This window comes from Sander vitreus, chromosome 15 (genome assembly GCF_031162955.1).
Source record: "Sander vitreus isolate 19-12246 chromosome 15, sanVit1, whole genome shotgun sequence".
Lineage (NCBI taxonomy): Eukaryota > Metazoa > Chordata > Actinopteri > Perciformes > Percidae > Sander > Sander vitreus.
The window spans coordinates 1,849,396-2,090,288 of record NC_135869.1 but is presented as its reverse complement, the minus strand read 5'-3'; the positions used below and the strand labels follow the sequence as shown (position 1 = coordinate 2,090,288).

Genomic DNA, 240,893 nt, shown 5'->3' with positions numbered 1-240,893 from the left:
GCCCACTGAGGCCGCAAGCCAAAGGTTTGCTGTTTCCCATCTGCTGCTGTAAAATACATTGTTTGTTCCCTGGCCCCTGTCTCTCACTGGCAGTTTTGCACTTTTACCTTGCCCTGTTGTCTTACTGTTTACAATCCTCATAGAGCTCTTAGTTTACGCATGTGTGTGTGTGTGTGTGTGTGTGTGTGTGTGTGTGTGTGTGTGTGTGTGTGTGTGTGTGTGTGTGTGTGTGTGTGTGTGTGTGTGTGTGTACTTACCAGTATGTGTACTTACAGTTGTGTTCAAAATAATAGCAGTCCAACATCACTAACCTCATAAATCAAAATTTTTGGTAGAAGTGATATGGCAAATAATTTACTTGTAAGTGTTGTAGAGTCATAGAAAACCAACAGACCACAGAACAGTCATGACATGCATGCTGCTCATTCTGTGTAATTTAATCTGTAATTGAAAGGGGCATGTTCAAAATAATAGCAGTGTTGTGTTCAATTAGTGAGGTGATTGATTCTGTGAAGAAACATGTGTCAATTATGGCAGATATTTATGGAAGGAAGGAAGCTAATGTTGTGCATGCTGGTTATAGTGCATTTCACACTCAGCAAAATGGGTCGTTCCAGACATTGCTCTGAGGAACAGCGGACTTTGATTAAAAAGTTGATTGGAGAGGGGAAAACATATAAAGAAGTGCAGAAACGTATAGGCTGCTCAGCCAAAATGATTTCAAATGCCTTGAAATGGCATCCAAAGCCTGAATGACGTGAGAAAAAACGGTCAAATACCATTCGAATGGATTGAAGAATATCCAAAATGGCAAAGGCTCAACCAATGATCAGCTCCAGGAAAATCAAGGAAGACTTAAAGTTACCTGTGAGTACTGTTACGATCAGAAGAAGGCTATGTGAAGCAAAGCTATCAGCTAGAAGCCCCCGCAAAGTCCCACTGCTGAAAAAAAGACATATACTGAATAGGTTGAAATTGGCCAAAGGACACATTGACTGGCCAAAGGAGAAATGGCGCAACATTCTGTGGACTGATGAGAGCAAAATTGTTCTTTTTGGGTCTAGGGTCCAACGACCCCCATGCACTGAATTCAAGCCACAGTACACTGTGAAGACAGTAAAGCATGGTGGTGCAAAAATCATGTTATGGGGATGTTTCTCATACTGTGGTGTTGGGCCTATTTATCACATACCAGGGACAATAGATCAATTTCAATACATCAAAATACTTGAAGAGGTCATGTTGCCTTATGCTGAAGAGGAAATGCCTTTGAAATGTGTCTTTTAACAAGACAATGACCCAAAACACACCAGTAAGCGAGCAAAGTCTTGGTTCCAGATGAATGAGATTGATGTTATGGAGTGGCCAGCCCAATCCCCAGACCTCAATCCCATAGAAAACTTGTGGGGTGACATCAAAAATGTTGTTTCTGAGGCAAAACCCAGTAATGCAGAGGAATTGTGGAATGTAGTTCAATCGTCCTGGGCTGGAATACCTGTTCACACTGTATGTGTACGTATGCATATTTATGCACTTTGTTTACCTTGTTCAGCTTTGTTGTTATATGTCTATTCCTGTGTATGTACTTTGACAGCAACAAAAAGCTGGAGTCCATTTCCCTTTATGTGTTGACACTACTTGGCCATCAAAGCTGATTCTGATTCTGCTGGCTTGACTGACAACACGTGTTGGTAGCATCCTGTTTGTGCAGCCCAAATTCTAGATTTTCAAATCTTCAAAAACCTAAATATTGGTGAAGTCACAGATGTGTCTGTGTTTTTTTATAATCTATATGGATGATACAAAGTCTGACAATATAAGATTAAAACTACATTTAGCCTATCTGCAAGACCTCATGTAGAATAGTCTTGAGATGCTGACCCAGAAGAGATCAGAGCAGCCTGGATGGAACATGCAGCTCTGCAGCACATTAATATTTCATACATGAGCATCAGTTCAGTTCAACAGCCATACTTCTTCCTTTATGGCGTTATATATGTGCCTCATTCCTGAGCGAGTAATTATATGTTTTGAGCACAGAGAACTATATTTTGCAAGCACATTACACACATTACATGTTGAACAGAAATTAACACTCACAAAAATAATTTTGTTTGAGCAAACAAAATTTTGAACATTAAACACTTAATTTCCTCGTCCTAGGCATGACTTACTCTTCCCTCCTCTTTTGCGTCTTTTGTTGGGGAAGTAACCTCCTTAAATGTGCATATGACAATTATTCATCTCAATGATACATTAATTTATTTTAATGAATTAATAAAGCCCTGGACTGTAATATTTCAGATGTATTTGAGCAAGATTTCCGCTCATGTTCAAAACTTTGTGCACATTCAAAATATAACTCATCCCATCTGTGTTCTCTGTGATTTGGAGGAGTCGTGGAGGAGTACTTAAACTTATGTTGTCCTTTTCCTTCACCTTATACTCAAAACGTATTCACTCCCTTATGGAGTTAGATTCCCCTTTACACCTTGTAGCATGTAACAACCAGAAACACCAGCACATTAGATTCATCCCCAAAACATGTAGGCTACGCCTATATATATATATATATGCCTTATAGTTGCAATTTCCAAGTTGAACCACTTCTCACACCACTTTAACTGCAATGTAGCGCTTCTTGGCTTCAGCTTGAAAAGGTGCGCTTTCAACACAGTCTAATCACCGTTGCTTGCAGTCGCTATGGCGACAACACGTCATGGGCTTTGCTTATCTGATCTGCTGGATCTTCGAGTAGGTAGCCTACTGCGGTGGCGGTCTTGTAGTCTCCAAGTTCTCCTCACAACGCGTAGATACTATGGCGCCATTTTGATGCTAACAAGCACTCACCCCCCGTTAGCATTCCATTGACTGCCATCACTTACAACTTTCAGACAGGTTGCTCACGTCACATTTACGTCGTCTCTCTCAGTTGGAGGCTGCGCAGTAACGCTCAGCGCTCACCAGCAAAGTGCTTCTAATATCCTTCGCTGGTCTCCGTCCAGAGCAACGGGATCTGTTGGTCCATTCTATATACAGTCTATGGCTTCTCCTCGGAATGCGTAGCTCCTATGGCGCCATTTTGATGCTAACAAGCACTCACCGCCCCGTTAGCATCCCACTTACTGTAATTCATTTTGACGTCACTTTGACAGCGAATAACTTTACATCTGAAGCGTTTAAAGACTTTATTTGTCCATTGTTTATTTCTAAAGAAACACGACAATGTATAAAAGGCTCCATTACCTTGTATCTCACGTTATGGCTCCGTAGTAGACGTTTTTGTAAAAATAGGCTAACGATTGTGACATAACCACGCGACTTACTGTCGCATACTAGAGGAATTACCGTTTAGTACAGGAGAAGCTCGCGGGCAGTTTCGACTTACATTAGCTGTTTAAGTTTAATTACTAATGTTAACTAGCATTTTAGTTATCAATAATTAGCCTGTGCCTATGTTATCTCCTTACATATACCTACACTCTCCGTCTCTGCAAGATTGGGAATGATTGAGATTTCTCTTGGCACAGCTACCACAAGACTTACAACTTTCAGACAGGTTGCTCACGTCATATTTACGTCATCTCTCAAAGTTGGAGGCTGCGCAGGTGTTAGGTGTTATGAGATGCCAGGTTGCTCTGATAGTGGCCTTCAGCTCTTCTGCATTGTTGGGTCTGGCGCATCGCATCTTCCTCTTCACAATACCCCATAGATTTTCTATAGGGTTAAGGTCAGGCGAGTTTGCTGGCCAATTAAGAACAGGGATACCATGGTCCTTAAACCAGGTACTGGTAGCTTTGGCACTGTGTGCAGGTGCCAAGTCCTGTTGGAAAATGAAATCTCCATCTCCATAAAGTTGGTCAGCAGCAGGAAGCATGAAGTGCTCTAAAACTTCCTGGTAGACGGCTGACCCTGGACCTCAGAAAACACAGTGGACCAACACCAGCAGATGACATGGCACCCCAAACCATCACTGACTGTGGAAACTTTACACTGGACTTCAAGCAACGTGGATTATGTGCCTCTCCTCTCTTCCTCCAGACTCTGGGACCTTGATTTCCAAAGGAAATGCAAAATTTACTTTCATCAGAGAACATAACTTTGGACCACTCAGCAGCAGTCCAGTCCTTTTTGTCTTTAGCCCAGGCGAGACGCTTCTGACGCTGTGTCTTGTTCAGGAGTGGCTTGACACAAAGAATGTGACAGCTGAAACCCATGTCTTGCATACATCTGTGCGTGGTGGTTCTTGAAGCACTGACTCCAGCTGCAGTCCACTCTTTGTGAATCTCGCCCACATTTTTGAATGGGTTTTGTTTCACCATCCTCTCCAGGGTGCGGTTATCCCTATTGCTTGTACACTTTTTTCTACCACATCTTTTCCTTCCCTTAGCCTCCTTATTAATGTGCTTGGACACAGAGCTTTGTGAACAGCCAGCCTCTTTAGCAATGACCTTTTGTGTCTTGCCCTCCTTGTGCAAGGTGTCAATGGTCGTCTTTTGGACAGCTGTCAAGTCAGCAGTCTTCCCCATGATTGTGTAGCCTACAGAACTAGACTGAGAGACCGTTTAAAGGCCTTTGCAGGTGTTTTGAGTTAATTAGCTGATTAGAGTGTGGCATCAGGTCTTCAGTATTGAACCTTGTCACAATATTCTAATTTTCTGAGATACTGAATTTGGGGTTTTCATTAGTTGTCAGTTATAATCATCAAAATTAAAAGAAATAAACACTTGAAATATATCAGTCTGTGTGGAATGAATGTATACATTATACAAGTTTCACTTTTTGAATGGAATTACTGAAATAAATCAACTTTTTCATGATATTCTAATTATATGACCAGCACCTGTACCTACGTCTCTGCAAGACTGGGAATGATTGAGATTTCTCTTGGCACAGCTACCAGAAGACTTACAACTTTCAGACAGGTTGCTCATGTCACATTTACGTCGTCTCTCTCAGTTGGAGGCTGCGCAGTAACGCTCAGCCATCACCGGAAAAGTGCTTCTGGTCTCCGTCCAGAGCAACGGGATCTGTTGGTATATATGTCAATGGTAGTCTCTCCTACCCATGTTGAGCAGGCGAGGTCTCACTGTAGGTTCATAGTCTTGACTTCTCACAGCGAGACACACGGAGAAACCGACGGACAGACAGACACACACACACACACACACACACACACACACACACACACACAGACACACACACACACACAGTTTCCCCATTCATCCTGTCTCTTTCTATCAGAGAGAGAAAGAGAGCGATAGAGAGAAAAAGAGCAGCAGAGAGGGGAGAGATTGCTTTGTGACAGGCATGGAGGTTTCATATTTGTCAACTTTTCAAAATACATTCGGGGCTACATTCAAAACATGTCATGTCTCCCTCGCTCTCAACCTCTTCACTCTGTGCACGCTCAACTCTTGACACACTCGCTCAAATTTTCACAGCGTTACAAGTGTGCCACAAAACCAACCAATCGGAGAATTAAAGGTCAACTCTCATTGACCATTGCAATTACCAGGAAACAGGGGAACAGTCTTTGACACAACACCTGCAGTGATTCCCCAGCAAGGGATATTTCTGCTGTTGCCAGGGGGTACTTGGAAAGATTGTGGAGCAGCTTAACTAATCAAAATAATAATTGAAATTATAATTTATTTAAAACAATATAGCAGCTAAAACAGCTCAACACAGATGTTTAAACATACAGTATAGCGAAGTAATGAATGGTAGAAATAAATAGCTAAAAGTAGGACTACTGACTAAACAGTTCAAATGATTAGCTAAAAGTAATGGATGACTTAACCACACTTAAAGTAGAAGGCCTAGCTAGTATAATTCCTGACCAAACCAACCTAAATGTTTACAGTTCAACTGCATGAAAATGTAAGAATATTCACTTACTATAATAAATATTGCGAACACATTGGGAATTGATGGGGCGGGTATGTGAGTTAATATGACAGGGCTGTGGGGGAACCTCAGACCAGAAAGGTTGGAAAGCACTTGATCTACAGTATTTTATATTATTTACCTACCGGTATTACAGACATGTGTCATGAAAAAATGCTACCCTGGGCAGCTGCCTGGTTAGCCCGTGCCAAAAACCGCCACTGCACGGTAATGTAACCAAATACTTACATGTGGCTACAGTGTGACATGTAGGTAGGCCTACTGCTGTTCAGTCTCGCATTGTGAGACCTAACTTAGCTTTTTCTTTTTTATTGTCTTTATTTTAACAACATTCAAAGACAGGCAGTCAGAACAGAAATAAATAAAACACAAATATGCCCTTAACTAACAAACACATTTTTTACAAAAGATCTTGTAGTGGGTACATAGGTTGATGGTTTTAATAGCTTTTTTGTTTTTAGAATATTGAATTGATGAAATGTAATGTTTGAGTTCATTTTCAAATATTAAAAAAGATGATTTGTGGTTGGCAAATTTAGACTTATGAATATTAAATTTAGCGAGTAACAGTATCAAATTAATGATGTAGTATTTATTTGTCTTGATGGAAGTGTAAGAAAAGAACCCAAACAATACATTTTCATATGACAGGGGAAATTCATAGTCAATGTGTAAGGGAAATAAAGGTACTGACATCATGCCAAAAAATACAGGAGATAGAACAAGACCAAAATAGGTGAAATAAATCTTCAGGAGCCAGTTTACAAAAGGAGCAGTCCACATTAATGTCCTTTTAGTATCTTTGTAGAAATACATTGCAGGCACAAACTGATTAATCATTTTAAAGGGGTGGTTCAGAATTTTGGACATCATTTCCAGGTTAGCCAGTGTGTTATTTATCAGTGGAGACTGAATAAAGTTCCAAATTGAAGATGGATTTCTAAGAAACTGCTTGATCCAATTTATCTTGAAAGTCTTGTTAAGAGTAGAAAAGTCAAGAAAGTTCACACCACCATGTTCATAGGAGTTCATTAAGACTGTTCGTCTAATATAGTGTATTCTGTTTTTCCACACAAAGTTATAAAGCATGCTGTCAATGGTCTTAGGAGTCTGTTCTTCACATCTAGAGATGAGGCTGCATAAGTTAGTTGGGATATGCCCTCTGCTTTTGTTGGCTAAATTCTTCCTCTTATCGATAGATCCCTTTGAAGCCATGAGTTTAATTTCTTTTGTGTGTTATCTATTATAGTACTGTAATTTAAAGAGCACCTAGTGTCTTTCACAGGAATGTTAGAGATAGATGAAATGCTGCAATCTTTGAGAGTGAGCAGCTCACACTTACTAATGTTTAAACAGAGTCCTGACGCATTTGAAAAATACTTAATTGTATCTAAGGCTAAAGATCCCTGTGAAGCATCTTTTAAAAATAAAGTGGTATCGTCAGCCAGCTGACTGATAAAAATCTCTTTCTCTGCTATTGTGATGCCTTTCAAAGTGGCTGAGCTTAATGAAGTCACACAGTAATTAGGCACAGATCAGGAATAAGTATGGCGAGACCGGACAGCCCTGTCTGATGCCACGATTTAGGTTAAATCTGGGAGAGGTCCCTGCATACAGTTTAATTGAGCAGTTTGCGTTCTTATACAAGGATTGGATAGCTGAAAGACCCAAAACCAAATTTCTACGAGGCCTGGAATATAATTTTGTGTTCAACTGTGTCAAATGCCTTACAGAAATCTAGGAACAGAATAAAACTGTCATCACTACAAAAGTCAGCATAGTCAATACGGTCAAATACAAGCCTAATGTTATTATCAATATGGCTATTTTTCATGAAGCCAATTTGAGTTTCGTCAATAATATGTTCCAGCACACCTTTTAATCTTTTGGCAAAAATCTGAGCGAGGATTTTGTAATCATTATTAAGCAGGCAAATTGGCCGCCAGTTATCAATGAGCAGTGGGTCTTTCTTAGGCTTTGGAATAACGGTTGAAAGTCCGTGAGATAAAGTTGGAGTAAAAGTTTGTTTTTCAATGCTTTCTATAAACATACCATGAAGGAAAGACACTAACTGATCTGCAAAAGCAATATAAAATTCAAAGTTTAATCCCTCAACACCAGGAGATTTATTGAGTTTTAGGTGTCGGATGGCAAACAGTACTTCATCTGATGTTATTGGACTGTCACAAAATTATTTTTGATCAATCTCAATAGAGTTTGTTTCTGCGAGAAAACCAAAAAAAGTGTTAGCTGATATCTCGCTATACTGAGATTTATACAATATTTTGTAAAAAGTGGAACAGAAAGTAGCTATCTTTTTAGGATCGTCAGTAATAACACCATTGATATTATATTTTCTAACAGAATTGTATTTACTTTAAGACTTTTCTAATCGGAAAAAAATATGCTGCGTTTTGCTCTACTTCCTCCAGCCATTTTCTCCTTGACCTCATCAAAGCTCTCTCTGCTTTCGTTCTGTGTATTTCATTTAGCTTATTTTGCAGTGACAACAAATCTTGTATGTCACTATCTGATACATTTTCAGGTGAAATTTGAGTGGTCATAGTTATTCTAGTAATTATTTGTGTTTCCTCCCATTTTCTAGATTTGGACAAAGAGGACCCATAGTCTCTATACTTAGCAACCTCAAATTTAAAGAGGTCCCAATTTCTGATAAAGCATTTATCAATTGAGGCCTCAAACAAAAAATAGTTTATCAATGTTTGGATCTCTTTGATCACAACATCATGTTGCAGAACAGAATTATTCAGTTTCCAGTAAGTGCCTCTAAATGAGTGAGTAGAGTCTGATTTAAATGAGATTTGTAATGACACAACTCTATGGTCCGTTAATGGAGTCATATATATGTTAACATTAATGTTATTTACATCTAAACAATCAGAAATTAACCAATAATCAAAGTGTGACATGGAGGGGCAGGCCTTATTATTCCACGTATAAAGTTTGGCATTAGGGTTTTTGACCCTCCATATAGTATCTGTCAAATGAAACTTGTGCATAAATAGCTGCAAACTAACAGCTGCACAGTTGTTTCTACTTTGAGGCCACCTATCTAATGCTCCGTCAAGCACAATGTTGAAATCTCCACCCACACAAAATAGAATATTAGGATATTTGGATAACCAGTGTGTAAACCGAGCTTCTAAGACATCAAACAAAAAGTAATTTTCACATTTAGAGTTAAAACCATACAAGTTGGCAAGAAGCAGAATCTTGTCATCCATATAATAACCAACGACACAACCGCCATTATGGTCACTTTCTGAGCGCAAAATAGAATCATGAAAGTTGTTTTTTAAAATAGCAATCCCTGCAGATCTTACTGAACCGCGCAAAAACCATATGTCATTTCCCCACTGAGATTTCCAAAAAGAAACATCATTACCTACTGAATGAGACTCTTGTTGTCATAACGACCCAAACGATGCACAATGTCATATCCTCACTGATCTTTGCCTGGGTCTCACTGATTAGAGCACAGCAAATGTCGGCAACTTTGAATTTGATGTTTTCCTGTCTGTCTTCTGGGATGCCATGGAGTCTCAAGTTCCATCTTCGCGGATATATTTCTGCCTCGTTAATTCTTAGCTCCAAGGTCGACAGCCTCTGGACGTTATTCTCACCTGTCACCTTCAATGACGATACATCAGATTTCAGAGTTTCAATTTCTGCAAACATAAAGTCAATGGATTTTTTTAAGCCGTCAATGCTGATCGTGTTGTGGTTTATCATGCTCTCAAGATTGTCGACGTGCTCACTGATTAGGCCAGCAACATAATTCTGCAACTCAGCCAGTGTTACGCAGCTTTTCATTCTCTTTCCCTTTGGTTTGGATGGAGAGTCAGGGTCGGAGTCTGGCAAAGGTGACAGTGCTGGAGCTAACGTTACTGTAGTCATGCTCTGACATAGTAGGGACTGCCGACTCAGCACTAGCCTGGGCATTGGCCGTTACCTTCATACCTCTGGTTGAAGTATTTGTTGTCTTCTTGGAGAGGAGTTTTCCTTCTTTTTACTTTCGTTTGACACCCTGCTCAGACCAGGGCATATTTACAGCAGTTCAGTTTTAGTTGACGTTAATGTTACCTGGTTTTTAAGTTAACGTAAGACTGCGTTCAACTTTAGCTAGCTTAGCTTTCGCTCAACGGTTTTCAAAGTAAATTTCAGAATTAAACCGGTACAGTCAACAACAAAGTTGTTCAGAAATAAAGGGTTAAGGGAGGTGAAAACTGACAACTCCGACTCAACCACGAAACTCTGCGTCTTCACTGGCCGCTATCTTGCGCGCCCTTGACCTAACTTAGCTACAGTGCTGTGAGGCCTGTTCAGATGACATGTCGGCTGCATAGACCGTATGTTATGCTCCAGCCCGGTCTCACGGCAGTTCGCGTAAATGTCACGTTATTTTTAATCTATTGATACGTGTTCACAGGGACGTTTTCTCGTTTTTTACGTGGAGGCCAGCACGAAAATGTGAAGTAATGTATTTCAATGGGAAGCATATTTCGTGGTCACAACACGAAAATGGTAGGGAGTAGTATAAAAAGCTGAAAATCGGCATAGGGAGTTAGTCGGGGTGGTGGATGGGTCAAACAACACATGACTTTCACCCGGGCGAGCGGGGATTGGGGTCTCCCGGCGTGTGAGGCGCCCTCCGCCATCCCGTTATTGTGGCAGCTGTCCCCCGCGGCCGTCTCCCGGCGAGTGAGGCGCCCTTTCCCTGTAGTGTTTTTCCTAAACCCAACCACCGCCATTCCGTTATTGTGGCGCGTCCCTAGCAGCTGCCCCCCTCCCTAATCACAACCGTCTCGTTATTGTCATGCGTCCCTAGCAGCCGTCTCCCGGCGTGTGAGGCGTCATTTACCTGTAGTGTTTTTCCTAAACCCAACCTCCGCCATCCCATTATTGTGCCGCGTCCTCAGTGGCCGTCCCCCGCGGCCGTCTCCCAGCGTGTGAGGCGCCCTTTCCCCGTAGGGTATTTCGTGCTAGCCACCACGTAAACATTTTTGAAAAACGTCCCTGTGAAAACGTATCAATAGATTAAAAATAACGTGACATTTACCCGAACTGCCGTGAGACTGGGTTGTATGCTCCGCTGCTGTATGCTTAGTTAGCTAGATTGCTTGTGAAGGATGAGCCAAACTAACGTTAGTCACACAAGGAGATATGAGTCACACAAAAAATCTGCATTATAATACACACAAATATTAAGACATTTCTGTGATACTATAAGTCAATAATACAAAATACTGACCGAAATGTGTTTAATGTGTTTTAATCCAGTAACGTTAGTCGAACAGTTCCACTGTAGTCAGTATAAGATGTACCAGTTTGCTGACCAGCATGTGATGACTGAAAAAATCTGTTCCTCCTAGATTTGTGTTGCCTGCTACTTTCGATCTAATTGGAGACGAACAGCCTATCAGAATTGACCTTTAATTCTCCGATTGGTTGGTTTTGTGGCAGACTGTGAACATTTGAGTGAGTGTGTCAAGAGTTGAGCGCGCACAGAGTTGAGAGCGAGGGAGACATGACCGGAGTGCAGCAGCCTCTACCTGCACGCAAAGAAAGGGTTTTTGAGAGGGCACATGAGTAAATTGCGTGAGAGGGGTCATTATTGCATATTAATATGGATAATAGCAAATATGCAAATACATTTATTGAGCACGGAATAGGTTTTTGTTTGCTCAAACGAAATTATTTTTTGCAAGTGTTAATTTCTGTTCAAAATGTAATGTAATGTGCTTGCAAAATATAGTTCTCTGTGCTCAAAACACACAATTACTCGCTCAGGAATGAGCTACATATATAACGACATATTCCTTTACAACAGACACACACGTATGAATGCACAAATCCCTATACTGAAGTACATTGTTTAATAATCAAGAAATGAAGCATAGTTATCATATAACAGAATAACTTAAGTTGAGACTTTATTCAGCAGAAGAATGAGAGCGTTGTGATGTTGTCATGCACCACAAAACCTCCTAAGCTGTATTCAGACTGAATGTGTAGTACATTTTTGGGAAAGTGCAAGTGTATATAATGCAAAGATGTGTTGACACAAATAGTGTGTGGTGGGCACAAACTGAGGTGAAGACATGTCCACAAGAGTAAAAATGTTTCCACTTGAGTGGAAAATTGGTGTTTATCCTGAGGCTTTATGACTCCACTGTATTTACATATGAAGACAAGAGGAAAAGGAAGAGGTCTGGAGAGACATTACAGAGAGAGCCCCTGGTGGCTATGAGATACGTCAAAAGCTGAGCTGTCACACAGACACAGCACAGGCACATACACTGTTGCTGTGTACCTTGCTAACAAGCTACAGCTAACTGTAAAACGATGAATAAACAGCGTGCAAAAAACAGTCCAATGGTCACATTCACATGGTGTTTTTCATGCCTTTACATTTATAGTCAGATATGGTGATGCGAAAAATGGCAGGGGTTGAAAGTTAAAAATGTAAATTTTATGTAAGTGAGGGGAAATTTATCTGGAGCTCTGTAGTGATTTGTGGGTGTGTGTGTGTGTGTGTGTGTGTGTGTGTGTGTGTGTGTGTGTGTGTGTGTGTGTGTGTGTGTGTAGAGCCTAAAGGCAGCTGCAGTAGCAGTGCCGGAGAGAGGTCAAAGCATATAACTCCCACTCTTACAGCCCACAGGCCCGGCCTGTCTCTCTCTCTCACACACACACACACACACACACACACACACACACACATTCAGCCTACACACATTCAGCCCACACACTGCTTGTGTCTACCCTCTATCTATTGACCTCTTCCTCTATATCTCCCTCTCAGTTCTATTGACTTTTTTATTGCAGGAGCACACACACAGTACCAGCCAAGAGCAAATCAGGGCAGGACCATATGTCTTCATCACATGTTTTTTTTCATTTATTAATGGACTAACGGTCCACTTTACCCACAACCCCCTGCGGTCATACACAAAACGCAGTGGACTGTCTCATTCCCATAGTGGGTGCAGTGTTGGCCTTCATGTTGACCGCATAGCTATAGTGATAATGCAACCATCAGTGTTATCTAAGATTTTTTAGGGTTAGGTTATGAGACAGCAGAGGTGAGGTTATGAGACAGCAGAAATGTGTAATAAAATACACTATCCAGTTTCATCAGAGGAAATGTTTAAGCTTGGATCATATCTCAGATTCTGCTGTTTTGTTTTTGACATTTAAAAAATAAATCTGTCTTTTGAGTCCTCCAATTTTATGGAAGTGCAAAACTAAATTACTAGAGTACCCTTTTAACAAATTACTGCTCTCTCTAGTTACTTAATTTGTGCTGTTGAATTTAAGTTATAGTTAGGGGATGTCAAAGATGAAATAGACACTTAAGACATCTTAAATGTGAAGTTGTAATTCAGCTTTATGTGACTTAAGTGAAATTGCTAAACTTAAAGTAAATAATATGGCCTAATTTGATCCTACAGTGTTGTTACTCTGCACTTGCTTTTTGATCATTATTACAAATACTAATGCAAAATGATTATCTTAAATAGAAGATATAATGTCTCTCGCATCACATAAATTATGAACAGGTAAGTAAATAGTCTTGAAGAGGGTTCTTTTGTTTTCTGTCTCGGTTTTAACTGTCTCTCATTTGGACTCGGTCTTGTCTTGGACTCAAACCTCTTTGGACTCGGCCTTGACTCTGTCTCGACTAGTTCTGGTCTTGGACTTGTCTTGGACTCGACAAAGGTGGTCTTGACTACAGCACTGGAGCCCTGACAAGTTTATCTTTACAATAAAATGTCCCACTCACTACATATCCTGGCCACGATTCATTACCCAATTTTAAAGGATCCTAAATGAACAATGATTAATTATGTTTACGTAAAAACTCTACAAAACTCCTTATTTTCCGTATATGTATTTTAGTCAGGTCTTAAGTACACACTGTACACACACACATACCAACTTGTACCTTCTTCAACAAACAGTTCATTTTGTTGGTGAACAACAAACAAGTCCATTTTAAACAAAGCTCTCTGCTTCTCTTGGACCTATTGGACTTAATCCAGCTGCTGTACCAGAGAATGATTGAGCAGACCACCCACCTCCAGCTAGTTTTAGTTTTTCAGATGAAGAGAAAAGTGTAGTGAGGAGAAATGACAGGTAAGGAAACTGCTTTTCAGTTAGCCTATTTAAGAGTCCGGGGAATAAGAGATAGCCAAAGCCAGTTGTTTTTTACAGAAAAGCTAAGGTATTCAATATCAATTTCAGTTATTGCGTCATTTAAAAAATGCAGTCAGCTATCTATTATTCCCCGGACTCTTAAATAGGCTAATTGAAAAGCAGTTTCCTTACCTGTCATTTCTCTTCACTACACTTTTCTCTTCATCTGAAAAACTAAAACTAGCTGGAGGTGGGTGGTCTGCTCAATCATTCTCTGGTACAGCAGCTGGATTAAGTCCAATAGGTCCAAGAGAAGCAGAGAGCCTGTATTTTTTCTTAAAAAATTAGACAATGTTTGCCAATACACACACATCTTCTGTTAACATCTTGTGCAAATGAAGGTCCCTTGAATTGAGGTCCAGTCAACTGGGCATCATATATTTTATTAACCAACTAGTATGCTTGATTGAGTAGTACATTGATCAAATAAACTAATGTTAAAATTAATAATAACATGTAACCACTAGCCATTGCTAACAGTTCTACTAGCTACTGTTCTGCAAGGGCCTAAAGCAAAGACCCAAACGCGACCCCAACTCTACCTGACTGAACCTGACGGGTACTGCCAAATTTGAGACCCAACTCAACCCAAAACTCAAAGCTACTGTAGATGTTTTGCCCACTTTTAACGCAATTTACATAGAGTCAGAGAGTCAGTCAAAAACAACCAAACCTGAACCCAACCAGAGCCTACAGCTTTATGCAACAAAATGGCTCGAATGACACTAGATTGACACTTGGACTGTCACTTTTTTTTAAACGTTTTAACTAATTAGAACTAATATGTAAATTTCATTATTTTAATTGTAAGCCATGCTGGAGAATTGATGTTTTGTTTATTTGTCTCGATTGAGTGACAAGCGAATGTCAGTAAGGCAAAGAGCCTCACCTTTATCCACAATGTTGTGAACCAAAAACACAATCCACACAGTATTTCTCAGATGACTGAGGGCGTTTTCACACCTGTAGTTCGTTTGCTTTGGTCCGAATCAGTTGGTGAGTTAGTAAACTTGGAGCGATTTGCCCTCGGTTGGTTTGGTTTGGTTTGGTTTCACACCCTGAAAAATCCAAGCGTACCAAAATGCGTCATTACAAATCAGGCAAGAACATCCAGCCCTCTTATTGGTCAGATATGTCTGGGGGCGGGAGCAAGAAAGTAAATACAGGAAGAAGGTCCTGTGTTCTGGTCTAGTGGTCAAACCAGCTCATTTCATTAAAATGATCAGACATTGTTTCGCAAGAGACATTACTACATCTGCTCTGGTCACCGAGACTTTGCGCTGCCGGCGTCTGTCTCCAATTTTAGAAGCAGCTGGTTTGACCACGGAGATGCGAGTGACGGACGGCAAGCTTGACCGCAGTCTATTTCTGTGAGAGAAACACTGCAAGCTGCTACAGTTTGCTGCTCTGCTGCATCGCAGATTGCTAAACACCTGACTACAGGAGACATTAGCTCAGACTTGCGGAGTTTGAGACGAGACGATCCACTTCCTCCCACTGTACAAAAGTGAAGCTAAAATATACCAGACATGGTACACCATCTTGTAATTTTGGCACCAGAGTCTGCGCAGTAGTAATTGGGCGGATGGTGAAGCCCCAATATTGAAGTCATGCCCATTCACCCGCCCGACCAATCGCGAGTCAATCACAGCTGTCAATCATGAAGTTTCACCCCGTTTTTATAGCATCAAATAACTAATAAAAAACAAACTGATCAGAAAAATTAACACTTCAACAAACATCAGCATGATCAGTATACCTGAAATGATAGAAACCATCTTTGGGGAAAATGTATAAGACGTGTTCTTTGAAGTCTTTGTTTGGCCCAAGTCCCATCTACTAACATTGAGGGGACAAGTCACCAAGGGGCGATCCAGATGTTTTGGCTTCACTTAAAGTATATGCATCAACCCCTTGTTGGGACCAGCTGTATGGCGTGTTCACCAGCAAATTATTTCATTTCACATGCACAGATATTACTCTTCGCGCACCAATTCAACAATCGAGAGTTGTACAAGCAGCTGCGAGCGTGAAACTAAATATAGGGAGAAGGAAAGAATGGCACCTGCGTGTAAAAAACTAAGCAGTACGCGCACAGAGCAGCCGCAATTGGTGCTCGGAAAAGTAATATCTGTCTAATATCGTGTAGGCTTGTGAGCAAGATATGGCATAAACCAAACGCCATACAGCTGGATATGGTTTGGATAGCAGAAATTTACAGGCTAACACAAATGCTAATGAGAGTCACAATTTCAAGTTAAAAATGACTAAACAATGCATTCCATCAACTCCAAATATGTCTAATTTGCATGTATTGTGTTTATTCAACATACATTCTAAATTCTAAATTAATTAATTAAACTAATTACCGCCTTTTGGTTGTATTACATCCATGTCTGTCCAGACTCATATAATATATAGAAGTTTCATAAAAATCTCTTTTTCAAGAGTGATCTGGCCAAGAGGGCAAAATAAACATAAACAAAAAAAACAGACAAAACAGCCACACACTACAAATGAGTGAGCACAATAGCCAATTAAAATGTGATGAAAAAAAAGAAAACAGTTATAACGCATAGCTTTAAACATAAGGTATCAATCTGTGTAAGACAAAAGGATTTTGAATTAGCAAAATCTACAGTTAGATAACAATGTAATACACTAAGTCAGGCATCAGTGAGATGGATCAGAGATTAAATAGTCAGTTGTAAGTCAGACACAGTTCTCAGTTCTGCCACAAAAAATGACCTAAAGAGCTGCTCAATGAGCTAAGGACCTCCTACATGGCTGCCATTGAGGACACAGGTGAGGTAACACCAGCTGAATTGTGGAACAGTTTTACCTCATCTACTCTGGATCAACAGAACAGTACAGTACATTTCCAGGATAATTGCCTGACGTTTCGCACATGACACATGCATGAGTTTTGGGACTGATTGGTGGGATTCACCACAATTCAGGCACAAAACAGAAGAGGATCATGAAAGCGTATTTGCGTTCTGCTGACCAATGTGTCCAAGCTAATGCTTGTTTAATTAGGCTAACGTTTAATTAAAATCATATCTGATTGACTGGACAAGATGTTTAATTGCATATTTAGTTTATAAATACTACACTGGCAGTCTATGTCATTCCCCATGTGTGTAATATACAGTTCTTATGTTTAAAACATGTGTTTCCATACTTGGATGCACACAATTCATAGTAAGGGATTATTTAAAGTTTAAAAATAACAATTCTGGTTACAAAATATTTCAGCTCAGCAGCTTCATTCTAAAATTAAATAATCCTCACCCAGACAATTTTTTATTCAATTATAAACCCCTGAACTTTAAAAACATGTAATGCTGTTCAAGATATTTGATAGAAGAATGCCTCAAAATCTGTACATTCTTTGGGAAAAACATGATAGTTGCCAATTAAGGAAAACAATCATCCTGTAGAGCCTACGTCCTATTTTGTATCTAATCCTTCTCTAACTATCTTTATCATTCTGAAAACCGATTTTTACTGCTGCCACGTAAAGAGTACAGATGTACATAACATTAGCATTACTAATCTTGAAAAAATATGTTTGTTATGTTGCTATGAGTTCACAGAATTAAGGGCGATATTTCCCCAGTAATATAACTTTTGCTGCATTGATTTGCCGGTCCTAATCTAAAAGATTTGGGGCTTTTGAGAAAACATTAGGCCTGGAGCCCCAGAAGCCCTAAAAAGAGTCACATCATTCAGCTGACTGAATATTTTGTCATCCAGATGGTTAGAAAAGATTTGAGGATTCTGCAAATATGTCAAACAGTGGCAATTGGCAACATTGCTGGTTAATTATCTTTTACAGAAATAGAGGACCACCAAATACATGCTAGGCCTACATGAAGGGCACAAACTGGCTACTGAAATGCATGCCATCTCTAATCCTACACCATGTAAAGGGAGGTTACATTTGAGCTGCCTGTCCTCTCATTCCAAGTTAAATGAAATACCATCATTTCCACATTGCATAGATGTGTTCCAGAAAACCGACAACACTGAACGCAACGCGTGCATCCATGCTTTATAATAGCTTCGTTATAGCCTCGATACTGAATAAAAACGTTCCCATCCAGTCTGTATGTTATAGCCAGGACCGCAAATATCCGAAAGACCCTGAAACCACGGTAATGCACCTTCTAATCTTCCGAGACTATTCCCCCAGTGCATTGACTGAAGATAATTTTCTTCAACATTATCGAGCTTGGTGATGTTTTTTCTTTCACATTCTCTCTGTAATGGTCATGTAGCCTCGGTGATGAGATCTATCTGGTATCCTTCTAATATTCATTACAGCGTAACTGCTGTGCTGAGCCTACAGCATCCACCGCTGCGCAACCAAAACATCCGACCCGCTCGTAAAAACTAAACCGTGTTTTTACCGGTAAACGAGGCTTTCCGCAAAGAGAGCCATAAATACAAGCTACATGCAGTTTTCAGCGGCAGGCACACCAGATTGGGAAGTTGGGAGAAGGACAAATACGACGGTGGAGCCGGTTTACTTACATCTCTGTAGAAAAGCCATCAAGATGACGGTGCTGATGCATGGTGCTGAGGAGGGTCGACATGACTCGAGTCTGACATCAGCTCTGTGTGTGTGTGTGTGTGTGTGTGTGTGTGTGTGTGTGTGTGTGTGTGTGTGTGTGTGTTCCTCCCCCTTCTGACCGTCAACGAGAAGGGGAGGTTGAGAGAATAACTTCCAACAGAGGAAAAGCAGCAACATTACATTACATACATATTTACGTTCTTATTTATTTTTTATTTATATATTCGGGACAGTGCACATTAATGAACAGTCTAACATTTCTGTACAGACTGTAAATGAGCCAGGTTATAGCATAAATGCTAATTTTCACCTGTAGTCCCGAGGCAGGAAGACAACGACATACAAGATAATACAACACAAAAGAATATGACAATATACAATATCAAGCAAGAAAAACTAGCTCACATTCAGGCAGATTACATTACATCAATAAAATTAGTCAAAATGATGACATAACTGGGAACTTTTAAGAAGTTGTTTAAGATGCTTTTTAAATGTGCAGTAAGTTGGACATTCTCTAATGTTTGTTGGGATGCTGTTCCAAAAATGACCTCCTCTGATAGACAGAACAGTTTGTCCAAGGTAGTTTTTCTATGTGGGATCTCTATATCTCCTAAAATGAAGCTCTGGTACAACAACCTCTGTCAGACCTTGGTTTAATGTATGTAGAAAGTGAAGGTGGGGCCAGTCCATGAAAAACTTTACAAATTAAACAACTATTTTTAAAATGAATACAATTTTCAAAGTTGAGCATATTGTATTTTCCCAAAATATTATATCATTATAAAATATCATTGATTGTAGGAACATTTTAGAAGAAGTAGTTGTCTGATTTGTTTAAAATTTTGTAAATTTAATTTGATTCTATTCGCTGTAAGTTTGATGTGTTTTTTAAATGAAAGTGTTGGGTCCAGTGTGACACTAAGGTACTTGAACTCCTCTACAATGTCAAGTTCCACTCCCCCCAGGAACACATTGGACCGCTCCAGTTTTATGTTTTTTTTTGTGAAAGTCATAGCAACAGTTTTCTTTTTGTTCAATAATAGGCAGGATTTAAGCAGCCAATGCTGTATATTCTCCAGTGCTGACGTAAGGATGGATGATGCTTCCTGTGTGCTTTTAGCAGGTGTAAAAATAACCTTTTTCTGAACCTTCATTAAAAGGATATTCTATATTCATATTTACAGGGGATATATATATATATTTTAAATTATAGTCAACATGCACTATTGGTAGGTTAGTTAATCTGTGAATCTGTATATTGCAAAGAAAAATGTATTTACATATAAAGAGGAAAATGTGTCTCAAATCATCTGTTTTGCTCTGAGGCTGAGTAGCATCTACATGAATATCCTTTTCTGAAATGATTTGATCTAATATGGATCACTTTCTATTATTTATCTTAGCCAGTCTGAAAGAGACAACCCAGCCTTAACAATTTACCCCATGGCTTTAGTTATTTGGGAATATTTGGGACCTCTCCATCTCCTTAATTGTTTTTTTTTAGATGGTTACACAGGGTAGAACCGGATGTGCTTCAGGGCATGTAATGACATTGCCATTAGACGTGTTCCCGCCAACTTGGAATACTGTTGAGTCCCGCTGTCTCCAAGAGAGAGAAGAAATTGTGTTTTGGCATCATGTAAGTATTTTTTTTGGTCAGAAGTATTTTTTTGATTTTTTTCTAAAGAGTGTGTGAAAGTCAGTGTATCTAATCTTATATTGCCTTGATCACCGTCCTCTTGGCTAAAACATCATACCATTTTAAAAGATGTGACCATCGCTTGGCAAGTGCTAGCCAGTCCTGAGGTAAAAGCGACACAGCGGGGCTAGTTGTGACACGGTGTTACAACTAAGCAGCACCAATAATTAGACTACAAAAGGAGCCATGTTTAACTCACAGAGTCTTTTATTTGCATTAATGTTTCAAAACCAATATTTTGAAAGTATTGAAGTACATTGTGAACAACTATTGCATTTCTTTTGTCCACAGAATGAGAAATCGCAGGAGAAGCACAGCTAAGAAAGATTCTAGGGAGGTGCTCTGTCTGGCAGCCAGCGAGGTGGAGAGAGGAAGTTCAGTTAGGGGTGCAGTGGCATCTGCCATGTCACCCTACAACGCTTTGTTAGCAAAAAAAAAAGGATGCAGGAGCTGCATGGTGGCAACCCACCATTGCCAACCATGGGTTATTCAAGCCACAGGAAGGTTTTTTCAACAGAGGATGAGGAGAAGTTGAGCGACTACTTAATTAAAGCGTCAGGAATGTGCTACGGGCTGAGATGTTCTGTGATGGGTGGTCCCATGAGCTATGTACGGAGGGGAATGAGTATTATGTGTGTGTCACATGTGTGATGAGGAATAATCACACACGTGACTCTGAGTTCTTAAATGTTTTAAAAAGATGAGTAGCCTACACACAGTTTTTTTTTTTTAAATGGTTAAATGTTTTAAAGAAATTAGTACACACTGGTCTAATGGAAAACTTTTAAATGAAAGAATGAATAAGTTTTAAATGTTTTAAAGAAAGTAGTACATATTGTAGTAGTAGTAGTATATTAGTACATATATGTACATATGTACTACATTGTAGTACATATCTTCAAAATGAGTGTATGCACACCGGTACATTTTAATTAAAAGTTTACACATGGAGCCTATAGGATACATAAAGGTTTAAATGTCTTGCTGAATTAAAAAATAAAGAAAAATATATTTATACATTTTAACATGTTTGTTAAAGTCTTTTTTTTACAAATCGGAGTGCAAAGTAACAAATATATTCACACACAAGGGTAATGTGTTTTAATAGATCCATAAATTAAACTATTATATTATGCAGAGTTTAGGAAGTTAGTGTTTTATAGAGTTTTATTAGGTGTATAGCACAATGCTACTGAATTATTTGTGTTAAATCCAACTTTTTAACAAGTGTTACAACTAACCCTCTGTTACAACTAACCCCGCATATGGGGCAGGTTGTAACATTTCACCTAAGCCACTCTCGGTGGAATTGTTCAAGAACGGTAGGTCCTACAAACAAACTTCCAGTGCACATTTGTAGCAGAGATATGTATGTTGCTTTTATAAAAATATGAGCAGTAAAACTCGATTGGTTTTAGAAATATTTAGGCAAAACCAAAAAGTGTTACTTTGTGCCCTGCGCTCCTCTACCCATGCAATAAAATGGTTGACAAGGGTTGCAACTACAACAACAACAACAATATCCATGTGTTGAGGATGTTAATCAATTCAATTTTATTTATAGTGTCAAATCATAACAAGAGTTATCTCAAGACACTTTGCAGATAGAGTAGGTCTGGACCACACTCTATAATTTATAAAGTCCCAACAATTCTAGTAATTCCAGTATCCCCCAAGAGCTAGCATTGGCGAGGAAAAACTCCCTTTTAGAAAGAAACCTCGGCCAGACCCAGGCTCTTGGTAGGCGGTGTCTGATGGTGCCGGTTGGGGATGATGATGATAGTGGCAATATTAGTCACAATAAAGATAATGTGACTAAAATCAGCTGATTGATGGGCGAAAGCAGGGCCACGTAACCCCCGAAACTTAAACAGGGGGGGTGCATTGAACACCCTGTTGTAGTCATAAAGAACCATGAGCCTGGAGGGATAGCACAGGGCTTGTGCACTTTTCTATCCACGATGACGTCATGAGGTGGCTGGAGAGGTAGGAGGAGCCAAAGGACTCGTGAGGTTCTTTCAGTCTATGGTGAGGTTACAGCTTATGTGGACCAAGGCACAAATAAACAAATAAAAAGAGCAGGAAACAAAACACTCTGTGTGTGTGTGTGTGTGTGTGTGTGTGTGTGTGTGTGTGTGTGTGTGTGTGTGTGTGTCATGTGCATGTTATTTAGATTACTGTGTGTGTGTGTGTGTGTGTGTGTGTGCTTGTTTTACTATATTCGTAGGGTCCAAAAACCGGGGAATACAGTATACTTGTGGGGTCTGCACAGCCTTGTGGGGCCCAAAATGCTGGACCCCACTAGGCTAAAGGGCTGTTTGAGGGTTAAGACTTGGTTTTAGGATTAGGGTTAGAATTAGGTTATGGTTAGGGTGAGGGTAAGGGTTAAGGTTAGGCATTTAGTTGTGATGGTTAAGGTTAGGGTAAGGGGCTAGGGAATGCATTATGTCAATGACGGGTCCCCACAAAGATAGTGAAATAAACGTGTGTGTGTGTGTGTGTGTGTGTGTGTGTGTGTGTGTGTGTGTGTGTGTGTGTGTGTGTGTGTGTGTGTGTGTGTGTGTGTGTGTGTGTGGGTTATTGTTTGGCCAGCTGCAGCATGTATGACAAGGGGGTATTAACTGTGGTGTGTGCTTCCTGTATGGATTGTTTATTGCTTTTGTCAAATATATCTGTGATATGGCATTATGTCTCTGTCTGACGGTCTGGATGCTGGTTATGGTGTGTATGTAATGGTTACTGATGTAGGTCTGTGAGCCAGTTTTAGTGCTTTGTTTTGTATTATCTGTAGTCGTTGTAACTGGTTGTCAGAGATGGTGACCCAGGCGGAGATGGAGTATTCAAAGAGGGGTCTGATGTATGCCAGGTAAACTTTGATGACTGTAGTGGTTGAAGCACCCTGTTTTCCACAAAGGGCTTTGAGGTGGTTCAGTCTGTTGTTTGCTCTTTGTTCCAGATTATTGATGTGTTTTGTCCAGGTAATGTTGTTTTGAAATGTTACACCGAGGAATGTTGCTTCTTTGCTGATATTGGTTTTCTGGTTTAGTGACAAGTTGGTGTTATGCTGCAGATGTGGGTTCTTGGTGAAGAGGACGCATTGAGTCTTGGCAGGGTTGAGTTTGATTCTTCACGTTTGTCCAGGTTTCTATTTCTGTTATGCATGTATGAAGTTTCTTGGCTGCTAGGTGTGGGCGTTTGGAGCTGGACCAGTAGCAGAGGTCGTCTGCAAACTGTGAGACTTAGGTTAGTGTCCAGTAGTCTGTATTTGAGTCCGTTGTGCCATACTTTGTCAGTGCTTTTTCAATATTGCCAGAGTTATTTATTTTTTAAGTTTCTGTTGATGTCTTCTGTCAGAGAATGTTGTCTGTGGTGACTCTCCCCTTCCTGAAACCAGCTTGGTGTAATCCTAGGAGGCCCATTATTCAATGTGATTGGTGAGACGTGAGGTGAGTATTCTCTCAAACAGTTTTCCTACGTGGCTGGGACGGCTTATGAGGCGGTAACTTCTGGTATTGTGTGGATCTTTTCTGGGTTTGTGAATCATAGTGACTATGGGAACTTTCCATGGTGAGAGGAAATGTCCAGTGGTGAGGCAAGTGGAAGAAGAGCTGTCCGAGGTGCTGAAAGTAGGTGGTGACATTATCTTCTCCTGGTGCTTTGTTTTTTATCTTCATTAGGTGCAGTTATATTTCCTGGATGTGACTGGTTCTGTGAGGGGTTGGTGCTCTGTAGTGAGGTTGCCGGTCTTTTTGGAAGTTGGGGTGTTGTGTTTTGCTATTTCTTTGTCAACCAGGGTTTTCCATTCATCGTCAAAATGTAGACAATGTGGTCTGTCAGACAAGAGTGAATGTTTTCCAGGTGAGTACGGAAGAGTGTAGCCTTTTCTTTATTGCTGTTAATTATTGTGCCTGAGGATTTGAGAGCTGGTGTGTTGTTGGTTGCTGGGTTGCCAGAATATCCAGGGGTTTGTGTCTTGGTTGAGTTTTCTGTAGAAAGTGTTCCATGTTTTCTGTCGGTGGAGGGTGAGTTGAGTTTTAATAGTGCTATGCAGTCTGTTTAGTTCCGTTTTAATGTGGGGTGATCTGAACCTGATGTACTCTCTTCACAGCTTTCTTTTGTGTTTGATGAGTTGGAGGAGGTGAGCCGGTAATGTCTGCGTCAGAGATTTGGCAGAATGTTGGGTTATGGTTTCCTCTCTGGCTTGGGGGAGAATTAGGCTTAGAAGTGATGCTTGTTGGTCTAGGTGTTGAGGGGTGGTGATGAGAGTCATATTTTTCACTTTGTCTTCGATGTTTAGTCTGTATTTTTCCCATTCTGCTGTTTTGTAGTTGTATTTCTTCTTGGTGGTGGCTTGTAGCTGGAGGGAGAATGTAGTGAGAACAGGTAGGTGGTCGCTGGAGAAGTGGTTGGTGGTGGAAAACTTGTGGAGTTTAGAAGCCAGGTCAGGTTGAACATATAATGAGGTCCAGGATGTCTGTGTTGCCAGTTTGTGGAGATATGTAGGTGGATACATTTGTGTTGATGATTGATAAGTAGGTGTCTGTGATAATCTGTTTGAGTACTCTGCCGCTTGTTTTTGTTTTATTACAGATGTCAAGATGTTTGGCGTTTAAATCTCCCATGATGAGGGTGTGGCTGGAGGTGGATACAGCTTGAAACAGGTTTGCAGAGGGTTTTATTCCAGGGGGACAGTACATGCTGACTGTGATGGAGTGATGTGACTGTGACTGTGATTCTTCTGATTAAGATGGAAACTCCTCCATGTTCTGTCTGTTGCTCTTTTCTGATGATGTTGTATCTGAGAATATTGATCCGTGATTTGTTTGTTAAAAGTGTTTCGTTTATGGAAGCTACATAGATGTTCTTGTCATTTAGCAGTTGGATCAGTTCTTCTTTGTTTCCTCTTATTCCTGTGATATTTATGTGTAAAAAGGTGCAGAGTGTTTTGGTGAAGATTAAAGAAGAAAAAAGGCCGATGTGGTGTTCTTGGTGTGAGTGGTTCATGAACTGTAGTGTGTGTGTGTGTGTGTGTGTGTGTGTGTGTGTGTGTGTGTGTGTGTGTGTGTGTGTGTGTGTGTTTTCTGATGCTTTTAATGACTTTTTCTAATTTTGTGTCGTCCATGGCCAGTTTTCTGAGGTCGTCTCGCAGGTGGATAAGATGAGTGCTGTCGCTGGAGTGCCGGGTAAAGGGTTTTTTCATACTGACACATCAGAAGAAAATTAACTTTGTTTGAGACCTGTTTCTGTCTCAGGACTAAACTCTCACAAGATCTTGCAACACAGAGAAGCTAACGTCAGCTAATGTTTGTCAATGCCCTAACAAAACTAATCTCCATGATGCTAAATATGTCTGCTGAAAGTGCATTGTATGTTAACCTAGATATCCCTTCAGCCTTTGAAAGTAAAACCCTGCCTCTTAATGATAGATCTCTTAAAAGCCATTGATTCAATTTTCTTTTAGTTTTTTCAATAATAGGATTAAAATGAATTGAACATCTCTGTCTCTTATCTAAATACATTACAGAATTCTTTACTGGAATGTTCGCCACTAAGTCAGCATTACAATCTTTTATAGCTAACAGTTCACATTTATTTAGATTCAAACGAAGACCAAAGGCCCTAGAAAACAATTCTATAATACTAATAGCTAGAGGAACTTGTAAGCTATCCTTCAAAAACAATGTTGTATCATCAGCCAGCTGACTGATAATAATAGTTCTATCAGCAATAGTGATACCCTCTAGATTGCTTGATTTAACATTACATAGAAGTTGGGCTGCAAGTAAGAAAGGATACAGTGATATAGGGCAACCTTGACCGATGCCCCGTTGTAAATCAAATCTAGGAGACGATCCATGTTTAAGCTTAATAGAACAATTAGCATTGTTGTATAACTTCTGATGGCATTGCAAAATAATTCACCAAATCCAAATCTCCTAAGTGAATGAAAAAGAAAATTGTGCTCCACAGTGTCAAACGCTTTAAAGAAGTCTAGGAAAAAAATAAAACTGTTTTCTGAAATTAAATGTGAGTAATTAAGTATAGCAAAAACCAACATAATATTGTCAGAGATATGCCTGTTAGGCATGAACCCTAATTGTTCTTCGTCAATAATTGATGCAAGTACTATTTTAATTCTTTTAGCAAAGATAAGGGCTAATATTTTGTAATCATTATTTAGTAAACAAATAGGGCGCCAGTTATTAATACAAAGTTTACGAGGTTTTGGAATGAGTGTTAATAAGCCCTGAGACATACTCCAAGGTAATGTATTGGTTAAAATGCTTTCATTGAACACTTAGACGTAGTAAAAAGGGAGCTAACTGCAAAGAAAATGACTTTGAACATGAAGATGTTAACCCGTCAGTACCAGGCGATTTATTGTCTTTAAGAAGCCCTATGCAATTACTGACCTCTGTTAGGGACAAAGGAAGATCACAAATATCTCTATCTGACTCATTAAGTTGGGGGATATCTCGTAATAAATTAAAGAAACTTAATCTGATGTGTACAAGTTCTTGTAGAAGGTGGTGCAAAAGTTTGAGATAAGTTTTGAATCATTCATAAATTTATAGTTGATTAATAGTGCTTGTTTTAGCACGATATTTTTCTAACTTAAAAGAAAAAGCTGAATTCTGTTCTCCTTCTTATAATCATCGTCTCCGTGACCTAACAAAAGCACCTTCAGCCCTCCTTTTATATATTTTATCCAAGCTCTCTTGTAAATTAATAATTTCTATTTTGTTCTCTTCTATTAAAGTATCTGGAGACAACTGAGAGAACAGGGAAATACTATTGATAACTCTTTGTTCTTCTGATATCCTAACTTTAGCTAGATTACTTCCAAACTTTCTTAGAACCTTCGTTTAAAAAACTCCCAATTTAAATTAAATGAATTTTCAACTTTGGCTTTACTAAAAAAAATGAGAAATTAATTGAGAAATGTTGGTCTTCACTTAATCATACCCAAGGAGCAAGTTGTTAAACTTCCAATAATTGTCTTCACGACCATTATCTGAAGGGAATATATTAATAGATATGGATATAGCTTTATGATCACTTAGAGGACATGGAAAAACATTTACTGAAATATTCTGTTCATTAATACTGTTAGAGACCAACCAAAAGTCTATGCGGGAAAGCCTTGTATTATCTTTGTTATATAGGCCTAATTATAACCCTATGAAAAACAGTAACAACAAATGGTAAAAATCAACATAACCAAACTTATAAAGCCTGTTCTTTTTTTCAACAACAACTTCTAAAGTGGATAGACATCTAACTAAGTGGTCATATTTCATCCCGTTCTCATTCCGAACTTGTAAAATAAGGACGTTTGGACAGTGGCTGTCAGTGGCTGTCAGCGTCTGATGCGACGAAAAAGGCGTCTTTTAGCGTGTTTGTGTAATGCACGAGCAGCAGTTAGATTTAGCGAGTATTATGTAAGGGCGAATTTCCGCATAAGGAGGTTGGTTGGGTCAAACACAGGACTTTCACCCAGGAGAGCGGGGTTCGCGTCCCTCTTGTCACGCTTGCAATGGTTCCAGGAAATAGTTACTTTCCTCCTGCGTGTCACAGAACCGTACGCCCACCCACGACCCTTTCCTAAACCCAACCATCCCGTTCTTCCCACATGTAACGGAACCGTACACCTACCCACGACCCTTTCCTAAACCCAACCGTCCCGTAGTTCCCGCATGTCACGGAACCGTAAGCCCAACCACGACCAAGCTCGTTTACTTAAAGTGCTAAAGGAGACTTTTAGCGTCAATAAGAACGACAAAGGCACCTGACCAAGCGTCCATATTTTACAAGATGAGTGTGAGAATGTGTTGCATATTTTCCATCAGCTAGCCTATTCAACCAACCGGCTGCAAACAGGAAATTCAAAGTCAAGTTAACTCTTGCCCATCAACAAAAGCGCTTGCTCCGACGTAATAAACAGACTTTCCCTCACTCCGTGCTCTTTGATTATTGGCCAAAACGTCATCCTGGCCTCCTTGACAGGTTGTGACAGATCTTCAGCCAAACGTAGCTTGTTGTCATGCATGAAGGGGTAATTTTTTGCAGCCTTCCAAAGGGCATCTCTGTAAGACCTCATAGCAAACCAAATGATGATGGCTCTCGGACTGTTTGGTGTTGGGTTGATTTGGTTACCCGAGGCGATGTGTAATGTCGATGGCCTCAGCAGGTTTAAGCTTTGCGTCTAGGAGGACAACACGGTCTCACGGCAGTTCGTGAAATTGTCACATTATTTTTAATCTATTAATTCGTGTACAAAAACATTTTTCTCATTTTTTTCGTGGTGGCCAGCACGAAATGGGAAAGATAAACGGGGAAAAGCATACGTCACACCCTGGAACACGATCTGCTGTCTCTGGGGGACACGCGACAACAACAATGGTAGGTTGGGTTAAGGAAAAGAACAATGGGGAAAGGACGCGTCACACACCGGGAGACTCACGTTCTTCAAAGAGGAAGAACGTGAGTTCTTCCTCTTTGAGACGAGAATCAACATTTTTCACTTTCTTCTGCCTTTTTTGCAGCAGGGGATTTGCATGGGGTAACAGGCAACGGAGGAAATTCTTCTGACACAACTGCTACTGTTGACATGGTGCTAGCATAGTCTATCAAGATGTTACCTGGCGGAGCTTTAGAACTGTTCTTTCCGTTGTTGAGAATTATTTTCCTATCACGGCCCGGCATTTAGGTGTTACAGGTCGTTACAAAAACCAAGTTCAGTTAAGTTGTATACTACACAATCGGTTATTACTGTTTTTCTACATGTTTTACATATTTCGTGCAAGAATGCACCGAAAAGACATCTTGGAACCCCCCCCCGATGACAGCTTTTTCTACGATGGCTGCTCAGGGAGATGACGCAGCGTATTGATGCTCCACAGTGGGAGCGCTTGCTGGATGTCAGGGGCTGTCTGAAGAAAACAAACCCAGCAACACGGTGCAGGGCATGGAGAAATATATTAGGCTTATTTCGATGGAACAAGATCGGCAAATGAAGTTAGCAGACAGTTAGCAGACAATTAGCATGGACTCTACAGGACAATATTCATAACCTGGATTAATTGTTTTGAAAAACCCTTGCACCATCATTTTGTCCTTTCTTTCTTCTTTTTTTCAATAGCATGAGCACTAAGATCATGAATAATGCTTTGGTGCTTATGATTTCAGTAAAATGAACTGAATGATTGAATTGCAGAGAATTTTACCAATCAAACGATGCACAGCATGTCCATATTGACAAAAGTTTTGAACATTTGTGTTTAAATGCTCATTTTGTAACATGTCAGAACTCATGTGAGTTACGTAACCGGGTCATGTTAACAGGTTCCTGTTCTAATACATTTGTATTTTTATTTTACAGATTCAATTCCACTTTCCAAATATTTTTTTTAGGTTTTATTTTATTAATTGATAGCCTGCATGTCTTTTAATTGTGGGAGGAAACCAGAGCACCTGGAGAAAATCCCACACAGACATGCAAAATCCACACAGAAAGGCCTTCCTCCTGTTAGGTGACAGTTACAGTGGGGCAAAAAAGCATTTAGTCAGCCACCAATTGTGCAAGTTCTCCCACTTAAAAAGATGAGAGAGGCCTGTAATTTTCACCATAGGTACACTTCAATTATGAGAGACAAAATGAGAAAAAAAAATCTAGAAAATCACATTGTAGGATTTGTAATGAATTTATTTGCAAATTCCTCGGGAAAATAAGTATTTGGTCACCTACAAACAAGCAAGATTTCTGGCTCTCACAGACCTGTAACTTATTCTTTAAGAGGCTCCTCTGTCCTCCACTCATTACCTGTATTAATGGCACCTGTTTGAACTTGTTATCAGTATAAAAAATACCTGTCCACAACCTCAAACAGTCAAACTCCACTATGGCCAAGACCAAAGAGCTGTCAAAGGATACCAGAAACCTAGACCTGTTGGATCGACTGTAGACCTGCACCAGGCTGGGAAGACTGAATCTGCAATAGGTAAGCAGCTTGGTGTGAAGAAATCAACTGTGGGAGCAATTCTAAGAAAATGGAAGACATACAAGACCACTAATAATCTGCCTCGATCCGGGGCTCCACGCAAGATCTCACCCTGTGGGGTCAAAATGATCACAAGAACGGTGAGCAAAAATCCCAGAACCACACGGGGGGACCTAGTGAATGACCTGCAGAGAGCTGGGACCAAAGTAACAAAGGCTACCATCAGTAACACACTACACCGCCAGGGACTCAAATCCTGCAGTGCCAGACGTGTCCCCCTGCTTAAGCCAATACATGTCCAGGCCCGTCTGGAGTTTGCTAGAGAGCATTTGGATGATCCAGAAGAGGATTGGGAGAATGTGATATGGTCAGATGAAACCAAAATAGAACTTTTTGGTAAAAACTCAACTCGTTGTGTTTGGAGGGGAAAGAATGCTGAGTTGCATCCAAAGAACACCATACCTACTGTGAAGCATGGGGGTGGAAACATCATGCTTTGGGGCTGTTTTTCTGCAAAGGGACCAGGACGACTGATCCGTGTAAAGGAAAAAATGAATGGGGCCATGTATCGTGAGATTTTGAGTGAAAACCTCCTTCCATCAGCAAGGGCATTGAAGATGAAACGTGGCTGGGTCTTTCAGCATGACAATGATTCCAAACACACCGCCCGGGCAACGAAGGAGTGGCCTCGTAAGAAGCATTTCAAGATCCTGGAGTGGCCTTGCCAGTCTCCAGATCTCAACCCCATAGAAAATCTTTGGAGGGAGTTGAAAGTCCATGTTGCCCAGCGACAGCCCCAAAACATCACTGCTCTAGAGGAGGTCTGCATGGAGGAATGGGCCAAAATACCAGCAACAGTGTGTGAAAACCTTGTGAAGACTTACAGAAAACGTTTGACCTCTGTCATTGCCAACAAAGGGTATATAACAAAGTATTGAGATGAACTTTTGTTATTGACCAAATACTTATTTTCCACCATAATTTGCAAATAAATTCATTAAAAATCCTACAATGTGATTTTCTGGATTTCTTTTTCTCATTTTGTCTCTCATAGTTTAAGTGTACCTATGATGAAAATTACAGGCCTCTGTCATCTTTTTAAGTGGGATAACTTGCACAATTGGTGGCTGACTAAATACTTTTTTGCCCCACTGTATCACCACTGCACAACCATGTCACTCTGCTAAAATAAAATAAATAGAAATGATGACTACATTCCATATTCATGATTTATATTTATAAACCCACAGGTTGGGAGTTTACTTGTGGTGGTGGATGGCGTAGGATTTGACCGTGCAGTAGGTGATGGCTAGGTTCAGTAAACTAGTCAAACGAATGTGAAAACACTGACTACATAACATTATCAGATAATTTAGAGAATAAATAACTATTTACATACTAAACAAATTAGACTAAAAGATGATACAGATGGGTGCCTGGGTAGCTCACCTGGTAGAGCACACGCCCATTTATAGATGTTAACTTCTCGGCGCAACGAGCGCGGGTTCGACTCCGACCTGCGGCCCTTTGCTGCATGTCATTCCCCCTCTCTCTACCCTTTCATGTCTTCAGCAGTCCTATGAAAATAAAGGCCTAAAATGCTCAAATAATGATCTTAAATTTAAAAAAAAAGATGATACAGATGAAAATATTGACACAATTTCAGGGTAGTTATTAGGGCTTTGTCACGAAAATCCGATACCGCCTCTCTGCTTCTTGAAAGCACACTTCCAGAAGAAAAAGAAAGAAGGGCAGGGTGAGAATGCATTGTAAACTAAAAGAAATATGTAGCCTTAGTTGTTACGAGTTCAATACAATGCTGATATTGCAGCAGAGTGCATTTTATTTTCCAATTCAATTTTACATAAGCCTATGGCCCTGTCTTTTTGCAGTGCACAGTTTACATTTCTGTGGATCGTTTTCTTTAATTTAGTTGAACTTGTATGTGTTTAAAAGAGAAATATGCCTGTCCTGCCCTAATAAAGAAATATTTGGTTAACTTTGAGTGATTATTCCCATTTGCAGCCGCTTACAAGTCTCAACAGCCACAGAATGGATTTCGTTTAACAGAATGGTTTACTCTGAAGGTAACTTTTACTGGATATGTTTGGATCAGCTGTGCCGGTGACGGCCCTATCTAGAAAATAGCTGCTAAATGTGATTTTCATGGATGTACAGGAGCTATATAAGATAAGATAAGATAAGATAGACTTTATTAATCTCACCTGGGGAAATTCTTGTGCTACAGCAGCTCAAAAGAAAAATGTACACACATCAGAATAACACAAATACACATTAATTATACATAGGAGAAGAAATATACATAAACTATAGGAAATGGAAAAATAGAATATAATTAGTTATAATAATAATAATAGTAATAAAACAACCGTATTTACACAATAAACAACTTTATATAAACAGACAGTATATAAACACAGATGAGTAAGGTGCGAATGAATAGAGATATTACACATATTGCACAGTTGGAGGTGACACAGAGTAATAAATAGATAAATGTGCAGAGTGCAAAATATTGTCCAGTGATGGCTCATATTGCAGAAGCTAGCAGTGCTACATTATGATGTTGCATTAAAGAGTCTGACTGCTGCTGAAATGAAGGACCTGCGGTAGCACTCCTTCTTGCACTGAGGGTGCAGCAGTCTGCTGCTGAAGGAGCTGCTCAGGGAACTCACAGTCTCATATAGGGGGTGAGAGGTGTTGCCCATGATTGATGCCAGCCTAGCTAACAACCTCCTCTCCCCCACCTCCTCTATGGTGTCCAGAGGGCAGCCCAGAACAGAGCTAGCCCTCTTCACCAGTTTGTTGAGTCTTTTCCTGTCCCTCTCTGTACTCCCAGCTCCCCAGCAGGCTACTGCATAAAAGATTGCAGATGCAACCACAAAGTCATAAAATGTTTTTAACAGAGTCCTGCACACACCAAAGGACCTCAGCCTCCTCAGCAAGTGGAGACGGCTTTGGCCCTTTTTGAATAGGATGTCTGTGTTTTCGGATCAGTCCAGTTTATTGTTGAGGTGAACACCCAGATATTTGGATACCCTGGATGTTTACCGGTGTAGTACCAGGTGGCCTCCGGTGAAAGTCAACCACCATCTCCTTTGTCAACTGGTGTGAGTCAAACCACCTTCATATCAACGCCAGCAAGACAAAGTCCCCGATGACCTCCCGGTATTCCTGATCATTCTCCTCTGATACCCTCCCAACAATGGCAGTATCATCAGAGAACTTCTGCATGTGACAGCTGCTTGTGTTGTGCCTGAAGTCCGCTGTATACACGATGAAGAGAAACGTGGCGAGCACTGTACCCTGTGGTGCTCCTGTGCTGCTCATCACCACATCAGACACACAGTCCTGAAGCCTCACATACTGTGGTCTGTCAGTGAGGTAACTGATGGTCCATGCAGACAGGTGGGGGTCAACTCCAGCTCGCAATAGCTTCCCCCAGAGCAGTGATGATTGGATTGTATTGAATAGAGATGACATATTGCACAGTTGGAGGTGACACAGAGTAATAAATAGATAAATGTGCAGTGTGCAAAATATTGTCCAGTGATGGCTCATATTGCAGAAGCTAGCAGTGCTACATTATGATGTTGCATTAAAGAGTCTGACTGCTGCTGGAATGAAGGACCTGCGGTAGATCTCCTTCTTGCACTGAGGGTGCAGCAGTCTGCTGTATTGTATTGGATTGTCATTATAGCATTATAGCTGCTAGCTAGCCAGGTAGCATAACAGTCTGTTAAGCTGGGAGAGGCTCCGGTCGTTACTGCACATTCAACAGAGAAGAAAGTTAGAGGATGAAGAAAGACCTGAGATACACCAGAACAACGCATGCTCAAGATAGGAGCCGTCTGTTGTTGCAAGGTTTTTTGTTTCTAAAAAATCAGATATAATTTAGCCACTGTTGTTGCCCGTTGCTCTAAAGTTACTCGGCCGTGCTAATGTTACAGTGTTAACGTGAAAGACTTGTCACTTCAAGCAGGCAGCGGAACAACATTATGAACGCAATCCAGCTACGGTCCTGCTACAGACCGTTGAGAAAGACGGGTTCATGATTAAAACACTGGATTTAAGATGCCTTGCCTCACTGAAATACGTCCGCCAACCTACTAACATTATTCAAACAGCTAAGGAGGCTGACAGCGGAGCTACGTTCAGTCACGCTACAACCACAATACAACCTAACTTTCCTGTGGCCAAGGTAGTGTTTATACAACTAGTTTACAACTATTTTGTTTTGAAAGGGAAACAATGTTAAAGTTGTTTGTATGTGTATTCATTCGATTTGAGTTTATTTTACTACTTTGCAGTTTGCAGAAAAAAATTTTTTATTGTATAATGTTGATGAGCCAAGCAAACCCTTTAGTAATAGAATTAGTAATTAGAATAAGCCATTATAAACCTATGTAAAGGCCCATTATTGTTATTTATTTAAATTTATTTTAAGAAGTTTCATTACATTATATTTTTATTATTTGAATGCACAAACATTGTTTTTTTAAATAAATAAATAATAATTCAATACATTACATCTATGTTATTTTGTCTTAGTTAGGAAAGTAATGTTTAGTTAGGAAAGTCTGGTGCCTTTAGTCTCTTCCACATGGTGGAAGGAAGGTATAAGGTGGAAAAGGTATACAGTTTATTATTAATTCAACAATGGTATCGGATCGGTATCGGGTATCGACAGATACACAAAGCCCTGGCATCGGTATCGGGACCGAAAAAGTCGGTGCATCCCTAGTTATGTTTCCATCTAATTGTCAAGCGAATTGTAAGCGAACTTTTAAAATGTCGCAATGCGAATTAGAAGCTTTTCATTCAACTGGTTTAGAGCAAATAAACTAGAGTTTAGTTTGTAGTTTCACCACAATTTGACGTTATGCATGGTTGTAGATTGCAAACCGGCTTGCTAAATCAAAGAGTTTAGAAGCTAAGATCTTTGGATAAATGGAGAGAGGTAGCATTGTACAAGTTGGCCACCTGTGCAGAATTCAGGGTTGTGTCAGTTAGACAACTGTACAACGTTGTGTATACGCGGTGTGCAGGGCCTTGCGATTCAAGCTGTTGAACCAATTTGTCAATTTACTCGACGTGGCTGAGGCACAGGCTATTGCCACCACAACTCCACTATGCACCTTGTGCCACAAGTGTACGACGCACTAGATGGGACCCATATCCCTATCCTTCCCCCATCTGATGGATACCGGGACTAATGGTCATGTGAGTTAACCTACATGTTCGCTACGTCACAACTTATTCTGCAAAGCTGTTTCCATCTCCCATTTTGCACATTAACTCTTTTTCGAAAAAGGCAAAAACCACCTCAAGCGAGCATAAAAACTTTTTATTGTGCCGTTTCCATCAACATTTTCAAATGCAATACTTCAAAATGAGCATAAAAATACATTGATGGAAACATGACTAGTGTCTATTATTTCCCTAAGAGTAAACTCAATAAAAAGCCATTTGCCAACACTAAATATCAAACAAAAGCCAGACTCTATATCGTATTAAGTTGCTGTGAGTGGTAGCCTACATTCACCACTTCTAAACAGAGGCAGAACATAACGTAATCTCTGAGATTATTCCTTCACAGCGCTGATGCGAGAAAATCTCAGGGCTGAACCGGGCAGACACAGCAGTTTTCATCAGACTCACCCTGGGTCAGGTTATTTAAGTGCTACTGCTAACTTACAACACTAATAACATTACCATCGCCAAAATACTCCCGCAAACCAAATCCCCTTCTTACACCGTTAACTGTCAAGCCACTAAACCTGTATGGAAATTAACACCTCTGCTGAAGTGTTAAATTCGTTAACGATCATACGACACAAGACAACACCGCCTCTCTCTCTCTCCCGCTCTCTCTCTCTCTCTCTCTCTCTCTCTCTCTCTCTCACTCACTCTCTCTCTCTGTGCAAAGACACACAAGCAGTCCGGTTCTGGTGGTTGATTTACACAGATAGGTGCTGATTAGCTCTCATAACGGGCCAGGTGGGTAGCGCACTGCCATGAGTCCATGAGGCTAATGTCTGATTACTCCACGTTTTCATTGTGATATTTTGTGATTAAATTTTGAATCTGCAACGTTCTCTGTCAGGTAAATATAGAAGTACAATGTCTTCCTCTGATGTAGAAGTAGCCTACTGTAAGTCAGTAGTAGGCTATACAGTGGAGTTGTATATTAAGTGGTTTGGGGTCCTTTTGGGGTATAATTTGGTTTTGAAGAATTCTACATGCAGCAATACCACAGGCCAAGCAATCGGCCCGTTCCAAACAGGCACATTTTCAACAGGCACTGTACTAGTTTAATTAATCTGCAAATATTTTGATAATCGATTAATCGGTTTGAGTAATTTTTTATGCAAAAAGGTATAAATTCCAGCTTCTGAAATGTGAATATTTTCTAGTTTCTTTACTCCTCTGTGACAGTAAACTGAAAATCTTTGAGTTGTGGACAAAACAAGACATTTGAGGACGTCATCTTGGGCTTTGGAAAACACTGATCAACATGTTTTACCGTTTTTTGACATAAAAACAACTAACAAACAACTAATCGATAAATCGAGAAAATAATCGACAGATTCATCAACAATGAAAATTATTGTTAGTTGCAGCACTAGAGGATACAGTCACTAATAGCATATAGAGACTACAGTATGTTCCTAGACTAATTACAGTGACCAACAGTGATGATGATTTCCGATTGATGTTTCAACACTCCTCCCACCAGATACAGGCTGTGCCACCAGCACAGAGATGTGACCAACCTCTCTCAGAAAGTCAGGGAGCTCAGTGGATTGAGGAGGGATCCTGCTGAAGCTAAATGATCCAGCAGAGGGACTCAAGCTCCCTTCTCTGGCTGAGAGGCCATATAGGAAGTAATTCATACTTCTGTCTTACACACACTATCATAATCTTGCATATACACCACTATACTCATACACACACACACTATTATAATCCTTTTACATGTATGTATGAGAGGGTATAGTCGTGTATGTGAGAGTATAGTAGTGTATGTGAGAGAGTATAGTAGTGTATGTGAGAGAGTATAGTAGTGTAAGTGTATGTGAGAGAGTATAGTAGTGTATGTGAGAGAGTATAGTAGTGTATGTGAGAGAGTATAGTAGTGTATGTGAGAGAGTATAGTAGTGTATGTAGAGAGAGTATAGTAGTGTATGTGAGAGAGTATAGTAGTGTATATGAGAGAGTATAGTAGTGTATGTGAGAGAGTATAGTAGTGTATCTGAGAGAGTGTAGTAGTGTATCTGAGAGAGTGTAGTAGTGTATCTGAGAGAGGTCTGAAAGCATCTGGGTGCATTCTTATTGCATCAAGAACACCAAGGGTCTTCATCCCCTCCCGGAATCTGTAAAAATGTATCATGAGAAGATACAAATATCTGTTTTCAAATTGGATAAATGATCACACAGCACATGAAAGGGACAGTGAAAGACAGTTCAGTGTTTTTGATTATGCAAAAAGGCCTTGTCATTGACAACTATATAAAACGTGATGTTCTTTAAGTTATTTTATATGATACATGCAAGCCTTTATTCAGAGTGTTTGTAAGGTTGTACACTGGCTTTTAAAAATATATGTTGAAATCTTTAATTATTCTTAACCCCTTGCTAAAAGAAAAATTATGGTATTTATTATTTCTTCTAACTCAAACTCACTGGCCTTGGCTGATTTTCTGTGAAGAACATAAAAAATAACTTATTTTCAATGACTGCACACGGTACACCCCCCCTACACATAACTATTACATATGAGGTGTTCGGGTCTACTGGACCCGAGTGTAATTATTACAGTGTAATAATTGTAGGTGCTATGAAACTTAACTGTGTCCTCCTCCTAATTGGGCCTGCTGTGTGTGTGTGTGTGTGTGTGTGTGTGTGTGTGTGTGTGTGTGTGTCTGTGCGTCTCTTTGTGTGTCTGTTTGTCTGTATGTGTGCGTGTCTGAGTGTAGGTGCTATGAAACTTTGTGTTGCTATTCCCACACAAAGTTACACAATTTTACATAAATTGTTATGGCTGTATTGATTTAAAAGCCTAGTAATGTGGTGGGTCCACCAGACCCGGGAACATTGGCTGTGTAACAAAAATATGAACACCTTAGAAGGGTTTATTATGTTTGCTAAAAAATGGGGTTACACAAACCTTTGAAGTGCTCCACTGACTCGATGAACCACCTGAAACATGATGATATCCTCCACCAAGAGATCTTTGTCTTCTATGCGTTTCAAAGTCCTTAAGACACCCAGCATTGGTCAGATAATCTGTAATAATCATTGTATAGTATGAACAACACAAAATTAGATATATTAAACAAACAAAATGTTCTTTCCTGGAGGCCAGGCCTGGATGTGATGATGAAATTAGGTGATGCATGAATTTATATGAATGACATCTTTTATTTAACTACTTCAGTCACAGTAGTATATTGAGCACTGACCAAGCCTGGTGTAAACATTCATATGAAAGTCAGAAACAAATCACACAAACTAAAGTGCAGATTGCAGAAATATAAAAACAAATATCTGGCTTTACCACACTTAGCAGTATTTAGATTATTATTCACTGTAATAAATGTATGTAAACATGTGGATTGCACTTTTTAATATAATTAATAATAATAATAATAATAATACATTTTATTTATATAGCGCTTTTCATGGTACTCAAAGACACACACAGATAGGCTAAACATCGTCACCCAGTCAGATTGCAACTCAGCTAGCTAGCCAGCCGATGCTAGAGCTTTCTCATTTAACGCTATCTTTGCTGTAAACAGCCTACTATGATGTCTTACCCAAAGATCCAATAAATGCAGAACTACACTGTAATAAGCTGCGCATTGAATAGCAAATTACAATGTGTTTGAAATTGAATAACAGGAGCGCAGCAATGGATTCTATAACTACCAATATGCTTCCATAACTGCTGCTGCAGTCTTTTTCTCCTAGTCAAAGTCAAATGTATTTGTACAGTAAAATATCATATACTGTGGTTAATCTTTCATGTAACAGCAGATTTAATTCTGAAACCTGATTTCTGAAATTATTTCACACAGCTTGCTCAAACTTGCTTGATCATATTAACTAGCACTAGCTAGTGGAGATATTGCAGAGTTTTCAATGGAAAATGGCTAGCTATGTGGGTAGCAACCATAGACTGTTATAGACAACTAGCTAGTGGCGCTAACGTCATGACCATGCTAACATGAATTTGGAGGGACACTACAGATAGGATTATCTATCTAAAGTTACTAAAAAAGGGTCCTTGGCTATTTTTTTTAATCAACTTACCTCTTCCTGATTTTCGACGACGATGCACCGATATGCTGTCTCGTCTGGTAACGGGGTCCTCCATGTTCCATTGAGCTAGCTAGAAGTAGTAGCGCTAGCGCTGGAGCCAGGTCTGACTGGATTTGCAGTTCCATCCCTGAATAATCTCCGCATCTCCGAATCAGAGCTCTGTTGGACTTGATTTAATTGTCGAGACATCGTTGACAATAGCTCCCCATTTCCTAAAATATTATTTAGAAGACCCACAGCTTCAGTTAGCCTCTCTCTGTCCATTACAGCACCACTTCAGCAAAACTAGTATAATGACTATGAGGATTTTGACCGTCAAATACCGCTTCTTCTTTGTCAACCAATCAGGAGCTGAGTAATCAAACTCCCTTCCGTTTCAATCAAACTCTCACACACACACACTACTATTCTCTCTCACATACACTACTATATTCTCTCACATAAACAACTACACATTCTCACATATTCAACAATATACTCTCTCACACACTATTATTCTCTCTCACATACACTACTGTACTCTCTCACATACACTAGTATACTCTCTCACATACACTAGTAGCCTACTCTCACACACACACTAGTATACTCTCTCACATACACTAGTATACTCTCACACACACACTACTATACTCTCTCACATACACGACCATACCCTCTCATACATACATGTAATATAATAGTGTGTGTGTATGAGTATAGTGGTGTATATGCAAGACTATGATAGTGTGTGTAAGACAGAAGTATGAATTACTTCCTATATGGCCTCTCATAGTTTTTCTCTGCAGCAAGTAAACATATGCTGCACATACACACGCACGCGCGCACACACACACACACACACACACACACACACACACACTGATGCTGAGCTGCAGAGAACAGCAACACAAGAAAAGCAAGGAAATGTGAAAGACTTTCAATTTATTAAGACTGTACACAATTTCATATGTTAAGAACGATTCCTAAACTTGTTACTCTATATGTCAGTAAGTGTTTTATAAATCCCTGAAGTAATCTGTTTAAAATCTGATTTAACATGTACAACATTTTAAATGTAGTATGAGTATGTTTTCCACAATTGTTGAAAAAACTACTCCCTGCTATATCCAAATACATTTAAAATATAAAAAAATATCTAAGGTAATATAGTGTACATCAACCAATGTATCAAACAATTGCTAATTAACAATGGAACAAATTACAGATGATTCTGCAATCCTTGGTAATCACCCGTTAAAAGGACAGGTCATAAACAAGGATGTGGTGATCCCATTCATCTCTGTGTCGGCTGAACTAAAAGTTCTTACATTTGGCACCAATGATATATGTGATGAATAATGACTTAAAGTTACAGTTTAGAATGTTTACGTTTAAAACTATCACACAGTGAACCAAGGAATCCTAGAAATAAACCTTATTTATTATTGGTGTGAATGCTGACATTCACATCTATATTCTTCTACACTAATATTTATTTATTTATTGGTGTGAATGCTGAGCAGGACTATCAAAGGTGCGTCAGAGCTTCGTTTCTGTGAGAAGGCCTCTCTGAGACAAGAGTTGTCATAGAAACCTTTAACTGCAGTTGGTCATGTGACCTGATCCCTGACATGTTGACCAATGCTGTGAAGTTACTGTTCCTAGTCTCTGTAAGAATAGCTGCTGGTGTTGAGGCCTGAGGTCAGTTATCAGTCAGTCAGTTGGTCAGTTAGTCCATCATTACATCATGTTAGCTTACAAAAACACCTCTTCTCCTTTTTCCTCCCCTCTTCCTCTCTTCTTTCTCTAATCCTCTCCTTTTTTTTTCTTTCTCTCCTTTCTTCTCCTCTTCCTCTCTTCCTGTCTTTTTGTCTGTTGGTGTGTGTGTGTGTGTGTGTGTGTGTGTGTGTGTGTGTGTGTGTGTGTAACTCCTCTTCCACTCTTCCTCTGTTTCCTCTCCTACTCGTCTCCTCCTCCTTCCTCTCCTATACTAATGGTAAATTATTCCTTAGGATTATGGTTAATCTTTCATTAACTGAGTTTTATACAACTTTTAATTTCCATTCGCATTTTTTTAAGAACTCTCTGAAACAGGAGTCGTCATGGTAACCTGTAACTGCAGTTGGTCATGTGATCTGATCCCTGACATGTTGACCTGTTGCTGTGAAGTGACTATGTGTGACTGTTTGTGTGAGTGAGTGTGTGTGTGTGTGTGTGTGTGTGTGTGTGTGTGTGTGTGTGTGTCACTGTTAATTTTGACAGCAAATTCTGATTTAGTCTTAGTCTTAGTCTTTTGAATATCACACTATTTAGTTTTCTTATTTTAGTCATCTGAAATCTTTTAGTTTTAGTCTTGTTTTAGTCGACTAAATATCATAAGAGTTTTAGTCTTAGTCTAGTCTTAAGTCTTTTAGTCTTAGTTTAGTTTTAGTCGACTAAATCTACAGTGGATTTAGTTGATTAAATGTTTCTTCCATCAGTCTGTTATGGAATGGTATTAAGGATTGACTATGCAATACAGACACAGATTTAAAGGTTCGTCCTAGACCTAGCTCTGACATTTCTGTTGTTCATGAGACATGTCATTGCCCTCGGACCGGGTGCACTGCAAAACGTTAGCGTGTTGCTAACGAGCGAAGTCAACTGAAATCAGCCAAAGCTGTGTAACTAAGACTGTGCAACTAAACACAAGTATAATGTAAACAACCTTACTGTTGTGAAGCCTGCCTTTGCCGCGGCTTTTTAAAATGGCTCTGCTGCTTCCGCATAAATCAACCTACCCTCAAAGATTTGCTCTGATTGGATTTCTTCCTAACTTGTCCCACAAAAAAGAGTGGTTCTGATTGGATCTCTTCTCCATTCGTCCCTCCCTAACATTTTCGTCTCATTTTTATTTGTTAACTAAAGTGTCTGTTATATTTTGTCACGTCTTCGTCATCATATCTGACTTTTTATTTAGTATTTATTTAGTTTTCGTCCGTGAAAAAGATTTGTTGACGAATATTTTTCGTCATAGTCTTTGTCAAAGAAATTAACACTGGTGTGTATACTGAACTGCACTGAAGGCTCTGTCATCTTAAGTATGGTAATAATCGTATGAATAATAGAAATTATGTTGGTGCAGTTGACACTGATTATTTTTAGAATGTGTGTGCATTTGTAAAATAAGTTAACATGGTTATAACATGGTTTAAATTGTTCTTGATTATTAAATATTTAATCATTATATTCCACATCTTTCAAACATTCTGGGTGTTTTTCAACTTTTCAAAAGACATTCAGCCGTTTTTAAAAACAAGATATTTCACATATTAAAGACATTATTCATATTATACTTTTCAATGATATTTATACTTAATAAACCCATTTCCACTTTTTCAACTAAAAACAATTCAAACATGCCACACGTTTCAAACAATCTAGGTATTATTCAACTTTTCTAAGACATTCATACTATTAAACCCATTCCCACTTTTTCAACTATTCTCACTACTTTACCTTATTCTAACGCAATTCAAGTCAGCAATCAGCAGTGTAGCGTCAGCCTTTCAACATGCAGCATTCACACCGCAATTTCTTCAGAAATTGCATTCTCTAGTTTATTTCTTTCTTTCTTTATTCTTATTCTTCCGCCAGATTTTTGCACCTTAACTCCTTCCACATTTTTCAACATAGAAACTACATTCAAAGATCAAAACGTTCGGCTTGATTCAGAATGGTGTGCTACTATTTTTAATATTCTTAACATTTATAATTTCTGAGATATTCAATGTTTAGCGGACATTTTTCCCCCATTAAAGCAGATGGACAGAATGTTCAAAGTTTTTTTTCTACTCCTCTCCTCCTTTTCTTCTCCTCTTCCTTTTTGTAAGTCTTACCTACTGCATCTTTAACTGAGTTTTATACAACTTTTAATTGCCATTCATACTTTTTGAAAATATTCAACACAGCTGATTGAGATTCCCTAATATGACACATTTCCCATTTTTCAGACTCATTCATTCTCCTTTAGTTGCTTCATCATCCAAATTGAAGCCAGCAATCCCATTTAGCTTCATCTTAAAATTAACTATTAATATTATATCAATATATTCCACATCGTTCAAACATTATTGGTGTTATTCAACTTTTCAAAGACATTCATACTAATTAAACCCATTCCCACTTTATTTTTTAACTGTTGTCACTACTTTACCTTCTTCTTACACATTCAAGCCAGCAGTCCATTGGTCAGTTAGTCCATCATGACATCATGTTACCTGACAAATAACCTCCTTTCTTCCCCTCCTCCTCTCCTCTTTTCTTTCTCTCCTCTTCAGTCAGTCAGACACATTTTTGCCTGACTGATCGTTTTTATTTATTTATTTCAAATTCACTATTTCTTTTAAATATGTCACCCTGTGAGCCTGCCTACACTCTATGGGTATAACATATTTTGGAGTCCCAAACATCATTATTGAGCAGGAAAATGTAAAAAGCAAACCTGTCATGTTATGTAACAACAACCAACAGTTAGTTTAAGGTCAGCTATCCTTTAATTTAATTAATCCTTTAATATGAATTATGTTCTCATAATTAATACATGTTTAAGGCCTTAATCCATTGCTCCAATGCTTGTCTATGTATTTTTTTTTCACCTACAGTTTTAGCTGATTAACAGTAACATTACTGTAAGGCAGATAAGGACAATGGTAACTGTAGTATTGCTCTAAACTCCTCACAAATCTAACCCCATGAAACAGTTGATTTACATAACACTTTAATTTAACATGTTGAACATCTGGAAATGGACAAAAGTCCATAGGTAAAATTGCTAATTTATTACTGAAAATTCTTGTGATTACAGACAAAATCTCTACATGTCACACGATTTATTTTTGAAACCGCTCAGTCAAAGAGCTAGCCTGGGTAAACCCTGACGAACTTCCGGCAAATTTGAGATTTGCTCTGCAAGTTAGTCTGGCGAAGAGCCCATTCAAGCCCATTTCCAATGTCCCCAAAATCGAGGCACCAATCACAACCGCTGAGGCGGGCTTTCAAAACACTACACACAACTCTCTACCTAAGACACAAAAATCTAACTGTAAATGATTTGCTTTCCTTTTCCAAACATAACAAATCAAAATGCTGTGATTGCTCTGTTTCAATATTGTATTGGTGTTTACACTGTACGTCTAAACCCCTCTCAGCAAATTACTTTCATTCTAGAACACTGTTTTGGAAATGTAGATATAATGCTGCGTTCCAAAACATATTTTGGGCTTCATTTAATAAACATAACCTGTAGTAGTACACAATTGTGTGTGTATTGTTTTGACTACAATGTACGGAATTACTTTACGTTGCCTATTTATGTCTATTTATTTCTATTTCTCACTGTTAATCACCGGCGTCTGTACAGGGGTGGACATTGTTGTTTATGTGTGTGTGACGTCAAAACTGTAACTGGGAGTACAACCATCTGGTACCAGTTCACGGGCAGTAAGTTACGGGTTTGACGGGTCGTTCCAGAGCACTTTCAGCGGTAGAAGGTTGTGAAAACACGAATTACGGGTTGCCTGGAACGCAGCATAAGTCTGATAGAAAGCAGTGTAGAAAACTATTTCAAGCAGGCTTCATGAAGAGGTTTCAAATCACAAATTTATTAACATAATATTAATATTTACATACAATCATGACATATAGAATATTTTAGCGCTGTCAAAATAAAGCGTTAATTTCAATTAATTAATCTGAGAAAAAATAACGCGTTAAAAAAAATAACGCAGATTAATCCATTCCATACTGACGTTTGACCCAGAGCCATTCTAGCCACCATTAGACTGTAAAATGAAGGAGGGAGAAGAGAATGTGCTGCCTGGATCATTAATTGGAACATTTACTTGTAAAAATCTTCTTCCTGCCAACCCTGGCTACCGAAATCTGGTTTAACACTATACTCAACAGCAGCTAACGTTAGCCTACCGCTAGCTAGTAGCTGGATTAAACACGGTTAAAATGCTGACAGCTAAACACCACTTTACACAGGGTTTTAGGTGGTCCCTTCAAGGCTAGTTTTTTTGTATTCCTCATCTGTTGGCAGGCAATGGAAACTGTACCGTTTGTCACAAGAACAATCCCTTTTTGTTGCGGGAGTGTGGTCAACACGTTGTTGAAGCCACAGATTTAGCTTAGGCTGGTTGTTAGTACAGCCGCGAACAGCGTAACAGGTACCAGAGCTGCGCAATGACATTTTATAACAATAATAATAACAAAATATGTTAAAACACAAACCAGTGTTAATTAAATTAGCTATAGTTTAATTACTTACTTAAATTACTTTAGAAAGAAACACTGTTGACGGCTGGCTGGGGCCAGAGCCATGTCTTTCTCTATCACTCTGCCTGGGGCTAACGTTAACATTACTAGGAAACAGCTACTTCCGCTATCTCACCGGAAGTTCTCACCCAGAAGTTCTCACCCATAATCATTTCTACAGTAGCCCCCCCTGAGAATAAGGTGGATAGAACTCAACTGTGACCGCCCACTTTTGTATCAGTTCTGGTTCCGGAAGTTATATCCCCATTCAATATCTCCATTGACGTTTCAGAAAATGCTTTTTTTTTTTTTTTGATTATTTTTTGGGCATTTTCGCCTTTAATGGATAGGACAGCTAGATATGAAAGGGGAAAGAGAGGGGGAAGACATGCAGGAAATCGTCACAGGTCAGACTCAAACCCTGGACCTTCTGCATCAAGGAATAAATCTCTATATATGTGCACCTGCTCTATCAACTGAGCTAAACTGGCCACTTACGTAAGAGTTTTAAGCCTTGAACCAAGCCAACCATCTATGAGATGAATCGAGACCATAAAACAGCATTTTAAAAACGGCAAAAAAGAGCAAAGGTACAAGACTGTGTACATAAACGATCATAGACTTTAGTGGTAGCAACTCACCGTTCACTGTTTTATATGTGCGGTAAACATTTCCATAGTAACTGCAAGCTCAACCAATCAGAGACTTCGCTGTTACGCTTAGGATTATGGTTAGTGTAGTACTTCTTCATGACATCGTGAATAAAACATGTTATTTTAAAGCAAGGTTGATTTCATACAGATTTGTTTCACAATGGTAAGTCTACCCTGGATGGTTCAGACATTATGGCTAATAATTTGAATCCTGAGATTTATTATTGGATGCATTTCTCAAAGTCAAGGAAGGATCCTTCAAAGCATGAATTTCGAGCATGCTACGTCTTCAAAGGACTGTTCCAATGTCGAGGATGCTCCGAATTCCACCAAGGACTGAGTCCATAGTTCGGAGAATTTCCAATGATGAATATGTGTATCCTCCTGGGGGTTCCATCCATCTATCCATTTTCGTCCGCTTATCTGGTATCAGGTCGCAGGGGGAGCAGCTCCAGCAGGGGACCCTAAACTTCCCTTTCCCAAGCCACATTAACCAGCTCAGATCCCGAGGCGTTCCCAGGCCAGGTTGGAGATATAATCCCTCCACCTAGTCCTGGGTCTTCCCCGAGGCCTCCTCCCAGCTGGACGTGCCTGGAACACCTCCCTAGGGTGCGAACCACCTCAACTGGCTCCTTTCAACGCGAAGGAGCAGCAGCTCTACTCCTCACGGATGACTGTGCTTCTCACCCTATCTCTAAGGGAGACGCCAGCCACCCTCCTGAGGAAACCCATTTCAGCCGCTTGTACCCTGGATCTTGTTCTTTCAGTCATGACCCAGCCTTCATGACCATAGATGAGGGTAGGAACGAAAACTGACCGGTAGATTGAGAGCTTTGCCTTCTGGCTCAGCTCTCTTTTCGTCACAACGGTGCAATAAATTGAATGTAATACCGCACCCGCTGCGCCGATTCTCCGACCAATCTCCCGCTCTATTGTCCCCTCACTCGCAATCAAGACTCCAAGGTATTTAAACTCCTTCACTTGGGTTAAGGACTCATTCCCTACCTGGAGAAGGCACTCCATCGGTTTCCCGCTGAGAACCATGGCCTCAGATTTATAGGTGCTGATCCTCATCCCATCCGCTTCACACTCGGCTGCGTACTCACTGATCCAGTGAGTGCTGAAGGTCACAGGCCGATGATGCCATCAGGACCACATCATCTGCAAAGAGCAGCGATGAGATCCCCAGCCCACCGGACTGCAACCCCTCTCCACCCCGACTACGCCTCGATATCCTGTCCATAAATACTACAAACAGGATTGGTGACAAAGCGTAGCCTTGGCGGAGGCGAACCCTCACCTGAAATGAGTCCGACTTACTGCCAAGAACCCGGACACAGCTCTCGCTTTGGTCGTATAGAGATTGGATGGCCCTGAGAAGGGACCCCCTGACCCCATACTCCCGCAGCACCTCCCACAGTATCTCCCGGGGGACCCGGTCATACGCCTTCTCCAGATCCACAAAGCACATGTTGAAGAGGCGTGTCAACCAAGACAACCCCTCCACACCCAGAGCTTTAAGCATTTCTGGACGTACCTCATCAATCCGTGCGGCTTTGCCACTGTGAAGTTGTTTAATTACCTCAGCGACTTCCACCAGGGAAATTGACGACAATCCCCCATCATCCTTCAGCTCTGCCTCTACCATAGAGTAGTCGGATTTAGGAGTTCCCCAAAGTGCTCCTTCCACCGCCCTATTACCTCCTCAGTTGAGGTCAACAGCGTCCCATCCTTACTGTAGACAGCTTGGATGGTTTCCCGCTTCCCCCTCCTGAGGTGGCAAACGGTTTTCCAGAAGCACCTTGGTGCCGACCGAAAGCCCTTCTCCATGTCTTCTCTGAACTTCTCCCACACCCGCTGCTTTGCCTCTTTCACGGCAGAGGCTGCAGCCCTTCGGGCCCTCCGGTACCTTGCAACTGCCTCTGGAGTCCTCTGGGATAACATATCCCGGAAAGACTCCTTCTTCAGTCGGACGGCTTCCCTGACCACCGGTGTCCACCACGGTGTTCGAGGGTTACCGCCCCTTGAGGCACCCAAGAACCTGAGACCACAGCTCCCCACCGCAGCTTCAGCAATGGAAACTTTGAACATTGTCCACTCAGGTTCCATGCCCCCAGCCTCCATATGGATGCACGAAAAGCTCCGCCGGAGGTGTGAGTTGAAAGTCTGTCGGACAGGGGCCTCTCTCAGACGTTCCCAATTTACCCGCACTACCCATTTGGGCTTACCAGGTCTGTCCAGAGTCTTCCCCCACCCCCTGACCCAACTCACCACCAGATGGTGATCGGTTGACAGCTCCGCCCCTCTCTTCACCCGAGTGTCCAAAACATACGGCCTCAGATCAGATGAAACGATTATAAAATCGATCATTGACCTTCGGCCTAGGGTGCTCTGGTACTAGGTACACTTATGAGCATCCCTATGTTCGAACATGGTGTTTGTTATAGACAATCCATGACTAGCACAGAAGTCCAACAACAAACAATCAGGGAGGCCGTTCCTCCCAATCATGCCTCTCCATGTATCTCCATCATTGCCCACGTGCGCGTTGAAGTCCCCCAGCAGAACTATGGAGTCCCCCACTGGAGCCCCATACAGGACTCCATTCAAGGTCTCCAAGAAGGCCGAATACTCTGACTGTTGTTTGGTGCATATGCACAAACAACAGTCAGAGTTTTCCCCCCCCACAACCCGCAGGCGTAGGGAGGCGAACCTCTCGTCCACCGGGGTAAACTCCAATGTAGCGGCGCTCAGCCGGGGGCTTGTGAGTATCCCTAGCTCCCTAGTGTCCCCGAGCTGACCAGTGTACCCACACTGACCCATGCATCTGACCCCCCAGAGTCCCGGCTGTTTAGCAGCCCTCCCGAGTCCCGGCTGTTTAGCAGCCCTCCAGAGCCCCGGCTGGCTAGCAGCCTCCCAGGACCCCGGCTGGCTAGCAGCCTCCCAGGACCCCGGCTGGCTAGCAGCCTCCCAGAACCCCGGCTGGCTAGCAGCCTCCCAGAACCCCGGCTGGCTAATAGCTCCCCTGATCCCTGGCTGGCTAGCAGCTTCCCTGATCCCCAGCTGGCTAGCAGCCTTCCAGAATCCCGGCTGGCTAGCAGCCGCTCTGAACCTCGGCTGGCTAGCAGCCTTCCAGAATCCCAGCTGGCTAGCAGCTGCTCTGAACCTCAGCTGGCTAGCAGCTGCTCTGAACGCTGACTGGCTAGCAGCTTCCCTGATCCCCGGCTGGCTAGCAGCCTCTTCGAACCCTGCCTGGCTAGCAGCCTCCCAGATCCCCGACTGGCTAGCAGCCTCCCAGATTCCTGGCTGGTTAGCAGCATCCCTGATTCCCCTGTTGGCTAGCACCCTCACAGAACCCCAGCTGGCTAGCAGTCTCTCAGATCTCCGGTGCCCCTGAGACCGCCCCTGAGACCTCCCCTGTGACCCTGCCGATCTCCGGCTCCCCTGAGACCGCCTTTGAGACCGCCCCAGAGACTTTGCCCTTATCCTGCCCCCCAGAGACTTTGCCTTTGTCGGTCCGACCTACACCTGCCCCTCGTGTCCTGTCGGCGGTCAGACCCACTTGGGTCGATGACATGACATAAAAGTTTTTTATGTCATGCAACAGAAAACTCAGATTGGACAAATAGTCTAGCTAGCTGTCTGGATTTATCTTGCAGAGATCTGAGAAAAGGTTAACCATAGTCCTCATAAATCGACCAGAGTTTAAAATGCCAACACAAAGGAAGCCCAAGGCAACGGATATCCGGTCTAAATTAGTGAAATCCAGCGGATTTTCCGGCACCAACAGAACAATCCCGGAAGTGGAACGTCAAGGATATAGACTACGTTAAGCATAACATGACAGCAACACCTGCATTTAAATTTGGTTTAACCTGAGAAGAAGTTAAAAGTCCATGTTTAAAATGAGTTAGCTAATGGTACAATTATGTATTGTAGTGTATGTATTATGTATTGAGGTTGGACCACATTATTGAACAGGCTTGGAGAAGGACTGCCAACTTTTGTTTTAGTTTGAATTTGAAGATGGTAAGCAGTGCCTGGTTGTGACTCCCGCAGGGTCTGTAACTGACTCCTTCAATAACTTACTTAACGTTAGTTAATATTAACGTTAACGGGAAAAAGTAGTCGGTGAAATTGACAAATATTCGGGTGTTTACCGTTTACCGAGTAACGTTAACGTTAGAGTTAAGTAACGCTAACGTTACTGTCAATTTACACCGATGTCCCGACTCTAACGTTACAGTCTATGGTCCGGACCAGTAGTCTCCCTCCAGTGCTGTTGGTTGCAGTTTGGTCGTTCTGAATTGTAGCTTCAACTCCTAAGCTAATGTTAGCTAGTGCTAGTTAACGTTAGCCTGGTAAAATACATTAGCTAACGTTAATGTTACAAAACTACAGTGTATCTTTAATATACTTTAACAAAATATGTCTGACATTATGTAGATGTTTGTTGTACAATATTTGTTGGTTCCTGTAGTATTTTCTATTTGTCTATGGTTTTGGTTTTGTATTGTGTCCAATATTGTTAATTCTTAGGCCACTGAGTTTTGTGTCATCACTTGAGAATTGAGAATAATTACATTTAATTTTTGTAAATCTGTTGACAATAAACAACTTTTATTTACTGTATTTGAGGTACAGACCTCTTTTATGAAATGTTTTTGTACAGTATGGTGTGTGTCTGTGTATATAAAACACAATTACACTAATTATATTCCAAAACACAATTACAGTATCATACTATAAGCACAATTACACTATCATACTGTAAGCCACAACTACAGTAGAGCAGTTTTACTGTAAAGCACATCAGAGTAGAGCAGTTTTATCATAAAGCACATTCACAGTAAAGTTGTTTTCCTGTAAAACATAATTACAGTAAAGGTATTGTAAATGCAATAAAATGTCTAGTGTAGGCTCCTTGAGAGCCACTCCACCATATTAATGAAGCAATTGTTCATAGTGGATAATTTAATCAAAGATTACTTTTTTTAGTTATTAATTTGTTAAGAGGCAAAAAGGCACTCTAAAACTTGCCCCGACAACTGCCGTTTTAGCTAAGTGAAAGCTCGTAGACATAGCTGCAGCTACTCCGTGTTGACCGCACCAATTCGGCTTGGTTTTATTTCTATCGACTGTACTTCAAGAAGATCAAGATTAACATAAAAATTGGCCGGAATTCTCCTTTAAAGAACTTTGTAACCCTATTCTGATCATTTAAATTGGATTGAAGTTGTGCAGTCAAATTTGCATACAAGCTGAACTGATGATAGAAGACAGGTGCACTTTTCCACCCATGCAGTTTATCTGAAGGACGAACGTTATGTAACAACCCAGTCACGTTATTCCGTATACACGAATCAATAGATTTAAAATAACGTGACCATTTCACGAACTGCCGTGAGACCGTATTTGTATGTAAAACACGATGTGACGTATCTGACGGAGGAAACGTTATATAAAACACACACACACACACACACACACACACACACACACACACAACGTACGTCTCCTTGTTTATCTTTTTTTACAGTAGGCTACAGTCCAAGTAGGTGGGATTCCTGGAAACCCATTTGCCGGCTGCAGTCCATCGCGCTCTCTCATTGGCTGAGCTCGTCTAATAAATAACAGTTTAATGTGAGGGAACTGCAGACTGTAAACGCCAGCATCTGCTGGACTACTCGACTCACTATTGACCGTCACTCAACTCTTTTTTACGCCAGAGGATTTTTACACGTCATTTTTGTGTCCTGTGTGTTAATATTTTAATTAGCTTCTGGGGATACAAGTAAAATGAGGTTTGTTCGGTCTCTGATGAAGGCGGCTGCGCTGGCCAACGTGCCCAAACACGTCGATCATTTCTCCAAGTTCTCCCCCTCTCCTCTTTCAATGAAGCAGTTCCTGGATTTCGGTGAGTATCTATTGTCAACATGTTTACATGCAGACATGTTTTCTGTTGATCATGTAAAAGAAAAAGTTATTATTTTTGTCTGACATCTGTGCAACCGAAACCTTATAAGACTGAGCACTTTTGTTTGATTGTGTTTTAAATGTATTGATTCATCTATTTTTGTATATGTATGTATGTATGTATGTATGTATGTATGTATGTATGTATGTATGTATGTATGTGTGTATGTATGTAGGCTATGTATGTATTTTTTAAACTCATTTTACTATTTAAGTTTCAATGTATGTTTACTATATGCCATTCAAACAGGATTGGGCTAAAATTGCATCTATCCCTGAAGTTGAAATTATTCTTTGTAGGGCTGCAACTATAACGTATTTTTTTTTCCATTAGATGATTAGCTGTTTGGTCTATAAAAATGTCAAAAAATTGTGAAAAATGTCAATCAGTGCTTTTCCAAAGCCCAAAATGACGTCCTCAAATGTCTTGTTTTGTTTACAACTCAAATATATTCAGTTTACTGTCATAGAGAAGGGAAGACACCAGAAAAAATTCACATTTAAGAAGCTGGAATCAGAGAAGTTTTACTTTTTTGACAAAAAATTACTCAAACCGATTAATCGACTATCAAAATAATTGTTGATTAATTTAATAGTTGATAATTATTGATTAATCTTTGCAGCACTAATTCTTTCTACACTCTCTGCATTGTGCAGTTAGTCACCAATCAGAAAGGGCGCTGAGACAGAGGAAGAGCAGTCCTGGAATAAAATGTGTCCAAATGTGTCTCATTGGCTTAATTTCCCCATGTTACGTCATTACTGAAGGAAAACAAGCTGTTAGTTAACAAGCTGTCAGCCTTCTGGGAGTGAGGTTTGGTGATTCCCAGTGTGTTAATGATGGTGGTCACATTGCTGTTGCTGCTCCTGTCCAGTCAATGGAGATGATAAAGATGACAATTTTTGGAAGGATGCTAACTTTTGTTGGGGACTGTGTACAAATTATTAGGAGGAGACAAGAAGGGGTCTGAAAACAGGAAGGGTACCTCTTTTTTTTAAGTGGGGCAGTCTTTTGACTGGAAGACTTTTTTGGAAGAGCAGGGGTCAATTTATTCACTTAATGACTTACATAACAAATGTACTTATTTTAACCCAAACCTAGGCCTGTAACAATTACAAATTTTGCTGGACAATAATTGTATCAGAAATAATTGCGATTAACAATACATTCATGAAATAATACATTTTTTATTTATGTATTACTTTTTCAAACAAATTACATTTTAAATGAATCCCAGGATACATCTTTTGTTATATATCACTGCTATGTGACCCAGATACGCAGGTTCACAGCCTACGAAGTAAACCACACCATACCCCTTAGGACCTCAGCAAAAGTTAGCAAACAAGTTCTTCTGTACAGATTAGAAAAATAAAAGTACAAATCCCCGTGGAACTACGTTAGCATTGTTATTGAATGACAGCCATTTTCGCTTCAGCGTCTTTTATGTTAACGTTACTAATTAAACAAAGCACCATAGTAGTAGTAATGTAGTTAGTCCGTCTGTGGTGTACACCACAGACGGACTAACTACATTACTAACGGACTAACTACATTATTTAAACACATGTAAAGGTACTTCGGTGGATTTTTAACGCTCGAAAGCCGACTGGACTTGCAACTGTGGGTGTGGTGTCCTCCTCATAGTATAATAGGCTAACTAACGTTACTGTTAGGTGATGCTACGCCAGTATTGCAAACACGTTTGATGGATCCAAACAATAGTGTGACCATTCTCATTAAAAAAATGCTCTAATCAATGCCTTAATTGCAGATATACAAAATAACTGTGATTATGTAAGTGTTTTTACTTGAATTCACATTGGATTGTAATCCTCTTCTGTTCTATTCTCCAGGTTCGACCAATGCCTGTGAACGCACATCGTTTGTTTTCCTTCGCCAGGAGCTTCCTGTCCGTTTGTCCAACATCATGAAGGAGATCAATGTGCTGCCGGACCAGCTGCTGGCCACTCCCTCCGTCCAGTTGCTCCAAAGCTGGTGAGGCATAGAGATAGAGCACAGAATACTCACTGAAGTATTGAACAGATTGAACTGGTGACTGAGTTCCTGACTTGTTTACTGACAGACCTTACTGTCACTGCCTCCTGCGAAGAACTCACAGATTTATGTCATAGAGCCTCCTACTTAAGAAAAAAAGCTGTTAACTGACATTTCATTTTCTTTTTCCAAAAGGAGCTTAGTTTAATACAGTAAATGTACAAGTAACAAAAGTAGATTCAATATACACCTTTGGAGATTTTCATGTTTTCACTTCAGGTAGGCCAACTGTTCTCTGACCTTTCTCACGTGTGAAACACTTTAAAAACTCTTTCAAAACATTTTGTTCCTGGAAGTAGCCCTGTTTCTAGTAGGCACTACAGGATGCTATTAGCAACAAAGAACATAAGAAGTTATGTATTTCACAGGCAAGTGGCTTTTTCAAATCTTAGAGACTCGATTTTAATTCTAACTTGGTCATTCTTCCTTGTTTTTTCTTCTTTTTGTTATGTATTGTTGAGAAACACCTTTAAAACTCTTTCAAAACCTTCCTTTTTATTCTGCAGAGTAGGTCCTCATTTTCTAAGGTTGGTAATCCGATTGCTATAAATATCAGGCCAACACTGCACCATGGGCCCAGATATAATCAGATACAGCATTACATTACAAAGCAGGGAGAGGAGGAGGGAGGGGGGCTGAACTTTGTCCCAGTTCCCTGGCTGCTTGTTGTTGCAGCTGAAGGGAACAACACGTTCAGTTCTGCAGCTTCACTGTTGAATGACAAACAAAGTCACACTTTCAGCGTGACTCATAAGAAGATAGTTACTGTAGAAGATTCTGAAAGGTTGAACTCCGGTAATGACATGAGACTCTTCCACAGAATGTTGCTTTAAAAAAAAAAAAAGGGTAGACCATTATGAAAGTAACATTTTGGGCATGAACTGCCATTCTGCAGGCCACATTTGACTTGATGATGCAAAAGGAAAATTATCTGCTTATATTTACAGTATTTTCAACATTTTGAGGCTAATTCAAGATGTGTTGGCTTCTAATGTTGCTGATCTTGGGAAGTTTGGCACATACAGGAATGCACAGAAAGGTTGTTTTAGGCCTTTAAAACTGACATGATCTATTAAGTTATAGAACTTATATCTAACAAATTCATTTCTAAAATCCTGGCAGTGTCTCTGGGAAATTTCTAGTAATTGCTCACAGGCAATGATGTATCATCTCCCGTAGATCATCTACTCTTCTTTTGAAGGGGAAAACATAACAGGACTAGCTGAGTGAAATAAGAGAACGATGAGACGGTGCTCCATGACTTTTGTGAATCGTGGTGTTTGAAAATGTCCACCGATGGAAATGCAATAATGTGATGTGATATTTTAAACCCAGAAGGTGGTTTACCAACACCTGTGTGACTGTTCTGAAGGTATTTACAGAAACCGCGAAGACTCTTATAACCAGCTGACTGACTCTAACTGAGATGAACCACCTCTCAGCAGGCTGCTGCTCGTGATCTGCTGGGAGGTGGCACCTTATTTTCTTGAATCATGTCACCCCACGGACACATGTCAGGGCTGGTGATGGATGGCGGTGTTTACTTTCTCCTCTCAGTCTCCTCCTCCTGCTTCTCTCTATGTTTTTCTATCTCACTCGTCCAGTGGAATGTACTGCTAATACTACCAGGCTGCAGCAAGGTTACTATATGCATGTGTGTGCCTACTATCTCCTGTGAAAGCAGGCATGCTCAATAGTCCGTGGCTCAACAGTGGTTGTGTTCTCTCAGGTACATCCAGAGCCTGATGGAGATCCTGGAGTTTCTGGATAAGAACCCTGATGACAACAGAGTCCTTGAGATGTGAGTGTAGCACACCTATCTAAAAACAAAAGTAGAACAGGTCTGTTGTGGACAGGATAGCATTCAGTGTCTGTAATGGGCCAGTTCTCAACAGTACTGAGTACCGGCACTTATGATTTTTGTCCACATGAGGACCCTTAATTCTAATTGTTATTAACAGTAATGTTAATAGGCTGATATGTATACCACAATAGACTATATATCATGATTTATTGGGGAAACCAAACAATTCTATGTAACATCAGACATTCAGCACCCCCGTGTAGCCTGAATGGAATGATCCTTTGTTTCATAACCACATTTTCAGACACGATTCAACTGTGAAATTTGCATTCAAATCAGGCTTCTTAAATCAAATCTTTGAATAGTCAACTATTTTGGGGTTACCCCAAGATAAATACATATATCCGAAACACATGCAATGACCATTTCATGAAATTGATAAATTAGGGTACTGGCACCTTTTTTGGTCCAGTTCAGGCACTGATAGCATTGCTTTCAATTTATTCTTTTTCTCTAACCTAATCGGTCCCTTCTTCCTCTCCTCTTCTTTCTGTCGCCTTCCTCGGCCCACCAATCCCAGGTTTGTGGAGGTCTTGGTGGCCATCAGGAACCGGCACAACGATGTGGTCCCCACCATGGCTCAGGGAATCATTGAGTACAAAGACACTTTTGGCCCCCAGGACGCTGTTACCGACCACAACATCCAATACTTCCTGGACCGCTTCTACACCAGCCGCATCTCTATCCGCATGCTCATCAACCAGCACAGTGAGCTGCCACACACACACACACACACACACACACACACACACACACACACACACAAAACTACCAGCCTGTGAAGTGGGGTGAAGTTGTCAAAAGTAACGGTACTGTTTTTTTTGCAACAGTTTCTTTAAAGCATCATATGTATTACAATTACATGCCAAGATATAGTGTCCTTACTCTCACACGAGTCTTTGGATCACAATAAAATCTGAGTCCATTCAGCTTTCAGATAACACACATAGCTAACGTTAATGAACAATTCCAGATACTCTGATCACATTTTCACTCTCTATGACCACTACTACTGTCATTACTAAACATTCCAGTCAGTGGGCTTATTTGCTATTTAACAACCGCTAAAGAAAAATCCATCAAATAGACGCCCCCTTAGTATACGGGAATCAGGTGATAGCAAAAAAACAAAATGCTGAGGGAACATTACAATGTTTTTTATGTTGGTTTTGAGCGGTATGCATCCCCACTAACCTGGAAAAAGTTTTAAACAGTAAGTGTAATACAACGTGTCGAGGGAATACAACATCTCCGGTGATTCAAAGGCAGAGGGTCAATTGTTGACGAAATTGTGACAACAATTGAAATCGGACACAAGCGTTAGCTTTGTAAGACCCTAGGGTAGCTGTTATATATAACGTTGTGGGCTGTTATATATAACAGCTACCCTAAGGTCTTACAAAGCTAACGCTTGTGTCCGATTTCAATTTAATGCATTTTTGTGAATTTTAGGGGTTTCGTTAGCTACTGTGTCCATTCAATCCTATGGGTAGCTAAAGATCGCGGCTAGCTAGCTAGCTAGCTACACTTTCGGCATAACTATAATATATTACAGTTTGAATTTCGTCACACCACTTATATAACAGCTACCCTAAGGTCTTACAAAGCTTAATTTGAGGGGTTTCATTAGCTGCTAGTGTCCATTCAATCCTATGGGTAAAGATCGTGGCTAGCTGCAGGCCCTGGAGCTCTGTCAGGGCCTCGGCATTTGGTAGTCCAGTAACCCAGAAACGGTGACTTTGCGTGGGTATGGAGTGCCGCGGGCTTCCGGTCGTGACGGAGATCCATCTAGCTCACAGTGAGCTGGGGTCTGTGGAGGAGGAACGAGGCAGCACCGGCCGCTGTCACGTTAGCCTGCTGATCTCATGCTGAACTGCAACACACAGTCGGACAACATTTGCAATTAGGCATCAATTTTCGTAAAACGGCCCATATTTTACGTCAACTCGGTGGTTCGATGAGATTTGCCTGTTTTCAGAGGCAGTTTCAAATTGTGAGATTTGAAGAGGAAAGAGGTGTCAATGGTTTGAGGTTCTATGTATGTCCTATTTACCCTCCAAACTGTCGTTTTTCAACTATGACAAGGTAAAATCAGTTTTGCCTTCTATCACCCCTTTAAGGCCCTTCAGCATTGGCTTTACTTTTCAGACCTGGAAGTTGCCGCATGGTTATAACCAAAGCCCATCTACGGAAAGCCGTTCCACTCCCTATTCAGCCCCATTGTACCGAATTTGGTTGCAGTTCCACCAGAGTTCCACTGGGGGTGATCGCGGTCCAGTGCTAAATGAATGGGACTCTATGGAGCTAGACGGCTAAATTTGTCTCTTTCGCCTGATTGTCGTTGAGAAATCTCAGATTTGATTGTAGTTTTTGCAAGTTCAACATGGATTATAGGTCAAAAGTTGAATGAACGAGTACTTGTGTCCTTTCGATTTCTTACAGGTTGAGTCGTTGTTGCCCATAACACGCTAGCATTCTGCTAATGAATGCTGATTGGTCAGTGAAGGACTGATTACAATCGGAGATCACACTTGACGGCATCCGAAGCAGAACCAGAATGTCAGAGTGAATATTTTGGCGTGGTCTTTAAAACATTAGCAAACCTCTTTCTAGCACGTGTATTAACAGGGAGAGCCTAACCTGTCAGCTGTGCTGTATTAACAGGGAGAGCCTAACCTGTCAGCTGTGTTGTCGATGCTTCGAGAGAACAAAGGAAGCGACTCAGAGCTTGCCGTAAAGCAGTATCTCTGGCCGTATATGTGTATGACGTCAGACATTTTAAAAGGCTTTTTAGAACAAAAAAGCCACTTTAAAAAAATCTAACACCCAGCAGTGTGTATTTTCTTAGCCTCCCCTTTCAAATGCAACATTCAAATTACTAGACAAAAAATGATATCCTGAGAAAAGTGGATTTTGAGGGCTATAGCTCCATAGAGTCCCATTCATTCTGCACTGGCCTGTGAGCGCACCCTATATGGAACTCTGGTGGAACTGCAACCAGTTCAGAAGCCGGAAGTAACGAGAGAGTGGAACTTCTTCCCTTATTAGAAATTCTTTGGTTATAACCACACCTGACCACATGACCAGAAATCAATGACCACACTGTCGGTGTGAACATCATATAGCTCATAAACTGCTAGTACTCATTACTGCTACTAGTAGTGGTAGTGTAGTGATAACTATGTCCTCTTTCTCTGCTTTCTCACAGCTCTTGTCTTCAACGGTAACACAAACCCTGCCCACCCCAACACCATTGGCTGTATCGACTCCATGTGTGATGTGACAGAGGTTGTGCGAGGTAAGAAGGAGTAGAGAGAGAGAGAGAGAGGCTGTCACAGGTGGTTTTGAATTAGGTTTATCAGCTGACATGACGTTCTCATTACAGTCACATGATGTTCTCATTACATGCCATGTGACTCCAGTAAATACAGATTGAATTATGAAGGAATTCACAAAATAGAAAAGAAAACTTTTGTTTATGTCCTTTATTTCGTAGTTCTTAAGTTGCAGCTTTATATGATACAAGGCTGCATTACCAACCAGAGCCCCCAGGCCCCTGAATGCCCCACATTCACTGCATGTTAGTTGGCTTGCAATTTAATTCTTATAATGCTAATCTGTTTTCCAAATTTGGAACAAGAAACTCTCTTTCTTGTACAGAGACTCTTAATCAATTTTCCTTTCATCTGATACTGTCAAGGCTGGATTAATCTATTATGCTGCATTTCCACAGGCAGCTTAAATAACGACATTCCCTAAGAGAACAGTGTTATGAGCAAAGACCGCTGACGGTGGTTAAAGTGCCCGCTCTCCCCGCTTCTCTTGTGTATACACACATGCTGTATTTAAAATTCCGTGCAAATTAAAAGAAAGTGATTTTCCTATAGCCTACTTTATGATACATCTCTGTATGATAGGAATGTTAATACAAAACAGCTAGCTTGGCAGTGGGTGGCCCAGACAGTTGTTAATCTTGGTGAGTTTTTTTGTATAAATATTTGATTTAGTTGAAGCATTTTAGTAACGCTAGCATTGTAGCAATGACAATTATATATAACGTTATTTTAATTAAACTAAACATAACCTTTTAGGCAGAAAAGTGTGTGACTCAAGTAGAAAACTCACCAAATAGTTTGTGATAGGCCAGATAGAAACTGTTTGAAACATATCAACGCTATCTGCTGTGCGTGACCCATTCAGCGGAGTTTCAGTCTGAAAAAAATGCCTGTGGAAACCTAGCGTTAGGGACTCCAGGGCAACATTTTCCTGTGGGGTCCCTATAGCAAAACAAGAGGGCCAATAGGTGCCCAACAAAACAGTGGAGTGTGTTGCATGTTGGCTGCCAAAATAGGACACTTGAGGACTTGAGGATGAAGTGCATTTATTTTAGTGTTACTATTCATGTAAGCATTATTTTTCCCACTGCCATTTCAAAAGTCCATAATGTATTTTCATAGCCAATTTTTTTATAAACTGAAGAGTGTATTACATTGTATAACCCTGGTTGAGAAGCAAACCCCCTCCTATCATCAAATAGAGCAGGTTGATAACTACGACGGAGCTGGTAGACTGCTCATCCAGTTTGAGCCAGTGTCAGTGTTTGAACAGAAAGAATCAGAGCAGCTGGTTTATATCCAACACACTTATCATCCATGCTGTTTATACTGACGATAACCTTGTATTTATCACATCTGTTAATATTTAAGTTAGTTCCATTGTGTCTATGCAGGGCAAAGAATAGAGTTGTTTTTGCTTTCTGTCTCTGTCTAGATGCCTATGAGAGTGCTAAGTTGCTGTGTGAGCAGTATTACCTCGGAGCACCAGAGCTGGAGCTGAGGCAAATGAATGGTGAGACACACATGAAACACTGTGACAAAACACACACACAGTTTTTTTATCGATGGCTGATATGTATGTGCATTGAACATTGACTGTTGTTTTTAATTTTTTCCTACCTTAGCCAGCAACAACAGAGAGCCCATCCACATCTCATACATACCATCTCATCTGTACCACATACTTTTTGAACTCTTTAAGGTAGAAATAATACTGCATCTGCACACAGACAAAGAAATAAAAACACTATAGGATATCTGCTATATACAGTAGTACGGAGCATCCTTGATAACTTAGTGTCACTTAAATTGCCCATGTGTGGCGTCCTGTTGTGTTCCTTAACCCCCCAATGTAGCTCAGGTAGACTTAATATTTCACAATTATTATTTTCCATCAGAACGTTTATAGATCTCGACATTTACGAAACAGCCTAAACGCACCATACCCTCATTCAAAATGAATGAGGATCGCCACAGTATGTGTGAATACAGCCTCAAAAAGCCACTCTAGTGACTTTGTTTTGCAGTTCCTTTAAGTTGGGAGAGACAGCGCTTTTGAAATGGTTAAAATTGTAGCAGCAGAGGCAGACTTTTAGTCCCCATAATGGGTCAAACTCCAAATTCACTGGATCCTACATTTCCTATAATACATCTTGATACCATCGGCATTAGACCCTCCAGCATGGTGTAAGTGTTATATCTGATGAACAGGTGGCACCTTGTGAAGGTGTGGTCTCCAGTTTGGGAATGGTGCTTGTAGTGCAAAGAGGAATTGATTAGTTGTCAACTGTGAAATTGTCTGCAACTATTTTATGAATTGATTTGAGTCATTTCTTTGAAAAAAAGTAAAGATTCTTATTTTGTTACTCCTCTATGGCCGTAAACTGAATATCTTTGAGTTATGGACAAAACAAGACATTTGACGACGTGATCTTGGGCTTTGAGAGACTGGTCCTGGCTCCTGGACACTTTCCCTCCCACACTTGACTCACATCAGTTCGCCTATTGTCCTTAAAGGTCAACAGGGGATGCCATTTCCATTGCCCTGCACTTTGCCCTGTCGCACCACGACCCACGACTGCCTGCCAATCTACCATTCAAACTCTATAGTAAAGTTTGTGGATGACATCACAGTTGTAGGCCAAATCCCTAACAACAATGAGACACCCTACAGGGATGAGATCTCACATCTCACATCATGGGGCGCCTCCAACAACCTCTTCCTCAATGTGCCGAAGACAAAGGAACTCATCGAGGACTTCAGGAGGTTCAACAGCTGCTGCCACTCCCCCATATACATCAATGGGATCGCTGTGGAGCGTGTTTCCAGCTTTAAATTTCTCTGAGTCCACTTCAGCGAGGAGTTCTCCTGGAAATCAAATTCTTTTTTTTAATTTTTTTTATTTAACCTTTATTTAACCAGGTTGGCCGTTGAGAACAGGTTCTCATTTGCAACGGCGACCTGGCCAAGACAAGTGTAGGCGTGCAAGACAACAAATAGTTTCACATTCAATACAGTACAAGAACACAGAATACAATATGCTACATAAAGTGCAGAATAAGTGGGCAATTACAAATACGTAGTGAGGTGCAAGTAAGTCGATGGACATGCAATATACATGAACAGAGAGTCTATATCACTGCTGAGATGGTGTAAAGAGTTGATGGTGTAAAGAGTCAGTAAACAGTTAGTCTAGTGGTCTAGTTAGTTCATATACAATGTATATGAATAGACAGTCTAGATAAATTCTGAGGTGTAGTGAAGAGTCAATCTACAGTTAGTGCGAGTTGCGGTCTATTAAGTGATGTAGATCAGTAATAACACAGTAAGCAGTAATCAATCTATATATGCTGAATGTAGAGAAGAGACAATATACAATTAGTGCAAATGGTGGTCTAGGTAGTGATGTATATCAGTAATAATACAGTATGCAAGAATAGACAGTCTGTATGAATGCTGAGATGTAGTAAAGAGTCAGCGTACAATTAGTGCAAAGTGTGGTTTAGGTGGTGATGAAGATCAGTGATAACACAAGAATAGACAGATTATATGAATGCTGAAATGCAGTAAAGAGTCAATATCAGTAATAATACAATATGCAAGAGTCAATATACAGTTAGTGCAGATTGCGGTCTAGATAGGGAAGTAGGTCAATAGATGTTCAAAAATTGTGTGACAACAAAGGTGGGAAAAAATAACGGCTGAGCAACAAGGGCAGTTGAATAGTAGAAACTAGCGTAAACAGATATGATAGTGCAGTGCAGTGAAGATGTGCATCTGTGCAACTATGCAATGGGGCATGACAGAGATAATGGAGTAAGGGTGTGCAAAAACAGTGGATGAAAGACGAGGAGCAGTTAGCATGTACAGTGATTGGAAAGGAACACAGACAGACGTGCTTTGAAGGCAGTTAGTGGGATAAGGGTTTTGAGTTTCAGGGTTTTTTGTAGTTCATTCCAATCATTTGCAGCTGAGAACTTTAAGGAGGTGTGGGCTTTTGGAGTGACCAAGGAGATGTAACTGCTTGAGCGAAGGTGGGTAAAGCTATAGTGACCAGTGAGCGTAGGTACAGTGGGGCTTTGCCTAGCATGGATTTGTAAATGAGTTGATACCAGTGAGTTAGGCGTCGGGTGTGTAACGTGGGCCAGACAACTAATGCATAGAGGTTGCAATGGTGGGTGTTATAAGGGGCTCTGGTCACAAAACATATGGCACTGTGGTAGACAACGTCCAGTTTTTTCAGGAGAGAGTTTGAGGCAGTTCTGTATATGACATCACTGAAATCTAGAATTGGTAAAATTGTCATTTTCACCAAAGCGTGTTAGTGGCACTCAGAGTCACATTATACTGACGTAAAGTCTGGCACGTGGGACTGCTGGGATTGATTGAAGTCGCGGGAAACTCCGGTTATTGGTCAAATTTGCGCAAAAGTTGCGGTGATTGGTCAAAATTGTGAGTCGCACCAAAGTCACAGTGATTGGTTGAATTCGCGTAAATTGGCGCAATTGCGACATCGCGAATTCCTGGAGGGACTGAATGACAATAAAATTGAATTGAATTGAATGGGTGATGTTTGGATCCTAACAGCTGATAAACCTCCCTGTTTCCTCTCTGTAGAACGCCATGAGAGCAACCATTGAGAACCATGAGGCCAGCAGGACCCTCCCACCCATCAAGGTCATGGTCGCTCTTGGTGGAGAGGACCTGTCAATCAAGGTGAGTGACTCTTCTGAATACAGACACAATTCTTAAATCTTCAATCAATTTTAATTGACATTAAAAACGTGAAGTTAGCATTGACTAGAAATGTTTATGTAGGGAGGTTACACGTCCTTGACATACATGCTTTCTACTTCTGGTGCATTCATTGCATTTACTTTAGCCCTACAGTAAAAACCAGAGTAAAAATCCCTTTAACATACCAGAAAGGAAGGACAAAGGGAAGGGCAGTATGTGTTCTGTCATATGGAAAGTCACATCAGGGAATTCAGATTCTTCTGTGTTTATGTTGCAAAAGAGTGCAACGCAAGCAAATACCATTCATGATGGCAGGAGTGGCTATAAAACCCCAGAATGCATTAGCAAACATTAACACAACATTAGTTAAGCTTTCTAAAACGTCACAAGTTGAAAGAAAGAACAAGGAAGTGTAGTTCAATATTAAATAGTATTTCAATATTAAAAGGAAGGTTTTCCCCGCCTGTAGTTGCTACACTTGGTGTATACACACTTGGTATACACCATACAGTAATATACTGTATACATACACATGTATGCACCATACATATACCAACATATTGCTTGATATTTGTAGTCATTGAAGGATGGCCTGATTGGGTAATAAGATTGGGACCACATTCTTTAATATGATAATATTAAAAGGAAGGTTTTCCCCGCCGCACCAAGTGTAGTTGGTCTTGGGGGAATTGTTGGGTCTCTGTAAATTATAGAGTGTGGTCTAGACCTACTCAATCTGGAAATTCAGATAGTTGAATGCCCCAAATTTTCAAATCAAGAACAGAAACAGTTTTTAACTTAAGCTTCTTTACTCCAAAAAAAATAGTAGATAGTAATCCATCCTGTACTAAAGCCATGCATAAGTATGTAACACACATTATTTGTACTTTAAGGTGATTATGTGATACTTGTAAAAAAAGCTATGGAAAGAAAGTAGAATCAATGCTTTCTTTTTGTCCCCATTCTGAAATGTGTTTTCACCCTTTGCCCCATTGTTCTTGTTATGCTGACTGTTCAGCTGCTTAATTACGTGACCTAAACTCCATAAACCCTCATTATCATCCCAGATCCATCATCTGTCCAGATACCAACCCCAATTATTGACATAATCAGCTCCTGGCACATCATGCATCTATATTTAGACAGGATTAACTCAGCACACTGTTGTTTGATACTTGCAACCTTTGGCCTAATTGCCTGCCATGGACAAACTGAACATGGTTACTAAGGGTGGAGTTACACACTCACATGTCACCCAGGTCTATGTTTTATGCTAACAAGGTAAGGTCTCCACCCTTTCGTAATGATTAAAGACTATTTGTCTTGCCTCCATAATGGCTGCTGAGCCCTCACCGCTGCGTTTACCTCTCCATAATCTATGTCCCTCTACAGATGAGTGACAGAGGAGGTGGTGTTCCCTTAAGGAAGACCGAGCGTCTGTTCAGCTACATGTACTCCACAGCTCCCAGACCCTCCATAGGAGACAAACACAGAGCCCCACTGGTGAGCAACTCACACACAAACACACACATTTAAACACAATATAAATACATGAGGAGAGCTAACGTGTGTGTGTGTGTGTGTGTGTGTGTGTGTGTGTGTGTGTGTGTGTTTGTTTGTGTGTGTGTGTGCGCGCAGGCAGGGTTTGGCTATGGTCTGCCCATATCTCGTCTCTACACTCGCTACTTTCAGGGAGAGTTACAGCTCTACTCTATTGAGGGTTACGGCACTGACGCAGTCATACACCTGAAGGTAATATACTGTATACAGTGGGGCAAAAAAGTATTTAGTCAGCCACCAATTGTGCAAGTTCTCCCACTTAAAAAGATGAGAGAGGCCTGTAATTTTCATCATAGGTACACTTCAACTGTGAGAGACAAAATGAGAAAAAGAAATCCAGAAAATCACATTGTAGGATTTTTAATGAATTTATTTGCAAATTATGGTGGAAAATAAGTATTTGGTCAATAACAAAAGTTCATCTCAATACTTTGGTTTTCACACACTGTTGCTGGTATTTTGGCCCATTCCTCCATGCAGATCTCCTCTAGAGCAGTGATGTTTTGGGGCTGTCGCTGGGCAACACGGACTTTCAACTCCCTCTAAAGATTTTCTATGAGGTTGAGATCTGGAGACGTTTCATCTTCAATGCCCTTGCTGATGGAAGGAGGTTTTCATTCAAAATCTCACGATACATGGCCCCATTCATTCTTTCCTTTACACGGATCAGTCGTCCTGGTCCCTTTGCAGAAAAACAGCCCCAAAGCATGATGTTTCCACCCCCATGCTTCACAGTAGGTATGGTGTTCTTTGGATGCAACTCAGCATTCTTTCCCCTCCAAACACAACGAGTTGAGTTTTTACCAAAAAGTTCTATTTTGGTTTCAATCCTCTTCTGGATCATCCAGATGCTCTCTAGCAAACTCCAGACGGGTACTGGCTTAAGCAGGGGGACACGTCTGGCACTGCAGGATTTGAGTCCCTGGCGGTGTAGTGTGTTACTAATGGTAGCCTTTGTTACTTTGGTCCCAGCTCTCTGCAGGTCATTCACTAGGTCCCCCCGTGTGGTTCTGGGATTTTTGCTCACCTTTCTTGTGATCATTTTGACCCCACGGGGTGAGATCTTGCGTGGAGCCCCGGATCGAGGGAGATTATTAGTGGTCTTGTATGTCTTCCATTTTCTTAGAATTGTTCCCACAGTTGATTTCTTCACACCAAGCTGTTTACCTATTGCAGATTCAGTCTTCCCAGCCTGGTGCAGGTCTACAATTTTGTTTCTGGTGTCCTTTGACAGCTCTTTGGTCTTGGCCATAGTGGAGTTTGGAGTGTGACTGTTTGAGGTTGTGGACAGGTGTCTTTTATACTGATAACAAGTTCAAACAGGTGCCATTAATACAGGTAACGAGTGGAGGACAGAGGAGCCTCTTAAAGAAGAAGTTAAAGGTCTGTGAGAGACAGAAATCTTGCTTGTTTGTAGGTGACCAAATACTTATTTTACCGAGGAATTTGCAAATAAATTCATTAAAAATCCTACAATGTGATTTTCTAGATTTTTTTTCTTCTCATTTTGTCTCTCATAGTTGAAGTGTAACTATGATGACAATTACAGGCCTCTCTCATCTTTTTAAGTGGGAGAACTTGCACAATTGGTGGCTGACTAAATACTTTTTTGCCCCACTGTACATACACATGTATGCACCAAACATATTGCTTGATATTTGTAGTCACTGAAGGATGGCCTGATTGGGTAATAAGATTGGGACCCTATAAAAGGAAGGTTTTCCCCGCTGCACCAAGTGTAGTTGCTCTTGGGGGAATTCTTGGGTCTCTGTAAATTATAGAGTGTGGTCTAGACCTACTCAATCTGGAAAGTTTCCTGAGATAACTTCTGTTATGATTTGACACTATAAATACAATTGAATTGAATTTAAATGGGGCTCAACTAATCCAGGCTAACGCCATGTTAGCCAGATAAAAGTGTACAGTTAAACCTTATCCAGCTAACTTCTTTAAATGCACTTAGAGGACTGAGTTGTAAATGTTAAATAGCCGTGCCTTCTTATTTTGAAATAAAGGCAACATGAGTGGAGAGTCAAAACATTGACAGCACATTTTTACAGAAGCTGCACAGAATAATTTGAATTTACACTTATTCCATATTTATGAAATGGATGAATGATAAGGATCAGAGATTATGTGTTTAAGAAATATGTTGAAGACGTATGATTTATAAAAATCTAATTTAAAGGCATACTTCAACATTTTGGGAATAACACATTCACTTTCTTGTCAAGAGATACAGTAGATAAGAAGAACACCACTCTCCCCTCGGTACGGTAAATATGAAGCTATAGACAGCAGCCAGTTAGCTTAGCTTAGCAGGAGTCTCAGCTGGTTGCCTGGCAACGTCACAGTGACGACAGGACTCCAGGAAGTAACTGCTCCTGGCCAAGAAATAGTCTGACATAACCATAGACAGTAAAAAAGGAATGGACACAGCGACCCCATAGACTTTGAACAGAGACCAGTGAAGGCTATTAAAAGCACTTTTCCGGTGATGGCTGAGCGTTACTGAGCAGCCTCCAACTGAGAGAGACGACGTATATGTGACGTGAGCAACCTCGCTGAAAGTTGTAAGTTGTAAGTAACTGTGCCAAGAGAAATCTCAATCATTCCCAATTTTGCAGAGACGGACAGCGTAGGTATAGGTTAGGAGATAACATAGCACAGGGTAATTATTGCTAACTAAAATGCTAGTTTTAGTAATTAAACTTAAACAGCTAATGTAAGTCGAAACTGCCTGCGAGCTTCTCCTGTACTATACGGTAACTATGCGACAGTAAGTCGCGTGGTTATGACACAATCGTTAGCCTATTTTTACAAAAACGTCCGTTACGGAGCCATAACATGAGATACAAGGTAATGGAGCCTTTTATATATTGTCGTGTTTCTTTAGAAATAAAAAAGTCTTTAAACGCTTCAGATGTAAAGTTATTCGCTGTCAAAGTGACGTCAAAATGAATGGAAGTCAATAGGATGCTAACAGGGGGTGATGGCTTGATAGCAACAAAATGGCTCCATAGGAGCTACGCTTTGTGGAGGCTGGCTTATCCCCTTGGACACAACACTGTTTTTCCACTTTAGTTTTTGTACAGATTAAACAAATGAGACAAATAGTATTAGCTAGTTAGATAAAAGGTGTTAGAGGTCCTGGAAGGCAGATTGTGTTACCTGTAGACAGAGCCAGGCCCTGTTTCTGATCTTTATACTAAGCTTAGCTAACCATCTGCTCGCTCCAGCTACATTTTTACTTTGGTATTGATGTTCTCATCCAGGCTTAGGCCTAGACTCTTGACAAGATAGTGAAAAGTATTTGCTAAAATTACGGATTCTTCCTGTAACCAAAACTTTAGTTTTTCAGTATACAAATTAAATTTCATACATTTCTGTGGGTAAAATTAATGTTAATTAAATGGCTAATTGTTCCTTTGGTCTTTGCTGCTATGATAACATATTTTCATTTGAAATTACCTTGTTTGCTTATACTACCCCAAACTAGAGGTAGTATATTTATTCTATTTATTAGAAATAATAGTTTGTTTTTCATTTAAAGTGCTCATATTATGCTCCTTTTCAGGTTCATAATTGTATTTAGAAGTTATATCAGAATAGGTAGGAATTTGGGTTTAAGGACTGGTTGGTCTGACAACAGTTCGAAATTAATTTAAAACAAAAACATCCAAGCTTGTGTTAATTGTTAACAATCAGATGAAGCTTATAAGGTTATCTGTGTACAAAGATCAGGGCCCGGGTCTAGAGGGAGGAAAATCAAGTTAGAGTAAGTGAAAAAAAAACCACCCCTGTCATCATGCATTAGAGGGTATTCTCTGCGTCTATCTCTAGGCATTGTCTACTGACTCAGTGGAAAGGCTCCCAGTTTTTAACAAGACTGCTCTGCGTCACTACAAGCTGAGTTTGGAGGCAGACGATTGGTGCATTCCCTCCAAGGAGCCGCTGGACCTTGCCGTGTACCGCGCTGCCAAGTGATTCATTCATGACCTGGCATGACTTTGGACACAAACCCTTACAAGTTGACCATAAATGTCCTTCAGAGGCAGGGCAGTGTAGGACCAGAACTATTAGCCCGGGAGCTGAAGTGACCAAAGGTGGCCAAGGAGATCAAAGAGAATCGCAGAGCATCGGCGTCCTGATTGTCTGGGAACTTTCTTGATTGGAGCAAGCGTCTTCTTCCTGTATCTCGCTCTGCCTTCTTTACATGTGTGCAATAGATAGAGATGATGGTGGATAATCAAAGATGCAGTCATAGAAATGAAAAAAATGAGAGAGAGATGGAATTGATAGTAGGGCGGGAAAAGTTGAGGAAAATCTCTAATTGTGGACATTATCTGACCAATATTGGGATTGTGATGTACAAACACATTTCACCCAAATGTCAGCAATTGTTTTTTTTTAAATTATTCATTTAATAGAGGTTTTATTAGGATGTTTCTCAGCCAGTCAGGTCTTTAGGTTTGGATATGCCTCCAGAATGTTTTCCTCAGAGACAATACATATTGGCACATGCCTGAGAAGTGTGTGTTTATCTTTTAGCCACAAGAAAACATTTCCTCATACTTTCTTTGTGTGCCTGCTGTTAGTGGAAATACTATGGAAACGTGTGTCGTATGTAAAAAATCGGTAAAACAAGGATTCAAGATCATTTGAGTTAAACATGAACTGTAACATTGTCAAAGGGTTATGTAAACTCTTCTGTTGACATTAATAGTTATCTATTACTCAGCTTTGGTAAAAGTGTGGAATGTGCCTCAATCAGATTGTTGTTGAAGACCAGTAAGGGGTCCAAAGTGCAATGAGTATATTTTACTGTGTATGAAAATAATAACTGTTATACTATATAGTGTGATTCACTGTGTGGATTCACAGATATATGTAACCCAGACATTGTGTTATTGTGTCATTTGAAGTGTTATCTATTTTATATTTGAAGTGAATTTTTCTTATTTGAGGACTTTTATTTTTTATAAAGAAATGTTTGGAAAATAAATCTTCCTGAAATTAATTTAATGTGCTGTGTGCGTGTGTGTGTGTGTGTGTGTGTGTGTGTGTGTGTGTGTGTGTGTGTTTGTGCGTGCGTGCGTGCGTATACGTTTTTCTTCCATATACGTTCTTCTCTTCTTTCTTCTGACCTAGAATAGCTCACAACAGTACAGGCGGGACTTTGGCCACAATGCAGGGTGTGTTTGTTGGGACTTCAGTTATTATGCTGTGTGTGTGTGTGTGTGTGTGTGTGTGTGTGTGTGTGTGAGAACATAAGAGATAAAATCCTCTTGCTGAAGTAAAAGAGAAAGCGTGAGAGGTCATAAATAATTGAGTGACCGTTGGGCTGTAGTTGTGGTGCTATTGAACAGGTTGGGATGAACTTAAAACAGGTCCCTCAACATCTAGCGTGATAAACTAAAGCCTCCACTCTGGCAGTGTTAAAGGCTTTTTACAGTCGCCGTTCCAGACCTGTCAAAATGACATAGATCTTGCTGGCACGCCAGGATTTAAAGTCTCTATTTTTTTCAGCGGCGGACGACAAAGCGACAAGTTCTCCCTTGTAAACTTACTGGGTTAAGATGAGTTCTTTTATGGTGAATGAAAGGCTTGATCCGACGAAGTAGGTCATCGAATCTTTATGCAGACATTCTGAAGTATTCAAAGTGCTTCTCTTCGTCTATCATCCTCATTTGTTTCACGAGGATATTGAACTCACCATATTTATGTCTGGCGTTATTCAAAGGACCAACATTCCACCTTCTTTTTTACCAGCCAGTTTTTTTTAAAACAGGAATTGCTGTATCTCTATGATCCTATCCTGTCCTATTCATGGTAGCCTACTCGTGGACATTGCGCCGTCATCACGTGATGTAGTAGGGGGGCCTGCCTTGATAATTCCTGCATAGGGGTCCGGTGTTGGCTCGTTACGCCACTGCATATAAGAAATGAGACGACTGACAAAATCAGGAGTAACACAACAACAAAAAAACACTGGTGAATGTGAACCATAATACATGAAAAAACACACAAGGGCAGTCCCACCAGGATTTCAGTGCCTTTTTTTGAGACTGTTGCACCCCAAAATGCCTGATTTCGTGGGAGCTTTTGCAAAAAACTGCGATAAAAGTTGCAATTTCTTTTGTATGTTTGTTGCAGTGAAGTTGCGGAAGACAGTGAAAGTTGCAAAAAATAATTGCAATTTTTTTGTATAGTTCTTTAAAAATAAAAAGGAAACTTGTTATGGGGCGAATAATAATTATTACTATTAATGAATTACTCTGGGCTGAGATTTCCTAGGAACCTTACCAAAAAAGGCTCAGGATGCTGCAAATGTTAGTATAATATGAAAATGGCTGGTGGATTTAAGACAAAAAATAATAATTTATTGAATGAATCAAATATGAACATATCTGTCACTTGTTGATCTTTGAATCATTGTTAGTTAATTTCCTATCCTGGCCTGGGACACACATTCATACGGTTTGATAAAGTACTTATTCAGGGGTGTGATTCTTCCGGATAAATCCGGAAATCCGGCTTTTCCGACCTGAAAATGAAGCTCTCGTAAATCATGCAAATCCGAAAAAAAAGTTTTTTGTGCCTCTGACACCATTTTCGGCAGTGCAGAAAGGTAGTGGCCCACACTAACTTAGTGTTGAGCCGGGAAACATGGCTAAAAGAGCTCTACAGCAAACAGACGTGCTGGGCGAGCCGTCAGTCGGTGGAAGCTCACAGAAGCTAGCTGGCGTAAGCTCACAGCTGAACAACGCCACCAAGTATTTGAAAGAGTCCAGCAGTTGTGGTAGACGAAGGTCCAGTCGGGAGTTTGGATGGAGAGTCCACTGAAATCCACTGTGATCTGAAGGGCTAATCCTCGCTAGATCACTAGCTAGCGGTAACCGTTAGTCGGGAGGTTGACAGCTAACGTTAGCCAGCTGAAGCTAACAGTCGATCGATGGTGAGTAACGTACGTTACACAGGCTGGCAGTAGCACAGAGTCCAGAGTTGATAAGTGGGGGGTAGAAAGGTGTTGAGAATGACCAACACCTAATCTTAAACTTAGGGTACTTAATTTACTATGACCCGATCAGAGGTTACTTAAATTGGGACGTCCAGTCAAAAGCAAGCATGTCACTTTCAAATGGGATTTCTGTTTGCAGGGTTCAGGCTGGACCCTCCCGGTGATCATGCTGATGACGGGCGCAGAGCTCTGCCGGAACTCCGACTGCTGTCTGTCCACGCGGTCGTCTGACGGCATCAGTATTAAATTGAGACAGTTTCATTAGTTAAAAACGTCTCGTTATCGCGTTAAATAGTAGTCTAATTCGGTACAGTTGGTTTTAACGACTGATGTGAAGTGTAGGCCTATAGGAGTACACATGAAAACAATGAACAAGCAGCGTCGCTCTGCTCCGTCTTTCTGCTGTGCCCCATTGCACACTGTTTTAACGTCACTGATTAAGTAGCCTAAGTCAATCCTACATTTTTCAACTCTGGAGCAAAACATGCTCCTTGGGGAAAAAAAGTTACCATAAAGCCCTGTTCATGCTAATTAAACAACTGGACTTTAGGGTCAAGTGTTGTTGTATCCATGTCCCGGATGTGAAAGCCCCCTTACTGGACTACTGAATATAATAATATTCCATTATATTTTGTATTTTGAATTGTTACCTGAATTTTGTGATTTCCTTGCAATAAATATTGACATTTTTACCATAAATTGGTGCCTAAAAATGTATCAGAATACAGAAATTTAAGTCTTTTACCCTCAAAATTTCCCCCAGATCCCCTCCCCCCCTGCTTTGTGTGTTCCCACAAAGACAAATTCTGAGCAAGGAAAAACCCTGAAGTATAATCACAGACAGCCATAAAAAAACATTTAAATTGCAGAGTTAGAGTTCAAACGGATGAAAAGATGGAGAACCAGACAGACAATATGTACAGTGTCAACAGAGAGAAAAACGGACAATCGAACAGACAGTGACAACATACATACTACATACCTACATACTGTAGAGAATGACAGTAACAGCATACAAACGCCATAAATAAAAATTTGTTATAAACGTGTGCTCTTTAAAAAGTAGAAAGCATTGTTTGCCAGTTAGATTAAATGTTTAAAAATCTGTTACATAAGGTACTGCTTAAATAATTTTCACCATCTGTACACAAATGTAATTAGTGAATGCACGTGTCCGTGGGTGGGGCTGCATGGGCGTGGTAATGTGGGCTGGTGTGGCTACAGTGCCAGGGCTGAGTGTGTCTGTGTGTGTGTGTGTGTGTGTGTGTGTGTGTGTGTGTGTGTGTGTGTGTGTGTGTGTGTGTGTGTGTGGTAGGAAGGAGAGAGAATGGGAGAAGGAAGTTTGTGTGAGGTGGACCTGGTCACCACAGACCCAAATCTTCTCAGCTGTTGCTACTGTCATATGCTGCACTGTCTCGTCATGTGGCACATTATTTATATTATAGCAAGGTAATGCAATGTGTAATCAGTCCTAAAACAACTCCACTGGCTTTCTATCTCCCACCGGATCACCTACAAAATCCTGGTCCTCACCTACAAAGCCCTCCACCATCTGACCTCCTCTCCCCGTACCAACCCTCACGGTCCCTCAGATCCACCTTAGCTGGTCTCCTCTGCATCCAAAAGTCCAACCTCCGCAGTTTTGGGGACAGAGCATTTTCCAGGGCAGCTCCCAGGCTCTGGAACTCCCTCCCCCAAGAGATCAGCACCTCTGAGTCCCTCACCATCTTCCAGTCTCGCCTCAAGACCCATCTCTTCACCACTGCCTATCCCTAGCCCCACGCCCCTCCCCTTTTCATCTGTGCCTGAATCTTGTTTTGTTTTGTTTGTTTGTCTCTATTATCTATACCCTGTAAAGCGACTTTGAGTTTGTGAAAAGCGCTATATAAATTCAATTTATTATTATTATTATTATTAATCAAGTGAAGACTGATTAACAGTAATGTAAATGCTAAATGCCCTAATACCTGTTGATACTACAACAATGCAAAGTATAGGCTCTTAACCTTGCAGTTTTGCACATATCATGTAAGACTCATCCATTTCCATTTCTTTGCACAAAGCTTTCCAGAAAGTGCCATTTAATGGTTTATTTTTCAAAAATATGTCCCGGGGGGGCATACCCCCGGACCCTCTAGGGAGAGCCCCCCCACATAACAAATCCCAATTTAACCCCTGCATACAACGTTCTATGCAAGTAATATATTAATGATTACTTTCATTGAATTTTGGGTGTTTCATTCAATTTAATAGCATTTGAAAAAAAACGGGGGGGGGGAGGGGTGCTGTCGCAGCATCATGGGTGCAGCGTATATTTTCCTGCTTTTTTGTCCTTTGCCAATCACACCTATGTTATTGTACTTTATCCTATCATTGCACTTACAATAACGTAGCTGTCCTCAATTTAGGTCATCTCATCTGCGTTTTTTCCTGCATCCACCGTGTGTTTGTGTGTCAGTCGCGGGGAGAACGGAGCAGCAGCCCCGCCCGCTGCATACAGCCTGAACAGGATTGAAACAGCAGCCGCTGACTTTATAGTGAAAAAACGTTACAGCGTACATTAATGTTAAAATGTATACAGGTCTTTCGCTGTACATTTTGTTGGTAAATGTGAGATGTTTGAGTCACACACGTCTCGTCTTCATAACAGAAGGAAATGAATTTGACCCGTTCTCACTCCCGCTTGGTCAGTGGCTGCACGTGGGACGGCTGGGATTGTCGCGAGTAATGAAAATGTGATAGGGGGCCCCGGCTGTTAATCAATGTCTTCCAGTGATGTGGGCCCCTGATTGGTCCGGGCCCATAAGCAACCGCGTACCCTGCTTACCAATAGTTACGCGTCTGAATCACTCAATTCAATGCCAATGTGGCAGGTAGATTGACAGTGTTACCCGCCAATTGCAAAATTCACCCGCATTTGGCGGATGGTCGGGTGTTAATTTCAGGCCCTGGTTGCAACACCTCTGTTCAGGAGAAGCCTGCAACTAGTGTCGCGACCACCACGCACACGCGAATATAAATAGTTACATGTCCCATGACGTCACACTGACAGGTCAGGAATGGCGAGTATAATGAACGCAGCACTTTTTTGGTGCAGTGTGTGAACCTGCACTAAACATGGCTCCTTCTGCTTACCCACGTGAGGTTGACCTGAGGGAAGCTTTAGTCCCAGTGGGGAGTTGAAGTGTCCACGATGGCCTAGATGATTTTCAGAGGCTTTTCCAGTGTATCACATATTTGTATTCAGTCAAAACAATGTCCAAAAATGTATTATAATTAGGGCTGTCAAATGATTAATTTTTTTTAATCGCGATTAATCGCTGAAGTTCTATAGTTAATCGCATATTTTATCACATGATTAAAATTCTATTATTTTGCATTTCAGAACAGTTTTTAAGTACATATTAACAATCGAAAGCAATTTTTACCAGTGTATCTTGATTGGGAATCAAATGAGTGCAAAGGAAGTTACTTTATGAACTTGATTTTAAGATTTATAATTATTTATTTACTGTAAACAAAAGAAAAATGTGTGAATCTGTCATTATTGCACAATTCCTCCAAGTACCTAACTAAAAAACTAAAAATCCCTATCCTTTCTAAAGTCAATATAGTGTTTAGTAACTCCTAAATAATGTTGATTACTCACTGACGCTCAGTGATCACCGGTTAATGAGCAGCTCATTTCTGTACTTAAGTCCGTGTTAACACAGCCCATCTCCACTCTTACCCGACGACAGAGAAACAGGCTGGATAGTCCAGTACACTGTTGTTTCCACAACAACAAAAACACAGCAGTCTCTGAACTCGCGTTGGGAGTTTCGTTGAAGTTGGATGTAGTCCAAGTTTTGTCTAATGAGCGGACACTTGCAAGCAGGATTGATGGAACAGGTGGCCGGCTAGTGTTAGCTTTCCACCTAGCTAGGTTATACTCCAGCCCCCGTTCGCGTTTCACCGCTGAGGATGTCCCCCTATGATTGTCCGCTCCGGCCGCTGCCCACTACGGCCGCCGCAGCTGCTGCTGCTCGCTCCGGCCACCGCTGCTGCCCACTGGTCAAACTAACCTGTACAGCGGGCCACAGCAACCTCTTATTTCCGAACATTCATCTCTCCCCTGCCCCCCGAGGGCCGGTGGTCTAGTATCACGTTAACTGTACTACTATGCTTACCTCCGTAGGTGCAAGCTTGACGTGCTTCGGTGATATTTTAATTCGGCTTTACACAATGTGCATATGGCTTTCGACTTGTGTACCGGGAGTTTTTGAAAATAAAAAGCGCCATTCAGGATTTCATTCCTGCTGTCTTTCTCCATCATGCCTGCAGCCTGCAGCAGCAGGATGTGTTAGGAGGAAGTGGCAGCTTGATGATAAGTAACGGTGCTGCAAAGGGTCAAAATAGTAGCCTGTTAGGCACGACGCAAAGCCGAGTGAAGTGTAAAATAAATTAATAAATGCCGGCATGCGATTAATGCGATTAAAAATAATTAATCGCATCGTGTCGGCCCTTAATCGCATTGCGATTAACGCGTTAATGCTGACAGCCCTAATCATAATAAGTCTACTGAAATGAAGACATGACAAAAAGGCTGCCTGTTTTTATTCGTGTGACTATTGGGTGAGCAGCGACCCCATGTGGTGAGGGTGAGGTTTACAAATGACTATTTTTTGTGTCTATTTTTAGTTTAAATGTCCTTTACATTCATACTGTTTCAGAGAAAAACACTTCTCAAAACATTGCAGTTAAATACTTTCACAGTGACCAACCAAAAACCAAATGACTTTAACCATCAACAACCATTCTGTTTTAACATACTGTACCTGAATGCACTTACTGTATACACGGGACAGTCAACACTTCTTGAATATTGGCTTTTGTTATCTGCTTCGCTTGCCTCTTGTTGGATTATTTGTGGGCACTTTTTTGCAAGCCTATGGTATAATATACCTTTAAGAAGCCCCTGTGAGGGAGAGTAAGTGGACAGTGTGCTCTATGATGAACTGTGGCAAATGGGCACCTCATACCTCAAGTATTACCTGGGTACTATTTAGATGTGATATATATTAAAAAATAATAATAGAGAATTTACTTTTTTCTTAAAAAAAAGAAGTAGGCTACTAAATCATTTCTGGTTTTGTTAGTTCTAATTATTCTAAAATTCTAAACACTAGCTTAATTTCAAACACAATATCAATATATGCAGATGCAAATAAAAAATAAATTTAAAAAAATAATTGCTGTCTATAATGTATCCTGATCCTTTTTACAAACTGTGGACTGACTTGACTTGCGTATAACATTAACAATGGCTCTGTTCTATTCAAGTGCCCCAGTAAAGGCTTGTAGTGCGCAACACCGTGTGCGGGCCTCCATAGATGGTGCGTGCGCTACGAGCACTACTATTAGATACTTAATGCTCAATGCATTGTTCGTTGCAGTATTCTCCGAAACACCAGAGGGCATACAAACAAAATAATCTGTGAATAAGCAAGAAGTAGTAGAGAAGTAACTGTCGCAGTCGCGGTAGATGGCACAACAAGAGCCAGGTTCTGTCCATGGTTTCTGCCTGTTAAAATGAATTTTTTTCCTGTCATTGTTGAGTCTCTGTAAATTATAGAATGTGGTCTAGACCTACTCTATATGTTATAATTAGACACAATAAATAAAATTGAATTTATTCAATTAAAGTAAGCAAGCAGCTACAAAAAGGCACATGACACAAACGGAAAGTTTTGGCATAAGCTTTTAATGTTTTTATTAAGTTTTCTAGGTTTTCTCTTTAAACTGAATTGATTTGCTTTTTTCCCAGTAGTTTGGTGTTTTTTTTAAATTATTATTCATCTGGTTTTTATTTATCCTATCAGTAAAGGAGAAGAGTTGCTCAGGTAAATCAGCATTCACAGTCAAACCTTCATACATTTAACAACAGAACTGTATTTTGTCTCTTTTTTACAAATGCTGTTGAATTATTACAGTTTCACCTTTTTTGTTCTTTACATGTTTCAAAAATAGAAAAGGTAAATAATAAACATTCCATTGAAATATATTTTATACAGTTCTTGATTCTTTTTTATTTTATTTTTCTCTCTCCAGTGTAGTGACAATAAAATTATATCCAGCATCAGTCTGTATAGCATAAACCCATTCATTAACTGAGGGAAGCCTCTCGCCTCTCTGTCACCCTTCTTTTATTCTCTGCCTCTTTCCAGTGGACACATAGCAACTACTCATCCCTGTTGTGGACCCATCAACTGACTAATCAGTGGGGACTGATTAGTCAACAGTGATATGGACCTCACAGTGTATACCTAAGGACGGCCCAAATAGCCTCATCTGGAGCATTGTGTATTTTTCAGTTTATGAAAAACAGAATAAGATGGGACTTAGAGAAGGCACAGCAAAATGAGCACACGATAAGTATGAAAAACCTAAAATGAGTAAACAGATGAACCTGAACAGACAGGTAGAGAAAATTTTCCGCATTCATGATTCAGTGAAAAGTTATAAAAGCAGTGTCAAAAGTAAAGAAAAAAGATTACCCAATTGGTGACACAGAAAAATAAAAAATGTATTTCCCAAACCTCAACATCGTTGCTGAGAAGCTACTGAAATACCATGATTGGACTCATGAAACTGAGCCTGTTTGCCTTCAGAAAGTGATCACATCACAGTCTGCTGCTGTATGAAAAGTGAAAAATGCCCATGCCTGCATAAAAAGAACACAAAAATAAAAATAAAAAGCAAGGAGATTTTTTTGTTTGTGTCCTAAACTGTATTTTCTAAGCTGACAGAGGAAAGATGAGGGGAAGACGAAAACCTTTGCTTTTTTTTTCCATGGAGGAGAGGCTTCCCTCTGGCTGTCCCTTCACATGGCCATTCACAATTAAGTTAAAGTCATCATTTTAAAGTTTCCCACGCATGCATTTAGAATTCATCTCCAAAAAATAGGATAGAAAAACACAAGAACAAGGGATGCAAAAGGAAGTTTCTTCCTCAAAATAACTGAAGGAGGAGGGGGAGGAAGAGAAGACAGAGAGAGAGAGGGGAGAGGTGAAGAGCATGGAATGGAGAGGAGGAGAAGTGGCTGCAAGAAACAGACTGGAGTTTTAGAGCCTAACTTGCTACTAACTGAAAGAAAACCTGAGGTGCTTTTTTCTCAAAGGAAAAACACCCACTGTGACATCACTAATGGGGATGTGGCCAGACATACAACACTCCTGGAAGTTTTAACCCACAGAAAGCTGTGCAAAAACCATTTCTGCCCCATTTGATTCACCACCCACCAATCAGGTTGCTCCTGGTTTCTTCAACTACTTGTATATAGGCCCTTAAAACTCCAATCAGCATTAAAGGAAGATGATAGTGATAGTGGGCAGAGCTGCTTCTCTGCATCTTGTCCTGATATGTTTGGCTTCAATTGGGTTTCAAGTAAAGTTGCACTATTAGTCAGCTCAGCTGTCAGTCTGCTCACAGGGGTGTGGCTTAGCTCAGTTTGCACAACATGCTTCCTTTCTTACACAGAGTCATTTATATAGACAAACACACTCTTAGACACACTCGTACGCACACATAACCAAAATCCTAAAGACGCCTTTTACCATTATTGCTCTATCCCACTACACTGCAGTGGAATAATCAAGGTTTCTATTTGTCTTTCTAGAACTGCACAGCCATCATTACTTCTTCTTCTTCTTCTTCTTCTTCTTCTTCTTCTTCTTCTTCTTCTTCTTCTTCTTCTATTGCCCTACAGGTTTCTATTATGATTTATTCAGGTTGGTTTCTGAAGCAACATGCCTTAGGAAATGTATGGAGGGAGAAGAGTGGATCCCATTGTGATGCAGGCGCCATGAACCATTGGCGCATTTTTTTTCTCCATACTTTTGAGTATCAAACAAGACATTAGAGACAGCTAAGGGTTCTCAAACTGAGCAACAAAGGTCAATCCTGCGGGCGCCAAAGGAGTTGAGATTTTTAAACCTTTCAATGTCAATAAACCATTGTTGCAATTTGTTGTGAAATAATGATCATTTGCAGTACCTAGACACACTGTGAGACAAAGACCCAGGGGAGTTTCTGGTTAGATGATCAGTGTTTCTGTGAGGTGTTAACCAGTCAATTTAGTCTTCCAGAAATGAATCTTCATACACCAAAATGTCTCAGAATGACTGCTGTTAACTGAACCTACGTTGCAAACTGCTAGCTTGGTATTTGAACAATGTCAAACACTATTACATTGCATTTTGGGAATGGTAGGATCCTGCCTTTTTGGAGCTTGACCCATACTAGGGACTACATCAATAAATTAGAAGACAATTATTTAATGTTTCAATACATTTGAGAACCTTCAATTGCATTTGTTTTTGTAAAACCCCTCACTTGCACAGCCTTTAGTAGCGATACACAAATGCATGGGCAATTCTGATCAGCAATATTGTCTATCAACATTGATGGCTCAATTACATACTCAATTATTGCTAGAAAACCTTTACGTTTTACATCTACAGTTAAGGGTTTAGTCTCATTGTATGGTGTTACTGGTATTATAACCAGGTTAAAAGTCTTCTTTCTAAGTTATATATAATGGCAACATTTGCAACCCCTGCCTAAACCTCCCAAACCCCATCTGAGACACAAAACCAGTTGTTCTCCAACATCCCAATGACATGAAGCCTTTAGCCCAACTGGTGCGTGCATAGGCTATCTTTATGTTCATTACATGCTTGAATACAAAAGCATTTTATCGATCCATTATTATAATCTTCATGATCATAATTCATCATAATTGCATGTGTTACAAATACAAAATATATGACATGTAAACCAAAAACTACAGTGTTAACAAATACAAAAAATGCTGAAAGCAATATAAACCAACTAAAGTAATGACGGATAGAAGTTGCATTCACCTTGGTATAGCTACAGTACAGTACATTGTAGGCTATTATTATTGACATTTCTGATGTTGTACTTATATACCTTTAGGAAGACAAGTGATGTAAAATATCAGAACTGATTCCTTTCACAGTACCACATACAAAAAGAACATCCTGAAAGCAATGAGACCTAGTGCATTGTGGAAGGACATTTGGACACAGTTTAGACTAAAAGGACAGAAAAATCTACTTCCAGGCTTCAAGTAGCGTTGTCGGTATCCATTGAAATGATCATCATGTTAATTTGAAACTATTATTTGAAACTTGAAGTTTTCCTGAAAAAACAACTGCAGCATCATAACATCTCAACAACAACATTCTATCTCTCAGATTCTTGATACAGTGTATTCCTGAGAAACGCCCTTTTTTTCTATTTGATTTTTGGCTCCCTGTTATTTGTTAAGACTCCCCCAGAATGATACAGCGAATTGTGTGTATGTCTGAAAATGTTACAATGATTTTTTTCTGCTATGACTGTGACGACATACAGTAATTTTGAACAGAGTATGGATACCAAACCTTTTCAGTCCCCACAATGCACAACATGGTGCAAACCAAACTTCATATTTAACCAGCCAGGGGCCGTTCAAGTTATCGGGTTCAGTTAGCGTGGCTGGAAAAGCTACAATGTATAATGCTTATTAATCCTCAAAATATGATATCTGATTTTCATACACTGCATTTGACAATGAAATAAGAAATACTGCATGGACTGCAGCTTGACTGTGAGTACCTAGTACTGTCCAAATCTTCATTTTATCAAGTGCGCAAAGGACTTTTTCTGCTGTGCTCAATAATAATGTGAAGATAATCAAAGCTAAAGAAAGGTTTTATTGCCCATATGAACCAAAATATATCTTAGTTGAACTAAATAAAATAGCAGACCAGGCACATCTTGCATACATGGCCAATTCAGATGAGTTTTAGGGGTCAAGAATTCATAGCTATACAAAGAATGTAGGTCTTAAGTTCTTTGTTATAGAAAATATTCTCCCTTAGCACCCCAGCAATGTGACAATGATTTAAAACACCATGGTACATATGACCAGATTTTGAGAGCGTCCAATCCACAAATACTAAGGGTAGACTCATTTAGCTTGATAGCCCTTATTGAAAATCTGATGCACTTCTCTGGCTGGTGAGTTTGGCAAAAGCATTGACAGGAGTGTACAGATTTGTCTGCAAATAACTGGACATTTATTGTCAAATTTTTTTTTCTGTTACTTTAAAGAATTTTTAAATAGGGAACAAGCCATAAATGGGAATATTTTTGGTTTGATGTTTGTCATAGCCCTACTGTATGTCAGCCACAAAATGAAAAACCTACACACATGGATGGATTATGAAACAATGGGCTCAATTTTGTGTACTTTTTTGTGCATTGCTTCTCTTTGTAGTCATGTTGAGTCTCTTTGTAGTCTTTTGTGTGTCTTTGTAGTAGTTTTGAGTCTCCTTGTAGTAGTTTTCAGTGTCTTTGTAGTAGTTTTCAGTCTCTTTGTAGTTGTTTTGCGTCTCTTCGTAGTCATTTTGCTTCGCTTTGAAGTCACTTTGAGTCTCTTTGAGGTTCTTTTGTTTTGAGTTGATTAACTTTCCATGAAGAAATTGTAATAGTCACTTTAAACAGAGGCTCTCACCCAGGGCACCCCTATCCCTTCGGCCACAAAGCCTGTGCCTGGTAGGCCTGTTCAGTAATCCATCCATGCCTACAAAGTTTCAAATAATTTTGCCCAAGTGGTGGGGCCACATGGTCTCATAAACCACATACCAATTAATACAGAGCAATTTAAATAAATAAAACAGCATAACAAATTAACAATTATGCTCACATGAGATGCAAAATAAAAACATGACAAGACAAATGAAAAGTACCAGAACACAGCTTTTTTTTTTTTTTAACACATCTGTCAAGAAGGCTACCTGCTAGCTTTCAGTCCACCCAAAGTGCTTCTGCCACTTTTAAAGGCATTTCCATCTTTCTGCGAATTCCCCTGTTTATCTAGTCTAGTAGTCAGAACATCTGTTTCTGGTGATAGGGGTACTGAAAACATAGAGCCAAGATGGCTGCCTCTCACCATAGGGGAACCACCACCATCAGGAGCTGCTCATAATCCATTAATGGTGGTCTGATAAATGAGCTGTACATGGTACATGTGTGCCTCTTCTGCTCTTATGTTGTCTCAAAGCACCATGAAAAAGCTACACTTTCTCTTTTTTTGTTGTGTTTTGTTTGTGTTTTGAAGTGGGATGTTTTCACTGAACCACATATTGTCTTTCCTTTGGTCAGGTCCATGGCTACCATTGAGACCACAGAGGTCATGTTGTTTGTATTTGACATGAAATGATGAAATTAGTTTACAGTCTATGTTTTTATGAGGCTGATTCTGATATTTTTTGTCTAAATTAGATTTTTTTTTAGGCCGTAATTTCAAAAAGGTTCTTGCACACCAATAAAGTCTTAGTGGCAAGTGTGCAGGATCAAAAACCCTCAAAACCAAAGAAAATCCTGTACACTGTCCAACTCACTTTATGAACACAACGTATCGTATTCAGACCTTCATCAGGCAAAATACATGCAGATAAACAGTTTGTCTGAATATATTGCGTGGGGTTATTTGTTTTTGTTTTCGATTGTTTTCAGACAAAAAAGATTTTTTTTTACCCAACATCAGACAATAATGTTTTGCTGTAACATTTAATTTAATTTTAATTACAAAAAGTTAAATGATAGGCTACATAAAATGTGGGATTTGTCTCTTTTTTAGAGTTGAAAAATCTCACAGAATGTTGGTGGCCTACAAATATTTTAGGTGGGTATGGTTAAGTTGAAGGGATTTGGACTTTGGTATTCCTGAAATCGTGGCTACGGCCCTGTGTTTGTTGATACTCCAGTGGTACATATTGTATAAATTCATAATTTCAACCCTAACCCCATAAAACATGAATTAATTCTAACCCCTAAATGATAACACAGAAGGGACTCCAAAAGCAAATTGTAAAAAAGCAATTGCTCTTTGGGGAAACAAAACCATATATTCTCCTCAGAAATAAATCTAAGATAGTGGAATAACTTGCCTGGATGATGAGGCAGTCACCTTGTACCTATTCAGCGCTGCCTGGATCATTGTGTGGGTAACCAACTTCACCTGTAGCTTTCCTGACTCATCTTTGATTCCAGACTGCAAAGTGTGGTGTTGCCTTGGAGATCAAGGTCAAGAAAAAGTTCCAAAGAATGGGACAACAGACAGTTTCAGTTCAAATACACTAAATCAATGACATCTCTGAGTGGAGGAAGAAGAAGCAGAGTAGCAGCCAGGTGAGAAGTTGAAGTAGTAGTAGACAAACTTGTAGCAGCAGAATAAATAGTTGCAGAAGTTGGGATCTTCTTGGATTTTAGTGGGTTGGGGGTCTCCTAAGATTTCTTAGAGAAAACAAAACGGTAGATGTAGCAACCCTTTTTTTTCTTAATTATTTGTGTTTTATCATTAAAAATAAAATCGAGGAAATCTTTTTTGAAACACAATCCTACATTTTTTAATTGGTTGCATATAACATAATCTTTGTTAAATTTCCATGTTTAAATTCTCAATTTCTAGCCCTGTTATTCATGGGGGAGCTCAGAATGGCTTGCAGAAGTCATGCAGAATATTCATGCTGGTAAAAATGCATTTCTTATTTGCAATCGGTGCCATTTTTTTTGTCCCTAAAATAGTTTCTCAAAGAAATTCTCCCGCACCTGCTTTCTGTAAAATGCCTCTATCTTCTTGACCCACAGCCCCAGAAATATAGAGTGTATGGTCTGTAGAATCTCCTTCCACCCTCCCTCTTTACCTCAGAGGGGGAGGGAGCTCCTCCTCCTCAATTATGCCTTCTGAGAGAGCAGTTCGCTGCAGGAGATGCTGTTCTGCAGCCAGTTTGGGGGGTTAAAAGTAGCTTGGATGATGATGACTTTGCATTGACATTGCTGTGTGGAAAAAAGAATTTTTTTTGTCTCTCTCATAGACTCTTTCCGTTCTCTCTCCCCCCTTTTTTTAATCCATCCATTGTGTCTTTGACTGTCTTTCATCGGGTGTTAATTGGTTTCATTCATGCCATGCAGTTTTGTTAAAAAGATGGAGCAGCAGCGATGCTGAGATGCAGGGAGGGGGGCGGTCGAAAATACCATAAACACTCGAGAGGGAAAGAGAGAGTGAGAAGGAGAGAAAGCTTCCTTTTCAGTGACACCTCCTTTTCTTTAGCAGATGTTACAGCTAGTTTCTTGTCTGTGAGGGCTTCTGTTCACCCCAACTGGTACGTCCATCCATGTGTCTGTCTTTGGGTTAATTCCATCACAAGGTGGTTAAAAACTGTCTCTTTGACATTTGCTGAGATCTCAGTCCCAAGATCAGGATCATGTCAATATATATGTGATATGGCTGATGTTTTCTGATATGTATGAGTAGATTTCAGCCTGCCGTTAGAGGTCCTGTAGCTCAGCAGAGATCAGCAGAGATCAGCAGGGCAGCCCAGCCTGGGCAGCCCAGCGCCAACGCTGAATCTGCCAGAGCCGTTAGACATCGCAATGCACCACCCCTCACCTTGCATAGTGCTTTGAGTGCCAAAATAATGGTACATCCACTGGAAATCAACAGTTGTGAATGCAGCTTCTTGAAATAAAAAGAGTAATGCAACAACACAACTAAAACAGAGGGCATCTTTGTTACATGGTTTCTAATCCAAGTCTGACAGTAGGCCTTTTGGCCGCTACGCTGGGAGCATCCATGCTGTGGTTTGCTCTGAAAATCAGTTCAAAAGAGGTGGAAATGTTTTCTCTCCCATCTTAAAATAGCTTATATGTGATCTCAACCATTTTCTTCATTGGGATTGTGAGCGAGTTTGCATATGAATGTGTCACACGGATGATAACGATTTTCTGGTCAGAGCCTCAGAAACAGTGATGATTTCTGCCACTGATCTTCTTTTTTTCTCTTTCTCTCTATCTCCTTCCCTTTTCTACAGTGAATCCCATTGGGGGAGATGGAGGAGCAGTGGTTTCAAAGTTTATTGTTTTCCTCTTCTTGTAGAGAGAGTGGGTTTAGAAACTCAGCACTGAAAGGGAAAAAGAAAAGAGAATTTAGTGAGGATTTGAAGTGAATAAGTAATGACTCCTGACCCTCAGACACCAGACCATGGCATAGTGTTTGACGAAGGCTTGTCAGAAAATTAAATAATTCAAGATTTTTCGTGTGAATGTACAACCCATAAAAAGTTTATCAAGACATCATAATTCAATTGAACATAATATGTAGTAGGTGATAAAGGCTTTACATATTTCAAATGAAGCATTTAGTAATCATTTGAATTTGACTATATTCCAGTTATTTTGTTTCAGATGTTAAGTGAATTTAGTAACATCCAGGTCTGGTGCAGATCAAGGTCGAAGCCCAATTTGCACATACTGTAAATCAGTGGAATGATGCTGATGGGTAAAGTAATATTTTCTTTGATTTCATAAGAATGGCATCTGCTCAGATACAAAGTCCTGGAGCCGGTTGCACCAGCTATTCATAAATTCAAACTTAGCCTAGTTCTATTTTTTTTAACTGGAGTTTTACACGCCACTAAATTAAAACTAGTTGCTCCTCATGAACAATTTTTTACACCGAGATTGGTTGTTACTTAACATAAACATTTACTAACTGTTGGGTGTTACTGTTGTGTAGCTAACTGAACCAACTCACAAAGCTAATGTGAGCCTGCTAATATATCACTCGTTAGTTAATAAGAACTTAGGAAGGACTTTATGTTAAAACTTAGTGAACAATATTTTAATTGCTGGTGATACCTAACAGATATATCGGTGTTGGCTCATGGGATGGTTCTATCAGACATTCACATTTTACAACCGATGGGACCAATTTTACATATGACTATAAAAAGCCACATCAGGAGATTTAAGGAGAGAAAATTAGCAAAACTGACAATTATTTTACCCATCACAGAAAAATAAAATTATTCAGTTTGATTTGATATCTTACCACATTAGATATGGCCTGTTTCCCAAAAGCATCAAGAAACATATCTGTATCTAGTTGGGGCACCTTGTCACATGTTTCAGATGTCTATGAGTTGTTCCATCAAAACGAGATTTCCCCTTTGAACTGTTCAGATGGTTTATTTGAATAATTGTTCAAGGCTCAAACAGCAAATACTAGACTAAACTACCTATCTAGCTCCACCATGACCAGCTACCACAGTAGAATAACACTTACATTTCGATGACTTAGTAACACCAGTCTACTAATGTAATATATAATAATATGTCAATTTTGTATTGATACTTTTAGCAAATGAACTGAGTACTTCTTTCATCACTAACAGGTGATGATGACTGAGCCATCTCAAGTGCTCCAACAGCATTATTTTGTTGTTTAACTTACTGTCTATAATGGAAGATTACTTTAACATCAACAGATTTAATCCCAAAGATGCTGTTGGGAAAGAGGCCATTTATAGTGTTAGCCATTGTAGAAACCCTTCTTTCTTTATTACTGCATCACAACTTTCCAAATAAATCATCCCAGGTTTAAGAATGTATAAATTGAAAGACTTCTACAATGGCAGACTAAGTGTTCCTCACCTACATGTTAGTTTCCAGTGGTTCTCAGTGTGAAATAGTTGTTTGTACTAATGGAAACAGCAGGAATACAACACCAAGGCAAGGAAATTATAGGCCAAACACACCACTGAAGCAAAGAAAAGACACCACTACAAAGCTTGCCCAGCCCAGCCAACATGCAAGTACACCAAGAACACAGAGCTTGAACGTGACACGCGCTAACGTTTCTCTGCGTCTCTATAACTCACACACACAGATACAATCTGAAGAAGTCCTCGGGGGGCTGCTCAGTCCTCTGATATAACAAATCTTTGGAAGCTAATTGCTGGTGAGACCAAGAGACATCAAGGTCATTAACATAGTGATGTCAAAATTCAAACCAGAGGACTGCAGCCAACCAGGACTGAGCTGAAATCCAGACCTAGAGCTGTGAGTGGAACATCTCAGTTGGTGTGTCCTGCACATGTACAGACCAGACCTTGGCCAAATAAGGGTTTTTAGCTTTTTGTTTCATCCCATTTTAACCATCAGACCGTCAGAGTTTACTGCATCCGGCCTGCTCATTTCTAATTCATTTAACTTTGGTGCAGTTTGTGTTTGCCCAAATTACAAACTACAATTATTCTGCACATGTGGGATAAAATAAGCCAACGCTGGTGTTTGTGAAGGCTGTTTGACCCAGGTGTGGTACACACAAAGGCTATATAAAAGGAAATAGAGCACACAACACGAGAACACACAGAACATAAAACAAACTGTCACACCAACATAGAACCACACACAGGTGAGGACACAAAGAGCAAAACTGTGCACAGGAACAACAGTGAGGTACACATTCTTACATGGAGAAGCGATTTTGCTTCTTTCATCCTCCTCCTCCTCATCACCACACTTTTGTCTTCCCCAAACTTTTCCTCCTTCATCTCCTCCCTCTGATGCTGCTTGGCTGACAATCCACTCACGACAAATCATTTCATAGCACATTTTCCCCTCCTCCCCATTTACAATATATCACTGCAGCCTTTTTCATTCATTTAAATGTCAGTTCCTGTCTTCCTCCTTGGTGAGATCCAGTGTTTGGCCTTTTTTTTTGTAGGTGCAAAGGTGCTCCAATTTTACTCAATTCCTTTTTGGTTTTTGCTGTGAGAGACTTCAGGGTGGGGGGTTGGATGGTGCATTGGGGGGGATAAAGTCTCACAGAAAGAGGGACACAGTTATTGAGAGAGGGTGGAAAGACAAGGAAACGACACAAGGAGAAGACAGGAAGCACAGTTGGACAAGGAAAGCAAAAAAATATATAGCATTTTTGAAGGAGTGGGGCAAGAGCCACCAAACCGAGCATGGCATGGCATTCACAGGGACAGAAAAGAGAGGAGCACTCTACTTTTTTTGTTATGTCTCCCTTTTTCATACATACAGTACATCTTTGAGGAAACATGGGCGAACAGAAACACGGGGGGCATAGAGGGACAGATTGAGAAAGAGATACCTGAGTTGTGAATGGATGGGAAGAAGAGAAACGTTGGCAACAAAGGGCAGAAGCTTAAGAAATTTAAATCAAAAACATGTTTGAATTTTGAAGGGTGCCTCTGCAGTGTGGTTTCCAACTGGGTATTCAATGCAACTTCTTCAAAGGTCTAACAAATTGTTTGGTCACATGCACCACTAAAGCACAATAAATCACTGGAGAATAACATTGATCCTGCACAATCCAAAACCTTGGGTTACGTCCAATACCAACAGTTTTTTTTCTCTCAGTGTATTCCCTGCATAACACTGTCTGCCATCTCTCTTGCCGGCGTGTGCAATGTCCGCAACAATAAAGTCATTCAAATGTTTTCAATGATCTCGCCTTTTTGATCGTTCTGTCCAATCAATCTGCCTTTGATTGCATACCTAACTAACAATGGTTTACACTTAATACATTTGAAAAAGTGGGGGTCACATTATATTCGAGGACTAGACATTCATACACACATATTCATAACATCAGATTTATTTTTTGAATGGAGAGAGTATTGCAGGTTCCTACAGAGAGTGTTGCATAATGGGTTGTTTGTAGCCTTAATGTTGCTAGGCTGGCAAGGTTCTTCAAGTCCATTTATAGTATGGTTTTTAGAGTTACAGAAAAAAAGCAGCTAAGACTTACCGCTGTCACTGGTTGTCATGATGATGCGACTGATAGAAAAGCCATATGATTTATATCCTGCTTTGAAGGAAATATTTCAGGTTTATAACGGAAAAGGATAAGGATTCTTGAATTTAATCAAACTAACACAGAGAAACGGGGCCGGCAGCTCAGTTTTCCCTGAGGCCCCCCTGGCCGGCAAATTTGGCCCTGATGCTCATCCTTTGTGGGAGCTTGTATTGAATCACTGCATTCTCACATTGCAGAGGTATCCTTTTGAACTCACTGCAGTTTAAATGCAAGTGTAGAGAATAGAAGTGGACAGAAGGAAATGAAACATGACATGGGCAGGATGAATTACAGACAGATAATGAAGAAGCAGATCAATGAGACGATGGATAGGGAAATTTTGGTGAGGAGGTATCTTGGGAGGAGAATGGTCTCTCCTCTCTCTTGCAGAAGAGGAGTTGAGACAATGATGGAAGAAGCTGGATTTGTTTTTTCATGTCTTAGCATTAGTTCACAGTTACTGCTTCTTTTTGCATATATCTGATAAGCGCAGGGCTTTCAGAACAGTTCTCTGTGAAAAGAGAAGCAAAAAAAGAAGAAAATCATAAGCTTCGATTGTTAATATGTTTCTCTTATCATAAGTCTTTCAAGTTCGATAAGAAAGCAGCTATACAAGACCTACTAGAAATATAACCCCTCCCTGTCCTGCAAAAATAAACTTTCCCACCCCCACCCAGCTCCGTTACAGTACCTAACTTGGTCTCTTCCGACCAATAGCATCATAGCATTTTGGCATGCATAATGTCAGCCCATCCCACCTCTTTCGCATTCAAAGAGGTGAACATTTTTTGTCCTGCATGCTTTGTTAGTGCATATGTATGCATCTTAACACACACATCCATACACACTCTTACATGTCTAAATGGTATATACACATTCATTAAGCTTGAGACTAAAATCTTATCAAACCTCACATTATTACTCATATCAGTATCCTTATTGCTTGCAATGGAAACCCATGCAGATTCAGATACAACGCAAACTTTACATATGTACATTATCATGACAAAAGCGACCAATCAGCAGTGGCCTTAGTGAAAGTTACAGACACACTCACAACAAGTGGACATTGGGAAGGGAGAGGGAGATGAGGAGAGGATGAAATGTTGAGAACTATAGACAGGTTCAGAGAGAGATTGGAGAGTGTGTGTGTGTGTGTGTGTGTGTGTGTGTGTGTGTGTGTGTGTGTGTGTGTGTGTGTGTGTGTGTGTGTGTGTGTGTGTGTGTGTGTGTGTGTGCCTGGTCTGCATGTCTAATAGGATTGGGTTAAAATGATTTGCCAACTGGGAATTTAATCCTGAACTTCCAGTGGATTCAAACTAGGCTAAACAGGAAACAAAACCCTGCATGACCCAGAATCAGGGTCACATAAGGTTAAAAGAGTAGCTTGACATTGTGGGAAAATACACTTATTCACTTTTTTATCAAGAGTAAGATGAGGAATCAATATAAATCTCATGCCTGTGCAGTACAGAGCTGGGCCAGGGGGGCAATTATGTTACCTTGGCGTAAAGACTGGAGGCAGAGGGAACAGCTAGCCTGGATCTAAAATGTCCAAAAATTTGAAAATGAACACCTGTAAAGCCTACTAATTAACACAATATATATCTCTTGTTTAATCTGTACACAAAAAGTTGTAAATTGTAAAAATGTGGGTTTTACAGGAGTTGTGATGGAAGTAGCTTCCTTGTCTTCACTGTGAGCTTCCTTATTTTCAGTTTTTGTTCTGTCCATGTTTAACAAATGAGATATAGCGTGTATTTTTTGCATTGGACAGAGCCAGGTTAGCTATTCCCCCCTTCTTCCAGTCTTAAATCTAAGTTAGGTTAAATGCTTTACTACTATAGCTCCAAATGTAGCTCAAAAGAAAGTATTTTTCCCACAATGCCGAGCTAATTTTTTAAATAAACAATCATATGACAAAGTCTCCTCATTTGGTGCTCTCACCTTCTAAGCACTACCAGCTTGAATGTAAAACAGTAACAGGAAGGAGATACCTCAGAGCACAGAAACATTCCTTAGGTATCCTTAAGAGACAAACAGTACTTTATGAACTTCCTCTATATTTCTTTTTTTAAGGATAGTCTTGCCTAAACAGAGTCTATGTTAACTGGGTGGTAAGTGATCTTGGGAATATAATGCAAATCAAAAGGAATGATTTCCTGCCGGCTGAAAGCTCTCTGTTACTTTGTGGTGGGAGAGAGGGAAGGTGAAAGCGAGAGACAAGGACTAGAGATTTAAACAGATACTGTATAAAACTTAGCCAACAGACACATAATTACTGTCTAAAACAATTAATAAGTCTGGCATTGTTGTTATGAAATCAATGAAATGTCTGCAACATCAGAAAATTCCAGTAAAAAAAAAGGAAACAACTTTTATATTTTGGAAGAAAAAAAGACTTAAATTACTAAAAACAAAAGTCCACTCACTGATAGTAATCACACACAGATTGCTAATATTAAATAACAAAGCTAAAGTGAAAAAATGATGTCTTCCTTTCAATCTTGCAGAAGCAAAAAGAAAGGAAAATGTATTTTCCAGGTTGACATTTGTGCATCTTAGTTCAGAGGTAGATGCAGAAACACACATGCACACACAAACATCCACATGCACACTCATGTGTGCCGCAGTTACAACATCACTAAACAGAAACACACAGATCCAACCACCGCTGTTTCATGTATCTACATTGCATATTTCTATGTTAGTATGCTGTCTCTGTTGTCATTTCAGTTCAGTTCTCTCTCTTCTTCCCTTGTGGCATTTGTCGTCTGCTCTTCTTCTACCATGGGCTGTCGCTCCAGTAGCCGTTCACAGTGCCACCTACTGAGCAGCCGCAGCCGATACAAAGAGAAGGTGGACGGACAGAAGGGAAGGGGGGGATTGGTTGGGGTTGGGGGGTTCAGGAGGGGCAAAACAGGGAAAGAAACAGAAGCCAAAAACTAAAAATATTGCCATTGGCTGCTGAGTCACACTGGAGTCAGTGCAAGTAGTAACGCTGTTGGCGGTGGTGGTGGTGGTGGTGGCGGGATGAACTCAGACTTGAGGAAAACCACGCTTCTCACACTCAGGCTGAGCTGCAATCATCTCCACATAAAGACAAAGCCAATTCCCCCGCCATCTTAAAGGAATAGTTCAACAATTCTGTAAATATGCTAATTTGCTTTCTTTGCTAGAATGTCATGAGAAGATGAAAGTCAATCTTCTGTCTGTGTGTTAAGAATGGAGCTGAAGTCAGGATGTGATTAGCCTAGCTTAGCATAAAGACTGGAAGCAGGGGGAAACAGCTAGCCTATACACAAATAGAAATGCAGAAATGGACTCTCTGCGGTTTTAAAGTGAGTTATGTGTCGGAGCAATGTCTTGATAAACAACTGTTATACATCCAGGTTGCCAAATGATAAGGTTGGTGAGCTCTGTGAAGGTATGATGGAAGTAAACCTCTCAACCTCAATGTGACAAGACCATGGGAAGTGGAACAGTCACTGCATCCACCTGTTGTTCTTCAGAACTTTCAGCATGTTAACACCACCGAAAACCACTTTGGCTTTACATTTCTGTTTGTTGTTTAAAAAGACAAGATACCCCATGTTAATTAGTCAGTTTTACTTATTTATTTTGGACAGAGCGGCTGGCTAGGTGTTTTGCTCGGCTTCCAGTCTTCATGCTAAGCTAGGCTAACCGCATACTGACTCCAGCTAAGTACTTAACCCACAGACATTAGAGTGATATCAAACTTCTCATCTTACTCTTGAAAAGAAAGCAAATAGGCTAAACTGTCTTGGTACAGTCCTTTAAACAATATTGACTAAATAAAAGCACAAAAAAAGAAATGAGAAGTGATCATCCCTTTCTTCTGCTTTTGCAGCTCAGCCTTTTGCTGAGAGCCCAGGTGAGAGCACATGGAGAGCAGGTGAGGCGTGATGGTGTGGTAAATATCAGACCCTACTGCTCCAGTTTCCACGACGTATACACTGGAGGTCTTTGTGAGGCTAAAGCTCAAAGTTTATCTATGTTCACCTACAGTTTTTTTTTCATATAGCTGATTTTGTCTATTTATTTTACGAAATATGTTTCATGCCCCAGCTCTGCAGAATCGAGTGACGACTCAGCTAATACCAACGCTGCTCCCCTAGCATCCCATAATCCCCATTTGACAGTGATTCCCAACCTTTTCGGCTTGTGACCCTTTGAAACAAAGATACTAAATTCCCAAATCAGGCCCATACAGTAGCTAAGATAGAGGACACTGTGGTTGTGTCCTCTATGTTTATTCTGGCAATTAGGATTCTTGGCAAAAGGGTTACATTTACATTATGCAGATAAACACTTGGTGGATAAATATACTGATTATATAGGCTGATTCCAGTATTTTGTGGAATAAATATATTGAATTGTACTTTTAGGTCAATACGTTTAATAACCAAAGCATTTCCTAGTTTATTTATAGCAGATTGGAGTGGCCTGTGAAATGTGTTCATCTTCACGCTGGAAAATAACATTTACAGACTTTACAATTGAATGAATAATTTAATTAAAAAAAATAAAAACATTTAATATAGTTAATTTTTGGCCAAAATCCCTTGGTGGAAGTGGGAGTGTTCAACTAATACCTTCAATACATACCTCAGTATTTCTAATATCCTGGCCAAATAACAGCCAGGCATGTGTGGCACAACTAAATGAAGGCCTGCCCCTAAGTTGGGTAAAAGTCACTAAAAGTGTGTTTCCATCCACCTGTTTTTGAAGAAAAAAAAAGAAGAAATATCACAACAAAATGTGTTTATTCTTGGCTGGAAGGAAAAGTGTATAGATGAAAATTAAAATGTGGCAAAGTGCAATGGAAACAGACTTAGCGAATAAATCATGATGTACATGAAGCATATGTGTTATATCTGTCACTCAAGCTTCCACTGAAGAGACGAAAACATCAGATCTGTGTGGAGCCATGAAGAGACTGTAACCTTCCTAACATTAAAACATAAATCAAAATACATTAAAACAGGAAACAAACCCAACTGGAGAATTAGCGTCACAAACTCTTTATCTCGATGAACCAACTACGATTATTCGTATACAGTAGTGGATGGAAACACACATTAATTCACATTTTCTTTTGCCAATTTTCAGGAAAAATCCATGCTGCATTTGGATGGAAACCTGAGTAGTAATTGCATGTACAATGGTGGCTTGCATGGTTAATTCAGCATAATACAATTCCACTAAGGAAACATTAAATGTACATTATCCTGAAATGTGCATTATCATATGGAGCTTCCTCCGTATAAATGTGACTTAGATTTTGCATCAGCAGCAGCTAATTAAAATAGGAACTGAAAAACCTCTAAAGCTTCTTACTAAAATATGATCAAAATACTTGAAACAGGGCATGCCTTTAAAAATAGCCTTATTCACATTGTAGTCTATGTGTAAATAAAGTTTACTATCTGAGAATTTACAGTATGTTCCCTCTCTCCCAAAGAGGGACTGTTGCTTCTCAGATTAATTTATCTGAATACTTTGTCAGGGGCATGGAGAGGAAAATGTATCCAGTAATTCACAAGGAGAAAAAAAAAAGATTTTTTTATGAAACAATTTCATAAATACTTAAATCCATTTCTTTTAAACATATCTCTAACTGCTGGGTTTTTTTGCAACTCAGGAGTTCCAGGTTGGGAAACACTGTTCTATGACCTGCATCCCACCGTGACATTTACACCTGTTTCCCTTCTGCCACGATATACACAAATCATTTTTACTGTAAGTCCTGCAGGACATCCTGTGTTGGTTGTTAGCAGAGTGTTTAGGGTCTGAGTCTGAGGCCTGAGCAGGAAGCAGGGGTAAAAAGAGGAGGGGATGCTACTGCTTTCATAAGTTGGTTTTGCAGGTGATGTAGAATCTATTGGAAGTCATTCTCTCCTCTCTCCCTTTACTAAAGAGATACTGAGAACAAACTAAGTGTATAACAGAGGTTGTTGTGGTTGTCTCAATGTAACAAAAATAACTGAACATCTACAGCCCACATGGCATTTTTTTAAAGGTGTCGAGGTGCAACAGTTTGGGGTACTTCCTTTTCAGAGATATGATTTTGACTTTAATACTTTTTATACAAAAAACTATTTTTTTCAATCTACTCGAAGGTTGCCGTATGTTCTTATTCTGGAGATTCTTATGGGTAAAACATGCATGCTGCAGTAATATGTTAGTGTTAGTGTTTATGTGTGTGTGTGTGTGTGTGTGTGTGTGTGTGTGTGTGTGTGTGTGTGTGTGTGTGTGTGTGTGTGTGTGTGTGTGTGTGTGTGTGTGTGTGTGTGAATGTGTGCATTCTGAAGATTAATATCAGAAAAGTATCTTATTCATAGCTACTCTTAAGTCTTAAAGCATTGAAGTGCAAGTGCAGTGTCAAGATACAGGCAAGATGTAGCACAGGGAACGCTAGAGGTAAACTAACTCAACTATCATGTCAGTCTAAACTAACCTAGACTCTATCCCTGTTAGTAAGGCATGTGTGTTAGTGTGTGTTTGTGTATTTTAAAATACATTTGCTTAAGCGTCAATGTCAGCTTGATCAGTAAGATTTAGCTATTTTGTGGGTTTAAAATAGGAACCTCTAGTGTCTAGAAGAGCTCTAATTCCTTCTTGCTGTTCCAATCTAGAGGAAAACATGTGAGTAATGGTAATGAAAGAGCAGCTGGGATGAATCAAATGTCCACGAGACACTCCTTTCATGTTGATGATTTTTGTTTCTTTGCATGTTCCCCAGAAGAAGAAAAAAACATTTTATATTTTATTGTTGCTGTTGTTGTTGACATTTTGTTGTTTGTGTTTCCTGTCAGCTATGCTACAAGATGGAGGGAATGGGGGAGTGGCATCGCCTGAGGCCAGGCGGCTCGAAGGGTTCAAAGGTGGAGTTGGTGATAGGGGTGAGGCGCAGTGGGGCGCCCGTCATCCCAGAGATATTATTGAGGCTGCGTGACTTCTCATAACCCGTGGCTACATGAAGATGACAAGCACAGGTAAAAGGGCAAAGGTTAGAGTGGAGTTATGAAGGGCCATTTATATTAGCAAATGAAACAGTCAGCATGAATGTTTTCATGATATGGTAAAAAGTTGTAATGTAAGGAATGTGTGGTATTGCATGGAAATGCATTTTTAATACAGAAAATAAAATTATAATATGTTAATTTATGTTATGTTATGACAGCATTGCACATCAGAATTGTAAATATAAACCATTTGTTACAGTTACAAGCATTTGTAAATGAAACAAAGTTGAAAAAAGAGATAACTCAAAACCAAACCAGCCCAAACCAAACCAAGTAAAATATTTTAGACCAAAGGAGGAAGTAAGAAAAAGACAGACAGATGGACGGAAAGACAAACAGATGGACAGACAGACAGAGACAGGACAAAACAGGAATATTGGTTACGAAAATCAGCTATCAGTTGCCACAATATCCCCTAGACACCTAGAGGTGGCGCTCTGTAGCACCGACATGAACTGTGTAGGGGAGGGAGGATGCATTAGTCCAGTGGAAGTACACAAACCCCTTTGATCGGAATGCATCCCATAAGATTTTTATACTTGTACATCCACTGGACTACCTGCTCTGGGATTCCCAAAAGCACATCAGTGGTGGTACACTGTTAAGGAACATGAAACACAACCATAATGATTTTTGGGAAACTCAGAGCAACTCAAATGGCTAAATAATCTGGAGCTGAGCACAGTTAGAAATACACACAATCCTCCAAGTTAACTCTCCAATATTAACAAACTTCACTTCACTGAAGACATTTTAATTTCAGAGTCCAGGTGTTTTAGCCAGTCTACCAGTAAGAACAGCAGGCTGCTGTTCCAGGGGAACAGCCAGTTAGACAGAAAGACAGACTCTTCATAGTCAGGGTCGAGTATGTGTTTCTCTTCATTTAAGTGGTCAAATTGTTTAAAAGTTGACAGCCATGCTAGCTCTGTGAGGCTGTATGTGGCCACAGCAGTGCTTTGAGCTAACATCAGCACGCTTAGCAGGTATAATGTTTACCATGTTCACCATCTTCATTTAGTGTGTTAGCATGCTAACATTTGCAAGTTAGCACTAAACACAAAGTATAGCTGAAGCTGATGGGAATTTTTTGGTCAGGTTGAAGTACCAGGAAGTGGTCGAGTCCGGCGACATTTCAACATGTTGGGTGGATTTTAATCTTGAAGAATGTGGTGACACTTTACTTCGATATATGACTCAATCTGCATGAATTTTTTTGAATTTTCAATAAGAGTCTGAAGTCTGGAGTGGTGCTGGTCTGGAGAGAGTCTCTCTGAAGTTAACCTGGCTCTGATGCATGCACCTTACAGAAGCAGGATTTGGGATTTACTCCCACCTGCAATCAACTTAACTTGTTTCTCTTTAAGAGTCGTTCAAAAAAACCGATTTGTTCGTGAATCTAACATTTAAAAAAGATATTGGTCTGGCTGATGAATTGGTGCAGAATTATTTATATTTAATTAAAATAAAGACATAAAACTCTGAAACAGCCCAAGAAATACTTGAGAAAGAAAGGGATTTTCTTATTCCTGAATTCCATTCATCCAAAAGTCAAAAAGCAGGCCTCCTTTTAAAATCAGAGAAAGCTCAATGTAAATGCAAAGAGTAGGAGCTCCCAAAAGGGGTGTGATGGGCTCAAAGAGTGAATAAGCAAATTAATTGGTTTTAAGAATCTGTTCTGTTTACATTTTTTACATGGGCATCATTAAGAGAATATACAACAATCTTCTCCGTAGCTAATATAAATGCTTCCAAGTTTCCCTATAATTATAGAAATGACAAGTCTAAATTAAGAAAGAATGCTAATAATCATAATCATTTTAAAACTGTAAATCCAAAGGAAACTGGAATTATTGCCCTTTATTCCCCCACCTGCCTCTGGGTTAACGTCCACTGATTTTATTTCTGTCAGGGATTTGAACCGTCACAAGCGAATACTTGTAAATGAAGTTGGGAAGTCAGTTAGTCAGAAAGGTTATCAGGGCTGGATTTCCTGGAAAAAAAAAACTTTTTATTTTAATGATTGATTTGACCTTGGTAAGATTTATATTATTTATATTAATTGATTTATTAGATTTTGATGGAATAAGACGGATGACTGGTTTGCTAAAGTGCTTCTAGAGAACCCAGCAACACATAGACCATCGAACAGATACAATGGAGTCAATTAATAGGTGTCTTATGGTGCTTTCATGCCTACTTCATGTGGTCCTGACTTTCAGACAGTTCAGTTTGATCCAAACCAAAACTTTCAGGTGTGAAACCTCCCCCGGACCACGGTCCAGGCCAAAGACCAAAAGAGGTAATCTCGGTTCGGATCAAGCTGAACCATGGTCCGGTTCATTTCTAGTATGAAAGCATTTTTTGGATGGTTCAGACTTTGAAACCAAATAGGCTACAGACTTTGTGATATAAGACTGGGGAAGCTCCTTTAAGGAATAGCTCAGTGCTTAGTGTGTACATGAGAGAGAGTGTGACGGTGAATGCGCTCATTGAGCGAGACCGCTCAGGGTCATTAGCTATGAACTATTAGAAAACAGACGTTATCGTCATCCACCTATATAAAGTACATATAAAGCAAATTTTGTAAAGGTGTAGGGCAATTTATTTTCCAGGGAAAACCGTCAGGGGTACTTGGGTTAGCCTTTAGCCTAGCACAAATACGGGCTTTTTGCCGTGTTTACATTCATTCTCATAGAATTGCCGGAATATAACAGCATGCCATCTAAATGAAATTAATGATTAGTACTTATACAGGTTACTGTGTGAAGCTGCGGTGCATGCCTGTGATCGCCTGGTGAGGGGCTGGACAAAGAGGGGACGTGGGAGAGAGCTGCAGGAAGCGGTCTCACTCTACTTCAAATACTTTCCCACAGCTTTAAGGGGAACTACTGATTTTACACATCAATCAATCGTGTGTTTTCAGGTTTTGGGCAGTACTACTGCATATTATAAAAGTTATATGATGTCTTTAGTGTCTCCAGAGGAAGATGTGTGGAGTTTGATTAATGTCCTCAAGTGATGTCACTTGAGTCAGAGGCTTAAGGCTAGAGGCTAGCTGGGCACACAGAAACTTCAGTATTTATTCATGGACACACTGCACTAGACAACTTTGCTCCGATCCCCAAAACCTCCCTGACCTGTTGCTTAGGCTTTGAAATCAGACAGAACCAGTATAGACACTCAGACAGAACCAATATAGACACTTGCCTCAAGGTACCTGTCCAGAGAGAGCATCATTTCCACGCTTCACATTCATTGTAAACAGCTGGCAATGCATTCTGGTAGCATTGAGTTACCTGCCCCTTAATTGCATTTGCCTCTATAGTTGTGGACCAGGCTACTTAAAGCATAACTCTCGCCAAAATGCAACCTAGAGTCTTTTTGTGAATGTACCCGAGTCAAACTTTCATTTAAAAGCATATTTAGGATGGAAACATCACTTTTAAGATTTATCGTATTCTCGTTTTTCGGTCAAATGGCCTTTTGAATGGGAGTCCTAGGGGCACTTTTATGCTAGCCTCAAAATAGCTATTTTTAAAACACTAAGAAGGCTCAACACAACATGAAACTTTGCTTAAAGTATGACCAGGGTCTCTACACATGAACTCGAGCATTGAGAACCTTGTTTGTGTTCACAGAGTTTACTAAAAAGAAAGGTTTTGAGCAACTCACTGTAGCTGTTGTTCTTCCGGTCTATCGAGCAAGTCAAAAATAGTCGTGGGAGGATAGTAAAGATGGAAAGCTCCTAAAGCTTAGCTCCATATAAATGCACGGATGATTGTTGTTTTGTCGTTAGTGAAAAACAATATTGACCTTGTAGTTGAAAAAGGAGCCTCATATAAGAATGACATTTCCTCCTATGGAGTCCGTTCATTCACATTCGGAGATCGCCTATTTTTGACTGGGAAAATGGCGGATAGCGTAAACAACAACTGCTAACGTGAGTTGCTCAAAACCTTTCTTTTTAGTAAACTCTGTGTACACAAATAATGTTCTCAATTCTCGAGTTCATGTGTAGAGACCCTGGTCATACTTTGAGCAAAGTTTCATGTTGTGTCGAGCCTTCTTAGTGTTTTAAAAATAGCTATTTTGAGGCTAGCATAAAAGTGCCCCTAGGACTCCCATTCAAAAGGCCATTTGACCGAAAAAACGAAGATACGGTAAATCTTAAAAGTGACGCTTCCGTCCTAAATATGCTTTTAAACTAAAGTTTGACCCAGGTACATTCACAAAAAGACCCTAGGTTGCATTTTGGCGAGAGTTACTCTTTAAGCAAATCAAAAGGGCGACTCGCCGCATCTCGAAACTCCCGAAAATCTTCTAAACTGACGGTTGTCGATCTAAAATGAAGACAGATACAGTTTTCAGAAACACTTTTCATTGAACTATTTTGGTAAAATAAGCGAAAGCCACCATGTTGGTCTGTTTTGAAATCCATGAGTGAAAGCGTTAGTCCAATCAGGTGCAGCCACCGCATTTTTTGAAGGGTGAAGCCTGTTTGTTTGTTTTTGTCAGTGGTCACTGAAGAGAAATTGATACTTGCTGGCATGGGACACACACACACACACACACACACACACACACACACTAAGGGTGTCACAATTTCGTTGATGCTGCCAGGCCACCATGTCACGTCCGGTTGGCTTGCCAAGCGGAAAACACGTGTTGAAGTGCTGCGAGTCAACCTCCTCTAACGTAGCTACAGCCATTCAAAAGATAGCATGGCAACTGCAGATGCAGGAGACTTGAATCCCCTCCTCTTTCACTGAAGTCGCCGGTGTGGAAGTATTTTGGATTTCCAGTGAGTTATGTTGACAATATTTGCGTTGTCAACATAAAGCCACAGTTTGCAAGCAGAGGTGTGTTACAACACGCAGCATATGCACCTGACTGGGAAAGATACCGCTACACTTGTTACTGTAAGTAGGCTACAATAAAACCTAGTAAATACCATAGACTGTATATAGAATGGACCAAAAGATCCCGTTGCTCTGGACGGAGACCAGTGAAGGATATTAGAAGCACTTTTCCGGTGAGCGCTGAGCGTTACTGCGCAGCCTCCAACTGAGAGACACAACGTAAATGTGACGTGAGCAACCTGTCTGAAAGTTGGAAGTCTTCTGGTAGCTGTGCCAAGAGAAATCTCAATCATTCCAAATATTGCAGAGACGGAGAGCGTAGGTATATGCAAGGAGATAACATAGGCACAGGCTAATTATTGCTAACTAAAATGCTAGTTAACATTAGTAATTAAACTTAAACAGCTAATGTAAGTCGAAACTGCCTGCAAGCTTCTCCTGTACTATATGGTAATTCCTCTATTATGCGACAGTAAGTCCCGTGGTTATGACACAATCGTTAGCCTATTTTTACAAAAACGTCTACTACAGAGCCATAACGTGAGATACAAGGTAATGGAGCCTTTTATACATTGTCGTGTTTCTTTAGAAATAAACAATGGACAAATAAAGTCTTTAAACGCTTCAGATGTAAAGTTATTCACTGTCAAAGTGACGTCAAAATGAATGGCAGTCAATGAAATGCTAACGGTGGGTGAATGCTTGTTAGCATCAAAATGGCGCCATAGGAGCTACACGTTGTGAGGTGAAGCTTACCCCCTTGGTAAATACGTATCAATACCCACTCATCTGTCTACAGGAATACACATGTAGGCCCAGACACGCTGTTTACACAAACACAGCTCTACTCTACTCTAAATAGCGAATTTTGACAAACAAGCTAAAACAAAAGCTGTCGGTTTATAGTCTAACTGTTTATCTTAGTTTGCCACAAATCTTGAATAGGAGATGGGCTTGATTCAGTCATTCATTTCAGGGGGGATTTTTATTTTTCAGTTTTATATATCAAAGCTCCTGGTCCAGTTCATTTTAGGACACAAAATGGCAGTATTGAAAATCCCCATGAAAATGTTATTGATCATTTTGACAATAGGTCCAGCCTTGTTCTTAGCATACGCTTAAGTTCACCAAACACTACACTAAAATCATAGTATGATTCTAGAATATCATTCTGAAATGAATGACCAACGCCTTTGTGTGCATTACAGCTTCATATACTGTATCCTTGTGGTATGTGTGTATTTGTGCATGTTTACTATGTAACAGCACGCATTCTGCTCTGTTTAAATAGCTGTGTTTGCAACGTCAAGTCCTGTAACCACAGGAATAAATCAGCAGCACTGCGGCTCTTAGCTGATTGGGACACACACACACACACACACACACACACACACACACACACACACACACACACACACACACACACACATACAAAGAGCTGCAGCAGTGTTAGATTGAATGGGATCAATAACCTACAGCTTCTAACATACAGCAGCAATTTATAGTGACCTGTAATCCCTGATCAGGACTGCTATCATCAGACATCTTGCATATGATTCTGTATTAGAGCACAGATCTGCCTGATCAACATGTCCTATGAATAAATAAACACACATTTATGATCACATTGTTGATAAGCACTTACATGTCTCAGTGCTTAAATGCAGGGACTGTTTCTAGTGTGGCTCTCGCTGTATGAAAAGTGGAGCTGAAAGGTGCTCAGCATCTGTAATGAGTGCCTCACTGCAGTTTGCTCTGCAGCAGATGCAGCATGAGGCAGCTTCAGCTATGATGTGCCACTTAATGTGCCTGGTACCGTGCTCATGGCCTTTGAAGCTACTTCATCTTGTATTATCCTGCTGATTTAATTGATGAATAATTTAGCTATCTTCATTGACCAAATGGCTTTAATAATTTACTGCACCTATAGGAACCCTGTGTTACAGTGAGGTGATTACTTTTTCAGGAAAGAATACATTATAATTTATCCGTTGCACCCGCTCTTGAAAATTGGCCTTAAACGTACAATATGTAACTTTCTGCAGCTAGGGGTCTCTCAACCAAAATAATGGATTGTAAACACAGACGTTGGGAAGTTGCGTGGAATTATGGTTATTATGAGTTTTTATTGCTGAACACTATCGTTGATTAGAATGCATCTGTTCACGGACGAGTTTACACATTCAAGTTAGTTAGTAACGTTTATTCATGTCATGCTAATAAAATAGCTGCAGTTTCCCCAACATAATTACGTTTTTCTTGATTCAATCTATATTGGTAGCTAGCTGACCAGTTAGCTAGTGAGACAGGGCTAACGTTAGCAGGTTTTAGCTAAAAGCACACTATCACAGTATATTTGACATGCCAATGTCTCCATTTGGATTTTACTGGGCAGACGGGGTTTGTTGTAATGCTAGATAGCTACTCAACGAGGCTGAGAGACGAGCGTGGGTGGGGACTGCAGGGGAAATCTCGAGGACGGCGAGCATGTTTGATTGCCGTTGCCAGCAGCAGGAGAACATCTCCCAGCTGCCCGATCTTCCCCTTCACTTTTCTGTAATCTTAACTATTCGTTTTGGTGCTTAATCCACCTTTTGTCGGGTTAATTTAGCTAGCTAACTGTAAAGACAGCTAAACGCGAAGGGGGGGAGAAATTCAGCAGGGAGGAGATTTTTGGTACAAACACCGGTAGCTAACATTATGGATGGCCGATGTTGTGACTAGGATGCCTGGGTCTGCTATTCTCTGTTTCCCGACGCTTCATTAAACTGCCGTTAGCGCCGTAAGCACATGGCACCGGTCTGGGGCTAACGGTAACAAGCTATTGCTACATGTCCCGGCTGTGTTGTCAGCTATCATCCCGAATGAAGTCTCTTTGTGCCGGGGGAGTGAGGCAGGCAGACTAAATTAGCATTATATTAATCATCTATCTATACAGCTAACATTAACGTTACTAGTGAACTTATTCGTGGGTTAGCGCAGTGCTGCTTTTATCCATGATCAAAACAATCATACTACTAATAACTTTAAGAGCGTGTTGAACGATATTGTACCCTATAATGTTATCCACCAAGCATTAGCTAGCATTAACATTAGCTACTTGTCAACCAGCACATAACAACATAACAATTAACATAACATTAAGCTGGATTAATATCGATATGTATCAATAAATAAGGTTTCTGCTGTATTACTGTGCTGCAAAGTGGCATGTAATTAATCACAAAATGATGCCTTTTGGCAGAAAAATTTATACTACTATTTTTTTCTGTAACATTGTATGATTTACAATTACTCTCGAATGTAGCATCTGGGTGCCCGTGTTTTGACGGAAGTTACAAGTAACTAGATGACGCCACTGAGACATGACGTGTCTGAAAATAAAATAACAGATTTCTCTGGGTTTGCCATTTGATGGAAACATTTGGGATGGTGTAACTACACAACTCAAAAAAATATATAACATATGTATGGTCATTTTTAGACATTTTAAGGCAGAAAAGTTACATATTGTACCTTTAAGTGGAGTATGGAAAAGGAATATGGTCGACATATCTAACACTTTATTGAATTGCGGTTTAATAATGATGTAATCTGGGAACATTTCACAATATAATTCACAAAAACAAACTACTATACCTCAGACTACAAAATGCAATACCTGCATGGATTGGTAGGTAAGTTTAATATATTGCTTGTCCCCCTAAAAATATTTTTTGGAAGTTATTTTACAATCAACAAATTTAACAATCTACAGTGAGTAACCTTCTGTTCATGGACGGGTTTCCAAGCAATGTTCAAGAGATCTACTTGCACATGCAGGGTAGAGAACAGACCAGAATGACTGGGAGTTTATGAGGAAATCAACATGGGGAGTTGTTTTGGTGCTTTAAACTGCATGAATCACAAAGTAATGGGTGCAAAATTATCCCAAGAAAGAAACCTTGCTATGAGTGCACAGTTAGCCGTTAGCTCCAGCGAGCTGCACTGAGTCTTGCACTGAAGAAACAGCTGTGGATTTAGCATTTCCTGACAGTCCATAGGCTGCTGTAGCCTACTGATATACCTACTTTCCTCTGACTGGTAGCTCTGTGTCGATGTTTATTTGTCCCACTTGCTTATAGACACCTTTGCTCTGTTAGATCCTGGCTGCCCTTCACATCATCATGACTGAGCTTTGGTCTCAGCTGTCTGGAGAAACCCAGGTCCCCCGTTGTATTATATGAGTTGCTGCTTCATATTGACTCATACATCATGTAGCTGGTTTCATTTTCTCAAATAATGAGATCAGGTGCTTATTGTTGAACCCTGTCACTTCAGGCCATCAACACTCAGATGACACACTGCTCTCATCTAGTGGTGGGCGGATCGATCTAAATCTCGATAATATCGATACCAACGTTGGTATTGATATTGATCAATACCAGTGTAATAAGATTGATACTTTAGTTTCAGTTTCTTTCCGATATGCACTGCTGCGGTTTTATCAGCGGTGTCTGTGTAAGTGCTGCTGCTTTCAAGTGCTGCTCCTGTCACAGTGCGGAGCAGGCACACTTTGCTCCTCCTACCCCCTCTTGTGATTTGATGTTGTACGTGACTCAGCAGCGCCAGGCAAACAAGCAAGCTACCAGCCAGGCCCGACAGCAGCCAGCAGCACACACACACAAGCAGGACAGGCTATATTTTCAGGCCGAAAATGAAACAAAGGCAAGCTGTATAATTTGTAAAAAGGCTGTAAGATACTGTGGTAACACAACAAATGTATGCAAGCATATGAAAATTCCGTCCTGGTTTTAACTTATTAATAATCCAATGGAAAAATCATGAAACACTTAAAGGTCATGAAAATTCAATCAGATTTAGCAATTTGATGAGGCATCCACCGCATTACAGTTTTTGCCGATTGCTTACACACTGAAATCAAAAGTATTACACAATTATCAAAAGCCAAGGACTCAAGGAGCAAAACATTGGCCCAGATGTGCACCACTATAAGCACAATGTGAGCCTCACACTTTTTGCAAAACACTACACAGTGATTTGCAAAACACTAAACACACTTCTATACTTTAGACACAGAAGTATATCATAATGTCACTTCCTTGCAATTCCAAAGCACTGACTGTCATATTACCACACCTATGAGCCAATTTACCTTAACTGAACAGCTTCGACGACAACGAAAACACGCTTGCAGCTTTGGGCCGGCAAGTCGCCGGCCTCGGCGTCAGGAAGTATCGATGTAACAAATTGCTTCACAGCACTGACCACATACACGGCACTACACATCCCCATCCAGGAACCGGCTAGCTATAAGAACAAGGTAGCGATGGAGTTTTTCACACTGTCGTCATGGCTGAGCCAAAGCTAGGAAAGCATTGTCGGAGGAACAGAGAAAGAGGAAATGGCAGACTGACCGAGTCAGACACGAGCAGTGTGTAACTGGTTCAAACAGAATTAAAGCTGCAAGCAGCGTTGGATGGGCCCTCGCGCCTCTGCACGCGTCAGGGTTACTGGCGGTCGCCGCTCCTTGCATTTGCACTCAGACAATGCAAATCGTCACCAATGTTCAATGATACTTCACACAAGACTCTACATCATACAGTTCATTAGCTGTGAAAGGGGGCGTGGCTAAAGCATAGGGGTCGGGGCAAACCCTTACTAATAAAAAAGGAAGTCTCTGCTGAGTTCATTGATACCTCACATAGGACTCTACCTTAAACGGGTCACCAGTTATGAAAGGGGGCGTGGCTTAAGCAAAGGGGGGCGGGACAAACCATCACCAATGAATAAGGAACTATCTGCTGAGTTCAATGATACCTCACACAAGGGTCTACCTTAAACGGTTAAAATGTTGTGAAAGGGGGCGTGGTTTAAGCATAGGGCGGGTTAAACCATCACCAATGAAGTAGGAACTCTCTGCTGAGTTCAATGACACCTCACACAAGACTACGGGGGGCGCTGGAAGCAATATTTTGGAAAGGAGGGCGTTGAGGTGCCCTTGGGGGGCGTTTGAAAGCTTAAAAGTTTAAACCAAAGATTCACAATAACAATACATGTTTACACTTTAAACTACTTGCAAAAAACAGGGGTCTGCAACATTAAAACCTGCCAGTTTACAGCACTGCGACTGGACGAGACAGTGATCATAACGTTTCCCTTCTGTGCTTCTGTCAGCTTTATTTAGCGCAGCTCCCCACTGCCTTCAGGGAAACTGGACGTCAGAGCATCATCTTAAATGAGCGTTGTACTTCAACGTGAAGCTGTGCTCAGATAAATAAATAAAAAGCAATCGCCGCAGGGTGGTGCGACGTCCAGTTGTGTTCTTTAAACCCCAATGTAGCACAAGTAGACTTTATATTTCACAGTAACAGTTTTTCGTCAGATCGTTTATAAAACACAAGGTTTCCTACTGCACCTGAAGGCAACTTCATTTCACGGAGAAAGAGAGAAAGAAAAGAGAGGTGCGAGAGATATCGACTGTGCTGTGTTGTTTTGCAAACATTTAGCTGTTCCACAAACTCCCGGGCAGTTCAGGGCTTGTGTTGGTGTTTTAAAACTTTCTTGTGGAAGCGATAGAGGCAGTGATGTAACTGTTGGTAAATGTACTGTACGGGATTCTCACACCTCCTCAAAACGCGATATGGGGTTGCTCCAAATGTTTTTTTCTGCTATTTAATCGCAAGACAGGCGATAGCAAACCTATACTCTTCTAAGCATCAACAAAGGGCTCTCACTAACTTTCAAAGGTTGTAAACTTATTTCAATTTGGCAGTAAATCCTTCTGCTTTTACCCCTTGACAAGTGCAGCTTGTTTTCCGTTGGAACAATTCGATTATAGATTTAGATTTGAATGAAAAATAGATCTGAATGTTAAATTGCTAGCTGTTTCTGATTGGCTAATGTTAGTGTTTGCCATTAGTCACAAACTAATAAGTATGTTGTTTGTCATTTAATGATATGATCTTTTGATTATGTTTGATAACAATAGTAACAACAGTAAAAAGGCCTAATACCTGGATAATGGATAGGGGGTGCTGGCACAAAAAAGGCTGAGAACCACTGATGTAGACTGTAGTTACAGCCACTTTCTCATTCATCGCTAAACACTCAAAATGGCCGCTACGCCACGCCCACACCATTTGGTGAAAAGTTTTTCTTTTAATAACTTTTCATCTTTAAGGTGTTGAGATGGTATAGACCAAATTTGAAGTCCATTGGATAAAATCTCTAGGAGGAGTTCGTTAAAGTATAGCAACTTGACTTTTAGGCCTACTTCCTGTTTCCATTAGGGGACGCTATGACTTTGAGTCAATTTTGTCCGGTAAATGTCCTCAGAGTTAGAGTCTTATGAATCATGAAAAGTTTCGAGCCAATTGGACAATGTACACTTGAGTTACACCCACTTCCTGTTTCAATGGCGAAACGCACAAAATGGCCGCCCGCCACAGCCATGCCCTATGACGAAAAGTTTTTCTTTTAATAACTTTTTATCTCTAAGGTCTTAAGATGGCACAGATCAGGGGACTTCCGGTGCACCTTTACAATGGCGGCAGCATAAAAAGTGAGCTCCCCGACTTAAACTTTTGAACGCCCTGTTCACTTGACAAAAAGCAACTTGCATACAGGTTATAAATATAAATCGGAAAGGGCGAAGAGTATGCCGAGAGGAAAATTAGGAAGAAAGTCTCAAAAACCCGAGGTACACGCCAGTGGAAGCGAAGACGAAGACACGTTAGCATCAGAGCTAACAGATCAGGGCGAGGAGGCCACTCAAAACATGGCGGGCCTGGAGAAGATACTTTGTGAACTGCGAGATTTCCGCCGTGAAAATTCAGACATTCTAAAAGAAATTAAGGAAGACATTAAAGTGGAAAATAACAGAATTGATAATGCTGAGGGGTGGCTATTGGAAGCCGAGGGGTGTTTGTAGTGTATTGAGGATGCTACACTTGAACTCCTGGAGCTACAGAAATGGTTTGAGAACGGACTGGTGGATCCAGAGGGACGCTTGCGGAGGGAAAACGTCAGGATTCACGGGGTGGCCACGTCGATGATTGATTTTATTGAGAATCTCCTGAGAGAAAACTTGGAGTTGCCTCCATCACTTCACCTCCAGATCGAGAGAGCCCACCGGGCGCTTGTGTCACGGCCCCCACCGGACTCCCCACCGAGGTCCATCGTGGTAAGTTCTTCATGAGTTTTAGAAGCAAAGAAGAGCTAGTAAAGATAGCATGGCAGAAAAGAGGTTTGTGTACGGGGAGAAGAAGGTGTTTCTGGACCATGACTACGCTCCGGAGAACCCGGATTTAAACAAAAACTGCAAACCGTTAAGAGGATCTAGGACAAAGTCAGATGGACTTTGGATTTAAGGACAAGGTGTGAATAGTTTCTGTGTACTCGGATTATGATCTGCTCATGATTAAGGTGAGAAATGGGCATCTATTAATTTGAGTTGTGTTGGGTTACTTATCTATGCTCATTTTAAAAGGGTGATTTCCTCTACATATTTTATCAAAAGTCGGGGAGGCTTTTATTTTGTTTTATTTTTATTTTATTTTATTTTTGTTTAGTTTTTTTCCTTTTGTTTTTCCGGTTCGTTTTTTCTTTGAGCTGTTGGTCACATGGACAAAGCGACCACAGCACAGAGGGCCCACTTCCCCTAGGGGGAAGGAGACATCCCTCAGAGCGGACTTATCATCAGGACTCAGATAGGATCGAAACGCAGACCCCACGCAAGGAAGTTTTCTGGTTAATCACTAGTTCATCAGTGATTAGTTTTGTTTATGTATCTTTAATGTTTAGGGCAGTTTGCCAATTTTGTGGCATAAGGGGTAAGCATAGGACGGAGGAGACGGAAAATCAGCGAATATGGCAACCCAGAAAAGATTATTAAAGATAACATCATATAATGTAAATGGGATACTCAACCCAATTAATTAAAAGATACTAGGTAAAATGAAGAAAGAGGGAGTGGCTCTGCTGCAGGAGACCCACATGTCAGAGAGGGAGCATGAACAGCTTAAAAGAAATGGATTTAATCAAGTATTGTCTTCATCCTATAGAACAGGTCATAGGAGGGGAGTGGCAGGGGAAAACCACTTTTGAAAAACTTTCAGAAACATCAGACAAACAGGGAAGGTTTATATTAATTAAGGGGAGGTTAGAGGGAGAATTGGTCACTATTCTCAATGTATATGCGCCCCCAGGGTCAGACTGGATATTTTACAGGCAAATGTTTGATTTGATGACATCAGAGGGGGAAGGCATTTTGACTTGGGGAGGAGACCTAAATCTCAGAATAAACCCACAACTCGTCTGTTCGGGCATTGGGATACAGAAGTAGAGCTTGCCAACTCCCGCTGCCTCAACAGAACCAGATCCATTCTCAACGATACTGCCCACCACCTGTTCAACCTGGTTCCCTCTGGCAGGCGCTATAGGTCAATGAAAGCACGCACCGCCAGACTAACAAACGCTTTCTCCCCTGGGCCATACGTACACTGAACAAACAATAACCCTGTGCAATAATGGCCATTTCCCACCCCAACCCATCTCCCATCCCCTGTCATGACCAACCACACTACCTCTGGACATTACTTCATCTGCGAACTTTTCTTCTCTTCTTATGCTGAAACCTGCTGCTATCTGTGCGGGACGGTGTGTGTTGTCTGGGAGGGATGGGAGGGTGTCAGTCAAGTGTGGGTGGGTGAGTGTGTGTGGGAGAGAGAAAAGAGAGAGTGAAATGTATGTAGGCGATGGGGGGTGTTTGTTACATATTTTAGATATTTTACTAATTATTTATCTTTTTAAAAGCACTGATCTGGAGCGGCACTTTGAATTTCATTGTTTTAATACACTGTATTCATGCAATGACAAATAAAGCTTGATTTGATTTGATTTGATTTGATTTGTGTGTGCCAACACATTGCCATTCAAAATGCTAAACTTAAATTTCCTACTATCCATTCTAACTGTTTGCATTGGCAAACACATGTTGCACAATTGTTTAATTAGCAATCAGAGCTTTAGCAATAAAGGGGCCGCAGGTGAGCTCTTGTTTTGGCCAACAGGAGAGAGAGGCAAAAGGATTGTGAGTACAGTAAGAGAACAAGAAAGAGGAAGAGCAAGACCAAGATGAGCTATAATCTTTAATGCGATTCAGGCCACTTTGATCTAGCAATGAGGGAGGCTGGGGAGAGAGAACAAATAAACCTGTTCAGGTTCATAGTAATGTCTATGACCGCCATCCCCATACACCTCTTCTGCAGAAGCTTTTTTCAGGGCTGAATTCGCCATAGGTGAAACTCTCTGTGTTGCTTGACCAGGTAGAATATGGTCTACAACAGGGGTCTTCATCGTATATAATATTTTTGATTCATTTTAGGTCTTTTTAATTTTTGAAAAAAAATTACAAAACATAACAATAATTTAGAGGCCCCCCTGCATTGACTCTGAGGTCACAGAACCCCTGTTGAAGATCCCTAGTCTACAATGTTGATGAGATGCTGTGGCCAGACTGAAACAGAAGACAGGATGCTGCCTAATTCTTTCCTAAGAAGCCTAAGCCCTTCTTTATTTATTTATTTTTTTCTCTTTTTTTACTGTATACAGTATGTTTTGTATTACTATTTGTTCTGTATGTAGAACATTTCACACATTTAGCTTTATGTTTGATGGGATGTATACAATATTTAGGGGGAAAATAAACATTTCTGTTTATATTTCATTATATTTGTGTGTTTTAAATTTGAGTATAAAAACATTACGCAAAAATATTTTAAAACATTACATATTTTATTTTATTGACACGTAGTAGGAGTAACACTGATGATGCAAAAGGCATAAGTCTCCTGATAACAAATAGTGTTTTTCATTTATAATAGTGTTTTACATTGAGCACATCAGTGTTCACTTGGTTCTTAGAAATGTCTATTTATATGATGGTGTGCATTTGAACACAAAATGACATTTTGAGGAGACAATATTTTTTTAAGGCAGAGTTTTGCCTTTTGTGTGTTTTTGGATTTATGTGTAGAGTTCTGAGAATATGAGGTATGCTTTCAGGAAACATTTGTAAACAATTGAGAACAACTGTAAAATCTTTCTTAATCAAATCATGACTTTATTCTTGAAATCTCTGACTCTTGAAGTCAATGTTTTGAATGTGCAGAAAGTTTTGAACATGAGCAGAAATCTTGCAGAAACACATATGAGCTGCTAAAATCCAGGGGTTTATAAATTAATTAAAAAATAATTAATGTATTATTGATGTGAAATGGTGCCACATACACATTTAAAGCAGGTACTACTACTTGTGTTGTCCCTAATGTTGAAACAAAACCTACCCTTTTTTTTTTTCTCTCTCTCTCGCTCTCTCTCTCTCTCTCTCTCTCTCTTGTATGTGCTCTTTTGCATTTTGTTTGTTTTAAGAGCTGCGCTGAGGCAAATTCCTACCAACTGTGTTGACATGGCAGTAAAGTATTGAATTGAACAGGCTACATATATTTCTCTCTGGAGTATAGGGAGCATGTCAAAAATGAAAAGGCAAGCAAAGAGGAAGTTAATATAGCTACTGTACTAGTTGTTGTAGTCATTTTCTCAAGAGTTTAAACTAAGCCCATATACCTATTAAACTAAGCTAGCTTGATACTATTTAACTTTTCTCTCTTCGGTCCCCCTACAGGTTGTCTCATTGGAACTACAGCCGTGCGTGTCTTTGGTAGTTTAAGACCAACGCAGTTGTCAATTTCCCGTCCAGCGACACGTCGCTTAAATAGCAAATGCACCTGCGCCCATGGGTATGCTGCTCTTACAGGGAGGTGTGATCAGGTGAATTCTTGGCGTGTTGCTATCTTGAGGAAGCAGGAAGCGATCGCGCCATTGACCAACAAAAAACTGGTCTAAAGTCAATTTCATTGTTATTTTAACAGCGAATTAGTAAAATGTGCCTAGGCTCGTGCACAGCTTGTGCACACTATGCTTGTTACACAAACAGGGAAGCGCAGCAGCACACAAACATGCAAAAGATTACAAATAAAAATATTACGGTGCAAATCCGCCATCATAATAGCAATGCGCCAAGGTCCAAACGCACCTGGCTTTTAAAGGGAATGGGAAATGACACTCTGATTGGTTTATTGCATGTTACGCCCCAAAACACACCTATGAATTAATGAAGACACTAAGTACAACCACCTTGAACCATGCGCCCAGCGCACAGACCATTTTTTCCACCATCAAACTAGCAAAAGTGGATTTGGACACGCCCTAAACATACCTGCACCATGCGCTTCACGCCGTGCGCTTATATCGTTAAAATAGGGCCCTCTGTCTCCAGAACAGTTCTCTGTTTTAAAAGCTTTGATTACTGAAGCAAGAAGCTAAGCGAGTGCTCACAGTGTAGCAGCATATCTTTTGGCTGTGCTGTGATAGCGACATGTTGTACATACCTCCACTCAGTCAGACTTTAGTAACACAACGCAGGGGGAGAGACTGAGGAGGATAGCCTGAGGATGGGATGGATACACCAGTGTTAGTATGGGATGGGGAGACAGGTAGGAGGGAAAGGGAGGGAAAGGAAGAAGGAACAAGGGTTGATGGGAAAAGGACGAAAAGGAGGGAGAGGAGGTAGCAGCAGAGGGGAGAGTGAATGGGATAGAATGAGCTATTGTATCTTCACACCACGAGAGACTCCAAGGCTCTGAGGACATACAAATTGTAAAGCCCTTTTGAGGCAAATCTGTGATATTGGGTTATATATTGACTTGGGAAACTCCGTTATTTATTTCTTCTGTGTCTCTGCAGAGGAAGGAAGTAAATTAATACTCAAATATAATTGCTAAATCAACTTATCATAGTTAGTTAGTCATACAGATGTTATATAAAAGTTCTAAAGGGAATCAGTTGTTTAGTATATTGTATTATTACTGTACTGCAGTGGTTTGCAAAGTGGGGCCCAGGGATCCCCATGGGTCCTTGTGAGGGTTCCAAGGGGTCCCCAGCAAAAAGAGGAATCATACATTTTCTCTATAATTCCATCTTTAAGTAACACAATGACATAATGTATGACTATTTTGGTCATTGATTTCATACAATTTCTAAAATAAATAATCTAAAAGCAAGAATCTTATTAAATGGGGGTCAGTGGTCTGTGCCAGTTTAGGGGTCCTTGATGTGAAAAAGTTTGGCAATCACTGCTGTACAGTATACTGTAGGGGGTGTCAAACTTACGATATGAATTACATTATAAAATGTAAAGGCCAGCATCACTATCTAATTTAAATTTGCATCAATAGTTACAGATCTAATGATTGCATTTGACACATCAAACTTTAATTTGTTAAAGGATAAGGCTAGTGTTAAGCTATACTTTTTACTGCCAATAACAGTCAACAAATAACATTAAAAGACCAAAACCAACAATGAGAGAGATGGTGTATTTGTTCTACATAGGTGGGTCAGTGGTCTGGCGTGACTTTTCCACTCGGAGGGGCTACAATCCTTTAGGTATCTCCATGTATTTTAAACATTAGTACTTTGAAAGTATTTCTCATGTCACAGAAATCACTAAGAGTAAATGTTGTGTTTCAGATGTTATTATCATAGTGTCAGTGATGTGTCTGTGTTTGTGCTTTAGTGAGTATTTGTGGGAGCAGGTAGAAATTTGTGGAATTGAATCAAAACGAGCTACAGTGTGTTTGTGTGTGTGTGTGTGTGTGTGTGTGTGTGTGTGTATGTGTGTGTGTGTGTGTGTGTGTGTGTGTGTGTGTGTGTGTGTGTGTGTGTGTGTGTGTGTGTGTGTGTGTGTGTGTGTGTGTGTGTGTGTGTGTGTGTGTGTGTGTGTGTGTGTGTGTGTGTTTATAAAGGAACATGTCACCCAGTGCAGTGTGGCTCATTGACGTGTTTTTAACAATAGAGCTCCATGGAACATGGCACACATCCTTGTTAATAGGATCAGTTCATTGTTGGTTTGGCATTTGTTGACAATAAGAAACATAAAATACCACCAGACGTTTTAAATTGAATACTTATTCAGACTATCTGGAGAAAGAAAAACAGTATAAACCATATAAAGTCTCTTTTTGTCAGTTACTCTAACTGCCATTATCTTCTCAAGTTGATGGCCACATGTTTACAAGCAGTTTTAAGAATCATCAATCATTATACTTCCAAAAATGTCAAATATTACTGTGATTGAGAGGAAAATGTGCTTAAATTGTAATCACACGTATTCATATAAAGTTATATCTATGATCTGTGATCAATGAATTCATGAGATTCCTCCAGAAAAAAGGAGAATGGACGAACATGTGAGAATGGAGGGTGATGAAAAGGGTGGGGGTGGATAGAGGAGTGCAGGGAGGCCAAGGAAGACGATGGGAAAGGGGAGAGCGGGAGTAAGAAAGAGGAAGGGAAAGGCTTGATGATGAGGAGGGATACACAGAAGTGAACAACCAGGGCAAATATTATCCCAACAACAATCTGCATGCAAAATATATATCAACATGTGTTTCAACTTACAGAAAAATGCTCTTACGTTTAGCTATTTGGAAATAATTTATTCCATATATATAATTTTTTTTTTTACTTAAAAAAACACACACACAAATTACACACAAATATGCGCATGAAATTTAATTGTATCATTGGAACCACATGTGGATTTTAGATTGTCAAAAAATAATATTTGCATCAAATACAGACATATAAAAATGCAGTATGACATTACCAACACATTGAACTTTAGGATTAAAAGGTACGTACATACATACATACATACATACATACATACATACATACATACATACACAACGTGTATGTACACAACGTGAATGTATGTGACATACACACACACACACACACACACACACACACACACACATATACACACACTGAGTAACACAGGAAAATTAAATAAAAAAAGAATATATAGAAAGTTTCATTGCTATGTCATATGAACTTAAAGGCACAAAATATAACAGTATGAACAGTATGAATACACAAACCATGAAAAACCTTATAGTTATGCAGAGAGAGGTGCACATGCAGAAGGATATCGCAGATGAACAGATTATGCCATGCATGATCTAATAATAAAAAAGGTCCTGTTACTACATTAGTGAGACTTAGGGCAATATTTCATTAAATGAAAAACATGGCAAAGTTATGACATGATACTAAGATGTGGAAGGAAGGACAGAAAATGAATGAATATGAGTTAAGAAAACGACATAAAGTCTAACCAGTTCTTAACTTGACTAAAACAATGAGTGCAGAGGTCTACGGTGGCTGAGGGAGCTCAACACAGACAACTTACTGTAAGAAAGCACGAGCAAACACTAAACACAAACACATGAAGAAAACAAACCCGCAGACATTAGCTTAATCCTTCACCCACCACGATAACAATTTAACATGTTTAAGAGACTCTTTACTAGACTTTTTAAGTGTAAAAGGAGTCAGCTGGAAACATTCAAAAATCAGCTGCAGTCACATTTTAGTTTCAACTCATGGAGCTAAAGTTAGCTTAAAGGTGATCTATTATATAGCATTTTCAGGTTCATACTTGAATTTTGTGAGAACATGTTTACAAGCTATAATGTTCAAAAAATATTATTTTTCTCATACTGCCCATGGCTGCTGCACCTGTATTCACCCTCTGTAGGAGACGCTCTCAGTGGTGTAGTCTATGTGATACGCAGGTATACGGCGTTTACCCACTAGGAAAAGTCAAGGATTTCCGTATACCCACTTACAAAAGTGCGATGATACGTAACAACATCGTTGTGACATTACGTTCTCACTTTCATTCATAAATTCACCCCGTCTGTGTTGTGTTTGGATCTTTGGGGCTTCCGTGGCCGTGCCCTGGAACTGATGCGACGTCACTTAAAGTTACTAAGCAACAACAAGTTGTTTGGCGGTCATTCTTTGCGCTGTCTTTCCTTTCTCTACTAGCTAGGTAGAGTCATAGCCATTCTCTATCACTCTGGGTAGAGTTTGAACAAAGTTTTAAAGTAATGAAACGTAAACAGACCCAAAAAACACTACAGTGTTTTCAAAAGTCCGTCCCTGAAGCTACTGCCGTGTCGGGTGACACTGCAGCTGCCACAGATCATGATGACCCGATGGTTAACGTTACCGTTACAGAAAACCAGCCCAAAAATTCGACCGCAATGTTACTGTTACCTGGTAAGTGAGAGTAGCTTATATGATATTGTGTGTGTGTGTGTGTGTGTGTGTGTGTGTGTGTGTGTGTGTGTGTGTGTGCGTGTGTCTGTGTGTCTGTGTGCCTGTGTGCCTGTGTGTCTGTGTATGTGTGTGTGTGTGTGTGTGTGTGTGTGTGTGTTTGTCAGACACAAACAAAATATAATGTTCATATTTCCTTGTTTCAGATGATGAGGGAGATGGTGAGAACTCCTGGCCAGCATTGTGAACTGAAAGTCAGGCTAGGGAGTTTAAAAACAGGCATCCTTGGTTAGAGTGGAGGGACAGAAAGTTAGGTAAATATCAGCACACATGCAAAGCTGATTTAAGCAATGGAAATTCATAAGGTCAATGACTGCAAATGAAAGTAAATTCATGGTCATCTTAAATGTGCATTACTTGACACAATTAAATTACTATATTGTAATGTTAGTTATCAATGGTCAGATATTAACTAAAATAGAAAGAGTGGAGCTTTTTTCTCCTTTCGTCTGCTTTTTATGCATTTGTTAGCCATGGAGTTGAAGATTGTAAACAGTTTATTAAATACTTTTGAGTAAATTTAGGCCCTGTTCAGCAGATGTTATTGCTAATAGATACAAAACTTGTATGATGATGGTAATTATTAGTCATGGTTTTGTTTACTTCCAGGTTGTGCGCTCTGCAGCGCAACAAAATCAACCACCATCCTAGCTGAAAAAGGACTATCCATATCTGAGGAGTGGGTGCACTTTAAGATCCAGTCATCAAGTGCAAACAGATCACTCAATGGTGTTTTTTGTCCTCAACGGCTCCTTCCAGGCAGCGCTGTGACCGCTGCCTCCAAGGAACCTAACCCTAACCTTAACCCTAACCAGTGCCTAATCCTAGAGCCGTTGGGGGCAAAAAACACCGATAAACAAACAGATCCACAGCTCTGTCCTCTTTTAGGAACAAAATCAGAAGACATGAGACATCGAGGGCACACGAAATAGCCCAGGAGCTCACTGAAAAGGGTAGGCAGGATGTACTTGGAACTTTGGTGAAAACTATGTCAGAGACTGTGTTGGCAGAGACAGATGCTGTATTCAGAAAAGCATACTACCTGGCAAAGATGAAACGACCTTTCACTGACCACGACAATCTTATTGAGCTTCAGCAACAAAATGGTGTTAACATGGGCATATAGTCTCCACTCGAGGTACAGTTCCACAAAAATTTTGGAACACCAACCCAGTCTCACGGCAGTTCGTGTAAATGTCACGTTATTTTTAATCTATTGATACGTGTTCACGGGGACATTTTCATCCACCACCCCGACCAACCTCCCTACGCGGATTTTTGGCTTTTTATACTACTCCCTACCATTTTCGTGCTGTGACCACGAAATATGCTTCCCATTGAAATACATTACTTCACATTTTCGTGCTGGCCACCACGTAAAAAAGAGAAAAACATCCCTGTGAACACGTATCAATGGATTAAAAATAACGTGACATTTACACGAACTGCCATGAGACCGGGCTGGGAACACATAGCAAAAGAGATGCAGAAAAAAATAGTTAACAGTATTGTGTCATCTCCAAGCAAATTGTCTGTTCTCATTGACGAGGCTACATCTCTCAGCCACAAATCTGCCATGATTGTAAATGTTAAAGCCTCAGTAAATGGAGCTACTCCTGAATTTGTGTTCCTAGAGCTGGTTGAGCTGGAGATCCAAAGGGCAGAGGGTATAGAAGAAGCTCTACTTAACTGTCTAGACACTGCAGGCTTCAGTGAAGAGTGGCTTCAAAAAAAGTGGGTCTCATTTGTTTTTGATGGAGCCAGTGTCATGTTAGGCAAGAACTCTGGTGTGGCAACCAGGCTCACTGCAAGGTACCCTAACCTCTTCACATGGCACTGCATGAACCACCGTTTGGAATTGGCTGTATCTGATGCTGTGGATGAGGTTCAGGCAGTGAATCACTTCAAAGCCTTCATGGGGAAGATCCACAACCTGTACAGTCAGTCTAATAAAAATTCACGGGAGCTTATGGAAGCAGCGCAAGAAGTGGGTTCACAAGTCTTGAAAATTGGCAGAGTTTTATCTACGCGATGGGTGGCCAGCAGCTTCCGTTCTGTAAAGGCTGTGTGGAGATCCTATGAAGCACTCAACAGACAAATGCTGCAGGAGACAAAACAAGAAACAACAAAGAGAGACAAACTTACAGAGGCCTGGCACGTCGTATGCAAAGCAAGAAATTTCTGTGTGACCTTGGACTCATGTATGATGCACTGTCTGAGCTTGCAAACCTGTCCCAGCAACTCCATGCCCATTCAATCACACTCCTGAGAGCAGACTAGCTTCTGAAGCGCACCATCAGAGTGCTGGCATCATTCAAAGACATCCCAGGAGAGAAATCAATGGAGGCACTGGCAGCACAGGCTTTGGGACAATCTGGATCAGTTCCTCTCAAGTCAAATGCAAAGCTCACACCAATCAATGCAAAGCAGTTCCTACAAAGTCTGATTAACAACATGGAGAAGCGCCTCTCATTTGAAGGTGAAATGCTTCATGATCTCAGCGTTCTGGATATAAGCAACTGGCCATCAACACCTGGCATACGGCATGGGGAGGCACAAGAAAAAAACTGTGCAGGCGGTTCAATCTTGGTGAAGAGCAAGCAGTAAATGGTATGAGAGACTTCTTTAAGCACCGAGACAGTGAGCCTGAAAGCCTAAAACCACTCATATGATGCATGCAGACCATCCCTTGCAGCACTGCTGAGTGTGAAAGGGGCTTCAGTCTCATGAACAATGTATGCACAGACAAGAGATCTACACTGTTGTCCAATGTGAGCAATTTGGTGATGATCAGCATCAATGGGCCCTCTGTAAGACTTTTTGAGCCAAGAAAGTATGTGACAACATGGATAAGAAGCCATCGCTCTGCTACACAACCAAGGAGGCAATGCACACCTCAGATGCCTGAGTACACAAATATTTGGAAAGCGTTGTAGACTACCAGGCTGCCCGCCCCTCTCTGTAGTGACTTAATAGCCAAAAGGGGATCTGGCAATTTTCCGCAGGGTAGTGGTAGGGGTGTCGATTGGGGCTCATTTGTGTAATGTCCTGTTGTGTTCAGGTTCAGTTGCATTTCTCAGAAAGTTTAATCTGTCTCATCTGTTCACAACTTTAAGTGTTGTTTTTCCAGGGCTTTAAATAAACGCCATCAATACTGAAACGTCAGCTATCCGTGTACAGTTTGTATATGGAAACGTCACAATGCTTAGTGTATGGGGTGTTGCTCTGGGACAGGCGAGTAGGAGGCTGGGAGGGGAAAATCACAGTATACTCACTACAAAAATATAGGCTCTGTTGGAGTGCCTGTCTCTTTAAGCCCCCCCTACTGAAAAAGCCAAGTCTGGTTTGATTGGTCAGCAGTCTGCATCTAGCTCCTGTTGTTGTTTCCGTACAGTCGGTGTCCGACTTCAACAGAGTATACAGCAGGACTTTGTGTCATGAAAAACACTAATAAAGGCTTGAACCAAATACTACCCAACCAGACATGTTTCAACAGTAATGTGACCCATAACTGGGGAGAAATCACCAACATTGGTAGCCAAGATTACAGATTTCCCTAGCGTTAGCATACAGCTACTATAACTTAGTTAGCACCAGACATGTATAAAGTACTAGAGAGCCAGACTTGAGTAAAAGTACAAATGCTCTATCAAAAAAGTTACTTGAGTAGAAGCTGAAGTGCTCTTTAAGCACCACACTTAAGTGGAAGTACTAAAGTATTCAAAATTTTTTGTACTTAAGTATTGCAAGTAGTTTATTTTAAAATTTACTACTCAAGTACTGAAAGTAAAAGTACAAGTATTGTGTTATGTAGTTATTAAAGAAAGCAGTCAAAAGTTTGAATATCATATTGTTTATATTATTTCAAATGTTTAGCCTAAAGTAGGCCTGCACGTTATTGGAAAAAGCTTACATTGCGATATTTTTTTTATTGCGATTGTGATATGAAAAAAGATGACTAATAAAAAAAATGAATCATTCTCGACTGGGGTGATTTTGTAGGTGAGTGCATCTACATGGAAAATAAAAATGAAAAAGGAACTTTTCTAATGTGAACCATTCTTTGATGAACTTTAATTCTTTACAAACACCAAAGCAAATAAGCGCTGTGACTACTCTTCTGAAGTGATTTTGGAGAGGGACATTAGGTAGTTAAATACACTGGTTGACTGACATATAATACTATCAATCTAGGCTAAAGTGAATAATATTAATAATGCATGCATAGGCCTATTGCTTCCTCTAAATTTTAGGTTGTGGTCGACTAGCAGGGCCTGCTTTGGTTGTTTGATAAATTGATCAACATTGATTGTGATTGGTGGTTGGCTGTGCATGCAGAGCCTGCATGTCACACACTATCAACAAACTTTGCATATCCAGGAACACTTCAGTCAGTGTAATATCAGACACAGACTGCTGTTGTAGATTCCAGCGTCGCAGCTCCGAACCGTAACAGTTTTTAGGCTACCTATATTAGCTTTAGCCTGGCTGGTAGCAGCTTTCTGTGGTGAAAAATGGCCGGGAGATGTCGTGATAACGTTGCATTAATCAGGTCATTTAGTTTGTCTTTGCAGCAAACATAAAACACTGACTACTGTAGCTTCACTACCCATGGAAATGTGCATCACTGTGTCAAAGGCAGCTGCCGCTTACCGTACTCTTCTACACACGGAGAGCCTCACTTCCCATAACAAACCCCGTCGGACTAATGTTCCGTCACATACACACGTTGCCCACATGACCACCTGTCCAGTGTTGCCAACTCTTTTCCAATGAAAGTAGCTAGCACCAGCTCAAAAAGTTGCTAAAAGTAGCTAGAAGACGTCATACGCTCATTTGCAAACTTTTGACGTCATTACGCAATCATTTGCATAAAGCTTAGTGGTTGTGTCAGCAAGGGAAGATAGAAAGAAATAGAAATCTTTAACCAAATAATCACAAATTCAATACAGAAATGTATTTTCCCTTGTAATTATTACTTAGGTAACCTATCTTTGAAGTAAAAAAAGAAATTCTACAAAGGGAGGGAAAAAGATCGATAAACAATTCTCAAAGAAGGCTGGCTTGCCCAGGGCCAGGCCAGCTCAGCGGCGTCTTTCTCATGGTCTTTCTCCTATCGCGCCCCGCTGTCTCTCCTACCTACACCTGCCACCGCACCCTGTCCCCCCTCCCCTTCTAACTGCCTGCTCAGACTATGCAGAGTGATTTATTTTTGTGCAGTGATTTATTTTAGACAAAGAACATTTACAATTTACATTTTGGGTGGGAAAAGCCAGCAGGGCAAGTCTCCAAAAGTCTCCAAAAGTCTACAATAACACCACAAAAATTTGCTAGATTTGTCACTAGTCGCTTTTTTGAAAAAAAGTTGCTAACGGGGTCTGAAAAGTCGCTAAATCTAGCGACAAGGTTGCTAAGATGGCAACACTGCACCTGTCTTAAAGGGGAAGGCTCGGCCGGTAACAATCATGTAAAAGGAGAATGGTGAAAGTTTTCTTTTCTATCAAGCAGCAAAAAAGTTTAAGCGTCAACATCGCAACGTGCTGCGAATGTGACTATCGCGCATGCGCACATGGCGATGTAGACGATGTAACAAAATATCGTGCAACCCTAGTAACGAGTAACGATGCAGCACAATTTATCGGAGTAAAAGTATTAAACTCATCAAAAATATGTACTGAAGTAAAATTGAAAGTAAGAGAAAAAAATAATAGTCCAGTAGAGTACAGATACAGCCTTTTAGAACTTAAGTACAGTAGTGAAGTAGTTCTACTTCGTTACTATACATATCTGGTTAGCACTGCATAGTCATATAATAAGCAGCACTTTCTACCATCAAATATCGCAGAAATAGGCTTCTGAACCAAATACTACATAACCAGACATGTTTCAACAGTAATGTGACCCGAAATTAATAACACTGGGAGCCAAGATTACATCTTTCACATGTAGCTACATGTTAAAATCGCAGTACCTTAAATAACAAAAAAACACTCCAGTCCTGCCTACCTGGAGCAGATGACCAATCATAGAAGCCGGAGAAGGCTGGCTTGGTGTTACGTGAAACCGAGCCGAGAATGGAAAAAACTGTTGAAATCTGAAAGTTTTAGCTCACAGGGATTTCTCTGAAATAAGTTTACATCTTTATTTGAAGCTCTGGCCAAATCCGACATTATAACATTATAGATATTACAGAAAATACGGAAAAGCATGATAGTTCACCTTTAGCTAGCCACAGCTGATAAATCTGCCAGCAACTGTTGTCTATTGCTGTCTGAAATCAAAGACCCATTATTTCAAAAATTGCTACGAATTTTGCTTCTAAATCTGCCACGTTATCACTGTAAACTGCATGTGTATCGTGCCAGAGCATATTAAAGTAGAACTTCAGGCAATTTTCACATTAATCTTGATTGCTATAAATTTATGAGTACTGTCGATAGCAAAAAAAATGAACAGAATCAGTCCTAGCAAACTGGAGTTGCTGCAGCTAAAGCTAAAATGGCAGTTTTCGGGGCATATTCTAAAGAGTGCCTTTGTGCCTCTTAACAGACACAAAATGCAATTATAATGTCTGTGCAACATGAACAGGGCTTTTACGTGACAACATGATGCGTTTTCAACTCAGACATCCTGCCGCTAGCTCGCCTTGCTACTTGCTAGCTGCCGTCCGGGAGTGTGTTCAGCCAGGCTTCTGCGATAATAATCACGCATCAGTTCCGTGTGTATTTTTAGCTCATCTATTGTGTGTCTATGGTGACATCAATCTGGTGTTGTAGGAGTCTTGGCAGTGGCGATTTGTGTGGTAGTTTCCTTAGTAGCTAGCAGGCCCGACCGGCATCCTTGCTTCTCCTTCCTCCCCACCTTCCTCGCCTGCCGCGGCCGACAACAATACAATGAGCACCCGCTTGTTTGGTGGATCAAAAATAGGTAATTGAGCACTGTAGTGGTTATGACCATATCAGTGACTATGTAACTACATGGAAACGGGCCAAATTATGTCTGTGCCTTGTACAGTAATAGTGTTACAGAAGGCTAGCTGAAGTCCCGTGGGAATTCAGTTGTAGCAGGAAAAGGTCAACAGTAGTGTGCAGATCGGAGTGTAGTGTGTGAAGAGTGAAGAGCGGAGGTGTTCACAAGGGAGGAAGCTTGGAGTAACGTAACTATGGAGAATATAGAAGATATTGAACACATGGAAGAGGCTTCGAACCCGAGTACACAGACGAAGAACTAGCCTCACAAGAGTTGGAAAGAGTGAGACAGACAAAGGGGCAACAGGCAGCTGAAGCAGCTGCTCCAAGCGCGAGCTACAGCTAGCCTTCAGTAACGCTATTACTGTGCAAGCCACAGACATCATTTATCGCGTTTCCATGTAGTTACATAGTCACTGATATGGTCATAACCACTATAGTGCTCAATTACCTATTTTTGGGGGAAATAAACTACAATTTTTCGCCGCAAAGGCATGATCTGTCCTCTGGAGGACATCCACCAAACCAGTTGTATTGTTGTCGGCCGCGGCAGACGAGGAAGGCGGGAAGGAAGGAGAAGCAAGGATGCCGGTCGGGCCTGCTAACCCGGCTAAGGAAACTATCACACAAATCGCTACTGCCTAGACTTCTACTCACCAACGCCAGATCGATCACACACAATAGATGAGCTACAAATACATATGGAACTGATGCATGGCTGAACACAGTCCTGGACGGCAGCTAGCAGCTAGCAGGGCAAGCTAGTGGCAGGATGTCTGAGTTGAAAACGCATGTTGTTGTCACGTAAGAGCCCTGTTCATGTTGCACAGACATTATAATTGCATTTTATGTATGTTAAGCGGCACAAAGGCACTCTTAAGAATATGCCCCCAAAACTGCCGTTTTAGCTAACTGGGCGCTATGGGCATTAGCTGCAGCAGTTCCAATTTGCTAGAACCGATTCTGTTAATTTTTTTTGTTATCGACAGTACTCATAAATTTATAGCGATCAAGCTTAATGTAAAAATTGCCCGGAGTTTTCCTTTAAGTATAGTTTTAAATGTTCAACAAAAACCTCCGTTGTGTTTTGTCAGACTTGCAGTGTTTCTGTATTTGCATGTTTTCCTATTTGTATGCAAGGAATGTGCTGTCAAAGTGATGAATGAGCTTCCTAATTTGCTCATTGTTTTTCCATTCTTATGAGTTTGTTTGAATGTGTTTTCTTAAGTTAAAATACTCACTCTTACATGTTAACTGATTCACTGCTACACATGTGGGTCCGACACTGAATTGAGGATTTGTTTGGAACCTCCTAGATCAGGGATCTTCAACAGGGGATCCAGGCCCCTAGGGGGTCCTCAGACTCAATGCAGGGTACTTAGATACGGTACATTCAACATATTAGAAAATATAACTCCCCACTGCACTGGCCTATAGGTAAGGTCTCTAAGGTAGCCATCCACAGATACTAAGGATTCACTGTGCCACATGTATGTTTAAAATTAAAACATGATTTATAAAATCATGCCAACAATTATTAGGCTATTTTAATAGCTCGGTATTCTATGCAAAAAAATGTATGTATAAAGGCTTTAGGCCACCCTACATGTTATTGTAGGCCCAGTTTAATATGCAACTTCATTTTATACAATATATGTCCCTGCTCCATCTCTCTTTCAGTTAAGGGGTCCTTGGCCTAAAAAAATGCTGAAGACCCCTGTTCTAGATTACTAATGTATGATGGCTTCAAACTAAGCAATGTATACAATATTAATGCAGGCTAATGAGAAGTGAAGGCAGAGCTGTATACTTAACAAATAGCTTTAAAGGTGATCATTACATGAGCATGTGTAAGCTCTGAGCTATTAGGTAACCTTTACTGAACTTGAACAACTCTGAACAATAACACTTCTTATGATGAGCAACATAATCGATAAGTTTCGCACTATCCTTGGTCAACATGATTCTCCTCCTGACACCATTGTAGCTCAACTGCTGTAGCAGCACTCAGGAAATAAAATAATGTGAGTGCAATACAACAGGCCTTAGGGGATTCTGACCAACAATAATGATTAAATACTAGCCTAAAGACCATCAATTATTGGAGAAAAGGAAAGTAAAACAAAAACAGACTGAATGTAAGATAAACAGAATGAATGAAATCATCTGGTGAAAAGAGGGTATATTTAAGGTGGTATGAAATAGCATGTTGGTGGTAGTTCTACCAAGGGATCTATCAAGGGAGAGGGAATGAAAAGGGGTGGGGGGGGGGGGGGTTCTCCACTCTGTTATGGCGCAGCATATCTCCTTACATCAGTGAGCCTCTAAGTAAGATGCAAGAGTTAGTTCAGGTCAATGGTATCTGTCTGTCAGTGAAAAGAATCAATACTCTTTTTACTGAGGAAAAGGAGGAGGAGAACAGGGAGAAAAATACAGAGAGAAAGGGAATTATGGGGGGGGAAAAAACAAGGGGAGACAGGACAGCAGTCAGAGAGAGCATGAAATACAATGCAACACAGTGATTAATGCAACATTTCATTCATCTATTCGACCTCCACCCACTCACTGATTAGGTTTCCCAATGAAAGGGGAGATAGACGTGTACAGTATCGTAATGCAGTGTGTTTGCTGCCTTTGGAAGTAATGCAGTCAGGAGGAGGGTGTAATGTGCAGTCTTGGCCTTTGGAGGCACTCACGACACTGCACCAATGTTTACTCCAGAGCTACCTCTCTGCAGTTTTTTTTTTTCTTCTCTGAAAGTGAGCAGGCAGTGTTCTCTTTGCATTCTAGCAGGCAGGGCACTCTCTCTGATCATTTATCCGATTTTGTACTGAGACAGCGAGAAACCTTAACGAGTTGCAGTCACACAAAGACAGAGTTGTGATGGGATTCTTTCTTGGAACAGGACAGTAAAGTGACAACAGGCATCAGCCAGACCATGTCTAAAGACAAAGGGTTTATGCCTTTTCTGAATGGCCACTGCTGCCAAACAAGAATGTAGTTATTGGGCGATTGTGCAAACACCTAGATTACATTCAATGAATGTTTTTTTGACAGCCAATGGCAATGTTTTTTTTAAATTCTCTCTTTCCAAGGTTAGGGAAAGATTGTGGCATATGAGAATGCAGTTTTTCTTATATCTAGCACAGTGTTTTGAGGGTGAAAATTGTCCTGGCAGATAAAATAAACAACTTGAACAATGCAAACTTCTGAGGTAATAATCATGGCAATTACTTGCTGAAGACTGAGTGAACGCTAATCTCTGGGATCGATGTGGGGGAACATGCTCATCCTTCTACCACTCAGCTACAATGTGCAAGTGTCTGTAAATAAATGAGTGTGTACACTTGTAGCAAACTTTACAATTAAAAAAATAAATTTGTAAAAAAACTTTGTCCTCATGGTTAGTGCAAAAGTTCTAATAATGTATTAAGAGTCATCCTGCTAAATAACAAGCAAAAAAGACAAAGTATGAGTAATCACACATGTCAGCTTATACTGTGTTTGGCACTTTTCTTGTTTGTTTTAGATTATGTACTTGTATGTTGTACATTGTCATCATTTACCTCACAGAAGGTTAGATTTGTGTCACTTCACTGCATGGTTAGTAAAATGCAGCCCACTGTATCAATATGAATCAATAATGCAATCAAACACCAAGCCCTGACCCAAAATGCCTTGCTGCACCCACTCCCAGAATTCCCCTGTCCACTGTTTCCGTAGCAACAGCGGGGAGATAGGGAGAAAGTGAGAGAGCGAGAATAAAAAGAGAGAGTAGAGTGATGGTGGGGTAATGATCAAAGGAAAGGAAAGTAAGACTGATTGATGATGAGGACTAATGAAATAAACAGAAATACTAAAGCAATGAGCTAAACAAAATCATTTAAAACACATCAGAACATTTCCATTACTAGATAGATAGATAGATAGATAGATAGATAGATAGATAGATAGATAGATAGATAGATAGATAGCTTTCATAAAAAAAAAACCATGACAAAGCTACAAACCACGGGAATCCCTCTGGCAGGGGCGAAGCAAAGGTCGATGTTGAAGAGTTTTGCATTAATAAGGTTTTTTGTTACAGTGCTATCAGTTTTATCAGTCTCATTTCAGTCTTTTTTAACAAGTAGTAGCTTGCGCCCCTGCCCTATTGCTTGTTCATACAAGGGAACCAGAGCCAGGAAAAAAACAGAAGAGGAGCAAAAAAGTTGCACAGGAGGAAAAAGGGCTGTTACAGTGCGATGCTTTCCTTTTAGAATGCTTTCGTCTTTCATTCTTCCCGCCCACCGCAACCATAGAGCTGATAGAGTGTGGTTACAGTGACAGCAGTGACATTGCGATCTGTAAGTAATCCCATGCAAGTACAGCACGATCTGTGATACTGTCAGCAAGAGGAAGGGAAGAAGGAAAGAGGAGTGTCGTAGAGAGATTGGAAGAGAGCCCTGGTGGCACTTTTACAGCAAAAGCCTGGCGATCATCTTAAAATGTGTGTGATTGTGAATTCTTGAAGTGTGCTTGATTTATCTTGCCAAGAAACTTGACCAGTCGCAATGAGACGATAACTTAAGATAAATAAAGCATTACAGATTTGTCCTAGAGGTAGTCAGCTAATAGACCCAATCACAATGTTTGTTTACAATAACTTCCAGGTAGAAAACTCCTGTATCCCGTACATACAATTTAACGGCACTGAGCAAAGGGGGACGAGGAACAAGTGGATATACTCTCATCTCATTCATCTAAAATACATGTGTGATGCTTTCATATGTCAACACTTTCACTAACGTTAGGTTGGAGACCTAATTTGCCTGTTGGGCCACAGACTAAAGAACATGACACCACCCAAAGTAGCAGTCAGTCCGACCAGCGATGAGTTTGCTGATTCCACATATCTCTGCAATTCAAATTAATGGCCAGATGTCTACCCGGAAGTGATTGTTGTGTTAGCGCAACGTCACAGTGATTCGGTCTATAGTTTTCCAGTGCATTTGAAGCTTTTAGAGCCAAAGGCCATCACAGCATAGCAAACAGTGCCACCACTATGCTATGCACAGCCCTTCAAAGTTGTTCTAATACTTACCTGAATGTGTCTTTTTGCGATTAGAGTTGTGTCTGTCTTTCTTTCTCCCTGCTCATCTATCTGCTAGTCTGTCAAAGAACCTGCTCGATCTTGTGTGTTTTTGTACTTGAAATGCAAACATTAGCGGTCTTGTTAGCAAATGTAAACCTTTGAAGCACTACAGCAGTCAGTGTTTCAGCCCAGCATGACAGAGAGTCACACACGGCTCAGCTACAAAATACATAGTTTTCATTTGAAAGTGCAATGGGAACTTTTTAAAGCACTTTTGTATATCAGTTATACAAAATAGTTCCCTGAAAGATCCAATCAGCCAGAGCCCTAATGCAGTGGTTTGAGCCAATCAGTGCTCTCTGCTGGCTGAGCTGTAAATATTGACCTGAGCTCAGTTCCAGAGAAGAGGACAGAGGAAATCGACCAAACAACCAATCAGCAACTAGCTCTCACTAGCATGGCTGGCCAAGAAGCCAACCGGTGCGTAGCAGCCACTTTCACTCTGGCACCTTTCACAAAACACGTTAAATCTATTTTTGTTTTTTTTGGGGAAAAACTCACTCAGTATTTGGGTGAAAAATATTTCATTTTGATTCCCAATAATGTAATATTTGATTGATCTCACAAGGACAGTAAGTCCTAACTACACTGTACAGAGAGTAGTGTAGCGTTTGCAAGCCAAAGTAGTTGTAAAGTTCTGTCCACACATAAAGCAAAGTATGGAAAGACCAGGCACCCTCTCCCCAAAAGCAGTCTGGGAAGAAGACCTCCCTTGCCCATTTGGAACCAGGCTGACTTTTGGGCCAGAGTGCTTTCAGGTGGGGGGGGGGACGTGACGCCCCCCTATCTGTAAGTACCAGAGTGAGAAGAGACTGGATGAGAGGAGGAGAAGGAGGAGGAAGAGGAGGAGCAGGAGGAGGGGAAGACAGCTACACACAAAATACAGACACACAGAAAGGGACGGACATAGAGACAAAAACAAAGAAAGAAAAAATAGAGAAACAGACAGACAAACAGACAGATGGATAGTGTGACACAGACCAACAAGAGCCAACGTATAAACGCATGACCTGACACAACCTGGGGAAGGAGACAGTAACACAACAACAACAAAATAACAACAGCAACAGCACGCATCACACATGGACCCGCACTGTGAATCGCACTGTAACCTTTTCCCCCACTCTGACCCCATGACCTGTTGTCCCTGCTGGTTACAACATACTGTAGGTGGAAAGAGGGAAGGCATATCTCTTTCAAACACACAGTAAACAGTACATAGAGGCATGCAGTTAGTCACACAGTCATGCTCGCACACTCACACAGTGTTGTTTTTGATTAATAAACTCACTTATGGAACAAAAAATAAACTATAAAATATTATCTTCAGCAATCACAATATATTGTGCCTTTACAGAGAATATGATGTGTGACTATGGTATTATATTTGTGTCACATTTCTGAGCTTGATGAGACACATCAGATGAGCACAGAAATATAATTTTTACAAGCACATAATAGAGAAATCATCATGCAGAGAATAATTGGGTTTGATCAGAAAAACTCCCTTCTGTGTTAATTAATGTATTTGTAATATTTGCATGTTTGCTATTGTCCACATCCAAATAAGCACACATCAGTAACCCCTTTCTCTGTTTTACTAACTTGCCCTCTCAATTTAAATGTTCTGTTCACTCTCAAGTTTGTTTGTTCAACCTGACAGAGTGTTTTATTGAGACACAATTTTAGCCAAGCGTAGAATTAGAGGAGGTAATTTGTTTATGGCTGTTTTGCCACCAATCAAATCACTGGCAGGAACATCAGGATCAGGATCGGATTATCACCAGGGAAGTAAGGCTTGGTCACACCAGAAAGTGGCACAACAGAATTTATTTGGTTCAAGAAGCTTAATGATGTAGTGACTACTTGCAGAGCTAGGTAAACTGTATAGCTGTTGAGCTAAACATTAACTCAGTAGCCAGCCTAGTCAGTCACAATAGCTAATGATTCTGTGCTGTTGACATACCAACGTGACCAGGCCCATGGGAGAGCACTGAGAGAATGTAACTGGATGGAGCAGGCACACACGTAACTAGTTTATATAGTTTTGGTTGGATAAATAGTTAAACCTTTATAAATAATAATAATTTGATAATAATGACAAAAAGGTGATGATAATGTCTCGACAAAAAACATGCTTGTAAAAATTATTTTTTTGACAGGACGTATTGCAGTATGTATTGCAGTGCTTATAATTAGCTGTGTGTTATATTAATTTGACAAGACTAGCATTAATGAAATGTAGCAATAGCAAGTGAGCTAATAATAGCTTAATGAACACCATTGATAATAAGCAGTGAAAATATATCCTACATACAGTAGACAGATGCACTCTTTTTATCATGTACATTATGCCAATTATTATAATAATCTCTTAATAGAGGATTCATTCCTATTAAATATGAACAAAATATTAGTGGTCATTAAAAGTTGTTCCTTGTGAACCAAATAAAATGGACGTCAACGCTCAGGGGTCAAGCCTTTTGTAGTGTATAGACAAAACACATACATACACACACACACACACACACCATGCATATGCCCTCCCCCTCCCCCCACCACACACATACACACACACACACACACACACACACACACACACACACACACACACACACACACACACTACATACCACTATTATTCACCTTATAATGCTCAACCACACTTAAAAGCTTTACAATAACAAGCAACCTGCATGCACCTTTATACATTGAACCTGTGTGTATGTGTGTGTGTGTGTGTGTGTGTGTGTGTGTGTGTGTGTGTGTGTGTGTGTGTGTGTGTGTGTGTGTGTGTGTGATGTCTGTTGTGAGGCTTCAACAATAGTCTGGCCTGATATGTATAATGTTTCTGGGGTGGGAACTCTTCTTTTCTACTTTGTCACTTGATCATGTGATTTTGGTATCTCTCTCTTGTCTTTTAATCTACTCTGCTTTACATCGTCATGTTGACTACCATGTAATGACTACCATGCCTAAAGGATATGTACACCAGACGTTGCAAGAAAAAGACTAGATCCAAACCACCTTCAACAGCCTTTTCTCTCTGTTGAAGTCGGTAAGAAGGTACCGGATACAGGCCAGCACTGATGGAATTACATTTCAGTGGAATTTTACCTCGTACAATTTCATGTGACAAATAAAATTAATCTATTGATGTATTGATTGATTGATGTATTGATTGATTGATTGATTGATTGATTGATTCATATCTTATTTTGTGCATGTACTGTATGCTCTATTCCCTCCTCTCAAATTCAACCATTGTTCTCTTCTGATTCCTAACGCATTGAATTAAATCAAATTGATTCAAATTGATTCAGCTCATGAAGATATTATTACGCAATAACCAAGCATCTAGTTTGGTTTAGTCCAGTCTAATTGAATCTATTTTGGTCTATTCTTATCTAATGAAGTTTGGTTTAATTTGACCTATTTTAGTGCAGTCTAGTCTAAGAAAATGTAATCTATAGTCTAGTCTAGGAGGTTCATTCTAATTTTTATCCAATTCATTGTAATGTAATTAAGTCAGTCTAATCTAATTTAATGTAATCTATTTCAGTCTAATATAATATAATCTGGCCAAATCTAATCTAAATTAATTAATTATAATATAGTTTACTCTTACTGAATCTAGTCTAGTATAGTTTTATTAAGCCCATTCAAGTAAGGTTTGAATCTAATCTAATGTAGTTAAATCTAATCTGATCTATTTTATCTATTTTCATGTTCTGGTTTAATATAATCTCTAGTCTAGTTATATTTTACTCTAATATAATCTTTTCTAATCAGTTTTACTATACCCTAATGAAGTGTAATCTAATCTAATCAGTTCAGTACAGTTTCCCAGTGAGTGGAGCTTGTATGACTGGCTACTTTGTGCACTGTGTGGAAATGTTACCTCTGTGTTTCTACGGTTTGATCCAGGACGAGGTGGAGTTAACACTGAGCTCCTGCTGTAACAGAGGCCCCTCTGGCTTGTACCAATCCTCTCCCAGGGAGGATGTCACACTGCTGGACTCTGAGCCATCTGTGTGTGGGTGTGTATTTTGCAGTGTTTGTTTGTGTTTGTGAGTCAGGGGAAATAGCATGTGTATAGAGGAGTGTATAGGGTTTTAAAGGTGAAAGGTCAGGGGTTATATTTGAAAACAAAATTCATTATTTTAGTGTTAGCAGGTCAAGGTGGCACAAGGCAAGATGGTAGCAGGAAAATGTAGAGGAAAAATGAATGGAAGTTGAGGAAAACCAAGAAGACAGACAGTGAACAGGGAAATTATGAAATAGGAAAGGAAAACGGAGGGAGAAAAAGAAGTAGTAGGAGAATAGGGTGAAGAAAAAATTGAAAGTCAAAGGAGGAGTTGGGCAAAAAACAAATGTGAGAACAGAAATGAGGCACAATAGAGTGTGGGGAGGAGAGAGAGAGAGAGAGAGAGAGAGAGAGAGAGAGAGAGAGAGAGAGAGAGAGAGAATGAAGAGTTAATGAATTATAGCACAGAAAAGTGAGAAAAAGAAACTATGGAGTGACATAGAGTGACAGACAGAGAGAGACAGAGCACAACAATGAAGTAGCCTGATGTGATGACTGAGAACAGAGTGACAGTCATCTGATCTGGCTGTTTTGCCAGATCAGATTCAAAATACTGCACATTTATACAAGAAGAGTTTCATTTCAAAACAAGACATCCAGAAACAGACTTAAACATTTATAGCATTCAAATGTTGCAAAAAAAGTTCAAGTAAGTGCATGATGTTAGTACTTTAAAGGATGAGGCTGGAGATATTTTGTATTTCTATTATTGTCAAACAAATTCCATGAAAAGACCAGAATTAACAATGTATCTACTAGCACGTATTGTGTGTGTGCGTGTGTGTGTGTGTGTGTGTGTGTGTGTGTGTGTGTGTGTGTGTGTGTGTGTGTGTGTGTGTGTGTGTGTGTGTGGGTGTGTATACAAAGCCTGATAGATCTTGTTCCTCCGTCTATTAAAATCACATCAATGAGCCACACTGTTGCACTGGGTGACATGTTCCTTCATTACCACAAAGTAGCATGTCACTGTAGTTTATTTTGAGTCAATCTTACATACATATCAAATGCGTACAAATCTGCCACTAAAAATAGTCCCCAATTTCCGCCTGTTAGAGTAACGTCTGATAATAACAAAAGTATCCAACTGTTTTTCGAAATTGCTTAGCCTTTTTTAACAGCTCAGTGAGGTATTCTTATGCACAGCATTGCTTTAAGCTAAATGCTATATCAGCATGCTTTGAGGAGGCCACCTTAGGTAAACATATGTAATTTAATCCATTTAAACAAACAACTGATGAGTCTTTGTTTCTTTCATGGGATTTGTTGAAAAAATAATATTGTAAAAAAAATAATAGTATAACATCAATGTTATCTGTATCCTAATACCTCTCTGTTTCAAACATTACATGTAACGTTGTAATCCCAATAAAGGACAGTGTTTTGAAATGAAACAGTTTAGCTGTATGTACACAAAGAACTGTATCAGCTGATGAACATAACATAACATGTTATGTTAACATAGAATACAGCAGACACAGGTGACCAATGTTATCTTGCATGTAGTGCTGCTGAGTGACTGTTGACCCACCTCAGTAAGGAATCATCTGCACAATCTGAATATTGCATTATTTGACCACAGTTCACAACACAAGCTGTCATGAATACTTCTGCGTTACAGGACAGTAAATCCAATCCCTTTAACATCAGCAAATATGGCAGTGCTGCAGCAGCCTCTGCAGGACCTCTGCAGTACAAATGCAGGATAAGTGGATGAAGGGGACTTCTTCTACTACAGCTGTAGTTTAAAGGTGTAAATAAGAAGAATGGTTGGATTAAATATCAATGCCATTGATTGAGCATTGATATGTTATTTGTGCCACAGGAGCGAGCTATTGAATGGTTGGAAGGCAGTGAGCCTAGTGGTCATGCTGAGCTGTCACACAAAATGATAAAGGGGATTGAGGGGAAATATAATATGTTGTGTGTTTATGTGTGTTGCTGAGTCTCAGTTTAAGCTTTGCATAAAGGCCTCTTTATTTTAAATTACAATTATTCGCTACATATTTTTACGTTGTCTGTATGGTGTGTGCTTTTGCGTTACTTTGGGGGGGGGGGAGTCACAATACCATGAACACCTTTGTATTGTAAGGTGTTCCTATTATTTTGTCCTCCACCTGTATGTATGTATATGTATGCTTGGAATATATGTGTCTGAATGTTACATGTTTTTTTGCACACTACACACACTGTCAGCACATATCAATCAGGACCATGCATCGAGCGACAGCCCACTGCTGTCACTCAAGTACTACCCTACCCCCGCTCCTCCTCCTCCCCCATCAATCCTCCTCGTCCCCCCCTCAGCTCTCCTACCTTTCCGAACGTTCCCGTCTGTCGTGCGCTGGAACTCCCCGGCGCTCAGCAGGAAGCAGGCCCGGTCATGCGGGTAGCGCTCACGGCTGGTGGTGGAGCCAAGGCCCCCAGTGGCCGGGCTACGCTCGTCCCCAAGGACCTGGTCAATGGTGGGGCAGTCCTCATTGGCCAGGGCTGCATTAGCTGCTGCATCACCATTTTGCTTGGAATCTGGGAGAAGGGAATGGAAAGATGGTAGGTGGAGGTACAGAAAAAGTAGTGGTAGAAACAGGATCAGGGAGGAGGCAACAGATAAGAGAGAGGAGGGAAATTGAGAAAAGATGGTAAGGAGAGAGGAAAGGAAAGTCGTGGTGAGAGGGTGAAGGTAAAGAGGAGAGGAAACATGGAGAGGACATGAAAGGAGTAAAGAAAAGAGGAAAGGATCAGAAAAAACGGTGCGAAGGAAAGCAGTCATGGAAAGGAAATAGGAGGAAATGGTGAGAGGAAATGAAACATGGAGAGGACACGAAAGAAAAAAGAATAGAGAAAGGAATCAGAGAAAAGATAAGAGGAAAAGATTCATGGAAAGGAAATGGGAGAGGGTGAGAGAGGAGAGGGTAGAAGAGGAGAGAAAACATGGAGAGGACATGAAAGGAAGAAAGAAAAAAGGAAAGGATCAGAGAAATGAGAAGAAAGGAAATGAGGATCAGAGAAATGAGGAGAAAAGAGGAGAGGAAAGGGAACATGAAAAGGAAGAACGAAACAAGGAAAGGATCAGAGAAATGAGAAGAAGAGAAATGAGGAGAAGAGAAAAGAGGAGAGAATAAAGAGACATGGAAAGGAAATGTGAGAAGAAGGTGAGAGAGGAGAAAATAGGAAACATGGAAAAGTATCAAGTAATATATAGTATAAAATATCAAAAGAAGATAAAACAAAGAAGAAAACAGAAAAATAAGACAGAATGCAAAGTGATGTGAAAGAAGGATGGGGGAGTTGAGAGAGAGTGAGGAGGAGGAGGGGAGGTAGAAGAAGAATAGATTAATGGTCGGGAGAGGAGGAGTATGCAGGGGTGGACCCATTGAAAGAAACAGGGAAGGTAAGGTTGAGAGCATAAAAGCAATAAAAATGAAGAAAGGGAGATAAGAGCGGAGATGGTGAGGAGTGAGTCAGAGGAGGACAAGGAGAAGGGATTTGGAAATGAGATGAGAAACAAAAGTGGGAAAACGGGAGATGAGAAATGGGAAGAAAAAATTATTAGGAGGTAAAAAGAAAATTAAAGAGGGTAAAGAGAGGATGGCGAAATGATAGAAGAGAGAGGGAAAGAGAAGGGGAGGTGTAAAGGAACGTTAGTGCCTTGTGATAGCTATCCTGATCACATGACCAACACACTGCAGCAGAGCAGGCTGCAGACACATACACACACACACACACACACACACACACACACACTTCAGCACTGACCGAGAGGGACTAAACAGAGGAGTGGGAGAACATACTACAGTACAGCACTCATGCACAAACACACACACACACACACACACACACACACACACACACCAACAACAAAAGGAGATGGCTACAGGGTGTGCAGTGTTTGTAGCTTTCAACACAGCTGTCAAATCTAATCTGATATGATTTACTGCTCAACAGTTACAGATACAGGCCAGAGGGGTGGACACATACAGGACACATGTTTGCACACGATGAACTTGTAACAAGACTTAGGGTCGGGGGTTATTCTGGAAAAGAACGCGCTCGTACATGTTGTCCGACCACGTCAGAAATCAAAAGTGTTTTGTTGTTGTTCTGAACGGCCACACTGGAAAGAAAAAGTCAGCTGTCATAGAGATGAGATATTAAATATGGGATATGGGATGACAGTCTCTCCTGTAATAAAATGTTTTGGACACTCTTGGCTCTCCATACTGTCAAAATTCATAAAAGTTGATGTCAAAGATTTGATGTCAAAGATTTGATGTCAAAGTTCATAAAGTTAAACTACGCATAAAAATACTTTAGTTCACCCTGGGAGCGGAGGTTAACAGTTTGTCAATGTTGAGATTAGCAGAAAAAAACACTGTGCCATTGAAGCTGTGGTTGGTCAGGGAGACTTAAAAGAGAATTCTGGCCAATTTTTACATTAATCTTGATCGCTATAGCTACGCGAGTACTTTCGATAGAAAAAACCCCGACCCGAATCAGTGCAGGTAACACGGAGCTGCACCTACGTACTACAAACGTCCCCTGAGCTAAAACAGCAGTGGTCGGGGCAAGTTTTAGAGTGCCTTTGTGCCTCTTAACAGACACAAAATGCAATTAATATGTCTGTGCCACATGAACAGGGCCCTTACGTGTCAACAAGATGCATTTTCAACTCAGACATTGTTTAAATTCACCTACCCTGGTCCTTGTATCGATCCTGCTGGTAGCTAGCTTGCCCTGCTAGCTGATAGCCGTTAGCCGTTGGCTGCTAGCTGCCGTTGGCCGCTAGCTGCCGTCCAGTGAGTGTATTCAGACAGGCTTCTGTAATAATCATCCCAATAACAATCCACGGAATGGTGGTGGTGTGGCTATGTCCTCCAGAGGACAGGTCATGTCACGTCTTGAAGTGTATTCCCCTCTAAAATAAACAGTAGTGTGGTAGTAGCTGTTAGCTGCTAGCTGCCCTCCGGTGAGTGCGTACAGCCAGATAGCCGTTAGCCGTTAGCTGCTAGCTGCTGTCTGGTGAGTGTATTCAGCCAGGCTTTTGTGATAATCATCCCAAAAGCGGCGGTGGTGTGGCTATGTCCTCCAGTTACTGAAGGCTAGCTTTAGCTTGCGTTTGGAGCATCAAGTTCATCTGCAGGTTTCCCCTCTGTCTGTCTCGTTCTTTCCAACTCTTGTGAGGCTAGTTCTTCGTCTGTATACTCGGGTTCAAATAAATAAGGACGACCATCAAACTCAAAAGACTCTTCCGTGTGTTGTATATCTGCTATATTCTCCATAGTTACTTTACTCCAAGCTTCTTCCCTTATAAACAACTCCGCTCTTCACACACTACGCTCCAATCTGCACACTACTGTTTACCTTTTCCTGCTACAACTGAATTCCCAGGAGACAGCGCGATGCTACAGCTAAGCTTCAGTAACGCTATTAATGTGCAAGCCACAGACATCGTTTATCCCGTTTCCATGTAGTTACATAGTCACTGATATGATAGTCATAGTCATAACCACTACAGTGCTCAATTACCTATTTTGAGGGGGAAATAATCTAAACCTTTTGCTGCGAAGGCATGATCTGTCCTATGCAGGACATCCACCAGACCACCGGGCGCTCCGTGGATTTTTATTGGGATGATTAAGCCTGTCTGAATACACTCACCGGACGGCAGCTAGCAGCTAACGGCTAACGGCTATCTGGCTGTACGCACTCACCGGAGGGCAGCTAGCAGCTAACAGCTACTACCGCACTACTGTTTATTTTAGGGGGGAATACACTTCAAGAAGTGACATGACCTGTCCTCTGGAGGACATAGCCACACCACCACTGCCCCGTGGATTGTTATTGGGATGATTATTACAGAAGCCTGTCTGAATACACTCACTGGACGGCAGCTAGCAGCTAACGGCTAACAGCTATCAGCTAGCAGGGCAAGCTAGCTACCGGCAGGATCGATACAAGGACCAGGGTAGGTGAATTTAAACAATGTCTGAGTTGAAAACGCATCTTGTTGACACGTAAGGGCCCTGTTCATGTGGCACAGACATATTAATTGCATTTTGTGTCTGTTAAGAGCAGTGATGCCAGTAACGCGTTAGTTACTTAGTAACGCGTTACTCTAATCTTACCACTTTTTTCAGTAACGAGTAATCTAACGCGTTACTATTTCCAAACCAGTAATCAGATTAAAGTTACTTATCCAAGTCACTGCGTTACTATTTTTGTCATTTTCCTTAGTAAAAATATATATTTGTGCTTTCTTCTTACGTCTCGGGGAGTGAAGTAAAGTATGCGACAAGTCATGTTTTCAGCATGAGGACAGGTCACGTTTTCAGCATGTGGACAGTTCACTTGTACCACGCAGCGACACAAACATAAACAACAATGGAGGGAGGAGAGAGTGATGCGCATTTTCTAGCTGGAAATATAGTCACTATTTTGAGTTTGTGTCAGCTAAAGACGGCAATATTAAGGTTCGTTGTACACTCTGTGCTGGTTGCTGGTTGTGCTGGCTGATCTAGCTACAAAAACACTACGTCAAATTTTAAGAAACATTTGGAGTAGCAGCACTCCAGTCAAACTTACAGAGCAAGTCCCACCAGGTGGTGCGAAGCAGAGAGCAGGAGGTCCCCCACCACCCAAACAACAAAAGCTGGACCTCGGTGCAAAACCAGTAAGTGGGGGAGAGTTGAAGAAATTGATCGGGCAGTATGTTGTAGCAGAAATGCTGCCCTTAACACGGTTGACTCGCTCTCTTTCGTGCCATAATAAACAAGATTCCTACTACTGGCAATGCCTCACAGTAAACCAGTTGTCATTTTTATGTTGAGGCTGTGGGGGTGTTGTCGGCAGTTGTTCAATGTAACTAATAAAGTAATCTAACTTTGTTACTTTTAAAATCAAGTAATCTGTAAAGTAAGTAAGTTACTTTTAAAATCAAGTAATCTGTAAAGTAACTAAGTTACTTTTTCAAAGTAACTGTGGCAACACTGGTTAAGAGGCACAAAGGCACTCTAAAACTTGCCATTTTAGCTCAGGGGACACTTGTAGTACATAGCTGCAGCTTCTCCGTGTTACCTGCACTGATTCGGGTCAGGTTTTTTTCTATCGAAAGTACTCGCGTAGCTATAGCGATCAAGATTAACGTAAAAATTGGCCGGAATTCTCCTTTAATGGGCTCAATTGCATTTTCACATCTTTAGTGCGAAATTCTAAACATACAAACATATCAACATCAATGCATGTGCAAATTGTAAGTGCTCAAACACAAACACAAACACATTCACTTACTCAGACTCACACACACACACGCACGCACGCACACACGCACACGCACACACACACACACACACACACACACACACACATACATGTCAGTTTGCTGTCACACACTGTGGTGGCAAGCCAATCTCAAGGCTGTTCACAGTAAACCCTAAACCTTACAAACAAACTGAAACTCCACCACAATAAGTGTTTTGAATGAGTGCAGATGATGGACATGTCAATTAAAATAGCAGAGATGAGATGACTTAGATCAATGTTTGGACAGGCAGAACGTACTGTATATGTATATAGACCCAATCCAGGATTATCTGAACATGTCAGCCTTGGTGGTACAGCATTTGGCTGTAAGAGGGAAGAGATGGATTTGTCGGGAGAAAGTAATAAGCTTTCTTCTCCCATCGTAAATTAAAATCTATTTTAGTGTACTCCTCTCTAGGAAGAACGAGCAGCAAGTTATTTACAGCTTCAAAACCTGTTAGATACTCACTGCTGCCATCAACTCAGTGCTTAATCTGACCTCTGGTCATCAGTTTGATTAGAAAGTGAGAAACGTGGACAGTTTTATATAATTCTTTTTATTAAGGGGACTAAAGTGATTAACTTTAGAATTTGAAAACTCTTTAAGTAGGAAAGTACAAAAGAAAAGATGATATATGACACAAAAAAAATCCTTTCTCAACCAAGGCAAACCATGTGCAAAACAAACATGTCCCATGATGTCTATTGCACAACCACAGGACACGTTTCAACACTCTCAAATCAAATTCAAACCCGACTCTCACAATGGAATTCAAGGACTCTAAATGTCAGTATTAAGGAGATGTGATATTGGTTCAAATAACATCCATGATTCAGAGGCCTCTGTTTCATTGACACCGTTCAAAATATTGTTTAAACAATTAACCAATTAACAGATTACTTGATTGAAAGGAGGCAAATAGCTTGATAACTGCTTATTTGTTTAAGTCAATTATCAAGCATAAACATCTATCTATAATATGTTTCCAGCTTCTCAAATGTTAAGGATTTGATGCTTTTCTCTGTTTCAGGTCATTGTTAATTGATTACTTTTGGGTTTTGAGCTGTTATTTGAAGATGTCACCTCAGGCTTTGGTTATGGGCATTTATTAACTATTGTATGACAATGTATAGACTAAAAGTAATCTATTATAATCTATAAAATATAAAATAATCAAGAGTTTTACAGATAATCATACATATCCATCACAAGGTTTGATCCTGAGACAAAGAGACAACTGAGGGTATCAGTCAAGTTTTACTTGAGGTTAAATATTTGCATAGATCTGCTTTGTCCTCCATGAGCAAATCTGTTGTTAACTGATTCTCCTTGATTCAGTTGACATGAATATATTTAATTTTAAAATGCTTGTGTGGCTGGGCCTTCACATTTGGACGCTGAACTTGAATTAAAAATATGGTACTTTCAAGGCTTCTTTTCATTTTGAAAAACTTTACAGGGTTTGCTTTTTTCCCTCAAATCCACACACTTTATGGACTTCCGAGGCCCATTGAAACTCAGTTCTGTTCCAGCACTCACCTGCCCTGTTGATCTCGATGATCTCCTCCTGTGCCAGTGGGCAGTCTCCAGTACCCATCATGCTGCCTGATCCCACCATGCCTGGCCCAAGCACATTGCCCATCAGCCTGTGTGGCGAGGCGGTTGCCATGGCCAGGGCATCTGGCTTGCAGTAGTTTGGGCTGCCGGGCTGTGGCGCTCGGGGGATGTGCTTGTTCCTTTTCTTAGGGAGCTTCTGCTTTGCCATGGCCAGGGAGTAGTACATGCCGAAGTTGTTGACGATGACGGGCACAGGCATGGCGATGGTCAGCACACCAGCCAAGGCGCAGAGGGCACCCACCAGCATTCCTGACCATGTCTCAGGGTACATATCCCCATAGCCCAGCGTGGTCATGGTCACCACAGCCCACCAGAACCCGATGGGGATATTCTTAAAGTTGGTGTGGGCCGCAGCTGTCGGATCATCTGGGTCGGCACCGATACGTTCAGCATAGTAGATCATGGTAGCAAAGATGAGGACGCCCAGCGCCAGGAAGATGATGAGCAGTAGGAACTCATTGGTGCTCGCCCGCAGAGTGTGGCCCAGGACACGTAAACCAACAAAGTGGCGAGTCAGCTTAAATATACGCAGGATACGGACAAAGCGCACCACACGCAGGAAGCTCAGCACGTCTTTGGCTGTTTTGGAGGAAAGGCCGCTCAGCGCCACCTCTAGGTAAAAGGGCACGATGGCCACAAAGTCGATGATGTTAAGGGCGCTGCGGAAGAACTCTGCCTTGTCAGGGCAGAAGATGACACGCGCCATCACCTCAATGGTGAACCAAATGACGCAGACGCCCTCCACATATGTCAGCCAGCCATCTGTGACTACCTCATACACGATCTGCAGGGTAGGGGAAAAAACAAAGGGTTAGTTTATTTTTTAATGCCTTTACCCATTTATGTACTCTCAAATCTGCCAACTTATAGGACAGCAATACTAGATCGCTGCAGCTTCCCTTTTACAGTTGCATTAACATCTCTAATACTAAAAAACAATTCACTAAAACTTCACTGTACCTCCTCATGCGTCACATTTCCAATTGTGACGTTCTCTGTTTTGTTGTAGATGGTGTTGAAGGCTTGATGGGTCTCCAGGCAGAAGGTGGAGATGGAAAGGAGGATGAAGAAGAGCGAGCCAAACGCCACATACTGCAGAGAGAGAAACAGAGGGGGGTGTTACAATTTTACAATTTGCACATCAAGCATACATCATCTCCTTTAATTCCAGTAACACTAAAGAAAACTGTCACATCTGCACACCGACATTTTTTGGGCCCCTGGTTTAAGCCTTCGTCATTAGTATTTAGGTATTCATGTGTGATATGTGTAAAGCAGTGGTTATGCCAACAGGCTGCATATAGGGGGCACCAATAACACACTGAAGAGAGTGGAGGAATGCTGTTAATTCAGTCCTGACTGCTGCAATCCCATTGATAACAGCAAAGTCAGAAACATAGAGGGAGGGAGGGAGGGTTGATGGATGGAGAGTGTAAAAGTAATGAGGTACACAGGCATGTGTGTGTGTGTGTGTGTGTGTGTGTGTGTGTGTGTGTGTGTGTGTGTGTGTGTGTGTGTGTGTGTGTTTGAAAGAGAGAAAGTGAAAACATAGATACAAAGTAAAAAGAAAATAAATGGCTACACTGTCTAGTGGAGGAGTAAGGAGATGTATGCATTACTGTGAGCAAGAATATGAAAGCACACATCATGTATCATAGAATGTATGTAGATCTGCCACACGTAGGTTGAGCAGTCTTTTTTCCATCATCTATTTGTTGTAGACCACCAATAAATACACACGCTCATACACACTCCATAAACCTTGCAGCGGGCAAATCATTCATATATTTTATGTAACGTATTATCATTCATTTTCTGTACAGTGTACAGGCGTGTGAAATAAGATTTTGTTTTCTCTGCAGCATCCCCCTGCCCCCAACTATTCCTTTCCCTTCCCTTCCATCTCTCTCTCTCTCTCTCTCTCTCTCTCTCTCTCTCTCTCTCTCTCTCTCTCTCTGTTCCTCCCCCCACCTTCCTGTGCTCCATGCAGTGTGTGGAATAGCAGACGTCTTCCTAAATGCTGATAGATGTCAGTGTTTGTTCACACGCATGAACATTTAATTTGACTTGTTTTCTAAACCCTTTTTCTTCCTTTTAACCCTGATGTTTGTTCTCCCCACTGCAGATGCTGAGCTGCCTAGATACTGACCACATCAATTTTTCACTATCAGTACATATTTTAGCTTCTTCTGAAACTTTGAAGCAAAGGTTGATGCGAAGAAGCATATGGAGGATATATTTATTCATAATTAAAATTGAAAGTCCAAAGAGAAAACGAAGCAAGATCAAATTGAAAATAGTATAGGAAAAATCATGCCATAATTAAATGTAAAAGCTTAAATGGAAATACTTAAATTAAAATCTCAAATAGAAAAAAAGAAATCATTTTATTTTAGCCTTTCCCTTTTATAATTTTCAATTTGACATTTTATCTTTTGAATTTTATTTTTTACATTTGACATTGACATTTTAAGATTCACCTTTTACATTTCGATTTAACATTAAGCTTTTCATTTAATAGAAAAAAAAGAAATAATTTTATTTTAGCCTTTCCCCTTTATAATTTTAAATTTTCAATTTGACATTTTATCTTTTGAATTTTACGTTTTACATTTGACATTGACATTTTAAGATTCACCTTTTACATTTCGATTTAACATTAAGCTTTTCATTTAGAAGTGACAGGTGTCAATTTAAATGAGGAGGCGTGGCCCAACGGCTGGTGGGAGGGTCTGAAACGACTTCCAGCTGACAGCAGTTGCTGTGAGTATTACTGGTTGACCAGTAAGCAAGCGGACCAGTAAGCAAGCGATCCCGGCCACCGCAAGCTGGCTGTCACCTAAGAATGGAGCTTCCAAGTCCAACAACATATCGGAGCAAATGTGCAATTGGCCATACATTTTTGTAAAACTGCCCATATTCAAACTGTACACAGTTAATTTCTCGCATAAAACAGAATCAGAAATGAATTTAGTGGTGAAATAGCAGACGAAAAAAGCAATCAATTCTATAATCTAGATCGGGAGTTTGCCATAGTAGCAGCAGGCAACAACAGGAAACCTTTTTCTAAATTTTCGTCTGCTATTTCACCACTCTTTCCTCACAACTTTATCTAACTGTAAGCGCGGTTTAATCATGTGAGGCTTAGCTGCAGCTCATCTAGAGATTCGGCATCATTGCCGCTACAGCGCGTAGCGATGTGCCCCGGCCCTGGGCAAGGTAAGGAGACAGGCGCTGTAGCAGCCTCTCCAGCAGGCTGAACCGGCTTCCTCCCTCCCTTCCTCCCTTAACTTGCCCGGGGCCGGGGCACATCGCTACGCACTGTAGCGGCTTCTCCAGCAGGCTGAACCGGCTTCCTCCCTCCCTTCCCCGCCCGGGCCACATCGCTACCTGGATGTGTGATGGTTAGACGAAAAAAAGGGGACACGCCGAATCTCTATGAGCTGCAGCCGAGCCGCGAGATTCTAGAATTGCACTGCACGCTTCTTTCCAGCGCCCATGTTAGCCAATTGGGCTGTTCAGACAGGACGCTCTGCGAGCTCAAGATCTGCAACTATAATTTTGCCGTCCTGTCTGAACCCAGCATCAGTCAAACGCAGAATCAGATAAGGAGTCTGTTGTGCACCAAAATCAGCAGATGTATCAGAATGGTATGTGTAGTTAGCATCTTTTTTGTTTATGTTGTTTGTTAGCTTGTTAGCTTTTAACTGGCAGTGACTGACAGCGACAATGGCCATGTGTTTTCACTCTCTGTACTGACAGTCCGCTCTGCGCTGGAGTATTCAGGTTTCTTTGTTGGCTTTGCTGTATTAGACAGTGATTGGTTTACGCATTAGTGACGTGCATAATCAAGCTTTCCCAAGACACATGTGAATCTCAGATTTTAGGGAAGTGCACAGACATCTCCCCTTCAGGAGAGGAATGTGAAAGCACCTCTCTAGTCACAAGCTTTACACAGAGAAAAGTCAGTATAGTCAAGGTAAGACATTTAAAAGGGACATAAACATAAATGGTAAATCAACTGCATTTATATAGCGCTTTTATAGTCTAAGCCAGTGGTTCCCAACCTTTTTTCCTTGGTGCCCCCCCCCCCCCCACTCATGTCTAAGAAAAGCTGAGAGCATGTAAAGTGAGAATTGACCCGATAAATTGGACATTTTGTCATAGCAAGAAAAGCACGGGTGTAACTAATAACATCAATGATGGCTCTGTTCCATCATTTGTATTGTTAATTACACCGTAGTTGCACCCAAACCCAGAAACCTACTTAAGAAGATATAAAACCAGTCAAATATATACAGTTGTAAGTATGCTCTTAGTAAGTGTGTAATGTTTGTGTGTGTGTGTGTGTGTGTGTGTGTGTGTGTGTGTGTGTGTGTGTGTGTGTGTGTGTGTGTGTGTGTTCTTGTTTAACTATATAATCGTGGAGTCCAAAAACCGGGAATACAGTATACTTGTGGTTAGGCATTTAGTTGTGATGGTTAAGGTTAGGGTAAGGGGCTAGGGAATGCAATATGTCAGTGACGGGTCCCCACAAAGATAGTGAAACGCACTGTGTGTGTGTGTGTGTGTGCGTGCGTGCGTGCGTGCGTGCGTGCGTGCGTGCGTGCGTGTGTGTGTGTCTCAGGTCAGTGATGAAGACAGACAGATGAAGTCTTCCTCTAATCCTCAGGGAACACATCAAGTCCCACAGCTTATTATCATGGTCTAATTTAACACTGCTATCTAGAGCTGCCCTGGATACACACACACACACACACACACACACACACACACACACGTTCTTGAATGTTCAGGGTGTTGGAGGTATTAAAAGCAGATACAAAAGGATGCACAGCATAATTATCCCTTGTTTATTTTACAATTTGCTTTGGCATGCTCCTTCTTTAACTGGATGCTGCACCTTTTAAATCTCAATCCTTTTTTAGGTCGGTATCAAAATGAGTATAAATTGAATATAGGCTACATGTGACTTTGCTGCAATATTGCTTACCCTCTAAGTAATTTAAATGAAGTATTATTTGCAGTTTACTGATGCAGTGGAGTTACCTGTGCAGTCCTTGGAGTAATGGATATAAAATGGTATATGCCATTTTATAATACAGTATAAATAGATGGGAGAAAAACATGCTCTGGTTTATTGGCATTTCTTTAAACCAATCACAATCGTCATGGGCGGCGCTAAGCTCCGCACAGAGCCGCTGCAAAATAGCCTCGGGAAGTATCTTGTTTTTGTGGAACGTATATGTTCAAAGGTTGTTTTAGTCGTGCAGCAGAAAACTCAGATTGGACAGATAGTCTAGCTAGCTGTCTCAATCGTCGAAAAGACATGCATCCGGCGAAATTTCCTGCAGCACCGGCACAATGCCGGAAGTGGAACGTCGTGGACATAGACTACAACTAGATTGACCAAAAACTCATTAAGAGTGCAGAACCTCAAAAACAAGCATCTGTGAAGACAGTGTTTAAATGCTAACATTAGCATGCTAACATACTAACAATGACAATAGTAACACTCTGATGAAGCAGTTCTTTTAATAAATGGGTCCAGGTTTTGTCTCGTGCACATACACGCATGACAAGATAGACATTCCTGCCCAAAAGTCCATATTAAAGAACTAAAAGCTTTGTTTGTCCACGCTCTCTAGAAGACACAAAGAAGCGTTTCCTAATCTGAAGCCCCTCTCGACAGGGCAAGATCATTTGCCTGTGCCTTTGCAGACTGTACCTACATCTGTTTGACGATGTGACAACACTTTGATTAAGGTATGGCACAAAAATAACTTGGTTAGGTTTAGGGAGGGATCATGGTTAGAGTAAAATAAGTGTTAAGTTAAGGTAAGGGAAACACAGTGTGGTTTGGGTTAAAGGTTAGGGGACCTTTAATAATAGAGGTTGGAGAGTGATTGTCATAATGCTTTTTTTTTTTTTTAATTGACTTGAGGTTGGAAATCAAACAGTGGTCCCTTGTGTTAAAGTCAGATGATTGGCTTTGCAAATGTTTTATTAGGATGGACATGTATTTAGCATATTAGGCCTCGGAGTCTGACTGGAAAGCCATCAGTTTTGCAGGTCTTTATGATTAAATGTGTTCTGTTGGGTATTCAGAGAGAAAATACCCTTAATCAGAATTTCAGATTTGAATAATGAACACAGATAAATAATAATAGTATCTACATAAACACATGGTTATACTTATATTTACTTTCCATCTGACACCTTTGTCTTTTTTCTGCAATTGTTTATTCTGTCTCTAACATAGCATATCAAAGTACACAAGTGTGTTAGTGACATACAGAAAATCCAATCCAAACAGAAAAAACAGTTTGGACGGAATCACTGTGACATCACGCTAACACAACAATCAATTATGGATTAGTTTGGATCAACAACAATTCATTTCCAGGATAATTGCTGCGTGTTGCGATGTGTGTTGCCGTTTGTGTTGTGATGTGGTTTGCCATTGTCTAACTCCGTTCCCCTTCGGGAAACAACAACAAACTTCAAGCTAGCAAGCTAGACAAAATGGCAAGTTTTGAAGAAAATGTGGATCGTGCAACAAGGCAGGCCTGCTTGTTTCCTTCGCAGAATGATTGTAAAGATTTACAAAGCTTTCACTATCTAACTGGGACGATTTGAGAGCAATTGGCGGGAATTTGCTATGGACAAAATACAAGGCGATACACTGGTAATTGTAGTGTTATAAGAGCAAATTACATTTAACCATGTATCCAGCTAATTTATATAGCTCACGTTACTGTTAACGTCACTGTTACAGTTAACTTCATTTAATATTGTATGTGGCTTCAACCCAGAGCGCCCTTACTCCACAGCACTGTGGAAATAGGTCTGGCAATGCGAGACTACTTCCGGTTAGGCAACTAGTTGTTGATTTGACTTGTGGACATATGTGAAATCGGCAAACTTGTTTATTTCTGTTGTTACTTTCAGCTGTAACTTTTAAAGATATATAGTTAAACACGGTGGTCCAGTGTCATTTTATTTAGTCTTTGGCCCAACAGGTAAATTAGGTTTCCAACCTAATATTAGTGAAAGTGTTGACATATGAAAGCATCAAACATGCATTTTAGATGAATGAAATAAGATTATGTCCAGTTGTTCCTCGTCCCTGTTTGCTCCCCACCATTAAATTGTATGTACAGAAAGCAGGGGTTTTCTACTTGGGAGTTATTGTAAACAAACATTGTGATTGGATCTATAAAAATAAAAAGGCCCAATAAATATAACACACATCTCACATCTACATATGTGTTATTTACAGTAACCTACACAACCATTCTCATGCATGGGTTCGCATGATATTGTACAGAAACTTATGCACAACAATTCATACAATATCCTACAGAATTACAGCAAATGTCAGCTGTTTACGTGATGAACAGTTACATTAAGTTTAGCGACCTTAAAGTTAAATTTAGCAAAGAAAAGGTAACTGTGAGCCTGGTACAGGGCACAGTGAGGGGCTGGTCGTTTCAGAGGCTGTTACAGTTGAGTTTAGCCAACAAAATGTGACGGTCACGTGGGGACAACAGTTAAGTTTAGACATGAAAACAACTATTTAAGATTAGAAAAAATATGGTGGTTTGGGTGAAAACACTGGTCCCCTTGAGTAGTACTCCCAGTACACAAACACCCATTTTCTGGGTGTAAGTCTTGTGTTTTCCCCTTAACTTCTTCTGGGTCCCCCACTTTCTTTTTCCGCAGTCGATGTGGTGCATACATTATTAAATAAGTGGAATACATAACAGTGCATTACCTTTCGTTGCTTTATGTACGAAAGGTTCATAAGACACAAGCAACACTGGAGAATATACTGCTCTTTCTCCCTCTCCCTACAGTCCTTCATACCTCCCTGCTCCATCCTCTCTATCACATTCCCTCGCTGCTGTCAGTCATACAGAATGACCTAAATCTCTTTCCCTACCTCCTCCCCTGGACAATCTACTCTCTTTAGCTTTCTCTCTTTAGCTTTTCATCACTGACTACTCCTCTCCCTCCTGTCTCTGCTATTTTCTCCTCTATTTCTGTCACTCTTTTTATACCTTTCTCCTTCATATGTGCTATTCCCTTTATGTCATCTCTTGGTATCGTTAGATCTCTACTTATTCAATCCTTGTTTTTGTTCCCTTTTTAATTATTTATGTATTTTCTCTCTGTGTGTATGTAATATGAAAGGGATTGCTAGTAGTGGCAACCCCAGACAATTATTACCCAACCCTGCAGTTCCTCTTCAGGTATCTTGTTAGCCACCGTTAGCTTTTACCATTTAGCCAACCGTTTCCAGCTTAAAGAGCCAGCTATTTTTAGCAGAAAAGCTGCCTAGCACAAATTTAGCAATTGGCTGGTTAACACATATAATATCTTATATCTGATATAACTAGGTGTTAAAGGACAGTGAATATTAAATGTAGTGTTTCTATGTCCATGCTCGGACACCATTTGCGGTTATTGGCCATATCAGGATACAAGCAGTCTGAAACAGTTTATAGCCATGCCCCTTCATTTGAATATAAAAACTTGGGAATAAATATAGAGTGAAATAAATAAATGTGACATTATGAAATAAAAGTACCCTGAAATAAATAAATGTGAACCTATGAAATAAAAGTCCCTTGAAATAAGTAAATGTGTACTTATGAAATAAACATCCCCTGAAATACACAAAAGTAAAACCTATTCATTTATTTATTGAACTATATAGATTCATTTATATATTTATATTTACATATATGTATATATTTATTGCCTCATTTATTTATTTCAGCATGTATTACATAGGCATATTTATTTATTTAATATTGAATAAAATGGCATTCCATTAAAGAGTTGTTGGTAGAGACCGCAAAGTTAAAAGAAGTGTAAGTATTGGACTTACTTATAATTCTAATACGGAGAATGGAAACTGACACAAAAGTATTGCTAATGTTGCTCTGTGTCTGCTAGATGTGTAAATAGATAATTATTGCCAGCACATTTGTAAAAACCAAACAGCAGACAGACACAAGTCTCTGAGTTAGAGTCCAAGTCAAGTCTCAGGTCCTTGAGCTAGAGTCCAAGTCAAGTCACAAGTCTTTGAGCTAGAGTCCAAGTCTCAAGTCTCTGAGCTAGAGTCCAAGTCAAATCTCAAGTCTCGTGATTATAAAGAGTGTTGTATCACCTGCTGCGTTCCATCCAGGCTGCTCAGAACACTGCATAGCTATATATAAGGAATTCAAAGCATTGCAGTCAGCGGGATGTAAATGATTATGTAAATCTACTACTACAAGTTTGGCAAACAAACAAACGCTCATTTATCTCTTCATAACATATAGCGGACAACAGTCGTAATTAACCTCCTGTAGATCGTGGCTTTTTAGCCCCCTAGTGGCCAAAAGTCAATTAATGCAGCTATATACAAAAACATTTTTCTGACATGTACAGTGGGGCAAAAAAGTACTTAGTCTGCCACCAGTTGTGCAAGCTCTCCCACTTAAAAAGATGAGAGAGGCCTGTAATTTTCATCATAGGTACACTTCAACTATGAGAGACTAAATGAGAAAAAAAATCAAGAAAATCACATTGTAGGTTTTTAATGAATTTATTTGCAAATTATGGTGGAAAATAAGTATTTGGTCAATAACAAAAGTTCATCTCAATACTTTGTTATATACCCTTTGTTGGCAATGACAGAGGTCAAACGTTTTCTTTAAGTCTTCACAAGGTTTTCACACACTGTTGCTGGTATTTTGGACCATTCCTCCATGCAGATCTCCTCTAGAGCAGTGATGTTTTGGGGCTGTCGCTGGGCAACACAGACTTTCAAATCACTACAATGGGGTTGAGATCTGGAGACTAGCTAGGTCACTCCAGGACCTTGAAATGCTTCTTACGAAGCCACTCCTTTGTTGCCCGGGCGGTGTGTTTGGGAACATTGTCATGCTAAAAGACCCAGCCACGTTTCATCTTCAATGCCCTTGCTGGTGGAAGGAGGTTTTCACTCAAAATCTCACGATACATGGCCCTATTCATTCTTTCCTTTACACGGATCAGTCGTCCTGGTCCCTTTGCAGAAAAACAGCCCCAAAGCATGTTTTCACCCCCATGCTTCACAGTAGGTAGGTATGCAACTCAACATTCTTTCCCCTCCAAACACGACGAGTTGAGTTTTTACCAAAAAGTTCTATTTTGGTTTCATCTGACCATATCACATTCTCCCAATCCTCTTCTGGATCATCCAAATGCTCTCTAGCAAACTCCAGACAGGCCTAGACATGTACTGGCTTAAGCAGGGGGACACGTCTGGCACTGCAGGATTTGAGTCCCTGGCTGCGTAGTGTGTTACTGATGGTAGCCTTTGTTACTTTGGTCCCAGCTCTCTGCAGGTCATTCACTAGGTCCCCCCATGTGGTTCTGGAATTTTTGCTCACCATTCTTGTGATTATTTTGACCCCACGGGGTGAGATCTTGCGTGGAGCCCCGGATCGAGGGAGATTATTAGTGGTCTTGTATGTCTTCCATTTTCTTATAATTGCTCCCACAATTGATTTCTTCACACCAAGCTGCTTACCTATTGCAGATTCCGTCTTCCCAGCCTGGTGCAGGTCTACAATTTTGTTTCTGGTGTCCTTTGACAGCTCTTTGGTCTTGACCATAGTGGAGTTTGGAGTGTGACTGTTTGAGGTTGTGGACAGGTGTCTTTTATACTGATAACAAGTTCAAACAGGTGCCATTAATACAGGTAACGAGTGGAGGACAGAGGAGCCTCTTAAAGAAGAAGTTACAGGTCTGTGTGAGACAGAAATCTTGCTTGTTTGTAGGTGACCAAATACTTATTTTCCCGAGGAATTTGCAAATAAATTCATTAAAAATCCTACAATGTGATTTTCTGGATTTTGTTTCTCATTTTGTCTCTCATAGTTGAAGTGTACCTATGATGAAAATTACAGGCCTCTCTCATCTTTTTAAGTGGGAGAACTTGCACAATTGGTGGCTGACTAAATACTTTTTTGCCCCACTGTAACTATACTATAAGCTAAGCTCTACAAATAAGGGCAAACACCTACCAATACAAGCCTGTTAAAAGCATTTAAGTGGTCTTACAAGGTTTGCTTGTGTGGGCATAGAGGAAGGAATAACACTAAAACAGCATCAGGTGACTCAGAAAATACTCTTTACCTAAGTACTTAGCTAATAATGTGAATACAGTAAGGATGAAGACAAACACCAAAAACAAGTTAGCAAGTCAGCAACGGAGAGAGATGCAAAGAAGGAGAGGGATGATATGAGTAAAGAAAAGACATTTTTCAGACAAAAAGAAAATGAAAAAGAAGGTAGGACAAGAAGATGAGGCAAGAAAAAGGTGCTCTCAGCTTGGGACGAAGGATCATAAGCCACTAATTAGAGTAATTTAGCCTGGCCAGGCTCACAATCTGTGCCCAAACTCATCACACTGATCCCACACTGACCTATATGTCAGTGGAGAGAGGGAGAGAAAGAAAGGAGGAACAGCTACTAAAAAAATTACAGAAAGAGAAAGCTGTAGTACAAGACAACAAATAAGCTGTGACCTCCAGCTGGTGAATATACTGTGAGGCAAACCGCCATGACTGTGAGCAAAAAAAAACTGGAAAAAAGGACCCAAAGCTCATTCATGCTGTCTTGTGTGTGTTTACACATTATGTTTTTATTTGGGATGCACCAATCCGATACTCATATCAGATATCAGGTCGATACTGACTCAAACAGTTGGATTGGGTATCGTGACAGTGGGGGCGATCTATTCAATTCAATTCTATGTTGTCTGATTATACGTGCACGTAATACATTATGCATCAGCAGCAGCACCAGACGCCAGTAGACCGCATAGCTGAGGCATTGCTGAGGGAGCTCCTTTGGTGTTTTATTTTGTTTGTTAGCTAGTGTGTTGTAGTCAAGCTGTAAGCTATTGGAGATCTGTGACTATTGAATGCTATTGCATTTATTGTGAGTAAGCTGTTAAAGACTACATTGTATAGGTTTAAGTCAAGCCTGATATTGCCTTACACATAAAAGAATGATCCCAGTCTCTTCCACACAGTAAGGCATACAGCTTATTGACTAAACACTGGTATCAGATTGCTACTCATATCGACCGATAAGCCCAGGTATCGATATCGGTAAAGGAACTAAAAAAGTTGAATTGGTGCATCCTTAGTTTATATACTACTAATTTGTGTTGACAAATACATTTAGTAAGAAAACGTAACTGGAAGTAAATACTATGCCCATTAGCTAGCTAGAATGAAGATTTCTAAACTCATTGGCTAGTGTCGTTGAGCCGGGGAGGAGGGGCCAAGAAAGACCTGAAAACAGTTTTGATTTATTAACAGTAATCTGTAACAATCTACTCTTGTATGTGTCATTCTAGAGGGCAGTTACAAATGATGTATGTAAATAACAAAAGGCTCAGGTCTGCTGACACCAATGTTCCATGGGAAACAAAGGACAGTAATACAAGTAAATTTAACATATTATTCCAATCTTAACTGTACCTACTTAGACCACAGCTTTTGTCCAAAAATGTGACTGCAGCTGAAAGATTATAGAAAGTAATACTTCATAAATTTACATCATGTAGCAGTGACGCAACAGTCGGGATGTCCTCTCTTCCACTGCAGAAAAGACACACATACGCGCACACGCACACACACACACACACACACACACACACACACACACACACACACACACACACACACACACTGTCCCTTGTAAAGGTGACTTCACTACAAATAGCCCGGCTGAAGATTTGCATACTGTTTACTCCCCAGGAGGAGGATACAGCATTATGTTGGCTAGAATCCCTCTGCACACACACACACACACACACACACACACACACACACACACACACACACACACACACACACACACAGTAAGAATCTAACTGGTCGTATGATTATGTGTGTATATATGAGGGAGTGAAAGATGAAAGACAGCAGTAGAGATTGAGATGAAACACAGTCTGTATGTGGTCTGTATGTGGTAGCTGTGTGTTGTTTCAGACAGTAGTAGTGCATTAGTTCTTGGTGTGCTACAGTAGCTGCAGTTGTCTCAGCATACTTCCCTCTGTGGATTTTCCGTCTTGTCCCAATTCATTTTCCATTTCATACTTATTTATCTCTTGATCTTTATCTAGGTGTTTGACTGGCTGCCTTTGTCCTAAACTGCAGCTCATGGTTTTCTGCATCCCCCAACCTGTTTGCTGTCTCATCCTCTCTCCCTGTTGCTAACAGATGGCGACATGCAGGAGGTGTCAAAGATCAACTTCAACACAAACAAGCACAAATGCCTGACAATATTGCACTAGATATGGTAATGATTATATTATAGGAGCTTTGAAACCAGCAGTATTGGTCTTTTTAGGTCTTATGTTCATCTGCCCACAGGTTGGGCAGGGCATAGTCTATATCCAGGACGTTCCACTTCCGGAATTGGTCCGTTGCCGCCGCAAAGTCAGCAGGATGTCACTCTTTTCGGCCGGATGTCCATTACCTTCCGCTTTCTTTGTGTTGGAATTTTAAACTCTGGTCAACTTATAAGGCCGGCCACACACTGGCTGTGTGGCATGAGCGTGGCGTTTTTGTTGCGTGTCAGTTACGTGGCAGCTCTGTGGCGTTTTCTGTCTTTGCACACCAGTGTCTGATACGGCGCTGGTGCTGCTAGCCTCGTCTGTACACATGTATGTTTCCCATTGATAAAAATGCACTCAAGCAGTAGTATACTTCATGTTAAACATAAATATATACTGATTTGATTACAGCAAAGACAACGTCGGCAGGCTACAGCATATTTTGTTCTGTATTGACAGGTGCAATATTTGAAAATCTATTTTTTTTTTTTAAATGACATTTATATCTGCATTTATGTCAAAACCTAGAGATTTTCAGACATCAAAATGTCATTTATTAAATGCATGTGTGTCAAAATGACATATAAGCATCTTTTCCCATTCTATTTTGCGTGAAAAATAGGTGTCGGTCCTATTTCTAGCATGCACGCGTTTTCGGCGTGGCTCGAGCCGCGTCTGAGACGTGCATGTCACGAAGGCAGTGTGCAAGCTCTAACCTGTTAACATGGGAGCCAAAATAAAAACAAACACGCCACGCAGCTGACACGCTCACGCCACGCAGACAGTGTGCAGCCAGCCTAAAGGCTATGGTTAACTGCTCCTCAGATCTCTGCAGGGCAAATCCAGACAGCTAGCTATTCCATCTGTCCAATCTGAGTTTTCTGTTGCGCGACTAAAACAACCTTTGAACTTACACATGTTCCACCAAAACAAGTTCTTTCCCGAGGCTATTTTGCAGCGGCACCGGGGCTCCGTCGGGCGCCAAGTGTGATTGGTTTAAAGACATGCCAATAAACCAGAGCACTTTTTTCTCCTATCCCGGAATGCTATGTGGACTAGCCAGACCCTCCTCCACAGCACTGTTGAGGAAGGTCTGGCAATGGAACTAAGAAGGGCATAAACTTCATACAACTACTTCTGTAATTTCTCTTGAGTACACGAGAGCAACACCATGAATGCTTTCAGTAAGAAGACACTGTTCGCAAGTGCCAAGACCATAAAAACATGTAAAAGACACCAAGTTCTTGGAGAGAGATCAGACAGGCAGGTGGATGCAGCCAGGAAGAGGCTATGAGTATAGGCTTTTCATAATTCTTTTGAGTGTGGCCACTGTTTCAGGGCCCTAGACCCTCAGGGGCCCAGAGGGCTAAAAAATTCATTGTGTGTCAATTAATTTGTGTTCATTTGTATTATTGCAAAAAAAATGGGAATATGTACAAATAAAGCACAATATTGACTTTATATTTAGAATTTAGAATTTATAAAGGCTTTAAGGTCCGTTATTATCCAACAAGTCTTCCAAACCATACGATCATAGGTTGTTTTGCCTACCCTCTAATACGACCCACAGTAGTGTTTTCAGTCATCATATGTAAATGACAGAACATAATGGTTGTGGGTTTTAAACATTTCGCAGGTCGCAGTTTGGTTACGTCTAGGCAAAAAAATATGAAGAAATGAAGAATAAACCTAAAAGATCATGGTTTGAGTTAAAATCATCCGTTACGTCACTTAACTCCCGGGTTACGCTTCTGACGCAGAATGTGGCGTAGTTCCGTAAAGTTTAAAACTTTAATATAAGTCATAATTGCTGCTTGAACAAACAACTTATGGGAGCATTTTTTCGGAGGACAGTCTCGTATTATCTGTCTTGTAGAAGGTACAAAATGTTTGCCTTAAGATGATAGATAGATAGATGCTGTGTTAAAATATACATAGTTTATATTAGTTAAATAAATTTGTGTTGAACCAACCACAGTTTATTTTTGTCCCAGAGCATCTAACTGGATTTATCCAGCCATGACTGCAAGACTGGAAGCGGGCGCGATGTTCGTTTGGAGTCGTACTGCAAAACATTAGGGGACTTTTTCATTCAGCCCTGGATGCTCTCAATTTGTCATTAATCACTTTTTGTGTACAAATGTTTGTTTTTTTAGGTGCGCAGAAATGTTGATTGTCACTGAACCCATGCTGCTCCATTACATACAGAGTTTATGGCAATTACACAGGAATGTTTTGAAAGTTTGCCTTTCTTTCATTGAGAAAGGTGTAGGAGCTAAAAGTTCATATGTGTCATTTTGGGTGTTTTTGTTTAATAATAGGTGAGGTTATTGGGGGGGAAAAAAGCACCTAAAAGAGGTTAAAAAAGAAAAATTTGATACTTTGGAAAAATCCTATTAGAACTTGGCTGCACAGTAAAGGAAGCACAGAGGCAGCACCTCTAAAGCCCACACAACATGTTGGATCTGGTTCGTTTAAACTGTTCACAAACTGTGGTTTTGGAGGGAGTTACGTTCTGGTTTCTTGATTTAACAGATGGGTGCAGAGCATTGTTGTCTCAGTGAGGTTGCCAGGTTTGGTACCATTGCGCCTTTACAGATACCTATACCCAAACCTGCACAGAGTGAATCTGCCAACCTGTGCTATAGACAGTGTTAGGAAGGATACTTTCAAAACGTATTCTGTTACAGAATACAGAATACATGCCCAAAAATGTAATTTGTAACGTATTCTGTTACGTTACTCAATCTGAGTAACGTATTCTGAATACTTGCATCAAGGCTGCATACTGCATCACTGCATAATCTAACCACGAGCTAATCTTAGCTAACGTTAGCAGCATGTCAAACGGGGCTACTGAGTCATTCAAAGGCTCTGGAGCTAGTAAATCAGCACGTAGGAGAATGTAAAGTCGCACGTTAACTATTAAATAGCAAGGTGACCAGTAAAACTACAGCAGACGACTACCCTTGGCTAATTAAAAAATAACTTACTTTAAGATGCTTCAGGTTGGAAGTGGAGTAATTTGGACTCTGAAAGGAGGTTGGTTGCTGGCAAGCAGAGGTTGCACTGCACAGTTATATTTCGTTCTCCCTGTTCTTTCTTTAATGTGAAATGCTGTTTGAATTTCCAAGATAGAAACGCATTCCTGCCCTGGCTCTGTTGTGCCGGTTCTGATTCCATTGTGATTGATCACGCAAATAGCTAATTGCTTCGTTTTCATATTATATCTGGGAAATGCATGGAGCTGCCTTAATTTATTCAGAGAGTGAATAAACTCGTAAAACAGAGAAGTATCGTCATGTAATCCATTGATTTCAACGATGTAACTGTATTCTAAATACCAACTATTTAAATTGTAACTGTAACGGAATACAGTTACTCATAATTTGTATTCTGAATACGTAACGCCGGTACATGTATTCCGTTACTCCCCAACACTGGCTATAGACACTATATGCTAGGACAACATGTGTTAATAAGTCAACTTTAGGAGCCTTAGTAGGTATATAGGTATATTTTTGAAATGTGGACAGAGCCAGGCTAGCTGTTTACCCCTGCTTCCTTTCTTTATGCTAAGCTAGGCTAACCATAACCTATCTCCATCACCACAAAGATATGAGACTGGTATCCATCTTCTTCTTACTTACTCTTGGAAATGGGTCTGCAACTAATGATTATTTTCATTGTCGATTAATCTGTAGATTTTTTCTCCATTAATCGATTAGTGTTTTCATCTATACAATGTAAGAAAATGGTGAAAAATGACAATCAGTGTTTTCCAAGTGGGTGTCCTAAAATGTTTTGTTTTGTCATAGACGAGTAACAAAACTAGAAAATATTTACTTTAAGGAAGCTGGAATCAGAAATGTTTAACTTTTTAATACTCAAAACAATTAATCAATTATTAAAATAGTTGGAGATTAATTTAATAGTTGACAACTAATCGATTTAACGATTAATCTTTGCAGCTCTACTTGGAAACAAATCGTATTTCGTGATTTTGTCTTACTCATCTATTTCATAACCAATTTAGAAGAAGTTAAGTGTATTGAGGCGCTTTAGTACTGTAGAAAGGTTATACATTATCTGATGTAACTTTAAAGCACCCATATTATGTTCATTTTCAGGTTCATAATTGTATTTTAAGGTTGTACCAGAATAGGTTTACATGGTTTAATTTTCAAAAAACACCATATTTTTGTTGTACTGCACAGCTCTCTCTCACTGCTGCAGATCCTCTTTTCACCTGGTCTCTGTTTTAGCTACAGAGTGAGACCTCTTTTCTTCTTCTGTACTATCTTTGATTGCACTCGCACATGCGCAGTAACTCAGATGTAGATCATGTCAGCTAGCTAGCTCCATAGAGAGTAAAAGAAAGGCCGATTCTCCAACTTCGGTCAGTTACAAGGCAGGATTAGCTGGGAGACTTCTAAATGAGGGCACACATGTAAGTAGTTATTTTGTAGATTATGGTGAACTTGTGTGTGTTGTAGCAGTGCTTTGCTATTGAGAACGAGGTAGCATGCTAGCGTTAGCATTAGCATGCTAATGCTACGATCTAACGGTTGCGGTCAGCCAGCTCGTTTCGTGCCGATTTTTAACAGCTCACTCAGAGACTGAAGGCAGGACACATTCAGAAACCGTATCTCACTCAAAACAGCATGGATGGATTTTTTACAAAGTTTGTATGTGTGTGGAAGAACCAGAGACACAAAAGAACACCCCAAATCCCAGAAAAAATGTTTTTTTCATAATATGGGCACTTTAAACATATAAATGCACCATTTTGCATTTGCAATATATACTGTATTAGATAGTGGTCCCAGACAGGTTTTTGGCTCACCCTACCTCTGTCCTTCCCAATATTCTTTTCCTTCTTCCCTCCCTCCTCAGAGAGATAGCCTACTATAGCCAACCAGCTTCAGCCTTACATAAACCTCCCAAAGCACTTTGATAGTAATTGCCGTCCAGCCTTTACTAGATGTATGCGTAAGCAAAGCTGGACTGCACTGAATCAGCATGGAGAGGGAGGTGCAGGTGGAGGGAAAAGGATCGATGGGACTCTTTTGGATGAAAAACAAAAGAGCCTTGATGTCTTTTCATTATAAATCGATAAATTAAATTCCATCAATCACAACACATCTCCATAAGTCATAAATACAGCAAGTCAGACAGAGTTTGGATCTTCTTTCCCCTGTGCTGCAGTATGCCCAGTTGGTGTACGCTAGGAGAATAACTAGCTAATACTGGTGCTCATTAAAGGGGAAAAAATACATATTTTCTTGGCTAATTTAATCTGCTAAGAAAGGCAGTTTGTGCTTGAAAATATTGGGCAGAGGGAGAGAGAGCAGGACGGGTGGAAGAAGGGCAAACAAGTTACAGGCTAATGTAATTCCTGGAGCTCCCTACTGCGCTATAATGACACGGACCAACAGATACCTAAGGTAGAACAATGGAAGAAAAGCAGGAGGAGGAGGAGAAGTACTGTCACAAAGCGACAGGGCTCTGGCACTGAAAAAGCCACCCATCCATACACTGGCTACAGTACTAAAACAGCCACTAGCCACACTGTAAAACCTGCTCTGTGTGTGTGAGTGTGTGTGTGTCCACTTGGTTGGTTTAATAAGCCAACAAGGGCTTTGTTAGAGTAGATTATAAGTGTGTGTACTTGTATGAACAAATTGGACATTTTGAGTACAGGAATCAAAATAAATCTAAATACTCCTTATTTAAGAAATAAAGCAAAATCTCAAACTAAAATAATGATGTAAAAGAAGGAAACATCAGAAAGAACCCTGAAAAATGAGACCAGTATGAGAACTATTTTCTTCCTGATTCCTCCCCTGCTCTGCTGTAGCACTGCTGCAGGCCACAGATTGCTGCAGTGCTTTGCTCAGTGCAGAGGTAGCGCCAATACACAAGTAGGAAGGAAGGAGCTCTGCCAAATAGTGCACCAAGCTGCCAAAACTCAGAGTGAGGTCCAAAAGTAGCTGCTGCCAGAAAGTGAATACCAAACATACTGGGGGATAGAATAGGCCAGTAGGGGCACTGCCATATACTTCCTGCTCCTGTGGTCGTCATTAATATGGACCACCACCAAAATGTACAATTATTAATTATTGCTTCACCACCACAAAGACATTGTGCCAAAATTCATCTTTTATTTTAGGCATTTATCAAACATTGAACCTTTTGATAATCAGTTGACAGATCTTTTGATCTTTTTCTACATCACAAGATATTGGTAGCAGAGCCATATAACTGTGTCAATGCTCGGACACTTTTTGGGTATAGTTCTATCAGAATCTGTTTAAATACAAATATAAATGATCTAGTAATGTTTTCAGTTAATTTAAAGGTGTAAAACTTAAGTGTAACGTCTGACCTCTAACTCAGCCATCTAAGTTAACTTTAACCAGCCCGGTTCTATTTTAAAAAACAACAACGGCAGAGAGAAACAGACTAACTGCGTCTCATTTCTCTGTCTTAACCTTTCCCCTTACCCCTACCCCTTAGCTTTGTGCGCTCACGTGAGAGTGCTGTCCCAATACTCATTTTGGTCGAGGGGTAGGGCTAAGGGGAAGGGCTATATACCCCTAAACGCCAAGCAAGGACGCAAGCTTACTTGAAAAGCAAGAGATATCCAGATACATTGCGCAACAAGGAAAATGGCTGCCAGGTCGACCAGAGAGTAGTTTCGGCTTAAATAATTGATTTAAAAAATTACGACGATCTTGTTTTGTGCTCTACACAGTCCTGTACATATATATTTGCAACTATATTTGTAATTGAAACGTTTTTAAAAATTGCTAGCTTGCTATGCTAACGCTAAAGTTAACGTTAACGTTAGCTACATTGCTTATTTGCACAACAGTCCCACATTTATTCGCCTTGAATGGACTCCATGCATGTCTACAGTGTTAAATAAACTCCATTAGCAGCGAATTTCATTTGATATCAGTGTATAACACTACTTGCTTTGAAGACATCGATACTTGCTTTACATATACCGTCCTATATCACACAGGGACGCCGGAGGAAACCCAGCAGCTGATCCACTTTCTGGGCTGAAAACGAGCAGGAGTTTCTGCGTTCATGTTGTAGCCATTCATTATTGTATTGGTACTGTATTATTGTAAACATGTGTAATTCATTCCTGTTTATGCACCTGTACATTGTTGTTGGTTATCATACAGGACACTAATGAAAGAAATATGGTATGGAGGGAAAGGTTAGTAGCCAACAGGCATCAGACTGGGGTCTGGAATTTCAGAATAGCTGTAGTTTTTTGTTTGTTTGTGGTCTTGTGTCTTCGGTCTTTTTTATTTTTATACATTTGAGTGCCTTTTTTATGTGTGTGTGTGACATGTAAGTTATGGTTCTAATAGTTGTAATAGTTGTAATAATGTTTACTTTACTGGGCAATAAAGACAGCTTTTTGTTAACAAAGAAAGTGTTTCTGAACATCAATGACAAAACAGTGATAACTGAAACAGATATACAACACACCATGCAGTGTGTATACAAATATTTATTGCAAACAGACCTAAGTATGTATGCTCATGTAACCAAGTGGCGTCACATTTCATAGGGGTATGTTTTCACCCCTACCCCTTACCACTCGTTTTCGAGGGCCAAGGGCTAGGGGTAAACTAAGTGGTAGGGGTAAGGGGTTGGGGTAAGACAGAGAAATGGGATTCAGCCTAAACATACTTGCTGTCTGGGAGTTCCAGGTGAACTCATGGAAGACATTACCGTATGCTAGCTGTGTGGTGATGCCAGGCTTCAGAGCAGCGGGCTGTGGGTCCAGAAGATTGACGTTTTCTCCACATTTACATTACATGTAAATCACGCTCTTCTTGCACCTCCTCGACTCAAACCCTTCACTTCACACCAAAACAGTAACAGAAAGTTGACACTAAAAAAAAGAGTGATATGACACTGTCCCAACCCTCTTGAGTGTTATGCTTGTTATCCTAAAATACGCGTTAAAAAGGAGGACATGGGATTTATTGTTTTGTTTTTTACTGTGGTATCGAATTGGGTATCAAAAATAATTAAATTTCACTAGTATTGGTATCGATGACAAAATTTCTGGTATTGTGCCATCCATCAATAGTTGCCACTATTGTTTTTTTTTATCTTCAAATGTTTAAATAAAGGAATCAATGTATAAATATAATATTGACTAATGGACCTTTTTCACAGCAGACATTTTGACTTGTCATAGTAGGAAAAGCACAGCTGAAATTGATAACCTTAACGATGGCTCAATTCCATCAAGTGTCCCAGTGAGTCAGCATGCACAATACCAGGGCCTCTCCTAAGTGGAATGCAGCCATCATTAATGGTTTTGAATACACCTGTGCTTTTCCCACTATGACATGTTAACATGTCTGCCGTGAAAAAGGTCTATTAATGTATTATTGTTCTTTTTCTTTTTTTACACATCGTGGTATTAACTTTGGTATCGAGTATTGTGTACTTTTTTGGTATCTGTACCGACTACTAGATTTTTGGTATCGTGACACCCATACATCAAAGTCACTTTCGTATACTAATTAGACATGTAAATATTCATGAAAACAAATAGGCAGATTCTTAGATATGTATAACTTTTGTTCTATTTGCACTTTGATTGCCCAGGAAAAGCACTGTGAAAAGACCAGAAACTGCGTCAGACCAGATGTGTACGGATATGGCCAATAACCATGAACAGTGTCCAGGCATAGACACAGTTACGTTAGTAATGAGCAGAGCTGCTCACAATAACCTAAATCTCTTCATAAAAGCATCTCCGAACAGAACAGTTAACGACTTCCTGCTCATGCACAATGGTCTCCATTGGATTGGAGCTTCAGCTTAATGGGGAACTATTATATAGCATTTTCAGGTTCATACTTGTATTTTGTGTTTGTATTAGGAAATGTTTACATGCTTTAATGTATAAAAAACACTTTATCATTCTTATACTGCCCATGGCGACTGCACCTGTATTCACCGTTTGTATGAGACACTCTGTAGAAGCGCCTATCTCGTTAAGCCACCCTCCCAAAAAAAAGCCCAGTCTTCTGATTGGCCAGTGTGTTTCCTGGAATCTCCACTTCGCTCCAGTTTTGTTTCACTAGTAGCAGCTGGAGCTACTGCAATAGAGAATATAGCAGGACGTTGTACCCTGAATCCGTAAAGGCTTCTAAACCAAATACTACAAAACTGGACACGTCCCAGCAGTAACGCAACCCCAATTTGGGGAGAAATTACCAACATTGGCCGTCAAGATTTCAGCTATCTGGCGTTACCATGCAGTTACTCAATAGTAAGCAGGCCATGTTAGATTGGAATGGAATGGAGCAGCACTTTCTACCGTCAAAGATAACAGATAAAGTCTTCTGAACCAAATACTACTACTAATTTATCAACATTGGCAGCCAAGATGACATATTTTACTGCCGTTAGCATGTAGCTACTATAGTTAGGAGTGGACACTAATAGAATATAGTAGCACTTTCTACAGTCACAAACCACAGATAAAAGTTTTTTTAACCAAATACTACATAACCAAAATGTTTTGGGAGCAATGTAACCCAGAATTGGGGAGAATTTAACAACATTGGAAGCCAAGATGATATCTTTTACTGCCGTTAGCATGTAGCTACATGCGACAATGTGACATGTGACACCACAGTAGCTTAAAAAAAAAAAAAAAACACTCCAGTCCTGCCTACCTGGAGCAGATGACCAATCATAGAATATCAGAGAAGGCTGGTTTAGTGTTAAGTGACACATAGCCGAGAGTGGAGAAAATGGTTGAAATCGGAGCGTTCAGAACAGTTGGAAATCTGAAAATTGTAGCTCACAGGGATTTCTCTAAAATATGTTTACCTGATTGTTTGAAGTTTTAGCCATGTTTAACATGAAAATCTGACATTATAACATTGTAGATATGACAGAAAATACAGAAAAGCATAATATGTCCACTTTAAGGCCAAAACACAACTGAGTGTCAAAAATAAAATGAAGACAATTGAGGGGAGTGGAATAAGCCATTAACACATTGTCATAGTAAAACCTTACCTATCATGCTAGCACAAAGTATAGCTGAGGCTGGTGGGAATGCCAATTTCCAGGTATTTGGTAATAAACCAAAGTATTGGACAAATACAGATATATATATATATATATATATATATATATATATATATATATTAGGGCTGTCAGCATTAACGCGTTAATCGCGATGCGATTAAGGGCCGAGCATAACGCGTACATTTTTTTTAATCGCATGCTGGCATTTATTAATTTATTTTACACTTCACTCGGCTTCGCGTCGTGCCTAACAGGCTACTATTTTTACCCTTTGCAGCACCGTTACTTATCATCAAGCTGCCACTTCCTCGTAACACATCCTGCTGCTGCAGGCTGCAGACATGATGGAGAAACACAGCAGCAACACAATCTGAATGGCGCTTTTTATTTTCTAAAACTCCCAGACGGCTCGTAGACAAGTTGAAAGCCATATCAAATTGAGTAAAACTGAATTAAAATATCACCGAAGCACATCAAGGTTGAGCTACCACCTTCAAGCTAATTAACGTGACTCTGGTTGATGCTATACCCACTAGCATGCTACCCACTCAGGCAAAGCGGTATTTTGGAGAGTGCTACTTGCCGACCTGTGGATGAAACCAAATCCAAAAAAAATTACTACAGCTCTTGCAAAACGGGTGGCAACTAACTGCAGACCTGTCAGCATCGTAGAGGACTCGGGTCTTAAAGACGTACTACGGTTGGCATGTTCTGACCCGTCTTATTGCCATCGAGGGGGACAGCAGCCCCACACACAGCCTGTATGACACCAAGAAAGCAGCCACAGTGGAACTGCTGCAAGGTGCTGCAAACGCTGTCTCATTAACCGGTGATCAGTGGACGTCAGTGAGTAATCAACATTATTTAGGAGTTACTAAACACGATATTGACTCTGGTAAGGATAGGGATTTTTTGTTTTTTAGTTAGGTACTTGGAATAATTGTGCAATAATGACAGATTATAAGATAATGACACACATTCTTCTTTTGTTTACAGTAAATAAATAATAACGAATACAAATCTTAAAATAAAGTTCATAAAGTAACTTTCTTTGCATTCATTTGATTCCCAATCAAGATACACTGGTAAGAATTTCTTTCCATTGTTAATATGTACTTAAAAACAGTTCTGAAATGCAAAATAATAGAATTTTAATCATGTGATAAAATATGCGATTAATCATTAATTAACTATAGAAATTCAGTGATTAATCGCGATTAAAAAAAATTAATCATTTGACAGCCCTTATATATATATATATATATATATATATATATATATATACATATATATATTAATCGATGAAGTTCTATAGTTAATCGGCAGTGAACTCTTTATGTTGCAATAGCCGAATGAAGGGGGACTGGATGACTGGGTGAGCACTGTCCACTATAATGGCTAACAGCTTGGCCCCACCTGCCTGCCCCGTATTGATGTTTTAACTGGCAAGTTAGATGAGGTCATCAGCTGAGAAGAGCACTCTGCTAAGGTCATATATTGATCTCCTTTCCATGTATTTGTTGGTATATCAGTGTGGGCGTTCCTAACTTGTGAAAAGAAGGAAGCAGTCAAATTACGGATAGGGCAGTGACTTAGGTTTGATCCCTGCAGATTTGAGCATGTTTACAGTATTGCGTCTCTGTGTATATGTGTGTATGTGACTGATAGTGAAATTACAAGATTGAGAATAAAAGTGAAGTAGTCTCTCCATTTTCTTTGTGTCTTGAAACTCCCCAACAGCAAATAGAGAACTGCCACAGGTACAAGACTGGGGATGTAGTTCAACCATCAACCCACTGACCCACACATACAGAATACTGCAGAGCCCCAGAGACCAAGCAGCTGGTTATGTTCCTAGGCTGAATAGACAAGCAATGGATGGAGAGCAGAGTCAGCTGTTTAGCTTTTCTGGAACAGAAAAAGACAGCATTGGTATGGACCTGTTGTGGTCCTGGAGAAAAACTCAGCTAGTTTTATCTTGTGTAGTGTTTCATAGAGGAAGACAACCAATGCACCATCTGAGAAAGCCTAGTGAATTTCTTTGGACAACTTTTATGACGACACAGACACATCTTTTACACACAACTGTACTGCTGCGTTAAGCTGATGCAGAGGGCTCTGGCAAAAACATGCAGGGTTCAACCAGGCTCAACTTTTGGTGCAAGGCAGCATCATCAGGCAAGTACTACGTTTGGCTAATATAAATATGTGCAAGCACTGCACATTCCTGGTAACGTGAACATCATATTTCTCCTGTTTCCCTTGCGATGGAAGATAAAAGTACCACAGTAATGACTGTGATCTAATTCAACAAAAAACAAAAAAAGATAATGTGTAGGCATGAGTATTTTTAGGTGCCTAAAGGAACCAAGAACTAGACCATGGCAAATGCTTATATGAATCATTTTGTCATGGGTATTTGTAATGATTTTGGAAAGTACCAACAAACAATGACGTCCTGGCGATGAGGACACCTTGTCAGAAAACTGCTCATATGGGTTTTTTTGAAAGGCAATAGAAAATGGCCATTTAGGTAGAATAACTTGTTTAAATAATTGTCAATCATATACTAGAAACCAATGAGTACATTGGGTGTTCAATGAGCACCATTTTTATTGGTAATTCCCAACGATAAATTAAGTACATCTATTTATCAAACCATTGTTAATGTAATACAAACTACAGATAAGTCATCACTGTTTTCATCATGCTGTAGTATGTTTGATTGTCAATTGCAGCTTCTTCCATTCCAAAAGGACAGTTTGAGTGTATTTTTCAGAGCTAAAAGGTTTTCTTCTGCGCAGCATCTGCAATATGCAATTACTTCTGTATTTCATCAGCTACACCAAGACACATCAGGGAATATACTCAGGTGTGTTCACATCTTTCACTTCTCTGTATGACCTCATCTATTTTCTCAATCTCCTCACATTTTACCTCTGTCTTTTCTTCTCTTTCTCTTGCTCTTGTTAGTGTGAGCTATCCTTTGTCCTCAGTGTGGTCTCGTGGTGCAACAACTCCTCCAAACTATATGACGATACAGATTGTTCATTCCTACCCTCTGATACGACCCATAGAAGCGTTTTATAAATTAGCGCCTCTAGTGGTGGCAGGAAATACCACTTAATTCTGAGCATTTGCATGACATGATCATTGCATGTGTCTTGAATATATTTATAGTCATATGTATATCTTACGTAACCACGAATAGTTGACTATTCGATGATTCTGAAAATGTCTGAAAATGTGGTTATTAAACAAAGGCTCAAAGGACCTATATAGGGGTGCTGAATGTCTGATCGTGCGCTTGCGACTTACAATGACTTACAAAGATACATAACAACTACAAGTGTATGCACTATACAGGATTTACCTTATCGACAGGAATTGACAGGTCAAACTACAAACCAGCCGCCCACAAATAGTCTATAAAGAAAGCATCAGGCTGTCATTGAGATTTCACATGAACAACGGTTAAAGTTACTCAGGCTACCGAAGAATACCATAATTCCTCCGTTCAATTAGGCTTAAGCGATGCACCCCAAGCTTCCATTCTTAACAAACAGCCATGTATATCGGCTCTTTCAGTCTCGCTGTCATGGAGAGGGGAGAGACGCATTAATCATTCAAATGGATGCATGCTTTTAGACAGTCTCTTCTTAAAGGCCTTCATGCTGTCGCAGTCATTTGTACATATGAAAAGCAATATAAGTAGTTTTGTGAAGACCAAAAAAGAGACCTTGAGAGGAGAGAAAGAGAGAAGTTCTAACACTGCTTACTGTCTTACCTCCACACACCTGGCCAGTCAGTGCATGTAGTGAGCATACTTTTGTCCATTTCGGAGAGTAACAGAAATTGTCGAAACAGTAGTACAAATGAGTACAAAGTCGTTTGTCCAAAAACAAGTTTTACATTTTCCTGACAAGTGACCTCTTGTGGTTGTATGATTGTTGTTGTTGGGAAACAAAGGAGGAAGTAGCATGATGTGATGATGAGGTTGGGTTAGGTGGCCGTGCATACAAACTGTCTTTGACAGCAGTGACCATAATTTGCATGTTGTTTCCTATCTACGGTAAACACTGGCTTCTTGCTCACTGTGTGAATTAAACTTTACAGAAATTGTAGCAGCCTGAGGTTTGTCTTGGACCTTTACCTAAGCAGTTCCTTGGCCATTGGAAAGCACTACACCCAATGCAGGTAATTTTTGGATCCTGGAACTAGAGTTGGGTTGATTTCCGGTTTCACCGGTTCTTTTTCTAACTCCGTTCGGTGTTTCACTATGGGAATCGCCCCAGCGTGACCAACTAAGGAAGCTCCAATGACACCACGTCTGTCCGTGACAGACAGGTCGAAGTGTGCTAGGGCCACGCCCCCTCATATAATCACAGTCGACCAGCTCCTTACAAATCATTCTCGCTTTCTTCCCGTGAAGAAACTCCCTCAGCGCTCCCTCAGCGCTTCTGGGCTAGCTTGGTTGGTTATCTGCTTACAGTTCACAGACGGACCGTTAAGGACTACGTCGCCGAACGCAGTTCCCGACCCAGTCTGGATTCGCTGAGTAAGTACTTCGCAAGAAGTTTTACCTTGTATTACACAGTGAAAGCAGTGTCCGCGTCAAAGCGAACTGTCTTTTTTCTTTGGCTTGTCGATAGTTGTTTATCGGTTGCTTAGCTGTGTAACTCCTTTACCCTCTGGCTAACGCGTTACGGCGAGCCTCCCTGGGTTTGGTTAGCATTTGATTGTTAGCCGAACCAGGTACCTGGAGTGAGCTAGCTAATGTGTTACGACGAGCTAACTCTTAAGGTACACGGGTAACATTAGCTCGGGCTAAACCCCGTGTGCTAATCTTGCCGACAGGTTAACGTGTTACGGCGCGCCTGCTAAGGTTGTCTATTTACACCAATTTTCTTCCTTTCCAGCATCATGTCCTCAGCAGCGGCCCCCGCCAAAGGGCCAGAGCCAAAGGCTGGTGAGGCTGCATCCTGCCTGTGCCCCGCGTCATGTGGGGCATCCATCTCGGGCAGGGACCCTCACCCGATGTGCATAGCCTGCATGGGCATTAAACACGCTCAGGCAGCACTGGCTGACTCCCAGTCGTGCGCTCACTGCGCGTCAATACCAGAAAAGATTCTGGAAAGGAGGCTGAGAGTGGCCGTGGCCAACAGTCATGACCCATGTCTGTCGGGAACCACCCCAAAAGCCACAAGCAGTACCCATCAGCCGCGAGCTACACCTAGCTGGGCGGACATGATGGACGAGGAGTCCCCGGACATGCCTCCACTTTTTTTCGAGGACCTCCTCGAAGTGGAACCGGGCGGCGAGGACGCAGAGGGCGATGCCATCTCTGATATCCTCGACATGGATGGTATGGAGGACGAGGAGGAGGACTCCACATTCCCCATTCCACAGTCAAGTCCTCCTAGTGCAACCGACGCTACTCCCCCGGTGGACAGCAGTTTGTACGAGGTCTGTAAGCGGGCGGCGGCCAAATTCAGAATACAATGGCCAGCAGCCCAGGCCCCCGAGGGGGCAGAGAGAGACCTATACGACGGCAAGAGGCTCCCACCAGCCCAGCCGCCTGCGAAACAGCTTCTGCCGGCAGAACCCAGTCGCACTCTGGGCTTGGCCCGTGAGAGGTGGAACCTGAATGCATCAGGCCTGCCAGAACGGGTCATTGATACCATTCAAAGCGCAAGGGCCGCGTCCACCCGCTCTCTTTACAGTGGAAAGTGGCGGGAGTGGTGCAAACGTAGGGATACCATCCCTTACCAATGTTCTGTGGTGGGCCTGCTGTGTTTCCTGCAGTACCTGATGGATAATGGGAAAGCTTTCTCCACAATTAAAGTGTACTTGGCTGCTGTCTCAGCTTGCCACGTAGGTTTCAGGGATAAGCCGGCGGGGCAACATCCCTTGGTTTGTCGCTTCATGAAAGGGGCACGCCGCAAGCTCCCAGTTTCCAGGCCCCTGGTTCCTCTGTGGGATTTGTCGGTCGTGTTGGACGCCCTTTCTCATCACCCGTTTGAGCCTATGGAGGCAGTAGGGATGAAGTTTGTCTCTCTTAAAACAGTTTTGCTCTTGGCTTTAACCACTGCAAAGCGAGTAAGCGACATACAGGCTTGGTCTGTTCAGCCTACCTGTATGCAGTTTGCCCCGGAGCTCTCTAAAGTCTGTTTACAGCCCAACCCAGCGTTTGTGCCTAAGGTGGCCTCACCACCCGCCTCCTTTCTCCTCAGGGCTCTGCACATGTATGTGAGCCGGACGGCTGGGTTCAGAAAAGCAGATCAGCTGTTCATGTCCTGGGCTACTCCCCACAAGGGTAAGCCATTGTCCCACCAGAGGCTGTCCCACTGGATTGTGGAGGCCATATCATTGGCCTATGAGTGTAAAGATTTACAGACCCCACAGGGTTTGAGAGCTCATTCCACAAGGGGCATGGCCACTTCATGGGCCCTGTTCAGGGGTGTGTCGGTGAAGGAAATTTGTGCGGCTGCAAGCTGGGCTACGCCTCACACTTTTGTGAGGTTTTACAGGCTTGATGTTTCCGGACCGTCCTTGGCACAGGCTGTGCTAGAGGTTACGGCGCCGGGGTTAGTGTGACTCTCGGTTCAATGTTATTTGGCTTCGGGAGATTCAGGCAATCCGGGAGTGGTCTATATCTCCCATAGTGAAACACCGAACGGAGTTAGAAAGAGAACCTTGGGTTACTTAACGTAACCCCGGTTCTTTGATAACAGAGTGAGGTGTTTCACCAACACGTCCCTCCTTGCAGAGACACGGAAAGAAACCTATCTGGAATGGTTTGTTTGCTGGTCGACTGTGATTATACGAGGGGGTGTGGCCCAAGCACACTTCGACCTGTCTGTCACGGACAGACGTGGTGTCATTGGAGCTTCCTTAGTTGGTCATGCCGGGGCGATTCCCATAGTGAAACACCTCACTCGTTATCAATGAACTGGGGTTACGTTAAGTAACCCAAAGTTCTGTCAGGTGTACAAATCAGTTTGATTTGATACTAATGCGGTCGAACCAGCATTTGTCACGACACCTTCTGGCAAACTAAAATGTAGCCTACATTAGCAACCTGTGGCAGCACTAAATCCAACTTGCATTGCAAACAGTACTGTTAGAACTACTTCTCAAAAGCATTGCTCTTTTCTGAATCAAATAGTTTTTTAGGTAGCGTGCACACAAGCTACATTTCCCCAAGCATTTCTGAAGTGTGCAGCTTTCTGCTGCAGTCTGAAATCTGAGGATTACTGTCACCACCACCATACACGTATGTGTATGTCCTGTACATGGATGTATAACAAAAAATATCTCCAATGTAGTAAACTAATATTGCCATGTTGCTGTAGCTTAGCTTGCTACACTTATTTTGGGGGCTTATGTGAGCGTTATTTAATGTAGAATAACTGGTAGCTGTTCATTAAACTTTCCAATAGCTTGCCCGACACTGATAATAACATGACAACGTGTTCATTTATAAATGAACAAACTAGTGTCTGACAGCAATTTATCAGTCCCTCCAGGATTTTGCTAACCTGGTCCTACCAGACTCTCGTACATTTCATTTCTACAGAGAGTCTATCCACTCTCCATTGAAGTGTTAACTTCCTTGAAGGTGGTTACTCTGTTGAAGTTTAAAACTATTGGATCTGCCCAGAGCCACTCTGGATCTGCCATAACCAATCGCTAATGTTTGGTATTGACGTATGTCATGCGCATGTGCAACAAGAAGGTAGACCGACAACAACTATCGGCTTATATTTAGCATTAGCATCGCTAGCGTTAGCCTTAGCCAACTCCTTCACCACTAACGGAGCGAGCTGGAAAATCAAACTTTTCCCGAACCCGGTGGGGAGGAGGGCCAAAACATTATGGCCACCAACACAACTCAGCAAATATTGTTCTTGCTCGGGCTTTAACTTCTGGATATTCGGCAACGTTGCCACAATGGACCTAATGGCTTCGCTCGCATCTTTCCAGCGCACATCCTCAATGTCATCGTTCTCAGCCACTCCCTCTGTTCGCTGATTGGACAGCCAAATATTTGGCCAGAGAAAACCCAAGAATATACCACAAACCAGGACGGAGTACTGAGGGAAAATGAAAATTGAGCGGAAGTACGTAGGAGGGCAGAGCCAGGCTAGGATTTTGCTGTCTTTTTTTGAGATTGTTGCGGTCCAAAATGCCTGAATTTGAGGTAGCTTTTTTCAAAAATTGCAATAAAAATTGCAGTGTCTTTTGTATTTTTATTGCAATGAAGTTGCGAGAGAGAGTGAAAATTGCAAAAAAGAAATTGGTATTCTTAAAAAATAAAAGGAAACTTGTTTTGAGCAGAATAAAACTACTCTAGGCTGAGTTTTCCTAGTAACCTTACCAAAAAGGCTCAGGATGCTGCAAATGTTATATGAAAAAAGGCTGGTGGATTCAAAACAAAAAAAACTAATTTATTGAATGATTCAAATTTGAACATATCTGTAAGTGGCTTGTTGATCTTTACATTGTTAGTTAATTTCCTATCCTGGCCTGGGCTGGGACACACATTCATACGGTTTGATAAAGCACTTATTGGACTTTAACTTATCATTGCACTTACAGTAATGAGTGTAGCTGTCCTCAATTTAGGTAATCGTGTACGTCTCACCTCCGGTTTTTCCTGCATCCACCATGTGCGTTGTGTGTGTGCTTGTGTCAGTCGCGGGGAGAACTGAGCAGCAGCCCTGCCCCTTTGCAGAGTGCCGACAGGATTGAAAAAGCAGCAGCTTTAGAGACTTTAGAGTGAAAAATCATTACAGCGTACATTTATAATGTATAAATATAAATGTATGTGTATGTACAGTACATGTATATGTACAGGTTGGCAGGACGATCTGAAATGCTTTGCACGGTCTTTCACTGTACGTTTTGTTGGTAAACGTGAGATGTTCGAGTCACACGTCTCATCTTCATATCAGAAACAAGGAAATGAATTTGGCGACGTACGTGTGTTACGTCAACATGTTCTCACTCCCGCTTGGTCAGTGGTTCTCAGAGTCACATACTGACGCAAAGTCTGGCACGTGGAACTGCTGTGATTGGTTGAAGTCGCGGGAAACTATTGAAAAAAAAGTTTTATTGGTCAAATTTGCGGTAAAGTTGCGGTGATTGGTCAAAATTGCGAGTCACACTGAATTCACGGTGATTGGTTGAATTCCCATGAATTGTTTCTGGAGCAGAGTGGCGCCATGACAGAGATAACATTTCAGTGGTGGTTGGAGGGAGAACGGCACACGTCTTTGTTTACTCGAAAGTTCATGTGTTTTTTTGGGGTGACGAGATGATAGGACCTATATGGCAAAGTTAGCCGTAAAGAAAAGTAAAACTGTGGTATACCGGTCCGGCTTGATATTAAACTGGTTTAAAGTCTTTACACCGGCCCAAGCCTACTAGGAACTAGATTCAGACCCTATTTCCTACAAGGAAAATTACGTTCCTAAAAGACTTTCTGCACTAAAGCAGGCTATGCATCTTGTTAAAATTACACTAATGATGTCTGAAAAATCATGTGTGAACGAATAAATTAAGTCTGATCTGCAAAATCTTCCCCACAGATATTTGGAAGATGTTCCAAAAACATAATGAAAGATTTCTTTCCTTTGCGGAAACCCGCACAAAAACAAATTCACATGAGACAAAAATAATGGAGGGAAGGGTAGTGGTTGGGTTTAGCCTCACGGTCAGGAAGGATTCTCTCTACAAATGGAGGAAGATGTCTGCCACAGCATCAAAAAGCGAACTGCTCCGAGGCTTTTAGAGGACACAGGTGATTTGCTTTAGTGAGAGAAGAGGAAATGCATTGCATGGCTTTTTTCTTCACAATTCTTCGGTACACTCAAGCTTTCTAACGCAGAACATTACAACTGCATCGTACACTGATGTAAAGAAATGCCTGGGGGTACATTAACTAGCTGCCTTCCTTTCACTTCTGTCCGTCCTTCATTTTCTTTCTTTCCTACTTTCATTTATAAATTTTTCTTCCTTCATTCCTTTTTTTCCTTCCTTCAATCTTTTCTCTCTTTTTTTGCTTTTTGTCAAATCCAAACATAGGCTATATGATGAAATTGTAAACATAGAAAGAACATTTTGAATAAAAAATAGGGTAGTGTTAGAAGAAGATGTATACACTCACGTCTGTGTATGTGTGTGTGTGTGTGTGTGTGTGTGTGTGTGTGTGTGTGTGTGTGTGTGTGTGTGTGTGTGTGTGTGCGTGCAGCAATAAGTCCCTTGAGTGATTAAAGAACAGCACAAGACCTTGGGGACGACAGGAATGAGAGCAGGATAATGGAATATGACAGTATGCAGAGGGACAAACCAAAGACAGAAAGAAAGCATATACACATGTATGAAAAGTTATAAGCACAGATATACTTTTCTTACAATATAATCATCACAAAACATCAGAATGTAATGTTCTGTTCTGTCTACACTTCATTTCTGTCACTCAAGCATGCTTCCCAGCACTGCTCCGTCTCGCCTCCTGTCTTATTGAGGTGAGGCGGGCAAACAGAAGGCAGTGCACTTTTTCTGCCTAGTTCTCCTGTTCTCTCTGATCGCTGCAGTGCTCCACAATGCCATTCACATTTGTCCTTGCAGAAATGTTCCTCTCTATTGCTGCGTCCTCTCCTCCCCTCACCTCTCCTATCTCTTCTTGCCCCCCCCCCCTTCCCTCTCCTGAAACAAAAATACCTTTCTTTTAGCCACAACTTTGGGAGACCAATTCCTGCAGACGTTTCCAGCATAAAAAGGCTCCTGACCCAACAGAGTTCATGGTTGTAAACATATTCGAACATCTATCGAGATTTTTCTCAGGAACTTATACCAAACCAGTGTTACTGTAAGAGGAGAGTCAATATGGGTTTCAGGTCTGGTTTTCCGCAGTATATTGCTATACTTAGTTGGACTGAGGTAAGGTGACTGACGTGAACATTCCACGGCTTGGATGATTGTCCTGCTGCAATGTTCTAAAAAAGGACAATGGGTCCAATTGGTGTTCAACCAATATGTACCCTCAAATACCCTTAAAGATAAAAGTCAGCACTTTAACCTCATAGTCAGTGTTTCACTCAGAGCTGCAGCCATGTTAGCGGCTCTGTGAGGCTAACATGTTCACAATGACAATGCTAACATGCTGATGTTTAGAAGATAATGTCCCCAATCTTATATAGCTTGTTAGCATGCTACCATTAGCCCTGTGTAGTGTATCATTGTCACGTTCAGTTCCATCAGAGATTTTCATTCTAATCTTCTCACATGGTTATATTTAAATAACTGTTAGGTAACCAAAGGTCAAATGTTCCAATATTTCCCCAAAAAGCATAAAACAATCAAAACAATGAACAAAACTTTGTTAATCAATTAACTAGTGGACTAAACTAGCTAACTGCAGTAATTAAGGGTCCAGCTCAAGCAGCTACAACAGTAAAATGCTGCTTACACATTAATGCATTAATATTAACAGAGACGGTTTAGAACCGAGACGCCCCAACTCAGAGTAGTTTCCTGTATCTGTATCAGCCACGGCCACGCCTTTTTAGGAGACCAGCGGCAGGTGTATTGATTCCAACGGAAGAAGTGAACGTGAACACAGATTATGAGCGATTCCTTCGCCCCATAGTAACCAAAGTATATATTGAACCCATTTTTCACAAGCCACATATCTCCAAAACAGTCTGACACTAAAATGGCATTTTTCAGACAGAAAATCAGGAGAAAATTAACTTTGTTTTGCCATTTTTTGTAAAACATTATTTTGCTAATAATACTGCACATTTTTTTTCAAGTAAAAATTTTAACAATGGACTTCTGAAGGTGTTTTTACATTGTTATATTGGTACTTTACCTAAGACGATCTGTATTCTTGTTCCACCACTTTTAAACACTTAGGCCTGGTACTTATTATGCAAAACTAATGACATTCCCATCAGCCTGAGTTGTATTTTCTGTTTAGTACTAATTAGCAAATGCTAGCAAGCTCATGTTAGCATTTAGCTCAAAGTACAGCCTCACAGAGCTGAAAGCATGGCTGTAGACTCTTGATGAAATTATACTGTCTGTGTGCGCGAGGGCCTGTCGGCGTCTGCGTGATGTACATGTTGTCATCAGAGTGTATACGTAGAGGCTCTGTGCGGAGGTCTGTGTACTTCCAACTTTTTAACCACTCCGCTGGTAGCGTAGCGATCTTCTGCGCATGTAGCGATCTTCCGCGTCCTCCAAGCAAATAGTATAAACAGAGCTACTATGCACCCGCGGGATCCACAGCTGTCTGTGTACACATCCGTTTGGGAGTATAGTCAAGCCTTTAGTCTTGTTTTAATACATTAAACTGCATCTATTTCAAACTTTTCTATACATACATTCAAAGAAGCTGCTCCTGTCCACACTAAAATGTAAAACACACACATACTGTACACCTACACACACATACCAGCCAACACTCCCGTTTTTCCCAGGTTTCTCATGTATTTTAAGGCCATCTACTTGCGCCCTCCCATTTTTAATTTGCACGGCCCTCAAATTTTATTATGAATAAACGTCATATATGGATCCCTATGTTTTGTATGTTTGTCTGATAAGTTGCCAGATCATCTATGAAAAACAATTTTAATACACACACTACATACAATTTCAACCCATCTGTCAATCAGATTCAAGGTCCATGTGCGCAGCTGCTCTCTGCGCACATGGCCAGCTAACATTACAGCTAACTTACTGTAATGTAGCTGTTAGCTTAGTTATTTTTTAAATGGCAGGGCAGGACAGCATTCCGCCTAAAAAATCTAAATCAAATATAAGCAGAGTTTAGTTATCAGAATAGTGACCAAAATTGCACAAACCAACAAGCATACAACACACATAAACTCTGAAGCAAATAGACTTATTATTATGTTCATGAAATGATAAATGTTATGAATTGATATGTGTTTTGTATCACACTGTTAAACTACAGTGTTTCTGTTATAAGTACATTTTTGTCATAAATAAAAATATAAATAAATCTGGTTATTTATTTATTTAATGTTGGCAGGTAGCCTACTGTATGCACACACACACTCTGTACATTCATAGAGCAGCTAAGCGCAATTTGATTATGCGTGCGTTTGTAAAGCCGCATTCAGCAACCTATTTCATCTCCATCATCAAATAACACACACATGCACATATTCCCTTGCCCCCACACACATACGCACCTACACCTGCAGAGACTTCTCAGCATAATACTGAGATGGAAACCAAAAAATTTTAGCAGATGAATTTATAGAGGGCCAAATGGGACATCACTGGATATCAGTAGAGAAAGAGAGAGAAAAAGGAGAGATTCTTTCATCTCCTTTCTCTTACAGAATTCCCAGCTTCTTCATTTCTCACGAAATAATCCCTCCTTCATCTCCCTCTTTCATCGCCTACTCCTCTTCATATTAATCCATTTATCGTCCAGCTTCTTCTCCTCTGTGTCTTTATATCTGAACGGTGTGCTGCAGCTTTACACTGTCATTCGGAGATTGTCCTTTTACTCACTCACATCTTGTCCTGCAGTATGCAGATATATACACGCAGACACACAGAACCAGTCGATCAACAGTGAGAGACTTTAACACAGCAAACATACAGGAAGGCTTTACAGAAATCACTGTATTATTGATACAGAGCATGAGGACTGACAGAGAGGTTTATGGCATGACTGTGTGTGTGTGTGTGTGTGTGTGTGTGTGTGTGTGTGTGTGTGTGTGTGTGTGTGTGTGTGTGTGTGTGTGTGTGTGTGTGTGCAAGAGATATAGCAGACTCTGCAGTAATTTTAAAAGACACAAGGAAAAATCTTGTGCTCCTTTCCTCATCACTTTATGTTTTCCTCTTTCTTATTTTCATGTGAGAAAGAGAGACATCATCTTCTTTTTTTAGTTACAAAACTCCATAACAAGCCATATGACAAGCCCCTTTGACATATATCTTGTAACACTGATATGACTAACATGTAAGCATGCAATTGCTAGTGAACACATCCAGCAGACACTTAGCAACATGATCGTTCATTTGGAATCATGTTTGTTTTCCACCTGATGAATGTCCCCTCTTAGTCGATAAGTCGACTATTCGTCATTTTGGTCCTAGTCGACTAAGATTTCTTTAGTCAATTAGTCATTTTTTATGCTTTTTCATGCTGAATGATTTATTTACAAAACACTTATGAGGACATTTATGATACACACAAGATTTAAAGAGGGGCTTTTGCATGATTCTTTGTGGAGAAACTCAGTTTCACAGATGGTAAATGGACTGCATTTATGTTGCAAGTCCTAAGGACCACTCAAAGCACACAGTTCTGTTATTTATGATTAGTCGACAAAATCATACGAGTTTAGGCAACTAAGAATTTCTTTAGTCAAAAACAGCCCTACGAATGTGCGTCCAATATTCCCTCTCTTTTAGCTGTTTTTGGTCTCTACCAACTCCTGAGGTAGAAATATCTGTCACTATGTTCACCAGCTAGTCTCTAACTGTGTATGTTGCTTGCTGCTGCTGCTGGAAACCAATTTGAGCAAAACCACTGAACCAAAACAGTAAATTTGTAAGCCAAAACAAAAAAGCTAAAAGATGGTAAGGTAGATTTGTCACTACAAGCAATCCCATTCACTTTACACAGTCATTATTAAAGGACAATTCTGGCGCAAATCGAACCTGGGGGGTTAATAACGGATGTGTACCCACTCTGTCATTCTCTGGGACATGTTTTCATGCTAATCAGATGTGTTTGTAGCTTGAAAGAAGCTAGCGTGGACCGCTGATTAGCTTACAACGCTAGTATTCGGGGCACAGGGAAAGTAAAAATAAATCGCTATTTTGTACCACTAAAAAGGCTCAAAATATCACCAAACTTCAGCGGTAGCATAACGAGGGTCCCTACATGTTAACCGAAGCACTGAGAACTTTGTAAGTGTACAGACAGTTTATTGACCGAAGAGCTGCGGGAGCGCCGTAAAAGGGCTACGAGCGCCTCGTACTTCGGAAAACCAGTCATGACTTACAGCTGGCGATGCAAACTAAAATCAAAAGCAATCTGCTCAATATATCTGAAATAATCGCACCGATGTAAAATATAACTTGTCTAGTGTACTTACTCAGTGGATAACTGTCCATCTCGTCCCTCCGGTCTGGGTCGCCGTCTCCAATTTATTTTCGGGACATGGAAAAAGGTTTCAAGTACAGCCCTGTTTATCAGAGAGGGGAAATCTTCAGACTGTACAAAACACTGCGTCTCTTGGGTGCTGCGACGCAACAGGTCCCATTCCGTGCAACAGACACTCCTGTTCAGTGGCCATAGCTTCACAATGTCCGCAGGTACACCACCAGTTTCCCGAAGTACGAGGCTCTGTTGCGGCATTGTTCTCTCTCTCTCGTAGCCCTTTTACGGAGCTCCTGCAGCTCTTCGTTCAATAAACTGTCTGTACACTTACAAAGTTCTTGAGCATTTTTAGTGGTACAAAATAGCGATTTATTTTTACTTTCCCTGTGCCCCAAATACAAGCGTTGTAAGCTAATCAGCGGTCCGCGCTAGCTTATTTCAAGCTACAAACACATTTGATTAGCATGAAAACATGTCCCAGAGAACGACAGAGTGGGTACACATCTGTTATTAACCCCTAGGTTCGTTTTGCGCCAGAATTGTCCTTTAGGTCCATTGTTAAAGCTTTAGTGCGTAACTTTTTTATAATAATGAAGGTCCGTTACATTCAAGCCATTGCCAAATAAGTTGATACAAAGCTAATTTCTGCAGCTCTACAAACTCTCTGTATTTCTCAGTATGGCTGTGTTTAGAAATTGGTGAGACTTTCGTGCGCAGAAACTCAAGTGAAGATAATTACCTCTTCTGAATAGTCCATCATGTTTTTTTAATCCTCCGTGTCCTCCTTGGCTACTAGCAACTGTGTAGGGAAGGGGGGCTGTGCACGATCATGGTAGGCTGGTATCATGTGGATGCACCGACAGCATTGTTGTCATTACTTAGAATTACTCATGGGGGAGACAAAAACTACGCACTATAGCTTTAATCTAAAAACTATTTATCATTGCAGCTTTAAAGGTGCAATATGTAATACTGACAGCTAGCGTTTAAACTATTACTGCAGTCCAAATTCAAAATACTGGAGAGAGACACACCTATCTCAGCTTAAAATGACAGCAAGAACCGCTAAAAATACCACTACCACACCGTCGTCTCTACCCAACTGACACACTCACTTTCTCGGTTTAAAATTACGGCAACAACTGCTAAAAACACCACTTCCGTCGTCGTCCTTTCTACCTGACTGACAGACACACTTTCTCAGCTTAAAATTACGGCAACAACTGCTAAAAACACCACTTCCGTCGTCGTCCTTTCTACCTGACTGACAGACACACTTTCTTGGCTTAAAATTACAGCAACAACCGCTAAAAACTCACAGTCCTCTCTACCCGATTTACAGACAAACTTTCTTGGCTTAAAATTACTCACTGTTTGTCAGCTGCGACCGCTGAGCAGGCTACACGTTGTAAACAGCCGTGGCCCGCTTGCCTGGTCATACGGTAATGTTAGCAGTTATGGCATGTTAGCATGGCGGTGTTAGCCAGGATCAGTCAGGATCACTTCACTGGCTGTCTCAATTGTTTTTTGCGAGTAACTAACTCCAGTACTCATATATATATATATATATATATATATATATATATATATATATATATATATATATATATATATATATATATATATATATATATATATATATATATTAATGCTTACCTGCTTACCTGTTCAGGAGTAAATTAGCCAAACTCCTTTTGGGCTCCAAGCTGTCTCCATCTTTCAAATACTGCAATCTAAATCTAAATACTACATCTTGATTTACGTCTCTGGTCATGCAACGGTGTACATGCCAAGGTTTTTTAGGTTGGGTAGAATCTATCTCTGTTGATCCTGTTTGTTTGTTTGCTGTCTCCATGGCTGTACAACAGTTGTAGTGTGCTGGGTCTGCGTTTTTACAGGTATCGCTGGCAACACTGCCCGCCTGTCAAAATGGGCAGTTGGTATTAACACACAGGCTAAAAAACAGACATTCCGTCACGGAACAGAAATTTCAAAGGAGAAAATACTGGCTTTAGCATTTGTCAGAATCAATAGTATTTCAACTTTGCTTAATATTTGATGACATATTGTGGTCATTTTTGGATTTAATACAGTAAATGTATTACATATTACACCTTAAGTAAAATAGTGTTTTAGACTGCACTTTGGTTTAATTAATTTTGAACAAAACATTATTGATTTTTTAGGTATTTTATTGATCTTTGTTTTTCTTTGTAGTGGTTGTGAAAACCCTTAGGCCCTGCCAGCTCCTGTATGCCTGCTGTTTGCTACAGCACCCCCCACAGAGTGGCACCACGAACACTGCCGCAGGGTGTTCCTCCTCACGTATGAGGGGAGCTGTGTGTGTTTGTGTGCGAGAGACTGCACTAGGGGCTTGTCCCCATGAGCGTGCATCAGAGGTGCTGTAACACCTCTACCACCACCAGGGGGATGAGGTATATGTGTCGAAATGACGGAGTGAAATGAGGCTATATTTAGAGAGAAAGAAAGGAGTAGAGGAGGAGAGATGAAAGGGAGAAAAGGATCCTCTAATGGGTTTTTGGCTACTTGAGCAGGAAGATTCAGAGAAGACCTCTCTGTGGGGTGCATTTGAGGTTGTAGATTCATGTAGCCAGTTTAAAAGCCTTATTTTTATGTTGGTTTCCAAACTGTGGCACCACTGCTTTCCCCAAGGAAGGAATTGTTTGGAAAATCCTAAAATTACACCAATTAAATTCAGCTTACACAGCTTCTCATGGAACACAATAAAATATCTGAACTACTCTATTTGTATCTGAATGTAAAAAATAGGCTACTTCAGTTGTCACAAAAATGACTTTCCTGTGTCTTTCCAGAAGTGAATGCCAACTGGCTATGTGTCAATCCAACATTTAACATGAATGCACTTATCATGCTTTTAATGGCACCCACATAATGACTGTGGGAACTGTCCCCTCTATGGGTTGTAATTATGTGGTGTGGTGTGTATGGCCAGAGGCTTTGTAGTGAGTGTTGGTTTGGTCAAACGACTATGAAAGGTTTCCTCGGGTCAATAACTCCCCTGAGAAAGCTCTTCAAAATTCAAAAGTTTTCATGAATAAATAAAGTCACGGTGACCGCAGTGTGTGTCTGTGTGTGTGTGTGTGTGTGTGTGTGTGTGTGTGTGTGTGTGTGTGTGTGTGTGTGTGTGTGTGTGTGTGAATTGAACCATAAGCACAGCTTTGACATGATATTTACATGTGTATTTATGTGAAATGTACAGGTCACAGCTGTGTCTTTAAAGCAAGTTTGTTACACTGCTTTCTTATTCCAATGTGCTCACAGCTTGTCACAAGTTCTGCACTTGTTTAGCTCTCTGTGGTTTAGAAAAGACAAAGTTAAAGCTTTAGTGTGTAGCTTTTTGATATTATTGAACATCCGTTGCATTCAAGCCATTACCAAATGATCAGCTCCACACAACTCTCTCTGTATTTCTCAGTATGACTATGTTCAGTATGGAGGGAATATTTATTCATAATTCAAATTGAAAGTCCAAAGAGAAAACGAAGCAAGATCAAATTAAAAATTATTTTACTACACTACTAGGAAAAATCATGTCATAATTAAATGTGAAATGTAAAAGCTTAAATGGAAATAATTAAATCAAATGTGAAATGTAAAAGCTTTAATGGAAATACTTAAATTAAAATCTCAAATAGAAAAAAAGAAATGATTTTGTTTTAGCCTTTCCCCTTTATAATTTTCAATTTGACATTTTATCTTTTGATTTTTATGTTTTACATTTGACATTGCCATTTTAAGATTCACCTTTTAGATTTCGATTTAACATTAAGCTTTTCATTTAGAAGTGACAGGTGTCAATTTAAATGAGGAGGCGTGGCCCAACGGCTGGTGGGAAGTTCTGAAACAACTTCCAGCTGACAGCGGCTGCTGTGAGTATTACTGGCCGCCGGTAAGCAAGCGATCCCGGCCACCGCCAGCTGGCTGTCACCTAAGACTGGAGCTTCCAAGTCCGACAAAATATCGGAGCAAATGTGCAATTGGCCATCAATTTTTGTAAATCTGACCATATTCAAACTGTACACTGTTAATTTCTTGCATAAAACAGTCTCAGAAATGAATTTAGTTGTGAAATAGCAGACGAAAAAAGCAATAAATTCTAGTTCTAGTTCAGTAGGTTGTGTTGTCCGGTGACTTTCCCACGCAGAAGCTTGAGTGAAGATAATTACCTCTTCTGAAGAGTCCATCATGTTCTTTTAATCCTCCGTGTCCTCTTTGGCTACTCGCAACTGCGCGGAGGAGGGGTGAGGGTGCGTGCGCAATCACGGAAGGCTGTATCATGTGGCCGCGCAGACAGTGTTGTTGTCATTACTTAGAATTCCTCATGGGGGCGACAGAAACTACACACTATAGCTTTAAAGGAGACAGTATGTTGAAGTCCTCACCTCCTAGTGCACCGATTATTCTACATTAGCTTGCAAGAGACAAAAGGTGTGGAAGAAATTCTATAGTCAAGATTTGAAAACATCTAGCTTTTAAATCTGCCATATTAATCATGTTGGCAATGTGTATTTCATTTATATTATGTGTATAAAAAAGATAATATAAGCTGGGTCAGAAAACACTAAGTGTGGGTGATTTCACCTGCACTATAATGGCTCACATGGTAAATTCAGCATTTAATATGTTTCCATTCAGTGCAACAGAACAGAGTCATGCTATATTCAGAACGCTGCATCTCTCATACACTGTTATGGTTTTGGTGTTTTGTTTTATTTTGGTAGTCTGTTTTTTTGTTTTGTATTTTGCTCCGTTTCCTGTTGTATTTTGACGGTCTGGTTTTCTGTCTTGTCTTTTCTGGTTTTACTTCCTGTCTTGTGTTTTCCCGCCTTTTTTGATTGTTCTGCCCAGCTCTAATGTGTTTCACCTGTTTCCCAGCCCTTGTGTCACCTGTCTTGTGTTACCTCGTTACCCTGTGTATTTAGTCTTTGTGTTTTCCCTTGTCCTGTGTCAGATCATTGTATTGTTTTTCTGTGTCTGTTGTTAGTCTACCTGTTTAGTCTCGGTGTTTTGGTTCTGTTAATCCCGTTTTGACTTTTACTTATTTTGGATTTTCTTTGCCTGCTGTTTTGCTGGACACCTTGTGTTTGAAGGATTTTTATTATTAAAGTTTCAAGCCTTTCTCTGCCTGCTGCCTCTGCTTTTGGGTCTGCCATTCTCCGGAACACAACATACACGTATTCTAATCCAACTTTGCTGGGTTGTTTTGTTCCATCAGTGTTACGTAAGCTACTGTAAAGTAAGTATTTTAACACAACAGGTGTTGAGCTACAGACATTGTTGGGAAGGATACTTTCAAAACGTATTCCATTACAGAATACATGCCCAAAAATGTCCCGTTACATAACTCAATCTGAGTAACAGTTACCCATTTGTATTCTGAATACGTAATGCAGGTACATGTATTCCATTACTCTCCAACACTGGCTACAGAGATGTTTTAAATAATTAAAGCAAAGTAAATACTGTAGGTAAATAACTACAGACAAAATTAAAACAAACTTATAGTTATATATATATAAATAAGTGAACTTTGAACGTACTTAAGATTAAGAATTTACATTAAAACATTGGAGCTTCTTTTTTTTATGGATAATTAGTTAAAATCAGCTCCACCTCAAACAGCTGCAACATTAAAATACTGCTTACACAGTAATTCACCACAAGCTTACTTTTTAAATGTATCTCTTATATTTGTATTGAATTGCCCTGGTGTATGAAATTTGCTGTACAAATAAAGTTGCCTTACCCTGCCTTCATCTGTAATATTAATTCAGTAATATATAATAATATGATACTTAGCATAAATAATACTATTATGCTTAGCTTTACATTTATTCTTTTGGCAGGCACTTTTGTCCAAAATGATGTACAAATGAGGTACAATCCAAGCCACAGTCAAGGAGCAGCCTTCGAAAATAAATCATGTAGCCCCCAGTTCCATGTTCCACCTTACACAAGTGCCACAAGATGCACAAAGTCACACATCCACTTTCTCAGTCGAGAGTCAGATGAGAAGATCGATCATGTCAGTATACAGTACAAATACAGTCAGCTTAGCATAAAGTCTGGAACCCCTAGTTTCCAGTCTTTATGCTGGCTTTATGCTCCATTGTTTGACAAGTTGACTTGTGGGTAACAAACAATAGCAGTAAACTAGCCTCTAATTGTGCACAACTGAGTAGTACCTAAGAACTACTCAATTTAAGATTAAAGCCCCAGAATGATTGAATTCAACACCATGTACCTGTATTGGATTCAACACCATGTACTTAAATGTCCACTGAAACACTACAGGATCAAAAAAAGAATAAAGTAGCAGGCCTTAGCTCCAGTCAGCTTACTCATTCAGCGGCCATCTTCAAGTGTGGTCTGAAAAAATCTGAGATTTTATTTTAATCGTCCAGTCCTACCATTAAGCCTACTCATGTCCCTTCATCCCATCAAGCAAAGAATTATGTTTTAGGAATATTTAGGAATAATCCACATGTAGGTTGTCAACTGAAATGATAAACGACTACTTGGAGGTTCACACAGGGCCACAAGATGAATGTAGAGCCACCATAAGGCTTTTAATAATGTCAGTTAATACTATGCTTTTCTCATTCATATTATTTAAACTAATTTACAATAAATTATATTATCACAAATCACACAAGAATTGCCCCACAGTGAGACTTAGGTAATCATGGGCAAGACGAGCTCCACCTAATCACAGTGATGTGATTTGAGTCAGTTATGTAGCTGCATTTAATTTCTGAAAGGATTTCAAACTTAAAGTGAAATTGAACCCTGTACACTATTTCAGCACTTTCAGCGCAGGACAACGTCTGCTTCAGCAGCTGCTTCACCATCGGAAAGTGCCAACAAACAATTACCAGCAAAACAAGCGCTACCAAATTAAAATTGCGTTCTGAAGTTGATTCAGCACTCCACATCCAGCGACGCTTCTATTTTTGTGTAATTTGGTGCCAGTGACCCACATTAGCTACTTCAGGGCTAGATGGCACCACAGGGGAACAAACAGCACGTTTAAAGCTTTTCATTTTTCATACGCAAGCTCTGTTTGCTGAAATCTACACCCTATATCCTCTCTCTCAGCAGTGGACAGCTCCTTCACTATGAGCACTCATCCAGGATCCTCTGACACCAGAAGGGGATCATACACTACTACACAGAACCAACCACAGAAGAATTTCAATGTGTTAGACATGATTAAGGTCTGTCACACAGTTGTCACAATTGTTTTCTTCAATTCTGCTTAAAACATGAAAGAGGCTCTCTCTTCAGTTACGGTATGTTGTGATTGTGTTGCAGTCTGAAGAATCCCTCAAGGACACTTTTATTTTTGAATGTACTTATGTTTTGTACTCATGTACATTGTACTCATGGTTTCTTGTACAGTAACATCTATTTCTTACTAAAAAATAACCAAATAGTCAAAGATTTATGAATCACTAAGAGTCTACAGCCAGGCCAGTAGCTATGTGAGGCTGTACTTAGTAACATTAGCATGCTAAAATGTTTACATTAATAATGCTAACATGCTAATGGTTAGCAGGTTAAATGTTTACCACGGTGGCCATCTTAGTTTAATGTGTTTGCATGCTAACATTTGCTAATTAGCACTAAAGACAAAATACAACTGAGGCTGACAGCATTAGTTTTTCAGGTATTTGGTCATAAACCAGAGCGTTGGACCAATCAAATTTGACCTGATGATGGAGATTTATAGAAAGTAAAGGGATCACCAAAGTGTAGGAAACATGAATGTCTGTACTGAATGTCATGGTATTCCATCCAACAGAGACGTTTTAGTCTGGACCAACACTGCCATCTAGCAACACAGCTAGCACGACTAAAAATATTATTGTACTGTAAGTCAAAAATTGGATTAAAAGTAAAAAGTAGGACATACGAATTAATATACTTAGTCACAATACAAATTAAAAATGATTAGATAGTTTTACCAAAGGCCAAATTATTACATACTGACTTGAGTCTCAATTATGAGTTTGAGATACAGGTACAATTTTGATATCCAAAAAATGTTGATAAAGTACTGACAATGTAACAATCATGGACGCTGACAGACTAAATGAATGAGGAGGCTATGATGGGCGGCAAGTGTGGCCATTGAAAACAGGATGAAAGACTAAACATGGTCAGACAACACATCTATGAACTACTTAGTTTCAAGCATACTGAGGCCTTAAAGAAAGTCATAATTTTGACTTGATCAGAACTAATTTTGTTGTTTTGTAAATGGCCTTCCATTCTGTCTGTTCTACTTATTATGCTATGCCCTGAGTTTCTTACTACTTAAAAAAGTGGTGAAGAACACCAGGAGCAATTGTCACGAGTTGAGTTTTTATAAAAACAAATTATTACTGGTGTGTTAACTGCATGCCAATTAATCAGAGCACACTTTGCCTCCTAAGTTACCATATGACTGGTTACTGACAAGCATTTAAAAGGCCATTTATTTACGGAGTCTGAAGCAGTCACTTCATATAAAACACACCAGGGCTGCATTCACATTCACCAGCTAACTTCGCAGAGAACATTGAGGGCAGAACAGCATCACATATCTATTTTAACCATATATTCTCTGTCTAGCTCAGCTGAAAACACCGGATCTGCAGTAGGGCTGGGAAATATATCGATTTTATATCGATATCCTGATATGAGACTAGATATCGTCTTAGATTTTGGATATCGTAACATCGTAAATGGCTTAAGTGTTGTCTTTTCCTGGTTTTAAAGGCTGCATTAAAGTAAAGTGATGTCATTTTCTGTTACCAGACTGTTCTAGCTCTTCTATTATTTTTACCTTTACCCACTTAGTCATTATATCTACATTATTGAAGATTATTTATCTAAAATCTCATTGTGAAGATATTTTGTTAAAGCAGCAATAGTCAACCCTATAATATCGCCACAATATCGACATTGAGGTATTAGGACAAGAATATCACGATATCTGATTTTCTTCATATCGCCCAGGCATAATCTGCAGTACATTACTGCGTCATTCACCGAGCCTGTTTGTAACCAGTAGGTTAGTCTGAATCAACGGAAGTACCTTTCCAGGATAAAGCCTGACATCTGTGTTGCCGTTCTCAAAATTCCTTCACTATGGGAAACAACAACAAACTTCGAGCTAGCCACATGCTGAAAATGGCATGTTTTGAAGAAAACTTGAATCATGCAATAAGGCAGGACTGCTTGGTTCTTCCGGTGAATGATTTTTTTCTCCTATCCTATAATGTATCTGTGGTGTAGCCAGACCTTACTCAACAGCGATATGGAGATAGGTCTGGCAATGCAAAACTACCCATAGGTTGCTGATAACATGATCTTCACCTTTTCAAATGACTTTACCAGATAGTACGTGACTGTCCTGCTTTTATTAGAAACATTTGAACTAACCACACACTTGCCTCATTCACGGACTTACGGTGGTGTGATGCTGAGAATGAATACTTTACTTAATATTCGATGGTGCTGGAACACCGCTCCGGATCATTTCGGCCCACTTTATCCCCTGATTACAGGTTACATATTATTTATCAGCATCAACTAAGGAATTATGTGCTCATATTATGCTTTTTGGCTTTTTCCCTTTCCTTTATTGTGTTATATATCTTTTTTGTGCATGCCATAGGTTTACAAAGTGAAAAAGCTCAAAGTCCGCCCCAAAGGGACTTAACATCTTCAACAGAAAACACTGTTCACAAACTGCTCCAAACAGCTCTGTTGTAGTCCAGCCTTTACTTCCGTGACGAACATGCGTCACTTTGTAACACACGTTATAACGCTCGCCTAGCTGCTAGTGTGGCATGCCCTCAAACTCTAATTTTTTTAGTTGATTCTTAGCAAAAACACCTTTGTTCTTTCACAAATATGTGCTCATTCATGTGTAATTACTTCCACCAACTAAGTAAGTAAGTATTCTCGTACGCGTAGAATCTGCCATTCAGAATCATTCAGAATACATACAAGCAAGTCGCTCGAATGGCGGTAGCCATGTTGCGCCTCCATCTTTAAAATACATTTGCCAAAGAGAGACATACCTCCGCCTTTCGCGCTTTTACACTCAGTGGCACCGTGACGAATGCCAGCCGGGAGATTACTCGCGACTGCCGGCAGATTTGAAAGCCTGTTGAAGATGGAGGATCACACATATATATTATAGTTGCTTGGCTAACTATAGCATGGTTGTGCATAACGTCATGATTTCCCTAGCAGACAGCTCACGTCATGCAGTTGTAACACAGACTAGGCTACAGCTAGAACAGCTGCATGTAAACGATGGAGCTACTAAGAGCTAATTTCGGTTTCATTGACATTGTTCATACTGCTCAGAGAGAGATATTAAAAAACACAAACCTCCGTTGTCTTTGAAGGGCTTCCACTCTCTCCTCGTCATCTTTGGAGAGTGTCTCTTTAGTTTTTCTTTGCCTAGACGGTCTCACCGATCCACTGCCACAGGCTCTGTCTTTTGGTTTTTCTTTACCTTATTTCCCTCTTCTTTTAGCTTTCCCTCGCACCTCCGTCGCGTCAACTGATCTCTGACTCTGCTCACGGAGAAAAATATGCATCCTACGCTGTAAATATTGCCTTACACTATTAATCTCGTACAATATACAGATCAGACGGCCACCGTAGGAGTTAAAACGCGCTCGGAATGGGAGGGGCTAGAAAGTAATATTCAGTTGGTTGTCATATACAATTTCACCCCTAGATGGAAGAAATTCTTACACAATGTAGCTTTAAAGGAATATTTAGGAATGCTCCACATGCAACCCCAACACTAACCCTACCCTAACCCTTTGGACATTACTTGTATGAGCCAATAGCTGTCCTATATTTACAGGTTAATAATAATAATAATAATGATAATAATAATAATAATAATAATAATAATAATAATACTATACTATATAATAATTTATAGGCGACTTTTTAAAGCAGTCAAGATCACTTTACAAGAAAAAACAATGTATTAACTTAAAAACTATATAACAATTGTTCATAAAAAGGTACAGGGCATATTTACCACGCAAAAAATCAGACCAGCAATTGATGTGAACATATATACAGTGATCAAAAAGAATAAGACAGTTTAAAACGGTGTGTTTTAGGTGAGTTTTGAAACTGGAAAGACAGTCAGTGTTTGCGTTAACAAAAAGTGAGTGTAAAAAGGAAGTTTAACTTCAGCACCTATGGATGACACGCCCATACTGTTGGAGAGCATTGAGCACCTGCTCAGCCATGACAAATTAGAGTGTGTATGAGCGTGTATGTGTCCAGGCATATGCATGTGACTGATGTAGCCTCTGTGCTGCTAGGAGTTGTTATTTGCTAACAGGAGCCTTAAGCAGAGCATATGGTGTTATAGGGCTACGAGGGTACAACTTAGCACACATAACAGCTGCTGAGCTGATAGCAACTGTTCCTTAGGTTTTCTTCCATGGAAACACTGGCAAACAAAGTGACAAGGGGATGATTGCTGGTTAATAATGTCCATGTATTTTTGTCATAAAGGAGAGGACAATCCAAAACCGACCTCACCAGAAAAACAACAGCATCAGTAATTTGTCCAAATGCTTAAAACATTATATTGATGTTTCTGTGACATTATACTGCCACAAAAACTCATAAAGAGGTTGAGGAGATTTCCACGCCCTAACCCTAACCCAAGACGTATCATTCCTCAAAAAACCTAATCAATTTTATTCAATTTTATTTACGTATAGTATCAAATCATAACAAGAGTTATCTCAAGACACTTTACAGATAGAGAAACAACAATACCAACAATTCCCCCAAGAGCAAGCATTTGGTGCAACAGTGGCGAGGAAAAACTTCCTTTTAGGCAGAAACCTCAGACAGACCCAGACTCTTGGTGGGAAGCCATCTGCTGCTGCCGGTTTTGACACAGAGACACTGATACAAATATACAGATATAGAGAAATATGATTCATAATAATTATAGCAGTTGGTATGATGAACAGTGGCAATCATAGAAACAATAAAGATAATGGAACTATGACTAGAAATATTAGTTGTAGCAGTTCAGGGTGTAGCAGGGTGTTTGTCTAATCTTGTGTTCTAGTGATACCGTTGCTGAACTCATGCTTCTAGTAATAGAACAACCGTAACCACTAATTCATCTTAAATTGTAGAGATTGATTGTCGTCCCTTGCTTTCTTACAGTGACAAACTGAAAAGAACATTCATCACAAGGACACAAGCATGGAGTTGGATTAAGCGTGATAGTATTTCATTAACTACTCCAATAATGTAGATACATTATAATTCCTCTGACATTTTAAGGTTAATATTTTGTACTTAATATTATTGCTTATAACATTATTGTCAATACAACTTATGAAGAGATAAAAACTGACAATGAACTAATCTTAACGAACTACAACTAACTAGTATTGTGTGTGTATCCAAAGCCTGAAATACCTTCCTCCTCTGTGCCATAGAGCTTCATTGTTGTCCGACACTATAATGAGCCACACTGTTGCATTGGGTGACATGTTCCTTACCATGAACACACTGAAAACAGTCTCAAACAAATACGTGATTTCCTCCTGTTTGAGTAACATTGGCTAACAATTACAATGGACAGCTGTTTTAGCAAATTACTGAGCATTTTTTAAATAAACTCTCCATTTGGCAAATGTTTTAGGGGAGAAAAGTTATGGTTGCATGCCTTGTTTGATTTGGTTCTTTTCATAGGATTTGTTAACAATATTAATACATAAAGAATAACAAAACTGTTTGGAGATACTGGACTGAGCATTTTGGAAATGGTTTCAGGAAGTTTTTTTGTTGCAATCTAAACAGCTCCTCCTGGTTTTCCTCAAGTCCTATCTGGTCTTTAGAGTGTAGTTAACAGGCACCAAAACAGTCAGGAGGTAAGGGTGTTCAAATCAAGCCACTAAGGAAATCTGCTGCATTTCTCACCTCCCTCACACACACACACACACACACACACACACACACACACACACACACACACACACACACACACACGTCACATCTGCAGATCATTTGCAGTAATCTGCTGCATGTGTGAGTGTACTGTATATAGTGAGGTTAAGGGCTTACTGCACATGTTATTTTTTATGCTCAATTAGCTGTTTTTGCAAAAATGTGTGTCTCTGCATTTAGCCAGTGTGTGTGTGTGTGTGTATGTGTTTGTGTTCGTTGACTGTGTTATTGACACCCCGTGAGGCAAGAGGACAGTAGAGATCATTCAGAGGTTAAACGCTTTATTTCTTGACATGTCATCAAATATAGTATGGTGTTCCTGTTTCTCTCTTGCTCTCTCTCTGCATCCTCTCCTCTTACATTCATTCTTTTCTCAGTCTCTCTCTCTCTCTCTCTCTCTCTCTCTCTCTCTCTCTCTCTCTCTCTCTCTCTCCTGCAATGGGCGACACTTAGAGAAAGAAAGCTCTGTCGCAGCATTATCCTGAAAAGCACAGAGGGGGAAGGGGGACCCTGGTGTATATATTGCCTATAGCGCAACAAAACCACTAGAGAGGAAGGGGGAGAGAGAGCGCTGCTAAATGTTTTTAAAAACAGGAGAAACTACACTGAAAAAAATGGGAAGATTTTAAAAAACGCTGTTTGTGTGTCATTAAATACCATTATCCGGATGTCTTTGTTTTGCTGCAGAGGTATGGAGATCTTGCAGTGACGTAAGCAGCTAGCACTGTGCTCCATACTGAAGGTCGGAAGCAATGTTCCTGCTCCATAAATAACACTGGCTAAGTCATTGTTTTTGGGTGAATCGATTAATAAACAGGGCCAGTTTCCACCCACTGACCACCTGTCTCACCTTAGCTTTTAAAGGAACAGTTCATCTTTTTGGGTAATTTTGTCAAGATTCAGGTGCAAATACAGTGTGTCAATGTCTGTGTGTTAAGCACAGAGCTGGAGTAAGGGAATGTTTAGCCTAGCTTAGCATAAAGAAAAAAAATACTGCAAGTGTTCCCAAACATTTTTGGCTGCTGTACCCTTCACCATCCCTCATGTTCCAAATGTGTCCACTTAAATTGATAGAAGGAGGATGTTATTTAACACTATTAACTATTTAAGTGGATATCATTAAAATGTTTTATTTTTAGGACGGTTTGGTCAAGTTTGCATTTGTACTACCACCAATTAGAGTGGCAGAAGCTGGACAATTCAACAATGTGTCCATTAGTTTTGATTAAGTATTAAAACCGTTTCATCCTTTTATCCATTTATTTTAGCTAACCATTTCAACTGTTACTTGCCGGTACGGTAGTAGTTAAGGATAAAGGCGAAGGTGGCCAGGTGGCGGTCGAAGAAGAACTCGTCGGACTTGGGGTCGTAGTCAAAGTTGTTGTAGGCGTCGGGTTCGGTCAGCCAAGACAAGCGCGTCCCCGGCAGCGTCTTCAGGGTGCTCCGGTAGGTCTCGTGCATCACCAAATGGCAGTACACAGTCTGGACCTAATGACGGTTTTGATACTTGATCATGTTTGAATCGACTTACAGCTATGAGTCAGCTTTCCCCACTTTGAACAATATTAACACCAAGTACTGTTCCTGGCTTACCAGTGAGCACCAACACGAAGAACGCTACGACTAATTTTACTTATGGTTAATATAGCTATTTGTTTTCCAACCAAGTTCAATGTGTCTGCATGTTAAAAGTAGCCTACTTTGAAAATGTACAATAAGTATCGTAAGGCAACCATCCTCCGCTGCATGCTGGACAGTTCTGGCCTCCCTGTCGTCCATTATTTCCTGATAATGGACAACTCCAAAAGCATTAAAGGCATACTATGCAACTTTTCCAGCAGTTCCAATGAGACAACCTGTAGGGGGACTGAAGCTGGAAAAGTTGCATAGTATGCCTTTAACCCGTATATACCATGGTCAATTGCCAAAAAACATTTTTTCTTAAAGGAACAATATGTAATACTGACATCTAACATTTAAAATGGGTACTGCAGTCCAAATTGAAAGTACTGGAGAGAGTCATCTGATTGATGATTATTGATTATTGATGATTATTTCTTAAATGAGCTGAGGTACAATCTTTTCCATGCACTAATGGGCTCTGGTTTTGTCTCCACCAGCTCCTCCCTCTTCAGCTGCTAAATGCTCCACTATGTTCACCCGCTAGTCTCTAACTGTGTCTGTTTGCTGTTAGTGGCTGAGCAGGTAGTGTACAGTGTGGTTTTAGTCTTTTTTCACTGAAAACAGCTGGCAGTTGCTGCTGGAAAAGAGGTTAATGAGAAGAGGGCAGTGGAATCAAAACAACAAGCTAAATAGGCTAAACGGCTCTGTAACGCTTAGGATAACTGCAGAGTTGGTGAGAATTATTTGTGTTTTCGTCACTATGAGCAACACCTTCAGCCTTACACATATTAATTCAATCCATTGTTGACATAAAAATATTGATTATTGCTGCTTTAATTGACTGAAGCAATTATATCTTCTAACATAGTGTGACATCCATTAATCTCTTTGATGTTCATTGAAAGGAATGTGATGAAATTCTATTTTTACAGTTTTTCATGTGTGTCTAGCTTGGTAGAATTTCACATTATCTTACCTAAAACTGGTCATTGTTATATATGGTAACAGGACCATCTTAGCCTATTTTTTGCCTGCCTAACTGCAGGACCTTAATTATTACACTCCAGCATGACATCACGGTATAATGATGTTGAACAAAAATAACTCCAATTTGTAACAAAGCCTCTGAGAATGAGGCCAAAATGACATTAACAGTGCTGCAATTGCTGTGTGTGACTGTGCAGGAGGTTTAGGCTTATGTAAGTGTTTGTGTTGTCTTTGTTTTCTTTCTTACATTTGACACTTATGATTTTATATTAATGTAGGCCTACTGTTGTTGTTTTCTTGATTTTGTTTTTGTTTTTAAATTTCTATATTTTAGCTTACTCAACAAATTGTATGTATGTATTTTTTTCTCATCTTATTATCCTTGATGCTTAGGCAATATTGTTTTTCTGACATTCATGCCAATAAAGCAATTTTAATTTAATTTAATTGAGAGAGAGAGAGAGAGAGAGAGAGAGAGAGAGAGAGAGAGAGAGAGAGAGAGAGAGAGAGAGAGGAATGTGGGAAGGTTTTGCTTACAAAGAAACACCATTCAGCGGAGACGTCCACCTGAATGAGGCGAGCTGAGACATACGACCCGATCAATAAACGGATACGAGCGTCCCAGCCTGCCGAGCTCAGCAGAAAAAGAAAAAAAGAGGGGCAGCCGGAACGAAAATGAGGGGGTGAAGAGTGACCCCCATCCTGTTCTGCTTCTTTCTCTACTGCTTCTTACTCTTTCAACACCCCGCCAACCAAAAACACCTCTTATGCTGTCACCCCCTCCCCTCTCTGTGTCTCTCTCCCTCCTTCTCTGCAGCAGACTCGAGCGCAGTCAGCTACTACGGGGACTGCAGTGTTACGCTATAGCACAAGAGCTGGAGAGAACGAGAAAGGAGGGGGGAGTAGAGGAGGGAGAGGACATGGAGGGGGTTGGAGGGGCTGAATAGCGATAATAAGCAATCCAGCACTCAGCTCTGGAATCGTGGTAATAAAGCAGCACAAGCTGTCAGTGGTGATGACAGGGAGAAAAGGAGCGGGGGGACTGTACAGACTGTAGAAGAGAATTTGACAGAAGGAAAAAGAAAGACAGAAAGAGATGGAAGACTGTGCTACCTTTGCAACGATGTCGCATATTCTTAATGCACAGATGCATTAATTTAACCAGTGATCCAGTCATTCATTTTCCTTCAATTTCTTCTAACATCCAACATTGTTCTTCCGCTGAGACGTTGGCAGGGACAAGCAGCTTCACCCTCGTCATTCTCCACCCAGCTAATCAGCTAAAACCGAGCTGGCCACCTGACCTCAGCCTACCTGAGTGCTGCTGCGCTGGCTGCCCCCCTTCACCATCCAACCTATCTTTATGTCACTGCACTGGCACCAAAACTATTGACTGCAACACTTTCAAAGTCACCGTCACCTCAGCTGTCATACTGATGCTCCCCCAACCCATAACACCACCATGCCATCCAAATGGTCTTTGGTGGTTCTTCGATCGCTTGTTTGGCTGCTATTTCATTTTCTGACATGTCGGGCTTTATGCATTAAAAAGCTACACGAGTCCAGTCTTAACAAGCTAAATATGAGACACAGCTGCAACAAAGAAGAGTGCCCGTCCTATATGCTGTAGATTCGCACTCAGTTCAAAGTCACTGTTAGATCTTCCCTTTCTCTTATTCCTTTAATATAAGTGGTAAAAACCAGTGGTTCTCAACCCTTTTTAAGTACTGCATCCCTTGTGATAAGCTGCAATGCCTCACAGACCTACTGGCAACTACCGACACCCCCAGCTGCACATTTGGGACTCCACCTGTACATAAAAAAGACGATGCACAGGCTCTTCACTTTTGTTATGCGAGATTGGAAGCACTCAGAGAGGAACACGCACTCTTCCCTGCACACTCTGTCAAGCTGTTTTTACAGAGATCGTAATTTAGTGCTTATAAATATAAAGGCCCTTTAGTGAGAGATGTGTTTCAGTGAAAGGCATTTTCTAACCTCTACAAAAAAGAACAATATGCTGCAGGTAGAGGCTATTTGAAGGTGAGCTACTTGACAAATGCTCACAGTGCATTTTGGAACCATGGCAGATACATGACAGAGCTATGGGGCAGCTAAAATGCGGTGTAGCTATGTCTGATGGAACGTCTACTGATGCATTTCAGCCATGTTTTTTTTGTCGTCTATCTCAGGGCAGGACAACTTTATAACCAGACAAAAACGTTGATATTGGACAAAACTCCAGATTATGTTTATAAATTTTACATCCAAATGTTTTAACATGATTTATATAAGTCCTGTGCTTGTCAACTACAGTACAGTTAAGGTTATGGAAAGATCATGGTTAAGGTTAATAATGCAAACTGCGTTTCCCTGCATGAAAATCAGACATGTTACACACCCATGTACATGCTGTAAGGGGGCACACTACTTCCTGCACTGACACTAATGACACCACATTGGGCATGAATCGCAAGGTGCAGAATCATCCAATTTGGACGTAATTTCCAAGGATCATGGGCTGGAACATGCTTCTCCAGATTGTGTGTTCTTATACTTAGATTTTGAGTATGACGTGTGTGTGTGTGTGTGTGTGTGTGTGTGTGTGTGTGTGTGTGTGTGTGTGTGTGTGTGTGTGTCTGTGTGCGTGTGTGTGTGTGTGTGTGTGTGTGTGTGTAGCTGTGCATGTGAATGTTCTTGTATCTATAGTTTTATGTGCATAAATTACCCCATTTGCTGGTGTGTATTTATGCCTCTCTACAGACCATGTGCACAGGTCACAGTGTGTGCTGGTGTGTCTGTGTGCAAGTGTGTGTGTGTGTGTGTGTGTGTCTCTCTGTTTGTGTTTCTCCACCCTAAGTCACAGAGAGTCAATATGCTGTCTCTGTGCGTATGGCAGTCTACAGATAACCTCCACTCACAGCAATCCTGGTCAGCACTGGTTTCAAATTGGTTGCAAATGGCCATATTTAGAGACAATTAACTGAGAAAGACACTGGTGAGAAATGGAGGACTGACCGATGCACAGGGGAAACGAGAAAAATTGAGTTCACAGGTATAGATCAGAGAAATAGAGCAATATAAAAAGTGCAGGAGAAAGGTGGGAAAGCAGAGACTGAATCTCTAACTGATTGGAAGTTTAACAGTAGAAATGTTCTTATTAATTATTTGAGTAACAGCAATTAATACCATCAACACACGAGAGTGGAAGCGTGGATTTGGCCAGAAGTTCAAACTGCTAAGTCTCCGGACTGTCGTAATCGTCCGGCTCCTTATTGTCAGGGGGAAGGGACACGTATGCTGAGAGTCGTCAGTAGTGGTCAATGTGTCAATCTGTCTCTGTCCCTTGTCCCCATGTACCACACCATGACCTCCTGCATCATCACAAACTGTGACTCTACGACTCTGCACCAACACTCACTTTCCACATCACATATTTTAAATATTCTGGGAGAGGCAGAAATCAAGGATGAAGCCTACATACCCTTTAACTGCTGGATTGTCACAGGACACAAACTTCAGACTATCGTATGAAAGGGGTATGCCCTGACCCTTACTCTCCGCTTTGCTACATGAAGGGTACACTATGTCCTGCATTTGTACTGAACATAATTTGTTACCAACAGACTGGTCTAATATGAATTAAAACTGCCAGGGCTGTGCAAAGACAAGACCTGTACACGTTATGTTTTAGCTTTATCAAAAGTCCTTTCCTCATGTTGCCATCAGGATACTGCCACGTGCTCTTTGTGCTGAGAGAAACACACACTTGTCTTTTTTGAGACATAAAGAATTCACCTCTGTGCTCTAAAGCAGTGTAGAGTAGTGAATGCCAAATTCAAAGCAGCTTCAATATGAGCTCTATTACAGTAAGTTAAGGCTACCAATGACATTTGATTAATTTGTGTTCTGTGCCAGCCTGTACTGATAGGATGTGTGTTCTTTAGCAAAGTAAAACAAAAAACAGACCAACTGATGCTTAAGGAAGAGCTGTGTTAAATAGCGCAACAGTGTTTGCTCTACACATCCAGACACTCACATACTGACACTCGGTACGAATGCATTCACCATCACCTGCCAGCACACGTAAGGTTCGCACTCATGAATAAACATTAATGCATTCATGTGTATATGCTCAGCTACACACACACACCTATTGGATAAAGTGTGAAGCGGCTGCTGCTTAAAGGATTTGAGTTTTGCTTCATCAATAGCATATTAGATAGGAGAGAGCAGATGAATGCACAGGAGAGAGCAGATGAATAAATTGAAAAAAGTGGGGGGAAAAGTGATTAAGTTGATTATTGGACTATCGAACAATTTACATCAAATGTGGACTAATAGTGCCTAATTAAATCATGTTTAAACTGTTAAGTGTTTTGCTGAAGAAATAATTTGGCACACACATATAGACACTGGAGAGAGAGGTAGAAAGAGAGGGAGAGAAAGAGAGAAGGGTTGACTGATGCGCACTGACAAATGGGCATCAGCAGTGGCCAAATCGTAATACAGTGATAGAGTATCAATGCGAGAGATTAAAAGGAAAGAACAGCTGCAGCGTAACTAAGCGCAGGAGAGGAGAGAAGGGGAGAGGAAACGAAACATGGAGAGGAGAGGAGAAAACACTGCAGTGAATTTGACATCCTCCCCCTCTCCAAAACAGTGTAAGGGGTAACTTTACGCGAAACATTGCGCAGTGGCCACAATTGTGCCACCCGTTGATATGTGAGCGCAGCGCCAGAGAGGAAACGCAGAGGAAAATCAAAGGAAAAAGATTGGTAATAAATAAATTAGAATAGAATATAAGACACTTGTCCAGCCACTCACCCGGGCGTATTTGGAGGAGTAGGGGTCCTCGAACAGCGCCCACATAAAAGGTCGCCACGCGTCCCACCACGTCGCCCTACGGCCGTCCTCTTGCATGCACAGTCGCTTCAGGTCGCCGTCCGCCCCGCCGGTGAGCGCCGGATCATCTTCGGGTGCGTCCGGCTCGGGTTGCTCGAAGCTGTCCAGGGCTTCCTCGGCGTCGCGGTGCTGCCGGTAGTTCATCCAGCAGCACGCCTCCACGTCCGTCTCATCGATGCCCCAGAAGGCAAGCTCCTCTTCGAAGAGCGGCCCACACACATCATTGGGGCAGTGGAGCTTGCCGGTACGGTAGTAGTTAAGGATAAAGGCGAAGGTGGCCGGGTGGCGGTCGAAGAAGAACTCGTCGGACTTGGGGTCGTAGTCGAAGTTGCTGTAGGCGTCGGGTTCGGTCAGCCAAGACAAGCGCGTCCCCGGCAGCGTCTTCAGGGTGCTCCGGTAGGTCTCGTGTCGGATCCCGCCGCAGTTGATCACGATCTTCTCGCTATCTGACGCCGAGCAAGTCATGGCTGCGCTGGAGCATGCTTCGGTCGGTGCGCCCGACTGCTGCTGCTGATGCGGCTACTGCCCTTCCCCATCCACCACCAATCCCTGCTCTGTAGGCTACTGTTATACCGTCCCGGCAAGGAGTCACAGAGCCAACTGAGAGGAGGAGAGAGGACAGGAAGGAGGAGTCGGCGTGTCAGTGTGTGTATGAGAGAGAGAGAGAGAGAGAGAGAGAGAGAGAGAGAGAGAGAGAGAGAGAGAGGGGTGTGTGTGTCTGCAAGTGTGTGTATGACAGAGAGGGAGAGTATGTGGGATGCGGATTTTATGAATCAATAGATTTGCCCGCTGAATGATTGACTGTCTGATTGACTGACTGACTGATTGAACTCATATTACTGGATCATTTGATGTTATTAAGGTCAAAACTGCCGAACAAATCTATTTACATTCTGCTCGTTTGGCACTGTTGAATCTGCCGCATCCTAGGATTGAACTGCAAAGATTTATTGAACGGAAAAGCAGAGAGAGGCAGAAACTAGATGGTTCATATTTTTATACAGAGATAAGGACAAACTACATGGCTGACAGTATGGACACCTGTAAACTGCAACGATTGATCTATTAATCAATTAGTTGTCAACTATTTTGATATTCGATTAAACAATTTCAGTTATTTTTTTATGAAAATAGTAATACATTCTCTGATTCCAGCTTCTTAAATGTTAACATTTTCTAGGGTCTTTACTCCTCTGTGACATTAAACTGTAAATATCTTTGAGTTGTGGACAAACAAGACATTTGAGGACGTCATCTTGGGCTTTGGGAAACACTGATTGAAATTCTTTACCATTTTCTGACATTTTATAGACCAAACAACTAATCGTTTAATTGAGAAAATCGACGGATTCATCGACATAAAATAATCGTTAGTTGCAGCCCTAGACACTTAAACAACACACCCAGTGTTGAACAAAACTATACCTCCTCTATGCTTCACTCTTCTGCTTTCAGTCTTGCAAATGTTGAATCTGCTGTAGGGTTTGCTCCCATTCAGTCATAAGAGGTTGTTGAGGTCCAACACTGATGTTGAGGATCAGTTCTGGCTGAGAGTCGGAGTTCTGCTTCCTCCCGAAGAATGTTGGATGAGGTTGAAGTCAGGCTAGTCAAGTTCTTTCACAGCAAACTGTAAAACCATTTATTTATGGAGCTGCTTTGTGTATGGGGGTATTGTCATGTTAAAACAGGAAAGTTGGAAGAACATTGTTGTCTAAAATATCATTGTATGCTAGAGCTTTAATATTTCCCTTTATGGAACTGAGGGGCCCAAACAGGCCCAGACTAAAGTGCAATCTGGAAAGAGGGGTTCAGATGTACTGAGGCCTTTGGAAGTCTCATCTGGCTTGAAAATAATATTACTGATACAGCTCTTCAAGACTTGTTATTGGACCAAATAGGCAATAGGCTTTTCTTGTGGAAGACAGTGAATAGAAAAAGTATTTTGGGGCCAGTTGGCGTCATATGACTTGCAGTTCCAACTGTGGTCACTAGAACAAAATTGTCTGAAAACCCAGGGCCCAATTTCCCATAACAATTAAAGTTCTGTTAAGAGCATCTTATAGTCAGTTGTGTGTGGTGCTGAAGAGATGCTAATTACACTTTAACGTTATTTTGCATATTCAACTGTCTGTAAGCCATACCCCAGTAAATATTAAGAATTCATACTGCAAAGTACTGCATACTGCAGTTTCATATTTAGAGGGATTAAATATGAAAACAAAGCCTAATGTGCAAAAAACTGTCTGCAGCTGTGCAGCTTTACGTTATGATTCATGCTACTGGGTGAAATTAATAAAGTAAACTTTGATTGATTTAGCTGCTGTTGGAGAAAGATGTTAGCCTTGTGAGACCGTCCTGATCTCGCAAGCTCCAGTTTTCCACTCGCAGATCAGTCTGGCACCTTGAGATAGAGAAAATTTGGAGGCGTTCGCCAAACGATCGACCAATCAGCGCTGGTTTTGAGGCGGGTTTAGGTGTGACGCAACGAGAAGCGACTGTTCAGTCTAAACAAAATGGCGGCTTCCATGGATGAGATAAGCGTAGCTATCACGCAAGTTTTATCCAAATTAGAAAGTATTCCTTCATTGAAAGAAGAGCAAAAAACGGCACTGGAGGCATTTCTCGGAGGAAAAGATGTTTTTGCTCTTCTCCCGACTGGTTTCGGCAAGAGTTTGATATATCAACTGGCTCCGCTAGTTGTGAAGAAGGTGGTGATAGACAGATGGTTTATCTAATCAGGTAACCAGTATTTTCGCCCCTTCCCAAAAGTTCTCTAACGGAAAGTTCCCAGATGGATATGCCGTGCAAATGCGAAGCAATCCATCTGGCGGAGTCAGGTTAGAAAGATGTTACGCTGAAGTACAAATTTAACCTGAAATCAAGCTGTAATGGTTTTTCTAAATTTAATGAAAATGCATCATTATCAATTGTGAATATCATGCTATAGCATCTCTGTATTAGAGCCATAATACACAATGGCTACACACAGCCTACAATAAAAAATAAAAGAGAAGATATAACAAATAACAGAACATCAGGGAAGAAGTATTACAGCCAAAGGAGATTACTAAATTAAACTGGATGGATGCTCCATATGAAGTAGTTCTAACTAACTAACTGCTGGGTGTTACTGTTGTGTAGCTAACTGAACCAACTGACAAAGCTAATGTGAGCCTGCTAATATATACCTTGTTTAGAGTAAAATAGGTAATATGGAATATATGGTCAACATCTAAAACTTAAAGGTGCAATTTGGAATATATTTACTGTATTAAATCCCAAAATGACCACAATAGGTCATCAGATATTAAGGAAATATGCTAAGTTGAAATACTATCTTTTCTGACAACAATGCTAAAGCCAGTATTTTCTCCTTTGAAATTTCTGTTCCATGACAGACGTGACTGTTTGAGTTTTGGCCTAAACACAGGACATTATAAGTTAGTACAGAAAATGGATGGATACCAGAGGAAAGACATTTTAACATTAAAATTTACTTAAAGCTGCTCATTCTGTAAAATGATTATTTTTCGAGTGTTAGTGATGTGATTGTGTCAGCATTTTCTTTTATGTTGTAGTTAATAAAAAGATTCATCACATATACAGTATGTGGTCAAGTAATTGTAAACGTAACTGATCTGCAAAAGAAGTAAAATACTGAGTGCAAGTACCTCAACACTCTGTAAAGATTTGATTTAGTGTCCTGCATGAACATGAGTCTCACATCTGTCCTCTCTCTCTCTCTTTTTCTCTCTCTCTCTCTATGCTGCATCACTCCCTTCCTCCACACTGTCTTTCAATCTACTAAAACACTTGGCTCAATTAGAACGGAGCAGGAGGGTATGATAGAGTGTTTCACGCCCACCGCCCATTCCCTCTCTCTCTTTCCTTTCCAAGAGAGAGAGAGAGAGAGAGAGAGAGAGAGAGAGAGAGAGAGAGAGAGACCAGAAGCAGAACGAGTATTTGCTGAGCATCACAAAATGGGGGGAAAAGACTGCAGACCGTCAGATCATTAGTGCTCACCCATTTTCTCTCTCTCTCTCTCTCTCTCTCTCTCTCTCTCTCTCTCTCTCTCTCTCTCTCTCACTCTTTTTCTCTCACACATTCTCTCCATTTCTCTCTCCACCTCCCCTTATCATCTAAACTGCTTGTCCTCTCTTTCACTAGTGCAGAGCTAATGTGCTGTGTTGGTCTGTTGAGAACAATCTGCAGCACTGTGCTCTGCTGTATATGGTCCACTACAACGTCAAAGAAACACACATTTAACTATGGCCTCTATGCGCTTGTAGGCTTGTACGCTTTCAATCTTTAATACAAAAAAATCTGATGGATAAGATATATTATGTATATTTCTTTTCTTTTCAAAAACGTATATAATGTAATGATGTGCAAACCTATACTTTCCTTACGTTCTGATATATAATACTTAGATTGCAAACATTTTATAACAAGCTTTGGCAATACTGTACTTGTACTTACTCATGGTCATTGAAAAAGAGCTGAGTTGGACAGAAATGGATATACACTCAGTTACCAGATTATTAGGTACACCTAGCTAAAACTAATGCAGCTAATACAAGACTTTGCAATAAACCCACCCTTCATGAAGGTTCTAATGTTTAGTTTTTGTTCAAGCTGTGAGAGGTGTTGATTCAACTGGTCATTCATGTGGTCATTCTGGAAAGAACACACACACACACACACACACACACACACACACACACACACACACACACAAACACACACACCTCAAAATCCTATTTTTGATCATCTCACTTTTATTGTCTCAGGATTATTTTCTTACCAGTCCCCGAGCTGTCAAAAGCTAGATGTAAGATGTGAGCTGATGAAATGTGGATATTTTCATCTAAGTCACCTTCAGGTATTAACCTGCGCTCAGAGCAATCAACTTAACGAGGAGGAGCAAGTAGTGCGGCGCTGCTAGTGGACTTTTGAACCCTCGGTTTCGGCTGTCAGGTTGTATACGGCTAGATTACATTTAATCTAAGAATACCTGCAGACAAGCCCCCTGAAGCAAATTTGAAATTTGTGATATTGGGCTATAAAAATAAATTGACACTTGACACTGAATATAATATATTATATTAGCCTATAATATAGGCTATACAGTATGTTTTTAATCTACAGTTAATATTCTGCTAAAAAGACGCTGAAATTGAACATCAGTCGAAAATCAGTATATTAGAATAGTTAATTAATTGCATTATAAGATAATGTTTCTGTTGTTTAGCCTAGAATCATTGAACCCTAATCATGAATAGGGTGGACAAAAAATGTAAACCACAAACTACATCCTCCAAAATGATATGACATAGTTGAATCAACACCTCTCTAAAACTTTTTCAACAAAAACTGAACATTAGAATCTTCATGAAGGGAGGAGGTATTGCAGGATATTGTACTGCGTTGGATTACTTTTTTTTATTTCTTCTCTTTCTCCTACATTAGATTCACCTACAGTAGGTGTAGGCCTACCTAATACATGGCTTAGTGTAAAAAAAAAGAGATATAAACTATCAAAATCAAAATCAGGAATAGATACATTTCGCATATGTTTGATGTGTCCCCATACACTTTTTGTAATCCAATAAATTGTGACCTAATAGCTTCAGGAATATTTTCTTCCTGTGTGTGTGTGTGTGTGTGTGTGTGTGTGTGTGTGTGTGTGTGTGTGTGTGTGTGTGTGTGTGTGTGTGTGTGTGTGTGTGTGTGTGAAAAGCGCACGAGACAAAAAGGCTCAGCCGAGAATCCACGAGGCTTTCCTCATCAGTCCTCGACTGAGGGAAGGAGAAGCGCTCTCGTCCGCTTTTAGCACCAAGGACAGCGCCAACACCGCTGGTCCCCACCGGAAAAACACGAAGTGACACATTCGACTTTTTCCGGTCAACATGTGACCTCGTCAGCCACGAGGCACGAGGGTAGAAATACTGCATGTACATGTCTAGCAACGGTATGCATAATTTCATTTATAATGTATAATTATGTTTATTCATTTAGTCATTTTGCTGTTACTCATAAAAAAAATGAGTAACGTTCCTCATGTTCACATTAAGGGGAGACACAATTTGCAGACATTTCCAGAACAGACATCTGGACACTGGATAAAGCCAGGTTCGAAATTCTTGTTTCATTATATTGACATATTAGAGTCAAAGATTTCAGAGAGAATTTTGGATATCTGTTATTATCACTCAATAAATCAGAAAATACTGTCAAACAGCCATTAGAAAAAAAAATCAATTTTCAGCACGTTTTTAGGTAAAAAAGGTTACATAAATCAGGCTATAAATTATGTATAAACAGATCCCTCAGTAAAAACCTTCAGAATAGACAGGAATGCAAGTGGAAAGTTTGGTGTATGTAAGTGCTACTGAAGTAGAGATTTCCAGCTCATACTCATTTTGAGAAAACAGCTTAAAGATATTATACAATTAGTCACATTTTTAAAGACACTACAAGTTAATAAGGTAAAACATTTTAATGTGTTTTAACAAATATCTCTATATAACTTCCCCAGTTGAGACAAATTCCTCAGTTTTTGTATTACATTGAATTTATGATGCATTCACTTGAAATGGGAATTACCGCTTGCACTGCCTGTAACAGAAATGTCTACCTGTAAAGGTGTTGAATTTGATGCAGTTGTTATTCAGTGTGTTGCAACTCTGATTATACACCAAGTTAAACCGAAGCCAATGAAGACAGACTCGCAGTGCGTTTTGACCATTTACTGAGTAACTTTGTTATTGACATGCTGGTGAAAACTGTAAATAAAGACAACACAAAATATAGTCAGTCTTTGTCTCTAAATGAACATACTTTTTAACAAAATTGTCACTGATATATAATCTCTAACATGTTTACTGTCAAATAAGTAAATTTACGGCATTGTCTCTATCTGTAGACATTTGTGTCCATGATCTTTAAGAAGATGATGTCTTCACTTGATAGAGCCTGTTTATTGTCATGCTGCGTTCGGTTGAACACTGTCTGTCCTCCCAGTTTCCTTACTGAGCCTATTTTACACTTTGCTGTGTCTCCTTAACATGCATAAAGCTTGTGCAGGGTTGAAAAATTGAATGGCGACCACTGTCCAGCACGTTGGTTTTAAACGTGTTGACTGTCGGCTTATGAACATTACCAAGGCACACCTCTCCTATTACTTCCCAGCCCAGGTCCAGTTGTTGGGCAAAGGGGGCATTATGACCTGCTGCCTGATCTTGTGTGCCTATTTTGACTTCTGGGTCCAGTTCTGGGATGTGCTTGGCAATGTGATGAAGATGAGGCTGGTGTAGAACTGCGTCTGGTGTTGGAATCTCAGATCAATTGTTCAGGATTTCATGACGCTCGATGAGTGGTGGGAGAGAGATGAGAACTTTTCCGTCCAGTGACTCAATCTGGAATCTCTTGGCCTTCTTGCTGGGTGTTTCAATGATGCCAGATCAGGTTCTGAGGTAGTATGATAATGGTTTGCTCTCCACACTGAACAGTCTGAATGACACTGGTCTAGCTAATGAGCGATTACTCTGGTCGTTCAGAATTACATAGGCTTTGATGGCCATGTGCTTAGAATCCTTGGGGTATATATTTGCAAGGCAGATCTTTAAGCATGAGCAGCTCCACCGACATGCACCGCAAAACCTCTGTGCAGCTTGTTGCATCAACAGCAGTGTTTGAATGATCTTCTCCCTCCCCACCGTTCTCTTCTGATGGTGAAGGAGCCTTGAGGGATTGAGGTTATGGGCCTGGATGCATAGCTGCATCATGATAGGTGCTATCACATTCAGAACACTTTACAAAGGACTTGCAATCTTTGGCTACGTGAGAGATGGAAGAACAGTATTTGAAACATATTCCGTGTTTGGCCACTATGTTCAATTGAGGGCCTAAAGAGAGTTGGAGAGAGGAGTGCCAGGGATAGTTTGTTGTGTTGGAGTACAGAAAGTTTTGTGTTTTCTAAAAGATATTCAATTGGGCATTTCCAAATTTTCCCACCAAATGTCAAGCTACACTTCGTGCAGCATTCATAGTGTAGGCATTACCTTTGGATATGGACAGGCTGAAGTTGTGTCTAGTCGTGCTACAGCTACAAATGGATCCTAACACTCGGTCCATACACTTGCAGACCATCAGGGCTGCAGTGACCATTTTGACCAGAGGTGACTACTGCCAGCCAAAGAAGAGAAGAAATTCTATACCAAATCACATTTTCCTAATTTTCCAAAAATGCTGTTCCAAGAGTGGAGAGCTGCAGACAGAGTGGAGGTAAGCTAATGCTATTAGCTAAAGTTACTGACCAGGCATCAGTAAGTTACACCTGGAAGCATGGCATTATAACAGCAACTTCTCCATCTTTCCATAATGTAGTCATACACTTATAATGACAATCTGAGCCTGTCAGTGGCAAAACAACCAATTTTAGTGGACAGAAATTGATCACTATTGCCCCATAGGATTACATTGCAGCCCGGTTTGCGGCTGCCAGCCTCTCGCACAATACTGGACCAATTTAGTCACTTAGACAGAAAAATTCTGGCATTTCCCTTTGAATAATGAGGTGGTACATTATGACAGACAACAAGTATTCATGGTAACTAGTTATCACATGAAAGCATGGAACTGCCTGTTATTTTGCTTTTTGTCACTAGTCAGTAGGGTCTTTCTCACTCTTAATATCAGAATGCTATGCTGATAAAAACGTTTCTGAGGAAACTAGCAAAAGACTGTGTGAACACAGGCAGGTATGCTGGAAAGCTAGGTAGAATAACACTCTGGCAAATGACATGTGAAACAGGAATTGTAAATATACACTGAGGGGCTAATGAGAGAATGAGATGCAGGTGAGGAAATTGGCATGAAGGACCAGGTGAGGGAAGTGAGGTGAAGGTGTGGCCGGACGGAGAAAGGGACTTTAAATGGCAGAAGAGTTAGTGATATGACAGAATCCCCAAAACAGAGAGCAAACTTGATGAGGTTTTGTTGAAATTAAAGGACTAAAAGCACCAAAAAATAATCTTAAAAAAAAAAGAATGAGACCGGAGAACATAGTGTCCCTTTCACTCAATTATGCTATCAAGAACATTGCAGTTGTTACCATTTTTCTGTGAAAATCATGATTTTGCACTCAATAATCCATTTATCAGTGTTGATCCGCAGCCGAAGTCTGATCATTTTGTTTGTGACTGTAATGTTACATTGGCGAGGAAAAGCTGTGATAGCCAAAAAAGGATTTTCCCTTAGCCAAACGTTGGCCCTCCTCTCTTTCCCCCACTTTGTTTACGGTCTGAAACCTTCTGGAGGAGGGCTGAAGCAGACTTTTACTGACTGGTTTAACTTTGGAGATATGGACCATGGGATGAATCTTCATGGTCTGGGACAGGTGGATGACTACAGTCCATGTGGGCTGGCCACTTCTATGTGCAACAATTTCAGCAACAATATCTTTTATACTTGCATTTTAGAACACTTCATAGAAAATGTTATGTTTTTGTCCAACGTATCTCTACTCTTTTGAAACAATTCAAATGCTACAATTTATATAATTTAACTGTTCACATATTTCACTGTTTATAAATGCAATCCCATATTATATTATGTAATCTAATCTGTAACGTAATATGTAATCAGTTCCTCCTCTAACCCTGCCTGTGACACACGTCCTTCCACGCTTTCTCCCCTTTTTTTTGTAACTGGGAATGACTGATGGGTTGGTCATGGCTGTTTGTTCTCGTAAGCAGTCACACACTCACATACGCAAACACATACTCTTCTTCACACACGCCACTCACGAGCGCACACACACACACACACACACACACACACACTTTCACAGACCCCCGACCTATGCAAAAAAACCTACAGAGATTGACAATGCATTAGCACATGTAAACACACACACACACACACACACACACTCACTCACTCACACACACACACACACACACACACACACACACTCAGTTAATTAAGTTAACATGCTGACTAAGGAGCTATAGAGTTCTTTGCAGTATGAGAGTGATAGAGGAGGGGACACATGCACACAAAGTACACATATGGACAGAATAACGCAAAGTCAACCTGGACAGACCTGTGTTTGTTCTGACATTGCACCAATACAGAGAGAGAGAGAGAGAGAGAGAGAGAGAGAGGAGAGAGAGAAAAAGGTGTGTTAAAAACTGACACCACAATGCATGCAGTGAATGCCTTTTTTAGGGGCATTTTTCTGCTTGTTACACAAATATCATGATATATGTAAAAATTATTGTCTCGCAATGTATCGAGTATCACAGAATCGCTGTAATGTGATACCATATTTATCATGGGCAACATATCGTGATAGTATCGAAAGTAACTCTGTGATTCCCATCCTAATCAGCCACCACATTTTGTGTTCCTCTCTTTTGCTTAATCTCAATGTAAAAGCCTTGTTCCAGCAGGGCCCAACTCATAAACTGAATAAAATGAAACAACCGTGGAAAAAAGGTTGAGGAAAAAAAGCTTTCGTGTTTACCCTACACAATAAAGGTACTTTTTCACAGTCATGGCAAAGCAGGGTCTCACTGGAAACTGCCGACGCCTTAAAGTTAATGGAAATATGTTGTCAGATGGGCTTAGGGTGATGCATGGAATGAGGAGTGTGCGTCCAGCGTTGAAACCAACCACAGATGTTGCAACCAAGAGATGTGGCAGGATCTGTTTGATAATATACCTTGAGCCATTGCAGTGTCAGTTGTGCTGGTCAAAGTTTCTAAGGGGCATGATCGCCATTCCTACCTTGAGAGTGATGCGATGGGGAGACACACCAGATGGGCAGGTGGGTACACATGGTAACTCTCAGTCTCTGCTGTGTCCACACAGTTGCAAATATGCTTCTCTCCTGGAAACATTTTTGTATGTATGTATTGTATTGTTATTGTATTGTTGTATGTATTTGTTCACTTTGTCAACTTCAGAGTTAGTTGGGCACAGTATGACACACATAGCCACTTCGGGTTGGCAATGTTGGTCGGCATGTCTTCATACACCCAACTGACGATATCCTCAAGTCTTTCACCAGGAAGAGTGAGTGATTCGTTGAGTTCAACAGAAATTCACCCTACCCTAATCACAGGAATCTTTCCCTAACCAAGGTCCAACAGGTATTTGGCAAAATCTGCTCGACAGGAAGGCTCTGCCTCCAGTCACCACTGAAAACCATTGTGATGCCACCAGATGAGTTTTCTGAATTACGCAGCCACTGGAATGCACAATCTGCTGCCTTTAATGCACGACGATTCATCATTGACACTTCATCTACAACCATGACGTGTAATTTTGATGAGTCACAGTGCTGTCATCTTCACTCACTTGCAAGTGGACTCGTCAGTGAGAATGAGAGGGCACCTGGTCCTACTATGAAGGTGGTTCCTTCATAGTAGGACCACTTGCAGCCGTTAGGAAGGCTACCTTGCTCTGTGCTCGGACTTTGTTGAGGATGTGGAATAATGTAAAGTGCAGCAGTTCCCACACTTGCATCAACTGTGATCATTTTGCGAAGTACCTGTTTCACACTCTTCATCACTGTTTTGACAACTACCCGCTGCTCGTCATTGAGAAGGTGTTCCAGCTCAGATACGATGTGCTCTGTCTCATGCCTAATCATGTGGGGAATGTGAGGCTGGACGTGAACTTGGTCAGGCTCAGGGAGGCCAAAGTTCTCACTCAGCATAAAGCTGTGCCTTTCAACATGGTCCTTCAGCTCAAGCAGCACTTGACTCACAATAAATAAATTTTGCTCATTCACTCCTGCTGCATGCATAAAGTCCTCGCAAAGCACACACTTGTGTCTTTCCCAGAAGTGCAAGTGTTCTCCTCTGAGAACGTACATGAGCATGTTGGCAAATACCTCATGCACTGCTTTGCCAAAAGTGTCGCTCGAAGCCTCCTCCATAACGACATTATGGCTCCGTACAGTAGGATGCGGAGATAGTACAGCTCAGCTGTATGAAGGTTGAACACAATCATGGGGAATCATCCAACTGTGTTAGCCATCCGGTCATCTTGAGATGTCATTTTTTTCTTCCGCAACTGAAATATTTTTAGCATGTAGGTGAAGTGTTGAAACGCATCTGGATACACAACATGTTGCATCTCTGGATGTAGAGTCATGGCAGCACCTTCATCCTCCAGATTAATTGTCAGCATCTCCACTGGTGGCTGCTTCCTTTGAATGGGGAAGTTATAGATGTGCCAATACCCCTCAGATGCAGTTATGTATCGCCCTAGTTCATATTGTGTCACTTGATCATGTTGCACGGGTTCTCACGTTTCTCCATCAGGTATGTCCACTCTGACCAAACACTGATCTGGTCCCTTTTCAAGATATTTGTACAGGTACTTCACACTGGTCACAGCACACACAATCTCAAGGTTGATATGAGCTACATATGGATTGTAAGGCACAACCCATGCATTGTTGACTGATAAGTTGACACCGCCTCTAATGGTCTTCATGATGGGAGCACCAGGTGCTGCATCTACTCGTCTCCTGTAGAGAGGATAGGGGTCCTCAGAGAAGCATGTCTTGTCTTGAGGAGTGCTTCCACCTTCATGTGGAACACTCAAGCTATGATGTCTGATGTTTGATTTGGACCAACGCAATTGCATCCTAGAACTCCTTGGCATACCACCGTGGTGATCCATAAATTGACGGCGGCAGGATGGTCAGGCAGGGTCATGACCGAAAAAACAAGATCCAGGGTACAAGTGGCCGAAATGGGTTTCCTCAGGAGGGTGGCTGGCGTCTCCCTTAGAGATAGGGTGAGAAGCACACTCATCCGTGAGGAGCTCGGAGTAGAGCTGCTGCTCCGTTGAAAGGAGCCAGTTGAGGTGGTTCGGGCATCTGGTAAGGATGCCCCCTGGGCGCCTCCCTAGGGAGGTGTTCCAGGCACGTCCAGCTGGGAGGAGGCCTCGGGGAAGACCCAGGACTAGGTGGAGGGATTATATCTCCAACCTGGCCTGGGAACGCCTCGGGATCCCCCAGTCGGAGCTGGTTAATGTGGCTCGGGAAAGGGAAGTTTGGGGTCCCCTGCTGGAGCTGCTACCCCTGCGACCCGATACCGGATAAGCGGACAAAGATGGATGGATGGATGGAGGATGGTCAGGCGTCCAGGTGTCACCTCAGCATCACTGTTCAAGGCATCAACAATGTACTTTTCCAGTCTTGATGGACTTTTGGTTGTGGCGGATCCAATTGAGGCAGTGTGACTCAATTTTTGCCATCATGTCACATACGTACTGCCGTGTCAGTTCTTTTTTTACCACGAAGCAGTAGATTCAAGTGATGAGCAGGGTCCCGCACTTGAAGATGGTACTGGTAGAAGGATGTTGGTGTAATTCACCCCACAAGGCAACAGGAGTACATATGATAATGGGTCATATGCTGGATGCATGGCATTGACTGTTTGAAATCTTCCTCCTCTGAGATGAAGAGTGACAGACAGCTTACCAAACTGCTCCATTCTTGTTGCTCATGGAGCAATGACCATTGACATATATAAAATGGACCAACAGATCCCATTGCTCTGCTTCGGAGACCAGTGAAGGATATTAGAAGCATTTTTCCAGTGATGGCTGAGCGTTAATGCGCAGCCTCCAACTGATCTCGAAGACATAGATGAGACGTGAGCAACCTGTCTGAAAGTTGTAAGTCTTCTGGTAGCTGTGCCAAGAAAAATCTCAATCATTCCGAATCCTGCAGAGAGGGAGAGCGTAGGTATATGTAAGGAGATAACACAGGCACAGGCTAATTATTGCTAACTAAAATGCTAGTTAACATTAGTAATTAAACTTAAACAGCTAATGTGAGTTGAAACTGCCTGCGAGCTTCTCCTGTACTGTATGGTAATTTCTCTACTGTGCGACAGTAAGTCGCGTGGTTATGACACAATCGTTAGCCTATTTTTACAAAAACGCCTGCTACGGAGCCATAATGTGAGGTACAAGGTAATGGAGCCTTTTATACATTGTCGTGTTTCTTTAGAAATAAACAATGGACAAATAGAGTCTTTCAGCGCTTCAGATGTAAAGTTATTCACTGTCAAAGTGGCGCCAAAATGAATGGCAGTCAATGGTATGCTAACGGGAGGTGATGGCTTGTTAGCATCAAAATGGCGCCATAGGAGCTATGTGTTCCAAGGAGAAGCTTACCCCCTTGTCAATGACAGCTTAGTCGCTATTAGTTGATGGAAGGTTTAAGGTGCCACGATAAAGGTCTCAGCGCCGTGTGCGCGTACGGACAATTTTTAGCTTATTGGCGCTGTCATTTTAGGCCACATACTGCGCGGTAAATCTGTGCAAAGAATGGTGTATGGCCCTGCTCTGGAAGGGGACCTGCAATGTAATGATAAACCTTTCCTTGAATATGCACACCAGGATGAAAGCCAGGCATAGCTATCTCCCAAACCCAATACTTGCCATTGCAAGTGCATTATTATACTGTTTCACCTGTTTTACAAAGTTCTGATTGAGGAAAAGGTCCATAATTGCAACTGGAGGCTGCGGTGGGATTGAGCCAGACTTGGGTATTATGGAGTCATAGTTACCTGAGTTGCAGCAAAATCCTTTCTTTTCCTCTTTCCAAACAAAGGCTTCACAATGTGGGCATTTCAGACATTGAAACAAGTCGTCTTGCTCAGCGTCTGCCTGTAATCACCATGAAGCTCCGCTTGGAAGAAGTCAGTGTCATCATAGCGTGCAAGGTTGTGATTGTTATGGCGTGCCTGCTGCAGTCGTGCACAGTGCACTTCCTGATGGCGTGTAGTGTCCCTTGCCCTGCGCTCCGTTTGCTTCTGTGGTGCCTCTTTTGCCCTCTTATTAGACTTGCGCACAGCGTCGCTTGCCAGGTGTGCAGCTCGTACTGCGTCTGACTCAGCTGCACGTGCACAGCGCTTTGCCTTGCGCATCTGCTTAGCACTTTGTTTAGGCATGTTAGCATCAGCAAAGGTGGTCTGCAACAAAGATTAGATGTCACGGTCAGTGGTCTTTTACTGTAAATTTTCGTCAATGGAAGATGAAAATGCCAAAAAATATCACACTTGAAATTGTTAACATGCAGTAAGTACAAAATGTAAGGTGTTAATACTCACCAGACAGCAATACGATACAAAACTTTATACATGCAGTAAGTACAAAATGTAAGGTGTTAATACTCACCAGACAGCAATATGATACAAAACTTTATACAGTGACCTCCAGTATCCGCAAACACGATCTGCAACAAAGACTAGATGTTCACAGTGTTTTAAACTCTGTCACACTCTGATATCATGCACACAGACACACACACACATTTAATGTATTTATTTGTTAAGAAATTCTTTTTAAAAATACCCATACCCAAATTGCTCATAATCAGAAACAGCAGTGATATACATTGTTGTTCATGAGAAAAAAGAGCAGGGACAGACTTTACCAAGTAAAAGTGGCCCAAATAGCTTATAATAGATTTATTATGATTATGTTTAGATATGAAAAATATTGAGTCAAAGTAATTTTACTACTGACTTACTGTGTAATTTTACTTGAGAGAAAACTATTGTACATTTACCTGACATACATGTTACTGATTATGTTGCAGATTCTGATTTGACTCAGAATATAACAATGAAAATGTTACATTATCATACAGTGTTTCCCCTATAATTGTACAGGTCTGGCGTGCTGCCAAATATATACTGTGTTCCCCTATATTCATTCTGCAGCTGCATAATGCCATGCGTTTGATCGAAGTGATGTAATGTAGCGTGTTATGTGAAGTGAGCACTGCGCCAGACTCTGCTTAAAAACATAGCCGCAGTCAACCTAGGGGAAAGTTAAATACATCAAACTATCCGGTGTTGTGTCGAAGTCTGTTCCCCCGTGGAGTAGTTTATTTTGATTCTAGTGATGCGTGTAACGTTGGCTTCTTGTTATACATTGGCCAGGTTTTCGGCTTCTGTGAGGGAAGTATACGTTGTAGACATAACGTTATTTAACATCAGGTAGTAAATAGGCTTATGATTTGCTTGTTTTAACGGGGGTATTAGTGTAATAACTTATTAGTGCTGAAGGTTAGAGTGGCAAACTTACACAACAATTGCGATGTTCATGTAAGCTATCCCCTCGTGCTCCAGGAAAGTGAAGAAAAGTTTGGTTGGTAACGTTATATCCAGTAATCACGTAACGCAACAAGTGAACCGCAGTCAGAGTCAAAACTGTTTTTTTTTAATAGCTGCAGTCAACCTAGGGGAAAGACAACACATTAAACTATCCAGCGTTGTGTAGAAGTCTGTTCCCCCGTCAAGTACTTTATTCTGATTCTAGTAATCTATTGGCTTGTAATATATTGGCCAGGTTTTCAGTTTGTGTGAGGGAGGTATACATTATAGGTCTAACGTTACTTAACATCAGGAAGAAATATTTCAAAGACAGACCACACACACACACACATACAGGGGCTTCCTGATTTATTAGATAGATTATATACATTTGATCCAGTTAGTTTTGGTTTCACACTGCAGTTGTGCAAGCGCACTAAAGAACTAAACATAGCATATCTACGTCTTGTCGTCATCACATACGTGCGCCACGTCTCCCGATATTTGTAATTGATTTGGTTTGTAGACTGGCTTTGTCGTCATCTCGTATCTCATATCTGTTATGATCCTCTCTCTCATGTCCACTCACACAAACAGATGGATGAAAACTGTATGTGCTTTGCAAAAACCTACACGTAAAACTTGATAGACGTTGCAACAGTAACTAAACAAGGCCAAAGCTAGGCAAACCACGTCCTGACTCCAGCTCTGTATTTAAACCATAGACATGAGATTGATATCCATCTTCATGTCTCACTCTAAGAAAGAAAGCAAAAAAGTGTATTTGCCAAAATGTTAAACCATTTTTTTAAAGTGGACATATTATGCTTTTCCGTATTTTTGTCATATCTACAATGTTATAATGTTGTATTTTCATGTTAAACGTGTGTCATGATTGTGACTTTCTGTTCTGATGTTCTGTTTCTTGTTTTATTTTGTAGTCTTCTGTGTCTTGTCTTGTCTTCCTGTCATGAGTTTCCCGCCCTTGTGATTGTCTTATTTGTTTCATCTGTTGTATCACCTGTCCCTTGTTAGTCCTCGTTAACGCTTGTATTTAGTCTCTGTGTCTCCCTTGTCTTTTGTTGGATCATTTTAGTCTGTTGCTGTGTTCTGTGAGTTTGTTTGTGTCTGGAGTCTACCGTTCGTCTCTGAGTTCCAGTTTTTGAAATCCTGTTCTGTTTGTTCTGGAATTAGTTGTTTTCTGGACACTTTTGATATGTACTTCATTTTTGTTTATTAAATCATCTAAACTGCATTTGGGTCCAAGCCATTCCTGACAAACTGTGACAATGTGGGCAAAATTTCAAATAATGAGGTAAACGTATTTTAGAGAAATCCCCATGACCTAAAACATTTAGATTTCCAACTGTTCTGAACTAAATTTCTACTCTGGGCTAAGTGTTATGCAACTCCAAGCCGGCCTTGTCCAGCCTTCTATGATTGGTCATCTGGGTTTTTATTTTTATTTTAAATTTTTTTTTAAGCTATTAACATTGTCCCATGTAGCTACATGCTAACGGCAGTAAAAGATTTTGTCTTGGCTGCCAGTGTTGTTAAATTCTCCCGAATTCTGGGTCCCATTACTCTTGAAAGCATTTGGTTTAAAAGCCTTTATCTTCATTTTGACTGGAAAAAGTGCTGCTATACTCTATTAGCATCCACTGCTAATTATAGTAGCTACATGCTAACGGCAGTAAAAGATTCTCCCCAATTTCCGGTCGCATTACTGCTAAAACATGTCAGATTGGGTAGTATTTAGTCCAGAAACCTTAATCTGCAATTTTTGATGGTGGAAAGTGCTGCTTCCATTACAATCTAACATTAGCATACTGCTAACTATTAAGTAGCTGCATGCTGTAAGATGGCTGTAATCTTGGAGGCCAATGCTGGTCATTTCTCCCGAATTTCGGGTCACATTACTGCTGGGACATGTTCGGTTGTGTAGTATTAGGTTTAGAAGCCTTTATGAGTTTTCACTGTCCTGCTATACTGTATACTCTGTTGCAGTAGCTCCAGCTGCTACTAGTGAAACAAAACTGGAGCGCAGCAGAGAGTCCAGAAAACACACTGGCCAATCAGAATAGACTGGGCTTTTTCGGGAGGGGGGCTTAAAGAGAGGTGCTCCAGCAGAGCGTCTCATACAGAGGGTGAATACAGGTGCAGCAGTATGAGAAAGATGTGGTGTTTTTTTTTTTAACATTAAAGCATGTAAACATGTCCTAGTACAAATGCAAGCATGAATGTGAAAATGCTTGTTCCCCTTTAAAAGCGACCTACATCAGTGACTGAGGGAAGATCAAAGGCATAAACTGCATTATTGCTACAGAGAGACTGTACATGGATGTCTCTAATGCCCTCTTACACACACCCCTTCTGTGCAGTGCAGTTTCTGCATCTGTTCTTGGATCTGCTATACTGCAGTGCGGTGCAAGGGGACATCTAAGGGCCAAAAGAGAGAACTGCAGGAGACCAAAACACTGCACAGAGAGGGGCAGAGAGAGTCCTCACAGTATCAGTTATTTCCTTTCCTGAACTATGTTGATTTAATGCAGTCAAGTTATGCAAAATGTAGTCTGGATCGATGACAGTTCATTTACTGAAAAATCGGCAGAAGATCCGGCTCTGCCTCCCCTTGCAAAACTTTGTTTGTTTTTCGGGAAACGACAAACTTTGAGCTAGCAAGCTACAGGCTAAAAATGGCACAAGTTTTTAGGCAAATTTGTATCTAGCAAAAAGCAAGCTTGCTTGGTTCTTTCAGGGAATAATTGTAAAGATTTACAAAAAATGTTTAATATTATGGCATTTACTATCCAACTGGGATGGTTTTGGGATAGATTGTGGCAGGATTGCTGTGGACGAGGTAAAGTTACACTGTTAAGAGCAAATTACGTTTTCTGTAATCGAGGTGCAAATGTTCTACCAAAACAAGTTCCTTTCTGAAATCCCTTTACAGAACCAGCGCCGCTGCATCCGCAACCCAAGACAATTGTGATTGGTTTAAAGAAATGCAAACAATCAAGAGCATTTATGCCATGTATGTGTGGAGGAGCCAGACCTTACTGTGCAGTGGTGTGGAGATTGGTCTGGCCAGGTCTTGGCTACCAGCTGTTAACAGCTGATGTTGTCAAGAGCTGTGGACTTTCAAGTTGGCTACCAGAGGGCATGTTACATCACTTGAGGCACACACCCAGTACAGGTTGCCCCTGCCAGTGTTTTTACTGCACAGCCATATTAAATGAGCAGGGAGAAGGGCAGAACACTGCTGAGGGATTAATAATAAATTAACAGAAGGAAAAGACCATTGGAATCAAACACACAATCTCACATGCACAAGCCCAGTTTCCAGGACTTGTTTCCAATTGCATTTTAAACCTGCTACACACTGCTGCTTGAAAAGTGTGTATGTTTATGTGGTTACCCACAAATGGATGGGAATTCATATTTTCACACATATTTTCAATCTAGAAAATGCATTTCCTGCAGAAAATGCTTGTGAATGCTGAAAAGCTAAACTGGATTGCTGGCTTAAATGCGTGAGGAAAAAGGAAGTAGTGAGACTAGTTGGAGAAATGGGAATGGTTTAAATTGGTATAAATTTCATTGAAATGTTAAATAACACCAATAATGTATGAAACAAAAGTGGAATATTTTAGGTTTTCGAAAAGCTGCCGCTACACTGAATTGCTGGCTTCAATGTGTAAGAAAAAGGTGAAGTTATGGGGAAATGGTTCTAATTAATATGAATGTCTTTTAAAAAGTTGAATAATACCAACACTGTATGAAAGTAAAAGCTGATGCTAAACTGAATTGCCGGCTTTAATTTGAATGTATATATCCAATAGTTTCAAAAAGTACGAATAGAATTTACAAGCTGTATTAAAACGTAATAAATGAGACGTGGAACATTTTAAGGTATCAATGCAGTATGAATCTGTAAAGACTTGAATATGCATGGCTAATGCCTTTTATTTAAAAAAAAAAAACCTTTAAGGACACCAATTTTGTTTGAATTAATGTGTCGTAAATAAATGTTCTTCCTTTTAAAATACAGGGGGCATATGGTTGTATTTCAGTTAGCCAAATAGCTGGTTTGATTTGCATTGAGATGATTTTATGGAAAGTACCCCATGCCAATCTCTAGGTATGGTGAAGGGGATGTGATGATGTGGGGCTATTTTAATTCCAAAGGCCAAGGGAACTTTATCAGGATGCATAATATCCTGGATCCATAAAATAACTGGCCTTTAAAAATAAAAATCTGCCTGCCTCTATGGGAGTTTAACATAAGGGTGTACTTATGCCCCCTGTATTTTAAGGAAGAACATTTATTTACGATACATTATTCATTCACAAACAAAATTGGTGTCCTTAAAGATTGGATTTTTCCTCATTTCTTTAAGGCATTAAGAGCAATTTGCAAAAGATGTTTTTTTTTTTTTTTTATATTCCTCTTTTTAGTCAACTTTAGCATGGGTGTCCTAATTTTTTCACATGACTGTATATCTCTCTATTAGAGAGAGAGATTCTTTATAAACAGAATGTAGATGTCAGCCTGCGCCCACATTCTAATTTCCCACAGAGGGCGACTCCACTGGTTGCAAAAACAAGTCCATTTCTTTAGAAGTCTGGAAAAATTACCCTTACTTCTCACTTGATTTAAGGAGTTGATGTCCTCAGTCACTAGATTCAAGTCTGCAATACAGCATGATGTTCATTTTGTGAATTATGGTCCCATTTATTTTAAAATAGATAAGGCAGGGCATGCTTTAGGGCGTGGCTTTATGCTGACCTGGCAATCATAATAAAGGCTTGGCAATGCTAACCATGGCACTGTGGACAGTAAAATAGCTGTGAACTTGTTTTGGGTGTTGTCCGTGTTTTTTTTTCTTAAACTTTGACCCTCCTCAGTGTGTTTTTCAATTCAGCAAAATTGTAAGTTTTTGCTCACCTAAAAATGTCTTGTTCAGCGTCCTGCCAACCCAGCTAGCTACTACTAGCATTAGCTGGTACCTTAAGGGAATTGACGATTTTCTGTACTGCCATTCATACGATCTCATTCAAATGATTGAGTAGAGTTTTTTTGGTGTAAATGTAAAACCTGGGTTTTCATATTGAGGAAATTGTTTTAGTTAATTCTACATTCTCCAGTCATGGAAGATGACAGTAGGGTACATTTTTCCATCTGATTGTCTAAAGCATTACGGTTTACTCTGGTGTACATTATTTTGCATTACAATACTCCCCCTCTAACAGTGAACGTACAATGTGACTTTCTGTGAGCTCAACACCCCTCTTCCATCATTTTCCATCAATCAATTCCTCTTTTGCTCATCCCTTGTTACTGGCTAATTAATAAAACTACCTTTCCCTGCTAATTGTCTACCGTTTATAGGACCACAAGAGACACCAGGGAGCGAGCGAGAGAGAGAGGTGTAGAGGTATAATTATGTTAAGCCAAATCACACATGAACTTGATGGAGTTTATTCTTAGCCCAGGGAATGTTGGGAAATGACAGGAAGGAGGAGGAGGGCTCAAGTTTATTTCAGTTCAAAGAGCATTTAACAAGACTGATATAATACACTTTAAGGATATTTTAAAAGGAAACGGAGAGAAGTAAGAGTGATAGAACAACTGCACTCTGATCAGTCCCTGGCCTCTTTTCCAAAGGCCTCTACACATTGTACAGTTACAGCAATCTTACAGGTTCATTACATGTCACACTGTGAGAGCTCCGTTCTGTAGATGTGGGTAGTAGCCACTGGTCTTTATTAGGCTCCAGAGATGGCAATTTAATCCAGTCTGAAATAACTAAACACTGTTGGATTGCCATGAAATCTGTTACAGATATCCATGTTCAAAGGATGACCCCTAATGACTTTGATGATCCTGACTGTTTTCTAGTACCACCATGAGGTTGATATTAGTGGTTTTAAGTGAAATTGATCCACTGGCTTTTCTTCTAACATCAATATCAGGTAAAATTTTAAGTTTACTGGATGTACATGGGATAAAGCCTGACAACGCTTGAGACGCAGGACCCTCCCCTACCGCTATCTCCACTAAATATTTTGCAATGGCACCTTCGTTGCATCCGGGGCTTAGCGCCACCCAAGACAATTTGGTTTAAAAAAATAAAAATACAAACAAGCCAGAGCGATTTTCCTCCTATCCCAGAATAGATAAGTAGCCAGAACATACTCTAGAGCTATGGAGATGGGTCAGGCAATGTAAGACTAGCATTAAGCTGCCTTACATGTCATTGAGCTGATGCTTTTATCCAAAGCAACATACAATTGCTACATATGTCAGAGGCTGCACACTAGAAGTTAAGTGTCTTGCTCAGGGACATGTTGGTTGACATACCACAGTGGAAATTGAACCCAGATCTCCTACACTCAAGGCATGTGTCATATCCACTGCACCATCACCACTCTAGCTAGACATAGTAATCATAACAACCACTACAGCCTATTCATAATCTACAGAGAAAGTTTGATATATTGACTATAATACACAGTAAGGAATGACATTTCTCCATCCTCAACTAGATGGCATAGTGCTGCAGTTTTTACTATTGTACTTTACACTGCATAAATTAGCCTAGCAGCTAGCAGTTTCCCTCTGCTCATTTTCAGCTCATTTTTTTTTTTTTTCTCTGCTTAATCCTGATAAAACCCCATGGTTGAATATCGGCCTGCATGCTCGTTTTTGTAGCCTATAGGTGTGTAGTTGAGATTAAAATGAAGGCAAGGTTCAAAGATGGGTGTGCTCTGAGCAAAGGAGCTTGAAGTAGGGGTGTAGTCATGTTCACAAATACGGATTGAACTTTCCTAGGCCATGGAAATAACAAATTTGATTTCTTAATAGGTGGTGTTCCACTTTAATGTCCTTCCACTGTTATTCAGTATGTTAAAAATCCCCAAGCAGAGGCTACATGGCCACACCTGAGGATGTATTGTTAATGAGTTTTTGTTATCTCATTGCAGAGAAAAAAAACATTATAAATTAAAACATGAAGATAGATTGTGTGCATTAAGGACAATCAAACAACATTTAAGTATATCAACTTACAGGATGCACACTAAAAGAATGAACAATGGGAGTGTAATGTGTTTACTGCTACATGCAGGACTTTTAATTGACATACCCTGAACTGGAGGTGGTAGTGTGTGGAATGGTGGATAATAAAAGTAAGCTAACTAATAAGCTCCTGAAAGTACTGTGTGTACCTGGAATCATTAAATATAGTGAGTCTCAGGGAAGAAGGCTGTATATATAGCCTCTAAGTGGGGTGATTGATAGCACCTGAAGGGGGTTCCTTCCCACGCAGGAGTGTTTTGATTTAGACTCTCTGCCCCAGGTGTGGTCAGGTGGCCTCCGTTTGGGGACTTATAACACGATAGGCTTGTTCGAGATGAGCTGCGCCTTGCCTGTAAAGTGAACGGGAACAGGTGGCAGCAGCGGGGGGCGATGACCAAAAGCTGTGGCCAAGTCAGACAGTTTTAAATTTTAAGCAGCCTTCGGTCTGTACATGGAAGTCACAGAAACACTCACATCCTGTTAGATCAAATTCTGATTTATTAAAATGTTATCAGACCCACATAAGTTTGTTCGCAGGTTCCAATTGTTAATGACTGAAGTAGCCCATTAAAATGCTCTGCAGGCGATCTGTTGCTGATGTTAATATAAAACGCAACAGTTTTTTTCCAAAAGCCATAACCACTTTGAACTCACACATGCACTGACTTCACAGTCTAACCCCCCCCAACCCCCGGACTTTCTTCTACCCACCTACTGTGCAATATTTAATACTATTGAGAATACTGTGCAATTCCATTACTGTGCAATATCTGTATACTGTGCAATATCATTACGCTCATTTTTATATATATATATATATATATAAACTCATTGAATATGATCACCACTATTCTATTCTATTGAACAATATTCAAATAATGTGCAATAACCCACACTGTATATAAAACCATATTTATTTTATGTACATGTTGGCATTGGAAAAGGAGTTGCTTTTATATCTCATTGTACATGTATAGTGACAATAAAAGGCATTCTATTCTAGCCAAGACGCCATCAGCCATCACAATGCATCGGTCGGGCAATAGTGCTAATTGACAATGGCCAGCAGTAGTTATATTAGCTTTAAATTTTTTGCATGAAATCAAACCAGCACCAATAATATCTAGTATGATAGACAATGCATTAAACTGCTATTGCTCTACAACTGCCAGAAAGAAAAGTACCAATTCAAAGACTAAATCGTTATAGTGGCAATCCTTGAGGACCTTGATTTTTATTTCTCTTTGGTGAAAAGCAATTGTTCTTCCCCGTCAAGGTAAAGGTGTTCAGTCACAATTAGAAGTTGTTATTATATTATGTACAGTATGCACTTAATGATTGGGAATTGACTTCACAGGGCAAAGATTCTTCAATCAGAGAAGGAATCCTTTCACATCACTTTCTTTCATTCTTAGGACAACACAGTCTCACTCCCAGCTTGTCAAAACCGACACTTGGTCAGGGGCCTTTGGCATTAGTTACTGACACAAAAAGTCTCCTTTAGCGTCTTAGTCAGACGCAGGATCATGGGTGATGTTACAAAATGTAAATTTTAAGTGACACGGGACACCCAATCTCCTGGGTGAAAGGCCAGTGTTGTCTGCGTCCTTGCACAGATTTTCAGTCTTTCATACTACTTGCAACCGTTGCTCTTCATACTACGTCACCTTAGAGACTCGTGTGTCGTAACAGGTTGCTAAGGAATTGGTCACGAATAAACAATTGATTAAATATTTGTGCAAATAAACTGTAAATCCGTAAACCAGTGGCATACAGAGGGTGTAAGTAGCAATTTATATTTACACCTCAATTTTACCATTTAAGGCTCCTTTTTTTTCAGCAGCAGCTGAAAGCTAAGGCTTGTCTTTCATCATTACATTTTTCGCTTGTGATGACGTCATCCGTTACGTGAAGTCCGGTGCAAAACCACGTGTCACCATTCTATTGCAGATAAAACTATCAAAACTCCACTGCACATAAAAATTAGCATATCTCAAAAACAAACAAAATCCATGAACTCCATGAGTTCAAATAACTTGTTTTAAGAAATATTTTTTTCATGTTTCTACATTGAGAAATCTATAGGATCAATATGTTTTGTGTTTATTTAGTAAAATTAGATAAACACATGTATTGTTTTTTTATTTGACACAATTTCAAATATAACCAATTTAGGTTTCATGGTAGTATGTGATTGTAAATGGACTTCAGTGCTGAGACACTGAATGCCAGCTCATGTGTTTAATGGGTTGTTAACTTCAATGTTTAAACTATTAAAATGGACATTTTCAGTAGGAATTGATTATTGAAAATGGTGTGTGTGTAGTCTTGTCTTTACAATAGCATGGAGCTGTATAGCATATTTCTCCTGCTAGACATTCAAGACATGCCAGATGGTTTGGAGACTGTTTGGAAAAGGGCAAGCACTTACTTGAATGAACCATCTATCTATCTATAACGTATGCCATTGTTGATTTAAACGAACAGTTGTGGCTGTCACACACACCTAAAGCACACCCGTAGCTGCCAGTAGCTCCTCACTGGACGCTGATTGGTCCGGTTTGCTGCTGTTCGGACACAACCGCATTACTCAGTCAAAATGGATTTTTGTGTGATATGTGATCCGCTATTCTGCCAGTGCCTATTGATATTAGGCCGATATCTGGAAATGATGTTAGAGACTTCAATAGATGATTTCAGGTTAACTGCAACATTTATTCAAACAGCAAACAAACTCTCATGACAGGGAAACGCCCGTTGTACACATACAGGTGCTGATCATATAATTAGAATATCATGAAAACGTTGATTTATTTCAGTAATTCCATTCAAAAAGTGAAACTTGTATAATGTATACATTCATTCCACACAGACTGATATATTTCAAGTGTTTATTTCTTTTACTTTTGATGATTAGAACTGACAACTAATGAAAACCCCAAATTCAGTATCTCAGAAAATTAGAATATTGTGACAAGGTTCAATATTGAAGACACCTGGTGCCACACTCTAATCAGCTAATTAACTCAAAAACACCTGCAAAGGCCTTTAAATGGTCTCTCAGTCTAGTTCTGTAGGCTACACAATCATGGGGAAGACTGCTGACTTGACAGCTGTCCAAAAGACGACCATTGACACCTTGCACAAGGAGGGCAAGACACAAAAGGTCATTGCTTAAGAGGCTGGCTGTTCACAGAGCTCTGTGTCCAAGCACATTAATAGAGAGGCGAAGGAAAAGATGTGGTAGAAAAAAGTGTACAAGCAATAGGGATAACCGGATAACCCTGGAGAGGATTATAAAACAAAACCCATTCAAAAATGTGGGGGAGATTCACAAAGAGTGGACTGCAGCTGGAGTCAGTGCTTCAAGAACCACCACGCACAGACGTATGCAAGACATGGGTTTCAGCTGTCGCATTCCTTGTGTCAAGCCACTCCTGAACAAGACACAGCGTCAGAAGCGTCTCGCCTGGGCTAAAGACAAAAAGGACTGGACTGCTGCTGAGTGGTCCAAAGTTATGTTCTCTGATGAAAGTAAATTTTGCATTTCCTTTGGAAATCAAGGTCCCAGAGTCTGGAGGAAGAGAGGAGAGCCACAGAATCCACGTTGCTTGAAGTCCAATGTAAAGTTTCCACGGTCAGTGATGGTTTGGGGTGCCATGTCATCTGCTGGTGTTGGTCCACTGTGTTTTCTGAGGTCCAGGGTCAACGCAGCCGTCTACCAGGAAGTTTTAGAGCACTTCATGCTTCCTGCTGCTGACCAACTTTATGGAGATGCAGATTTCATTTTCCAGGACTTGGCACCTGCACACAGTGCCAAAGCTACCAGTACCTGGTTTAAGGACCATGGTATCCCTGTTCTTAATTGGCCAGCAAACTTGCCTGACCTTAACCCTATAGAAAATCTATGGGGTATTGTGAAGAGGAAGATGTGATACGCCAGACCCAACAATGCAGAAGAGCTGAAGGCCACTATCAGAGCAACCTGGGCTCTCATAACACCTGAGCAGTGCCACAGACTGATCGACTCCATGCCACGCCGCATTGCTGCAGTAATTCAGGCAAAAGGAGCCCCAACTAAGTATTGAGTGCTGTACATGCTCATACTTTTCATGTTCATACTTTTCAGTTGGCCAACATTTTTAAAAATCCTTTTTTTGTATTGGTCATGAGTAATATTCTAATTTTCTGAGATACTGCATTTGGGTTTTTCATTAGTTGTCAGTTATAATCATCACAATTAAAAGAAATGAACATTTTAAATATATCACTCTGTGTGTGATGAATGAATATAATATACAAATTTCACTTTTTGAATGGAATTACTGAAATAAATCAACTTTTTTATGATATTCTAATTATACGACCAGCACCTGTACAGCTGCGTGCACAAGAGAGACTGACTTGAACATCTGAATAACTCCTTTTTATCCTCCCATATTACTATCGACAATATATATTTCTGTGGGACCGTGTTACCTTCAAACTAATCCTTTATATGGAAGATATTTCTAATAGATTCACACATTCCAGTCTATTTATTTCTGTGGGACAATGTTACCTCAACTAATCCTTATATGGAAGCTCCTTAGAATAGATGAAATACCTTTGAACACCTGCATGCTTAAATATCCAACCTATCACCTACATTGGTATTTTTTTGCTTATTGTGATGTCATTTCTTGGAGTATCTTCAAATGCTTCATAGCTCTTAGTACAACCTAAGCTAAAATGTCAAGTCAATAAACCATAATTAATAAAAATATTGAAATTGTGTCAAAAAATGTTTTCATCAAATCTTCCTAAATAAAACACACAAAACATACTGATCCTATACATTTCTAAATGTAGAAACATGTACAAAATATTTAACAAGTTATTTGAAATATTATTTTTTAGTGTCCGATACTCATTTTCATGTGCAGTGGCATTTAATTGTTTTATCTGCATTAGAATGGTGACACGTGGTTTTGCACTGAACTTCACATAACGTGATGACGTCATCCGAAGCGTACAATGTAATGACATGAAAGCCTGAAGCCGTACCTCTCTGCTGCTGGAAAAAAAAAAATCATTCTTTCTTCATGCAAGGCTTCTGAACTTGGCTCAGTGTGGAGGCACAATAATTAAGTGTTGCCACTTGTTTTCTGCTGTGAACCAGGAGGCCTTAACATAGCCAACATTGCCATTTTGGGATGTGGATGGGTCCATGCTTGGACACTTTTTGGCTAACTTCTATCAGAATATATGTTTAAATACAAATATAAATGATCTTGTAATGTTTGTATGTTGTAAATGTGTAAAACTTAAGTGAAAATTCTTACCTTTCTAACAGAATAGTTTTACCTTTTACTTTATCTTTGTCTTTAAAAGAGTCCGCAAAAGCAAGCTAATACCGGTGAATTAGCCATGCTTTGCAACCCTTGGCCATACTTGGACAACCCTATCTCCTTGATGTGAAAACTCAATGGCCGCTGCCGGTTTTTCAGGGGCATTAACCATATTAACAAGTTGGCCTACTTAACATCAATGCTGTCAACACATCCAGGACTATACGTCTGTTCTTCACAATTAAATGGCATGCTTCAACAACTCCAAATTATGCAGTAAAAGCTCCTTAAATTTCCACTTTGAATGTAACATAATTTCACCCTATGAGCGTCGCCCAAGCATTCTTACTGCTTTCTCTCATCAAAGTTACTTTCATATATTAGACACGTAAATGTCTATGTATATATGAAAATTCCCACTTAGATTCTTTGAGGTGTATAAATGAATTCTAGTTGGACTTTGTCTGTGATTGCCCAAGCCGCGAAAAGACCATAAAGTACGTCAGACTGGATGTGTCTGGATATAGCCAGTAGCTGCGAAGTGCGAACGGTGTCTGATAGGGATGTAACGATGCATCATGAATCAGATAAATCAAAACGCAATGCAATTTTTAAACGGTCTAGGGCATAATCTACTTTTGATTTTACTTATTTGACTCCGGATGTCACTACGTCTTCTTAATTTATTTATTTTTTCTATTGATTTAGTTATTTTGATGTGGCATTTGTTTAAAAAAAATCTGTTTTTATATTTTTTATTTAAGATACAATACAATCTCAGGTGCACTTTTGATAAGAGACATCTGTTTTGCACAGTTTTATTTAGTCATTTGTCTGCAGCTCATTCTGTTAAATTGTGAGAAAAAAAACGTATTGTGAACCGAATCGTGAGTTAAATGTATTGTTACATGTCTAGTGTCTGAACATGGACACAGTTATGTTAGAGAATATCTTTTTAGCATGATACAGTATGTCTTCTAGAAAAGTTGCTATCTTTGACAAAATGTTTCTTTCAAGTTTTCAAGATTGCAAGGATAACAGAAGGTAGAAACGTGTGTGTTTGGCCATCTCATGGCAGCATGTGATCAGGACATGACAGCATATGGGCCCTTTGTCAGACATGTGACAACAGTCAGACACTCTGAATAATAAACCCTCTAGTATAGAGTGCCGCAGGGAGGACATTTTTGCAGGCCAACCCAGAAGTTAGCATCACCCTGGTTCCCTTAACAAATGCCAATGGGATATTTCCATTGGAATATTGCAGAAAATAAGCTCTGTGGCAAACAAACGTTTGATACTTACAAGTTTTATTTTAGGAAGATCTTAAAACATAACCACCAGTGTTTCCCCTACGTTGACTGCTTTAGCCTGGCAGATGGGGGGGATACCACAACACCAAATTCCGTTCTCAACTTTCTTTAAATATTTATCGATAGGTTTGGCAATGTGAGACTACCAGTAGGCTAACACTACCAACAATATATCTTTACTTCACCTGTTCAACTAACTTTAGCAGTTTAGAAATACTCGACTGTCCTGCTGTTACAGACGTGAACTAACCACTGCCTCATTCAGTGACTCAGGGCAGTGTGTCGCTGCAGTTCATGGTGGTGTGCAGCTGCAGAATGAATATAGGGGAAACACAATGGATATTTGGCGCCTCAGAGCCTTTTGGTTAGTTTCCAGCTGATGACACTTCCTAGAGCCAGGCCGGCGACAAAGATCAGGACGAGGCTATAGCTATGACAGGTCATTGATGACACGTTCTGCATGGATGCCACAGCCAGCTCGGAGAAACTGTTGATCTGTGGAGAGACAGCTCTTATCATGTGGTGCATCATAATCACTCCTGGAAAAAATATTTCAGAAGATAAGAATGAAAAACATTTATGCAACTAAATGACAACTTTATTTTATTCCCAGATATCAAATTGGTTATTGTTCCGTTGCTCTGATTGGTTGTAGGTCTATCCAATCACATACAAAGGTATTTTAGAATTTAGGCGCCTTAGAAATAGAAAATGTTTCAGATTAATTTGCATTTGCGATTCGGTCGCACCTCTCTACTACCTCCGCCCAGAAGCTGGCATGGCTGCTTTTCTTGCCTGCCAAAAGTTACTCAAGGGTAAACATAATCTGGAGCAAACAGAGAAGGAAATAAGAGAGGAAAGAGCAATTCGGTCTGGGAATGTCCGGCGAGAACTGTGTATGGTCAATGGTCATTGTGCTAAACTTCTGCAATTGTTGGGCCTCACTGTAAAAGCATCTTAAAAGGACATCATAATAATAATAATAATAATAATAATAATAATTTTGTATAGCAGCTTAGTGCCTATTCGTTTTAAAAGAGCAACGTCGAATGGGGAAACTCCAACCCTCAACCCACGAATGGTGTAACTTCATCACTCACTCTGTAAGTGAGGGACAGACTTTCCCACCTATAAGGCTGGCCCACCTTGCTGCAGTCCACCCAAAAACAAACTAGATATAGCTTTATCTACACTGCTGAATAATCTCATACAGTGAGACAACATGAACAACAGTCTCATGTTCCTCTGACCACAGAGCTAACATGGTTGAAGAAAGTGCTCTGAAATGAAGAAGATGGAAGAAACGAAGGCCCACATACCCATCCTCCATGTTCCCGGATCCAGCCCAGTAGATTGTTTCTGAAAAAATCTACAGTCCACCTCAGGATCTCCCTCACTGATTGAGGGAGATGGGCCTTCACCATCTGATGAACAACAGAAACACAAGGTTCATACACAAAGTGAAGCTGCTGACAAACTCTGTAGTTTGTTTTAATGACCTCGCTGGATTATTGGAAAAAAAACTGCAACAAACATCCAAAAATATGTGGACACCTGAATATTACACGCATGTGCGATTGTTGAACATGTCATTCCAAAGTTATCAATAGACAGTGAAATGTGCCTCAAGTTGGGTTAGCATTCCTATGTGTAGGAACAAGGAATGTGTTTTAGGTTGCATACCTACACTGCATGCCTGCCACTGTGTCACTGTTGGCAAGTGTGTGTGTGTGACCAGCATAGACTGTATGTATATAAAAATGGACAACGCATCTTGCACTTCCTCTCAGGTGTACAAAAGTGAAGGCAAAATCTCACGGGAAAGGGAACTGTCGTCTTGTAATTTTGGAGCCAGAGTCTGCGCAGTGGTAATCGGGTGGTGGAGATGCGGTATCAAAGTCCCACCCACACACCAATCATAGCTGTCAATCATGATGTTTTACCCCATTTTTTTATAGCATCAAATAAATAATAAAAACTAAAACTGATCCAAAAAAAATAAGTTTTGTTTGAAACAGAGAAGGGAAAAGTGGAAGCCCCTATTTTTGGTCCACTTGCTGCCACATCAAAGAGCATCTTGTAAGGTAAAACGGTTTTGTTTACAATAATCGAAATGGAATGCAGTTATGGCTCTTTATTTGGACACAGCACGACGGACAGACCTAGCTGCATTAGCCCTCTCAGCAGCTAATTGTATCGATAGTCACTACAGCATTGTCAACAGAAACACGGCCATGGAGCACACGTGTGTTCATCTTCGGATGCTTTGCTCGATAAATTCCCCTTGAAAAGATGGATCACTCAGTCACTTTGGATGCAGACTTTGACTAAGCTTGCTGCAGCAAAATGAAGGAATGCACACAGTAACTTCATTTGTTCATACTGTGAGTTTCCTTCTTGCTTGACACAGTTTGAATATGGTTCCTGCCGTACTGGGGACGCAGTGTTGCCGATTGTTGCATTTGCTGTTGCTCAAAGTATGAATTAACATGTGGATATGAAGTGAATCTCTTGTTTGTGAACCTAAAGTGCCCAAGTAGTGGATTATTGATTAATGTGAATGTGTATTGTGGCTGATATTTGTGCTCTTTAAGTTTTTAAATTGTAGTGCATGTACGAGTGGTTGCCCTCAATATGGGTGATGATGATGACAAACTCACTGACAAAAGCCTTGGCATGTAAATTTAAGAAACTTCAGAAAGCAAGGAAATCCAAAGTCATCAAATTAAAGGTACAATCACTTTAATGAAAAAGCTCATGAAAAATGACGATAATGCCTTACAAGTGCAAACTAAGCTTGATGCAAATATTGGATAATGCAATTACGTTACACGAGCCATTTCCTTAATACCACAATCAAAATAACCATGGGTTTATTGAAGATGTCTCACAACATGGACTCAAAAGGAACCTGGACTTGGAGGAAATAATAACCATTTTGAAAACTTTCAAAGTCTGGAATTGAATGAGCCACATCTTGTGACTTTACTGAAATGATGAATGATGAAACCAAGCCAAATGACAGTATTAAGTATCTCCAATATCAGCAGCAGAAGGCATCGTTCAAAATCTAGGACCTCAAGTATCTCTACTACCTCCGCCCAGAAGCTGGCATGGCTGCTTTTCTTGCCTGCCAAAAGTTACTCAAGGGTAAACATAATCTGGAGCAAACGGAGAAGGAAATAAGAGAGGAAAGAGCAATCTGAACTTGAAGTGGAGTTAGCTGCATCTGTGGCGAAGGTAAAGGAAAAGGTTTGCAATGCTCTGTATCCAATAAATTCCATTGAAACCTATATTAACAAAAAAGAGAAAAAGGACCTATGCGCTCAAAGTTCAACAAAGCCTCTCATCTGTTGTAAATTGTTAAAAGGTTTCTGTATCTGCGTGAACCTACCTTGAACCAATCCTCTTTTCCTCTTGTGCCCCTTTCTTATCTATTTACTCTCACCAGTGGTGTAGTCGAGTCACCATCTGTCAAGTCAGTCAAGTCTCGAGTCCCTAGTGTTCGAGTCCGAGTCACCAAAGAAGAGTCCGAGTCAACACACCATTAACTGAGTTTGAGTCGAGTCTCGAGTTCCCAGTGTTCAAGTCCGAGTCACTAAAGTCCGCATCCCTCTGCATCTTTCGACTACAGTCGCAGGTGGAGAGCACACACGCTGCCCCTGCAAGAAATAGCTTATATGAAATGTTTATGACCTATTAGCGTTTTATTTCTATACCAGTGCTAAACCGACGCTTTTAAAAACGGTGCCAGTGTTTGTTTGTTTTTTAAAGTAGAGCACAAACTACAGTCGGTGACATTAAACAGCTTGTTTATTGCTAAGGCCATATGCTAAAATTCAAATGATTTATTTAAAATGTAAACTTATAACAACTTACAGCGGGGCAAAAAAGTATTTAGTCAGCCACCAATTGTGCAAGTTCTCCCACTTAAAAAGATGAGAGGCCTGTAATTTTCATCATAGGTACACTTCAACTATGAGAGACAAAATGAGAAAAAAAAAAAAAATCCAGAAAATCACATTGTAGGATTTTTAATGAATTTATTTGCAAATTCCTCGGGAAAATAAGTATTTGGTCACCTACAAACAAGCAAGATTTCTGGCTCTCACAGACCTGCAACTTCTTCTTTAAGAGGCTCCTCTGTCCTCCACTCATTACCTGTATTAATGGCACCTGTTTGAACTTGTTATCAGTATAAAAGACACCTGTCCACAACCTCAAACAGTCAAACTCCACTATGGCCAAGACCAAAGAGCTGAGTGAAGAGAAAATTGTAGACCTACACCAGGCTGGGAAGACTGAATCTGCAATAGGTAAGCAGCTTGGTGTGAAGAAATCAACTGTGGGAACAATTCTAAGAAAATGGAAGACATACAAGACCAGTAATAATCTCCCTTGTTCTGGGGCTCCACGCAAGATCTCAACCCGTGGGGTCAAAATGATCACAAGAACGGTGAGCAAAAATCCCAGAACCACACGGGGGGACCTAGTGAATGACCTGCAGAGAGCTGGGACCAAAGTAACAAAGGCTACCATCAGTAACACACTACGCCGCCAGGGACTCAAATCCTGCAGTGCCAGACGTGTCCCCCTGCTTAAGCCAGTACATGTCCAGGCCCGTCTGGAGTTTGCTAGAGAGCATTAGGATGATCCAGAAGAGGATTGGGACAATGTCAGATGAATCCAAAATAGAACTTTTTGGTAAAAACTCAACTCGTCGTGTTTGGAGGGGAAAGAATGCTGAGTTGCATCCAAAGAACACCATACCTACTGTGAAGCAGAGGGTGGAAACATCATGCTTTGGGACTGTTTTTCTGCAAAGGGACCAGGACGACTGATCCGTGTAAAGGAAAGAATGAATGGGGCCATGTATCGTGAGATTTTGAGTGAAAACCTCCTTCCATCAGCAAGGGCATTGAAGAGGAAACGTGGCTGGGTCTTTCAGCATGACAATGATCCCAAACACACCGCCCGGGCAACGAAGGAGTGGCTTTGTAAGAAGCATTTCAAGGTCCTGCAGTTGAAGGTCTGTGTTGCCAAGCGACAGCCCCAAAACATTACTGCTCTAGAGGAGATCTGCATGGTGGAATGGGCCAAAATACCAGCAACTTGCACAATTGGTGGCTGACTAAATACTTTTTTGCCCCACTGTATTTCACCAGTAAATTGCTGTTAAACGACAAAAAGAACCACTAGATGGCAAAAGGCTTTTTTACAATAACATTGAATGCACCACAAGGCTTTTGTTCGGTAGCGTTTTTTCTTTTTTATTGCAAGTGAACGCACCATAAAGTCCTGTCTGTGTTTTTCGGAAAACGTCAGTGGGCATAGTGCAACTGCACTGTGTCTTTAGCTGCAGACTGTTGTACGTATCGGTGTTGGAATCCTTTTCAGTGAAATACAGCCACACTTTACACTGTTTAGCTGTCAGTATTTTAACCGTGTGCAGCTACTAACTAACGGTAGCTTGCTGCAGTGTAAATAGTGTTAACTAGCGCCAGATGTAGCAATGGTTCTGTGTTCTCTACCGTCTGTTTCGGAGCACCAGAGAGCAGCCCAGGCATTTAGGTGGCAATGAAGTCAGCGTTGCCATTTGGTACAGTAGATACCGGTCGTTGAGGCATTAGTCAGAAACTTCATCCAACGTCCAAGTCCTATATCATGAATGCTCGAGTCCGATTTCATAAATACTCAAGTCCAAGTCATCAATGTGCAAGTCCAAGTGGAGTCACGAGTCCAGAGAACAGCAACTTGAGTACTCCATCGCTGACTCTCACATCATCAAAGTAAAGGGAGCGATTGTTGGCAAATGTATATATGTTTGTGTGTCTCATTCAAACTTCAGAACATTGTGAACTGAACCTTGCTTCGTGTTATTTCCAATCTAATTTCAGCCAAAAACGTTTGTGTCTTTTTTGCCGAGCACTAAGCCAAAGGAAAGAAAATATGACCTGAATGTTGAATCACAAACACTTCTGCAGAGTTCCATAGAGCTTAGGATAGCTCAGAACAGATATCCTGATGTTTCAGCACCAATCGCTGGTGATGGTAATAGTTTGTTTTCTATAATTGCAAGGCAAAATTAAATAACCGATATGCTGGTGCAACAACAAAACTATTATCTCTGCCAAAGAGGGAGATTTAAGTACTTTAGATTTTCACGTGATAATCTATTCTGATCTACAGCAAAAATAAGCTAACCCACCTTGACAGCCAGCTTTCCGGCGACGTAGAAGAGCACAGCAATCCTCTCCCAGTTGATCCCATGTTGAAACACTTTGTCTGTCACTGCCTTAAAGCGGTCACACTTAGAGCAGGAAGAACCAGCTATCCCATCTATTGCACTGCAACAGAGACAAGAGAGGATAGGGGCAGTTTGAGTGTTAAAAAACTTGAAAAACTAAAGAGCACTTACATCACATAGACCAGTGGTTTTCCAACCTTTTTGGTCTGAGGTCCCCCCACAGCTTTGTCAGATGAACTTGTGTGTATAGAACTATTAATTATATAAAAGGATTTCATAAAATTGAACTATCAATATTTAGGTTGGTTTGGTCTGCAATCACACTACTAGCCTTTTCGGCTATTACTATTTAGAGTGAAACTAAATGTTTCAACCATTTATCCATTACTTATAGCTAACTTTTTCAACCGTTAGCTAACTATTTCAACTTTTAGCCATTTTAACCGTTTCTCTGTTACTTTTAGCTGATCATTTGAACTGTTAAGGCAGTTAACGTTACTTTTAACTAGTTAGCTCTACCATTTATTCGTTATTTAATATATAACTTCAGTGCTCGCTTGCTAACTAGTTTTCACACACTCTTACATAGCTACAACATGCAGTGTTCCGGTGTTGAAGTTGACTTAATGTTAGTATGTGGATATATTCTTTTAAATGTACATATCTGTCTATATGGTTCATACTGAATATCCATATTTATTCAGTTTTTCTTATAATAATACACTGCATATATCTATTATTTTTACTACTATTATAATGTTACTGCTGCTACACTGCACATATCTGTACATGTTGTTCATACATTGTTCATATTACATAGCCATAGTTATTCTGCTCTTATAAGGTAACTGCTAATACACTGCACACATTTATATTTAATTTATATTACTCTAAACCACCTTCTGTTAACCAACTGTACACTATTGTCTACACTGCACTATATTTCTTGTCCTGTATACTTGAATATCACATTGCACTTTTCTGCTCTTTTTGCACTTCTGGTTGGATGCAAACTGCATTTCGTTGTCTTTGTACTTGTACTCTGACAATAAAGTTTAATCTAATCAAATCATAATTTCAGTTTTTTCAAATTAGTAGATCTACTCTGAAATCTTTCCACTTAACCCCTGGCAACTGCAGAAGTACCCCCTGGGGTACACGTACCCCTGGTTTGGAATCAATGCTATAGACGTTTTCAGTATTCTACTATGAGCAGTGAGATACAGCGGCTCAGACTCACTCTTTGAACTCCTGGTCGCCTTGAAGCTTGTCGCCGACGATGCAGATCATTTTGGCCAGCTGGGTCACCATCTTCTGCTCCTGGTCAGTCTTTAAGTCTGCCAGCGGAGTAAGGGG

At 40.5% G+C, this 240,893-nt stretch overlaps 3 protein-coding genes and 1 long non-coding RNA gene across 7 annotated transcripts in view; 1 reads left to right on the top strand and 3 right to left on the bottom strand.

The window, feature by feature from the left end:
- The first annotated feature begins 52,347 nt into the window (after positions 1-52,347).
- On the top strand, positions 52,348-70,860 carry LOC144529548 (pyruvate dehydrogenase (acetyl-transferring) kinase isozyme 2, mitochondrial-like). Of its 2 annotated transcripts, XM_078268679.1 has the most exons (11): positions 52,477-52,606; positions 54,523-54,664; positions 56,454-56,525; positions 57,109-57,296; positions 59,797-59,886; positions 61,359-61,436; positions 61,549-61,625; positions 64,542-64,640; positions 66,054-66,164; positions 66,300-66,413; positions 70,065-70,860. In XM_078268679.1, exons 1-11 carry the CDS (start codon positions 52,489-52,491, stop codon positions 70,206-70,208), a joined length of 1,233 nt encoding a protein of 410 aa, XP_078124805.1. In that variant the 5' UTR covers positions 52,477-52,488; the 3' UTR covers positions 70,209-70,860. The 2 variants fall into 2 exon arrangements, 1 of the variants encoding a protein (XP_078124805.1); XR_013503017.1 differs by lacking the exons at positions 61,549-61,625; positions 66,300-66,413; positions 70,065-70,860 and having other exon boundaries at positions 52,348-52,606; positions 66,054-66,138.
- Positions 70,861-97,808: 26,948 nt separating this feature from the next.
- LOC144529545 (voltage-gated potassium channel KCNC1-like) lies at positions 97,809-203,895 on the bottom strand. The gene is made up of 5 exons (XM_078268676.1): positions 203,353-203,895; positions 145,187-145,318; positions 144,149-145,010; positions 137,626-137,835; positions 97,809-97,960 (listed from the first exon to the last, which is right to left on the bottom strand). The coding sequence occupies exons 1-5, from the start codon at positions 203,893-203,895 to the stop codon at positions 97,809-97,811; spliced, it is 1,899 nt and encodes a 632-aa protein (XP_078124802.1).
- A 9,720-nt stretch (positions 203,896-213,615) lies between these two features.
- On the bottom strand, positions 213,616-227,327 carry LOC144529553 (uncharacterized). The gene is made up of 3 exons (XR_013503019.1): positions 218,644-227,327; positions 218,034-218,438; positions 213,616-217,183 (listed from the first exon to the last, which is right to left on the bottom strand). It is a non-coding gene; the product is annotated as an uncharacterized LOC144529553 (long non-coding RNA).
- A 5,939-nt stretch (positions 227,328-233,266) lies between these two features.
- Positions 233,267-240,893, bottom strand: part of LOC144529549 (apoptosis regulator BAX-like) — a 12,622-nt gene continuing 4,995 nt past the window's right edge. For 2 of the 3 annotated variants that reach the window (XM_078268681.1, XM_078268680.1), the window contains exons 3-6: positions 240,778-240,893; positions 239,499-239,637; positions 234,610-234,714; positions 233,267-233,785 (exon numbers count right to left, since the gene is read on the bottom strand). The exon at positions 240,778-240,893 is cut by the window's right edge and continues 46 nt beyond it. In XM_078268681.1, coding sequence (XP_078124807.1) covers positions 233,642-233,785; positions 234,610-234,714; positions 239,499-239,637; positions 240,778-240,893 — 504 coding nt within the window. In that variant the 3' untranslated portion in view covers positions 233,267-233,641. The remainder of the gene's footprint in view (positions 233,786-234,609; positions 234,715-239,498; positions 239,638-240,777) is intronic. The other variant, XM_078268682.1, reaches the window with a different exon arrangement.

Coding starts and splice junctions, on each gene's coding strand:
- LOC144529548 (XM_078268679.1), top strand. CDS start 52,489: ATGAGGTTTGTTCGGTCTCTGATGAAGGCGGCTGCGCTGGCCAACGTG. Junction 61,437..61,548: donor GGAGCTGAGGCAAATGAATG/GTGAGACACACA, acceptor TTCCTACCTTAG/CCAGCAACAACAGAGAGCCC. Junction 66,414..70,064: donor ACGCAGTCATACACCTGAAG/GTAATATACTGT, acceptor GTCTATCTCTAG/GCATTGTCTACTGACTCAGT.
- LOC144529545 (XM_078268676.1), bottom strand. CDS start 203,895: ATGACTTGCTCGGCGTCAGATAGCGAGAAGATCGTGATCAACTGCGGC. Junction 145,011..145,186: donor GAAATGTGACGCATGAGGAG/GTACAGTGAAGT, acceptor CCTACCCTGCAG/ATCGTGTATGAGGTAGTCAC. Junction 97,961..137,625: donor AGACGGGAACGTTCGGAAAG/GTAGGAGAGCTG, acceptor ATCTTCATGTAG/CCACGGGTTATGAGAAGTCA.